The following is a 288358-nucleotide window of genomic DNA, read 5'->3' on the forward strand; positions in this document are numbered from 1 at the left end:
CAGCTGGGAAGGATGCAGGACAAGGTGCAGTAGTGTTGGAGGTTGTTCCGCCACCACGCCTCCAAAATGCTACTATTGGTTGTGACACACCTCTCTCCTCCACCCCCTCCTCTTCTTCTTCCTCCATGGCCTCTTCCAGTGCTCTGTCCTCAGAACCAGCGGTGCTCCGTAGGCGTTCCAGGGGCTACGCAAGTACGCAGGCAAAACGATGCCATGCCGTGCTTGCGCTGGTTTGTTTGGGGGACAGGAGCCACACTGGGGCGGATGTTTTGTCAGCTCTGCAGGGGCAGGCCGAGAGATGGTTGACGCCACGCCAGCTTAAGCCAGGAATGGTGGTTTGCGACAATGGCACCAACCTCCTCTCCGCCCTCCGACAGGGACAACTGGCCCATGTGCCCTGTGTAGCTCACGTCCTTAACCTGGTGGTGCGGCGGTTCTTGGGCAGGTACCCCGGCTTACAGGATGTCCTGAAGCAGGCCAGGAAAGTCTGTGTGCATTTCCGCCGATCATTTAATGCCTGTGCTTGGCTGGCTGAGCTCCAAAAGGAGTTGAACCTGCCCAAGAACCGCCTTATATGTGACATGCCCACCAGGTGGAACTCAACGTTGGCCATGCTGCAGCGGCTGCACACGCAGCAGAGGGCCATCTAAGAGTACCTGTGCGACTACGGCACCAGGACAGGGTCAGGGGAGCTCGGTTTTTTCTCACCACGCCAGTGGGGCATGATCAGGGATGCATGCACTGTCCTGTCACCATTTGAGGAGGTCACAAGGATGGTGAGCAGTGACAGTGCATGCATCAGTGACACTGTACCTCTTGTCCACCTCTTGGAGCATACGCTGCGTGGAATAATGGACAGGGCACTTGAGGCAGAACAGAGGCAGGAAGAGGAGGACTTCCTTGCCTCTCAAGGCCCCCTTTATCCAGACAGTGTTCCTGCTGTGCCACCCATCACGCAGGAAGAGGATGAGGAGGAGGAAGAGGAGGAGGAGGATGATTGTGTCAGCATGGAGGTGGAGGCTGGCACTCAGCATCAGCAGCAGCAGTCTAGTAGGGATGATTTACAGTCCCAAGAAACACGTGGACTTGTACGTGGCTGGGAGGAGGTAGCTGCAGATCATGTTGTCCTTAGTGACCCAGAGGACTCCGGACCGAATGCCTCAGCTAACCTACGCTGCATGGCCTCCCTGATCCTGCAAAGCCTGCGGAAGGATCCTTGTATTCTTCGGATCAAGGAGAGGGACCATTACTGGCTGGCCACTCTCCTTGATCCACGGTACAAGGGTAAGGTTGCCGACCTTATCTTGCCATCGCAGAGGGAGCAGAGGATGAGACATCTCCGGGAGGCCTTGCAGAAAGGTCTGTGCAATGCGTTCCAAGAGACTGGGAGGTTACAAACTCCTGGTCCTGGGCAACGTGTTGCTAAGGCATCGGTCAGAAGGAGCGGTGGAGAAGGTGGCCATCTGACTGATGCTTTCAGACAATTATTTAGTCCGCAGCCCCAAGGTATGATCGGTTCCAGCAACCATCGCCAGCGTCTGATTTACATGGTGCAGGAATACCTAGGGGCAAGGTCAGACTTGGACACCTTTCCCACCGAAAATCCTCTGGCTTACTGGGTCTTGAGGATGGATCACTGGCCAGAGCTTGCACAGTATGCAATTGAGCTACTGGCCTGTCCTGCATCCAGCGTTCTTTCGGAACGCACCTTCAGTGCTGCTGGTGGCTTTGTTACCGATCACAGGGTGCGCCTCTCCACCGAATCAGTTGATCGACTGACCTTCATCAAGATGAATCAGTCTTGGATCACCCACAGCTACCAAGCACCTGAAGCTGATGTAACCGAATAATTTTTTTTGAAATATCACATCCCTTCAAGACTGCCTATGCTGATGCTGAGTGACTGTCCTGTTATGTTGATTGTCTATCCTCTTCCTCCTCCGCTGATATGTTGGAAGAACATTTCTGGTTCTGGGTGATGCCATCAGCCCAATTTTTCTGCCCCTGTTTTACAGGGGCGTTTAATTACAATTTTTGATGCAATGCTTTGCAGCAGGGCTAATTCCTGCAATAAAACAAGAGTATATGGGAGAGGTTGCAATGTGGTGGCACCAGCACCAGTGCCTAAGGCCCAATTTTTCTGCCCCTGTTTAACAGGGGAGTTTAATTACAATTTTTGATGCAATGCTTTGCAGCAGGGCTAATTCCTGCAATAAAACAAGAGTATATGGGAGAGGTTGCAGTGTCGTGGCACCAGTGCCTAAGGCCCAATTTTTCTGCCCCTGTTTAACAGGGGCGTTTAAGTACAATTTTTGATGCAATGCTTTGCAGCAGGGCTAATTCCTGCAATAAAACTAGAGTATATGGGAGAGGTTGCAGTGTCGTGGCACCAGCACCAGTGCCTAAGGCCCAATTTTTCTGCCCCTGTTTAACAGGGGCGTTTAATTACAATTTTTGATGCAATGCTTTGCAGCAGGGCTAATTCCTGCAATAAAACAAGAGTATATGGGAGAGGTTGCAATGTGGTGGCACCAGCACCAGTGCCTAAGGCCCAATTTTTCTGCCCCTGTTTAACAGGGGAGTTTAATTACAATTTTTGATGCAATGCTTTGCAGCAGGGCTAATTCCTGCAATAAAACTAGAGTATATGGGAGAGGTTGCAGTGTCGTGGCACCAGCACCAGTGCCTAAGGCCCAATTTTTCTGCCCCTGTTTAACAGGGACATGTAATTACAATTCTTGATATAATATTTCACAGGAGGGCCCGTTCCTGTTCCCACCCAGAGTAACTGTGAGGACTTATAGTGTTGTGGCACCAGCACCACAACCACCAAAGGTCAATTTTTCTACCACTGTTCAACAATGGCATGTAATTACAATTCTTGATATAATCGTTCACAGCAGGGCGCTTCAGCGCCCACCAAGAGTCACTTTGAGGGCTTACAATGTTGTGGCAAAACCAACACCTTGTTCCGCCATTCCTGCAGAGCATATAGGGCAGGCCCCTACTTTCAAACATCCAACTTACAAACATCTCCTACTTGCAAACGGAAGGAGACAACAGCAAGTGAGATGAAAAAAGATGTACGACAAAACAAATTATACAGGGGTGATAACCCTTCCCTATGTTTTCCAAAAAGCTTAAAAATAGTTTTTTTGACTGGAGCTACACTTTAAAAATGTACCAGTTGAAAATTACAAACAGATTCAACTTAACACAACAAACCTACACAGTCCCTGTCTTGTTTGCACCGCCTGTATACTGCTGTTCTGAGTATATAGGGCCTGGGGGCCACACGCATTTCCTTTTTTTAATATGGGTACTGGGTTCCCCTTAATATGCGTACAAGACCCAAAGGGGCTGGTAATGGGCAGGGAGGGCTACCCATGCCATTTTTCTCAATGATTTTCAACCATATTGCAGGAACCAGATATAACATTAAAACCGCAAGCAGTTTTAAATGATGTTATTTCCGTTTAATGTCATTTTGTGCAGGGACTGTTCTAAACACGGGAAACACGTGGCACTTCACAGGCATACTACTGACACCCCCCAGGCACCATATTTAAAGGAATATTTCACTTTTTTTTTTTCACTTTAATCGTCATTAAAATCAGTGCTCCCGCCAAAACGGCCATTTTTAAAAACATTTTAGGCATTGACCCATGTCCCCTGGGGCAGGAGCCAGGTCCCCAAACCCTTTTTAGGACAGTATCTTGCATATTAGCCATTAAAATTAGCACTTTTAATTTCGAACGTTCGAGTCCCATAGACTTCAATGGGGTTCTAAAGTTCGTACGAATTTGGGGTCCGTTCGAAAGTTCTGGTGCGAACCGAACCGGGGGGTGTTCGGCTCATCCCTACATCCTAAGACCATTCATGTGTGGAGTTGCTTCTCAGCCAAGGTAGTGGGCTCACTTACAATTTTGAGAACACAACCATGAATAAAGAATGGTACAAACACATTCTCCAAAGGCAAAAGGGATAACTAGAAAACGGGAGGTTGGAACCATGCCTGGAACCTATTAAAATGATCTACAACACTGCTGAGATTAAGGCCCCTTTCACACCTGATTGACCATTTGCTCAGCAGGGATCACTCCGTTGATCCCTACTGAGCCGGCAGGTGACAGGTCCGTCTCTGCACAGTGTGCAGAGATGGACCTCTCAGATCGCCACTATGGGGGAAAACAGATGCGCCTGTCTCTTTTCATCCGATCCGATCCACCAGATGGATGGAAAATAGAGTTTCTATCTGTCTGAATTTAGCAGATTGGATGTCAGCGGACATGTGACTCCTGACATCCGACGCTCTATAGACCTGCAGGGAGTGTCCGTTCAGGTCCGCCTAAAAAACCGACAGGTGGACCTGAACGTATGTTGGAAAGGGGCCCAACAACTCAAAAATGTATATATGTGACAGCGCTGTGAGCAATACTGTTGTAATGCAATGGATATCTGAACATAAACAATGTATCAATTGTGTGTGTGAAACTACTGTGAATATACTGTATATAAGAAGGATACATGAAAATGTTATTATCAACAATAGTGCTGAAAGTGGAGTTCCAGGCTTTTTTCGTTTATTAAAAGTCAGCAGCTACAAAAAAGTGCAACTCCTGACTTTTACTAAACAGACACTCACCTGTCCCACGGTCCAGCAGTGTGGCCGCACGGAGCCTCGCTCCTCTCTGTGGCGCCTCCATTGAAACTGTGGGCACCCAGCCGTGACAGCTTACGGCATTCACGGCCGGGCGCACACTGCGCATGCACGAGTCACGTTGCACTCTCCAAGTGGAGAGGCAATCTTCTGGGACTTGTGACGTGTCCTAGAAGATTGCCGAGAGGGAGGGGCCACCTAGGGGAGAGGAGGAGTCGCCTAGGTGGCCCGTAGTCGGAAGTGGGACAGGAAGTCCCACTCAAAATTTATTACCCACTCCCCCCAAAAAAAATGACATGTAAGGGGGCGGGGAGTGCTTAAAGTGTAAGTTCCACTTTTGGGTGGAACTCCGCTTGAAGTGCTAAGCAAGCTAAATCATTATGATATTCAATGATATCAATCTAAATAGGTAAATATGGTGTAGACTCAAAACAAAAATGAAACAAGTATATCCAGTGAACAAAAATCTGAATATAGTCCCATAAAGTGATAAAGTCCTCTTATCCAAGTAGTAGATCGATACAATGGTGGCTGGTGGAATATTTTTTTGGGGGGGGGGGGGGGGCGGCAAACAGTTGATCGGTAGGTCGGTAGCACTTAGGCCGCGTACACACGCGGGGACTGTTCGCCCAACTTTGTCCGTCAAACAGTTTCGGCAAACAGTCCGCTCAAAATTAGCATGGACGGACATGGCCACACACGACGGACGAACAGTTTGCTGAAACCGTGCGCGATGACGTGAACGGCACGTACGACGGGACGAAAAATACGACGTCCTATACACTGCATTATAACTTTCGGCGTGAAAATCCTTTCTGAGCATGCGCGCAACTTTGTTTGACGAACAAGCCTACACACGCGGGGACTGTCCGCTGAAACAAGGTTTCAGCGGACAGTTTTTCGGAATTTCCGAAAAACCTTGTTCAGCGGACTGTTCGCTGAAACTGTCCGCTGAAAGCCCACACACGAGCGGACTGTCCGCTGAAACTTGGTTTCAGCGGACAGTTTCAGCGAACAGTCCCCGCGTGTGTACGCGGCCTTACCCCATCACCAGCGGCTTCCCCCTGCTCAGCGGCTTCCAGTTCTCCTGCTCTCCACAGCGGCAGTTTCCGTTTCCTCTCTCCTCCTCGGTGGCCAATCGTAAGTCTTCTCTTTTCAGCCAATCAGAAAATGGGTCTCACACATATTAATTCACTGTTGTAACACACCTGGGTCGGCTCCGGTCGCATGCTCTGTGACCCAAGCCCACCCTATTTTGAAGCCTATTAGAGCCTCTGGCTCTAATCAGGTGCTTAAAAAAAATCCTCCGAAAGGGGCCAGACCCATGAATAGGGGGGTGGCCGTGGCGACCACAGATAGATTTATGCTATGCATGAATCTATCCATTATGCACATAGGGGGTGGCCTGGAGAGAGGGGACGGCGCCCGGGTGCCCCTAATAGACGGGTCGCCACTGGATCGATATAATCCATGTGACCCACACAAGCTTCTTCAATCAAATGAAACTTCTTGTTTTATTGCTTCTAAAACACTTTCTATGCAAAAAAGTCATGTCTAAATGAACTCACCAGATGGCAATGTCGGCAGCGCATTTTCTTTGTAAAATCAACTCTGGAGGGACCCTAGATGGACAATCTCTCTCCAATGCTATGGATGTCTCAGATCCTCAGAAGCTCAACATATCGATATGAGAGAAAAGAACCTCACATAGTGTAAGATTTTTTAAACAGTTAAAAGTTTATTTAAAAATATAGTAGTGCACTCACATTTTAAGGTGTCTATCCTGACCAGTGGCGGGCGCCACTCCCCTAATCTATGTGCCCAGCCCCTAATCTACATGCCGGGTGCCGGATGCATGAATTCCAATGGGGTTTTTATTTATTTCATTTTTTGAAGCACTTGATTGGATCCTGAGGCTCTAATTGGCTTAAAAAAGGGTGGGTTTGGGATGCAGAGCACTGTGCCCTAAGCCCACCCAGTTTTGTGACAATAAACAAATTAATATTTGCTATTGTCTTCCTGATTCTCCTCCTGGCCAATCAGTAAGTGGGTCCTGAGACATGTCACCTGATTGGCTAAGAAAATAAGTGATCCTTTTGGCCGCCGAGGAGGAGGGAGGAGACCCACGGCGGAAGCCACTGTAATGCAGAGGAGGAATGCGCTGTCTGCACCCGAGATAGGGTAAGTGCAAGGCTGGTGACTGACCGGTATATAAACATAGAAAATCTAAAGCCGAGTTCCTCCTCAATGCTACTAGCGGATACGCATCCAGCTGAGCTTTGCGTTAAAGCTGTTAGTGGTCAATTTGATTGTTTTGCAGGCTGGCTGGTAAGTGTGCTGGGAAATCCTTTGTCTGTTTGTGATGTGTGTTTCCCTTCCATGTGCATCTTGCTGCAAAGGCCAGTTATAGATTGGGGTGGCTGCCACTTTTTTGTACAGTTGGGGCGATTTTGGGGGACGCACTGGATGCCTTTGCTGCTATTGTGCTTTTAAAGGGCGTCATGTATGCCCCTATGCCTTTAAGGAGGGGTGGGCTACCTCCATCCATACCTGCCTTTTATCTATCCATTCTTATACAGGTGCATCTAAAAAAAATAGAATATCATCAAAAAGTTAATTTATTTCAGTAATTCAATAAAAAAAGTGAAACTCATATATTATATAGATTCATTACTCACAGAGTAATATATTGCAAGCATTTCTTTCTTTTAATTTTGATGACTATGGCTTACAGCTAGTGCAAACACAAAATTCACTATCTCAGAAATGTAGAATATTGTGAAAAAGTTCTTAAAGGTCTAAATTGTATTGAGTATGTGTATGTATGCATGTGAGATAGGGACCTTAGATTGTAAGCTCCTTGGATGTTTATATAGTGTGAAAAAGCACTGCTGGTGCAATGTTGTACTCCAACAAATTGTCGGTGCTATACAAATAGTTGCAATCAAATCCCCTTTGTTCAACTTGACCCTCCCTTCTAGATTGTAAGCTCTAACGAGCAGAGCCCCCTGATCCTTCCTGTATTGAATTGTATTGTAATTGTACTGTCTTCCCCGATGTAAATCGTTGCGCAAACTGTTGGCGCTATATAAATCCTGTATAATAATATGTAAACCCAATCACTGATATATCATATAAGCTTTTAACATGTTAATTTAAAAAGTAATTTTCTGACTTGACTTGTAAAATCCCCATCTCGGAGTAGATCACAGGACACACAAAGGTCATTTGTAGACTATTGGGTTATTGCTCCACTGCCAGGTGTTTGACCCCTCCCACTCCCGACAATCCTGCAATTTTGTCAGCAGGAAATTATAGAAGTGAACCATTGTAAGCATTTCTTTCTTTTAATTTTGATGATTATGGCTTACAGCTATTGCAAACCCAAAATTCAGAAACTTAGAATATTGTAAAAAAGTTCTAAAAGGTCTAAATTAGTGAGCTGTGTCCTATGATGTACTCCAACAAAGGGATTTTACAAGCAAGTCAGAAACAATTGAGCCCTGTCCATGATACTTTTTTTTATTTGCACTAACATACAAATTTATTTTATTAATACACAAAGTTTTAGCAGTTAAATTCAAGAATCTCCAAGGGAAAAAAAGAAAAAAAAAAAAAAAAACACAAACAAATGTACACAGCAATGGTATTAACCACTAGCCGAAAGATGGCTAAAGCACAGACCTCAAGTGCTGGGAGGGAGTCCATGTACATCCTCCCATTCTCATGCGGCCCGCTCTGTGATCGCTGAATTCTTAGGACTCGGCTGATCACAGAGCAGGGGAAAGGGCCAATCACAGTGGGCTCCTTACCACGGGATCAACTGTCAGCCAATGTCAGCTGATCACAGAAGTAAATAGAAGTCGGTTACTGGCTTTTTTTTTTTTTTTCCTTTACGCTGTCAGTATGAAGAATAAAGCCAATAACCTTCATCTGTTAAAGGGACATCGGTCCCCTAAGTGCCCACCAGTGCTGATAATCAGTGCCCAATCATTAGTGCCTCCTGATCAGTGCCACCTATCAGTGCCCATAAGTGCCACCCTCCCCAGTACCCCCTATCAGAGAAGAAGAAAAATTAACTGTTTGCAAAATTTTATAACAGTATGAAAAACGTTTTGTTTTTTAAATTCTCTACTGGTGGGCACTGTTGGCAGCTGGGTCCGAAAGACGCAGCGATCACAGATCACTGCCAATGCACGCTGCAGGGGGAGGACGTCGTTTGGCTATAGCGCAGCCGTGAAGGGGTTACAATGACATTAACCGGTTCCTGACCGGCTTGCGTACATATGCAGGGGGCAGAATGGCTCCCCTGCAAGAAACCCCGTACAGGTACGGGGTTCCTTTAGGAGCCGCCAGAGGATGTGCGCACGCCGGAGGGGCGCATGCCCACTGCACGGTGGGGGACACGATGCGCGTGGACGGCGATCGCATGCACGAGCACCCGCACGGGGATTTGTGTGTGTAAACACACAAATCCCTGTGCTGTCATAGGAGAGGAGACTTGTCATTTGTTCCTGCTATGTAGGAACAGCCAAATGTCTCCTCTCCTACTTAGTCCTATCCCCATACAGTTAGAAACACTCACAAGGGAACACATTTAACCCCTTGATCACCCCCTCGTGTTAACCCCTTTCCTACCAGTGTCATTTACACAATAATCAGTGCATTTTTATAGCACTGATCGCTGTATAAATGTCAATGGTCCAAAAAATGTGTCAAAAGTGTCCGATCTGTCTGCTGCAATACCGCAAAAAAAGAAAATTGCTGATCACCGCCATTACTAGTTAAAAAAAAAAATTATAAAAATTCCATAAATCTTTCCCATAGTAAGTAGACGCTAGCACTTTTGCATAAACCAATCAATATACGCTTATTGCAATTTTTTCAATCAAAAATATGTAGAAGAATATATATTGGCCTAAACTGATGAAAAAATTAGTTTTTTAAAAACATTTTTGGGGATATTTATTATTAGCAAAAAGGGAAAAAATGTTTTTTTTTCAAAATTGTTGCTCTTTTTTTGTGTATAGCGCAAAAAATAAAAAAACGGTGATCAAATAGCATCAAAAGGAAACAAAGGGCGCAAATTTTGTTTGGGTACAGCAATGCATGACCGCGCAATTATCAGTTAAAGCGACCCAGTGCCAAATTGTAAAAAGTGCTCTGGTCAGGAAGGGACTAAAACCTTCTGGGGCGGAAGTGGTTAAAGGTTCGGTTTTTGAAAAAAAAAAAAAAATATGTCACACTTACCTGCTCTGGGCAGTGGTTTTACACAGAGCAGCCCAGATCCTCTTCTAGGGTCCCGGTGCTCCTGGCCCCTCCCGCCTGCCAACTGCCCGCACAACAAGCAGCTTGCTATGGGGCACCCAAGGTGGCTCACTCCCGAGCCACTGCTCTGTGTGTCCATTCACACATGGAGCGTGGCTCAGCCCTGCCCTGCTCTCGCCTCATTGGCTCACTGCCTGAGATTAACAGTAGCAGGAGCCAGTGGCTCCCGCTGCAGTCTTGGCCAATGAGGAGGTTGAGACCCAGATGAGCTCCCATGCACTTCGCTGGATCAAAAAAGGGCTCAGGTAAGTATTGGGAGAGCTGAGGGGGTCGCTGCACACAGAAGGTTTTTTACCTTTATGCATATAATACATAAAGACAAAAACCTTGGGTCTTTACAACTACTCTTTAACCACTTCAAAACCAGGCACTTACGCCCCTTCCTGACCAAGACAATTTTCAGCTTTCAGCGCTGTCACTTTGAATGACAATTACACGGTCATGCAACACTGTACTCAAACTACATTTTTTTCATTTTTCCTCCACAAATAGAGCTTTCTTTTGGTGGCATTTGATCACCTCTATGGTTTTTATTTTTACTAAATAAACTAAAAAAGCCCACATTTTTGGAATTTTTTTTTTTTTTAGTTTGTCATAAAATCTTGTTTTCCCCTTCACTGATGGGCACTGATATGTAGAATTGATGGGTACTGACAGGCGGCTGGGATGGGCACTGATAGGTGGTACTGATTGGCACTGACCGGTAGCACTGATGAGTTACTGATAAGTAATGACAGGTGTTACTGCTGGGCAGTGATTGGCACTGTGGTGGGCACTGGCAGAATTTGTTTTTACATTGCTGGGCACTGAATGGCAGGTGATTGGTACATTTGAGGGGGCTGTGCTGATAATCAATGTGCTGATTATCAGCACAGACCCCCCCCCCCCCCTTTTTTTTGACAGGAAAAGGTGCGATCGGCTCTCCTTGTCAGCACGAACCAAGGAATGCCATTTACCAGCACTTACTGGTTCACGCGATGATCAGCTGATCACGTGGTAAGATGCCTTTAACAGAGGCTTCTTATCATGATCTGAGATGCGGGTGTCAGACTGACATGCCGCACTGGCGAACGGCGCACGTCGGCATGTTATCCTGCTGGACGTCATATGACGCCCAGTCATGATAGCAGAACCCCTTCTGCCCGTCATTCTGCGTACGGCGGGTGGGAAGTGGTTAAACTAGGATAGTTAGTGAGATAAGACAGAGCTATAAACTGCAAAACCCCAGGTCTAAATTCAGCCCATTATCTTTTGTGTCAAATAGAATCATCATTCTTAGTTCAAACGTTTTCCTTTCCTGAATAGTTTTTAAATTCCCTTTCAGAACTAAGACATTGAGGTCTTCTATAGTGTGATCCATTTGTGAGGAATGATGTCCCACGGGTGTGCAGAAATCATCTTCCTCGAGTTCCCTTGATGGTGTATCTGTGCAAGTTCACCCTTGTTTGTAACTTCTGTCCTGCTTCACCAACATAAGATCCTTTGCTACATTTATTGCATTGGATGAGATACACAATACTGGAGGTGCAGTTGTACGAGCCTGTGATATCAAAAGTCCCTTTTGAGTGTGCGACACTTTTTGACTGATTTGGTTGCATAGTTTACATTGTTTTGTTGCAGGGTTTGATCCATTAACACATAAATTAATCAGCAGAAAACGTCATTCTGATTATGAAGACACAAAAAATAGAAGCACACTGAATTGAGGCTGTGGCTGGACGGTAGATTTACACAGCCCTACCCACATGCAAGCAGTGGAGCCCAATCTCCTTCTGAGTTTTAGAGCCAAATAAAAACACAATGTTCTGATTTAAATGAAATGCTGAACCCACAACCTTGTCTTGCTAGCACAAGAGACACTAGGGCAGTGATGGCAAAACTTTTTGAACCCGAGTGCCCAAACTACGACAAAACCAACTTTGTTTTTTTTCAAAGTGCCAACACTTAGTAAAAGCCACAGATAGTGACCGCAAGGGCCTCTCACCAATCCCAGCAACACAACATTTCTCTCCCTTGCAGCAATGGCTCCTCTCTCTGGGTGGTGATGCTGAGCATTAAAATGGACCCATAGTCTTACGGAACTACATGTCCCATGATGCACTTGTACTGGCTCCTCATTGGTCCCTGGCTGCAGCCAATGGGGAGGCAGGAGGAATCAGAGCAGGTGACAATCTCTGCAAGCGCTGTTCTGTCCCTGACCAGTGTTGCTCGACAGAAGAAGGGGGGAGAGTGGAGGGAAATACACTGACTGCCCGCGCTCGCTTCTCCCCTTGTCACAGCGCTACTGCACTTGTCACTCCTGCAGCTTCACCGTGCAGGGGGGAGTGGATGGAAGATTAGAGAGCGCAGACAGTGGCGGTGGCTTCCTATTACAGCTGGCGTGCCCACAAAGAGGGCTCTGCGTCCCAGCTGTGGCATGCGTGCCATAGGTTCGCCATCACTGTATTAGGGTAACGCCTCATTCTCCCAGCATTTATGTGCCAACTGCAACATGAATCCAGTTGTATTGCTGCAGCTGGATTCCCAGGTAAATGTGGTTAGTAGGTTACATACAACACTGACAGCCACTGCATGTATTAGTGAAGGAAAAATAGTTAATTTGGACCACCTTGGTTCAAACAAACAAAAGGATAAGTTCACCTTAAGGCCGGGTTCACACTGCTGCGGGGGGAGATTCAGATGTGATTCGCACCGCACTGCAGTGCTAATCACATCCGATCTCCGTAGCGATGCGAGTTCAGCCATACAGATAGTATGGCTGAATTCGCATCGCTCCCGCAGCAAACTCGCACGGGACCCTTTTTTTGGTCCGCAACAGAATCAGATCGCATGGGTGTTCACACCATGCGATCCGATTCCTGTGCGAGTCGGCAGATCGCACTGCGATATGCGGACGGATCTGGGGGTGTCATTAACATATCATTGACACTCCCAGCCGTTCGCATAGGCCAGTGTGAACTGCCGGCGGGAGTAATGCGATGCGGGAAAACGCCGCAGATTCGCAGCGTTCCTGCATCGCTGTGGTGTGAACCCAGCCTAAGACCCCTTTCACACTGGAGGCATTTTTCAGGTGCTACAGCACTAAAAATAGCACCTGAAAAAAGCCTCAGCTGCAAACCCAGTGTGAAAGTCTGAGTGCTTTCACATTGGGGTTCTACGCTGGCAGGGCGTCACAAAAAGTCCTGCCTGCGGCTTCTCTGCAGCGCTGTAGGAGCAGTGAATACATCGCTCCTCCGCTGCTCCTGCCCATTTAAAACAATGGGTCAGCACCGCCATACATTTTGCGGGCAGATTAACCCCTTTTTCAGCCGCTAGTGGGTGTTAAAATCGACCTGCTAGCGGCCGAATAGCGCTGCTAAAACTAGTGCTGCTTTACTGCCGATGCTCGGGGTGGCTCAGTGTGAAAATGAAAAGCGAGGCTCTGTAATGTGTTTATAGAACACTGTGTGAAAAGATTAAAGCCATGTTCACACCTATGCTAATCAAATCATTTTGCTCAACACCATTTGTAAAAAAATAAATGAATAAAATAAAACACACCTCTACTGTTCCTTTATTTTTTTATTTTTAAAAGCAGGTAAATGATTTTCATTGCACGGTGCTAGTCTTTGTTAAACTTGTCATATAAAGAAAGATGTGAAAAGAATGGAATGACATTGAGCAGTGCATTGAAGTGTGAATTGTGAAAAACAAAAAAAAAAGGAATGTACCATTTATAAAGAAACAATGCAAAAGAAAAGAAGAGTAAACATACCCAGATACAACACGCCTTATCTGACACTTGTCTTCTCCGAAGGTTCAGACAACATCTGGATGGTCAGCAGCAAATAAAAGGCTGTAGCTGAAAACTTTGGGTGACATTTAAGTCTAGTACACACGAGCTGAATTTTCAGGCGCCATCAAAAGGTTCAATAGAAACTGGCCGACATTCGGCCCAAATGTACAGCAGCTGGTCCAAAAGGAGAGTCATGACTGAAAAAAGGTCTGCCGACCGCCTCCTGGTCAGCTGATGGCTGACCTGACTGTTGTGGCAGGGGGCCATCCCCCTGTCAGAACACAATGGCTGAGCCGGGAAGATCTCTGTACCAACAACAGATCGTTAGTACAGCGGGTCCGACCAGAGCGGTCAGAAAAAAAAAAATAGTAGTGTGTACAAGGCTTAAGAAGCTGCCCATGTGTCCTTATTGAATTGCAGCAATTTGTCCCTCCATTAGCAGCCTGAATGCTGCTAAACCTGAACTTTAGCAATGGTAGCGACAAATTGCTTCCTCAGTGTGATTCCATAGGGACAAACGGGCAGGCTCTTAGCGATCCGGACGCTGCCCATTCGGACAAATCGCCAGCGGCAGGATCGCTGGTAGCAAAGTCACCCATGTGTCATCAGCCTAACAGCTGATAGCCTTATGTTATACATTGTCCCACCTCACCATAATATGACTGCTTATCCCATTTTACTGCAGCAAGGCACAAAAAACAGTACAGTATATTTTTATAAGGACTAAAAACAGAAAAACAACAGATTTATGAGCTCCTCGGTCATTACCCAACAACTGACCCATCATCCAGTGTCTGCGCTTATCTTACAAAACCATTAGTGACAGATATGCTGGAATAGCAAAATACCTTCACTGGCAGCAATGTCTTCATTCTCAGCTAAAATTACTGATCAGCAGATTGTCAGTTCACTTCCACTGCTTGACATTTACTTTAAGGCACATCAAATATGAAAAATTATATTGGATATGTTAAAAAAAAAGATTAAATAAATTATCATCGTTTTACTCTTAGGAGTATATAAAATGAAAGAAAGTACATTTTTACATTATATTGATGATCTCATAATACAATTAAGTATAAATTGATTCATACTCTCTGGAAATCTCATGCCCTTGATAAAAAATAATTATGCATTTCAAATGTGTATGATGTTTATACTGCTATAGATGTTATGAGCTTTTTATAACATTTTGTTACAACATTTTAATTCTCTACCCTTCAACGGGCACCAATTTTATTATCTCTTTCAGAGGTCTGTTGGCGTATGCAGCCATTTGTAGAGGATACCATAAACAGAACTTAGACTCTTAGTAAATAGAGATCCTGCAGTAAGGGCGGAATGTGGTGGGCCATTAATTCTGGCTATAATTCTGTGGCCCTTGTATATTCCAATCGTGTGTATGCCTCATATGACTTTTTTTTTTTTCTCTAAAATTCTGACGGACCTGTGTACGCAAGACAGTTTCAGCAGAATTCCGTCGCAAAAACCTTCAGAGTTTATTCCAACTGGAAAACCAGTCGTGTGTACAGGGCATTACACCAAAGTATGCCTTCCATGTTTGATGACAGATGTTGTGGGAAGATGCCTACCTTTTAGCATTGTAGGAATCACAGATGCCCACAAAACCTGGGCTTCAACAGCCATGCTGATTTAGCTAGCGGCCATGAAAGAACATGGCATATCTGTCCTTGACACAGAAGATTGTGACTATTTGGCACAGGACACGGAGTGTCCACCAGGCTGACACATGAAGACTCTTCAGGGTGGGTTCACACTGATCTAAATTGGATGCAAGTCGCATGATAGGAGAGTGTGACCAGCTCTCAATGGAGCCGGTTTACACACCTCTAGGATGGCCGCTGTCCAAATTGCAGAAGGATCCTGTGCATCTTCTGGTCCTTTCCTTAGGTTGCAGGAATTTTTTTTTATCACAATTCTCCCATCAACACAGATAGTGCTGACAGGGGAATCCCTCCTGCCGAGCTATTGTCTGCTCCCGGCGGGGGAAGCCATCCCTGCCGGGAGAAGACAGTGGCTATAGCAGCTAAGTATAATCGTAAGAGAATCAGGCAGGCTGGTTGTACCCAAGTTGGTTGATCAACTTGGTACATTCAGCCTGCCCATTGACAGTTCAAACCGGGTATGGCTGGCCTTAACTGGGAGGCGAGACACCTCTGATGACCAAGCCACCCACATTGATAAAGAGCATCTTAGAAAAGTTGGGAATGAAGGACATTCCTGATTCAAGAGACTGATTTCCACGACACCAAAACAAGGGACAAGCTGGTCCTTGGTGCCAAACAAAGGGGTCTGTCCATGGATTTGATTGACTTATCCCATGATGACAGAACGTTGTATTTTAGAGGCCTGGATTAAAACTGGGCAAATGGGACTGCCTGGAAGTTGGCTACTATCAGGCCCAAAAATAGGAGAACCAGAGGGTTCTTGGCCTGGAGAGTTTGAATCCGAGATCAGATCGTCTGAAGTTTCCCAGTAGACCTAGATCCTACAAACTATGATTTCTGAAGTGTCAGGATCCATCTGAATCGATGTAATGTCTAGACAGTCCAAGCCACTTTGTTCGATAAAGCTTCCATCAACTGTTTCCACAACAGAAGGTTGTCTAAGTATTCCACAGTGGAGATTCTATGAGAATACAGCAGAGCTAGTACTGGGGCCAACAACTTGGTAAACACCCAAGGTGCAGATGGTAGGCCAAGGGGCAGGCCCACAAATTGGTGGTGTAGGGGGCCCCAGCAATATGCAGGAAATGTTGATGCTCTAGGAAAAGATGTGATAAACTAAGAAGGGATAAAGAACAAAACTCTAGTTTGTAGCCTGGAAATACCACCCACCTCCTGCACTCAAACATCTGAAATGTAAGCCTTCCAAAAATATGCAGATTTAAAAAGTCTCCTCTACACTGGAAAGTGGCGACACTTTCATGAAGAAGGAATCTTGACTGGGTATTTGGCAGACTTTGAGCCCCACACCTTGTGGGTAGATTAGGAGCAAAGTTTGGGGATCTTGATAAAAGAGGGCGTGTGGATAGAGAAACGAAATTAAAATTTCTTAACAGATAAGGGAGAAGACTTTGCACGAGTGCTCTTGCCAGCGGTAGCATCCTCAATAATTGTATCAATAGTAGATCCAAAGAGATGTTGTCCCTGCAAGGCCAAATTTTCTTATGCATGTGTGCTGATATGAGACCCATGCAGGGGACAAGTCAGGGAAGCCTCCAGCAAGCTGTCACCAGCAAAGATTAAAACTACAGCCATTTGCTCCGTGTATTCTATATGTGAGGCATCAATTCCAGCATGAATGAGGTCCCTTTTAAAGGATTTTCATCAGTCATCAGTCATGGTCTGGCAAAGCAAAGTCATAGACTAGGTGGGGTGAAGAGCAGGAGCCACCAGTGATAATAATGTTCCAGAAATGATTTCCAACTGCATAACAGTTGGGTCCTTAAAAACAGATTCATCCTCCTAGCATGGTGGTCCCTTTGTTAAGGCATGGCACTGCCAAATCCACAGTGGAGAAAGTCTACCTTTGTACAAAGTCCTCCATAGACGGGTAAGGCCAATAAGCATTTGGGGGAACAAACAGCTTGTCTGGGGGATCCCAATTTCTGTAGAGAAAGAGTTTGAACAGCAGATGCAATGGGAAGGTCTCTGCAGTTAATAAAAAAATCTTGCATACACAGTCTTATATAGTGTAAACCTCAGACAAAGAAGGTAAAGAGTAGAAGGAGCAGAGAACAACATTATTCCAGGCTACGGCCATCGATACCCTCAGTAGGCATGCTGCAAGCAGGCCCTAGAACCGTTTAATAGAGTTTGAGAGGGTGGCACCCATTGCAGCAGTACACTACCCCTTCTGTCTGACCCAGACATGTTTCAACTGCATGGCAGTAAGGCAACTTAAGGTCTGAGTACAAGGCAAGGATTCAATTATTTGTGAAATTCAAACAACTGGTACCAGATTAGGGTCGAATGGCCTTAGGTGATCAAAGTCTCTGTAGGCAGGCAGCAGGAGTGGGCCAAAGATTGGAGTTCCATGTGACTCTTTGCAAGCAGCAGTAGGAGATGTTTCCTCCCTGTCATTTGGTGTGTGACACTCCCACCCAATGAATGACATCAGCACCCAGACCCACAGCATTAACCCTTTCTGAAGTGGAAAGCAGCAGAGAAATCAAAGGCCCCCAGCCACTTATGTAAATGAGGTCGATTCCAGAGCTTCGCTCGATGTGCCTACTCATGGAGTCATCAATTCTTCTAGTACAGTAGAAAAAAAAAAATATGGAGGCCTGCTGCCAATCCTCCCGTAGACAGCAGTGTAACCCAAAGATTAAGACTTCTTGTCTCCCTCAATGAATGCAAAAGAAAATCAATTCTTCTTTAAATGATCTCACTCCCCCCACCAAAGTATTATACTCACCAGTCCCCAATCCTGGTAAGTCCATGGTGTGAAGCCCACATGGAACACATAGTTGCTTAAAGAATAATTGTTCTAAACTACAATGTGTAGTTAAACTGAATCTCCCCCTCCTATTCCCTGCAAAGGCTTAATATCTAAAATGACATTTGCACAGTCTGGGCCCTTTCTTGCAAACCAAAAGCACATACAATATATTTATATATTCGATTCATAAAAAGCCTGTTATTACAGACTCTTTGAATCACTCTTTGCCTTCAGCAGCATTAACAGCCCTTATGTGCCAGAAATTGCTGCTTTTAGAATTATATGGATGTACATCTCGGCACCAGTTCAAAGGAGGAATCCAGGGGAATGTCAAACGATACAAATATTAAAATAAGACTTTAGAAGGTCAGGTTACGGTATTTCAGCCATCCATCCATCGGTATATTGTTAAAATGCTTTTAAAGAGTAATTAAATAGTGATAAAACTATCTTTTTACAACAAAACATCAGCAATTAATATTTGTACATTATCAATCTTACATATAAGCAGTGAATAGGACTTTGGAATGATTTACTGTTCTTACCGAAAACCTCAGACTGTAAATCAGAACGACTGGCTTGGAAGATACCAATGCACACATAAAAGCTTATGACTTGCTGCTATTAAATTATAATTAAAGGCAAAACTTTTTTTTCGTTTTGGATAGAGTGGAGATGGAATAGAACCCCTGACAGTGTTTATCCCCCGTTAAAGATATTCGCCCTCTATATGAGTCCTGTTTATCATTGAAAGAAAATCTCAACTTTTGGGTTGTCCCCAGAAAAGGAATAGAGGGGAAACCTTCCATTGGGGACACTAGTCCTGGTGACCTTGGGGGTCCCCAAGTGATTCCCTTCATTTGCACGGATTTTGACTATGTGAACAGGAAGTAAATGGAAATCTCCGCTGTGGGACACAGATGGCGAAAAAAAAAAAAAATCTGACAGGGGTTAGAACTCTCCCTTACTCTATCCAAAATGAAAAAAATGTTTTGCCTATAGTTCTACTTTAAAGCCTGGTAGACACTAGTCAGTCATTTTTTTTTTTGTTCAACCCAGTGGGCTGATAAAAAAAAAAAAAAAAAAAGTGAAGAGCTCAGAGGAGTCGCTGTACTAACTATCTGATGTTAGTAAAGTGATCTCCGCTATTGTGTTCTGACAGAGGCACAACAAACCACCCCCCCCCCCGCCAGAACACACCGGTCAGCGCTCTGGCTATTGGCTGAGAGTGCTGATCATGTCGATTGGCAGACTTTTTTCGGTTACGCCCCTTCAACAGTCCTGTTGGACTGACTGGCGTACACACAGGCTGAATGTCGGCCGGTTTCTTTTGAAACGGCTGATGCCACCCGATATTCGGCCCGTGTGTATGGTCTAATTAATTAGACAACCACAGGCTAATGGGTAGGTTACCTCTGGTTGCTAGATACTCAGCTTACACAGCTGTGGTTTCTACAGTGTAAACAATTGATAATTTAATATTTTGTCAGTCTTTATAATGTATCAAACAGCATTTAATTTAGATTCATGTCGGAAGCTGGGGGTTGTTTTGGTCCAAAAGGCTCTTTATAGGCAGTTTTGTTATAGTCTTGTAAATCTGCCAATTGGAGTATCATACACAGAATGTAACAAACAATCCTCAATCCTTATTCAGACTGTGCAGACACATTGGGCTTAATTAATTCATACTCTACAGCTTTGGTCAGACTCTTTTGTGCAATTTGTGCTACTGCTCTTTTCTTTTCATCTTCTTCATTCTTTGCAATGACAGTCAGGATCTCAAATGTTTCACTTTCCATCAGCTTTTGTGCCAGCTCCTTGTCTGCAGTCATCATGTTCAGGACAATGACGGCACCTCGGTGCTGCAGTTCTAAGTTCTCACTGAGAAGCAGAGACTGCAAAATTTCCAGCCAGTGAACAGTCTGCAAAGATTTAATAAAATATACAATAAAATAAACATAGGAAATACTGCAGTGTAGCATGTAAATATTATATCATCACGATGCAAAGAGAACAGCAGCAAACGTTACATTAAAAATGTAATAACTGATCATTTTCATAAATTTTTTTGGAGCTTATACATATGCGCTATGGTTCACAGTCATACAGAGCAAATAAGGGGGAGGGGGGGCAGGGAAGGGAGGGAGAGAAAAAGGGGGGGGGGGTAGAGAAGGCCCAGGGCCACCCACCACAAATGCACGCATTGTAGTTGGTATCCTTGTGGACTGACAGATCTCAGCCACAGACATCAATCCAGTTTGACCAGATTTTGTCAAATTTTGCCAGGCAATTTCTGCTCTTGTATGTGATTTTATACAATGGTAGCACACTGTTAATCATATTTTGCCAAGAGGTTCTTGTAGGAAGCTCCTTCCCCTTCCATCTCAGCAAAATTTCCCTCCTGGCATAGAATAGGGCGAAGGTTATGCACAGTTTGGTATTTATCTCCCTTTAGGTCTTCTAGATAACTCAATAGCAGGCTCAAGGGATGCATTGGTATAGCAACTCCACATATCCCCATTAAAGTGTCTCCCACTGTCTGCCAGTAGGGGCAAAGTATGGGACAGGACCAGACTATATGACAGAATATTCCTGTTTCAAGAGTACATCTTGTGCAGGGCTAAGAGTGGGGTAGATACCAGCTAGCCTCTGCGGGGTGTAATACGCCCTGTGTAAAAACTTCAACTGAATATAGCGGTCTCTGGCTGAAATCATAGTGGGAATGAAGCAAGAGACACGGTCCTCCCAGTCTTTCTCCCCCAAGTCAGGGATGTCCATTCTCCATTTACCCAAAGAGGCAATAGTATTAACGTCATGGGCTATGGTCAAATATAGGTATATGCATGAAAGAGGTTTCCCTATCAACCCCCAAGGTCATTAATTGCTCAATTGGGTCCGATTCAAGAGTCACTGGATTCGGGAATTGTGAGTTAAGGGCATGTCGGAGCTGCCAGTATCTGAACTGACAAGCTCTAGGGAGACGGTATGCCTGTCGCAGTTCCTGGAATGACATGACTACCGCTCGTCTTCACATGCTTCAGTGTAAGAATTCCCAGTTTAGCCCAAATCGCAGGGTCCGGTATTGTATATAAGTGAGGGAGCAGGGGGTTTCCCCAGAGCGGCATGTGAGGAGAGACACAAGATGGTTTTAGGCCTGCTAACCTAGAACACTGCCACACCCGTATCATAGTCCTCATAGGGCCCGTCACAGAGAGGTGAGCCTTACAACCCCTGAATACCAAGTTAGACAGTGCCGCATATGATCCCAGAAGGGCTGCTCTCCAAAGTTACTGCCGGGTTCTGCTTAGGCTTGGAGAACCACCATCACACAGTGACTAGAACTGCCACCCAGTAGTATAGTATAAATGCTAACCCGCCGCCAGATAATGTGAAATAGAGTTTGTTGCGTTACCCTTGGGGTAGCGCAACAAACTTGGGCTACCCTCGGAGTAGGTCTCGATGCTGTCCAATCTTCGAAAGAAGGATAGGGGTGGGGGTCTGCCTGAAGAAATACAGCAGTTTAGGTAGATAAATCATTTGAATTACATTCCCCCTACCAACCAGTGTGAGCGGAAGGTTGCACCACATCACACACCGCCTGGTAAGTTGATCCAGCACCAGGAACACATTCTTAGTCAGGTAATGTACCGCTGTACACCCTCACTCCTAAATATGTAAATTCATCCACCCAGAGTAGTGGTGTGTGGGTGTCCGTATGGGGCAACGACGGGTGTAATGGAAACAGTACCGATTTGTCCCAGTTGATTCGGATCCCCGAATATCGTCTGAATTGATCAAATTGGGCCAGTGCGGAGCATAAGAAGGTAGAAGTATCTGCTAGGTATAGCAGGGAGTCATCTGCATATAAAGATAGCTTTTTCTCCAATGGAATCACCCTGGCATCGCTCATTGTGTCCGGAAGCACCCCTGACTCTGACACCTGAGTCAGTAATGCTTGAAACTTGGGAGCCAGCTCCTCTGCATACATTTTATAAAATTCGACCGTACGGTCCTGGTGTCTTACCCACCTGCATCATCTTCAAAGCCATTTGAAATTCTTCTGCCTTAATGGGGGCATCTAGTTTGTTTGCATATGTAGAGGTGAGGACTGGGATGTCAATATTCTCTAAATAGCCAGTTAGATCTTTTTGGTCGTGAGTCACTCGGGAGCTATACAACTGTTGGTAATAGGTAGCGAAGCACCAGTTATTTTCCAAAGGAGCAGAGAGGAAGACCCCTTCAGGACCAAGGATCTGTGCAATGGTCATTACTCCCGTCTGTTCCCTGGACAGCCAGACCAGGAGGCACCCAGTTTTTTCTCCCTGCTCGAAAATGTGTTGTGATTGATGAAGTAGTTTCTTCTGCGTCAGAGTCGTCTGCAAGAGAAGGGCCTCCTTAGTCAGAGATTGTAGGCGGGCATAATGTTGGGGATAATGTGTCCTGATATACTGTATATGGTCTCCTGTCTGATCAGCTCAGCCTCCACTCTAGTAAGGTCCGCTCTATGCTCCCTCCGAACCTTAGCGATAATGGACTGATACTGCCCCCTAGAGTAGGTCTTAAAAGGCGTGCCACACAGAGGTCACAGTGGCTTAACCCAGGTTAACCCTCCAGTACATTTCCATTTTGCTCCGAACTTGGGATTCTACCTCCATGTTCGAGACCCAGAACCTGGAAAGCTTCCAGAGGCTGTTAGATGGGTCCGCCGACAGGTCCAGGGTCAAGAGCACTGGGGCATGGTCTGAAATACCTCTAGGAAGAATGGTAATGTCCCGGACTCTGGACAGGACAGGTGCCCCCCACATTGGCCATGTCTATGCGGGAAAATGATTTATGGGACGCAGAATGACAGGTGAAGGCTCGAGACCGGGGGTACTTCCACCTCCATGCATCAGTGAGACCACAGGTGTCCATTTCAGAGTCCTGGACGAGGTTAAAATCCCCCATTAACACCACATTATCTAAGGGAAACTGTGCTAACTTGGCAGTAATCAGATTTCGAAATTTAAGTGACACAGGGGGTGGCAGATAGAGGCCTACGATGACCCATGGTAGATTTTGGATTAGTACATAGATCATCACAAACCTACCCTCTGGGTCCAATGCCAGATCAAGGGGTTTAAAGGGGAGCATCTTGAGAACAAGAACACTCACCCCCCCCCCCTAGCAAAGGTGAAGTAGGTGGAATGATAGTGATGACCCACCCACGGTTTCTTAAGGCTAAGGGTTTTGCCCCCAACCAGATGCATCTCCTGGAGCACACAAACATGTGGATTATGCATTTTGATAAACTGGAATACTAAGGATCATTTAACTGAGGAGTTCAATCCACGAGAGGACATTAAGGGTAGAAAATGCAGATGAACTGGCAATATGGGGTGAGGGGTATTGGAATGGAGGAGCAATAGATCGTTCCATCGGAGAGGGCAGAGGAGGAAACCAGACATCCATAGCAGTACAGGCAAAGTGACAAAAAATATTACTGTCATGCAATAGAACATATAGATCTGAGAGCCAGCAAAGGTGGCCCAACTTAACCAACCACCCAATTCCCCCACTCCACCCCCCCCCCCCAACAATGGAGGAGGGTCTGCATCCCCAAACGAACACCAGCCCTATGGCTGGACATGAAGGCAATGTGCAAGAGGCGCCTAGCCCTTTTCAATAGAAACAGTCAGAAGCACCTAAAATATTCCTGAAAAGGAGTGTTGGTGTAAATCACCCGGACCCCCGGGGGCACAAAACTTAGATGGACAGTCAAAAAAACAAAAAAAGGGAGAAAAAAAAGGGGGGGGGGGGGGAAACAGGCACAAGGGGAGGAACAACAGGCAATTTGAAGGATGTAGGACCAACATCTTCAGGGCCACAGCCTGGGAGTTGGCCCCCACACTGTAACCACATACCTGGATAGGGGTAGCAGCTGTGTAGGAGAATGTGCACTTAGGAAGGCTCAGATCCCCGGAAGTGTAGCCCACAACAAGCTACATGGGAGCCTCAGATCGCAGTGGCCCATCTCCAAGTCACCAGGCAAGGAAGGAGAAAAGAGAAGACACAGGTGGGCTACAAGGAACCGTACCATCCAGATGGAAGAGGGGGTGACAGTTGTTACCAGATGTCCGATAGAAATAACAGGCGCTCAGCCTTGAGGTTTTTCCTGGTCTCTTAACATAAGGGTCCAAGCGGCGTTTCCGGCAGCCAAATTAATCACCAACAGATGGCAGGTTCAGGCTCCCAGGGATCCAGGGCAAAACGGAGCACTACAGCACACAAGTCTCAGTCATTGCGGTCCATGACTGCAGATAGGTTGTATAGTAATAGATATAAAGGCACAAGCAGGAAGAAAAATGGTGAGACCATCAATGTTGTATGGTGTCAGCCCACGCAGCAGCGTCTCTGGGGGAGGTGAAGAACTGTACTCGGTCGCCATCTTCAACATGCAGCTTGGCGGGGAAGAGCCTACTGTATTTAACCCCCTTCTCTCACAGCATGGCATGGACATGGTCAAAGGACTTACGTTGTCTCTGTGTTTCCACAGAAAAGTCTGGAAAAATTAATAGTCTGACATTGTCGAATTTCAGTTCTCCCTGCAGGCGGACTGCACGAAGCACCATTCTCTGTCCCTGTAGTGAAGGAGTTTAAAGATGAACATGCGAGGCAGAGCCCCCTGTGGCCCTATGGTTGCCGGCATGTGATGGGCATGTTCAATTGAGAAATGTGGGGAGAATTTCACCTTTGGGAGCAAGGAGGGAAGTAAGTGTTCCATGAAGGCCATGGGGTCCGAGCCCTGAGCACCCTCCGACAGCCCCAGAACCCGCAGATTGTTGCAGCGGTTCCGATTTTCAGCGTCTTTTGCCCTGGCGTTGAGGAGTTTAACCTTGGTTTTAAGGATCTGCAGGTCCACATGGTGGTCTCTCTGTACATCCTCTATCCTGGACACCCATCTCTCCACTTCGATCAACCGCTCTCTGAACTTGCCCATGTCTCGGCGGATGAGGGCTGTCTCCGTCTGGACATGGTCAATCTTCACCACAAGGGTAGATTGGCAGGTAAAAATGGCCAACATCAGGGCATCAAAGGCTATGGAGATGGCCTGGATAGTGCCATCAGACAGGTAATCAGTCTCCATGTGGCGGGCCATGGAGGGGGTAGGCCTAGGCTTAGGCGGTGTACTCACTGCATCGGATAGTCATTTCCCCTGGTTCCCCGTTTGCCTTTCTTCATTCCTCTGTACTCGAGGAGGTAGTCTGCAGCAGGATAGCAAGCCAAAATATGGCGATTCTACACAAGGATTAATTAAGGATTATAGTCCGGAATGGGAGCTCCAGTACAATACGTCTCCCAGCACCATCTTGTACACGCCCCTGACTTGTGTACATTTCCATCATGCCATCTCTGATCCATCACATTTAGGTCCAGAAAAATGGAAAAGGATGCAGTCCTTTTCTGTTCTTTTTCCCCAGACCTGGACAGATTGTGAGGTAAGCGAGAGTCAATGGACACAAGTCCATTTACATCAGCTTACCCATAGAGCCACATGGAGCTTTCTGATGTGATCTGCTTGAAAAACAGTTAGGCAGACCTGATCGGAATGCCCTTGTTAAAGGGTCCTTAAAACCTGTACAATTTGTTACAATGCAAACAAAGCTGTTAGTTTTTCCAAAATAGAAGTGGAAAAACAGGATCTCTTACCGCTTGAGGAATCTTTTGACATATCTTGGGATGCAGTGAGGTCAGCATAGCAACAGTCCCAGCAGCTGCACGACGTAGACGGGGGTCATCCTCTCCACTGTATAAAACAACTAGCTTTAGGCGATCTGTTCCCTCTGCTATGAACAGTTCTTGCACCTGCAGAAAGAAGAAATCTTACTCCAGCCCTGGTCTGGCCACAACCTCATCAGCACATGGTGGGGTTGATTTATTAAAACTGGCGCATGCAAAATCTGGTGCAGCTCTCCACAGAAACCGATCAGATTCCAGTTTTCTTTTTGGTCAAAGCTTAATTGAACAGGCAGGAGTTAGAAGCTGATTGGCTACCATGCAGCCTGCATCAGATGTTGCATTCTCCAGTTTTAGTAAATCAACCCCAGTATGTCCGCCTTCTCTAATTCAAAATTTGACAGCTAGCTGCCCCCTACACAGAGAGGCCCTATGGGTGTAAAATTAAAGTTCACAAACAATCCTTAGCAATCAAGTCAGACCCATTCCTTCCAAGTATTAGACAAAACATGGTATCCAGTTCACAGCCATGTGCAATGCCAGAGCTTCTTTTTTTTTGCCAATATTCTCAGGTAATCCTCAGCTATACCCCCCATACACAACTTTAGTAGACTTTGTATACAAACAGAATTTGTCCTGTAACACCCACCTGAATATTGACGGAATATAATTGACTATTAGTTGATGCCACTCACCGAAGCCCTTCCGCCTCCTGGCCACTGGCCCACGTCGGACTATGCCTTAACCACCCCCCCCACTTCCTTTCTTCTTCCTCTCTTTGCCCATCCCAGGAAAACATCCCCCCCTCTTTGCAATCAGTCCCCCCCCCACCCTTACCCCCTTTTCTTTTTTCTGTCCTTATTGCTACTCCTATGAATTATTTGGCACCCTCCCTTTTCCCAGTCTTTGTAGAGGCACCCACAACTGGTAAAAAGGAGCACCCCTTACTGGAACCATTATACCTCCACCTTTCACTCAAACCATGGAGCTCTCGTTTTACGGTTTGTGTTACCAAGCTCCTGTATAAGTTTTACCTTACCGTGCTCTGGTACATCTCTCTAACGTTCGCACCTCTATGTACTCTGTTTTCTGTGCCATAAGTGCGCTTCCTTACGCCAGGGTTACTTGCGCAGTTAAGCTTTGACATAAAAACCTGGAAGCTGACTGGTTTCTGTGCAGAACTGCAGCAGATTTTGCACTCTCCAGCTTTAGTAAATCAACCTCATTGGGTGTAAATGTACACACATCCCTGTAGCATCTCCTATGAGATACAGATAGCATACATACATACTGGCTGAATTTGAGCACAGACTTTTTTTAAAATTTGGAAATAAACCAACCCCATTGTTCATACTGAATGGATACTGGGCTAGGAAACTTGTGAATAAATGCAAAGTGTGTAACTGTAAAGTATGCCTTCCATAACAATTTGGTTAAAAATTTACAGTGGGCAGTGAGACAAAAAAATGAATACATTCATTTCCAGGATAATATTATATTTCATGGTTAACAGTATATTTCCAGGTTAAAAGTGCGGAGTACAATTTTGTTGTTTACACCTCACCTCTTCACTCATGGCCATGTTGCACATACATTCAGTGGCAGCGGCTCGTATCAGTTCATGCTCTTCAAACATATAGCCCTCAATCATGGGCACTGCCTTCTCCTTGATGATTTTACTCCTACAGGGCACAATATAGGGTCCTTTAAAGAAATTCTGCGGCATCTATAAATGTATTGCGTCATCTGACATTTTACAATCTAATGTTAAAGCCAAATTGAGGTTTGAAAAAGTGTCTCACCTCAACTGCTCACTGATTCCTGCTAGGTTTGTTAATGCCATTAGTGCCTCAAAGTTCTGCAGGCCAGTCCTGTCAAGATGAAGAAGGCTGACCAACGGCCGAACAACCTCATATATCTGTGAAAGCAGCGAAACAGAAGTTTTAAATTCATCAGAGGTTATATGCTTATTGTGTCACTGTAGAACCCTTTCTATTCAATATGAACCAAAAACTTTTAGTTTAAAGTAGAAGTTCAGGCTAAACCTGCTCTCTGCCACATTCTTAACCTAATCTATCTAACCCTGTTAAGCGAAAATCTCTATACTTACCTGTTCTGCAGCCGATCCAGTCCGGTCCCAGCATCAGCTGTCAGTGGCAGCTTCAGTGTGGAAGTGGGTGTAGGAGAGGCAGCCGACAACAGAAGCCCCATAGTAAGTCTATGGGTGACATCACTTTCCAGGCATTTCCCAGCCGTTGTTGGTCCTCTCCTGCATACAGCCTCCGCTGCTGGAAACCAGTTTGAATCAGCTGCTGAATAGGTAAGTACAGTGATTTTTGCTTTACAGGGTTAGATAGATTAGGTTTAGAATGTGGCAGAGAGCAGGTTTAAAGTTAGTTTTTGCGTTGGCTCACACTTTAACAGCAGGCAACATTTTAGACCTTGTCTGTTGCTTTTTAGATTCATTTTGTTTGTTATGGCTCATGGAAATTGTAACTATGCTTCTATACAGTGACGACCTTGGGGATGATTTACTAAAACTGGGGAGTGCAAAATCTGGTGCAGCGCTTCATAGAAACCCCCAAAAAAAAAAAAAAAAACAAAAAAAAAAAAAAACCTGGAAGCCGATTGGTTTCTATGCAGAGCTGCACCAGATTTTGCACTCTCGTTTTAGTAAAACGACCCTTTTGCATTGACTAAACACAACTCCCTTATGAATATATCATTCACGCAGGCACTCAACCTCATGCAACTGCAAAGCCATTTGTTTACTTTTTTTTTTTTTACTACTGCTATGGGCAGGCAGCCCATAGACAGTGAATGGGTATGCATTGGCTGTACAGACTTGCCCGCACAGCCAAGTTTGACAGGTATGCAGGGACAGGTGCACAGACCAAGACACAGTGGCACTGAGGAACTCAGCTGTGTAGGAGAGTCTGTGCAGCCAATGCATACCCATTCATTGTCTATGGGCTGCCTGCACACAGCTCAGCAGTAGTAAAAAAATAAGTAGTAAATAAATGGCTCTTCAGGCTGTACAGGGCGGAGCTCCTGTGTGAATGAGCCCTAATTCTGCCCCGTGATTAACTGGCAATATGACTGCACTGCTTCTGCCTGCTACATACAGCAAAAAGAAAATAAGCTGACACTGCATCAGTAAAAGAATTATAACATTGATTGCGGATACAAGGTGAGGAACTAATAAAATAGTGCACTAAATGGACATCCTTTAACAAGGGTGTAAGCGATATTTTAAATTATAGATGGAGTCTGGTGGTTTGGATCACATGGCAGCTTTCATTGGAGTCGGTCTCACCCCTCCAGGTGCATTTACCAGAACATCAATTAAGCACCTGCTGACCAACATACGTATCTAAAACATTAGGAGTTGATTTACTAAAGGCAAATCCACTCTGCACTACAAGTACACTTGGAAGTGCAGTCACTGTAGATCTGAGGGGAAGATCTGAAATGAGGGGAAGCTCTGCTGATTTTATCATCCAATCATGTGCATGCAAAAATGCTGTTTTCTATTTTCCTTGCATGCCCGCCCTCGGATCTACAGCAACTGCACTTCCAAGTGTACTTGTAGTGCAAAGTGGATTTGCCTTTAGTAAATAACCCCCATTTGGTAAGCAAGTGATTATTATAAGATCATAGCTGCAGCCATGATCTTGGTATTGTTCTCTTCAGCCGGGTATCAGCTGTTTTGTAGAAGTGATTAAGGTGGCTGTAACACTTACACAGCGCTGTGAAGAGCCTCCTTGTGATAGCCATAATGTTAAATAAAATAAAAAATGTGCAAAAAAAATAGAAATAAAAAAGAATAAAAATAATACTTTTTTTTTTTTTAAATGCACCCCTGTCCCCCCACCCATATGTACAGATGTGCACGTAGGTCTGCCACACATATTTTAACAGCGATGGTACCACACGTGAGGTATGAAATCCCAATAGTTGTGATAGGTGCACATGCTTAGGGCTGTAAATAAAACTTGTACTGACGAAGTACTGAGATTACATAGTAGGCGAGGTTGATCAAGTCCAACCTATGTGTGTGATTATATGTCAGTATTACATTGTATATTCCTGTATGTTGTAGTCGTTCAGCTGTTTATCTAATAGTTTCTTGAAACTATCGATGCCCCCTGCTGAGACCACCGCCTGTGGAAGGGAATTCCACATCCTTTCTGCTCTTGCAGTAAAGAACCATTTATGTAGTTTAAGGTTAAACCTCTTTTCTTCTCATTTTAATGAGTGGCCGCGAGTCTTGTTAAACTCCCTTCTGCGAAAAAGTTTTATCCCTATTGTGGGGTCATCAGTACGGTATTTGTATATTGAAATCATATCCCCTCTCAAGCGTCTCTTCTCCGGAGAGAATAAGGTCAGTGCTCGCAACCTTTCCTCATAACTAATATCCTCCAGACCCTTTATCAGCTTAGTTGCCCTTCTTTGTACTCGCTCCATTTCCAGTACATCCTTCCTGAGGACTGGTGCCCAGAACTGGACAGCATACTCAAGGTGCAGCCAGACCAGAGTCTTGTAGAGCGGGAAAATTATCCATTTTGGAGTTAATCCCCTATTTTAATGCATGCCAATATTCTGTTTGCTTTGTTAGCAGCAGATTGCATGCCATTGCTGAGCCTATCTACTAGGACGGTTGCTGATGCCAAATCCTTGCAGTTTAAATGTCTGACTTTGCAGATGTACAGTGGTGTGAAAAAGTGTTTGCCCCCTTCCTCATTTTCTGTTCCTTTGCATGTTTGTCACACTTAAGTGTTTCGGAACATCAAACCAATTTAAACAATAGTCAAGGACAACACAAGTAAACACAAAATGCAATTTGTAAATGAAGGTGTTTATTATTAAAAGGTGAAAAAAAATCCAAACCATCATGGCCCTGTGTGATAAAGTGATTGCCCCCCCTTGTTAAAACATACTATAACTGTGGTTGTCCACACCTGAGTTCAATTTCTATAGCCACACCCAGGCCTGATTATTGCCACACCTGTTCACAATCAAGGCATCACTTAACCACTTGACCACTGGGCACTTAAACACCCTTAATAACCAGACCAATTTTCAGCTTTCGGTGCTCTCGCATTTTGAATGACAATTACTCAGTCATGCAACACTGGACCTATATGAAATTTTTGTCCTTTTTTTCACACAAATAGAGCTTTCTTTTGGTGGTATTTAATCACCGCTGGGTTTTTAATTTTTTGTGCTATAAAGGAAAAAATACAGAAAATTCTGTAAAAAAATGAATTTTTCTTTGTTTCGGTTAGAAAATTTAGCAGATTAGTAATTTTTTCTTCATAAATTTTGGCCAAAATTTATACCACTACATATCTTTGGTAAAAATAAGTACAAATTGGTGGATATTATTTGGTCTTTGTGAAAGTTATAGAGTCCACAAGCTATGGTGCCAATATCTGAAAATTGATCACACCTGAAATACCGACGGCCTATTTCAATTCTTGAGACCCCAACATGCCAGAAAAGTACAAATACCCCCCAAATTACCCCTTTTTGGAAAGAAGACATTCCAAGGTATTTAGTAAGAGGCATGATGAGTTTTTTGAAGTTGTCATTTTTTCCCACAATTCTTTGCAAAATCAAGATTTTTTTTACTTTTTTTTTTTTTTCACAAAATTGTCATATTATCAGGTTATTTCTCACACACAGCATATGCATACCACAAATTACACCCCAAAACACATTCTGCTATTACTCCCGAGTATGGCGATACCACATGTGTGAGACTTTTACACAGTGTGGCCACATACAGAGGCCCAACATGCAGGGAGCGCCATCAGGTGTTCTGGAGCACCCAGGACAATTCTGACATTTCTCTCCTACATGTAAAAATCATCATTTATTTGCTAGAAAATTACATAGAACTCCAAAACATTATATATGTTTTTTTAGCAAACACCCTGGAGAATACAATGGTGGTCTTTGCAACTTTTTATCTCGCACGGTATTTGCGCAGTAATTTTTCGAATGCTTTTTTTTGGAAAAAAAAACTGTTTTGGGCTTTAAAAAAATAAAAAACAGTAAAGTTAGCCCAATTTTTCCATAATGTGAAAGATGAAGTTACGCTGAGTAAATAGATACCTAATATGTCACTCTTCAAAATTGCACACGCTCGTGGAATGGCGCCAAACGTCGCTACTTAAAAATCCCCATAGGCGACAATTAAATTTTTTTTTTTACTGGTTATATGTTTTGAGTTACAGAGGAGGTCTAGGGCTAGAATTATTGCTCTCGCTCTAACGTTCGCAGCGATACCTCACATGTGTGGTTTGAACACCGTTTTCATATGTGGGCGGGACTTGCGTATGCGTTCGCTTCTGCATGCGAGCACATGGGGACAGGGGCGCTTTAAAAAAAAAACATTTTTTTTATTGTTCATTTTACTTTATTTATTTTAGTTTGACATTTTTTCCCCAAAAATAATTTTTTTGATCACTTTTATTCCTATTACAAGGAATGTAAACATCCCTTGTAATAGGAATATGGCATGACAGGTCCTCTTTACAGTGAGATGTGGGGTCAATAAGACCCCACATCTCACCTCTAAGCTGGGAAGCCTGAAAAAAAAAAAAAAAAAAATAAAAAAAGATTTTGTCTTTGATCGTATTAGCGATTCGATAGAAGCACCGGAGGGCGGCGGGAGGGGGGGGGGGGGATGTCTATGGCTGGGTATTGCAGGGTATCACCGACTATGGCTGGGTATCTCAGAGTATGGCGTTGCAGAGTATTGCATTGCAGGGTATTGGCGGGTGTTGCAGAGCATTGCAGAGTGTTGCAGGGTATTGGCGGGTGTTGCAGAGCATTGCAGAGTGTTGCAGGGTATTGGCGGGTGTTGCAGAGCATTGCAGAGTGTTGCAGGGTATTGGCAGGTGTTGCAGGGTATTGCAGAGTGTTGCAGGGTATTGCAAAGCGTTGCAGAGTGTTGCAGAGTATTGCAGAGTGTTGCAGGGTATTGCGGAGTGTTGCAGGGTATTGGCGGGTGTTGCAGAGCATTGCAGAGTGTTGCAGGGTATTGGCAGGTGTTGCAGGGTATTGCAGAGTGTTGCAGGGTATTGCAGAGTGTTGCAGGGTATTGCAAAGCGTTGCAGAGTGTTGCAGAGTATTGCGGAGTGTTGCAGGGCGTTGCGGAGTGTTGCAGGGCGTTGCGGAGTGTTGCAGGGCGTTGCGGAGTGTTGCAGGGCGTTGCGGAGTGTTGCAGGGCGTTGCGGAGTGTTGCAGGGCGTTGCGGAGTGTTGCAGGGCGTTGCGGAGTGTTGCAGGGCGTTGCGGAGTGTTGCAGGGCGTTGCGGAGTGTTGCAGGGCGTTGCGGAGTGTTGCGGAGTGTTGCAGGGCGTTGCGGAGTGTTGCAGGGCGTTGCGGAGTGTTGCAGGGTATTGCAAGGTGTTGCAGGGTATTGCAAGGTGTTGCAGGGTATTGCAAGGTGTTGCAGGGTAGGGTGTTGCAAGGTGTTGCAGAGTGTTGCAGGGTATTGCAGAGTGTTGCAGGGCAATGCAGAGTGTTGCAGGGCAATGCAGAGTGTTGCAGGGCAATGCAGAGTGTTGCAGGGCAATGCAGAGTGTTGCAGGGTAATGCAGAGTGCTGCAGGGTAATGCAGAGTGTTGCAGGGTAATGCAGAGTGTTGCAGGGTAATGCAGAGTAATGGGGGTATTGCAGAGTAATGCAGAGTAATGGCAGGGTATTGCAGAGTGTTGGCAGGGAATTGAGGGGTTAATTTTCGGTGCGCAGCTATGTGGGCACTGCAGATGCAGCCCACATCGCTGCTGACACCGATCTCTTCCCCCTCCGCTGTACCGATCGGTACAGAGAGGGGGAGGGAGGAACCGGCGTCATAACATGACGCCGGTTTGTTTACAAGTGATCACTCCGTCATTTGACGGAGCGATCACGTGGTAAACGGCCGCGCTGACCCAGGGGGCGCGCGAGAGCAGAATTCTGGGAGGCCGTTAATTAACGGCCTCTCAGAGTTAAACAACCGCCCTGAAGCCGTTAATCGGCAATGGGCGGTCGTTAAGTGGTTAAATAGGAGCTGCTTGACACAGTAAGGTCCACCAGAAGATCCTTAAAAGCTACACATCATGCCGAGACCCAAAGAAATTCAGGAACAATTGAGAAAGAAAGTAATTGAGATCTATCAGTCTGGAAAGGGTTATAAAGCCATTTCCAAAGCTTTGGGAATCCAGTGAACCACAGTGAGAGCCATTATCCACAAATGGCGAAGACATGGAACAGTGGTGAACCTTCCCAGGAGTGGCCGGCCGCCCAAAATTACCCCAAGAGCGCAGCGACGACTCATCCAAGAGGTCACAAAAGACCCCACAACAACGTCCAAGGAACTGCAGGCCTCACTTGCCTCAGTTAAGGTCAGCGTTCATGCCTCCACCATCAGGAAAAGACTGGGCAAAAATGGCCTGCATGGCAGAGTTCCAAGGAGAAAACCACTGCTGAGCAAAAAGAACATCAAAGCTCGTCTCAATTTCTCCACAACACATCTTGATGATCCCCAAGACTTTTGGGACAACATTCTGTGGATCGATGAGACAAAAGTGGAACTCTTTGGAAGGTGTGTGTCCAAGTATATCTGGCGTAGAAGGAACACTGCATTTCATAAAAAGAACATTATACCAACAGTAAAATATGGTGGTGGTAGTGTGATGGTCTGGGGCTGTTTTGCTGCTTCAGGACCTGGAAGACTTGCCGTGATAAAAGGAACTATGAATTCTGCTGTCTACCAAGAGATCCTGAAGGAGAATGTCCGACCATCTGTTTGTGTACTCAAGCTGAAACGAACTTGGTTTCTGCAGCAGGACAATGATCCTAAACACACCAGCAAGTCCACCACCGAATGGCTGAAGAAAAACAAAATGAAGACTTTGGAGTGGCCTAGCCAAAGTCCTGACCTGAATCCTATTGAGATGTTGTGGTATGACCTTAAAAAGGCAGTTCATGCTCGAAAACCCTTTAATGTAACTGAATTAGGACAATTATGCAAAGATGTGCCATCAGAGTACCCGAGTACCTGTCACCAGGCCATCAGAGTACCCGAGTACCTGTCACCAGGCCATCAGAGTACCCGAGTATCTGTCACCAGGCCATCAGAGTACCCGAGTACCTGCCACCAGGCCATCAGAGTACCCGAGTACCTGCCACCAGGCCATCAGAGTACCCGAGTACCTGCCACCAGACCATCAGAGTACCGAGTACCTGTCACCAGACCATCAGAGTACCCGAGTACCTGTCACCAGACCATCAGAGTACCCGAGTACCTGTCACCAGACCATCAGAGTACCCGAGTACCTATTTGCAGCCCATGTCTCATAGAATATACGTTGGGGTGTTTGCTTTCCAAAATGGGGTCATTTTGTGGGTAATTTCACTGTCCTGGTGGTCCAGGACCTTCAAAAGTGTGATGGGTAGGAATGAAATGAGATGTGTCATTTATGCTCCTAGAACGCCTGAACGTACTACTTCAATGTTCGGCCTCTCTATGTGGCCAGGCTGTGTAAAAGTCCTACACATGTGGTATCGCCATACTCGGGAGGAGTAGCAGAATGTATTTTGGGGTGTAATTTTTGCTATATACATGCTATGTGTTAGAAATATCTTATAAATTGACAATTTTGTGTAAAAAAAAAAATGCGTTTAAATTTTTTTCCACATATTCCAAAAACTTCTGGAAAAAAATGAACCGTTCAAAAGACTCATTATGCCTCACAGATTATACGTTGGGGTGTTTGCTTTCCAAAATGGGGTAATTTTATGGGAAATTCCATTGTCCTGGTACTCCAGGGCCTTCAAAAGTGTAATAGGTGGTTGAGAAATGAGATGAGTCATTTTTGCTCGTAGAACGTCTGAAGGTACTACATCAATGTTGGTGCTCTGTATGTGGCCAGGCTGTGTAAAAGTCCTACACATGTGGTATCGCCGTACTCGGGAAGAGTAGCAAAATGTATTTTGGGGTGTAATTTGTTGTATGCATCTTCATTTTGCAAAGAATTGTGGGAAAAAATGACAACTTAAAAAAACTCACCATGCTACTTACTTAATACCTTGGGATGTCTACTTTGTAAAAAGGGGTCATTTGGGGGGTATTTGTACTTTCCTGACTTGTTAGTGTCTCAAGAAATGAGGTACACGTGATGTACTGAAGGCCTGATCAGAAGTGATCAATTTTCAGTGATTGGCACCATAGTTTGTAGACTCTATAACTTTCACAAAGACCAAATAATATACACTAATGTGGGTTATTTTTACCAAAGATATGTAGCAGTATAAATTTTGGCCAAAATTTATGAAGAAAAATTACTAATTAGCAAAAATTTATGACAGAAACGAAGAAAAAGGCATTTTTTTCACAAAATGTACGTTTTATTTTATTTATAGCACAAAAAATAAAAAACCCACTAGTGATTAAATACCACTAAAAGAAAGCTCTATTTGTGTGGAAAAAAGGACACAAGTTTCATATGGATACAGTGTAGGATGACTGAGTAATTGTCATTCAAACTGTGAGAGCGCTGAAAGCTGAAAATTGGTCTGGTCAGGAAGGGGGTGTAAGTGCACTGTATTGAGGTGGTTAAATTGGTTTGATGTTCCGAAACACTTAAGTGTGACAAACATGCAAAGGAACAGGAAAATGAGGAAGGGGGCAAACACTTTTTCACACCACTGTACATGCTTGTTCTTATTCAACATCTCAGGATGTAGAAATTCAAGACACAGCCATGCATAAAGCCAAACAGCATTTTCAGAAGGAAGCCAGAAATGGCATCTTCCATATTTCTCAGTAGAGGTTTCCTCTGAATGCAGAGATTTTACCACTGAAGGCTGCAAAATAGTACACAAAATGTAACTGGTTTAAAGTAGAACTACAGGCAAAACGCTTTTATTTTTTTTCAGTTTTGGAGAGGGATTGGAAGGTCTCTCTGTTTTTTATTGGTGTCTGCGCCCCCCTTTAAAAAGAGATTAACCTTCTGTATTTGTCCTGTTTACCATTATTATTGAAAGTAAAAGAAAATCACAAATTTTGTGTTGTCCCCAGAAAAGTAAGTAGTTCTGGGTCCCCAAATTTTTTTTCTTAATTTGCAGGGATTGCCTCTCACTTGCCGTTTGACTATGGGACAGGAAGTGAAGGGAAATCTCCCCAATGGGATACAGATGGCAGGAAAAAAAAAAATCTGACAGGGGTTATAATTCTCCCTTACTCTATCCAAAATGAAAAAAAAAAAAATGGTTTTGCCTAAAGTTCTACTTTAACTGAACAGTAGCAACCAAAACGAAAATAAAATTTTTCAGTGGACATACCTTTAAAAGAGGTACTTTCTCCTAAATATTTATATATTCCTATTGTTATGATGAAAGGGGATGCTCTACAGAAATGACAGTATTGTGTCACCTACCCCAGCACTGGAGGTTAGCTACGTTTTGTCCATCGATAAAAATGGGTCATTGTGAAACTGGGAGATCTTTTAAGAACACAGCATTGTTCTGTAGGACTAACTGCACTACTGAGGACTTTCACGCAGCAGAAGTAAAGTAGTCCGCTCACTAGATTCTGGCAGAATCAAAAGGCAATTTTCTGTACTTGCAGCATTTTAAAAGGGATAATAGATGTGGTAATGTTCAAATATTGCAGAAATGCACTGCATGTTTTTTTTTTTTCCTTTTTGTCCAGACCTACACTTTTAAAAAGGAACATTCTAAATCGGATAAATACATTTTAAGTGCAACTAAACAAAAGATGCGCAAAGAAAACAACCAAAGCCTAAGCAGAACAGCCTGTAGAGAAGGATCCTTGTTCTGTGTATGGAAGCGCGGGGTAGACGGATGGGAAGGTGGCAATCAGACATTGGGCCATGATCAGAGGTGGTGCAGGCTCCTGGAAGCTGCCCCTAGCCCCCTCACTAGCAATCGGGTTGCTTCCTGATTGGCTGGAAGGAGAAGCAGGAAGACATTAGCGAATATTAATTTGTTATTGTCACACAACTGGGTGTGCTCTGTGCCCCAAGCCCACACGTTTTTGAAGCCAATTAGAGCCTCAGGCTCTAATCATGTGCTTCAAAAAAGGAAAAAACCCCATTGAAACAAATGCGTTCGGCACCCTGCATGTAGATTAGGGGCCGGGAGCATGGATTAGGGGGGCTGTGCCTCTAATGGAGTGGCCGCCACTGGGAAGCAGTGGATTCTCTACAGAGATCTGACATGCCTTCCCTGCCAAGTCACAGCTAGAGATCTCCAATCAGCAAAGTGCATACTCCCCAATGACTGGATGGCTGAAACCTCTGTTTAGAGACCACTGTTCCTAGACAGAGGCTTTCTACTCGGGCTGTAGCTACTTTGTAAAGAAAAAATGTACACACCTTTTATTTTAATAACACTACATAGATAAATACTATATTCATCACAGTAAAAAAAAAAAAAAAACAGTCAAAGCAATAATACCATCATGCTCGAAAATGTAATGTTCACAAATCTGTGGTGTGAAAAGTTGCTCTGTGTATACATAGAACCAAATAAATAGTGCTAAAAAGCTATGCAAGAATGCCACACTCATTTTATTATAATGAATTCATACAGTAGTCAGTTAGCATCTTACCCTTTCACCTGGAAATGCAATTTCAGGGTTTGATGTGATGGTTATCTTGGCCAGTGCTTGTGCTGCTTTGGTTTTGCCCAACTCAGTTCCTTCTAATGCCAGTGGTATTAAAGCCTACAGCAAAACATACATGCACATCAACTTCTAATGTCATCTAGTTATTAAAGTGTCTGAAAAATAATAAACAAAATATATGAACAAGTAGGAGCTAAACTTACCTGCCTGTTCGCAATCCTCTGCAGAATTGTTCACTGAGCTGTGCATGTACAGCTCAATTTACATTTCTGACATGGTGTCAGTACACCAGGATGAATGACTTCCGTGCATGTATGGAAGTGATGTCACCCCACATTAGCCATTCAAGGCGGCAGAATAACGGCACCCGGAAGAAGCCAGAGATAACATGCAAAATACACCATATACAATACATCCTACTGGAACGTAGTCCTGAAATCTAAAACAGATTATCAGCTGCTCTTTCAGGAGTACTATCTTTTCACTACCTTATTGTTTAGCTCTATTTGGTCCTCCTTGCTGAAAATAGTGATTACTATAACTTCTCGTTAGCCTTCTAAAATACTGCTCAATATACACCCTAGGTGTCTGGATAAACATTTACAAGTTATGAAGTTCAGTAACAAAGAATGTCAAAACATAGATACTAGCACATTATGAAAGACTTATCTTAAAATTAAGCCCTCCAGAGGTGTGCCCTCAGGACTGCAGAGGCTTCACCCGGTCCTCCTTCCGGGTTGGCAGACCCTGGCTGTCTGACTGGCCGAGCCGTGGTGACGTCACTCCCACACATGGGCACGGGAGTCTTGGCCGCGGCACACAGCTCTGAAGGAACCGCACGGGTATGCTTTTCCTTCAGAACGCATGCGCCGGTGACGTCACTAGCTGCTGCTCCCTAGAATATCTCCTAAATAGTGCATGTTTAGGGGATATTCATTTTACCTACAGGTAAGCTTTATTATAGGATTACCTGTAGGTAAAAGTAAACAAGAGTTTAATACCACTTTAAAAAGACATTAAACCAGGCTGTGTGCTGCAGTGCAACCTTATAAATCCCTTGTACTAAATGCAGGAGTTGTATTACACCCAAGTGATGTCCCCACAGCACTCTTCCCAGCCTGCCTAGAACAGGTCATATACGAGGGACACAATGCCATTTATCAGTCAATATATGGCAGTGATCTGCACCTTTCCCAAGTGTATATAGCCAAGTCACCCTTCTACCCTCATCTTACATCCTGGTAGTACCAGTCTATGCTGCCATCTGCAACCATTAGTTTAATACTAAATTGTATTATGGTCCTTAAAGCAGTTGTAAACCACAGGTAATTAAAAAAAAAATTCCTGCAAGGCAATGTCCAAAATGAGACAGCTGACATCTTCCCCCGGTCTTCCTTCTCGGTTGGCAGCCACCGGCTAGGAGTGCCTGGGGGACGAAGATGCCGCCCCCCCCCATGCATGCACGCTGGAGCCGCAGTTTCCGGCATGGGCTCTGAAGATTAAGCACTGTAAGCTGTTGATGCCATCGGCTGCATGTACTCTGAATATCTCCTAAACTGTGCAAGTTTAGGAGATATACACAGTACCTACAGGTAAGCCTTATTATAGGCTTGCCTGTAGGTACAAGTGGTAGTACAGAGTTTACTACCACTTTAAAGATTGAAATAGAAGATGTAAATATTCTAGGCTTCTACTTCAGAAAAGTTACCGTTAGTTATCACACATAATAAACTGAAGGTTTATTACAATCTAAAAAGCAGAAAACCTCATTACCTTTCCTCCTCCTTGAGCTACAACATTTCCTCGTTCTTCAGGTTTTTCTACCAAGGCCAAAAAGACTCTAGAGAAAAGAACAAAATTGGCAAGTGTTGAGAAAGATCAGTGAAAAAAGGTGCAAAAAACAAAACAAAAAAACACCTAAACTACTTGACCCGTGGAAGGTTTACCCCCCTCATTACCAGGCCATACTGCACTGCGTTACTTTAACTGACAATTGTGTGGTCATTCAATGCTGTACCCAAATAAAATTGATGTCCTTATTTCCCACAAATAGAGCTTTCTTTGGATGCCATTTGATCACCTCTGTGGATTTTATTTTTTTACACTATGAACAAAAAAAAAGGCTGACAATTTCGAAAAAAAATAAAAAGTTTTTCACTTTCTGCTATAAAACATATCCAATAAAATAAAAAACAATACAATTTCTTCATAAATTTAGGCCAATATATATTCTGCTACATATTTTTGGTAAAAAATTCACAATAAAAGTGTATATTGATTGGTTTGCGCAAACGGTATAGCGTCTACAAACTATGGGATATATATATATTTTTTTTACTAGTAATGGCAGCGATCAGTGACTTATAGCAGGACTGCAATATTGCAGCAGACATTCTTACACTTAGGGGACCAGTGACACTAAGTGCTAAAAATATGCACAGTCACTGTACTAATGACGCTGGCTGGGAAGGGGTTAACATCAGGGGCAATCAAAGGGTTAACTGTGTGTCTAGCCAGAGTTTTACTATACTGTGGTAGGTGCTTTTACTATGGGAAGAGATGATTTTTTTTTTGCTTTGCAGGGACAAACTCCATCCCTTCCCTCCTGTCAGAATGGCAATCTGCCTTGTTTACGTAGGCAGATCACAGTTCTGTCTCTCTGCCTGACGATTGGCGGTTACAGCTTTTACATTTACATGGCGATCTAGGGTATACAGATTGTAAATGTAATCCTGATCAACATACCTCCACCGTTTACCACTGTTTATCATGTTGTGCTTTTTCAGCTACATCCTTAACACTTCTTCGGATAAACACTAAAGACTAGTGCTGAATTGATCCAATTGAGTGCTTTTTCCATGATTTAAGGTTTTCACCAGTCCAGGACATATTGTATACAACCCTTGCAGGAATTTAGCCAAGCACTGACCTTTGTATATGTATATACACACGTGCTGGCATAATTGAGGGTGTCAGCTTTGCCACTGTGTTTTACACACTAGAGTTCCCATTGTTATATATGAATGGTCATTGGATGTGGGCATGCATGGTGGACACAGAGTTGTATCTGCATGAATGTCACCATTGAATGTTTTGGGATTTTAATGTTGGCTAGTCTATGCTTTTGATACAATAAACTTTTTGCAAATCCAATATGTACAGTGGGCTGTGTTTATAGTACACGATTGGTGTCAGTAGAGCTCATACCTGTTTTAGGCTGACAACACAGATTTTTCGTGGACTGTGTGTTGTCAGCCCTGCCCAGTGTTTTTTCTAAAATATGCAACTATGCGCACTCTCTGCTCTCCACAATATAAAATATCAATCATCCTGTTTTTCAAGATAAGAACTGGCAAGGCTAAATAGCCTCTATAGGATAGCACAGGATGTTTGCACAGGTCAGCTCTGAATTACAGACAAGGTCAACTTTTTTTTTGTATTGTACTTGCTAAAAAAAAAATCTTTAATAAAATCTTTGTAAAAGAAAAGGACAGAATTACCTGGATGTCAGTTCTCTTGAGGAATCGGTTAGTGCCGGACTCTCATTTTTCATCATGCATGCCAAAGCAGACACCACTCCTGCCGCCAGTAGCTTCTGCACTCGCGCCTCAACAAATTCTTTCTTATCCTACAGTTAATGACACCACAGAACCATAAATATGGCTGAGTGTACAGTGAAAAACACAAAGGGATTGATTTATTAAAACTGGAAAATGCTAAATCTGGTACAGCTGTGCATGGTAGCCAATCAGCTTCTAACTTCAGCTTGTTCAGTTAAGCTTTTACAATAAAACCTGCAAGCTGATTGGTTTCTATGCAGATCTGCACCAGATTTTGCACTCTAGTTTTAGTAAATCCGCCCCATAGTCAAAATATACAATTCCAGCATCTTCAATGGAGACCAGATGACCTCTCACCTTTGGGTGCTCCTCAGGAACGTGCTGCTTGGCATACTTTGCTAGTTCTAACATCTGTGGGTCTATTTCTTCCCGGTCATAGCTGTTTGTACAATTTACCAAGGTGGATGCAACTGCAAAAAGGACAGTCTTGTCTTGTGACTAGAACAGATAAAAGCAACAACTTGATTAATAGCCAGGCACAATCATTACTATTCAAACAGCAACTAGCATTCTTAAACGTTGTAGGTCATATAAAAAAGTATACGACTGAATATTTTCATTTAAAAAACATAATTATAAATGCAATAAACATTAGCAGGAAACAGTCCAAACAACCTTCTTCTTTGTCTGTATTCTCTACATTGTTGTCTAGCTTCCTATTAATGTGTTCTACCTAGAGGTCGACCGATATGGGTTTTTCTCTGGCCGATGCCGATATTTAGAAATCATGGCGGCCGATAGCCGATATATGATGCCGATTTTTTTGGGCCGATATGTTAGGCCGATTTTATTTTATTTATTTATTTATTTTTAATCCCCCTTGATCTAACACACCTTTCCCACTGGGGCGTTTTAAGGCGCTTTTGGGCTAAAAATAGCGCCTGTAAAGTGCCTGTAAAATGGCTCCCCTGCAGTCTGTGTGAAAGACAGAGTGCTTTCACACGGAGGCGATGCGCTGGCAGGATCTTAAAAAAAAGTCCTGCAAGCAGCACGTTTGGAGTGGTGTATACCGCTCCTCCACCACTCCTGCCCATTGATATGAATGGGCACCACTGCCGAAGCGCATGCAATGCGATTTGGCAGTGGTGCTTCATGGGCGCATTTAACCTCTTCCTTGGCCGCTAGCTGGGTTATATGTGCCCCACGAGCAGCCAAATAGCACCGCTAAAATGATGGTAAAGAGCCGCTAAAACTTGCGTTTTACCATCAACGCCTGCCCGCTCCAGTGTGAAAGCGGCCTTCATACGTGATACAGAAAAGTTCTTACACTTAAACATTTATTAAACAAAACAAACCTCCAATCAGTTTACTTGTATGTATGATTTAGATAAAAAAAAAAAACGATATATTAAATAAAAACAGGTAGTCAAAACTTTTGGACAAAAAAAAAAAAAAAATGGGCTAACTTTACTGTTTTTATTTTATTTTTATTTTTTAAATGGTGTATTTTTTTCCCCAAAAAATGCATTTGAAAGACCTCTGTGCAAATGCCGTGTGACATAAAATATTGCAACAACCGCTATTTTATTCCCTAGGATCTCTGCTAAAAAAATATATATAATTTTTGGGGGGTCTAAGTGATTTTCTGGCAGAAAATACAGGATTTTTACTTGTAAGCAACAAGTGTCAGAAAAGATTTAGTCTTTAAATGGTTAAACTGAGAACTTCTACACACAGAGATGACTTCATTCATTCAAGTGTAAACATTGTATCTTTCTGTTCTTTTCTTGGCAGCCTGCCCAGAGAGGAGGAAAGTGTTGCTATGACAACTCAGTCAACTTAGACTGACTTCTATACAGAAGTCATTTCAAAGTCCCGCTGTAGTTCTAAATCGGCTTTTTATCAGCACAAATCGGCCGATGCCGATTATTTAAAAAACGGCAAATATCGGCCGATATATCGGTCGACCTCTAGTTCTACCTTTCATTTTAATATGTGTGCAGCAATCTAGATGTTAATGCTTGGCCTTGCTGGGAGGAGGCAATGGGTTTTCACTAATGAATACTAGGGTTACATTGATACCGATAGTGAGCATTTACACCAGTACTTGTACTCATGCAAATGCTTTGATGCCTTTGCGATGCGATTTGAGCCCATACAAAATGAATTGGCTCAATTCTCACTGCAGAGAACTGCATGCGATTTGAACAGGAAGGTGATGCAATTCCTGTCTGAATCTCATGCCATTTCCCCCACTGCTCCTGTCTTAATTCAGGCTCCTCATAGTGACTTCAGCCTGGGTTCACACAGCAGCAGTGTGGGAAAACTCATACGATTCAGACAGGAATCACACCACATTCCGGTTCAAATTGCATGCGATTCTTTTGCATGGGCTCAAATCGCATCACAAAGGTATTGGTACTCGGTATCAGTTAATACTTGAGCACACAAGCCCTCCTAAAGTCTGAGCAGCAGTAAACTGGCTCTTTGTTAAGAAAGTTTGGAGACCCCTGCTCTAAAACAACTGTGCGTGTTTACTCAAAGATCTTTCAGCAGTCAGCTACTGTATTTCAGCTGCCATTTCATGCCCATGGCTAGTTTAATGATGGCCATACAAGTAAATAACCTGACCTAACTTTCACTCTGGTAGCTTGAATTTTAAAATATTGTGCAAAAACACTTTTAGGGCATGAGAGGACCTTTTTGTTCAGATGGACCAAGTACAGTCATATGGCAAGACAGCTGAATGTCTATGGGCACTCTTTAAACATCCAGTCTTACGAGGTTTCAGTCTTTGTCTCAGTGCTTGCTGAACCAGCCACATTTTTATCCAAAAATGTTGAATGGGACTGTTGGAAAACTTTCTGACAGCAGAATACAATAGAAATACATCATCCATGGCCAGCCTTAAGCGGAGTACACACTATACATATTTTTTCCTTCAACCCAGCAGTGCGTCGATCTCCCCCACTGTGGTATTGTGTACTGACAGGGGGACTGCCCCCCCCTCCTCTCCTGGCCGGAACACACAGATCAGTGCTCGCAATAATTGGCTGCGAGTGCTGCTTGGATGCCGGCTTTCCAGCATACCTGTTCGGCAGAAGACTGGCTTCTGTCACACAGGGAGCTGTACACACGAGTTGAGAGTTGGCCAGTTCCTGCCAAACTGTCAGTTTCCGGCCCATGTGTACCCAGCCTCATACCATGTAATAAACGGATCATTTGGGTTTTGTTTTCCTAGACAATCCTATTGTTCTCTAGAGATAAGGCCAGAACTGCACAGTACATAGACAATCATACACACTGGCTGCCACTCACCAGCAATATGATCATCTGCCCCAGAAACATCACTTCCTCACTAGCCAAAATACTGCTGAATGTTGCTCTATTGATTCTCCTCGCTGACATGCAACACCCTGCTGGTTGAGCTAATGAGTTAGCAATGCCATAGGAGCAGGTAAGTGTTCTGTCTCTAGAGATTGTGCCACTGGTTAGTTGCCAGCAGCCACAGGATCACTAAAGTGACATGGCCCTACTTGGAACTTTGTTATTTGTACATGTCGCAAGTGTTGGCACTCCCACTGATTGTATGTACATTGGCCTTCAGTTCCCCTATATGCACATTATGTTCTTGTATTTGCTGTAGAAGTACAAATGGCAGAATTAAAAAGTAATTACTAAATGTTAAGTAAAAATTGTACCTTTGCTAATTTGAACATTGCCTGTAATGCTGCTTTATCTTCTACAAATTCCTCCTTAACATCAGCATCAAATGTTAGATAGGCCAAGCCTTCCACAGCCCAGCGGCGGGTGCTTGCCTGAATACTCTCATTGCACAACCACCTACAAAGCAAAAAGCAAAATTGTCTCAAGTAACATGACGTAACATTTACCTTTATGACACATACCTCAAGGTCAGAGTACTAATATTCCACTATAAACACATTAAGTAACTTACTTGCGACACTGTTTAGCTAGCTTGAGAGTAGATCCTTCTGCAAACTGTTTCATGCTGAAATCTGTGCCACCTGCGGATCCCAGCTTACACAAACCCTGTAAAATATTATAGATAGAGATTTGATGACTAGACATCTAAGATATAAAAAGAAAAGATTATTAAATGTATTTGTAACACAATCACACATAGGACAGTGGCATACCACCAAGGCTCTTATGCGGATGGCATCATTTTCATTTTTCTTGTATATGTCTTTGAGTAAGGTCACTCCATTGGCAGTGATGAAGGTGGCTCGCTTGGCTTTGCCAGCTGCATGGATCAACGCCTCCACTGCCACTTGCTGATCAATCTCCCGCTCTGAAGCGCACAGAGCTAGAATACTCTCCATTATGCCTGTAAGTTCAAGAGTGCGATTCCCAGCCTCTGAAGGGCCCTGCAATAAGCAGGAGACTGTTTGTATAGCACGCAGCTTCCCATCCATACCATGGCCTTCAAACCAACTCCTGCAAATGAGAAGTTAAGAGAATAAACAAGGAAAAAAAAATACTATATATCTGGGTTTGTCCCAAGCATGTTTAACTCCACTTACTGTTAGCTGGATTACCGCTCTCTACTCCAAGCATTAACTAGTCTTTTAGTAAGATATGACTTTCTAAGATTAGTTTTGGAGCTTTTTTCCTGTTAGTTTGAGGTCATGTCCCTATGTTTTTTATCTTAGCTTAATATTGATAATACTGCCATCCCGAATCTTATTCACCCCCTTAATGTATGTAAACATTTCAATCATTTCTCCCCTTTCCCTTCTTTCCTCCAGACTGTACATATTAAAGTGGTTGTAAACCCTTACAAACCACTTTTACTAGCTAGATTTGCCTAGATTAAGACTTACCTGTAGGTCCAAGAAGTTCTATCTTATTGTAAGCGAAGGTCTTCAGAACTGGACACCATATTCTAAGGTCTCACTAAAGAGCTATATAACGGAATCAGGACCTCCTTCCTCCTACTGGTGGTCCCTCTAGTGATAACTAAAGATCTATATTACGGAAATCGGGACCTCCTTCCTCTTGCTGGTGATTTCTCTAGTGATAACAAAAGATCTATATTAGGGGAATCGGGACCCCCTTCCTCCTGCTGGTGATCCCCTCTAGTGATGCATCCTAGAATTGTATTTGCTTTCCCTCTGCCTGTTTGCCTCCCACTGTTCATTTTACAATCATCTGAAATAAGTACGGTACCCCCAAATCTTTTTCCTCTGTACGTCTGGCCCACACTGCACCTCAAACACTGTACATCAAGGAATTATTTTTCCGTAAGTGCATTATTTTACATTTAACCACGTCAGCTCTGGAAGATTCGCTTATATATAGGCAAGCAATCATACACACAGCGGCCGCCCTGTAGGGGTAAAACTGCTACAGGGTGGTCAGCAAGCGGTTCACCAATCTTGAAGCAATGCATGTCATCAGCAAAAAGACATACCTTACCCACCAAACCTTTAGTTATATCACTTATAAAAAAAAATATAGTACAGGACCTAGCACAGAGCCTTGTGGTACACCAGCAGTGACTGCTCTCTGTCCCGGGTGAACCCCATTTACAACCACACTCTGGTATCTACCCTTCAACCAACTGCATATCCACTGAACCACCCAAGGGTTAAAGCGGAGGTCCACCCTAAAGTGGACCTTCCGCTCATCGGAACCCTCCCCCCCTCCGGTGCCACAATCGGCACCTTTCGGGGGGAGGGGGGTGCAGTTACCTGGATAATCCAGGTAACTGCACCCACTTCCGGGACAGCTCTCTGCGGAAAGGGGCGTAACTTACGCCCCTTTCCGCAAGTGCCCGCCGCTTCCCGCAAGTGCCCCGCTGCCTGCTGGGAAACACACAGCTCCCAGAGGCAGCGGGGACCGCCCGGATTGCGCCGCGCGGCTCGCGCATGCGCAGTAGGGAACCGGGAAATTAAGCCGAAAGGCTCCATTTCCTGATTCCCATACCCAAGATGGCGGCGGCAGCACCCGAGTGTCGATCTAGAGATCGGCTTCGGGTGCCGACATCGCGGGCGCGCTGGACAGGTAAGTGTCACCATTTTAAAAGTCAGCAGCTGCAGTATTTGTAGCTGCTGACTTTAAAAAAAAAAAAAAAAAACGCGGAGTCCCGGCGGACTCCCGCTTTAAGGCCTAGCTTGTACAACTTTTGTAATAGATGATTATGTGGAACTGTATCAAATGCCTTGCTGAAATCAAGATATGCTTTGCCCACATCAGCCCTCCCACCCCCACCAGAAAGGTTTTGTCTCTTTTCTTAGTAGATTTAGAAATTTCCTCCTCTTTCTGTGCTTTGGCAGCACTGATAATGTGTTTGGCCTCCTTTTGTCGTTTTATTTTTTTTTTACACTTTTCTATCAGCTACACTCCCTGTTTCCTTGAATCTTCTATATGCTGATTTTTTTCTACTTTACTATTATTGTACATCTTTGTGCCATCAGCAAAAAGGGTGTACTATGTTACCGTCGAGCGGGGGGTCCTCACCCTACACCCACTGTCACAATTTGAAAACGGCGCTGCTGTACGGGGCACTGCCCACACAGCCACTTCACTCATTCATAGTTTCCTGTCAGCTTGTAGTTCTCAGTGAACTAATGAGTGCTGTTTTCAATTCATTGATTCTTCCTGCAGTATAGTAACTGTCTACCTATACAGGAGGTACAGACAAAACAGCTGACTAGGTGTCTACTGGATCCTGGCATTGCACCCATGATCTGCTGATAAAGGTACAGTGCTTTAGGCCGCGTACACACGCGCGGACTGTTTGCCCAACCTTGTTCGTCAAACAGTTTCGGCAAACAGTCCGCTCAAAATTTGCATGAGCGGACTTGCCCACACACGAGCGGACTGTTTGACGAACAAGGTTGGGCAAACAGTTCGCTCAACTTTTGAAATGAACGGACTCGCCCACGTAAGGAGGAGGCAAATCCGCCCATTTCGAGCGCGTGTACAGGTAGGCGGGGCCCGCGAAGGAGACGTCGCGGGCTCCGCCGCCTGGAATGGGCTTAAAGGGGAACCCCAACGCCGAAAAAAATCGGCGTGGGGGTTCCCCCCAAGTCCACACCAGACCCTTGTCCGAGCACGCTACCCGGCCGGCCAGGAAAGGGGGGCGAGCGAGCGCGCCCCCCCTCCTGAGCCGTACCAGGCCGCGTGCCCTCAACATGGGGGGTGCCTTGGGGAAGGGGGGGCCGCGCGGCCCCCCCCACCCCAAAGCACCTTGTCCCCATGTTGATGAGGACAAGGGCCTCTTCCCGACAACCCTGGCCGTTGGTTGTCGGGGTCTGCGGGCGGGGGGCTTATCGGAATCCGGGAGCCCCCTTTAAGAAGGGGGCCCCCGGATACCGGCCCCCCACCCTATGTGAATGAGTATGGGGTACAATGTACCCCTACCCATTCACCTGTGAAATAAAGTACAAAAAAAAACACAACACATGGAAAAAGTATTTTATTGCACAGCTCCGGGGGTCTTCCGTCTTCGGGGGTCTTCTCGCCGGACTCCTCCGCTATGTGTGTGTAGCTCTTTTACTAGCGGAGGAGTCCGGCTTTCTTCCTCCCCGCCGCCGGCCTCTTCTCCCGACTTCGGGGGTCTTGTCCCCCTCTTCGGTTCTTCTGCCGGGCCACCGCGCCTGGTCCGGTGGCCCGGTCTTCTGTCGCCGTCTTCCGTTCTTCTGTCGCCGCCTTCGGTTCTTCTGCCGGGCCACCGCGCCTTCTTGTAGCTCTTTTACAGGCGGTGGCCCGGTCTTCTGTCGCCGCTGTCGTCGTCGCCGCCGCCGCCGCCGCCTTCCGTTCTTGTTCTTCTTCTTGTTCTTCTTCTTCTTCTCCTGGAGATGTTGACTCGACGAGCTCTCCGGCCGGAATGCCAGAGCCGCGCTGTGCGGTCACTTATATAGTGACAATGGGGCGGTGTCACATGGTATATGTCACATGGGTTGGTCACATGGTGACCCCGCCCCCTTACGATGTCATAGTCCCCATGTGACATCAACCCATGTGACCAACCCATGTGACATATACCATGTGACACCGCCCCATTGTCACTATATAAGTGGCAGCGGAGCGTGTCCCTGGCATTCCGGCCGGAGAGCTCGTCGAGTCAACATCTCCAGGAGAAGAAGAAGAAGAACAAGAAGAAGAACAAGAACGGAAGGCGGCGGCGGCGGCGACGACGACAGCGGCGACAGAAGACCGGGCCACCGCCTGTAAAAGAGCTACAAGAAGGCGCGGTGGCCCGGCAGAAGAACCGAAGGCGGCGACAGAAGAACGGAAGACGGCGACAGAAGACCGGGCCACCGGACCAGGCGCGGTGGCCCGGCAGAAGAACCGAAGAGGGGGACAAGACCCCCGAAGTCGGGAGAAGAGGCCGGCGGCGGGGAGGAAGAAAGCCGGACTCCTCCGCTAGTAAAAGAGCTACACACACATAGCGGAGGAGTCCGGCGAGAAGACCCCCGAAGACGGAAGACCCCCGGAGCTGTGCAATAAAATACTTTTTCCATGTGTTGTGTTTTTTTTTGTACTTTATTTCACAGGTGAATGGGTAGGGGTACATTGTACCCCATACTCATTCACATAGGGTGGGGGGCCGGTATCCGGGGGCCCCCTTCTTAAAGGGGGCTCCCGGATTCCGATAAGCCCCCCGCCCGCAGACCCCGACAACCAACGGCCAGGGTTGTCGGGAAGAGGCCCTTGTCCTCATCAACATGGGGACAAGGTGCTTTGGGGTGGGGGGGGCCGCGCGGCCCCCCCTTCCCCAAGGCACCCCCCATGTTGAGGGCACGCGGCCTGGTACGGCTCAGGAGGGGGGGGGCGCGCTCGCTCGCCCCCCTTTCCTGGCCGGCCGGGTAGCGTGCTCGGACAAGGGTCTGGTGTGGACTTGGGGGGAACCCCCACGCCGATTTTTTTTCGGCGTTGGGGTTCCCCTTTAAGCCCATTCCAGGCGGCGGAGCCCGCGACGTCTCCTTCGCGGGCCCCGCCTACCTGTACACGCGCTCGAAATGGGCGGACTTTCCGAGCGGGAACAGTCCGCTCATTTCGAAAGTACAGCGGACAGGCCCACACACGGGCGGACTGTTCGCTCAAACACAGTTTCAGCGGACAGTTTTTCGGAATTTCCGAAAGACTTTGTCCGTCCAACTGTCCGCTGAAACTGTCCGCTGAAAGCCCACACACGAGCGGACTGTCCGCCCAAACACTGTTCAGCGGACAAGGTTGGGCGAACAGTCCGCCCGTGTGTACGCGGCCTTACAGGCTGCAGTGGAAAAAAATTAAAAATGCACAATTTTTTACCTGCAAACACATGTACATTTTTAAAATAATCTTTTTGAACAGTGAATTTATTCTTAAAAAAGTCTTAGCTGGAGTTCAGCTTTCATTTCAAGTCCATTCAAAATTGCTAGTGCATCCAACACTGCCTTCTCCCCCAGATTGCCATTGCTGCTGTCCAAATTTCTCTCTGTTGCTCCTCCAGTGGAGTGGAGACACCCTAAAGCTCTGTTCACACTGCTGTGATGCGATTTTCAGTGCGGTTATGTGGTGCAACTTTGCATAATTCATGGGGCCAAATCATGCCGTAAATCTCACCAAAGTAGCACAGGAACCTTTTCCAAAATTGGCACTCTGATAAGTCACAATATAGTCAATAGTGCCCAGTTTCCTCAATGCGTTTTCCCTTGTCATGTGACTCAATTCGCATCAAAAGCCACTATGGAATAAAACAGCACTAAGACAGAAGTCTGTTATTTGCCCAATCACCCATGAAAATAAAGGAAGAAAAAGCCTAAAAAGAGAAATGATGCAGCCATCACACTTAAAGTGATACTAAAGTCTTGTTTTTTTTTGTTTCAAAATAACAAAACATGTTATACTTACCTCCTCTGTGCAGTTGGTTTTGCACAGAGCAGCCCCGATCCCCCTCTTCTCGGGTCCCATTTCGATGCTCCTGGCCCCTCTCACCTGTTGAGTGACCCCACAGCCAGTAGCTTGTTGGGTCGAGCCACAGCTCCATGTGTCCATTCACACAAGAGCCATGACCTTGCCCCGCCCCCTCTCTCTCCTCATTGGCTCACTGACCTAGATTGACAGTTGCGGGAGCCAATGGCACTATGCTATTGTCTTAGCCAATGAGGAGTGAGAGTCCAGGACAGCCGAGTCTCTCGTTCAACATCCCTGGAAAGAGATGGGGCTCAGGTATGTATTAGGTGGGCTGCTGCACACAGAAGGCTTTTTATCTGCATTAAGATAAAAAATCTTTTGCCTTTACAGCCACTTTAAATCGTACTGCACAGAGCAACCCTTTTCCTTTTTTTCTGGGGTCCCCTGCCAGCGCTTTGAAAGCACCGATGTGTGAATGGCAAATCGCATTACTCCCATTTGAGATGCCATTCATTTGCAATTGTGGCATCTCACATCGTAGGAAGCATGTTGCCCAAAAAAAATTCAGGAGCTACTTTTGGACGACATGCTTCCCGCGGTGCATGTTGCCACGATTGCAGCACGATTTATCCCACGACAAATCGCAACAGACCTGCTCCATGATTTGAGGTGTCATTCAAATGAATGGCATCTCAAATGCAGGTTTCACGGTTTGCTATTCACACATCAGCGCTCTCAAATCGTAGGCAGATTTGCTGTGAATCTGCCCGCGATTCAAAACGCTGAAGTGTGAATGCAGCCTTATACTTACCTGAGCCCCATCTCTCTCCAGCGATATCCACAAGTCCCTCGGCCGTCCACGACTCTCCCCCCGAATAGCCGAGACACAGCAGCAGCGCCATTGGCTCCTGCGGCTGTCAAAGTCAGATTGTCAATCGGGGGAGAGAGGGGGCAGGGCCAAATGGCAGCTCCATGTCTGAATGGACACAGGGAGCTGTGACTCAACTCGGGTACCCCAATAGCAAGCTTGCTGTGAGGGCACTCGTCAGGAGGGAGGGGCCAGGAGCAGCGAAGAGGGACCTGAGAAGAGGAGGATCCAGGCTGCCCTGTGTAAAACCAACTGTACAGAGCAGGTAAGTAATAATAGGTTTTTTTTTTGTTTTTTAAACAAGACTTTACAATCACTTTAATAATTGGTATTCTGCAACATATTAAATAGATTACTGCTGTAACGTACAGGAAAAGGAAGCATCATACACATCCACTGAGTTAGTAAAACACATGCAAACAGTGAACTAAAGATAGTATGTCACAAAACTGGGTTACTGCTTGCTTTAGGGATATTTCAACAGATAAATAATAGAGAAAAAAACATATACTCAGTTTTAGATTTGCCTCTAAACAGATCTTCATTGTTGAAAGATTCCCTTTAAAAAGTCTTCTTACCGAACATAATCTTCACAAAGCTTGTGGAAATTTTCTCGCTCTGCGTCACACTTGAGATCATCAAAGAGCTTATTTAGAAGCACAGAGGCGCTCATCCTGGTGGTCTCTGTAACCGACAGGCTGCCCGGGATCTCCACTAGGGAGCCTCCTATTTCAAGGATTTTCTTCAAACCTAACAAAAATAGAATATTTCAAACAGCGCTGCAACAGAGGGATAATAACTCAGTAAATCTTCCAAATCTAAATTAGGAATAGCAGCACTGGACCTCCCAGGTTCCAGCCAATCCATGGCAATCACATGCAACATAGATATTCTAATTCTCGTCACTTGTGCCAGCCATAATGTATGATGCCATGTTACTTCACTTACAGATCACGTTTTTTTCTTCTTTTTTTTTTTTACATACCCCTTAGGAAAAATTTCCAAATCATTAGTATGTTGTGTAGCATCACACAGACCTTTATGATGTCTGTGCATTGCCTGTAATCAAGTTGTTCATAATTCAGCAGGCTTTGTGGGCTAAATGAAAAATCACATACCTATACTGTGGCAGCTATAAGTTATAGCTACACCTGCTAAAGCTGCTTCTTGAATGCCAGCACCATCCCTCTTACACATCCCCATGCATGCTCGGAAACAAAAGAATACATTATATCACTTCCAAAGTTGTATTCTGTCTAACAAGAATTTCCATAAGGTTTTTGATATGAGAGTAGCATGCAAAAAAAAAAAAATATATAAGAATAAAATGTAAAGTGCCCCCATCCCAGTGCCCAAAAGCGAAGGAGCACGTTGTCTTTTTTTTTTTTTTGCCACGACTCTTATTTAAACTTTTTATTTGGGCTCCAGAGCCATTAGGGTGGCAGTGGAATGAAAAGTATGATATTGACAATTGCCTTGCAGTTGTTCCCTTTTGCATTAAATGTGAACGTATGATCTCTATCCTACAGATATTTTGTTTGCTCTTGCAACTAGGTACTTCGTAAAGTTTGCATTACTTCTGTTATACTATATTATATAGCTTTTGTCTTTCATGCCCTACCATCAGGTAGGAAAATATGTACACTGTGTATTGAAATCGTATTCCTATACATTGATGGCGTACTTCCTCTATTTTTTTTTTTTTGTCAAAACTTCAATACATTTTAGTAAAAGGAAAAAAAAAAATGTGTTTAAAATACCACTGTGCAAATACCATGTGAAAAATTGCAAAACCCACCAATTAATTCTCTACGACCTCTGCCTTAATTATAATATATAAATACTTTGGGGGCTCTGACTAGTTTTATTGCAAAAATACTGATATTTGCATGTAAATGAAAGTGTACAAAAAAAAAAGAAAAAAAAAAGAAGAGAAAATCCCTTTTTTCTTTTAATTTTGAATAAAGTGGATAGGGAAACTGTCAGGTTTTATTGCTATCTGTGCCCCCAATTCCCCCTCTCTATTTGTCCTGTTTCCGATTATCATCAAAAGTGAAAGTAAAAGAAAATCCCAAAATTTGGGTTGGCATCAGAACACCAACATAAGGGAAATCTTCCACTGGGGACATTAGATCTGGAGACACACCAGGATGTATTCACTTTAACTTTGGCTATGGGAAAGGAAGTGAAGGAAAATATTCCTGATGGGACACAAATGGCAAAAAATAAAATAAAAAAGTTGTCAGGTGTTGGAACCCTAACCTTACGCTATCCCAATTGGGGGAAAAAAAAAAAAAAAAAAAGCTTTGCCTTTAGTAGCACCTTAAAGTGGTTGTAAACCCTTACAACCAACTTTGACCTACAGGTAAGCCTAGATTAAGGCTTACCTGTAGGTCCAAGAAATATCTCCTAAACCTACACAGTTTAGGAGATATTTGCCGAAAGACAGGCACCGCTGTCTACGGCGCATGCAGTCAACGGCGATATGCCACGAGTGGTGGCTCCCGTGCGCATGCGCGGGAGTGACGTCTTTGCGGCTTCGCCGAATGACAGCGGCGGAGCAGCGAGACCCACCGAGAAGATGGATACGGCGGACTACAGGGGACAGCGGTGATTTCGCTGGCTCCTGTGTCAGGTAAGTGACACATAATGGACTACTATGCGATGCATAGTAGTCCATTATGCTTTACACCTTTGCAAGGAATGTAAGAGGAAGTAAACTCATCAGGGTTTACTTCCTCTTTAAAGTGTAGCTCCACCCAAATGTTGGATATAGGCCAGTCATTTGCTTACCTTGATCAATAACCCACAAGGTCATCCCATTGTTGGCATCACGCAATGACTTCCGTGGTACAACTTTGATGAGAAGATTGAGAGAATTCTCTCTGCCATGTGAGGACACACTAGACTGAGTTAGCATCTCAAGCAGGTGATGAATCATTGACTTCAGCTCCTTAGAAGGATCTTCAAAGACAGAAACCACAGATGTAAAATTTTCCTAAGATGACCTCTTTATTTATATTACTGCATTACGCAAAGTAGTTTACCTAGAACGATTGCTCCTTCCTTTGCTCTGATATCTTTCTTCATATCTTCTTTCAGGGTATCAAACATGGTATTCAGGACAGTGCAAGCGGCAAGAGAGATTGATTCATCATCCATTGCCATCACTGCAGAAAACTTCTCCATGCCCACTGCATTAAGGATAGCCAGTGTCTACAGAAAGACACAAACAGGTCTATAACAGATGGATTTTCAGTTTTATATATCTCTAGAGCAGGGTTTTTCAACTAGGGTTCATTTGCTAGAGATTCCTTGAGGGATGAGCAATTTCTGTCTCAGTTTCCACTGACACCATTGATCTTTAGCTATCTGTAAAGGGGCGGGTCTTCCCAATGTCCACAAGTGAAAGGAGTATTCTTCCCATTGACCATCGCACTAATGTACCATTAGTTGTATATATAGTAATTATTAGCAGGGGTTTACTGAGATTGAAAAGTTAATTCAAGGGTTCCTCTGTGTTGAGAAAGTTGAGAAAAGCTGCTCTAGAGAGCTCCATCTCCATCAATCTATGGCAATTTTTAAACTTACAATGCTGTTTAACGTACACTAGTAATAAAGACTCAAAAAAAAAAAAAAAAATAACCCTAATGGGAGTGTAAACTTACTCGAGGCTGATGACCAGTGCAGAGACCAACTAAGGTCCTCAGAGCAGCCAACATCATGTCTACTTTCTTAGTGTCCAATAGTCGTACCAGGAGACGGACCCCATCACTCTGGAATATCTTCTCTGCTCCAGCATCTTCTCGAGCCAAGACCACCAAATTCTGTGCCGCCTGCAAATAGAGGTAGATGAAGTATTCAAAACTTAACTTGGTGTTTCCACCTCTTTCTCCCAATCATAATTATTTGGTAACCTTTATTGCTCCTATAATATTCCAGTCCACATAAACTGTCAGATCATTTATGTTGCTATTGTTAGCCAATGAAGTGCAAACTGAAATTAATTTAACCACTTGCTTACTGGGCACTTAAACCCCCTTCCTGTCCAGACCAATTTTCAGCACTGATGCAGTTTGAATGACAATCGCGCAGTCAGACATTATACCCAAAAGGACATTTTTATAATTTTTTCCCACAAATAGAGCTTTCTTTTGGTGGTATTTGATCACCTCTGCGGTTTTTATTTTTTGTTAAAATAATTTAAAAAGACCAAATTAAAAAAAAAAAGTTTATATTTTTTTATATTTTGTTATAAAATTTTGCAAACAGGTAATTTATCTCCTTCATTGATGTACACTGATGAGGCGGCAGTGATGGGTGGCAGTGATGGGCACCGATTGGCAGCACTTGTGGGCATTGATAGGTAGCACTGGCAGGGGGTACTGGTGGGCACAGATGAGGCAGAATTGCCTCTTCCTCCTCGGGACCGATGTCCCTTGCACATAAGCCGGTGAGCCGTCACCATGAGGAGAAAGAAAAACGATTACCGAGCTTTTGTTTACATCATGTGATCAGCTGTCATTGGCTGACAGCTGATCACTTGGTATGGGGCCGAGATCGGCCCCTTACTCGGATCTGTGATCACCTGAGTCTCAGTGACTCGGTGACCACAGCGCGCACCGGGGGAGCGTGCAAAGGGGAGGCCGAAATTCAGGTCGACAATGTGGCCGTCATTCAGCTATAGCGCGGACGCCAAGTGCTTAACGACTTCTGTTCTGGAAGATTGCTCAGGATTTACACCCTTTCAGGCCATTTTTTTGTGATACAGCACTGCATTACTTTAACTGACAATTGCGTGGTTATGCGACACTGTATGCAATTAAAATTTGATTACCTTTTTTTTTGTGCTATAAATAAATAAAAATAAAAAAATAAAAAAATCGACAATTTTGAAATGAGAAAACATTTTTTACTTTCTGCTACAAAACATTTCCATAAAAAAAAAAAAAATACAAAAGTCTAGATTTCTTCATCAATTTAGGCCAATATGTATTCTGCTACATATAATTTTTGATAAAAAAGCCCAATAAGCATATATTGATTGGTTTGCGCAAAAAAGTTATAGCGTCTACAAACTATGGGATATATTTATGGCATTTTTATTCATGCATTTTTTTACTAGTAATGGTAGAAATCAGTGATTTATAGTGGGACATCAGGGACTTATTGCGAAGGACAAAATCGGACACTAAGGGGTTTATTTACTAAAGCTAAAATGCCCAAAATTTGGCACATTCCTGCAGAGATCATTTACAAAAAAACATCATTACCTTAACCCCTTGATGTCAGCGCCTCCTGGCTCTTTAAGAGGTTTCAGTTGCCGGCAGGGTTTATGGTCATGTGGCTGCCGTGATTGGCTGTCACATGATCTGAATTTTCCATTTGCTGTCAGTAACTGTGGTGGGAGCACGCTCTCGGCACAGCTGTATTTACATTCTGGTACGCAAATATGCGGCTGCTCAACGTTAAGGCCACATATTTATTTGCGTACTGTTGGCAGGAAGAGGTTAAGGTTTAGATAATACCAGTAAAATAACCCTTTGGGTCCAGGGCTCTTTTTCCACTTTCCTCACCCTATTTTTTGCAGCACAGGTTGGTTTAAACCTGCTTTACTGGCATTACTAGAAAAAAAAAAAAATTGAGAAAAGATAATATGTCACTGAGTTTGAAGCCATGCTGGATTTCCCTTGCTCTGTTCTTCCAAAAGGCATCCCTCTTCCATTTATACTGCTGTTACATTGGTTGTGTCATCACAGACATCCTGACTGGTACATACACTGTAGAATGTGTCCTATAAAAACAGTGATGAGCAATAGGGCAGACATAACAGAGAAAGGAAAGTGACCGCAAAAAAAAAACCAAAAAAAAAAAAACACACCAGGCCATTATTCTAAGGCAGTTATTTGTGTACTGAGCAACAGCAGTAGGCTTCTATATAAGGACACAAAGAGGTCTAAAGTTCCAAAGCTACTATAGGCTAAGGTCACATGAAAGCTATCCTTGCCGACGATCCTGTCCGATTCAAGGATTTTGTCTCAAAAATTGTTTTGTGTGTCTGACAGGATCAGAGCATGATACACTGATGATGTAAAAACCAGCAGCTCGGTGAAGAATCTGATATTTAGCAACTTTAACCCAGCAGCATGTCTGTGCCAATTAGCAAGTACCTTCTGCTGCTTTTCAACATCTTTCTCATCAGGGTCAAGCAAAATGCGGAACATTTGGTCCACTCGGGAATCTGTGGAGGACATGAGCTGCACCTGTCAGAAGAAAAATACGGTTATATGGGAGTGCAGGAGTAAAAATACCCAAGTCATGTATTGCTTCTTCCTATAAAGAAGAGTTAAATAACTTCTCAAAATAAAATCAAAATCAACTTATAATTATTTTTTATATTCTTTTTTTATTTTTAACATTTTGTATTGTGTATCTTCTACAATATTAAAACTTAAAAGTGGACCTGTACTGTAGAATGTGTGCCCAAAAAAGGCAAGCAGAGGGTGAAGCACTAGTCAAAAGTTTTGCTTGTAGGTAAGGATGAGCTCCGGCGTGTTCGGACAGCCCACACGCAGAGCCCGCCAGGAAGTCGGCACGGTGCTGCACTAATCACAGGCAGCGAGACATTTCCCAATATCTGTAGCTGCGCATCGGGACAATGTCTCACTGTCTGTGATTAGTGCAGCGCAGTGCCAACTTCCTGGCGGGCTCTGCACGTGGGGTGTGCGAACACGCCGGAGCTCATCCATACTTGTAGGTATACCTGCAGATCTCCCTACTACATAGCTTGTTCTACACCATCTCTCCCTGCCAGGAGAAGACAGTGATTATTGCTAACAGCTACAATAGCCGCTAGCGATAAATTGCAAGTATATCTGGCAGGCTGGTTGTACCCAAGTTGATCGATCAACTTGGTACATTCAGCTTGCACATACACGGTTCGAATCTCAGCCGGTTCCTGTTGGCCAGCCTTAGGCACAATTTACAATTCTAGAGGTTCCTTATAAGACAGCAAGACACAGTGTAAATATTTGCCAGCACACCATGGATCTTTAGGATAAGTTCTAACGTTTATTTATTGAAGAAGGGTCACAAACAAAAAAGTGCATGCCTGATGGAGGAGTCCAGCGCGACTTTGAACATTGCGCCTTTGTGTTTGTGATGTGATCTCTCTTCAATAAAAAAAAACATCAAACTTATCCAGAAGATCTATGGTATGCTGACAAATATTATGTCGTGCATGTTCCAGTATCCAGCTGGTGGTTGCTGCAGCACCCGTTATTTGAGAGCCCACAGGAATGTGTGCGATGGGATTATGGACTATTAAAAAACAGCAAATCATCACTATTTTGAGTTTAGGTTCCGCTTTAAGAGCATACCTTATAATGCTGTAACCCACAGCAACTAGTCAGCGGTTGTCTCGTAGTCTGAACTGCTGTGATCAGCTGGTTATTTTTTTAATCACTACGCTGTTTTCTGCAGTTGAGGCAGAACAATGAAACAAGTGCCTGTGTATGAAGTATCTGCCCACATTTTCTTTAGAAAATAATCCGGCTAGGATATAATTTATTTCATAAGGATGTATTATCATATTATGTATGTAAGGACATGTGCATGGAAAATATAAAACCACATTATACAATAAACCCTACCCACGTTTGGCTTTATTATTGATGTCAGAATCATCTACAAAAATGTGCATTAACCGGCCATAGATGGAGTGAATTTGTTTCCTGCAACCACAGGTTGCAAAAAAGAAATTTGCTCAATTCCCCCATTAACACAGTGTTGACAGGCGAATCCCTCCTGCTGAGCCATTGTGTTCTCCCAGCTGGGGGGGATGTTGAAGACAGTGATTAAAGGGGTTGTAAAGGTAATTTTTTTATTTTCTACATAGGTTCCTTTAAGCTAGTGCATTGTTGGTTCACTTATCTTTTCCTTCGATTTCCCTTCTAAATGTTTTTTTTCTTTGTTTTCTTTGTCTAAATTTCTCACTTCCTGTTTCACCCCAGTAAGCTGTTCAGTAAGCTGTTCTGGCTGACTAACCACCAGCTCGGATGATGGTGAAAAGTTTACTGAGGAGAAACAGGAAGTGAGATATTCAGACAAAGAAAAAAAACATTTAGAAGGGAAATCAAAGGAAAAGGTAAGTGAACCAACAATGCGCTAGCTTAAAGGAACGTATGTAGAAAATAAAAAAATTACCTTTACAACCCCTTTAATGTTATTGTGTTAGTGGCTATAACAGCCACTTGCAATAATCACATGTAAAATCCGGCAGGCTGGTTGTACCAAACATACATGGAAACTCCTGTTGAACCAGCTGAGATTGTAGTTGTCTATGGTTGGCTTTAATCCCGTAATAATCTAATCTTAATTAATGCTTTGCTGGGTACGTGTACTTTAAGTTCTTGTTTACATAGATTTCAGATACACTGAATTAATGTTTCCCAGACATACCTTTTCTTGTGCCTGGACTCCCAGATTTCTCACAGCCTCCAGAAATACTTTATTTTTAGGTTCCAGCGTCAAACATCTGCGAAGATCAAGTATCGCTTGGTCTATTCGTCCCAGTTTCTCCAAAGCCTGACTGCGCCTGAATAGGGCTTTCACATCACCGCCATCCACCTCTATAGCTATAGAAAGATGAGTTATTTCTCTGTGTGATCCGTTTCTACAGCACAAGAGCAGCCCTAACAACTAATACAAAATCTGGACACCATGGATAGCTATCCTATTAGTAATTATATTTATCACAATAGAAGTATATAGGAAAATAAAAATAGAGTCTACAGTATATTTAGCAGTCATGCCGAGTGCCAGATTTAGGACTGGCAACTGGCTTGTGCCCATAGACAAGTGGGGGGTCAACTTTCTTGATATGAGGGGGCTCAAGTGTGTCCCACTGACATCAGTAAAGGGCCGCACATAAAATTCAATATCAGAGACACAACAGGATATAGTGAAAGTCTATAGGCATGGTACAGGAGATGGTCAAAGACTGCGGACATAATACAAGAGATGATCAGAGACTGTGGACATGCTGCAAGAAACAAGAAGACTGTGAGCATGCTATAGGAATTTGAGACTGGTGACAGGCTTCAGGATAAAGTGGACTGGAGACACATTACATAAGGCTGCTACAAAACAATACAATAACAGGGTGATAGGGAAACACAGATTAGTGTCTGCAGGGACCCGGAGGTCTGCACAAAAAGTGCAGGGCCTTGGCCACAGGTTGGCACCAGGGCTGTAGACAATAGAAACAAGGAGGCACTGTTTTTTGCGTAAAATGTTCTGCGTAAAAGAGGTCTTCTCAGCTGGCCAAAAAGTTTGGTTGCCTACAGGATTCTGTAGTGGTAATCTGGCCCTGACCATCCCATACCAATGGTTTAAAGGTATGCCCCAACTCACACCTCAGATACATTGATCACAAGCTTTCACATCTATAGGAAGTATTGCCCTTGAGAACAAAGGTTCATCTTTCTCTAAAGTACTGATAGTTCAAATTAAGTGAGTAGAAACCCATTTACCTTTTGATGAATCTTCTTCTGCTTTAGTGTAGTTTTCCTGAAAAAGATAAAATTTTAATTAAATGATGACCTACAGTGCCTTGAAAAAGTATTACTACCCTTTGAAATTTTCCACATTTTGTCATGGAACAACCAAAAATGTAAATGTATTTTATTGATATTTTATGTGATAGACCAGGGATCTGCAATTATCGGACCTCCAGCTGTTGCAAAACTACAAGTGCCATCATGCCTCTACCTCTGGGTGTCATGCTTGTGGCTGTCAGTCTCGCTATGTCTCATGGGACTTGTAGTTTTGCAACAGCTGGAAGTCCGCTAATTGCATATCCCTGTGATAGACCAACACAAAGTGGCACATAATTCTGAAGTGGATGGAAAACAACAAATGGTTTTAAAATTGTTTTGCAAATAAATATCTGAAAAGTGTGGCGTGCATTTTTATTCAGCCCCCTTCAGACCACAGGATAGATAAGGTCTGGTAAGAACTGGTTTTGAAATTATGCCTTCAAACAAAGTCAAAACGTCAGCTATAATTCTGGTTTCAAAACTATGTCTGAGATGCTACATGTTTATATAGGAATTATGCCTCATGTGATGAATTCTGTCCTCCCTCCCTTTCTTTGTGCAATATTCTTTGTCCATATCCTGTATAAAACTCCGCTCACCTGCCATTAAATTTGAGTATTCATTGAAACAACTCTACTGTGCGTTTGTTGATTTGAGTGTCTCCCGGGGCTCCGAAATTCTCACCGATTGTCCAGGTCTAAGCAGAATTAACCCGAACTGTCACTGGAGGCCGCGTGTGGAATGCAATGATCATCTGAGGTATGTGGAATGTGTCTGCTTTGACGATACTGTTATTCTTGCCTTGGCTCTGACAATACCGCATCCTTGTATAGTGCAAAATTGCAAACTGCTGTGCTTTTGGGAAGTACATTAAAGCAATAGTCTTTGGGAGACTGATAGTGAAAAATTGTAGAGAGGTTAACTGTAAACTGCCATGCTTTTGGGAAGCACATTAAAGTAATAGTCTTTGGGAGACTGATTTGAAAATGGTAAAATAAAGGCTCTTAATTAAAGAGCCAGACGGACAATCAGTGGGATTCTACCAAACCTTTTTGCTTTTCCTTTCTTTTTTATATTCTATATTTTCCGTTCTATCGCTGTATAGAGTATAAGAGTTTGTACAAGTTGTTTGTAACCAAAGAATGGGTAAGGGAGGAAGTAAAGAATACCCCCACCTAATCCCAGAGAAACATGTAAAGACTATGTGGTCAGAGTATGTGGAACAGATTTTTTTTTTTGATAAAGCCTTTCATAGACGATCTAGCTGGATAGACTGAAACTATGTACAGTAGCTCACCCTTCCTGCTCACAGGCGCAAATGACCAACTCCATATGGATATGGTCGAGGGGACTCGAGGGATAAGAAAGCTTTCCCATGATTCACAGGAGACCCCGAGTGAAACAAAGTATATGAAGGAGGCAGGAGAAAACTGACCTTGTCACTGGAATTGTACTCTTACATCATTCAGTCAGGATAATACCTTCATGCCTGGTAAATCTTTTAGGAATTTTCTTGACTTGGAGAGGGGAGAGTAGCCATAGCATCACCACTGTTCTTTCAAACTGAAGCCCCCCCCCCCCCCCATTTCCACAGGACCACCCCCTCTGGGCTAAAGACAGTCTTGATGTAGGATACATTTTATGCACCCCTTAGAAGGCCAGACTAAAACAAGGAGTATCCCCAGTTTACCACAAGCAGTACCATCTCTCCAAAGAGAAGGAGGAAGGCATCAGACCCATTATTGAGCACTTCCTTGCCATGGCTATATAGACTCACCTGCAGTCTACTCAATAGCTCTCCTTACACCTTACAGTCTTGGCCGCCTAGCCATGGTTCCGTCCTCCTTCAGTAAAGAAATGACCTACTGTTGTGTAGTCCCTCCCAGGAAACACGTCAGAAAGACTCTGTTTTACTGTTAGAATATTTGGCATAGACAGGTCACAAAGTGTCTAAAAAAATAAAATGAAAAAAAGCTGCAATGTATCAGGAAACTGTTGAGTTTTTTGGTTTCACTCTGTCCCATGGTGAAAGGAGAATTATGCTGCAGCTAGCATGGATCTGTCCCACCCACATACCAAGAAGGAAGGGTTAACCTTCTTAGGTATGATTGGTTAATGCCGCCAATGAATACCTGATTTCTCATACTATGATAACTTGCTGAAACAAGCTGGTCTACCTGACAGTCCTGACCTTGCGAAATGGAACAATGAAATGGTTAATGCTTTTGTGCATCTTAAAACCCCTATGGTAACGGTTCCTGGTTTGGGATTACCTGAATATTGTTAAGTGTTTTATTTGTTTTATTTGTTTTATTTGTTTGCATGGGACAACTGTAAAACCAGGGGTCCTTGCACAAGAGCATAGTGGAAAGCTGAGACCTGTAGCCTTTTTTTCTAGAGTAGTCCCAGTTCCGGTACAAGCCATGCCGGCGTGTCTGAGGGCTTTGGCCTCTTGTGCCATGGCTGTAGAAATGGCTACATCATTTACACTAGGGCACCCTACGGAAGCGCACACACACACAGTACTGATGACATTTCAAAGGGAAATGCACTGGCCGATGCCACTGCTAAACAAGCTGCTTTGACGGTCCCAGCTTTTATCCAAATGCCCACCTTACACCCCCACATCCCACTTTGCCTTGGGAACAGGTTTTGCAGGACCTACAGGCTATGGTTTCACCATAGGATGTGGCCTATTGGCATACACAGAGTCTGACAATGAGTCCTGAGACTGGACTCATTGCCAAAGAGGGGAAACCAGGTATACCAAAAGCAAGTGCACCTTTATTCATCTCACAATACCATGGCATAGGACATAGAGGATGAAAAGCTACAGCTGAAATGTTAACATAAGACTTTGCAAATAGAGTGGAAATTCCACATTCCATATCACCCACAGAGTTCAGGTATAGTGGAAAGAATGAACTGAACAATTAAAGATAAAATAAGGAAGTCTACGGGTGGCACATTTGCCAAATGGAAAACTGTGCTGCCTGCGGTTTTAGCAGAAATAAGAATGACCCCTTCCAAGACCAATCACTTGTCTGCTTTTGAGACCCTGATGGGTCGACCTTTTCCCAGGCCCTGGATTAAGAAACCCTTGGTAATAGAGCAGGGAGATCTAAGTTTGAAACAGTAAGATTATTGTAGAAACATGATTATTAAACCGAATGGCATTTACGGTAAAGTATTCCCTTCTTTTCCATTACCCTCACAGGAACCAACACACGAGTTCCAACCTGGAGATGTGGTCATAATTCGCCAGCTGAACCAGACCAAGAAGCAAGATTACCCCTTACCCTTTTTGGCCTGCCCACTAGCGTAGTCGCAGTGACCAGAATTGCTGTCCTCGCGGAACAACCTGGAGTCTGGATCCACGCCGAGATGATAAAGAAAAGTACCACAAAAGACCCGGACACAGATAAAGGAGGTCAAGCAGGTGATGCAAATCCTCAAAAAATTCGTGAAACAGGTGATAAAGACTCTGAAAAAGATGACCTCACCTCTCTCACCATCACCACAGACTTCTGGGAAAAGTCTACTCTGTATGCAGGCACTGATGGTGTTTCTGCCCACATGGATCATCACTAATTGTATCTATCATCCTGAGGACTTTGACGCCCTAAAGGCCATATGCATCCCCCTTCTAATGGAACAGAAACTAGACAAAGGAGGGAATCCAACGTGGAGGGCCGAAGGACTCATACCCTCCTACTGATAAAATGTTGTTACTTCAGTATAAGTATTCTTATGCTCAGAAGGCAGGTAATGACAAATGTTGGGTATGTAGTAAATTGCACCCAAGCACACTTCGAATTCCTCTCTTAGCCCTTGTACACACGGTCGGAGAATCCGTCGGAATGTGTCCTATCGGACCGTGTTGTCGGATAATCCGACTGTGTGTGGTATGCATCAGACTGTTTCCGTCGGACCAAATTTTCCAACATGTTGGAAATATTTTCCGACCAACTGGTCCGATAGGACATACTCCGATCATGTGTAGAGAATTTCGCTCGGACAAAGTGCCACGCATGCTCAGATCAAATTCCTACATCAAAGCTATTGGCTACTAGCCTGAACGTAGTCCCATCGTAACGAAATTACGTCATCACGTTCTGAAAGATCGGATTTTTCGACAACTTTGTCCGACCGTGTGTATGCAACAGTTTCGGACAAGATCCGACGGACAGAATCCGATGGACAAAATCAGACGGATTTGGTTGTCGAAATGTCCGACCGTGTGTACAAGCCGTCCCTGTGAACATAACTCAGTTTCTGAGTGGTACTCCTCCTGTAACTATAACCAATATATTGGCCATATATCCAAATAACAAAGTTTCCTTCCAGACAATTGGTAGAAGCCACTCTCCAGATTGGCGTTTCAACTTAGGAAATCCCGTAAATAAAAAAGGTCAAAAAATATGCAGAAGCTCACAGTTTAATATCTTTTTAGACAGATTTGTCCTCCATGTTTCACACCAATAACCCAGAACTTAACACAAATTTAAATACTGTCTTGAATTGAAGAGCTGGTACCAACAACCCTGTGAGTTTCGTTTTGAACCATTTGACCATGGCCTCCATTTCTGAAAGTTTTCGGGATACTATAAGCCAATGGTCATTTTCCCTAGTGTATATGTATGTTGCAGCAAGGAATGCTATCCATGGATACAGTTGGTACCCGTGGGTGGTGTTATTTGGCCTCATTAATTCCAGTGATGGGAATCGTAGGGGATGAAAAGGGAAAGCTCCAACATCTTTTGAAAGCTAGCACATACCTCAGGTATCCCCTTAAACACACAGAGAAAACAGAGTTTCTGATAAAGAAAAAGCCTGGGCATGGTTTCCCTAGACTGTATTAGGGAATAGAAATAATGAAACGATTAAATAACTACTCCAAAATTATGGATGAAATTATGGAAAATAATTCTATAGACATCAAACTGTTAAGTATCGAACAAAGGGCTATTCGTAAACAACTAGATATGCACAAAGTAGCTATCGAATCCATAAGTGCTGCTCTGGCTGGTCTCTGAAGTAACAGAGGACTATGAGTGCTGCACATGGATTCATAATACAAGTATTGAAGTTACGGATTATTATGATATAATTGATAAACACCAAAAGGAGGTGTCAAACCTCCAAGATGAAGCCAGAGATATTGCCAAAGATGGGTAGAATCCCTTTAAGGGAATAGGAATATATATTTTGTTCAAGCTTATTCAATGTATCTGTATTTATACAACGCAATGAAATGATCCCATACAGAGAACATTAAGCGATTTTGGTGAAATCACTTTGTGATCTAAGAGGGGTATGAAGGGTGAGAAAGAGTTAACATGGTTAACATTTTAAAATAGCTAACAGAGCAATATCTTTATTTTAGAGTCCTGTTTGTCACAATGGCCACAAGATAGACAAGGTCTGGTAAGAACTGGTTTTGAAATGATGCCTTCAGACAAAGTCAAAACGTCAGCTATAATTCTGGTTTCAAAACTATGTCTGAGATGCTACATGTTTATATAGGAATTATGCTTCATGTGATGAACTCTGTCCTCCCTCCTTTTCTTTGTGCAATATTTTTTGTCCATAACCTGTATAAAACTCTGCTCTGCACCCTGCCATTAATTTTGAGCATTCATTTAACTCTACTGTGTGTGTGTGTGTATTGATTTGAGTGTCTCCCGGGGCTCCGAGATTCTCACTGTATTGTCCAGGTCTAAGCAGAATTAACCTTAACAGGGCAAATTATTTCATAGGCATAGCCTGGACTGTAGATACTAAGCCTTTACCACCAGTGAAGGAACAAATTCTAAAATCAAAGTCTAAACTGGTTGAACACCCATCTACTATAGTAGCTGTTGTCCTACCTTACCTCCGTTCCCTGAATCTGAGCAAATGTAGCCAGCTCATACACAGGTGGGGCTAATCAAACCCTTCCAGCATCTAAAGTCTTAATGAGCCCAGCCCCAGAGACCAATTAAGACAGCCTCTAAAAGAGGTGGTCACTAAATTAGCCTGGAGGTAAATGGCTAACTGCAGGCCTTAAACAAGCAATCATTAACTAACTGTTAATGAGGCTGGCAACCTACTGTTGCGATAACCACAGCGTCTCTGATGTAAGAGGGAGCTGTGGCTGGTGGTTTTAGCAGAAGCTTCTGGGCTATTTGTATCCAGACCCTAGGGGAGATTATCTCAAATGCCCAGAAACCATCTGGCTGGTATTAGGGATTTTGCAGATAAATTCCCAAGGCAAAGGGAAGTATTCACCGTTGTCGTCTTTCCTCTTTGCCACAGCCACCGGGCTCGCTTTTCCATCCTTATGGTCCACACAAAAGGAGGATAGCCGCCAAATTTCCCCCCCAACTGCTGTCCCTCATAGGGAGCTGCAAGGGTAGGCTGTGTCCTGCGCTGCACCAGTCAGTATATTCATGGGGGGGGGCAATGCTTTACCTTCCTCTTTCCTATCTGAGGTGGTTTAGACAGACACTCGCTCCTCTGCACCACTTGTCCACCGTAGTGAAACTGGTGCCTCTTTGGGCTCCCTCTTCAGCCGCTACCCTGGCTAGCATCTCCTCCAGCGCTTCCCCTTCCCGGGGTCGCACTGTCGTCCTCCGTTTAGGGAGGAAGACAGAAAGAACCTGAGAGGCAGAGATGTTGAGCGGTGTATAACACCGGCAGATTCACACCTCAGTGACCGGATCGCTGATACAGTTTCTGGGCCACCTGTGAGAAGGCTGGAGCCTGCAGGATATGTTTCAGCCCCAAGCCTGCCTATACTTGCCTCACAGGATTACCATCCGACACTCGGTCATCTGGTTAAAAGAAAAAAACAATTGTTTCGCTGTGTAGGGAGAAACACAATAAAAAAACTGAGGATCAAGGGGAAGGGTCGGGACTTAAAACAGCTGTCAATTTATTGTGTTTCCTGTAGGAAGGAGCCTCTCATCTCTCAGGTGTGAGGAGATCTCTCATCCTGGAAGATGACCAGAGAAACCAGAGAAATTGCTGTTCACAGACAAGCGAGTAAGCTCAAAATTATGACTTTGAGCTTACACAGGGTTCAGGGATCTCTTCCTGGGCACAACTGGGTGCCCGATCGATACATGCTAGAATGGTCAATTTGCTCCCCTAGGATCACAGGGCGTACTTGTTTTTCTTGTAGTCAATTTTGGGCCACAGGGCCCTTCTCTTGCTCAGCCTTGTCTTTGTGAATGGAGGTGAAGGGCTACACCTAGTACAGCAGTGTCACACCAGCCCTGTATCTCCTCTGCTGATTGACAGGCATTGCAATTGAGGATGGAGGTGGAGTGTCACACCTATTGCAGCACGCCAACCCTGCCCTCTTCTCTGTTGATTGACAGATAGGATTGATGGAGGTGAATACACTGGCCAAGTAAAACTAATAAAACACTTTGGAGTATGCTTCCAGCAAAAACTCTGATTGCATATATGCAGAGCCTCAGAAGAAGACCTTGTGTCACTGCCTTTACACAGACATGAACATTAATGGCATTCCAATCTTAGTCCGTAGGGTTAAATATTTAGTTGGCTCACCCTTTGAAGCTATAACAGATTCAACTTTTCTGGGAAGGCTGGCCACAAGGGCTTCTCGTCCAACCTCACAAATGCGCTTCTGGAAGAATGGTCAAACTTTCCTCCTCCTATACCTTGTGGACAGCCTTTCCAGAAGAGTTGAAGCTGGTATAGCTGCAAAGGGTGGGCCAACTCAATATTGAACCCTATGGACTAAGACTGGGATGCCATTAATGTTCATGCACGTGTAAAGGCTGGTGTCCCAATACTTTTGACAATATCATGTATGTGCGAACTTGGTGTAAACAAGTAAAAGAAAAAAAAAAATGTATTAGAGAAAAAGTATATGAACAAAAAGATGCATTCAAAAATCCCCAGTTTTCTGAACTCACCAATTTCAGGTAGCAGGCGGCTCGGTTTCGGTGTAGTACTGCTTTATCCTGCTTGTCGGTAGATATTTTGATTGCTTTTGTATAACACAAAATTGCTGCTTCATAGTCCCCAGATTTAAAGTACTTGTTGCCATCCTCTCTTAGATTTTCTGAATTCATCTGCAAAAGAAAAAAAAATTAATGATTAAACATATGTAGTTTAATAAATCGTATGGCATTAAAAGAAAGTTGTGATTTGCAGTAATATACATTTTCCTAGAAATAAAGTGCCATTTCAGACCGAGGTAGTGTACAGACAGAATACGGAAATGTGGAAGAGGATGCTCTAAATTAATTATCTTCATACCGGGGTTAATTGCATTAAAAACGATTAGTTTGAGCCGTCCAGGTTAGTAAAACATCTGGAACAGGTGCTTTACCCACTTTCAACCCATTCACTGCCTCCTGCATCTCCTCTAATGTAATTAGTACTTCCAATTCCCATTGTGCTGTAAACGTTAGACCGGGCATTCCAGATGAAGCTAAATAGTCGTCTATTCCTGACTGTACCAGGCGGTCTGACTGTAAATTATAAAAAGGGAAGAATAGTCATCTCCAAATCTTTGAGCAATTTGTCTAGGTAATGTGATCGTTTACCCTTCCAACCCTGTAATCACTGGTACATAAGTCAACGATTGCTATTCCTTCAAGGTTCTAGCAAGTATTTTGCCACATTTATTGCCAGACTCGTAAACATGTTTATGCCCAATCTGTATTGCCCTTTTAGCTTTATACACAATCAGTAACCTGTCTACAAGTGGTCAGGAGGTCCCATTCCACATCTGAGGAGGGGGCATGTTTATGAATTGATTCTAGTCGATTTATATCTCTTAGCAAAGATGTTAGCTTTGCCTCCCTCTCTCATTTAATCCTAGCCCCGTGTTTTATCAATACTGCCTGAATCACTGCTTTATGGGCTTCCCAGATCACTCCAGGGGCACATTCGGGAGCATCGGCCTGAAAATAGCATGTCACCTCCCTAAGAACATCTTCCGTCACAGCGGAGTCTTGTAACAGACTTTCATTAAGTCTCCATATCGCAGAGCCAGGGTCTCGGCTCCCTGACATATTATACTTCAAGAGAATTGGTGCAGGGTCCGATCAAAAAAAAAAAAAGTCAATACAAGAGTATGACTTATGCGATGGCAAATAAGAATAATCTCTTTCCCCAGAGTATTAAAGAGGAAGTAAACCCTGATGAGTTTACTTCCTCTTTCATTCCCTGCAAAGGCAAAGCATAATGGACTACTATGCATCGCATAGTAGTCCATTATGAGTCACTTACCTGACACCGCTGTCCCCTGTAGTCCGGCGCATCCATCTTCTCGGTGGGTCTCGCTGCTCCGCCGCTGTCATTCGGCGAAGCCGCGATGACGTCACTCCTGCGCATGCGCATGGGAGCCGCCACGCGTGGCATATTGCCGTTGACGGCAGTGCGCTCAGTGCACCTGCGCGCCGCTGTCTACGGAGCATGCGCCGTAGACAGCGGTGCCTGTCTTTCGGCAAATATCTCCTAAACCGTGTAGGTTTAGGAGATATTTCTTGGACCTACAGGTAAGCCTTAATCTAGGCTTACCTGTAGGTCAAAGTGTGTTGTAAGGGTTTACAACCACTTTAAAGGCGCCACACATCTAACAATCTTGCTCCTTGAAGTGCACGAGTGATCCGTTTCTGTGAATCTGGCAGAACTGACGAGGTACATATGGAAGTATCCTCCCTAGGTATAAAGGGCATATTAAGATCCCCTCCCAAGATCAACTGGCCCTCCCTGAACGCCTCAAGTTTATCTAGGATATTTCTAAAAAATAGGGAGAGGAAAAATAAATAAATAACCCCTACACATCCTTACCCTCGGAGTCTTCTACCTGCCTATTGTGTATTTAATATAACCCCCTGTTGTTCCCGTGATCTCAATTGTAATAAGCCACAGTGATAAAAAAAAAAAAAGAAGAAGAAAAAAAAAAAAGAAAACCCCACCCATAGTAATATACCCCCAATCCTTTCCAAACCAAATTATATCAATCTCCTAAACCCTCCCTCCTACCCGTTCATCCCCAATTTCCTCCCATATCATATAATCAATTGACCTTCTGCTACCCCAAATATTTAGTGCAAACAAAAATTAGTGACCGAAAATGCACCCAAAAAACAAAACAAATGGGGGGGGGGGGGCCCCCCTCCATCCCCCCTCCCCTCGTATCCCCCATTACTTCACTTCTCACTAATTCAGAATAATTCTTACTACCTATCCCATGGGAGTATTTACTGATCTTGTTTGATTAGCCTTTCCATTATATTTTGTATCCTATTTGATCTTTAACCACTTGCTTACTGGGCACTTAAACCCCCCTCAGTCCCAGACCAATTTTCAGCTTTCAGCGCTGATGCACTTTGAATGACAATTGCGCGGTCATACAACACTGTACCCAAATGAAATTTTTATCATTTTTTTCCCACAAATAGAGCTTTCTTTTGGTGGTATTTAGTTACAGCTGGGAGTTTTATTTTTTGCTAAACAAACAAAAAAAGATGCAAAAAAAAAAATCATGTTTTAATAGTTTGTTCTAAAATTTTGCAAACGGGTCATTTTTCTCCTTCATTGAAGTGCGCTGATTAGGCGGCACTGATGGGCTGTATTGGTGGGCACTGATAGGCTGCACTGGTGGGCACTGATAGGCTGCACTGGTGGGCACTGATAGGCTGCACTGGTGGGCACTGATAGGCATAGTTAAGGCGGCACTAATAGGCACAGATAAGGCGGCACCGATGGTCACAGATAAGACGGCACTGATGGGCAAAGATGGGCACAGATAAGATGGCACGGATGGGTGTCACGGATGGGCACTGATAGGTACCACTGATAGATGGGACTGATGGGCACTGATAGGTGGCTCTGATAGGTGGCACTGCTTGGCACTGATGGGCGGCAGTGCTGGGCACTGATGGGCGGCACTGGGGTGCAGCACCTTTGAGGCAGATTGTGGGCACTGTGGGTGGCACTGCTGGGTGGCACTGCTGAGTGGCACTATGGGCACTGCTCGGTGGCACTGACGGGGGGCACTTACTTTTTATTAGGGTGGCACTGCAGGGGGCAGGTGGGCACTGGCAGGGGGCAGGTGGGCGCTTGCATTGCTGGCCGTGATCGGCTTTTTTTTTTCTCCTCGCGCTGTCAGCGCGAGGAGGAATACTAGCCGATTACCGGCTTCGTTATATCACCTGATCAGCTGTCATTGGCTGACAGCTGATCACGTGATAAGGGGTCGGGAATCGACCCCTTGTACGGATCGGTGATCAGGCGAGTCTCATGGACTCGCCGATCACAGGGGGCGCGCAGGCCGCTCGTGCACGGGACGACGTCAATAGACGTAGTCCCGGAAAAGTAGGTCCGCGCTAATGCCGTCATTTGGCAATAGCGCGGATCCCAAGTGGTTAAAGTGGAAGTAAACACTGATGGGTTTTACTTCCTCTGTGTTTCCCTGCAAAGGTAAAGCATAAGGGGCTACTACTATACACCGCATAGTAGCCCATTATGTTTCACTTACCTGAAACCGAAGCCTGCAATGTCACCGCTGTCCCCTCTTCCACAAAGCGTCCATCTTCCTTCTGGGTATTGCAGCTCCAGCGCTGCGATTGGCCGGAGCCGCAATGATGTCACTCCTGCGCATGCGCACGGGAGCCGCCACTCACGGCACGATCTTCTTTAGAAACGGCACGCTCGCCGTTTCTAAAAGGAGTCTAAAGTGCGCCTGCGCCGTAGACATTAGTGATCGCCTTTTTTGTAAGTATCTCCTAAACCGTGGAGGTTTGGGAGATATTTCGAGCAGCTACAGGTAAGCCTTCATTTAGGCTTGCCTGTAGGTAAAAGTGGTTGTAACAGGTTTACAACCACTTTAAGAGTGATATCCAATAACTCAGCTCCCCATTTCTCACCTCTTCCCCCCAAACTTGCTCATTCAACACTCATCTAAATGATATCAGTCTCATCCTCTCTCACTTCATTTTCCTCTCATTTCAATTCCATTCACCCCACCCAATAGACCCTTTGAGGAGGGTCTGTCTTCCCATTTTTCCATGTGAAAATCAATATATATTCAAAATAGTGTGAAAAAACTAAAATATATATATATATATATATATATATATATATATATATATATATATATATATATATATATATATATATATATATATATATATATATATACACACACACACACACACACACACACACACAGTATATTTGAAGAAGAAAGAAGAGCTTTTTATGAGGGGGGACCAAGCTTCCCAAGAGGCCGACCTGTTCTCACAGGGCGGTATAATCCCCCCTCCCCTACCACCATCTGCAGCAAAACAATCTCCCACCACTCTCATACATTTTCTCCCATAAATATCTCGCACTTCTTCTTAGGAGACAATGGCCCCAACCCAAATTGTCTCTCCTTCTTTCAGGATACAAACCAACTTGAGCTTTGGCTAAATAAAGAAAAAAATTAAAATAAATAAATAACCCATCAATAATTCTAAATTCCTCAAAGTACGGGGAGTAAACAATTCATCTCCACCCAAATTAAGGAACCCCCCCCCCCCCCCATAGGACCCAAACAATATTTATACAGACCAGGGGAATACAAACCTACCTTTTCATTTTTCCAAGTTCCCAATCTGGTCAGTTGTTTATTTTATTTTTATATTTTATTTTATGAATTTTAATTCTCTTATCCATTTACATCTCTTCTATATAGAATCAAAAGACTTCATCCAATTAATACTCATAGACCTGCTATAACTCTTATAGTCCATCTTCTGTAAATGCTCCAGTCTTTTAGCGGGCCTCGGATTGCTGTGTAGTTAGGACTGTCTGTTGATGTGTTGCATGTATACGACTTGGTGGCTGTTAAAGTAGCTGAAGCCTATTCTGGACCTTAAGAGGCTCGATATCAAGAAAATAAAATAAGTCTGGTAGGTCAGCCTGCGCAAAAAAATATAAAAGAGCCCTTCTGTACTAGGATTGAGACCGATAACCTCCAGCAAAAGGTATAGCCCAGCCATCGCACCTGGTCCAAAACTGGACAGAGCATTGCTCTGCATTGCAATGCGGCTCTTGACAGATCGGGTAATATTTTTAGTTGTGCCCCTTCAAAATATATTTTGCCTGCTTCCCAAACCTTCCAGAGTATAGCTCCTCTATGCCACTAGTAATGCAGGTGACAAATCACATCACGGGGGCAGCTCCAGTCCAGGGGCCTAGCCTAATGCTCTATGTGTCCCATCAAGCTCCATATTAGTGGGTATATTTCCAATTAACATTTTCTGAAAAATCTATATTACGCCGGAGGCTCTCCTGTTTTGTAGCTTCTGGGAGACCCCAGAGCCGCAAGTTGTTCCGGCAGCTCAGATCTTCCAGGTCCTCCATCTGCACTTGTAATGCCGCTGCAGTGTCTGTCTGTGAGACCCCAGCTCTCTCCAATTCCGATACCCCTTGCTCCAGCCTATTCGTTGCAGTCTCATCAACTGTAAGACGCTCCGTCAATGTCTGCACAAGTTTCTTATGGTGAGCGTCTTCTACTCTATTGATCAGTGCTTCTATGTCAGCCCTTGTTGGAAGCACTTGTATTAATGATCTCAAATCTTCCTCGCTTGAGTGGGATGATGTCCCACCACCACACCAAAGCGCCCGTCTCTCCAACACTGGCATCCATGGGGTATCCTGGGAAACATCTACGTTCAACACAGCGGCCACTGGGGCCTGCACAGGTAAGATCCTGGCATCCTACTCCCTTGCCCTCGGCCCTGTGTAGCTGGGAAATACTGCTGTATCTCTGGTTGATTTCCACTGATGTTAGCTGCTTTGCAGGAAGTTCTAGACTCTAGCTGTTTGCAAGAGTGCATGCCTGTCAGGGTTGGCTTAGCCCTTCCTCCTCTGGGCTGGCCGCTCAGCTGTCGGCTAAGTGCCAGCTTTCTTCTCTTTCCACAGTTACCAGCTGTTCCCAATGATGCTCGTTTGACCTGCCTATTTAAAGCCTTCCTACTCACTTTTTCATTTGCATTCGCGTTGGTCACATCACAGGGAATCATCTCCTGCTGTTTGTTTCAAGACTGGCTTGCTGACATCCCACCTGGCTTCTTATTCTGCTTGTGGTTGCTCTCCTTGGATCCCTGACTTCCGGCCTGGCTGATTACCCAATCTGGTTAATGAACTTTGGACTGGCTGACTACCCGATCTGGCTATGCTTGACTACGCTTTTTTCTATTTACCTTTTTATTTTTATTAATAAACAAGTGTTATTTGATTTTACTTCTGTCTCAGTCTGTTTCATGGTTCCTGACAATTTTTATTATATATACACACACAGTATCTCACAAAAGTGAGTACACGCCTCACATTTTCTACATATTTTATTATATCTTTTCATGTGACAACACTGAAGACAGGAAAATTTGGAAATAGAAAACTTCTTAGTCAAAGGAATTTTCAGACAGTGTATGTGGTATGTGTGGCTTCACAGCCGGGCACCCACTGTGCCGTGCCGTGCCGTGACTGGATGCGCAATCATCTGGGATCTGTCACGTGTCCCAGATGATTGACAAGAGGAAGGGGGGAGAGGCGATCTCCCTTCCTGCGCCAAGGGAAGTGACGTCAGGAGCCCAGGCCCCGAAGGAGGCAGACGACAAGGGACCCCCTAGCAACAGGCATTTATAGGCGAGTAAAAAACAATTTTATTTTTTATTTTTTTTATGCACATTAATAAATTATTATTATTATTTTTTTGGATGGAACTGCACTTTAAAGTGGTTCCAAAGTTTTCTTTCTAAAAGATGTTATACTTACCTGATCTGTGCAATCCTCCTTTTCCGAAGTCCCCTGCCCGTGTTCTCTGCTTCTCCTCTTTTCTGACTGCCCTCTCAGCAAGCCACCTGCTGAGGGAGCATGTGTGCAGACACACTCTCAAGCCGGGCTGTGCAAATCCATAGACACACAGCACAGCTTTTCCATACTTCCTTGCCTCCTCTTCATAGGAGTTAACTGACAGCAGCAGGAGCCAATGGGTTCCGCTGCTCTCAGCACCTCCTGTGAGAGCAGGGAGTGAAGAGAGAAGAGATGCAGATGGGCACAGTGCTGAATTGATTGAGGACTCAGGTAAGTGTTGGGGGGGGGGGGACAAGTAGAGGGGCATTTTATTTTTTTACCCTATGCAAGGAATGTGATGAGATAAAAAAAATAAATTAGGTGACTTTAGAACCACTTTAAGGCCCGTTTCACACTTGTGCGACTTGTCCTGTGAATTGGTACTGCAAAGTTGCATGACAAGTCATACCCAATGATTTACAATGGGTACCGTTCATATCTGTGCAACTTCAAGTGGCAGCAAAATAGTACCTGCACTACTTTAGTCCAACTTTGATACGACTTGAGGTCCATAGAGCTCAAGATTACACAGTCATTGCCTCAAGTCACGCGACTTTTAGGTTGCACAAGTGTGAAAGGTGCCTAAAGGATAAGTTCACCTTTGGGAACATGTTCTTCCCGTTTTTAGACGCTGCCCAATCCCCCACCCTGTGACACCAGTACGGAGAAAAGTTTCCCGTACTAGCTGTCAGTTTTTTTACATCAGCGCAGCCAAACGAGGCTCCGCCCTCATGGCTGCATCATTCATTTAACATTCATTATGAATAAATGAACCGACATCCTTTGCAAATGTCAGCTTGTAGTTTTCAATGAACTACCACTGCACTGTGGAGCGCCGTGGTAGTTTATTGGTTCTTCCTGTCAGCGTATCAGCTGGCCCATACAAGCTGTACGGCACATCGATAAACTGACAGGTCTGCAGTAGACCTGCATGGCACCAGCGATGTGCATTTATTTTATTTTTATTTTTTAACTAGGCGGGTTCTGGGCCCACTGCACATACATATCGCGGTCCCATACATTCATACGGCTAGGACGGTACTACATTGGATTTCTAGGACTGCCATGAACATGGAGCAGCCACAAGAATGAATGTCATGAATGAGGTTGTGGCTCTTTAGCCCAGGAGATGTGGGACCCAGCTAAAGTTTTATTTTTGTGAAGGTTGGTACTTGGCTATGTTGGGTACACAGAGAGGGAAGAGAGGAGGATTGAAGCCAAATTTCGGTTGGAACCTGCGACGGTTTTTTATTGCCATCTGGAAGGTTTCCTCTTACTTCCTATTCCAGTGAGAAGGATTCAGCAACATACACAAATGTTTTAGTCAGGGTGGATTTGATTTAAATCAAGTTGATTTAAATCACTAGTAAAAAGGCTTGATTTAAATCAACTTGATTTAAATCATAGTGTAGCACGAACCCCCAAAGGAGCTGCTGGTTAGATTGGGCTTACCGTTACCTTCTTTTTTATCACTTCACATCTAGGGGTGTCCCGTGGTATATGGCCCGGCAACTTGAGAGACTGACGACAGATCCACTTAAATGGATTTTATTTGCAAAAAACATAGACAATGGACAGTCTCTTAAAATGGGATCAGAGGTTTGGAAAGGAAATTCAGGTACTCTAATGACCAGATTCCGGCGGACAATCCGTCCGTGTGTGGGCTCCGGCTGACTTTTTCTTTCCAAAAGACAATTCGGCCATCTGTGTGCTAGTCCGCCATACTTTTGAAATGAACGGACTTGCCTACACAAGGAGAAAAAAGTCAGTTCATTTTGAACGTGGCTCCAGGTAGACGGGACTAGAGAAGGAAGTCAATGTCGCTGCCTCCATCGGCGAGATTGACACGTCGCTCGCCACGTCACCTGGTATGGACTTAAAGGGGAAGCCCTACGCCAAAAAAACGGCATGGGGTCCCCCCAAAGTCCATATCAGACCCTTATCTGAGCACGCAGCCCGGCCGGTCAGGAAAGTCGGTGGGGACGAGCGAGCGCCGCCCTCCCCCCCCCCAAAACCGTACCAGGCCATGTGCCCTCAACATGGGGGGGTGCTTTGAGGAAGGGGGGATCCGCCGGATAGTCCGATCGTGTGTATGCGGCATTAGTGTCAAAGTCAATATTGAAGAACTTGCTTACTTTGACGGCATCCAGAGAATAGTCATTCACAACTGGATGTTCACTCAGGTTGGACAGTCCCTCTCTCACAAGGCCTAGCAGCCAACAAGGTTCTTACTCAGGAACAAGTCTCTGCCACAGACGTTGTTGTAGAACATATAAGGATATGTCTCTGCCACAGACATTGTTTTAGAACACGTAGGAAAACTAAACTTGTAGAATACTCGTGTGATACCTGGATCTTTCAGCCAGCTTGAAGAGAGTAACTTAAAGCGGAGGTCCACCCTAAAATGGACCTTCCGCTCATCGGAATCCTCCCCCCCTCCGGCGCCACAATTGGCACCTTTCAGGGGGGAGGGGGGTGCAGTTACCTGGATAATCCAGGTAACTGCACCCACTTCCGGGATAGCTCTCTGCGGAAAGGGGCGTAGATTACGCCCCTTTCCGCAAGTGCCCGCCCCCTTCCGCAAGCGCCCCGCTGCCTGCTGGGAAACACACAGATCCTAGAGGCAGCGGGGACCGTCCTTATTGCGCAGCGCAACTCGCGCATGCGCAGTAGGGAACCGGGAAATGAAGCCGAAAGGCTCCATTTCCTGATTCCTATACCCAAGATGGCGGCGGCAGCACCCGAGATACGATCTAGCGATCGGCTTCGGGTGCCGACATCGCGGGCGCGCTGGACAGGTATGTGTCACTATTTTAAAAGTCAGCAGCTGCAGTATTTGTAGCTGCTGGCTTTTAAAAAAAAAAAAAACGCAGAGTCTCGGCGGACTCCCACTTTAAGCACCCAACCAGACCATAGTTCCATGCCTGCCAGAAGAGACAGTGCGCCCTGTGGCCAGGCTGAACATCCCATAGTCCAGTCAGACTGATGCGGAGGTCTCTATTTAGACAATTGTACCCAAACCAAACTGCAGTTCAGGTGTAACCTTAAATTTGAAAAACAGGAGCCGGTGCTACAATAGTTTTTAACCACTTGCTTACTGGGCACTTAAACCCCTCTCCTATGCAGACCAATTTTCAGCTTTCAGCACTGATGCATTTTGAATGACAATTGCGCGGTCATACAACACTGTACCTAAACAAAGTTTTTATAATTTTTTCCCCCCAAATAGAGCTTTCTTTTGGTGGTATTTGATCACCTGCTCGATTTTTATTTTTTGCAAAAAAAAAAAAAATGTAAAAAGACCGAATTTTCTTTTCTTTTTTTTTACATTTTATTATAAAATTTTAAAACGGGTAATTTTTGTCTGACATAGGTGGCAGTGATGGGCACTGATCGGCAGCACTTCTAGGCACCACTGGTGGGCATTGATAGGTGGCATAAATGAGGCATAACTGCCTCTTTCTTTTTCGGGACCAATGTCCCTTTAAGATCATTTTTTTTTCTCCTCCGTTGTCAGCGTGAGGAGAAAAAAAAAAAAAAAAAGATCGCCGAGCTTTTGTTTTGATCATGTGATCAGCTGTTATTGGCTGACAGCTGATCACATGGTAAGGGGCTGGGACGGGCCCCTTACTCGGATTGGTGATCACCCGAGTCTCATTGACTCGGTGATCACAGCGTGCACAGGGGAGGCCGTCATATGACAGCCTCTCGGGAATTCAGATCCGCGCTGTGGCCGTCATTCGACTGTAGTGCGGATGTCAAGTGGTTAAAGAGCAACTATCATCTCTGTCCCGCAGCAGTTCCTCCTCTGATCCACTGTTGACTCGCCAACAGTCCCATTCACTTTACGGCTGGTGATGCAGCAGTGTCACAAGGTGGACATGGGGGCAGCAGGTGAGTGGATGCCCACAAACAGGCGCTGTCGTTATGGATCTGAAATGACAGGTGCTCTTTAACCACTTGCCGCCCGCCCTATTACAAATTGACGGCGGCAAAGTGGTTTCATAATCCTGACCGGACGTCATATGACGTCCTCAGGATTATGAGCCGCTGCGCGCCCCCGGGGGCGCGCATCGCGGCGATCGTTGTTGCGGGGTGTCAGTCTGACACCCGGCAACTACGATCTCGGTAAAGAGTCTCCGACGGAGACTCTTTGCCACGTGATCAGCCGTGTCCAATCACAGCTGATCACAGTGTAAATGGGAAGAGCCAGTGATCGGCTTTTCCTCACTCGCGTCTGTCAGACGCGAGTAGAGGAGAGCCGATCGGCTGCTCCTCTGACAGGGGGGGCTGTGCTGATAGATTATCAGCACACCCCCCCCCCCCCCCCCCCCCCCCCGAGGATGCCCACACTGGACCACCAGGGACGCCACAAGACCACCAGGGAAAAGGTAATCCTCCCTAGACCACCAGGGATGCCAATGGTCAGCACAATGGATGCCAATCAGTGCCCATAATGGATGCAAATCAGTGCCCACAATGGGCATCACTGGTTGGCATGCATTATTGTTTGGCACTGATTGGCATCCATTAGTACAGTATAACACCAATGCCGCCTATGAGTGCCCACCTGTGCCGCCTATGAGTGCCCACCTGTTATGAGTGCCCACCTGTGCCGCCTATGAGTGCCCACCTGTGCCGCCTATGAGTGCCCACCTGTGCCGCCTATGAGTGCCCACCCATGCCCATCTGTGCCGCCTATCCATGCCCATCTGTGCCGCCTATCCATGCCCATCTGTGCCAGCTATCAGTGCCAATTTGTGCCAGCTATCAGTGTCCATCCGTGTCGCCCATCCGTGCCGCCCATCCGTGCCACCTATCAGTGTCCATCAATGCCACCTCATCAGTGCCACTTCATTGGTGCCCATCAGTGCCGCCTTATCAGTGCCCATCAGTGTAGCCCCATCAGTGCCCATCAGTGAAGGAGAAAACGTACTTATTTACAAAGTTTTGAAACCGAAACAAAAAAAACATTATTTTTTTCAAAATTTTCGGTATTTTTTTTATTTGTAGCGCAAAAAATAAAAACCGTAGAGGTGATCAAATACCACCAAAAGAAAGCTCTATTTGTGGGGAAAAAATGATAAAATTTTCATTTGGGTACAGTGTAGCATGACCGCGCAATTGTCATTCAAAGTGCGACAGTGCTGAAAGCTCAAAATTGGTCTGGGCAGGAAGGTGTTCAAAGCGGAGGTCCACCCTAAAATGGACCTTCCGCTCATCGGAACCCTCCCCCCCTCCGGCGCCACAATTGGCACCTTTCAGGGGGGAGGGGGGTGCAGTTACCTGGATAATCCTGGTAACTGCACCCACTTCTGGGATAGCTCTCTGCGGAAAGGGGCGTAGATTACGCCCCTTTCCGCAAGTGCCCGCCCCCTTCCACAAGTGCCCCACTGCCTGCTGGGAAACACACAGATCCCAGAGGCAGCGGGGACCGTCCTTATTGCGCAGCGCAACTCGCGCATGCGCAGTAGGGAACCGGGAAATGAAGCCGAAAGGCTCTATTTCCTGATTCCCATACCCAAGATGGCGGCGGCAGCACCCGAGTGACGATCTACAGATCGGCTTCGGGTGCCGACATCGCGGGCGCGCTGGACAGGTAAGTGTCACTATTTTAAAAGTCAGCAGCTGCAGTATTTGTAGCTGCTGGCTTTTAAAAAAAAAAAAAAACGACGGACTCCCGCTTTAAAGAGGAAGTAAACCCTGATGGGTTTACTTCCTCTTTTTTTCCCTGCAAAGGTAAAGCATAATGGACTACTATGCATCGCATAGTAGCTCATTATGTGTCACTTACCTGACACAGGAGCCAGCGAAGTCGCCACTGATCCCTGTAGTCCGCCGCATCCATCTTGCTGGTGGCGTCTCGCAGCTCCGACCAATGACAGCGGCGAAGCCGCGATGACGTCACTCCCGCACATGCGCACGGGAGTCGCGTCTCGCAGCTCCGACGCTGCCATTCGGCGAAGCCGCGATGACGTCACTCCCGCGCATGCGCACGGAAGTCGACAAATTAGGCAAATCCATTCTTGGATTTGCCGCATTTAGTGCGCCTGCGCGCCGCTGTCTACGGCGCATGCGCCGTAGACAGCGGTGCCCATTTTCGGGCAAATATCTCCTAAACCATATAGGTTTAGGAGATATTGCTTGGACCTACAGGTAAGCCTTAATCTAGGCTTACCTGTAGGTCAAAGTGGTTTGAAGGGGTTTACTTCCTCTTTAAGTGCCCTGTATTGAAGTGGTTAAATGTAAGGACTTAAGCCCCATACACTCGATTAGATTTTCTACAGATTTTTGTCTTCAGATTTAGCAAAACCATATAATATGAGGTCAAACCTTAGGAGTTTCAATTTGTATGCAACGAGGCAGGCCCTTCTACTACATGGTTTTGGTAAATCTGAAGGAAAAAATCTGCAGAAAATCAAATAGTGTGTACGGGGCTTTATTCTTGCTGGTAGTTAGAATCTTTAAATTTGCAAACAAAATGAAGGTTTTCTATTTAGAATAATAAGTTGCCAGGTTAATAAAACAGCGATCTCAGAACCGATTCAATCATACAGTTTGCAGTGTACATAGATTTGCAAAACAATGGGATAAAGGAATATTCCTGAACTTTGTTTATCTCATAGTTACTGTGAAATTGTGTGAATGCATTAGGCAGCACAGTGGTGATGTGGGTAGCACTTTCACCTAGCAGCAATAGGGTCATTGGTTCAAATCCCGACCACGACACCATCTGCCTGGAGTTTGCATGTTCTCCCTGTGCCTGCATGGGTTTCCTCCCACACTCCAAAGACATGTTGGTAGGTTAATTAGGCCTTGTCTAAAAAAAAAAAAAAAAAAAAAAAAAAATGGCCTTAATATGTGTATGTCAATGTTATATGTGTTTGTAAGTGTGTCAGGACCTTACGGGGTAAAGGACCACGCAACGCTGCAGATGGACTCTGGTGGCAAGAAAGCGCCCTGAGGTGATTCAGTTTGCATAGGTAGCGCTATACAAGTCACTCACTCATGCAGTGCATGTTATCTCAGATTGCAGAGCTTGGATTCATTGAATGAGTTTACCAAAAATTTAACTATTGCAGAATATACAGCCTCATGTTACATAACTAAGCACCATTTCATGCTGAATAAAATACGTTTTCTATCAAGGATACATTGATAATTGTCTTTAGATAGATTTTTACTGCAAAAGCATTTTATTAAAATATATATATTTTTTTTTATTTAACCACTTGACAACTGGGCACTTAAACCCCCCTCGTGACCAGACCAATTTCCAGCTTTCAGTGCTCTCACAATTTGAATGACAATTACTCCGTTATGTAACACTGTACTCAAATTAATTTTTTTGTCCTTTATTTCCATACGAATAGAGAGCTTTCTTTTGGTGGTATTTGATCACCTCTGGTTTTTTTATTTTTTGTACTATAAATGAAAAAAATACTGAAAATTTAGAAAAAAAAAAAAAAAAAACATTTTTCTTAGATTAAATTTTGCAAATTAGTGATTTTTCTTCATACATTTTGGCCACAATTTATACTGCTACATATCTTTGGTAAAAAATAACCCAAATTAGTGGATATTATTTGGTCTTTGTGAAAGTTAGAGAGCCCATAAGCTGTGGTGCGAATCATAAAAAAATTGATCACACCTGATGTACTGGTGGCCTATCTCAATTCTTGCGACCCGAACAAGTCAGGAAAGTACAAATACCCCCCAAATGCCCCGTTTTTGGAAAGTAGACATTCCAAGTAAGAGGCATGGTGAGGTTTTTGATGTTGTCATTTTTTTCCCACAATTCTTTGTAAAATTAAGGTTTTCATTTTTTTTTTTTTCACAATATTGTCATTGTAATAGGTTATTTCTCTCACATGGCAAGTGTATACCACAAATGATGCCCCAAAATACATTCTGCTACTCCTCCTGAGTATTACAATACCACATTTGTGGGACTTTTTCACAGCCTGGCCACATAGAGAGGCCAAATATACAGGGAGCGCCATCATGTGTTCTAGGAGCATAAATTACACATCTAGACTACCTATTACACTTTTGAAGGTCCTGGAGCACCAGGACAATGACACGTGACACTGATGACAGATGGCACTAATACGTGGCACTGACACGTGACACTGATGACATTGATACGTGGCACTGATGACAGATGGCACTAATACGTGGCACTGATGACAGGTGGCACTGGGGGCACTTTATTTTCGTTTTTTTATGACACTCACGCTGCAGCCGTTCGCTCTCCCTCCTCACACGCTGTCTCTGTGTGAGGAGGGAGAGCTGGTGAGTCCAGGTTCTAGCCCCACCATCCAAGTGGACATAGAGTTGGAATAAAAAGAGCTGAGCACAGGGAGGCCATGCCTGAAGCGTGGTGAGCGAAGCGAGCCTGCGAGGGGCCCTCTAATATTTGCAGCCCTATGTCCACTTGGATGGTGGGGCTTGCACCTCCACTCACGGCGCAGGCGCCGTTCATCTTCAGAGATTTTCCAAATCTCCTTCTGCTCTGCTTTCGCAGTACGGGGCGAACACTATCCGATGGATGGACGCTATGTGCCAGAACACCGGCAATGAGAGGTGATCTCATATGTTTACATACAAGATCATCTTTCATAGGACACTCAGATCGAGTGCTAAATGGCCGCTGTGATTGGCCATTTAGCACGATCTGTGATTGGCTGTGTCCAAGGGACACGGCCAAAACAGAATTTCCCTGATGCACGTCCATGGCGGCACGCAGAGGGGAAGTAAACAGGACGACGTCCAGGGACGTCAATTCGCAAGCATTCAATTGAGCATTCAACTTCCTCCCCTACCCAACACAACAAGTCCAACACCACACTCAATACTCTCCTCTTTTTGCCCAGTTACCACAGATGAAGTTAATAAACTCCTCTCCATGGCCCACCTCACTACCTGTTCCCTGGACCCTGTCCCCTCACAATTACTACCGTACTACCACTTTCCCACTCTATCCTCAACTCCCTAACCCACATCTTCAACCTCTCCCTTTCCTTCCCCGCCAAAACATGCACTGGTTACCCCCATACTCAAAAAACCCTCACTAGACCCCACCTGTTTGAACAACTTAAGACCCATCTCCCTGCTCCCGTTTGCCCCCAAGCTCATCGAATGCCTTGTCCATGACCAAATGACTCGCTACCTCATGGACAACAACCTTCTCAATCCCCTACAGTCCGGCTTCCGCCCACAACATTCTACTGAAACTGCTCTACTAAAACTCACCCATGACCTACTAACTGCTAAAACCAATGGTGCTGGCGGAGGGGCGTAACTCCACTATAATGTCACTTTGGGTGGACGGTGCTGTCTGGAATGCAGCTTCAAGGGGCCCAGAACCGCACTGCATGCAATTGTAGTGTCATAGTTCCGCAATTATAGGGTTAAAACAGATGGAGAAAAGGCAACACATCACCTCCATCTCCCTCCTGTCAATGCAATTCCAGCATGGATCGTTTTTTGGAGTGCCTGTCACACTTGTGAAAGAGCCCTAATGCCGCGTACACACAATCAGAATTTTGGTCGGAAAAAGCTCTGATAGTTTTCTCGACGGAATTCCGACGGGATTTCACTCAAGCTGTCTTGCCTACATATGGTCACAACAAATTACGACCGTCAAGAACGCGGTGACGTACAACACGTACGACGGAACTAGAAAAAGGAAGTTCAATAGACAATATCTTCCGTCGCGTAGTTCAATCTGAGCATGCGTGAGTTTTTTTTTTTCAAAACTGCATACACACGATAGGTAAAAATTGAGAACCTGCTCTCAATCTTTTGCTGGCGGAAATTCGGGGCAGCAAAATTCTGATGGAGCATACACACGGCCACATTTTCTAAAGAAAAGCTCTCATCAGTCTTTTGCTGGCTGAAATCCCGACCGTGTTTACACGGCATTAGAGTTTACATTCACTTCCAAATCAAGTCCATTGGGGAGATCTGCCTTCACTTCCTGACCTCCCACCCCAGTAACTGGGACAGGAAGTGAGGAGAAATCCCCCCAATGGGGTCACAGACAGCAATAAAGCAGTTCTAATCCCCCCTACCCCCCCATCCAGGAGAAGTTTCCAGACTGTTCACACTTCATCCCGCAGCAGGAGCTCTGTGCTAACCCAGATATGGGGACACGTGACCCCTTTTCATTCATTCAGGCCTCCTGGCTTCAATATTTCCTGCACCACCACTGAGATACACAAGCATCGCTATTCCATGACAGCGCCGTATAAAACTTATAATACTCCGGCCCTCCTGACACCCACAACGCCCCCTCTCATAACCCACACCGGTTTTAATGCTGCTAACCTTCTCGGCGCCGGGGTCTCCCATTTTCACTACGAAGGCCTCAACCCAAGCCGCGGTGTTTCCCAGCTGCCGCCTCCGCCTAACAGTGCAGTGTTGCCGGCTGTGCTCGCAGCATTCCTTGGCTGGCTCCGCCCACTGATGATGCGGAAGAGCTCAGCCTATACCTAATATGGCAGTGTGTATGTAATACAGAGAGGGCTCAGCTCCGGTATACACACACAGCGTTATGTCACCTTTGCAGCACATTATTATAGGATTGATGTGAGCCGAATGACAATTCCAGTCACATTTCACACACAAGGCAGCCATTCGATATTTCTATTAGGAATCATCCACACAGGTGACTAAGGGGCGCTTCACGCCATAGAAACGCACATGTGTTCTGGATGCATTGTTGCATGCACGTTTTTGACACGCTTTACTGCATTCCAGTACAGTTCAGTGCAGAAAAATGCAGCATGTTCTACATTTTGTTCTGGAACTGACATCCCAACCTGCAAACTCATTTCAGGGAGGTGGCGTGCCGTACCCCTGCCCCTCCCACCCCTTGGGCATTATCAGTAGAGTAGTGGACGGTGTCTGTAAGGCAGTGGACTGCGTCAGTAAGGCAGTGTCAGTAAGGCAATGGGTAGCATCTGTAAGGCAGTGGACAGTGTCAGTAAGTAGAAGTGCAACGGATCGTCACTGATCCATGATCCGAACGGGTCACCCCATTCAGATCGACACATGCCGCGATCCGCGGCCTCGGCCTTAGGAAAGGCCGCGGCTTCAGCCTAGCTCTGGAGCGGCGGTCATCTTGGTGCACCCATCGGCCGTTTACAATGTGATCTCTCCGTCACTTGTAAAAAAACCGGCGTCATGATAGCGACGGTTCCTCTCTCCCCTCTGTGTACAGATCTGTACAGTGGAGGGGAGAGATCGGATGGCAGCAGCGCTGTGGGCTGGATCTGTAGTGCCCACAGCGCTGCTCTGTGACAATTGCAGTCACAGCCATCCCTCCATACTCTGCCAATACTCTTCTATACCCTGCCAATACTCTGCCATACCCTGCCAATACCCAGCCATACTCTGTAATACCCAGCCGTACCCAGCCATGCTCAGCCAATATTACAGTGGGGGAGATGACGTGGATATTACAGTGGGGACTATATGGTGGTGGAATTTTCACAGGTGTTTGCAAATTCAATTATTATTTGCTGATCCGAAAAATGATCCGATCCATGACTCTGATCCGAGGAACGATCCAATCGTTTTTTGATCAGTTGCACCTCTATCAGTAAGGGAGAGGACAGTGTCAGTAGGGCAGTGGACTGTGTCAGTAAGGCAGTGAACAGTGCCATTAAGGCAGTGGGCGGCGTCAGTAAGGCAGTGGATGGTGTCAGTAGTTTTTTATTTTTACGTATTGATTTTTTTTACAATTTCATTTGTTTTCTTATTTTTTTCACAATGCTTTTTGGGGGGAGGGGGTTGGGGCAGTAGACAGTTGACAGTATCAGTAAAGCAGTGAACAGTGTCAGTAGGGCAGTGGATGGTGTCACTAGGGCAGTGGTGACAGTAGGGCAGTGGGTGGTGTCAGTCGTTTTTTATTTTTACGTATTGATTTTTTTACAATTTAATTTGTTTTAAAAAAAAATTCACAATGCTTTTTGGGAGGAGGAGGTTGGGGCAGTAGACAGTGGACAGTATCAGTAAAGCAGTGGACAGTGTCAGTAGGGCAGTGGATGGTGTCAGTAGGGCAGTGATGTCAGTAGGGCAGTGGATGGTGTCAGTAGGGCAGTGGACAGTGTCAGTAAGGCAGTGGATGGTGTCAGTAGTTTCTTATTTTTACGTATTTATTTTTTTACAATTTAATTTGTTTTTAATTTTTTTTTCCAAAGCCTTTTTTTTTGGGGGGGGGGTGTTGGGCCAGTGGACAGTGTCAGTAAAGCAGTGGATGGCGTCAGCAAGGCAGTGGACAGCGTCAGTAGGGCAATAGACAGCATCAGTAAGGCAGTGGACGGCATCCGGAAAGGCAGTGGGCGGTGTCAGTAGAGCAGAGGACGGCTTCAGTAGGGCAGTGGACCATGTCAGTAGAGCAGAGGACGGCTTCACTAGGGCAGTGGACCATGTCAGTAGGGCAGTGGATGTGTCAGTAAGGCAGTGGACAGTGTCAGTAAGGCAGTGGATGGTGTCAGTAAGGCAGTGGATGTGTCAGTAGTTTTTTATTTTTAGGTATTGATTTTTTTACAATTTAATTTGTTTAAAAAAAATGTCACAATGCTTTTTGGGGGGAGGGGGTTGGGGCAGTAGACAGTGGACAGTATCAGTAAAGCAGTGGACATTGTCAGTAGGGCAGTGTACGGTGTCAGTTGGGCATTGGATGGTGTCAGTAGGGCAGCGGACAGTGTCAGTAAGGCAGTGGACGGTGTCAGTAGTTTTTTATTTTTACGTATTTATTTTTTTACAATTTAATTTGTTTTTCATTTTTTTCCCAAAGCTTTTTGGGGGGGAGGGGGTTGGGCCAGTAGATAGTGGACAGTGTCAGCAAGGCAGTGGATGGTGCCAGTAGGGCAGTGGTGTCAGTAGGACAGTGGACAGCGTCAGTAAGGCAGTGGACGGCATCAGTAAGGCAGTGGGTGGTGTCAGAGCAGAGGACAGCGTCAGTAGGGCAGTGGACCATGTCAGTAGGGCAGTGGACAGTGCCAGTGTTTTTTTATTTTTCCATATTGATTTTTTGACAATTTAATTTGTTTTTAATTTTTTCACAATGCTTTTTGGGGGGAGGGGGTTGGGGAAGTAGACAGTGTTGGTAGGGCAGTGGTGTTTGTAATTATTTATCTATTTATTTTTTTACAATTACATTTTTTAGAAACTTTTTTCCAATTAAATGTTTTCATATTTTTTTTTATTATTATTATTATGATCAGCCCTGTGGGGGTGGGGGGGGGGGGGCTTTGGTAAGAAATCAGGGGAGTAAACAGACCCCTCACATCTCCCCTTTGAGACAGAGAAAAGGACTGAGGGCACAGATTCCCTAGTCCCTTTCTCAGCACTGAAGATGAATGGAGAGGAAACACAGGGGTTATTTATTAAAGGTGAATCCATTTTAGCTTGAACATTATTGGATAATAAAATCAGCAGAGCTTCCCCTCATTTCAGATCTTCCCCTCAGATCCACAGTGACTGCACTTCTAAGTGCACTTGTAGTGCAAAGTGGATTTATTTGCCTTTCGTAAATAACCCCCACAGTCTCCTGTCCATTCATAAACTGAAGCAGAATAATCACAGTTTACTCTGCTCAGGTATTACAGGACTCAGGAGCGATAGCTCACGGTGTCCAATCAGAAAATGAAGGGGCTGGTAAATTACATATTCACCAGCCCCTTCCTCTGCTCTACTTCCTGACACATCCGCGCCTGCAGCCCGCAGGGGAGGAGAGGAGGCAAGCCAGCTGCAGGGGACGAGGAGGGGAGGGCAGAGGAGGAGGACAGTGGGCTGGAGGAGAACGGAGGGGGGCCGGAGAAGGAGGACAGCAGGCCAGAGGATGACACCACTGCGGCTCAGGATCAGCCCTGCAGCCGGGAGATCGCAGGGCACCCGCAGGTGTCCGGGAGCCCAGCTACCCAAACTTGGGATGTCTGTGGAACTAACATCACTGGTGTGAACTATACCACTGGAAACCATATAACCTACTATCCATGCGTTTTTGATGCAGAAAGAAAAAACGCACTGGACTGTATGTGGTGTGAAGCGGCCCTTAGGCCACATTAACATGGGTATACTACAGCATATACCTGTGCGAGGGCCGTGTTTACCCACATGGGATGCACAGGTGTTCCGTGCATCCCCCAGCAGGCAGTCATATTCATGTCAACTGGGTACACCGCCCCAAATGCACACTGTCTGCGCTCAGGACCATGTTTCTGCATAGCTGTCAAATAGGAAAAGTGACTGCGGTTATGCTTGCACTGTGTCACAATTTACATGAATAGGACTGCCGACACAGGGATGTACAGAACACCTGTGCATCCCATGCAGGTAAACACGGCCCACGCACAGCCTTTGGAAGAATTGTGCATGTCTCAATGCCAGTACTTTACGCTGGATCTTCTGCTAGCTCTGCCAGCAAGAATCTATGTTCCATGCAGAACATACACACATGTGAATGAGCCCCCAAACAGGAAGTTCACCAAAATCTAGTTGATAAAAATGCACCATAAAACCTCATACACACGGACAGGGAGACGTGAAAAGACAGTTACCAGTACTCAAGGAGCTGCAATGTACAGTGTACAGCCTGCCACAAAAGAGAATGGCTGTACTCTTTAAACTTGATGCTTCAGTGTCCATCTGCGCATGCGCGTACAACGTATTTGTGGCATACGGACGTTTTGCGTCATGCATGGATAGTTGCCAATGCCCAGGAGCATTGGTATTTACATTAGTTTGGCCATGTACAACCATTCACTTGTATGGCAAGTTGTTACACAGCATCTGTGGCTCCTAGGGTGGGGGAAACACCAAGCCTATTTGTGGTCACCCAAAGATTTCAACGTACAGCACAGTGTATAAAGGTGGCTGTCCATGCAACATATAGCACAGCATATAGAGTGTGGTTTCCCAGGGATTTCAATGAACATCGCAACATATATTGTGTGGCTTCCACGGATTGACACGCACAGCACAGCATATAGAGCAGCCTTTCTCAACCTTTTCAACACAGAGGAACCCTTGAACTAGTTCTCCAGTCTCGGGGAACCCGTGCTAAACATTAGAAATCTACAACTTATGATACATTAGTGTCAGTGGGAAGAATGCTCCTTACACTTGTGGTCATTGGGAAGAATTACCTCCTTACAAATAGCTAAAAAGATCAATGGTGTCGGTGGGAACTTATCCGAGAGGCAGAAATGGCCCAATGCTGAAGGAACCCATAGCAACCTCTGGAGGAACCCTGGTTGAGAATCACTGATATAGAGTGTGGCTGTCCAGGGATTGCAATGCACAATAAAGCATATAGAGCGTGGCTGTCCTGGGTATCCAACATATAGCACAGCATATAGGGTGTGGTCGTCCAGGTTATGAAATATGCAGCACAGCATACAGTCCCTTGAAAAAGTATTCACACCCCTTTGACATTTTCCACATATTGCCATGTTACAACCAAGAACAAATGTTTTTTATTGGGATTTTATGTGATAGACCAACACAAAGTGGCACATAATTGTGAAGTGGAAGGAAAACAATAAATGTTTTTCAATTTTTTTTACAAATACATATGTGAAAAGTGTGGCATGCATTTGTATTCAGCCCCCTTTACTCTCATACCCCCAACTAAAATCTAGTGGAACCAATTGCCTTCAGAAGTCACCTAATTAGTAAATAGAATCCACCTGTGTGTAATTTAATCTCAGTATAAAAACAGCTGTTTTGTGAAGCTCTGTTTGTTAGAGAACCTTAGTGAACAAACAGGATCATGAAGGCCAAGAAACACCAGGCAGGTCAGGGATAAAGTTGTGGAGAAGTTTAAAACAGCATTAGGTTTTAAAAGAATATGCCATGGTTTGAAAATCTCATGGAGGATTGTTCAATCCATCATCCGAAAATGGAAAGAGTATGGCACAACTGCAAACCTACCAAGACACGGTGGTCCACCTAACCTGATAGGCTGGGCAAGGAGAGCAATAATCAGAGAAGCAGCCAAGAGTAGTGATGGCCGAACGGTTCGCCCGGCGGTCGTTTCGCGGCGAATTTCCGACTTTCGCCGTCCGCGGGTTCGAACGCCTTTTTCCGTCGTTCGCCCCGGCGGACTTACGTGTTTAATGTATACAAGAACTTTAACCTTTCGTGACACGTTTATCATGTGTTACAGGACAACCAATTGAGACATGACAGCTCATGGACACTTGGACATTCCCCCTAACCTATAAATACACCCGATCCGGTGGCCATTTTACATTCTTTCTTCTGTCACTGTAGGGAAAGGATCCTGTGTGGAGTAGGGACAGAGAAAACGCTAGCTATTTGGTACACAAAAGTTCTTTTCAGGACTGGTATAGGTGTTAGGTCAGCAGCCTGAGTTTCTTTTGTCAGTTTAGATAAAGGGACAGAGCGCTGTATGCTGCTATTTTAGGGACAGCTCAGCCAGATTAGTCTTTCTTCATCATCATCATCATCATCATCATTAGCTGTTACTATCAGGTCCACAAAAGAGCTGTTCCAGCTAATCGTTCCAGCCTACTCTTTTTTGCCAATTTGTATAGGGACAGGCAGGAAGCAGTGTGTCAGGCAGTGAGGATAATTTTAAAGACTTGCTGTTACTATTAGTTCCACAAAGGTTCTTTTCAGGACTGGTATCAGTGGTACGGTAATAGGCTTGTACACGTATAATATTCTTTCTTCCAAATATAGAAAGAATATTATACTTGACTGCTGCCCTTCTGCTGCAGTCTGCTAATCATTCACAACTCACTTGTTCCACAAAGCTCTTTATCAGGACTGGTAACTTGGTCTGTCTAGGGTGCTACGGTACATAGGCTTGGGTGCGGTACAGTCTGCTGTTCTGTAAGGACCGCTATCGGTCCACAATACATAGGGTTGCCGTGCACTACTGCTGACCGCTGCCCTATACTGCAGCAGTCCTTCAGCGGTATAGGGACTGACGCACAGTCTGCTAAACACTAATACACAACCTGCTTGGTCCACAAAAGTTCTTATAAGGACTGGTAACTTGGTATAGGGTGCTACGGTACATAGGCCTGAGTGCAGTACAGTCTGCTGTTCTGTAAGGACCGCTATCGGTCCACAATACATAGGGTTGCCGTGCACTACTGCTGACCGCTGCCCTATACTGCAGCAGTCCTTCATTGGTATAGGGACTGACGTACAGTCTGCTAATCACTAACACACAACCTGCTTGGTCCACAAAAGTTCTTATAAGGACTGGTAACTTGGTATAGGGTGCTACGGTACATAGGCCTGAGTGCAGTACAGTCTGCTGTTCTGTAAGGACCGCTATCGGTCCACAATACATAGGGTTGCCGTGCACTACTGCTGACCGCTGCCCTATACTGCAGCAGTCCTTCATTGGTATAGGGACTGACGTACAGTCTGCTAATCACTAACACACAACCTGCTTGGTCCACAAAAGTTCTTATAAGGACTGGTAACTTGGTATAGGGTGCTACGGTACATAGGCCTGAGTGCGTTACAGTCTGCTGTTCTGTAAGGACCGCTATCGGTCCACAATACATAGGGTTGCCGTGCACTACTGCTGACCGCTGCCCTATACTGCAGCAGTCCTTCAGCGGTATAGGGACTGACGCACAGTCTGCTAAACACTAACACACAACCTGCTTGGTCCACAAAAGTTTTTATAAGGACTGGTAACTTGGTATAGGGTGCTACGGTACATAGGCCTGAGTGCAGTACAGTCTGCTGTTCTGTAAGGACCGCTATCGGTCCACAATACATAGGGTTGCCGTGCACTACTGCTGACCGCTGCCCTATACTGCAGCAGTCCTTCATTGGTATAGGGACTGACGTACAGTCTGCTAATCACTAACACACAACCTGCTTGGTCCACAAAAGTTCTTATAAGGACTGGTAACTTGGTATAGGGTGCTACGGTACATAGGCCTGAGTGCGTTACAGTCTGCTGTTCTGTAAGGACCGCTATCGGTCCACAATACATAGGGTTGCCGTGCACTACTGCTGACCGCTGCCCTATACTGCAGCAGTCCTTCATTGGTATAGGGACTGACGTACAGTCTGCTAATCACTAACACACAACCTGCTTGGTCCACAAAAGTTCTTATAAGGACTGGTAACTTGGTATAGGGTGCTACGGTACATAGGCCTGAGTGCGTTACAGTCTGCTGTTCTGTAAGGACCGCTATCGGTCCACAATACATAGGGTTGCCGTGCACTACTGCTGACCGCTGCCCTATACTGCAGCAGTCCTTCATTGGTATAGGGACTGACGTACAGTCTGCTAATCACTAACACACAACCTGCTTGGTCCACAAAAGTTCTTATAAGGACTGGTAACTTGGTATAGGGTGCTACGGTACATAGGCCTGAGTGCGTTACAGTCTGCTGTTCTGTAAGGACCGCTATCGGTCCACAATACATAGGGTTGCCGTGCACTACTGCTGACCGCTGCCCTATACTGCAGCAGTCCTTCAGCGGTATAGGGACTGACGCACAGTCTGCTAAACACTAACACACAACCTGCTTGGTCCACAAAAGTTTTTATAAGGACTGGTAACTTGGTATAGGGTGCTACGGTACATAGGCCTGAGTGCGTTACAGTCTGCTGTTCTGTAAGGACCGCTATCGGTCCACAATACATAGGGTTGCCGTGCACTACTGCTGACCGCTGCCCTATACTGCAGCAGTCCTTCATTGGTATAGGGACTGACGTACAGTCTGCTAATCACTAACACACAACCTGCTTGGTCCACAAAAGTTCTTATAAGGACTGGTAACTTGGTATAGGGTGCTACGGTACATAGGCCTGAGTGCGTTACAGTCTGCTGTTCTGTAAGGACCGCTATCGGTCCACAATACATAGGGTTGCCGTGCACTACTGCTGACCGCTGCCCTATACTGCAGCAGTCCTTCAGCGGTATAGGGACTGACGCACAGTCTGCTAAACACTAACACACAACCTGCTTGGTCCACAAAAGTTTTTATAAGGACTGGTAACTTGGTATAGGGTGCTACGGTACATAGGCCTGAGTGCAGTACAGTCTGCTGTTCTGTAAGGACCGCTATCGGTCCACAATACATAGGGTTGCCGTGCACTACTGCTGACCGCTGCCCTATACTGCAGCAGTCCTTCATTGGTATAGGGACTGACGTACAGTCTGCTAATCACTAACACACAACCTGCTTGGTCCACAAAAGTTCTTATAAGGACTGGTAACTTGGTATAGGGTGCTACGGTACATAGGCCTGAGTGCGTTACAGTCTGCTGTTCTGTAAGGACCGCTATCGGTCCACAATACATAGGGTTGCCGTGCACTACTGCTGACCGCTGCCCTATACTGCAGCAGTCCTTCATTGGTATAGGGACTGACGTACAGTCTGCTAATCACTAACACACAACCTGCTTGGTCCACAAAAGTTCTTATAAGGACTGGTAACTTGGTATAGGGTGCTACGGTACATAGGCCTGAGTGCGTTACAGTCTGCTGTTCTGTAAGGACCGCTATCGGTCCACAATACATAGGGTTGCCGTGCACTACTGCTGACCGCTGCCCTATACTGCAGCAGTCCTTCATTGGTATAGGGACTGACGTACAGTCTGCTAATCACTAACACACAACCTGCTTGTTCCACAAAAGTTCTTATAAGGACTGGTAACTTGGTATAGGGTGCTACGGTACATAGGCTTGAGTGCGGTACAGTCTGCTGTTCTGTAAGGACCGCTATCGGTCCACAATAGATAGGGTTGACGTGCACCACTGCTGACCGCTGCCCTATACTGCAGCAGTCCTTCAGCGGTATAGGGACTGACGTACAGTCTGCTAAACACTAATACACAACCTGCTTGGTCCACAAAAGTTCTTATAAGGACTGGTAACTTGGTATAGGGTGCTACGGTACATAGGCTTGAGTGCGGTACAGTCTGCTGTTCTGTAAGGACCGCTATCGGTCCACAATAGATAGGGTTGACGTGCACCACTGCTGACCGCTGCCCTATACTGCAGCAGTCCTTCAGCGGTATAGGGACTGACGTACAGTCTGCTAAACACTAATACACAACCTGCTTGGTCCACAAAAGTTCTTATAAGGACTGGTAACTTGGTATAGGGTGCTACGGTACATAGGCTTGAGTGCGGTACAGTCTGCTGTTCTGTAAGGACCGCTATCGGTCCACAATAGATAGGGTTGACGTGCACCACTGCTGACCGCTGCCCTATACTGCAGCAGTCCTTCAGCGGTATAGGGACTGACGTACAGTCTGCTAAACACTAATACACAACCTGCTTGGTCCACAAAAGTTCTTATAAGGACTGGTAACTTGGTATAGGGTGCTACGGTACATAGGCTTGAGTGCGGTACAGTCTGCTGTTCTGTAAGGACCGCTATAGGTCCACAATAGATAGGGTTGACGTGCACCACTGCTGACCGCTCACCTATACTGCAGCAGTCCTTCAGCGGTATAGGGACTAAGAGTTTTGTCACAGGGTCATTTAAAAAATGACATGCAGAGGAAGAGGCAGGCCCTTCCGCAGGGGTGGTAGGGGTAGGGCAGGAGCAACAGGCTTGAGCCAAAGTGGGAAGTTGCAGAAGGTGCGTTCAATTACTTTAAAGGATGCACCAGACTTGGTTGAGTGGCTCGCTCAGCCTTACTCTTCTGCACCCTCCTCATCCTCTCGATCTGCACCCTCTTCTTCACTCTCTGCTATGTGCACCCCCAAAGACACTACCACCAACAACACGACCACCACCACCACCACCACATACCTTCCGCTTGAGTCACTGGAATTATTTTCCGATCCATATCAAGAGGACATTTCTGATGCGCAGCCACTCTTGGTATTGGATCAGGAAGAGGAGGTAGCAACAAGCGCTACTCAGCAGTCTGACGCCAGTACCCAGATCAGCCCAAGGAGGAGGTTGGTCCCCGGTGTTGCTGCCTACTCTACTTATAGCGGTGGGGAAGGTGACGTTGATGATGACGTGTCTAGTGATGTCACGTGGGTGCCCACAAGAGAGGAAGAGGAGGGGAGTTCAGAGGGAGATATGGACCAGCAGATAGGGAGGAGAAGCAGCAATGACTTACATTGCACAGCAGGGACAAAGCAGACTGCAAATGTATCAGGAGCGAGTCATCGACCATGTACGGTCACATCTGGCGCTCCCAGGACACCGGCACATGGCTCCGCAGTGTGGGCTTTTTTTAACGTGTCCGCTGCTGACAATAGCGTTGCCATCTGCAATCTTTGCAGTCAACGCGTTAGTCGCGGTAAGCCCAATACTCACCTAGGGACGACCGCCTTAAGAAGGCACATGAGCAGCCATCACCGAGCCCAGTGGGAGCAACGGAACACACAAAGCCACACTGCAGGCTCTCACCGTCCAGCCTCGTCTTCTACTTCTCCTTCTCCTCTCTCCTCACAATTGTCCTCCACTCCACCTTCCATCACGCCAAGCTCACATTTTTCTGCAAAAAGGCAGGCTTCCGTGGGCCTAATGTTTGAGCGTAAAAAAATGATGACGCCGGATAACCCTCTTGCCCAACGGTTGGCGGCTGGCTTGTCAGAACTCATAGCCCGCCAACTACTGCCATATAAACTGGTGGACTCGGAGGCCTTTCGCAAATTTGTGGCCATTGGAACACCACAATGGAAGGTCCCAGGAAGGAAGTATTTCTCAGAGAAGGGCATCCCAGAGCTATATGGCCATGTTCAGCGGCAAGTGAATGTATCTCTGGCACACAGTGTCGGTGCCAAGATACATCTGACCACAGACACGTGGTCTAGCAAACACGGGCAGGGAAGGTATATCAGTTTTACTGCCCACTGGGTGAACCTTCTGACGGCCGTCAAGCATGTAACCCGTGGCACCCGTGTAGATTTGGTTTTACCGCCACGGATTGCATGCAGGCCTGACTCTTCTTCTCCTCCTCCTACTCCATCCTCCTCCCTCTCCTCCTCAGCTGCCTCCTCCTTTTCCGCTGCTAGCGTCTCTTCCACTGCACCGCCCAAGCTCCCCAGAACCTATTCCACATGCCAGGTGAGACGTTGCCATGCCGTGCTGCGTCTGTTGTGCCTGGAAGCAAAGAGCCACACTGGCCCGGCACTCCTTTCAGCTTTGCGTTCACAGGCAGATGAGTGGCTAACACCGCTCAATTTGACAGTTGGTAAAGTGGTGTGTGACAACGGTGCCAATCTGCTTAGCGCATTGAAACAGGGCAAAATCACGCACGTGCCGTGCATGGCACACGTCTTAAACTTGGTCGTGCAGCGATTCCTTGTCAAATACCCTGGGGTCCAGGACATCTTGCGGCAGGCAAGGAAAATCTCGGCCCATTTCAGAAGATCTTACACGGCCATGGCTCGCCTTGCTGACATTCAGCGGCGACACCATCTGCCGGTCAGACGTCTTATTTGCGATTGCCCGACGCGATGGAACTCAACCTTCTATATGCTTGATAGGCTGCTCCAGCAGAAACGTGCAGTTAACGTCTACCTGTATGAACTCTGCGAAAGAAACGGTTCTGGGGAGCTGGGTTTTTTTTCACCGCGCCAGTGGCTGCTCATGCGCGACACATGCAGACTTCTGCGGCCATTTGAGGAGATCACCAAACTGGTCAGTCGCAGCCATGGCGCCATCAGTGACATGGTACCTTATGCCTTCTTTCTGGAGCGTGCATTGCGTCGTGTCATTGATCAGGCTGTGGAGGAGCAGGAGCGGGAAGATGAGGAAGTCGCAATGCTGGATGAATTCCCAGGGGGGGCTACTCTATCTGAGACAAGTCAACAACAGGAGTCTGATGAGGAGTCAGAGGAGGATGGTGCCGGGGCGGATGAGCAGGAGCAAGAAGAGCATGCTTTAAACCTTTCTGGGATCCCTGTTGTGCGAGGATGGGGAGAGGAGAATGAAGAGGACGACATTATCCTGGATGATGAGCAGGAGCCAGGCCACCACACCGCTTCCACTTTAGTGCAAATGGGGGCCTTCATGCTCCAGTGTTTTAATAGGGACCCCCGTATAAAAAGCATGAGGGTCAAGGACCAGTACTGGGTGGCAACGTACTTAGACCCCCGGTACAAACACAAAATGGCGGAAATGTTACCGCCGTCGCAGAGGGCTGTCAGAATGCAGCACTTCCAGGCCTTGCTTCGAGAAATGCTGCATTCTGCTTTTGCGTGCGCTGGCAGAGGAGCAATTCCCACTCCCAGAGAAGGATTTGCGGGTACCAATCCAACAGCGCCTGCAAGAAGAGGCCGGTTTGAAGATGTGTTGGTGACTTCGGATATGAGGTCATTCTTTCAGCCGACCCATCGACAGGTGTCATCCGGATCCAGCATCAGGGAACGCCTAGACCGTCAGGTGTCCGACTACATTGGGTTAACGGCCGATGTGGACGCTCTGAGGAGTGATGAACCCCTAGACTACTGGGTGGGCAGGCTTGACCTCTGGCCAGAGCTTGCCCAATTTGCAATCGAACTGTTGGCTTGCCCCTCATCCAGTGTCCTGTCCGAAAGGACGTTCAGCGCAGCAGGGGGGATTGTGACCGATAAGCGTACTCGCCTAGCTCACCACAGTGTTAACTACCTCACATTTCTAAAAATGAATGAGGCATGGATCTCGGAGGAATTCAACACATGTGATCAGTAGACCATGTATATGTCTATAAACAATTTTTGGAATCAAGCACACAGACCTTCTTAATTCATTTGGCTCACTTCCCTGACCCAAAAAAGCACACCGTACTATATGCCCCTACCCTCCTCTTTGAAGAGGTTGAGCGGTGTCATATTTCTACTGGGGCTGCTTATTATGAGGGGTTCCCACCATCCCTGTGCTGTGCTGACTTCCTCCTGGGTGTTCTTATTATGAGGGGCTCCCACCATCCCTGTGCTGTGCTGACTTCCTCCTGGGGGTTCTTATTATGAGGGGATCACACCATCCCTGTGCTGTGCTGACTTCCTCCTGGGGCTGCTTACGGTGCTGCTGTCAGCGCTGTATGTCACGGAGCTGCTGTCAGCGCTGTATGTCACGGAGCTGCTGTCAGCGCTGTATGTCACGGAGCTGCTGTCAGCGCTGTATGTCACGGAGCTGCTGTCAGCGCTGTATGTCACGGAGCTGCTGTCAGCGCTGTATGTCACGGAGCTGCTGTCAGCGCTGTATGTCACGGAGCTGCTGTCAGCGCTGTATGTCACGGAGCTGCTGTCAGCGCTGTATGTCACGGAGCTGCTGTCAGCGCTGTATGTCACGGTGCTGCTGTCAGCGCTGTATGTCACGGAGCTGCTGTCAGCGCTGTATGTCACGGAGCTGCTGTCAGTGCTGTATGTCACGGAGCTGCTGTCAGCGCTGTATGTCACGGAGCTGCTGTCAGCGCTGTATGTCACGGAGCTGCTGTCAGCGCTGTATGTCACGGTGCTGCTGTCAGCGCTGTATGTCACGGAGCTGCTGTCAGCGCTGTATGTCACGGAGCTGCTGTCAGCGCTGTATGTCACGGAGCTGCTGTCAGCGCTGTATGTCACGGAGCTGCTGTCAGCGCTGTATGTCACGGAGCTGCTGTCAGCGCTGTATGTCACGGTGCTGATGTCAGTGCTCTGTATTACGGTGCTGCTGTCAGTGCTCTGTATCTCCTGCACCCTCTTGTTTGCCTACCCTGGTCCCTGACCTTCCCTCTCCTCCATTGCCTTCATTAGCTCCATAGTCCTGAATTGTCAGAACAATTTCCCAAATAAAAAAAAAATGCTTGTAGTTATCGATCCCAAATTCACCTCATACATGTATTATGCTATTGTCCAGGTGGTGGGACTACGTGCTACCCCCTAATAATTACCCCGTGGCCGCAAATTCGACCTAAAGGTTTGCGAAATTCGCCTCCCATTGAAGTCAATGGAGCCCGCGGCGAACGGTCGTTTTCGCGAACGTTTGTGTCCGTTCGCGTTTCGCGTTCGCGAAACGTCCCGTCGGAAGTTCGTCCATCACTAGCCAAGAGGCCCATGGTAACTCTGGGCAAGCTGCAGAAATACACAGCTCAGATGATATAATCTGTCAACACAGGGCCGAACTGGGAATGAAAACCAGCCCTGGAAATAATTTCATACCAGCCCCATAGCATTATTATACCAGCCCAGCAGCATAACGTAATTATTTTCTTGTTCATAAAAAGAGAAAACCATACATTTTAAAGCATATTTGAAAAGTGCATTATATATATAAATAGGGCACAGTGGTTGCGTTTGACGGGCATAGTGGCTGCGTTTGACGGGGCACAGTGGCTGCGTTTGATGGCGCAAGGGCTGCGTTTGGAACAGTGGCTGCGTTTGATGGCACAGTGGTGGCAATTTATGGGTACGGTGGCTGTGTTTGATGGCACAGTCGCTGCGTTTGATGGGCACAGTGGTGGCAATTTATGGGTACGGGGGGCTGTGTTTGATGGTACAGCGGCTACATTTGATGACACAGTGGCTGCATTTGATGGCAGTGGCACAGTGGCTAAGCTTGATGGCCCAGTGATGGCAATTTATGGATACGGTGGCTGCGCTTGATGGCACAGTGGTGGCAATTTATGGGTACAGTGGCTGTGTTTGATGATACAGCGGCTACGTTTGATGACACAGCACTGTGTTGGGGAATCAAATAAATTGCTTCCCTAACACTGACCCGCCTCTCAGCCAATCAGGTGCATCGGGTCTGGTTACCGGTCACCTGATTGGCTGAAGCGACAGGCGCTGTGATTGAATGCCTATCAGGCGTCCAATCATAGCAAGAGAGGACGGGAGAAGACACTGAGGACTTGGAGGGTGGGGAGCGTGGAGGACAGCGCTGACCTGAGGTAAGTGCCAGGTGGGGGGGGGGGGGGAACACTGGCAGCATCTGATGGTGCAAACTGGTGGCATTTGATGGTTACAGTGGCTGCGTTTGATGGCAGTGGCACAGTGGCTGCGCTTGATGGCACAGTGGTGGCAATTTATGGGTACAATGGCTGTGTTTGATGGTACAGCGGATATGTTTGATGACACAGTGGCTGCATTTGATGGCACAGTGATGGCAATTTATGGATACGGTGGCTGCGTCTGATGGCACAGTGGCTGCGTTTGATGCACACAGGGGTGGCAATTTATGGGTAGGGTGGCTGCGTTTGGCACAGTGGCTGCGTTTGACGGGCACGGTGGCTGCGTTTGATGGGCATGGTGGCTGCGTTTGACGGGCACAGTGGCTGAGTTTGATGGGTACAGTGGTGACAATTTATGGGCACAGTGAGGCTGCAATTGATGTTTTATTTTATTTTTTCAGTACTTTGCGCCCCCCCAAAAACCTGCAAAAACATATTTAAAAAAGCACTCTTTTTTTAGCTGCAAAAAATGAGAGGGAGAGACAGGGAGAGAGACGGGGAGAGAGAGAGTGGCTGCCTTTGGCGGGCACGGTGGCTGCGTTTGACGGGCACGGTGGCTGCGTTTGACGGGCACAGTGGCTGCGTTTGACGGGCACAGTGGTGGCAATTTATGGGCACAGTGAGGCTGCAATTGAGTTTTATTTTATTTTTTCAGTACTTTGCGCCCCCCCCCCAAAAAAAACGAGACGGGGAGAGAGACGGGGGGAGAGAGAGAGAGAGTGGCTGCGTTTGACGGGCACGGTGGCTGCGTTTGACGGGCACGGTGGCTGCGTTTGACGGGCACGGTGGCTGCGTTTGAGGGCACAGTGGCTGCGTTTGATGGGTACAGTGCTGGCAATTTATGGGCACAGTGAGGCTGCAATTGAGTTTTGTTTTATTTTTTCAGTACTTTGCGCCCCCCCCAAAAAACTGCAAAAACATATTTTAAAAAAGCACTTTTTTTTTAGCTGCAAAAAATGAGAGAGAGAGAGGGAGAGAGAGAGAGAGAGAGAGACGGGGAGAGAGAGTGGCTGCGTTTGATGGGCACAGTGGCTGCGTTTGATGGGCACGGTGGCTGCCTTTGATGAGCACGGTGGCTGCGTTTGATGGGCACGGTGGCTGCGTTTGATGGGCACAGTGGCTGCGTTTGACGGGCAGGATGGCTGCATTTGACGGGCACAGTGGCTGCGTTTGACGGGCACAGTGGCTGCGTTTGATGGGTACGGTGGTGGCAATTTATGGGCACAGTGAGGCTGCAATTGAGTTTTATTTTATTTTTTCAGTACTTTGCGCCCCCCCCCCCCAAAAAAAACTGCAAAAATATATTTAAAAAAGCACTTTTTTTAGCTGCAAAAAATTAGAGAGAGAGAGAGAGAGTGGCTGCGTTTGATGGGCACAGTGGTTGCGTTTGACGGGCACGGTGGTTGCGTTTGACGGGCACGGTGGCTGCGTTTGAGGGCACCGTGGCTGCGTTTGACGGGCACGGTGGTTGCGTTTGACGGGCACGGTGGCTGCGTTTGACGGGCACGGTGGCTGCGTTTGACGGGCACGGTGGCTGCGTTTGGAGGGCACGGTGGCTGCGTTTGATGGGCACGGTGGCTGCGTTTGAGGCACGGTGGCTGCGTTTGACGGGCAGGGTGGCTGCGTTTGACGGGCAGGGTGGCTGCGTTTGACGGGCAGGGTGGCTGCGTTTGACGGGCAGGGTGGCTGTGTTTGACGGGCACGGTGGCCGCGTTTGACGGGCAGGGTGGCTGCGTTTGACGGGCACGGTGGCTGCGTTTGAGGGCACGGTGGCTGCGTTTGAGGGCACGGTGGCTGCGTTTGACGGGCACGGTGGCTGCGTTTGACGGGCACGGTGGCTGCGTTTGGAGGGCACGGTGGCTGCGTTTGGAGGACACGGTGGCTGCGTTTGACGGGCACGGTGGCTGCGTTTGACGGGCACGGTGGCTGCGTTTGACGGGCACGGTGGCTGCGTTTGACGGGCACGGTGGCTGAGTTTGACTGGCATAGTGGCTACTTTTGGAGTACACGGTGGCTGCGTTTGACGGGCACGGTGGCTGCGTTTGACGGGCACGGTGGCTGCGTTTGACGGGCACGGTGGCTGCGTTTGACGGGCACGGTGGCTGCGTTTGAGGGCACGGTGGCTGCGTTTGGAGGGCACGGTGGCTGCGTTTGGAGGGCACGGTGGCTGCGTTTGAGGGCACGGTGGCTGCGTTTGACGGGGACGGTGGCTGCGTTTGACGGGGACGGTGGCTGCGTTTGACGGGGACGGTGGCTGCGTTTGATGGGCACAGTGGCTGCGTTTGAGGGCACAGTGGCTGCGTTTGGCACAGTGTCTGAGTTTGATGGGTACAGTGGTGGCAATTGATATTTGTTTGTTTTTTCAGTACTTTGCACCCCCCCCCCCCCAAAAAAAAAAAAACTGCAAAAACAAATAAAAAAAAGGCACTCTTTTTTTTACTTGCAAAAAATTAGAGAAAGAAGAGAGACAGGGGGAGGGAGGGAGAAAGGGAGAGACAGAGAGAGAGAGGGAGAGGGACAGAGAGACAGACAGGGAGAAGGAGAGAGAGAGACAGACAGGGAGAAGGAGAGAGAGACAGAGAGAGATAGATAGAGAGAGAGAGAGAGAGAGAGAGAGAGGGAGAGATAGAGAGAGTGACAGAGACAGACAGAGACAAAGTGAGAGCTCAGGGCAGGGGTACCTTCTTCTGTTCTGATCCAGGGGCGGCCGTCCTCCTATTCTCCTCGTGCAGACGTCTAGTGGGCGGGCCGAGTCAAAGCAGAAGAAATCAGCGGTGCTGGCGCCGCACGGGCTGAAATTCAATTAGGAGTCAGCGTCCTCATGCTCCTCCCCTCACTCTCAGGTATATCAATGGGCGGAGGCGGAGCCAGATCAGAAGAGGCGGAGCCAGATCAGAAGAGGCGGCACAGGCACACACAGGCAGTGCCAGTGCATAGCAAAGTGCGGCGGCCGCCGCTGCAGTTTATTGGGCTGACGCCAGCCAGCATAGGGACAAAAGCGGCCCCAGGGCACTGAGTACAGACGGCCTACCGGGAAATTTCCCGGTATCCCGGTAGGCCAGTCTGGCCCTGTGTCCACAGGACAACTATTAGTCGTGCACTCCACAAATCTGGTCTTTATGGAAGAGTGGCAAGAAGAAAGCCATTGTTGAAAGAAAGCCATAAGAAGTCCCATTTGCAGTTTGCGAGAAGCCATGCGGGGGACACAGAAAACACGTGGAAGAAAGTGATCTGGTCAGCCAAGACCAAAATTTAACCTTTTGGCCTAAAAGCAAAATGCTATGTGTGCCAAAAAACTAACGCAGCATATCAGCCTGAACACACCATCCCAACTGTGAAACATTGTGGTGACAGCATCATGTTGTGGGGATGCTTTTCTTCAGCAAGGACAGGGAGGCTGGTCAAAGTTGATGGGAAGATGGATGGAGCCAAATACAGGGCAATCCTAGAAAAGTAAAGGCCATTATACATGATATGAAAATCAGATGGAAAAATTTGTACGACAAGCTGTCTGCAGATTTTTGGATCATTAGTACAGTCTCACTTTTTCGTCAGACAAAAGCTGGATGTGCAGACTATACAATTTTTTGTTGGATGTGAACACGACTGATTTTTGCTTCATTAGTACGTTTTGTGTACAAAAAAAATCATAAGAGCAAGATTACGCATGCTCAGAAACGAAAGAATATATACAAAACTATTCAACACATTACGTCACTTCTGACGTTGTATTCTTCACTTTTTGGACATGAGACTAGCATGCCACAAAAATCGGACGCTCTGTCGTCTGAAAGTCAAAGCGTGTGTCCGAAGCTGAGTCTGCAAAAGACCTGAGACTGGGGCAGAGGTTCACCTTCCAGCAGGACAGCGACCCTAAACATACAGCCATAGATACAATGGAATGGTTTAAATCAAAGCATATTCATGTGTTAGAATGGCCCAGTCAAAGTCCAGACCTAAATCCAATCGAGAATCTGTGGTAAGACTTGAAAATTGCTGTACAGACGCTCTCCATCCAATCTGACAGAGCTTGAGCTATTTTGCAAAGAGGAGTGGGGAAAAAACTTCACTCTGTAGATGTGTAAAGCTGGTAGATTCATGCCCAAAATTACTTGCAGCTGTAATTGTAGCAAAAGGTGGTTCTACAAAGTATTGACTCGGGCGCTGAATACAAATGCGTGCCATACTTTTCACATATTTATTTATAAAAAGATGTGAAAATAATTTTTCTTTCCACTTTGTGTTGGTCTATCACAAAAAACCCAATAAAATACATTTATGTTTTTTGTTGTAACATGACAAATCGTGTAAAATTCCAAGGGGTATGAATACTTTTTCAAGGCACTGTACATAGTGTGGCCAAGAGTATGCAGAGTACAGAACAGCATATTGGGTGTGGCATGTTTGCTAAGTTTGCTGGATCCTGCCTGTGGGAGAGTCCTGCAATCTTAAGCACTGTTCTGTAATGATACAGTACCTGGGCAGGCTGGTGCTCGGTGCACCCTGGGAATCAGATTGGATTTGGCTACTGGTGCCCCCCCCCCCCCTCACCCCCCATCCCCAGAGAAGACAGATGGGAGACATGTGATATGTTGATGTCATGCCAAGCTGCCACTGAGTATTTCCAAGAGTACTTTTTAAGGTGCGGTCTTGACTGCTGATAAGCATAGGCTCATTTATAACCCACTAATAAACAAAACCTGGCCACCGCAAAAAGACACACAAGCTGATTAGCTGGGAGCTTTATTGAACTTTCCAAACAGCAATACCAGCCACAGTTATACAATGAGCATGCAAAAAACATAAACTCACATATTCTAAGAGACCTGTCCTTACCATCAGTGCCAGACAGACATTAGACTGGCCCCAGAATTTACCTTGGGGGCATTGCCCATGTAGCACCTTGGAGTTTAGGCAGGGAGCTCCTCACAAATTTACTTGCCAGAAGTAGTTATCCTGGCCAACTGTTAGAGATCTATTGATTTCCTCCTAAGCTTGGCCTTATTTCACTTTTCTCTTCTACCACTAGGTGGCTGGGTACTTGGGGGGTACTAGATATGAGAAGGAAAACTCAAGGTCAGGTTATGGGTATATGGGTTATCTCAGCCTATGGGCAGGGTTTTTCTTGGATCCCTTGGCCTGCTGGGAGCACCTATATATTTGAGTGGAGTCAGGTGATCAGTGTTCTGTGCCACCTGTATGGTTGTCTGGGAGGATGTGTGTCGTGTTGCCCTTGGGCTACTAGGCCATAGATTGGGCCTATCCCGGGGGCATCTGGCTGATAGGCTGTCTGAGGGCCTATCCAGAAGCAAGAGAGCAGCACAGGGTTGGGATTGCGGCTTGCAATCCAACCAGAAGTGACGGTTCTGTTGGCCAGAGAACCTGTCAGTGGTCGGAGGTAGAGGGGAATCTGTCACCACTAAGGGACCAACCACCTTTACCAGGGACCACAGTAAATAACTGAAGTAAGTACCTGAGCAGTAGTCTCACCAAAAGGGCATGGTGGAGAATTGGAGGTGACGCTTGCAGAGCAGCCTTTTGTGTCAAACCAGGGATTGAGCAGACCAGCAGGGGTGAAGTTTGAGAAGTATCGGGAATGGCAAGCTAGATACCCAGCAGAGAAGCGGGGGTGACGCTTGAGGAATATACCATCGTCAAGATTAGAGGAGCTCAAGGGATTCAGTGCAGTGAATCAGTGGGTCTAGTGAGAGACCGGGAGCTCAGTGTGCTCAAGAACTACAAGGAGTAATTGTAGCGAAGGTGAAAGAATTGTTGCACTTTGTGTTAGGAACTGTTAAAGCCTGTTGCCATAGGAGACAGCATTCCTGCACGTGCAGATGTGACTTCTTGCTGGAAGAATTTTCTTGCATGGCTGTTTCATTAAAGTCTTGGAGTCTGCTAATTGCACTTGCAACTACTGAAGGGTGTCTTCGCTCTAACCCTCTCCCCCCCAAAAAAGAGTTTGTAAGAGAAATAAACGTCTCTTTTGCATTCAAGAAGTGTGTGGCGCCCAATAAATTCCAACTTGCACTCACTATGCATCACAACCCGCCACATACAGAAGGATGTCAGCTATCACTGGCCCTGTTTTCATCAGACCAAAAGAGGCCAGGGGCCTTGCTACATGTATAAAGCAACATCAATTGCTGGCAAGGTCAAAACCAAAGGCCAATATGCCCCCCCAATCCAGTCATGTACTGTTCTTGACATCCTCATGTCCAGAGCAGGTCTATGGGTGGCCTGTCCACCAGATGTCTATGCTGATTATCTGTACCTGTGTTGTTAAATTTACATGTAAGATGTGTAATTTACATAAGGCAATCATGTGTGGTGTGCAGGCTCCGTCTAGCATTCCTTTTTGGTATTGCTGCAGTTATTCTGTTTATTTGACTCACTGTATCTGTAGTTAAGGACATTGTTAGTACGCAGGGAATTCTGGGTAGAATCTTCACAGGAAGTGAAGCAGCCACCATTCTTTTAGAAGATACTGCAGAAGCAAGACACGTATTTCTCAATCTATCACCATCACCCCTTAGAGAACTTAAAAAGTAAGTTTTTACTATCACATCTTGTATTGTATATCGGTGTTTCTGTAATGTATGCTGTATTGTATGTATTATTGTACTTATTGAGGTCTATTTCTGTTATTTTGTAGTTTCACCTGGCTTGTTCTAATAAAACTGATATAAAAGAAATATGGTATCTGAAGTTATTGGAACAAGAAGGTTTAGCTATATGTCCTTGAGACAGAACAATGGGTGTGATGACGTCTTCCAATGGGGACACCAGTTCTGGTGACCTGGGGGTCCCCAAGGAATTCCCTTCATTTTCAGGGATCTCCTCTCACTTCCTGTTTGGCTATGGCACAGGAAGGAAAGGGAGTCTCCACAATGATAATAAAATAAGAAAACAAGTTTTGTCTATAGTTCTACTTTAAGCTGGCCATACACTGTGCAAAATTCAACTGATTAATCAGGAATTCACTTTGTGGATGGTCTTGTCAGCCCCCTCCCACCCGACATCCTGCTAATCAAATATCAAAGATGCCAAGGTGGAAAATTGAGGGAAGAACAGTGGTTGCATCCAATCAAATGCAGCCTATGGATATTCTGGCAGTCACCAGCAGTGGCTTTTAGAATACAATCCCTCAAATGGAGAATAAACTTGTCTGCACTGTATAGCATGGATGTAGGAAACTCACTTTTTTTAGTGAACGGCCAGCTTTACATTGGTGCTCAGTGTAATTAATGACCCCTTTACAGATAGCTGAAAACATACCTTCCAACATTTTGAGATGGGAATGAGGGACACCTACTAACAAATGTATGTAGGCATAGGACATGCCCCCTGCCACACCCCCTTAAAGGAGAATTAACCAAAAAAAAAGGTTCATTAAATCCACAAGGACTTTTTTTACCACTGCTATTCCTTTATATTGGCTTTTAAAATGTACAAATGCAGCAATTTAGAAATTGGGTGAAAGGTTTAGCACTGGGAAACACTTTTTGAAAGATAAAAAGTGCATTTTATATACAACTATATGGATCAGACCAAAATGAGGTGGAATGAGGGACAGAGGGACATTGCTCCAAATCAAGGACAGTCCCTCCAAATAAGGGAAAGTTGGGAGCTATGCTAAAATGATAAATGCTGGCAGTGGTTACATATCCACAATTGCTTATTGGTAGGGATGAGCTCGGTTTTCGACTCGTGCACATATTCAACTCGAACACGGGCCATTCGCCTGTTCAGCGAATTCAGAACTTTGTGGACCGTTCGCACCATATTCGTGTGGCGTGAATGGCCCACAATGCACTATGCCATCGCAGTGCATTGCTGGCCCATGATTGGCCAAGCATGCACTGTGACCCCGCATGCTTGGCCAATCACAGCGCCGGCAGCGAGTAGAGCCATAATTGGCCACAGGCAGGATGCCTATGGCCAATTATAGCTCAGGGGAGTTTAGTACACGCCCCACACTATATAAGGCCGCTAGCGCGGCGGCCTTGTGTAGTGTGTTGGCGTGCAGGGAAAGAGCAGGGACAGTGTCTTTTTGCTTGGGAACCTAGCGCTGTTACAGTGGGTGCTGTGTGCCTCCTGCACAGTATACACCTGAAGCTACCCCTTATTGCTGGTGTTGTTCTGTTTCTGTAATACAGGCATCTGCGGCAGTTAGAGTGGGTGTTGTGTGCCTCCTGCACAGTATACACCTGAAGATACCCCTTATTGCTGGTGTTGTTCTGTTTCTGTAATACAGGCATTTACGGCAGTTACAGTGGGTGTTGTGTGCCTCCTGCACAGTATACACCTGAAGATACCCCTTATTGCTGGTGTTGTTCTGTTGCATATCTTGCATATTAGCCTTTAAAATTAGCACTTTTGATTTAGAACGTTCGAGTCCCATAGACTTTAATAGGGTTCTAAAGTTCGTTCAAATTTTTGGTCCGTTTGAAGGTTCTGGTGCGAACCGAACCGGGGGGTGTTAGGCTCATCCCTACTCATTGGTCAAGGAATGCCTAGCAAACCTCCGGAGGAGCCCTAGGGCAATGTTTCTCCACCAGGCCCGAGCCTGGGAAGATACACACAACTGCCTTGATGAAATTAACTTCATATCAAAATCCCCCTTCATATCTGAGGCCCCTCCTGTCACACTAGAGGTCTCCCCTATCACATCAGAGTCCCCTCTTCACATCAGATCACTCCCATCATGTCAGTGCCTCCCCATCAGGTCAGAGTCCCATGGATGGCCTGTCCATGACAACTCATGATGCAGACCAAGGACAAAATGGGTCCTGGGCTCATGGCACCCCAAGAGAACCCAAACAGCATGATCAATTAAAAAACACCTCCCTAGGGTTCCATTGAACATTGGTAGAGAAAGGCTGGCCTAGGGTTACAACCATGGCTTTCTATATACAGTGGAGTGTGTGAGCAGGAAAAAAGCCTGAAAAAAGGAAAATGAATGCACAGCGCATTCATCTACTGGTAAGCTGCAATATATTTGCAACAAGCCGACCTGGGAAAGGAGCCAGCACCCATACCACTCATGTGCCCGCGCAAATTAAACGTCCTGCAAAAGCAGAAGGGACACTATAAAAAAGAGAGGAGAAGCGTGTGCAAGCCCTAAGGAGCCTGGAGAGAGAGAAATAGGCATGCGATGATGAGCTGTCATGCGCTGCCCAGGAAAAGGGATAATACTTACCGGGAGCTCTCCTGCCCAAAGGACAATTCATACCCCAGACAATTGCAGTTAAAAGCCTGGCACCCATGGGCACATCCAATACACCGGATTTACCAGGTTATATGAACGTCTGCCACCTTGGAGAACCAAGGTGGGAAGGAGCCCGGCAGCCACAGACAAGGAACAAAAAAACGAAGGTGCAACTGGAGCAAAGATGAAAAAAAAGAACGCCGGGTAACCCTACGTTCACACCTATGCATTTTTTAGTGCAGTTTGCAGAGACACTACAGTCCATTTAGCATAGTTTGGTACACGTTCACATCTATGCGTTTTCAGCCGCTGCATTTTTGGAAAGAGTCAGGGACTTTTTTTCTTGCAGCAAATTGAGTTTTGTGAGTAATAGACCTGTAGAACAAGTGTTGTGTTTTTGATGCGTTTTTACATGCATTTTGCATGTTGCGTTTCTTTTCTCTTTAACAGTGTATAGCTGGTTGCTAAGGAAAGCCGGCCACCACGTTCTCAACAACTGATGTGTCATCAGCTGTCAGCGGGCTTCCCTACTGATAACTTTATGTAAAAACAAGAATTTCCGCCAATAAAAAAAAAAATCTGCCAAAAAAGCGGCGTAGGGGTCCCCTGCGATCCATACCAGGCCCTTCATAGTCTTCAGATCTGGTATGGATTTTGATGGGAACTCCACACCAAAATAAAAAAAAATGGGTTGGAGTAACCCGCAAAATCCATACCAGACCCTTATCCAAGCATGCAGCCTGGCAGGACAGGAAAGGGAGGGGACTAACAAGCGACCCCCCCCCAAACCATACTAGGGCACATGCCCTAAACCTGGGGTGGAGTGCTCTGGGGTGCCACTCCAAAGCACCTTGTCCCCATGTTGATGGGAACAATAAACGTTCCCGCGGTCTGCCTGCTCCGCTGCGTGACATTTTTAAAATAGCTAAGGGGTGAGGCCACCCAGTGACGTCACCTGGTGGCACACGCCACGTGATGTCATCAACTGGTGCATACTGAGCCGACAACGGCACAGGGGGGCCATGGCACCAGGAGATGTCGCTGGGTAGTCCCCCCTCTTAGCTACTTACGAAATGTCACACTGAGCAGGCAGACTGTGGGAGCGTTTGTCATGAGCTTCTTTTTCAGGTCCGGCGGGCGTTGTGATTGATGATAGATCCACATCGGGGGACATTGTTTTTTTATTTTTTAATAAAGGACTTGTCAAAAACTCTTGTACTGTCTTTATTCACTTTTATACTTTTTTAGTGAATAGGTAGGGGTACTATGTACCCCATACTCATTCACATGGGGTGGGCGGGATTCCAATGAGCCCCCACCCCCGCAGACAGCCCAGGGTTGTGGAGAAGAGACTCTTGTCCCCATCAATATGGGGACAAGGTGCTTTGGGGTGGCATTATTTACCCAATACCCATTCACACTGGGGGAGGGGGGTGGGATCTGGGGGCCCCCTTGTTAAAGGGAACTTCCAGATTCTGATAAGCCCCCCACCTGCAGACCCCCACAACTACAGCTCAGGGTTGTGGGGAAGAGGTTCTTTTCAGCATCAACATGGAGACAAGGTGCTTTGCCCCCCATGTTGAGGGCATGTGGCCTGGCATGGTTCAGGAAGGGGGGGGGGGCTCTCGCCCGCCCCCTCCCTTTCCCGACCTGCTGGGCTGCATGTTCAGATAAGGGTCTGGTATGGATTTTTTGGGGGGGAGAATCCCACATCGTTTTTTTCTGGATTTTTTATTTTCTTTTGCCGTTAATTATTTTATTTACATTCAGCTTTCCATTGACAGCTGATGACTAATCGATTGTAAAGGACGCGGCGGCCGGCTTCTTGGCCCGCTCCTTAGCAACTAGCTATACAGTGTGTTAAAAGAGAAAAAAAAGTGAAACGCAAAATGCATGAAAACTGCATGCAAAAATGCATCAAAAACACTGGTTTAAAAATGAAAAACACATCAGGCGCAGTTGCATAGATGTGAACCTAGACTTAGGGATGATGGCTCTTTTTTAGTTGCTACTAAGGTGGTCCTTTTGGGGTCAAAGTGGGCAGAGCTGACCCGAGTTATGCTGTCATGAGGAGACCCAGGAAATTTGGTTTGGGGGTTACACTTTAACAATGCAGCTATGCAGTAGATAAGTTAGCTTGGCAATGGTTATGGTTGTGAATGGGTTTACAAATCCTCTGATAGATTGCTATACAGAAACTACAGCAATGATGTGTTTCAGACCTTGTCTAATTAACTCTAACAAACTTTTACATTAATGATGTTTGATCTGTAATAATATATAGGACCCTGCTGCTGGGATCAATATTTTAATCATGCACACTGTGTTTTGTAATAACAAGTAAAGTTATATATATGTAAAGATGTCTTTCCAAGGCCTCACAGTTTTGCAGAATCCATCTGTGCGGATCAATGCACTACTTCCAGTATCTCTGATAAATTCCACTCTTCATTGCTTTTTCCCTTTAAATCAAAGTCAGCTATTTATCTTTCAGCAAATCAGTTAACAATAAGAATACTCCAATAAGATTGTAGAATGGATTTTGCTGCTCTGACAGTCCAAAAAAAGCTCAACAGTGCAAGAGGTGAATTACATTTTGTGCCAAGCAGATGCTGCCATGAAAAGGCTTAAAGCCCAACTCCAGGCACAACAAAGAAAATACCCCTGCATTAGCCCTCCCCCCATGCCCCAAGCATTGCAAGGGTTAAATGCTTGTTATGTCCAGGGGCAAATACTTGTCTTTTTGCAGCACTCCAGCAGGCTTCCTTCAGCAGTGTGACCAGTCCCTCGCAGCCTCCCTCTAAGGTGCTCCCGGCCGCGGTCGCAATCCTGACTCATCCACGTACAGTGCAGCGTTATTAGACCTTCATTGTATGTGATAACGCCAATGGACCGCCCAGAGGCCAGAGCTTCGGGGAGAGGAGGAGATTGCTGGAGCCGGCTGGTAGCGGGGGTGATAGGTAAGTAATACAACCTTTTCCTATACTTCCTAGACATAGCAGTTAACTTCTTGCTTACTGGGCACTTAAACCCCCCTCCTGCCCAGACCAATTTTCAGCTTTCAGCGCTGTCACGCTTTGAATGACAATTGCACGGTCATGCAACACTGTACCCAAATTACATTTTTATCATTCTTTTTTCACATAAATAGAGATTTGTTTGGTGGTATTTAATCACTACTGGGGTTTTTATTTTTTACTAAACAAACAAAAAAAGGACGAAAAAAAAAAATCATGTCTCATAGTTTGCAAACGGGTAATTCTTCTCCTTCATTGATATGCACTGATGGGCACTGATAGGCGCAGATAAGGCAGCACTGATGGGGACAGATGAGGTGGTACTGATGGGCACAGATAAGGTGGCACTGATGGCCACTGATAAGATGGCACTGATGGACACTGAAGAGCACTGATAGGTAGCAGTGATAGATGGCACTGATAGGTGGCAATGGTAGGGGACACTGATGGGCAGCACTGTTGATGAGGCACTGATTGGTAACATTGATAGGTGGCACTGTGGGCACTGATAGGTGGCACTGTGGGCACTGATGGGTGGCAGTGTGGGCACTGGTAGTCGGCACTGTTGTGTACTGGTAGATGGCACTGGCAGGTGGCTCAGGTGGGCACAGATGAGCTGGCGACTGCTCTCCTTGATTGGGACCGATGTCCCTCTGACAGCCACCGGTGATCGTCCTTTTTTTTCTCTTCACACTATCCGTGCGAAGATAAAAAATAGCCGATTACCGGCTCTGTTTACATCACATGATCAGCTGTCATTGGCTGACAGCTGATCATGTGGTAAGGGGTCGAGATCCATCCCTTACTACGATCTGTGATCCAGCGAGTCTCATAGACTCGCTGATAACAGGGGGCGCGTAGGCCGCTTGAGCAAGGGAGGACATCTATTAACGCCCTCCCGGCAAAGTAGGTCCGCGCTGTAGCCGTCATTTGGCTATAACGTTGATCTGAAGCGGTTACACTAAACTCTGGTTAAAAAAAAAAAAATTATATTTAAAGAGGAACTGCACTCACATAATTTGTAAAAAAAAAAACATCTCTGCCATTCTGAAGCTTTCCTCCAGCCACTCTGCATATTATTTTATATATACTGTCAGCGTGAGGAGAAAAACGATTACCGAGCTTTTGTTTACATCATGTGATCAGCTGTCACTGGCTGACAGCTGATCACATGGTGAGGGGCCGGGACTGGCCCTTTACTCGGATCGGTGATCACCCTAGTCTCAGTGACTCGGTGATCACATCGCTCTCCGCGCGCCCCCTGCAGGGCGTATGCACAGGGGAGGTCGTCATTTGACGGCCTCCCGGAAATTCAGGTCCGTGCTGTGGCCGTCATTTGGCTATAGCGCGGATGCCAAGAGGTTAATGACAAATTTAATAACTTTAAGATTGGATGAAACATAGAAAAAGAGTGAGTAGTCCATCGAGTCTGCCCATTTTTTTTTAATTAACGTTATTGTCTGACTATAGATTTATGTTTGACCCAAGCATGCTTGAAGCCATTTACTGCTGACTGCCCCACTACCTCTGCCGGCAGTTTGTTCCAAGTATCAACTACCCTTTCAGTAAAATAATACTTTCTAAGATTAGTTTTGAACTTTCCTCCAGTTAGTTTGAGGTCACATCCTCATGTTCTTATATATTGAAAAAACTGCCTTTCTGAAACTAATTCACCCCCTTGATGTATTTAACCACTTCACACACACTTCACACTTATACACCTTCCTGCCCAGACCAGTTTTCAGTGCTGTCGTACTTTGAATGACAATTGCGCGGTTATACAATACTGTACCCAGACTAAATTTTGATAATTTTGTTCCCACAAATAGAGCTTTCTTTTGGTGGTATTTGATAACCTCTGGGGTTTTTATTTTCTGCTAAACAAATAAAAAAAAGACCAAAAATTTTGAAAAAAATATGTTTTTTTGTTTCTGTTGCAAAACTGTAACTAAGTTTTCTCCTTCACTGATGGGGCTGCACTGACGGGCCCTGATGAGGTGGCACCAATGAGGTGGCACTGATGATGGGAACTAATATGCGGCACTGATGGGCACTGATAGGTGGCACTAATGGGTACACATAGGTCGCACAGATGGGCACTGATAGGTGGCACAGATGGGCATGGATGGGCACTGATAGGTGGCACTGATGCACACTAATAGACAATACTGATGCCAATCAATGCCAAACAATAATGCCTGCCAATCAGTGATGCCCATTGTGGGCACTGATTGGCATCCATTGTGGGCACTGATTGGCATCCCTCATGGTCTAGGGTGGCATACCTCGTGGTGACATCCCTGGTGGTCCTGGTGCGTTCCCTGGTGGTCCAGTGTGGGCATGCTTGGGGAGGGGCTGTGCTGATAATCAGCACAGACCCCCCCCCCCCGTCAGAGAAGAAGCCGATTGGCTCTCCTCTACTCGCGTCTGACAGGAAAAGCTGATCACCGACTCTTCCTGTTTACATCGTGATCAGCCATGATTGGACACAGCTGATCATGTGACAGTCTCTGACAGAGACTCTTTACCTAGATCAGAGTTGCGGTGTGTCAGATTGACACACTGCAACAACGATTGCCGCGATACGCGCCCCCGTCATATGACGTCCGGTCAGGATATCAAAACCACTTTGCCGCCAACATTTTGCGTGGCAAGTGGTTAAACGTTTCAACCATGTCTCTACTTCCCCTTCTTTCCTCCAGACTGTACATACTAAGTTCCTGAAGTCGCTCCAGATATGTTTTATCCCCCACACCTTTCACCATTTTTGTTACCCGTCTCTAGACTCGTTCTATCTTATCAACATGTTTGCAGTAAGTGAGGAATTTTACTGTCAGTATATATTTTATGAAACACTTATTTTACCCATTCCACATTTAATCTTGGCCCCATACTTGCGGTAAACATCTCTTTTATGCATTATATGTTACATTAAGGTAGTTCTGCTAACAGCATGAAGCTCTTTCCTTCATACCTGAATAAACACGCTGTAAGGCCTCCTGCAGAAACCAGATATAAACTCTATGAAGTTCATCACACCAAGAGGAATATTTATAACACAGTAAATTTGGCATTCAGCATGCATTCATCGTAGGTTCATCTTCAAAGTACTGTTTGGTGAAAGTCACATTCACTGCTTCATAAATGGACCCCTTTACTCCCAATGTACTGGCAAATTAAAGTGTTACTAAACCCAGGACCCTGCATTCACTATATCTGGTCTCCCACAGTACGCAGAACATGGAAATACAATTATTTTGGTAAATATAAACTGCTAAATATGTTTTCACAACAGCAGTATATAGCACTCTTGTGACTTCTATCACTGTCTGGTTAAAGCTTGTAGGAGGAGTTTTAATTCTCCTTTGACTGTCCTATGAGGATGCATGACCCCCGACCCTCTGTCTGGACAGTGCTGATTGGCCCTGTGCTAATCACATGCACCCCCCCCCCCCCCCAAAAAAAACAACCTCTCTAGCAGCAATACACACCAAACTGAGCATGTGCAGAGTGCCTCCTAGGGCTTTGTACTATCAGCATATGGATTGGGGTCTGTGGAAGAAGGGGAGGACCAGAGAAGACAGGATCAAACCTTTTTACACAATGTAGAGGATTAACCCCTTAGGTTCCACAGTGAGAATAACAAGAATGTTTTAATGCATACACAGACTCATTTTACTGTTGTGGGTTTAGCTATACTTTAAGGGGGGAAATGATATCTCACAAATAGTAGATTTGGTATTTGTAATTTAAGTAAAGTCCTACTCAGGGCACAACAAAAAAATACCCTTGCAATTCCTGCCCCCCTGCACTGCTAGTGTTAATTGTTCATTAGATCTAGGGGTGGCGGATTAACCACTTCCCGACTGGCACATGTACACAGGGGCGAACTGACAACTCATTGGGCTCCCGGGCATTAGGAGATTATGGGGCCCCCAGGCAATCAGAGATTATGGGGCCACACAGTATACACAAACACATACACACACAGTATAAAATCACACAGGTTACACATACATGTACACACAGTATACACAGATGTGTTTCTATTGGCTGAGAAGGTACTGGAGAGGTGGGGCAGCTATAATCTCTGGATTATTAGACTAAAAGGATGTCGGCAAGGGATATTTCAGATGGGAGATGTAAAAAAAACACAGATTTTTACATACTGTCCCTGGTTTTTCTGAGGCTGGCAACCCGAGTTGCTGAATGGTCAGTCCGCCCCTGCATGTACATATAGGTCGGCAGGTTGACAGCCCTGCGCAAAACCATGTACAGGTACGTCTGCTCCTTTGAGAGCCTTAGCAGGCCCCATGGCGGGGGACCCCATGCGCGTGGCCGGCGGTCGTGAGAGACAGAATGGGGATCTGTGTGTGTAAACATACAAATCCTGGTTCTGTCAGGAGAGGAGAGACAGATCATCTGCTCCTAAAGATTAGGAACAGCGATATGTCTCCTCCTCTAGTCACTCCCACCACCCCACACAGTTAGAACACACACTGAGGGAACACATTTAACGCCTTGGTCGCCCCCTAGTGTTAACCCCTTCCCTGCCAGTGACATTTATACAGTAATCAGTGGCTATTTTTTAGCTCTGATCGCTGTATAAATGTCAATGATCCCAAAAAAGTGTCAAAAGTGTCCAATCTGTCCGCCACAATGTCGCAGTCCCGATAAAAATCGCTGATTGCCACCATTACTAGTAAAAAAAAGAAAAGAAAAATTCCATAAATCTATTCCCTATTTTGTAGATCAATATACGCTTATTGCGATTTTTTTTTTTAACCAAAAATATGTAGAAGAATATATATCAGCCTAAACTGATGAACAAATTCGTTTTTAGTTTTAAAAAAGTTTAAGGGAAATATATTATAGCAAAAACGAAAAAATATTGTTTTAAAAAAAAAAATAATTGTCACATTTTTGTTTATAGCGCAAAAAATAAAAAACGCAGAGGTGAGCTCTATTTGTGGGGAAAAAATGTTGTTCATTTTGTTTGGGTACCACGTCCCATGACCGCGCAATTGTCAGTTAAAGCGATGCAGTGCAGTATCGCAAACAAAATGGTCTGGTCGGGAAGGGGACAAATCCTTCCAGGGCTGAAATGGTTAAGTAGAGATACCTTATTCAGCGTTTCAGCGGGGCCCCTCCAGCAGTGTTACCAGTTCCCTGATGACTGCTCTCTAAGCCACTCAAGGCTATGGTTGCACACATGCCCCCTGTAATAGCCCTGAATTGTACGTGATGAAATAGAGGGACCACCACAGGCCAGAGCTTCAGGGAGAGAGGGAGAGCGCTGAAGCCATCAGGAGCAGAGGATAGGGTAAGTAATAATACCTTTTCCTCTACCCCTAGACACGACGAGCATCTAACCCTACAGGGGGCCTTACTGCAAAGGTAGATTTTGTCTAATTCCTGGAGTTTGGTTTTAAAGTGATACTAATGACTGATGCACACTGGTCTTAAAAAATGTCGCTTTTACAAGCATTTGATTTTTATTTTTTTACGTGAATCTGGGATCGACAACGACAAGCATTTTGACAATTATAGTGCACTATAATATGCTTTCTATATTTGAAAGAAAGTATTTTATACGTATATTACAACCCTATATACTGTACACCTATACCAGTCCTTAAAAGGACCTTTGTGGACCTAGTAGCTAGTGAATTGCAGACTGTCCCTGCTCCAAACACCAAACTGTCCCTCCCTACACTGAAAAACGACAGCTGCAGAATCGATCAGCAGCACAGCAGTGCAGTATAATATGCTTCTATATTTGAAAGAAAGTATATTATACGTGTATTACAACCCTATATACTGTACACCTATACCAGTCCTTAAAAGGACCTTTGTGGACCTAGTAGCTAGTGAATTGCAGACTATCCCTGCTCCAAACACCAAACTGTCCCTCCCTACACTGAGAAACGACAGCTGCAGAATCAGTCAGCAGTAGTGATGGACGAACTTCTGACGGGACGTTTCGCGAACGCGGACCGCGAACGCGGCCAATAGTTCGCGAACCGGAACGTCCGCGGCGGGCCCCATTGACTTCAATGGGAGGCGAACTTCGCAAACCTACAGGTCAAATTTGCAGCCACAAAATAATTAATAGCTGTGCAAACATAGTCCCACCACATGGCCAATGACATAACACATGTATGAGGTGAATCTGGGATCGACAACTACAAGCATTCTTTTTTTATATGGGAAATTGTTGTGACAATTCAGGACTGTGGAGCGCATGAAGACAATGGAGGAGAGGGAAGGTCAGGGACCAGGGTAGGCAAAGAAGAGGGTGCAGGAGATGATCACCAGCAGCGTGACATACAGCAATGACACCTGCACCGTGATAGAGTCATCTGACAGCAGCACCGTGATAGAGAGCACTGACATCAGCAGCGTGACATACAGCAATGACACCTGCACCGTGATAGAGTGATCTGACAACAGCACCGTGATAGAGAGCACTGACATCAGCAGCGTGACATAAAGCACTCACACCAGCACCGTGATATACAGCACTGACAGCAGCACCGTGATAGAGAGCACTGACATCAGCAGCGTGACATAAAGCACTCACACCAGCACCGTGATATACAGCACTGACAGCAGCACCATGATAGAGAGCACTGACATCAGCAGCGTGACATAAAGCACTCACACCAGCACCGTGATATACAGCACTGACAGCAGCACCGTGACAGAGAGCACTGACATCAGCACCGTGATATACAGCACTGACACCTGCACCGTAAGCAGCCCCAGGAGGAAGTCAGCATAGCACAGGGATGGTGTGAGCCCCTCTTAATGAGCATAGCACAGGGATGGTGGGAGCCCCTCATAATAAGCAGCCCCAGGAGGATGTCAGCATAGCACAGGGATGGTGGGAGCCCCTCATAATAAGCAGCCCCAGGAGGATGTCAGCATAGCACAGGGATGGTGGGAACCCCTCATAATAAGCAGCCCCAGGAGGATGTCCGCATAGCACAGGGATGGTGGGAGCCCCTCATAATAAGCAGCCCCAGGAGTAAGTCAGCACAGCACAGGGATGGTGGGAGCCCCTCATAATGAGCATAGCACAGGGATGGTGGGAGCACCTCAAAATATGTACAGCAGGGGTACAGCCCCAGGAGGAAGTCAGCACAGCACAGGGATGGTGGGAGCCCCTCATAATATGCACAGCAGAGGTACAGCCCCAGGAGGATGTCAGCACAGCACAGGAATGGTGGGAGCCCCTCATAATAAGCAACCCCAGTAGAAATATGACACCGCTTAACCTCTTCAAAGAGGAGGGTACGGGCATATAGTACGGTGTGCTTTTTTTGGACAAGGAAGTGAGCCAAATGAAGAAAGAAGGTCTCTGTGCTCGATTAAAAAAATTGTTTATAGACATATACATGGTCTACTGGTCACATGTGTTGAATTCCTCCGAGATCCATGCCTCATTCATTTTTAGAAATGTGAGGTAGTTAACACTGTCGTGAGCTAGGCGAGTACGCTTATCGGTCACGATCCCCCCTGCTGCGCTGAACGTCCTTTCGGGCAGGACACTGGATGAGGGGCAAGCCAACAGTTCGATTGCAAATTGGGCAAGCTCTGGCCAGAGGTCAAGCCTGCCCACCCAGTAGTCCAGGGGTTCATCACTCCTCAGAGCGTCCACATCGGCCGTTAACCCGATGTAGTCGGACACCTGACGGTCTAGGCGTTCCCTGATGCTGGATCCGGATGACACCTGTCGATGGGTCGGCTGAAAGAATGACCTCATATCCGAAGTCACCAACACATCTTCAAACCTGCCTCATACAGGTAGACGTTAACTGCACGTTTCTGCTGGAGCAGCCTATCAAGCATATAGAAGGTTGAGTTCCATCGCGTCGGGCAATCGCAAATAAGATGTCTGACCGGCAGATTGTGTCGCCGCTGAATGTCAGCAAGGCGAGCCATGGCCATGTAAGATCTTCTGAAATGGGCCGAGATTTTCCTTGCCTGCCGCAGGATGTCCTGGACCCCAGGGTATTTGACAAGGAATCGCTGCACAACCAAGTTTAAGACGTGTGCCATGCATGGCACGTGCGTGATTTTGCCCTGTTTCAATGCGCTAAGCAGATTGGCACCGTTGTCACACACCACTTTACCAACTGTCAAATTGAGCGGTGTTAGCCACTGATCTGCCTGTGAACGCAAAGCTGAAAGGAGTGCCGGGCCAGTGTGGCTCTTGGCTTCCAGGCACAACACACGCAGCACGGCATGGCAACGTCTCACCTGGCATGTCGTATAGGTTCTGGGGAGCTTGGGCGGCGCAGCGGAAGAGACGCTAGCAGCGGAAAAGGAGGAGTCAGCTGAGGAGGAGAGGGAGGAGGATGGAGTAGGAGGAGGAGGAGGAGAAGAAGAGTCAGCCCTGCATGCAATCCGTGGTGGTAAAAACAAATTTACACGGGTGCCACAGGTTACATGCTTGACGGCCATCAGAAGGTTCACCCAGTGGGCAGTAAAAGTGTTATACCTTCCCTGCCCATGTTTGCTAGACCACGTGTCTGTGGTCAGATGTATCTTGGCACCGACACTGTGTGCCAGAGATACATTCACTTGCCGCTGAACATGGCCATATAGCTCTGGGATGCCCTTCTCTGAGAAATACTTCCTTCCTGGGACCTTCCATTGTGGTGTTCCAATGGCCACAAATTTGCGAAAGGCCTCCGAGTCCACCAATTTATATGGCAGTAGTTGGTGGGCTATGAGTTCTGACAAGCCAGCCGTCAACCGTTGGGCAAGGGGGTTATCCGGCGTTATAATTTTTTTACGCTCGAACATTAGGCTCACGGAAGCCTGCCTTTTTGCAGAAAAACGTGAGCTTGGCGTGATGGAAGGTGGAGTGGAGGACAATTGCGAGGAGAGAGGAGAAGGAGAAGTAGAAGACGAGGCTGGACGGTGAGAGCCTGCAGTGTGGCTTTGTGTGTTCTGTTGCTCCCACTCGGCTCGGTGATGGCTGCTCATGTGCCTTCTTAAGGCAGTTGTCCCTTGGTGAGTGTTGGGCTTACCGCGACTAATGCGTTGACTGCAAAGATTGCAGATGGCAACGCTATTATCAGCAGCGGACACGTTAAAAAAAGCCCACACTGCGGAGCCATGTGCCGGTGTCCTGGGAGCGCCAGATGTGACCGTACATGGTCGATGACTCGCTCCTGATACATTTGCAGTCTGCTTTGTCCCTCCTGTGCAATGTAAGTTATTCCTGCTTCTCCTCCCTATCTGCTGGTCCATATCTCCCTCTGAACTCCTCTCCTGTACCTCACCTCACTCAACCCTATGTACTGTAGCACCCTAGACAGACCAAGTTACCAGTCCTTATAAGGACTTTTGTGGACCAAGTAGGTTGTGTGTGAGTGATTAGCAGACTGTACGTCAGTCCCTATACCGATGAAGGACTGCTGCAGTATAGGTCAGCGGTCAGCAGTAGTGCACCTCAACCCTATGTATTGTGGACCGATACCAGTCCTTATAGAATGGCAGACTGTACCTCACTCGACCCTATGTACTGTAGTACCCTATACCTTACCAGTCCTTATAAGGACCTTTGTGGACCAAGTAGGTTTTGTGTGAGTGATTAGCAGACTGTACGTCAGTCCCTATACCGATGAAGGACTGCTGCAGTATAGGGCAGCGGTCAGCAGTAGTGCACCTCAACCCTATGTATTGTGGATCGATACCAGTCCTTATAGAATGGCAGACTGTACCTCACTCAACCCTATGTACTGTAGCACCCTAGACAGACCAAGTTACCAGTCCTTATAAGGACTTTTGTAGACCAAGTAGGTTGTGTGTGAGTGATTAGCAGACTGTACGTCAGTCCCTATACCGATGAAGGACTGCTGCAGTATAGGGCAGCGGTCAGCAGTAGTGCACCTCAACCCTATGTATTGTGGACCGATACCAGTCCTTATAGAATGGCAGACTGTACCTCACTCGACCCTATGTACTGTAGTACCCTATACCTTACCAGTCCTTATAAGGACCTTTGTGGACCAAGTAGGTTTTGTGTGAGTGATTAGCAGACTGTACGTCAGTCCCTATACCGATGAAGGACTGCTGCAGTATAGGGCAGCGGTCAGCAGTAGTGCACCTCAACCCTATGTATTGTGGACCGATACCAGTCCTTATAGAATGGCAGACTGTACCTCACTCAACCCTATGTACTGTAGCACCCTAGACAGACCAAGTTACCAGTCCTTATAAGGACTTTTGTGGACCAAGTAGGTTGTGTGTGAGTGATTAGAAGACTGTACGTCAGTCCCTATACCGATGAAGGACTGCTGCAGTATAGGGCAGCGGTCAGCAGTAGTGCACCTCAACCCTATGTATTGTGGACCGATACCAGTCCTTATAGAATGGCAGACTGTACCTCACTCAACCCTATGTACTGTAGCACCCTAGACAGACCAAGTTACCAGTCCTTATAAGGACTTTTGTGGACCAAGTAGGTTGTGTGTGAGTGATTAGCAGACTGTACGTCAGTCCCTATACCGATGAAGGACTGCTGCAGTATAGGGCAGCGGTCATCAGTAGTGCACCTCAACCCTATGTATTGTGGACCGATACCAGTCCTTATAGAATGGCAGACTGTACCTCACTCAACCCTATGTACTGTAGCACCCTAGACAGACCAAGTTACCAGTCCTTATAAGGAGCTTTGTGGAACAAGTGGGTTGTGAATGATTAGCAGACTGCAGCAGAAGGGCAGCAGTCAAGTATAATATTCTTTCTATATTTGGAAGAAAGAATATTATACGTGTACAAGCCTATTACCATACCACTGATACCAGTCCTGAAAAGAACCTTTGTGGAACTAATAGTAACAGCTACTGATTAAACTGACCCTCACTGCCTCACACACTGCTTCCTGCCTGTCCCTATATAAACTGACAAAACAGAGGCTACTGGAACAATAATTGAAATAGCACTTTTGTGGACCTGATAGTAACAGCTAATGACTAAACTGGCTGTCCCTGCAGCACACACCGTCCTGTCCCTTTCTCTAAACTGGCAAAAGACACTCAGGCTGCTGCAACAATCACTAGCACAGCACTGCCTATCCTGAACTACACCTAACACCTATACCAGTCCTGAAAATAACTTTTGTGTACCAAATAGCTAGCGATTTGGGTCACTGTAATCTCTCCCTGCTCCACACAGCAACCTCTTCCTATAGTGACAGAAGAAAGAATGTAAAATGGCTGCCGGATCGGGTGTATTTATAAGTTAGGGGGAATGTCCAAGTGTCCATGTGCTGTAATGTCTCAATTGGCTGTCCTGTACCCCATGATGGATGTGTCATCATAGGTCAAAGTTCTTTTACACAGTAAACATGGAAGTCCGCCGGGCGAACGGCGCCAATAGTCCGCCGAACGGGCGGACCGCGAACAGCCGAAAATTTGCCGCAAAACGACCGCCGGGCGAACCGTTCGGCCATCACTAGTCAGCAGCACAGCAGTGCAGTATAATATGCTTCTATATTTGAAAGAAAGTATATTATACGTGTGTAACCCTATATACTGTACACCTATACCAGTCCTTAAAAGGACCTTTTTGGACCTAGTAGCTAGTGAATTGCAGACTGTCCCTGCTCCAAACACCAAACTGTTCCTCCCTACACTGATAAAAGACAGCTGCAGAATCGGTCAGCACTCAGCAGCACAGCAGTCAGCAGTGCACTATAATATACTTTCTATATTTGAAAGAAAGTATATGATAAGTGTATTACAACCCTATATACTGTACACCTATACCAGTCCTTAAAAGGACTTTTGTGGACCGAATAGTAATAGCTAGTGATTAGACTGACTGTCCCTGCTCCACACAGCATCCTTTCCCTACACTGACAAAAGACAGAATGTAAAATGGCCACCAGATCAGGTCTATTTATAAGGTAGGGAGTATGTCCATGTGCTGAAATGTCTCAATTTGCTGTCCTGCACCCCATGATGGATGTGTCATGGGTCAAAGTTCTTCACAATGTAAACGCATATGTCCACTGCGAACAGCGCCAGAAGTCTGCCGGTTTGGCGAATCGCGAACGAGCAAAATTTGCCACGAACCGACCGCCGGATGAATCGCAAGGCCATCTCTCCTGATGGTGTTGCCCCTGGATGGAGGTTTGATCAAAGCTTCTCAGCTTCCTTCCTCTGCTGGTGGGGCCGACGGGGTCCCCTGGGGCCATACCATGGTGAGACACCATGGAGGGCTAGAGCTGACCTTCAGCATGGGTCTCGTGTTTCATAGTCAGTATGCCCGCCTTAGGACTCCTCTTGGGTTAAATGAGAGGCAGTCGCCTCAGTTACGATGTTGTATCTTTTTCCATTTCTCTAATTTTAACCCCTTCCCTCCCCTTTTATATGTTTTTTGTAGCTCTATATACCGATGCATTTATCTTTGTTACTTTATTTGCAAACCCTCATTACTAGGGCATTGTTGGCTATGATGTGTTCTCTGTGTAGCAACCTCTACCTGAAAGTAGGTGCTAGAATAGGATTTTTTCTGAGTTCAGGGTATAGGTTCAAGTAAATTTAGACAGGCATGTGCCCTATGCCAGGCCCGTTTGTTTTGATTTGGGCCTGGGAGTGTTCAGTGCAGTGGTGGGTGTGCTCTGACTCAGAGACGCCTCCCCTGCTTTCAGAAAGATGGTTCTGGAATGGGGGTTGGACCTATAGTTTGAGTGGCAGGCAGCTCATGTGAGGAGCTCTGACCAATTACCCTTCGGTATTAGCAGGGGGCAGGCCTCCCATATAAGTTGGGATCACATGCTGCCAGGGAGGAGTTCTGAGAGCAGGAAAAGGCACAATGGAGTGCTGAGTTGCTGTTCCGGGCATCCCCACGTGGGGGGATGCGCTGAGGAGGAGGAGGGCTGGAGGAGCCATTGAGATGCTTTGGAGGATAGAGATCTTCATCAAGGAGCTGGTGTCAAGCTACTGTGACCGGGGAACATAGGACTTGAAGGTTGGTGAAGGAGAAGTAGCGGTAAAGAGTCAGGAGAAAAGTTGCTGAGATAAAGTCGAGCGCTAGTGACCGGGGAATACAAGGACTTGTACTTTGGAGGAGGTCAGTGCTAAAGAAGAATAGAGAAGAATTTGAGAGAGCAGTGCAGACTGCTTTGGCCGGGGAACGCAGCGTTTGCAATTTTGGACTAGCTGGTATCAGTAGTCTGCCTATTACCACATGTCAGGCTAATGGGGAGAGGTATTGAGTATCTCTAGTATGGTAAGCATGTTGGTAATAACTTCCAAAAGTCTGTGGAGCTTCCAAATTCTTTGAGCCACCGGGGAGAGGTGTTGTGTGCACCAAAGTCCGACGGATTTGAACGTGATGACGTACGACCGGACTAGAATAAGGAAATTCATAGCCAGTAGCCAATAGCTGCCCTAGCGTCCGTTTTTGTCCGTCGGACTAGCACACACACGAACGGATTTCTCGGTCCGATGGAGTTCTGGTGGAAAAATTTAAAACATGTTCTGTTTCTAAGGTCCGCCAGATTTTTGGCAAGCAAAGGTCCGATGGAGCCCACACAAGATTGAATTGTCCGACGGACACGTGGCAGGGGAATTTGGTGAATGTTAGTAACCCGAAGTGAGCACAGGGCTACATCTGTTTTTATAAATAATAATTATATAAAAAAGAAGAAAGGCCACCGCAAGAAAAACAAAAACAAACAGAGGAGCGTTTACAGGCTAAAATATATATATATCAAAAGCAGGTTTAGAAGAAGAGCCGGAAAACAGAATGCGTCTAAACGCGCCTAATCGCTTAAGTGTTAATGCATTCCAATGGCCATTCAAAAATGAATATTCTGGTCAATGAAATCTATTCATGTGCAAACACTTGACACGCTTAAATGCCTGTGCAACTTTGGATAGGAAAACATTTTATTTTCTGCCAGTAAATACCTTATACAGCCCACTTCCTGTTTCTTGTCTGATGATCATGCACAGCTCTCTCTCTCATTCTTGTAAGAGTTTGCCAGGAAGGGGGGGGGGGGGGGTGAGTAATTAGAGGGCAAAAGAGAGCTGCAGAGCCAGAGGTGTTTAAATCCAGGAAGTGAACAGGCAGCAGCTTCAGCTGCTGAACGTTAAAATGGATGCAGCCAGACTCACAGAATCACAGTTTATATAAAATAATATGCAAAGTGGTTGGAGGGAAGCTTCAGAATGGCAAATATGTTTTTATTACAAATTATGTGAGCCGCCTGCAGTTCCTCTTTATATCGGAACAAAATGAACCGCACTTGTCTACTGCCATTGTGCTGACACTGGGGTTGATTTACTAAAGCTGGAGAGTGCAAAATCAGGCTCGCTTCTGCATAGAAATCAATTGGCTTCCAGGTGTTATTGGCAAAGCTTTCTTTGAACAAGGTGAGGTTAGAAGCTGATTGGCTAACATGCACAGCTGCACCAGATTCTGAGTGCACGAGTTTTAGTAAATCTACCTCATTGTCCCACCCAGCTCTGCATATGCTCAGTTGCTCTCTATTTTTAGGCACTGATGAGTTTGTAGAGGCCGATTTACTGACAGCCTAAACATTAGAATTAATTAACCCTCCTATCCTTTACAGCCAAGGAAGCTGCTTCTGTTTGATCTGCAACTGCCACGGTGCTGCACATGTGATCAGTTATGACACCAGCCATTTATTGATTTGACAGTTTTGTTGAGGACACAAGCAAATGTGAAAGTTGGCAATCCTGGCATTCCAGGAATGTAACAGTTTTTTGAAACCGCTCAAATTAATGGGTTTAGTTCCGCTTTATGATTTACTGCTGTTCAGGGGCTTCAGCAAAATGGCAGCCTCCAGCAAGAAGAAACGAGAGCAACGCTGGAGGCAGTTTACAGCACGCATTACATAGTTACATAGTAGGTGAGGTCAAAAAAAGACACAAGTCTATCAAGTCCAACCTATGTGTGTGATTATATGTAATGCCGCGTACACACGAGCGGACTTTTCAACATCCAAAGTCGGACGGAATGATTCCGTCAGACTATTCGATCGTGTGTGGGCTGCAACGGACTTTTGATTCGCAAAAGTCTGACGGACTTTAGAAAATGGAACATGCTTCAAATTTTTCCGACGGAACTCCGCCGGACCCAACTTCCTTATTCGAGTCCAGTCGTACGTCATCATGTTCGAATCTGTCTGAGTTTGGTGTGATTGTGTGCGGCCAAGTCCGCTCAGTCGAAAAGTCCTTCAGAACTCTGTCGGAACTCCGGCAGAACTCCTTCGGAAGTCTGTCGGACATAAGTCCTCTCGTGTGTACGGGGCTTTAGTATTACATTGTATATGCCTGTATGCTGCAGTCGTTCAGGTGCTTATCCAATTGTTTCTTGAAACTATCGGTGCTCCCCGCTGAGACCACCGCCTGTGGAAGGGAACTCCACATCCTTGTCGCTCTTACAGTAAAGAACCCTCTATGTAATTTAAGGTTAAACCACTAATTTGGAAGCATAATTATTAATATGGAATGCATGTTCCTTGCTAAAGAACATTCTTTTTTTATCAAGTTGTTATGGGTAAAGTTCTGCTTTAAGAATATGTACATACTTGAACGTCTATAGGGTGGCCACATGGTCCCTTTCATTTTTTTTTTTTAACAGACATTTGCATGCTGCATCGGGCAGACAATTGAATTGGAGTGTAGATAATGTGTAGTTACTGTATATGGCTCGGTGCTATTTTACACTCAGAGCTCATGCGTTCCTGGATTAAATAGTACATGAGGATTATTTTACAGGAACATTAGGCTCCTCCCATTGAACATTGAATGGATGACAGGTGAACCTTCTTCCATTTCAGGTGTCTTGGTCCCAGCTTCCCAGTGATCGCTTTCTTCAGGGTATTACAAAAAGAAACTTGAGTAGAAGCATCTTATTGCAGATGTCAGTTGTCAGAACTGTGTTATGGAGGAACAGCAAGTGTATGGAGAACATTTATGCAGAACAGCCATGCGTCTCTTTGTACAAGCAGAGCATCATTTATTTATTGAATATTTTTCGCTGATCAGGTGTATTAGCATGGCAGTGCTGAGCCCATCTGTGAACTGAATTTCAAGTCATTCTTCTAGGTACCTTTTCCAGAACAGCTTTTAATGCATAACAGTAAATTTGGTTTCTGTATTTTATTTTTTTATTATCTGTATTTTTATTTATTTATTATAGGTATTTATAAAGCAGCATCAATTTACGCAGCGCTGTACATATTTATCATACATGCAGATCAGTCCTTGCCTTCAAGGAGCTTACAATCTAAGGTCCCTATCTCACATACACACACATACTAGAGCTAATTTAGACAGGAGCCAGTTGACCTACCAGCAGGTCTTTGGAGTGTGGGAGGAAACCGAAGTACCTGGAGGAAACCCGCATGTAGTCACAGTTTCCTAATCTAAAAAAATGTAGAAGTGCACTGTGTTGGGTCACATTTACAAATTTTAGATGCATGGATGAGTAGCTGTGTAAGATTGCTATCATTTACATTGGTCTAGTGGACATAGATCCCAACTGTCCCTGATTTCGAGGGACTGTCCCTGATTTGGGGAAATGCCCCTCTGTCCCTCATTCCTCCTAATTTTATTTCTCATTTTGGTCTGATGTATATAAAATGCACTTTATATCTATCAAAAAGTGTTTCCCAGAGCTAAACCTTTCATCTGATTTCTAAATTGCTGCATTTGTAAATTCCAAAAGCCAATATAAAGGAACAGTAGTGGTAAAAAAAAGCACTTGTGGGTTTAACCAATCTTGTTTTTTTTTGTACAATTCTCCTTTAAAGGGGCTGTGGCAAGGGGTGTGTCCTATGCCTGCATACTTTTGCTGATAGGTGTCCCTCATTCCCATCTCAAAAAATGAGGAGGTATGCAACTATGCATATATATATATATATATATATATCATACCTGGCTGATGCCCCTGGAAGGTGGAAATCACTGACGTAGACATCGCTACTTCTGAGTGATTATCGGGGGGGGGGGGGGGACTGAAGAAAATGCAGAGAAGAGCAACCCAACTAATCAGAGTCATGGAGGAGCTCAAGGTCAAGAAACACAAGTGATGCTTGGTCAACAACATGGGTAAATGATATACCAAAGGGGTTGGAGTTGCAATATTTGAGGAAGTTGTTCAACTCTGTCTCTGATCCGTTCCAAATGATCAAGATGTCATCTATATATCTTGCTTAGAGGGCAAGCTGTGCCTTAAAGGGATTGTTTGCCCAGATCGAACAGTCCTCCCAAAATCGCATGAAATAATTGCATAGCTTGGAGCAAATCTGGCTCCCATGGCTGTCCCCCTGGTTTGTCTGTAGAACTCTCCCACATAGGAGAAATAATTACGAGTCAGACAGAACTCAATAGAATCAATGAGGAACCTAGTTTGTAGGGGGTGTAGATTGCTCTTGGATGGATACTGTTCAACTGCCTCGATGCCATATTTGTGTTGGATGGAAGTGTTACGTACCTGCCGGATGAGCCTGACGTGCAGTGGGAAGGCTGTCTCGTACAACCCTGGCTCAAGTGCCACCGGTGTGTTGCAACATTGGCTGCAAGAGCCTGGCGGTGTATGGGTACCTGGTTCATCTTTGGTCTTGTCAGTTCAGCTGGTGCAGCAGGAAACAGGAAGCAGGCTGGTAAGCTGGGGAGACACTGAATACGTAGTCAGACAAGCCGAGTTTGGTAACAGATGATCAGATGTAGATATAGACGACAGGCAGAGAATGGTCAGGATACAGGCAAAGTTCGGCAACAGGATATCAAGCAGTGTAGAGCTGAGGGTGGTTACAAGGCAGGCCAGGGTCAGGATAACACAGATCAATCGTAGTCAAACAAGCCGGGTCAAACACAGGAAATGGATCGGATCACAGGAACAGGAAGTCACTGGAACGGGTATGAGCTGCAGATCAGACAGCAAAGACACAGGGCTGCTGAGGTGTTTAAATAAGGCAGCTCATTGCCAATCACTGAAATTAGTCTGCACTGCATTGCATTTTAACCCCTAGGTGGCAGATCCATCACAGGAAGTGTAGAGTGATGACACATCGAGCGACAGCCACTTGTATTGGGGTTGCCAGAACAAGAGTTGAAAGAATCTCAAGCATATGTCCTGAATCTTTGACATAAGATGGAATTTATGTTACCTAATCTTGTAGGTAATAGTCAATGTAACACTCCATGTTACTTGTTAGGCTGTCTATCCCCACGATAATGGGTCTACCGGGTGGATTCATCAGATCTTTGTGAATCTTAGGAACATGGTAAAAATGAGGTGTTAGTGGATGTAGTTTGTTCAGAAATAGATGTTCACTTTTTCACTTGCAATGTGTGTGCTCAGATTAGCCACTAGGGTGGCATGTCTGGCATATATATTTTTTTATCTGATCCATCACTACTTAATAGAAGATTGGAATGAATTTTCCTTTTGCCCGTGGGGAAGGAAAGAATACTTCAGCTTGAAGTCCGTGTGTGTGATCTGTTTATCCATGAGATCCATGAGTTATGTTTCTATTATAAGGTCCTCACAGGCCCCCTCCAAATACAGGTTTTCCAAGTCTAGGAGAGCGATGTCTTCATCTTGCGGGTTACTGTCAGATGAGGTACCCACAGATAGTGATGATGTTTTGGGTGGTAATTTGGGAAGGGCAAAATACCACTTGAGGGTGAGATTCTTCACATATTTGTTAAGATCCATGAAAATCTTAAAAAGGTTTGGGGGAAAAATTAAGCCCCTTGTGTAGGACATTCAACTCTGTATCGTCAAACACTGAACTAGATAAGGTGTAGATTTTGATTGTAGTTTATGTGGAAAGTACCGTCTCCCTCTTTTTGGTGTTCTTCCCCCCGTCAGCCTCCTCTTCTCCATCTTCTCTTTTTCTTCCCATCTTCAGCGATGGGTCCAGATGGTTCATCTGTTGAGCCTGGGACTCCAATTTTTCACGGCTCCTTCCTCTAAAAAGTGAAGGGAGACACATTTTCCAATATGGGTTTGTCCTTTTTGGTATATCACCTGCCTGCTGGCTGATGACACTGTGGATGATAGTACTATCTGGTGGTGGGGCATGATTTGTGCTTTTTTTCATTTTCATTGATATCTTTGATTATGTTGGCATAATTCTTCGTGTGCTTTTTGGTTGTTGTTCCTTGGCTCCTGAGGGCACGCTCTGGCCCATTTCTCTACTGGATTTTTTTACCCATTTAGTTCTATTAGGAGGAAAATTGGAGGAAGTTGCCACTGGCCTATCTCCATGGAATGACCCTCCTCCTTTTCTCCCTTGTACATGATTGGTAATGTTCCTACTACTGTTCTGATGCTGGTTGTTCTGAGACCCTCCATTGTGCCTCTGCCTGTTGTTGTTACCCCGAATGATTTGAGTATGATGAGGGTGTTCTACGGTGTGTATTGTTGTGTGTATGTATCTCAGAGCTAAGTATATGTGTGCAAGTGTTATCAATTTTCCTTTTCCAAACTCCCACCCATGTAGACAGTCTAATTTGTCTCTTTTGAATTAGATTTTTTACTAATGATTTGATTTTTTACTAATGAGATTAGTTTCAAAGCTGACCATCTGGTCGCTAGTATTCTTGTCCCATTCACTAAAAATTGTAAGGTCTAGAAAGGAAGCTAGCTCATCTTGGACCTAATTCAGGTTGCTACGAATCTTACCGTATATACTCGAGTATAAGCCGAGATTTTCAGCCTCTTTTTTGAGGCTGAAAGTGCCCCCCTCGGCTTATACTCGAGTCATCACCGTCTGCCTGCCCGATCAGCGTGTCGTGCAGACAGACGGCGGCCATTCTACTATTCAAAAGCCGCGCCTACCTGTCTGTGATAGGCGGAACACTCAATTTCCCAGCAGTCAGTGTTCCGCCTATCACGGACATCCGCTCATTCTCATACTACGGACGAGGATGAGAGGATGTCCGTGATAGGCGGAACACTGACTGCTGGGAAATTGAGTGTTCCGCCTATCACAGACAGGGAGGCGCGGCTTTTGAACAGAGGAATGGCCGCCGTCTGTCAGACGAGGAGAGCATGGCACACAGAGGCTGCAGATTGGCACAGGTAGGCAGGGATGGACGGGACACAGCGACGGACGGGACACAGCGACGGACGGGACACAGCGACGGACGGGACACAGCGACGGACGGGACACAGGGACGGACGGGACACAGGGACGGACGGGACACAAGGACGGACGGGACACAGGGATGGACACAGGGACGGACGGGACACAGGGATGGACGGGACACAGGAATGGACACAGGGATGGACGGGACACAGGGATGGACACAGGGATGTCTCACCCTCGGCTTATACACGAGTCAATAAGTTTCCCAGTTTTTTTGTGGTAAATTGGGGGCCTCGGCTTATATTCGGGTCGACCTATACTCGAGTATATACGGTAATTAGTTTAATTTTTCTTTGAGTAATGATAGATTTGAGCAGTAGTTTGTTGAATTCTCTCATTTTGGCTACCCATGTATTTTTGAGGTCATCTTATAACCAAGTACAAGTCTTTTTTAGTCTCAGTCTTCTGGACACTCTGTCCACTTTAATATAATTTTCTAATAGTAGTGCGCAGAATCACGTACCTGTACGCAATCCTGCACTTGGGTGTCTACGCACTCCGCCGGCGACTCACTTCTGTTGTGATTGGACACAGCGGGAGCCAGTCAGTAGGTCTGGCAGACTCGATGTCCCACCGATCATTCAGGACAGAAGCAGAACGGTGGTCTACCTATGTAAACAAGGCAGATCGCCATTCTGTCAGTAGGGAAGGTAGTGATCCTGTGTTTCTGCAAAGCAGGAACAGGGATCTCTGCCTTCCCATAGTACAAGCACCTCCCCCAGAGTGAGTAAGCACATTTTAGGCGCACATTTAACCCTTTGATTACACCTGATGTCAACCCCGTCCCAGCCAGTGTCATTAGTACAGGGACAGTACATACATTTTGGCACTGATCACTGTAATAATGTCACTGGTCCCCAAAAAAGTGTCTAAAGTGTCACTTAGTGTCCAATTTGTCTGCTGTAATATCACAGTCCCGCTATAAGCTGCTGATCGCCACCATTACTAATAAATAAAAAAAAAAAAAAAAAATATCCCATAGTTTGTAGATGCTGGAACTTTTACGCAAACCAGTCAATATACACTTATTGAGATTTATTTTAACAAAAATATGTAGCAGAACACAGATTGGCCTAATTGATGAAGAAATTTGATTTTTTACATTTTTTTATTGGATATGTTTTAGAGAAGTAAAAAAATATATTTTTTTTTTCAAAAAATAAAACTCACAAAGGTGATCAAATACTACCAAAAGAAAGCTATATTTGTGGGAAAAAGTGCGCTTGTAAGTCCGCTGCACAAATACGGTGTGACAGACAGTATTGCAAAATCCACCATTTTATTCTCTAGGGTGTTAGAATAAAAAATATATATAATGTTTAGGGGGTTCTAAATAAAGGGAAGAAGAGGCAGGTAATATAAAACAGGCAGAGGAAGCTTCATTAACATTGCTGGTTTGTCATACCAACGGCGACCACAAGAGGGCGCCAGATTCCATAAGGAATCATAGGACCGCAGAAGGCCTCAAAGCCGCGGCCTAAATTTTCGGCCGTCGGCGGAACGTCCCGACGCGATCACGCTGGGGGGGTCCACAGAGACAGGATACCCCCAGCTGTGCTGCCCCAGGCGCGAGGTCGCTATTTCTAGTCGCCAATGCGACCTGGCGCCCGGGTTTTGTCGAGCCCTGTTATAGGTTATATTTATTATATTTGATATGCTTTGAACTGGATATTCCAATCAAGTGATGACAAAATGTAAGACTGATGGTCACCAGCAGCAAAATCACCCTGGAAAGGTTTCCACTTACCCATATGGAATCACTCCCAAAAGAGGAGATTGGCAGCATCTTCTTGCTGGTCTGGGTAGCAAGTGGGAGACTATTAGAAAAGGTAAGTGGTAAGTTAGTGATCCTGTCATGGTAAGTTGTAACCATAAACATAATCACTCTTGTGGCATGCCCATAAATATAGTCTGTAAAGTAAAGATAAAAGGTAAATCATCATGTCAGTATATATTTTTGTTAAGCTGGCCATAGTTTACTGATTTATTTTTTTCATCAGCCAACGGATTCCACCACTCATCCAAGCAAGATGGGATCTTTCCTGATTAGACAGTGTATTCTGGCAGCAGGTACTCCCCTATCAGAATACACTGATCAGCAGCTGCAGTCCATTGGCTGCAGATGCTGATCGAGAGAAACTTTCCTACATAGCCATTTGAGGGAAGTTGATTGTCGAGGGGGAGTGGCCACACGTGGATTGAAATTGGGCAAGTCTGTGGCCGGCTTTAATATTAATTCAAAGACACAATCGCATTCATTTATTACCAGGAGCCATTTGCCAATTTTTTTTGTTGTTGTTTTGGATGAAGTGGAAAGCCATTAAAAACTGGTATAAAGTTAGATTTTTTTGTCTTTGATATGTGTTGCTTTGATTTTTTTTTTTATCTTCTTTATCTACTACAGTAATACCTTGGATTACGAGCATCATTTATTCCAGAAGCATGCTTGTAGTCCAAACCTAGTTTCCCCTTAGGAAATAATGGAAACTCAGATAATCCGTTCCACAGTCTATGCAGTACTGCATGTAGCAAGAGGTGAGGGGCGCCGGTGTATTCAGTACCGCATGTGGCCAGAGGTGCGGAGGCGCCGGAGACGCTCGGAGACACTAGGGAACGGTGTGTCTCTGAGCGTCTCTGAGTGTCTGAGCATCACCGGCGCCCCCGCACCTCTGGCCAAATGTGGTACTGCCCACCCTAGCAGCTTAAATCTTGCTTGTCTTGCGAGACAACACTCGCAAAGGGAGTCAGGAGTTAAAAAAAAGCAAAAAATAGCTTGTATTGTGGAACACTCGTAAACCGCGTTACTCACAATCCGAGGTTCCACTGTATATGAAATTGAAAGGGTAAATTCTGTTCCAGTCAGCAGATGAGCTTCTTCTAGTTAAATGCTAATTAACTTGTTTAGCTAGTTGGAAAGGCTAGATAAACAGGAGGTTAGGTTGGCAAGAAATGGACGGAGGCAAGAAGTGAGATCACACATCTATATGCTTGAGAAGAACACAAAAAGGTTGATTTACTAAAGCTGGAGAGTACACAATCTGGTGCAGCAGTGCGTGGTAGCCAATCAGCTTCTAACTTCAGCTTGTTACGTTAAGCTTTAACAAAAAAAAAAAAAAAAGGAAGCCGATTGGTTTCTATGCAGAGCTGCACCAGATTTTGCACTCTCCAATTTTAGTAAATCAACCCCACGGAGCTGCTGGATGGAAGGAAGAGTGAGCAGCCATCACTCTTCCTTCCATCCTGAAGACTTACCATCACTTCCAGTCTCCAAAAGGGCCACAGGCAGCAATAAAAACCTTAGATTTACAGAAAAGGGTGCCAAACCAAAACCAGATACAAGAGTTGAAGATCCTTTTAAATGTTAGTAAAAAAAAGTCCTAATGAAAAGTTATACATTACTTTTTGTTACCACCAATTAAAATGGTCTTGGGTTCTTTTATCCGATTTTTGTCTGGTGCTCCTTTCTTCCATGGTTTGAGCTGCTGCCAGATGCCCATCAAGGGAAGCCTTGCTGTGTTGGAGCCACTTCACCAGAGCTATTGAGATGGTTTGAAGCTTTCCTTCATCTGACTACACATGCAAGTCAAAAAGTTCGTATTGCGAATTGCTGGTTAACTGCGTTACTCGCAATCTGAGGTTCTACTGTACATCATTTTACAATGACTTTAACCAAGGATTATTTTTGGGGTTATGGAATGTCATAATGCTGATTCCTGCACTGTGCTGTCTATTAGGGTTGGGCGAATGGTTTGACCCGAGCATAAGTTCAGGCCGAACTTTGGTTGTACGGATGTTCTGCGAACACCAAACAATATGCGGTGTTTGAGGCAAATTCGAAAGCCGCTGGAAAACCGTTAAAGTCTATGGGACATTAACATGAAAAATCTAAAATTCATTTTAAAGGCTTATATGCAAGTTATTGTCATAAAAAGTGTTTGGGGACACGACAATTCATTGTAGCCGCGAGTACTTTTAAATGGCTTTTTTTCCTTTAGAAATGTAATTTTGTGCAGGGACTGTTCTAAACACAGGAGAATGCGCCACTTTACAGGCATACTATACACACACATCCCCCCCCCCCCCCCCCGTTACGAAATTTAACCACTTGGGTACCGCGCTATTGCCGAATGACGGCATTAGCGCGGACCTAGATTTCCAGGACTACGTCTATTGACGTTGTCCTGGTTACGAGCGGCCTGCGCGCCCCCTGAGGGGCGCGCGCGGCGCGCTCTGTGATCGGCGAGTCCGTGAGACTCGCCTGATCACCGATCCGTGTAAGGGGTCGATCCCGACCCCTTATCACGTGATCAGCTGTCAGCCAATGACAGCTGATCATGTGATAGAACGGAGCCGGTAATCGGCTATTATTCCTCCTCGCGCTGACAGCGCGAGGAGAAAAAAAAAAAGCCGATCACCGGCGGCCGTGATCGGGACATCAGTCCCGATCACGGCCAGCAATGAAAGGCACCACATGCCACCTGCCAGTGCCCACCTGCCTCCCGCAGTGCCATCCTGAAATATAACAAAGTAAAAGTAAGTGCCCCCCGTCTGTGCCCATAATGCCCACAGTGCCACCCCACAGTGCCACCCCACAGTGCCACCCCACAGTGCCACCCCACAGTGCCACCCAGTGCCACCCACAGTGCCACCCACAGTGCCACCCAATCTGCCTCAAAGGTGCTGCACCCCAGTGCCGCCCAGCAGTGCCGCCCATCAGTGCCCAGCAGTGCCGCCCATCAGTGCCCAGCAGTGCCACCTATCAGAGCCACCTATCAGTGCCACCTATCAGTGCCCATCAGTCCCATCTATCTGTGGTACCTATCAGTGCCCATCCGTGCCACCCATCCGTGCCACTTATCCGTGCCACCCATCCGTGCCATCTTATCTGTGCCCATCTTTGCCCATCAGTGCCGCCTTATCTGTGCCCATCGGTGCCGCCTTATCTGTGCCTATTAGTGCCGCCTTAACTATGCCTATCAGTGCCCACAAGTGCAGCCTATCAGTGCCCACCAATGCAGCCTATCAGTGCCCACCAATGCAGCCCATCAGTGCCCACCAATGCAGCCTATCAGTGCCGCCTTATCAGCGCACTTCAATGAAGGAGAAAAATGACCCGTTTGCAAAATTTTATAACAAACTATTAAAACATGATTTTTTTTTTTTTTTTTTGCATCTTTTTTTGTTTGTTTAGCAAAAAATAAAACTCCGAGCTGTAACTAAATACCACCAAAAGAAAGCTCTATTTGTGGGAAAAAAATGATAAAAATTTCATTTGGGTACAGTGTTGTATGACCGCGCAATTGTCACTCAAAGTGCATCAGCGCTGAAAGCTGAAAATTGGTCTGGGACTGAGGGGGGTTTAAGTGCCCAGTAAGCAAGTGGTTAAAGGAATATTTAACTTTTATTGTTTCACTTTAAGCATTATTAAAATCACTGCTCCCGAAAAAAACTGCCATTTTTACAACTTTTTTTTGCATTGATCCATGTCCCCTGGGGCAAGACCCAGGTTCCCAAACACTTTTTTATGACAATAACTTGCATATTAACCCTTAAAATTATCACTTTTGATTTTTCACGTTCGTGTACCATAGACTTTAACGTTGTTTGCACAAATTTTTTGCCTGTTCGCATGTTCTGCTGCAAACCAAACTGGGGAGGGGGGGGGGGGGGGGGAGGGTGTTCGGGTTCATCCCTACTGTCTATCATGCTTTAAAGTGGTTGTAAACCCTTACAAACCACTTTGACCTACAGGTAAGCCTAGATTAAGGCTTACCTGTAGGTCCAAGAAATATCTCCTAAACCTGCACGGTTTAGGAGATATTTACAAAAAGACAGGCACCGCTGTCTAGGGCGCATGCGCGCAGGCACACTGAGCACACCGCAGATCACAGCGATATGCCGCTCGTGTCGGCTCCCGTGCGTGAGTGACGTCATCACGGCTCCGGCGAATCACAGCGCCGGAGCAGCGAGACCTGGAAGTCATGACATGACAGCGGTGAAGATAAAGGAGGAGGACCGCTTTGGGGGCTTTGTTCTCAGGTAAGTTATTCATAATGAGCTAGTATGCTATGCATACTAGCTCATTATGCCTTTGCCTTGCAGGTTGCATTTTTTTTTTAAAGTGCCTTTACTTCCTCTTTAAAGATCAGTATTTATTTTTTTTTTTTTTAAGGTAACAACCACTTTAAGATCGTCATGATGACATGACTGTATTTGAATAAATGTAGATTATTGTGCATACTGTAAATAAATAAGACATCTCCCGAAAATAAGCCCTAGTGTGTTTTTTGTAGCCAAAATTTATATAAAAGGTCCTATTTTTGGGGAAACACAGTAGCGGTGCTTATGATCCGCTTTTATGTATTTATTTATTGCATTCATTTTTTCATTTTTTTGGTTTTCTTTTCTATTTTCACCTGGTGATCTAGCCAGTAACTCTGTTACTTAAAAAAAAAAAAAGTTTTTCTGCAGAATGTATCAGTTATAGAGTTTAGATAAACCATTTAACACTATCAGGGGTATTTACATTGATCAGCTTTTATGTATTTATATAAAACTTTTATCCCAAAGGGAAAAAAAATGTTTGTTATAACTGCTTATAAAGTATTAGCTGGAGTTTGGCTTCAATTTGTTTAATGCATTAAAATCTGCTAGTACATCTAAAATTGTGCCCAAATGTGCTCCTCCATCCAGAGTGGAGGCCCTCCAATACAAGAAGTGTGTTACTGGACAGATCGCCAGGTGAAAACAGAGGGGGAAAAAAAATTAAACAAAAGAAAATGATTGCAGCCACCAGATTTAAGGATTGGTAAGCTGCCATACAGTGCCTTAAAAAGTATTCATACCCTTTGACATTTTCCACATTTTGTCACGTTACAACAAAAATGTAAATGTATTTTATTGGGATTTTATGTGATAGACCAACACAAAGTGGCACATAATTGTGAAGTGGAAGGAACAATTTTTTTTACAAATAAATATATGAAAAGTGTGGTGTGCATTTGTATTCAGCCCCCTTTACTCTGATACCCCCAACTAAAATCTAGTGAAACCAATTGCCTTCTGAAGTGACCTTATTAGTAAATAGAGCCCACCTGTGTGTAATTTAATTCTAGTATAGGTACAGCTGTTCTGTAAAGCCCTCAGAGGTTTGTTAGAGAACCTTAGTGAACAGCATCACGAAGGCCAGGAACACACCAGACAAGACATGGATAAAGTTGTTGAGTAGTTTAAAGAGGAAGTAAACCCTGATGGGTTTACTTCCTCTTTCATTCCCTGCAAAGGCAAAGCATAATGGACTACTATGCATCGCATAGTAGTCCATTATGTGTCACTTGCCTGACACAGGAGCCAGTGAAGTCACCGCTGTCTCCTGTAGTCCGGCGCATCCATCTTCTCAGTGGGGTCTCGCAGCTCCGCCGATGTCATTCGGCGAAGCCGCGATGACGTCACTCCTGCGCATGCGCACGACATTTTCGTCATCGACGATGCCACGCTCAGTGCGCCTGCGCACCGCTGTCTACGGCGCATGCGCCGTAGACAGTGGTGCCCGTCTTCGGGCAAATATCTCCTAAACCGTATAGGTTTGGGAGATATTTCTTGGACCTACAGGTAAGCCTTAATCTAGGCTTACCTGTAGGTCAAAGTGGTTTGTAAGGATTTACAACCACTTTAAAGCAGGGTTAGGTCATAAAAAAATCCCAAGCTTTGAACATCTCAGGGAGCTCTGTTCAATCCATCATCTGAAAATGGAAAGAGTATGGCACAACTGCACACCTACCAAGACATGGTCGTCCACCTAAACTGACGTGTACTCCACAAATCTGGCCTTTATTGAAGAGTGGCAAGAAGAAAGCCATTGTTGAAAGAAAGCCATAAGAAGTCCTGTTTGCAGTTTGCGAGAAGCCATGTGGGGGACACAGCAAACATGTGGAAGAAGGTGTTCTGGTCAGATGAGACCAAAATTGAACTTTTTGGCCTCAAAGCACAAAACTATGTGTGGTGGAAAACTTACACTGTACATAACCCTGAACACACCATGCCCACTGTGAAACATGGAGGTGGCAGCATCATGTTGTGGGGATGCATTTCTTCAGCAGGGACAGGAAAGCTGGTCAGAGTTGATGGGAAGATGGATGGAGCCAAATAAAGGGCAATCTTAGAAGAAAGCCTGTTAGTCTGTAAAAGACTTGAGACTGGGGCAGAGGTTCACCTTCCAGCACGACAACGACCCTAAACATACAGCCAGAGCTACAATGCAATGGTTTAGATCAAACCATATTCATGTGTTAGAATGGGTCAGTCAAATTCCAGACCAAAATCCAATTGAGAATCTGTGGCAAGACTTGAAAATTGCTGTTCACAGACTCTCCATCCAATCTGACAGAGCTTGAGATATTTTTCAAAGAAGAATGGGCAAAAATATCACTCTCTAGATGTGCAAAGCTGGTGGAGACATCCCCAAAAAGACTTGCAGCTGTAATTGCAGTGAAAGGAGGTTCTACAAAGTATTGACTCGGGGGGGCTGAATACAAATGTACTCCACACTTTTCACATATTTATTTGTAAAAAATGTATAAAACCATTTTATCATTTTCCTTCCACTTCACAATTATGTGCCACTTTGTGTTGGTCTATCACATAAAATCGCAATAAAATACATTTATGTTTTTGGTTGTAACATGACAAATTGTGGAAAATTTCAAGGGGTATGAATACTTTTTCAAGGCACTGTATATTACATTTTTACATGTGTAATACTGCTTGAAGTGCCGGTTTGCATATGTAATGAGATCCCACACTCTATTTATTGTTCCTTAGTGGCATATTCTATGGTGGTACAGGACACAAAGGTAGCAGATGACTGCAATCTGTCCACAAAATATTATATCAAATAGTGATACATGCCTAAAAGCAACAGGGATTCCTACAAAACAAAAAATATAGAAACTGGGTCAATATTTTATATAATGTATTTTTTTATTTAGTAAAGTAAAACACTGTATAATTTCATCAATTAATTATTCATAGCTCAAATATTCTGTCTGGCAGCAATATGCATGTATCATAAGGTATGGGAACTGCCACTGTAAGCACAGTAAAGGGGGAACTAGTGATCTAACCCAAACCCAAAAAGATAAGAAAATCAGCACTAATGCCGCGTACACACGACCGGACTTTTCGTCAGCAAAGGTCTGACGGAACGAATTCAGCGGACAATTCGATCGTGTGTGGGCTCAATTTTGCTGTCCAAAAATCTGATGGACTTTAGAAATAGAACATGTTTCAAATTTTTTCGCCGGACCCAGTTCCTATCGAGAATTCCGCTTGTGTGTGTGCTAATCCAACAGACAAAAACTGACGCTAGGGCAGCTATTGGCTACTGGCTATGAACTTCCTTATTCTAGTCCGGTCGTACGTCATCACATTCGAATCCATCAGACTTTGGTGTGATTGTGTGTGGCCAAGTCCGTTCATTCAGAAAGTCCGTCGGAACTCCTCCGAAAGTCTGTCGGAAACACCGTCGGATCTAGTCCGTCGAAAAGTCCGGTCATGTCTACGCGGCATAAGACTTGGCTGCCTTAATGAAAACTCATTTATCAAGTCCAGATCTCTTCTGCCAGCAGTCAAGATTGCCAGATGGTAAGTTGAGGACTTTTTAGGTAATGCTTTTCAAAACCTTCTCAAAAATACTAAATAAATACATACTTTATTTAATTAATACACGACAGATCATTATCAGCAGGAAATTCATTTTTATGGTACATATTTGAAATTCACACTTCCAATTTATTATACAAGAATTATTAAGAGTTATTAACCAACAAATATTATCAAAAAACAAAAATCACAAAGCTATTGTTTACAGTTTAGGTCTTTAGGTCAGTATCACTGTAATCAAGGCACCAGGCTTTAAGGAATGTCTTTTTCGCTATTTCGGCAAACATTGGGGTCGGTTTAAAGCAAACAGGCTGTTCACTTTGCAAGGGAATTTTGCCTTAGCTATTTTTTTTTTTTTTTTTGCTCTTGCACGTGATTGGGTATTCGTTGCAAAGTGATTTTGCACCACATTCACCAAGGAAAGGGAAAAATCCTTTGCAAAGTACAAAAATCCCTTGCAATGTGTACGGCCTATTTGCATTTAGTAAATCAACCTCTTTGTGACATCTAAATGTAATAATTAGTAAAAACGTGCAGGAAGTATTCATTCATTCCTTTAAAAATCACCTTGTAAGACACAGTTAGTCAAAATTAAACAATGCTTAAAAAATAAAACGAAAGCAGCAGGGTCGTTGTGTGATTTTAATTTTCTTGCCCTTTAGCTGGTATTATTACAACTAAGAACACCGTGTTTAATAAAGTCCAACTCCGGGCTGAAAAAAAGTGATCTCTTGCAGCGGGGTTGTGTCCAGGGGAGAGGAAAAACTGTTTTTCCTACCTGATCCTCTGCTTCGCCAGCAGATAGCGCTCCCCCATGGTCCAGCGAGGCATTGTCCCTTGGCATCCTCGTGTCTAGAGCAGGGTTATGGACGCTGTCAGGATCCTGGAGCGCAAACCCCTAGACATGAATGGGCAATTAACGGACGGGGCGGACACAGCCCCACTGCCAGGGATCATTTTTTATTTGCCCGGAGTTGGGCAAATTGTCCGTATTTCTGTCCAGTTGTTCTAGGTGCATCATTTTTCTCTCACACATGTATTTCAGTAATTGTCTTCCAATTCCACCCCTTTTATCCCTGTATTTATGACTTTGGTAGGGACATTCATTTGTAAATTTCTGCTGAGACAGGGACTGATGGTGCAGGGTTCCAAAATCGCTCCGTGCTGAGATGCATTGATGTGAATGGACAGCATTGAAAACAATGTGGTTTCCCTCGTTGTCATGTGATTCTGTGCGACTCAAATCGCATGTGAAGTCACATTAGTGTAAACCAGACCTCAGTGAAATACAAGTGAGCAAAACAAATAAATAAAAAATTTGTACCGCAGTGCCCGTTCGCTCCCTAGGAGCTATTAAAGTTTTTCTTGTATCAGGTTGGGGTAATGGAATGGGATTGGGGTGCCTCCCAGACTTTTCCTTGCCTCCAGATCTTTCTGAAAGCAGCAGAAGGCCATTCTAGGAGGTTTGAATGTCCAGTATATGCTCCCTGTATATACAAAGGAGCTTGCATGTAGTCCCCTTTCTTATTTCATATAGCGTGGTCATGCAATATCCATGCATATCCATAAAGGCTTCTTGAGTACATAAATGATTACTTGGATACATTCCTCTTTGCCATTAAAGAGGAAGTAAACCCTGATGGGTTTACTTCCTCTTTTTTTCCCTGCAAAGGTAAAGCATAATGGACTACTATGCATCGCATAGTAGCTCATTATGTGTCACTTACCTGACACAGGAGCCAGCGAAGTCGCCGCTGTCACCTGTAGTCCGCCGCATCCATCTTGGTTGTGGCGTCTCTCGCAGCTCCGACGAATGACAGCGGAGAAGCCGCGATGACGTCACTCCCGCGCATGCGCACGGGAGTCGCGTCTCGGAGCTCCGACGCTGCCATTCGGCGGAGCCGCGATGACGTCACTCCCGCGCATGCGCACGGGAGTCGACAAATTAGGCAAATCCATTCTTGGACTTGCCGCATTTAGTGCGCCTGCGCGCCGCTGTCTACGGCGCATGCGCCGTAGACAGCGGTGCACATTTTCGGGCAAATATCTCCTAAACCATATAGGTTTAGGAGATATTACTTGGACCTACAGGTAAGCCTTAATCTAGGCTTACCTGTAGGTCAAAGTTGTTTGGAAGGGTTTACTTCCATTTTAATGTATAACCCAAAGATTATTGGAAGGATGAAAAGCATCTATACTAATGTAGTATAGGGGTATAGCAACCATAACGATCTGGTCTTAAAGGCATCAACAGTTATCCGATGATTGTTGTATGATACAAGCAATTTCAAAATATTGATCTGAGTGCTGTGTCTGTATTTGAGAATCTAGAACTGCTTCAGTTGAGACTTGACAGTAGTTCACCATTGCTACTACACAACATGAATAGGGAAAAGCAAAGTGATTTCTGCTTAACAGATGTAGCCATCTCCATAATTTTGATGAAATTGGCCTCTAATGACACCATGGGGGTTGCTTACGACAGGTAAATCCACTTTGCACTGCAAGTGCACTTGAAATTGCAGTCGCTCTAAATCTAAGGGGTAGATCTAAAATGATGGGAAGCTCTGCTGATTTTATCATCCAATCATGTGCAAGCTAAAATTCTGTTTTTTATTTTCCTTGCATGTCCCCCTTGTATCTACAGCGACTTTACTTCCAAGTGCACTTTCAGTGCAAAGTGGATTTGCCTTTAGTAAAAAAACCCCCATGAAGCTTGCTTAGAAAAATTTGCTTGAAGAAAGTTCTAACTTAAAAAAAAAATCCTACCCATGTTGCTTAATAAGCCCAATGACTCTAATGCCCCGTACACACGATCGGATTTTCCGACAACAAATGTTGGATGTGACCTTGTTGGCGGAAAGTCTGTGTGTATGCTCCAACAGACATTTGTTGTCGGAATTTCCGCCAAAAAATGTTGGCTAGCATGTTCTCAAATTTTCTGCCAACAAATATGTGTTGTCGGACTTTGCGATCATGTACACAAGTCCGTCGGACAAAAGTCCAAAGGACAAACATGCATGCTCAGAATCAATTCTCACCAAACACTTCATTAGAAGAAGGAGCCCAAAGGGTGGTGCATGACTATTGAACTTCCTTTTTATCGGCTCGCCGTTTGTCTTGTACGTCACTACGTTCGTAATTGTTGGCCAACATTTATTTGTGTGACCATGTGTATGTAAGACAAGTTGGAGCCAACAACCTTCAAACAAAATTCCACAGTTATGTTGTTGGAAAGTCCAATCGTGTGTACAGGGCATAACTCTAGCCACCAATTCGTAAATGTCACGCAACAATGGGTTAAAGGGTCTAATAGCGAAGCACGTGGTAGCAACAAACCAAAAAAAAAAGTAGTGAGTGAGGATACAAAGGCAACAAATAGGCAGCTGTAACAATATACGGGCAACAGACAAAAATGGGCAGCTGTGACAATATACGGGCAACAAACAAAAACTTGCAGTAGAATACACAGGCAATAAATGGGCAACTATGACAACAGACAGGCAACAAATAAGAAATTGCTACAATACATTAGGAACAAATAGGCAATTGTTATAATATGCGGGCAACAAATAGGCAATGATTATAGCACTCGTGAAACAAGCCGACATCTGGAACAATACATGGGCAAAGCAAAGAGCAATTCTAAAAATACAAGGGCAACATATGAGCAGTTGCTACAATAAGATGGAAACCAATAGGCAGTTGTTAGAGACGGCAGTTAACAAAATGGCAATTATGACAATATATGGACAAGAAATGTTCAATGGTGAAAATATGCGGGGAGCAAATTGGCAATTGTTACAATGAGTGGGTGGGCAACAAATGGGCAATTGAGATAAACAGGAATTCATGAAAATTTATAGGCAACGAAAATGCGATCATGAAATTATGAAACAGAAAGGTGAGGATAGACCCCACCTAAAAGTAATTACCATGGACTAAGTAGCTTATAAAGGGATCTTTAATGCAAAATTCATAATAGGACCAAAAATTGGATTAAAATATTCCACCACCAACACCCAAGCAAGAGAGTTAAAAAACAGACAACGTTGTCTACAATTGATGCAGCTTCTTGATTCATACCGCTTATACATCATTCACATATAAGCCCATTAACTGGTGTAGTGGGCTGGAAAATGCTATTATGAACCACTTGATAAAGATCTTCAGGGTTCAAAAAGAACTTCCCCAAAAATTTATAGATGGGTGGCCAGATCACCAATACACTGTATGTCAAACAACAGATCAAAAAGCCAAAGTTACTGTGTTGTTATATCCACGGTCTGAAATTCCACTATATGGAATCAGTTTGGTAAGGCAAACACTGGATTAAAACGTTTGATGACAGCCCTTCAAGTGTGTATAATGCAGTTCTTAGTGCTGCTGTGTTTAAACATGAAAACTGCTGGTGCTAACTGTGGCACTTTACCACCATTGATGGTCTAAAGGCACATGTCATTAAGCCATAGAAAGGATCAAAGACCCGCAGGTCCGCTCACCCAACCCCGATATGGTAGGTTCCCACTTGCGTTCCAGCCCTGGATGACCGGTTTACTCACACTGGCAGAGTGCAGGTGATCAGTGTGAGGCTGGGGTCGGTGTAGGAGGCTTTACTGGAGATTGGAGCGTTCACCTCTTGTCATGTCTGATCTTGTGGGGCAATGGCTTAGCATGCCTAATCCAAGATGGGTGCCATGGTGATCAAGGAGTCCATTGAGCATGTGCAGGTAAGCAGACTGCATTGGATATGATGACGAATCGTGGTATTGTCCTACATGTTTCGCCCAATCAACTTGAGCTTCATCTGGGATGGTCAGGGCTGAACATTTATTTATACCCTAATAAACAAGGGTGCAAATATACTTTTCACCACTGGGTGTCACCCTCACATCAACACCACAATCTTATAGGGAAAATTGGTTTCTGTTAAGTTAGCCATAGTTCCATTTTTGTGGAGCTGAAATAGGGGGAAATAGGCCACAGGAGACCAGCAGATGTACCTTACAATCTCGGTGATAGTCCCTGGGATTGTAGGCAAACTTTGGCTTTTTGATCTGTCATTGACATACGGTGTATTTTGGACTTCTCCCCCTCTATGTGATTCTTGGAGCCATACACACACACACAAGAACACGTATTTATATGTGATCTGGCCACCCATCTATAAACTTTTTTGGCAAGTTCTTTATCAAGTGGTTAATAATAGCACCTTTCAGGCCACTATGCCAGTTAACGGGCTTATAGGTGAATAATGTATGAGTGAGCTGTATGAATCAAGCAGCTGCATCAATTATAAACAATGTTGTCTGTTTTTTAACTCTCTTGCTTGGGTGTTGGTGGTGGAATTTTTTTAATCCAGTTTTTTGTACTGTTATGAATTTTGCATTAAAGATCCCTTTATAAGCTGCTTAGTATGTGGTAATTACTTTTGGGTGGGGTCTATCCTCACCTTTCTGTTTCCTAATTTCATGATCGCCTTTTCTTTGCCTATAAATTTTCATGATTTACGGTTTATCTCAATTGCCCATTTGTTGCCTACACATTGTAAAGATCCCTTTATGAGCTGCTTAGTCCATGGTATTTACTTTTAGGTGGGGTCTATCTTCACTTTTCTGTTTCATCTTGCCTATGATTACCTGGATTACACCTTGAGCAGGGGTAGGTAACCTCAGCCCTCCAGTTGTTTTGAAACTACAAGTCCCATGAGACATTTCAAGACCCTGACAATCACAGGCATGACTCCTAGAGGCAGAGGCATGATGGGATTTGTAGTTTCACCACAGCTGGAGGGCCAAGGTTGCCTACCCCTGCGGCTTAACTCGTGAGTCAGCAAATAGAGGATTGCTGTGTTTATCTCTGTAACAAGAATCACAGCTCTTATATGATAGTGAGATATCGGCAATCTTATTTTTGTTTGATCATTAAATTATACAGGGAAGGAAAGGACAATTGTGACAATATGTTGGCAACAAATGAGCAGTCATTACAATAGTCAGACAACAAATAAGTAGTCTTGACAATATTTCAAAAACATACAGGCAATGGTTACAATGGGCACAAAACAGGCAATTGTGACAATGCATGAGCAAGAAATGGGCAGTTGTGATGATACGTGGGCAACAAATGGCCATCATGACAATAGTCAGCCAACAAATGGGCAACCATTACAATATGTGGTAAACAAAGAAGCATTCATGACAACTCTTTGCCAAGAAATGAGCCATCATGACAACACACTGGCAAGGAACTGACAGTTGTGATGATAAGTGGGCAGCAAATGGGCAGTCATGGCAATACTCAATCATTACAATATGCAGGCAATAAAATGGCAATCATTCATCATATTAATTTCAGCAAAGTATCCATTGTCTGGTTCCCAGGTAATCAGGGTGGCACAAGAGCAGGTTTGGGAATGATGAAGGAGCTTTTGTAACCTTTAGGAGTCAAACTCATTGCACTATTAGGAAACACTAAAGAATACTTTAAAGCTGTAATAAAGAGGTTGTAAACCCTGCTTAGTAATTTTTACCTCCAGGTAAACCTATAATAAGGCTTACCTGTAGGTATAATAAATATCTCCTAAACCTACATCATAAATATGCGGAAGAATACATGTTGGCCTAAACTGAATTTTTGGTGATATTTATTATAGGGAAACGTTAAAATTATTGCTTTTTTTTTTTTCAAAATCTTCGCTCTTTTTTTGTTTATAGCGGAAAAAAAACGCAGAGGTGATCAAATACCACCAAAAGAAAGCTTTATTTGTGGGAAAAAAAGAAAATAAATTGTATTTGGGTACAACGTGGCACGACCAATTGTCAGTTGGGCGACGCAGTGCAGTATCGCAAAATATGGCCTGATCGTTAAGGGGGTAAATCCTTCCGAGCCTTAAAGTGGTTGCAAACCCTACCACTTTTACCTACAAGTAAGCCTATAATAAGGCTTACCTGTAGGTACAGTGATTATCTAGTTTAGGAGCTATTCACTATATCCGCCTGTGCCGACGTTATCGGCACATGCTCACTGAAGAAATGGCTCACTCGTGCCGTTTCTTCACTAGCCATGCCGTGACCGGCGCCACCCGCGCACATGTGCGGCAGTGACGTCATTGCAGCTCTGGTCAAACACAGCGCCGGAGCTACGAACCCGGAAGTAACTCCGGTGGAAGATGCCCTCGCTGTATTTGGAGGGCCGACACCGATCCAAAGCATCGTTCTAAGGTAAGTATGCGATGCATACTAGCTCATTATGCCTTTGTCTTGCAGGGTTTTTTTTTTTTCCAGAGGTTTACAAACTTTTTTGCCCCGTACACACAATCGGACATTCCGACAACAAAATCCATGGATTTTTTCAGACGGATGTTTGCTCAAACTTGTCTTGCATACACACGGTCACATAAAGTTGGTCGGAAATTGCGAACGTCAAGAACGCGGTGACACACAACACGTATGCTCCCATCGAACATTTTCAGACGGAAAATCGGACCGTGTGTACGGGGCAGTAAAATGGTTAATACTGCTTTAATTTTGCCTTCCTCATTGATTCCGTTGCAAATTGAAGAACGTTACTGAATTGTCTAGATATTTCCCAAATTTTGGCAAAGTGAAAACCTTTTTGCTCAGCCCTAAATAGGAAACATAATTGCTCTACTAATAGATCACCTCCAAGCCTGCCATTTACCTTTAGACGCCAGGAGAAGGAACGTTCTAGGTCACAATACATGGTATGTATGGGTAATGCAGGGGTTAACACAGCCTCTATTAGTATTCATATCTTGAAAGCTGGTCTTCTACATATCTCCTGGAACAGCGAGAATGAATGATTACTTCCCTCTTACCAAGTCATGATTTTTGTGTTGTCAAAGCGTATAAATATTACTATTATCTTGGTGGTTCAGTCTTAATATTTATCAGCTCTCTATTGTTCTTCCACCTCCGCGGCATCTTCACACTCTGCCATCTAAAGGCTTGTGCCCGCCCTGTCTGCCATCAGCCGCCATTCTATCCGTTACACCTTTGTTCCACTGCTCAATGCCTTTATTTGGGTTTCTATGGAAAATTGGAAGGACGAGGTGCTTCACAATCCAAGTATGACTTAGCATGTTGCAGAAAGCTTTCTTATTGAGTCTGTAGTAATAGATGAAATCTACGATCATCAGTGAAAGAATCAGAAGTCCGTAGAAGCCGATGCCAAGCAGAGGAAGCGGGCTCCTTACAAAAATACACCAAAGAAAAAAAAAAATTACTCTCAGATTTACAATGACAATTGACAATTTAAACAAATACACAACGTGTAAACGGATGTCGGCATTGGGGCTAATACTGCCTCTAATGAAGAGATCTGCTTTTCTTTCCTGCTGACATCTGTCCTGGGGTCATCTGAGGATGAAATTGTGACTGTGATGAAAATTATAATAATTACTCTTTTTTTTTGTTGCAAGATTTCTTTTATAATAATAAGGCCCCGTTTACACCTGTTTGTAATGGTACAAGGGGTGGGCAGAAGGGACGGCTGCCCTGGGCACAAGGGACGGCTGCCCTGGGCACAGCGTGTATTTTAGGCATGGGATGCATCACTATATCTGTCAGCTCAGTATGGAAGCAGCAAAGAGAGGAGGGGAGAGCCAGAAGGAGGTGCAGGCTGTACTCTCTCTCTCTCCCCCTCCTCCTCACAAGCTCGCACATAATAGACATGAGCAGTTAGTTTTGTTCCGAACTGAAATTCGGACAAATTTTTGTTTTTTGAAAATTTCAGAATTATAATAGGACCGAATTTAAACGAATCCAAAATAACGAAAAAATTTTTGGATGAAATTTGAATCGTTTTCTAATCAATTTCAAATTGTTTTCAAATTATAAAAAGTAATCAATTGAACAAAACGAATTGTTTTTTTCTGCACGTCTAGCACATAATAAAAGGGGGGCGCAGTTTGGCATCTTTGCCCTGGGCACTAGATGATCTTATCCTGGCACTTATGGTAACCTGTGGTTGAATGCACAGATTTCTGCAAAGCACCTCTTTATGTGTGGTGCAATGCCATTCATTGTGAATGGCAGTCCAACATACTGTACTGTAAAGGGCAAATGTAGTACCGCATGTTGTGGGGCACTGCATTGCAAAAAAAAAAAGAAAAAAGAAAAAGATGATCAAATGTTTTCTTGGTCCATTGCGGTATGTTGGCAGCCCATTTAAAATCGAAGGCTGTCTTAAACCTACTAAACCATATTGCGCAACATAACATGTATTAACTCACCCCAACAAATCAATAAAGTCTACTTTTAAACATTCCCAATTTTTATAATTTACTTTGAATATTCACAATTTGTAAGTAAGATCAGATCTCTTCAAAGTTGCACCTGAAGACACACAGATGCGACTTGAAATTGTGCGATTTCAGATGAAGTCCCACAATTTTAAAGCCGTAGTCAATGGGGGGGGGGATGGCTCAGGCTCAGTTCACACTACTGTGATGTCATTTTGATTCAGTTTGCAGTGGGATTATGTAGTGCAACTTTGATGTGACTGGTTGCATTTTGGATAGGGTTTGCATATTTTCTGGGGCCCAGTCACGCTGTAAATCACACCAAAGTAGCACAGGCCTTTTCCAAAGTTGCACCTGCATTGATTTGAATGGGCACCATTGTTATTTCCATTAGCATGCAATACAGTGCGACCCCAGTCACATCTGAAATCGCATCAGTGCGAACCAGGCCTTACTCTGAACATGCAGAATTTTTGGGATGTGTTTTATATTCTTTGTTGTTGATATTTTAGATTTAATTGTAGGTATTTACTTGTCCCCAATTGTGTCAGTACGGTACAGGTTGTGTATACAGACATGTTTCTGGTGTGTCATTATGGTAGATTTTTGGTCTGCAGATGTGTTTTTGGAAGTGTCGTTAACCACTTCAATACATTTTTCAGCTTTCAGCGCTGTCACACTTTCAATGACAATTGCGCGGTCATGCTACACTGCATCCAAATTATTTTTTTATCATTTTCTTCACACATATAGAGCTTTCTTTTTGTGGTATTTAATCACCAATGGGTTTTTTATTTCTTACAAAAAAAAGACCAAAAAAAAAAGTTTTTCTTTGTTTCTGCCAGTAAATTTTGTAAATAAGTAATTTTTCTCCTTCATTGATGTGCATCGAGGAGGCAGTACTGATAAGGTGGCACTTATAGGCACTGATAAGGTGGTACAGATGAGGAGGCACTATTAAGTGGCACTGATGGGCACTGATAGGTGGTACGGATAGGTGGCACTCTGACTGTAATGGGCACTGATTTGTGTTACTGATGGGCCCTAGTTGGTGGGAATTGATTGGTGGCACTTCTGGGGCTTTACTATAATCAGGGCACTGATGATGAGTGCCCTGATTACATGCCCTGTTCTCCCCTACGAGGAGATTCTGCTGATCGGCTCTCCTCGCCATACACTCTGTCAGTGTGAGGCATTGAGAGCTGATTACCGGCACTTCCTGTATTTACAGAGATCAGGGCCACGCGTGTCCTAGCAACACGGCGCAGCCGCAATCGTTGTGCTTGCACGCCCTCCGGCGCACGGGAGTGGCAATTCGGGTGCGCCATCATATGACGTCCACCCAGAATGAGAGCCGCACCGTTCCGTCATCATTTGACCGTGGACAGGGGGCACGTGTTTAAGCACTTGACCAGCGGCAAGAATATTCTGATTCCTGCTGCTGCTATGAGCGGCTAGGTGCTGCTGCGTCCAGCAACAATTACTGCAGGTAATTGCTGGCTGTGCATAGAACTGTGAATAGTCACAGCCACCGGAAACCGTTCATTAAATTGAACAAGTCCAGAAGCTGCACTTAGCCACTCACAGCAGCAGAAATCAGAAGATTCACACCACTGCAATTGGCACCAGCCAGGGTGAATGTAGCCTAAATGTTAGGGTTGGGGTTAAAAGGAGGCCTAATGCTAGGGGTATAAACATAGGGAGAGTTTGTGTTAGGACTGGGGTTATCAGTGTAAGGGTTAGGTTTATAAAGAGGGCTAGTGTGAAGGATGGAGGTATAGATAAGATTAGTGTTAGAGTTATAGGCAAGGGCGGCCCATCCATTAAGGGCGCATGGGCGCTGCCCCCCTATCCATGCATCCGCCCCCTTTCAGGACGCTGGATGCATGGATTCCAATGGGGGGTATTTTGATTAGAGCTAAAGGCTCTAATAGGCTTCAAACTAAGGTGGGCTTGGGGCACACCTCCTCCCGGCCAATCAGGAAGCAGATCGTGAGACCCATCATATGATTGGCTGAAAGGACAGACGACCCTATTTGTCACCTAGGAGGAGGGGAGGAGATGCACGGCCGCCATGATGGTTGAGCGGACATGCCTGCCCCGATGCCCGTCACCTGCCACCTAGATGGGGTAAGACAGCGAGTGGGTGGGAAGGGGGGGCTGGGGGGTGGCGGTTCTGGATTGTGTGTTTGCTGCCCCCCCCTCCATAAAAAAAAAAACACCAGCCGCCACTGGTTATAGGGCCTTATAGTTTTCAATTGGAGCTAAAGGGAAGGTTAACATTAGGTTGGTATTAGAGGGAAGATTGCGCAAAGCCTCACACACAGGAGCTGACAGGTGGGGGGGGGGGGGGGGAGAGACTAAGGGGACACATGAACAGGGAGGATCAACCAGGTATTTTACCGCATAGAAAGGGACATATTAGACAACACACGTAACTGACCTGCTTTAAATGAACAGGGTCGCTCTTTTTTTTTTTTTTTTTTTTAGGGTTACAACCCTACAAGATATTGCAGCAAAAACTATCAGTGCAAAGCTCCCAATACTAAAAGCCAATATGCAAATATTATAGACTTACCTATAAATGTAGGTAGCAATTTTTTCAGACAGATTTACTTTCATTACAGTTTCAAACTCGTCCTGTTTGCAGCAATATTTCAGAGAGTTGTTTCCGGTATAGCAGCAATACATATGCTCATGAGAGTCACTTAAACGTGGGCAGTGAAATCCCGAATGGTACACGTCTCCTTGCCCCGGGTATCCTTCACACGTGCGCACATTGAGGGAGGAAGCTGCAAAACAGATAAACAACTGACATAACTAACTGACAAGACTAACATTGTAGAGAAAAACAAACAATGATACACTCCAACCATGCACATCTGTATTTGTAGCGCAACCATTGTTTGGGTCATTTTTTAATTTTTTTTGTATAATCACTTTTTTTTTTTTATGTTTTAAATAATGCAGTAATAAAGGATATTACAGGGAAAAAATAAAAGAAAAGCATTTGTGCCAATTATTCCAACACACAATAATAAAGGTAAATACAAATATAGTGATGAGTTCAACACCGAAGGGTTATCAATAACCCTGGATAGAATGATACATAATAAGATGGAGAATAATGGAGAAAATAAGGTATTTATCTCGCAGGATTGTACAATATCTGCAGAGCTAGGATTTAGAGAGGAAAAAACCCCCCAGTAAAAATAGTAACATTATACAAGTAACAATGTTCAACAGGAGTCAAGTTGCTAAAGTGTAGAGCACATACTGTATATTTTTGAGTGCCAATAGTAGCGGCACTACACTTGATCCGGGCCATAGATAGATCGAATCTTGGCCAGTTCAGCAGGGACTGGCCAAGATTCAATACTGGGCAGGCTGGTTGTACTGCAGTCACTCCATCGATCAACTTCAGTACAACCAGCCTGCCAGATTTTTTTCATGTGAACACTGCCAGCAGCTATAGCAGCAAGCAATGATAATCACCCCTAAATCTTGCACTCTGTACATAGGCACCCCTAAACCCTGCACTCTATATACAGCACATCCCAAAACTCTGCACTCTGTATGCACTCTGTATGTAGCGCACTGCTCGACCTTGCACTCTGTACATAGTGAACCCTGAAACTCTGGACTCTGCATGTAGCGCACCCCTAAACCTTGCACTCTGTACATAGGCACCGCTAAACCCTACACTCTATACACAGTACATGCCGAAACTCTACACTCTGTATGTAGCACACCCCTAAACTCTGCACTCTGTACACAGTGCACCATAAAACACTGCATTCTGTATGTAGCGGACCACTACACCCTGCACTCTGTATATAGGCACCCCCAAACCCTGCATTCTGTACATAGGCACCCCTAAACCCTGCATTCTGTACACAGCACACCCCGAAACTCTGCACTCTGTATGTAGCACACTGCTCAACCCTGCACTCCGTACACAGTGCACCCTTAAACTCTGCACTCTGTATGTAGTGCACTCCTCAACCCTGCACTCTGTACACAGCACACCCTGAAATTCTACACACTGTATGTAGCGCACCCCTAAACCCTGCACTCTGTACACAGTGCACCATAAAACTCTGCATTCTGTATGTAGCAAAACACTAAACCCTGCACTCTGTATATAGGCACCCCCAAACCCTGCATTCTTTACATAGGTACCCCTAAACCCTGCATTCTGTACACAGCACACCCCAAAACTCTGCACTCTTTATGTAGCGCACTCCTCAATCCTGCACTCTGTACACAGTGCACCCTTAAACTCTGCACTCTGTATGTAGGGCAACCCTGGGATGGTGGACTGCCCCAGGTGAAAGAATGTCTAACTTCCTAACCCAGTGGCAGGGCATACCATTGTTTCTGAGCAATAGCTCATATAAGATTACAGTTGTATTTGACACATATTTGATCTTTCAAAACAATACTATTGGCAAGATATGCTTGCTTTGTTCAGTCACCAGCTTGGCTCATTTTCTAAAAGGGTTTTAATGCTAAGAAAAAAAATAAAATGATATTTATACTGTATATATGTATTACACCGTATAATATATGTCATACAGATCACATAATATATTGGTGTAAAGAAGTGACCTGTTGCTACGTCTATATTGGCCTTTTGTGATGTAAAGTTATAGATCTCTGATCCCTAAGCAGTAGTGTGGCCATTGTCAGTCATCCATTAACAAGAAGAAAAATTAATAACTAGAGAAAGGAAAATACCATAAAGGCTGTTTATTAACTGAAGGAGTAATAGACATGCGGGTCGCATTAGTAATCTAAAAAATGCTGAAAGCATCCGGCTTGTGAACACTAAAATGCTCTGACATTTGAACAAATATCACACTGAAAGCTGCAAAAGTTCCAGTTATTTCTGGCTCATGCTGATCCGATTTTATTGTCCATTATGACAAGGCTAGGACAAAGTGGATGGAATTAGTCATTTTAAAGTAAGCTCACATTATCTAGGGGCTGCTCAATCAGGCCCTTTCTTTAAAACACCATGGGCATAAATGAGTATAGCCAAATATCAAGCAGAAATTTAGAACATGTGCTTACTTTACAAATCATGCAGAGAAGCAAAAGTACATGATGACTACAGGTATATACTTGGGCTGCTGTACTCAAAGGCCTCTTGTACAAAGCAGCTTGAGAAAGCTCAGTACAGCATTTTTCTTCTTTACTGATCTAAAATGCAGCCCCCTGTACACACAGGTGCGAAAACAAGATCTGCTAAATTTTGAGTTAAAAATAAAATAAAAAGCGTTTCCAGTCAGCATTTTACCCTGGTACGTGCACATCCACACAAAATGCACTCAAATACACATATATTATTATTACTATTATTGTTATTATACAAGATTTATATAGTGCCAACAGTTTGCGCGGCGCTTTACAACATGAGGGCAGACAGTGCAGTTACAATACAATTCAATACAGGGGAAATCAGAGGGCCCTGCTCGTTGGAGCTTACAATCTGAGCATAAATATTCATTCATTTCGCCTAGGAAGGTATTGTAAGTGCGAACGTGCATATATGCGCAAAACAAGCGCCTGCAATTTACGTCCAAAATTGCTGAAACTTCAGTACCATATGCAAGAGAATTTCTCTCCATATTTGGATCATCAGAAATCTGGCCATGGAGTCATTTACTCCCTACAAGTGAGTGAATGATTATCAAATGTGGATCAATAAAAGCAAATTTGGCTCATATTCAACTACAGTTGCAATAAAAAGAATGTGAACCCTTTTGGAATGATATGGATTTCTGCACAAATTGGTCATAAAATATGATCTGATCTTCCTGTAAACATTCACAATGCAGGTGGAAAAGGTATGTGAACCCTTGGATTTAATAACTGGTTGAACCTCCTTTGGCAGCAATAACTTCAACCAAACGTTTCCTGTAGTTGGAGATCAGACATGCATAACGGTCAGGAGTAATTCTTGACCATTCCTCTTTACAGAACTGTTTCAGTTCAGCAATATTCTTGGGATGTCTGGTGTGAATCGCTTTTTTGAGGTCTTGCCACAGCATCTCAATTGGGTTGAGGTCAGGACTCTGACTGGGCCACTCCAGAAAGCGTATTTTCTTCTGTTTAAGCCATTCTGTTGTTGATTTACTTCTATGTTTTGGGTTGTTGTCCTGTTGTAACACCCATCTTCTATTGAGCTTCAACTGGTGGACAGATGGTCTTAAGTTCTCCTGCAAAATGTCTTGATAAACCTGGGAATTAATTTTTCTTTCGATGATAGCAATCCGTCCAGGCCCTGATGCAGCAAAGCAGCCCCAAACCAAGATGCCCCCCCACCATACTTCACAGTTGGGATGAGGTTTTGATGTTGGTGTGCTGTGACTCTTTTTCTCCACACATAGTGTTGTGTGTCTCTTTCAAACAACTCAACTTTGGTTTCATCTGTCCACAGAATATTTTGCCAGTACTGCTGTGGAACATTCAGGTGCTCTGGTACAAACTGTAAACGTGCAGCAATATTTTTTTGGACAGCAGTGGCTTCCTCTGTGGTATCCTCCCATGAAATCCATTCTTGTTTAGTGTTTTATGTATCGTAGATTCACTAACAGGGATGTTAGCATATGCCAGAGACTTTTTTAAGTCTTTAGCTGACACTCTAGGATTCTTCTTCACCTCATTGAGCAGTCTGCGCTGTGCTTCTGCAGTCATCTTTACAGGACGCCCACTCCTAGGGAGAGTAGCAGCAGTGCTGAACTTTCTCCATCTATAGACAATTTGTCTTACCATGGACTGATGAACAGCAAGGCTTTTGGTGATACTTTTATAACCCTTTCCATCTTTATGCAAGTCAACAATTCTTAATCGTAGGTCTTCTGAGAGCTCTTTTGTGCGAGGCATCATTCACATCAGGCAATGCTTCTTGTGAAAAGCAAACCAAGAACTGGTGGGTGTTTTTTATAGGGCAGCTGTAACCAACACCTCCAATCTCATCTCATTGATTGGACTCCAGTTGGCTGACACCTCACTCCAATTAGCTCTTGGAGATCTCATTAGTCTAGGGGTTCACATACTGTTTCCACCTGCTCTGTAAATGTTTACAGGGTGTGTTCAATAAAAACATGGAAACATTTAATTATTTGTGTGTTATTAGTTTAAGCAGACTGTGATTGTCTATTGTGACTTCGATGAAGATTAGATCACATTTTATGACCAATTTGTGCAGAAATCCATATCATTCCAAAAGGGTTTACATACTTTTTTATTGCAACAGTATATATGGGTTTTTGAAATCAGACTTGTACTAAAGCAGCGGATGCCAACCAGTGGTCTGTGGACCATTGATGGTCCACGAGAAAATTTTGGTGGTCCCCAAAGTTTCTTCCGCAAATTGTGGTGGATGTATACCGCACCATGTTGGTTCCAGTGTTGTTCTCAATGCACACTGACTGTCAATACTGTCCGTGCGCATTGATATTCAGGCCTCCTTTACCGTTCCAGCTTCGGACAATTGTAAGTTACAGGACTGCCAGTATTAATCACTTGCCGATCGCCCTATAGCAAGATGGGTCCTGTGCACATGATCACATATATACGTGACTCTGCACTTCCGGGTAGCAGGTGTGAATAATCACAGTGAGAGCCAATGTGCGGGTACCACTGACTCGAAGTCCGCTGGCACCCACCGATTGTTCGGTACAGAGGCGGAGCGGCAGTCTGTAAACAAGGCAGATTGCCATTCTGTCAGGAGGGAAGGCATGGATCGTGTTTTCCTGCAAAGCAGGGACAAGGATTAATGTCTTCCCCTAGAAAAGCTCCTCTCACACTGTAAAAAAACACTGGCTAGGCACACAGTTAACCCTTTGATCGCCCCTGATGTTAACCCCTTTGCAGCCAGTATCATTAGTATAGTGACAGTGCATATTTTTAGCACTGATCACTGTATTAGTGTCACTGGTTTCCAAAAAAAGTGTCAGAGTGTGATTGTCCGCCGCAATATCGCAATCCCGCAATAAGTCGCTGATTACTGTCATTACTAGTAAAATAAATAAATAAATAAAAATTCCATTAAAATATCCCATAGTTTGTAGACGCACACCAATAACTTTTGTGTAAACCAATCAATGTACACTTATTAGTATTTTTTTTTTATAAAAATATGTAGCAGAATACATATTGGCCTAAATTTATGAAGAAATTTGATTTTTTTAAAATTATTGGATAGGTTTTATAGTTGAAAGTAAAAAATGTTGTTTCTTTTTTCAAAATCGTCCAGGGCTTTAGTGATAAAAAGGGAAATAATACACGTTGAATAACACAATTGCCTAGGGCTATATTAGTATATCACATTGTTGAATACACGACAACTGAATAAAGTCTTTGGAAAATATCACATATAGCACAGCAATTGTATTTGACTATATTGGTATCCCAATTAGATGAATCCAGTGGAATAGCGCATTATAGCAATGAAAACAGGAGAAAATAATGTCCTTGAACGTATCCCGAGTAGCCAGAAAATAAATGAGGGGTATGATGTCCTAGTGGCCCAAACTCATTAAATCCAGAACTCACAGGAAAGTCTATCTGGCGTTATTTGGATCCTATTGTGTCAGATTCCTGACATAACAGCTGATTTTAGGTTGGGCCATTGATTGATATTACACCCAAAAGACTGGCATCAAAAGAGCATCAGTATAGATGATTCAAAGGGGACAATCAAGTTCAAGGGAAGACCGCTGTACATACCGCTTCCTGTAGTCAGTTAAGGATGTCAGAGGCAGTTTGATGAAAGCCTCGTACACACGATCGGATTTTCTGATGGGAATTGCGTGATGACAGGCTGTTGGCGGAAAATCCGACCGTGTGTATGCTCCATTCTCCATCCTTTTCAGTGGACAAATATTGGATCGCAGGCATATAAATTTTCCGCGCACAAATGTCTGTTGTCGGATATTCCGAGCGCGTGTACATAAGTCCATCGGACAAAAGTCCAAAGTACAAACACGCATGCTCGGAAGCAAGGACGAGCCACAAGCAGTCCGTCTTCTAAACTAGTGTTAGAAATGGAGAATTAACATTTATGTCAAGGCAAATTATGAAATCTCGAAATGCAGTGCACAATTCTCTTCTTCTTAATGGGATAATAATGAAGCTGCTTTCCTGGTGATACTGATGGAGTTATTGCAAACTAATTTTCCAAGGCTTTTTTTTTCTAGTGATAAAGAATAATATTATTATGCTTTTTTTGGGCAAGTTACCACAACACCATTATCCTGTAGTTTTTAAGATCAAAGATACAACTATGGTGTCCCTTGTCAATTTTACATTTTTTTTATTTATTTTTTATCTAACTGCCTACTCCCAAACTGTCATTTGAAGTAAAACACATAGCCAAGTATTATTCTCTACAATTTGTTTTACTGTGCATTAAAAAAGAAAACAAAATTAGACATGCTATCTGCCAATAGAACTTCACCAAAAAGTACATTCTATGCATCCAAAAATATAGAAAATATAATAAATCAAAACATTATTATTCAACCAAAAAATAAAATAAAAGCCTCATGCATGTGTCCCGCTTTTTAATATAGGGGATCAACAATTCCAAGAGTTGGTGAAAGCAGGGGTCCGTCATCTGGAGATAATTCCGAAAATCATCTGGATTATTATCCTGGAGCTCCCGCAGCAAAGGCATATGACATAATTGGTCACGATTAATAAAGCAACCAATTTTTGGTCCAAGAACTTCTCCTGTTCCTGGACTTGGGTCAAAGCAATAACTCCAAGGCCAATAATAAATAACACATTATCTCCTCGAATTCCGCAACATAGCTGGTTAACGAACGGCCATTCAGAAACAAACTGAAAGCCGTGAAATGAAAAGCCCAAAATAAAAAGCACAAATCAACACTCACCAAACTTCTACTAGCACAAAATTAGCCGCAGAAGCCCAAAGTGTGGCACTAAAGAGCTGAAAACAACATAGTTGGCAGACAATTATGTTCGTATTTGTTGGCCGACAATGCCTTGCCGTTTGTATGCAAGACAAGTTTGGACCAACACCCTTCGGACAAAAGTCCACGATTTTGTTGGCCAACAATCCAATCGTGTGTATGAGGCTTTAGATTCATGTCACTTCTGAGTTGAACTCAGCTGCACTACCCTCCTACAGCTGCTTAGATTCTCTGTCGTCCAGTGGAAAGAGTACAGGTCACAGTCCTCACGAACGTGAACAAGATTCCTTAAGAAAGACACCGGCGTTGTCACATCTCCAGTGTATTAGAGCTACGATCTGTATTGCCTAGGCTAAGCAGTATACAGCATGCAGCTTGGTGTGGTCTCTGCTAAAAAAAACACTTACCTGCCTGCTCACATCGATCAGAAGAATGTACACTGAGCTGCGCATGCGCAGCTCAGCTTACAGTGGCCAGCCTGATCCCTGTGTGCCAGAATGACTAGCTACCGAGCATGTGCAGGAGTGATGTCATCCCGCACTGGCCAATGAAGATGGCTGAAAACCAGTACACAGAAAAAAATACCAATGCTGATGAGGGACGGGACCATTGGAGGAACTGTGATTATCATTCCTTTTAGTCCTGCTTTAAAGTGGTAGTAAAGCTCGCTTTGTTATTTTTACCTATGGGTAAAGCTATAATAAGGCCTATAATAAGGCTTACCTGTAGGTAAAATTAATATTTCCTAAACGTGCACCATTTAGGAGACATTCACCCTGCATGTCCTCGGGGCATGCGCTCTGAAAGTCTGGCATACCACCGGACCTTCAGAGCTTCTTGCCGGAACTGAGGGCTCTGGCACACATACACAGGAGCGATTTCATCATGACTCCAGCCACGCACAACGCCGGAGCCCACGAACCCGGAAAAAAGGCTGGGGGAAGATGTCAGCCCTCTCAGCGGTGACCGGGCGCCTCTGGAAGGGCTTTGTTTCATGGTATTTAATTATGTGCTAGTATGCGATGCATACTAGCACATTATGCTATTGTCTTACAGTTTCTTTTTATTAATCTGCAGCAGTTTACTACCAATTTAACTTGGAAGACAATGGGCTTTAAGCCACAAAAATTCCAATAAAATGTGTTCATCCCAAAACTCACTGAAGTAATCACCTGCAATCACAGGTTTTCCATAGACGGTCAGAACGTTTTGTAGTACTATTTACTGTATTTGCTGGCGTATAAGACTACCTTTTACACTTAAAAAAAATGTCCAAAAATCGGGGGTCGTCTTATACGCCGGGTATACAGGTATACAATGCTGCCCGATGGATGTCAGCCCCCAAATGTCTGCTAATACTGTATGTGGCTTCAACTTGTAAGGATTAAGGTATGTGGAAAACAAAATGGTTGACCGTATGTCTTACTAAATACATGTATTTTTCTGTCCTTCTCTGTAAAATAAGGATTCGTCATCTATTGTCACGTACTCATCAAGAAGAGGCCGCATCAGCCCTAAAAAGCAGTCTACGCCCAGAAGATTGTCTTATCAGCTGATAACACCCGGAGAATTGTCTTTTCTTTGAAAATGTTGTTTTTTTACATTTGCTGATGTTTGCCCTTTTCTGTCTATAAAAGATGTAATAAAGAAGCCTCAGAGCCAGAGTCAGTCAGAGAAAGTCAGAGTTAACGACGGACTTCTGAGCAGAAATACTGAATACCTCTGTGTCTCTTTGCTTGGATAAGAACTCTAACTAACAATTGGGAAACGGTAACATAACCTGACAAATAGGTGACTTGTTGAGGTCACACCTAACATTTCTGGCGCCGCGAATAGGGACTCGCTGAAGAAACTACAAGAGGCGAACGAACATAAGGACGGAACGAAATGGTCGGGCACATCAAGAACCACAGACAAATCCTGCGCAGGTAAGAAAAGCTTTATTTTCTTATAAACTCTGTGCTTCTTAGATTTGTGCCCACCTGATCTGTCTGAATTGTTCTTCAGGTAAACACCAACCTCTGTAGTAAGCGGGTCTTGAACTTAATATTTTGGCTTATGTTACCGTTGTTTCTTGTCTGTCTACTTGTCATCTGTCTGTTGTGAATGAGATAAGCCCTGTTTGTATGGTGTGAATTGAAACATATATCATCCCAATGGGTAACGGAATGCGCCCTTAACTCGTAAGAGTACTTTGGGGGTCCGACACTTAAGTTTGATATACGCTTTTTGATTCATGAGCCTAAAAACGGGTTGAAAGTATAAGTCCTGACTGCCTCGATAAAGCAGGAATAAGAAACGAATGCTGAGAGATTCCATGGTAATGGGAAGGAAATAAGGTCTCCACAAAGCCCGGAGACCTAGTCATATGTGTTTGGCCACCAAAAGGGAATGCTTGTATATGTTGTAGCCGTCAGTCTGGTCATAATATTTGTCAGTTGGCTAGCATATAAGGTAATTCGATTTCAGAAATCTCATATAGGAGAGGGTTTTTAATATTTTGGCACCCTAGGAGGAGAAGGCAACGAGACACTTAGTAAGTGATCCAAACGCCACCTAGGCAGGACTGTCAAAATGGGCCAGACACATGGTAAACCCCAGGAGGAATCTCAGAAATGTTATGCTGTTAAAGACATAATTACAATATTGTATGGGAAGGATAAGGCACAGGGCACAAATAGGATTCTCAAGAAATTGGGGATGGATGGAGAAAATGGATTAAGTGTAGAAGGTTGGGAAGAAATAAAGAAAGACAGACAGGGAGAGATATTGCAGAACAGATGGGTATCACAAATACAATGTTTAATTAAGGTTTCCAACAGGGCTGAAGAGGAGGGATGGGAGTATTGTCAGGAAAAGGGTGGATGGGATATGAAGGTCCGACACAAAAGTCTTCCTTCTGCTCCCGGCGATAGGGTAAATACGGGAGGTACTCCACCTCCTTATAACACTACCACACCAGGTAATGAAAGACCAAAACTTTATCCTTCCTTAAGAGGAAGAGGGTGGGTATGCCGAGTATGCGGTATCCAGAACCCAGACTGGGCACAGGAATGTGTGCATTGCGGCGCTCAAAGACCAGAGCCCGTAGCTCCAGTCCATAGTCGGACTAGGGTAATACAAGTAAATAATCCAAATGCGGGTCAAGCAGGACAGCCACCTACAGTGACCCGACAAGTCGTTCTGAGGACATGGACACCTTGGTCGGCTGACACTCTTATGGCATTAATACAGAATGCTCCTGATCCCGTAGCAAAACCTGCCGCATTCTGTAGATTCGTGACACAATTACTAGACACACATGAAGCAACTTGGCAAGATGGGGAAGATATATGTAGACATAAAATGACACTGACAATGTTTAATCAATTTATGAATGAAATTGCTCCACATAGACCACAAGGGGATCCAGCGGCAGATCCACCAGGAATACACCCTCGTCATATAGACTCTAGACCCCTGTTTATTGCTCAGTTACGAGAATTTTGCCAAGGGAAACAGCAGGAAAGGGGTTCGACAGCGCCCATAAAACAGGCCCCAGGTCAGACTGTTACAGAATTTTACCTCAACATGGAAAGCATGATGGCTGACGAAGGTCTAGATTTAGCCTTACCCGTCACCATTAGGGCTTTCAATCGACAGTTTATGGAAGGACTAGTACCCCAAATAGGTGACAAACTGAAGGCATGTACTCCCGAATGGAGAGCCATACGGGACAGAGGAACATTGTTGCAGAAAGCACAAGGCATAGAGGCTGATTTAGCAGAAACTAAACCCAGAAGGACACCGGGAGTTAACACTGTTGCCCGGGTCAATGAAGGAGGGAATTCCTCCCGTAAACCTCTTACCTGTTATTACTGCAACAAGGTGGGACATATAAAAAGAGACTGTAGGAAAAGGATAAAAGACGAACAGGAAGGAAACACGGACAGAGACACGAGGGACTACAGACAGGGGCGTACCAATGATAGGGACGATCCGACCGCATGACTTGCCCCAGTCCTAGCTGAATCAGAGAACAAAATGCTCCACATGTTGATGAAGGTGGAAGGTAAACATATTCCTTGTTTGGTTGACACAGGAGCGTCACGCAGTCTGTTGTCTGATTCAGTAGTCCCTCCACACATGACGTCCCGTGACACCATACCCATAAGTGGTTATGACGGACTCCTGACTGATGCCCCACTGACTAAACCTTAAAAAGTAAAAATAGGGAGAATGGCTACCGCCTGACACTTGTGTATTGTTGCAATATGTAGATGACCTATTGTTATGTTGTCCGGATAACGATACTTGTTTAAAAGCCACTCTATCACTGTTACAATTCCTGGCTGAAAAAGGGTGCAAGGTGAATAGAACTAAGTTACAGGTATGTCAGAAAAAGGTTGTCTTTTTGGGCCACTGTATATCCCAGGGTACTCGACACCTCACTGAAGACCGAGTCCAGGCCATAAGACAAATGAATGTCCCACGCAACTTTAAGCAACTTCGTATGTTTCTGGGAATGGTATCATATTGTAGACAATGGATACCACATGCCAGTTCTCTGATGCAGCCATTATATGATTGCTTGAAAATAGTACCCTATGTACTCACAGAAGCAGGTCATGAATCTTTTAGCACCTTAAAAAGGTTACTAATTTCGGCACCTGCGATCGGGATCCCTGATTATACCAAAACATTTCATTTGTACATTGCTGAAATCACGGGACACGCAACAGGGGTGTTGACACAACAACACATCAAACAAAGGCCGGTAGCATACTTCTCGGCGGCTCTCGATCCTGTCTCTAGAGGATCACCGTCCTGTGTACGAGCAGTCGCAGCAGTGTCAATTATCATTGACAAATCCTCAGAAATTGTCTTAGACAATCCTGTAGTGGTACATACCACACATGACATACACGCCATCTTATCACAGGTCCAACCAAAACACATATCAATGGCAAGGCAGCTGCGTCTACAATGCACTTTGCTCCTACCCCCCAATGTTACCTTTCAGCGATGCACTTCTTTTAACTTAGCACAGCTTTTACCATTACAGACAGATTTGACAGGGGGGAGTAATGATGATAATGGTGTAGACACAGCACAAGATACTCAGGATTCTGACACACTTTCATTTCATGACATAACATCTGATGAACACGATTGTTTTCAACTTATGGAACAAGAAACCACGGGGTTCCCACATGTCACAGACATACCCATTGCAAATGCAGAACACACACTGTACATAGATGGTAGTAGATTTGCCGATGACAAAGGTAAATATCACACAGGTTATGCTGTGGTAACGGACACACAGGTAATTGAGGCAAAGTCACTACCAGCACACATGTCGGCACAAGAAGCGGAACTAACCGCTCTAGAGAAAGCCCTAGAACACTTGGAGGGACAAGAAGGGAACATTTACACTGATTCCGCATACGCCTACGGTGTGGCACATGATTATGGCCACATATGGAAAGCTAGAGGTTACCTTACAGCAGCAGGCACACCTGTTAAACATGGTGAAGGAATCAAAAGAGTCCTGAACAATCTTCAAAAGGTTATAAGAGTAGCCATCATGAAGATAGCGGCACACACGAGCGCAAAAACAACTGAGGCAAAAGGAAACGCATTTGCAGATTTAACTGCAAAGAAGGCAGCTCTAGGGGAAGTAAGCCCTGAGACCTTAGCCACGGTACAGGTGAGTATGCCCGAAACCACATGGCAGCAGCTAATGGAACTACAGGAACAAGCAGGGGCTATTGAGAAGGACCGTTGGGTTAAGGAGGGAGCTGCACCAGGCCTTGACAATGTATGGAGAGAAGGAGACAAAATATGTCTACCCGCTTCTCTATACCCCGCAATGGCAGCGGCTGTCCACTTACCCACTCATGTCAGCTCCAATTCTATGTATAGGATTGTAAGCCAAGGATGGCTAGCCCCTGGATTCAGTAGTACTGCAAGGAACTACTGTGCTGCATGCCAAATCTGTCTGATTAATAACCCAGGACAGAGAGTGAAAACCCCACGTAAACATCAGGTCCGGGCCCAATATCCCTTTCAGAGACTGCAGATTGACTACATACAAATGCCTAAGAGCGGCCCCTTTGAATTTGTTCTCGTGTGCATCTGCCTATTTTCAGGCTGGCCGAAAGTTATCCTGTGAAATCAGCTACGGCAAAAGCCACCGCCAAGAAACTGATTACTGAGCTGATACCTAGGTTTGGTCTCCCAGAAACAATAGAATCAGATAGGGGGACACATTTCACGGGAGAAATAATGCAAAATGTGATGGCAATGTTAGGGGTTCAACAAAGTTTTCATACTCCTTACCACCCACAGAGTTCAGGATCAGTAGAAAGAGTAAATGGTACAATCAAGCTGAAAATACAAAAAGCTATGCAGGAGTTGAACAAACCATGGCCTGAGTGCCTAGCTTTAGCTTTGTTCTCTATTAGGTACACCCCAACAGGAAAAACAGGGTTATCCCCATATGAAATACTGTTTGGAAGTGCACCTAGATTAGGTTTATATTTTCCTCAAAGTATGCAATTACAATGTGATAGTTTAACTACGTATGTAATACAGTTGCAACAACGTCTGACTAAAATCCACAAGAGTGTGTATTCTTCTCTTCCAGACCCTAATTCTGTCACAGGTACACATGATCTACAACCAGGAGACTATGTGTATGTAAAGAAACATACCAGAAAGACACTGGAACCAAGGTTTGAAGGTCCTTTCCAGGTGCTATTGATTACAGCAACCTCAGTGAAATTGGAAGGGAAACCTACCTGGATCCACGCTTCTCATTGTAAAAAGGAGCCAGTTGGCAAATGACAACATGTATCTTTTTATTGTTTCAGTAATTCTGGCTAATAGTTTGGTTACCTCACAGAATAAAATACACAAGGATGAAGGATTTTCTAAAAAAATGTTATTACTGAAGTTTAAATATGCTTATGCCCAGAAGTCAGGATATGAGAAATGTTGGATTTGTAGCAAATTACACCCCAGCACAGCAAGTATACCACTGATGGCAGTTCCTATAAACTATACTGATCTTGCTAACAGTAGCATTAACATAATTAGAACAAATACCAATGAGACAGTAATGTTTAAGTCAAATGGTCTCGCCTTTTCCCCTGATTGGTGTTTCAACCTAGGGAACACAACAAGAGGAAATGGAGAATGCCAAGACAGCAAATTTAACTTGTCCATTTTCATACCAAAAGCTACTCCTGGGAAAAACACGGTCTTCTACCCTAGTATAACCCACACACACCAATCGTTAGCTGAGTTCCTCGGTAATATTTCAGACAACAACACCAGGTGGTTAGTATCCAACTTATCCCTCTATGGATACACCTCTCGTTATAGAAATGATATCAGTTCAAGATCAGTAGCACTGGGAAATAATATATATATCTGTTGTGAGGATAAATGTTATACTTGGATACCTAGAAGAGCTCAGGGATGGTGCTACCTCGCAAGTTTAGTACCAGTAATGGGAGTAGTAGGTGATGAACGAGGTGATCACCTATTAGAAGCTAGCATGCATCCTAGATATCCCCTCAGGTATCGTAGTAAAAGAGAAATATTCCTGAAGAAGGACATGGCATGGGTTTGGTTCCCGTCCTGGACAGGATGGGGTATAGACTTAATGAAACGACTAAATAACTATACAGGAATTATTAATGATGTTTTGGAGAAAAACTCTGATGATATTACTAAGTTAAATCTGGAGACCAGAGCCATCAGACAACAATTAGAATTACATGAATTAGCAATTGAAAGTATGAGTGCAGCACTGACAGGACTCTGTGAAACTACTGAGGACTATGAGTGCTGTACTTGGATACATAACACCAGCATTGAGGTACCTGACTATTATGACATCATTGCACAACACCGTACGGAAGTAAAGAATTTACAAGAGAAGGCCCGAAATATTGGTCGCGACTGGGATCCGTTTGGTGGAACTTTTAGTTTCTCAGGGTTATTCTCTTGGGTTAAGAAGGCAGCAATGACGATTATAGTGGTGCTCTTATTCGTATTTTTCTTTTATGCATGCTTTAAACTGTTTATGTGCTTTTGCAAGAAAGCCAAGGTAAATGATGCGGAAAAGATGGAACTTTTGTGAAGATAGGTAGATTTAGTTTCTTGACATCACCCATCTGTCAGAAAAGCCACTCTTCCTGAATTTTAGATGTTGGTACTGTCCAGGGGGATGGGTGTATACCCCTCTGACAACTCGCGGTCAGGGAGAGTACTCTGGATATAGGCTGACTAGAACTTGTTCAGGTGGACCCAGGGCAAGAGGGAGGGGTGATGTCAAAGGGGGAAATGTAAGGATTAAGGTATGTGGAAAACAAAATGGTTGACCGTATGTCTTACTAAATACATGTATTTTTCTGTCCTTCTCTGTAAAATAAGGATTCGTCATCTATTGTCACGTACTCATCAAGAAGAGGCCGCATCAGCCCTAAAAAGCAGTCTACGCCCAGAAGATTGTCTTATCAGCTGATAACACCCGGAGAATTGTCTTTTCTTTGAAAATGTTGTTTTTTTACATTTGCTGATGTTTGCCCTTTTCTGTCTATAAAAGATGTAATAAAGAAGCCTCAGAGCCAGAGTCAGTCAGAGAAAGTCAGAGTTAACGACGGACTTCTGAGCAGAAATACTGAATACCTCTGTGTCTCTTTGCTTGGATAAGAACTCTAACTAACAATTGGGAAACGGTAACATAACCTGACAAATAGGTGACTTGTTGAGGTCACACCTAACAAACTACAAACAGTATACGCCGTTGAGCCAATCCCGGCGAGCAATGTATTCTATTAATGAATACAGAGCCTGCTTGGATTGGAGTAGCAACCTCTGCCAATCCAAGCAGGCTACATAGAGTAGCCTGCTCAGATTGGCTTTGAGAGAGAGAGAGAGAGAGAGAGGCAAGGGCTGGTGATGCTACAGTCTCTGCCAATCCAAGCAGGCGTTGTATTCATTAAAATAATACACCGCTCACCATACTTCCCTGGGTAAATCCATTCACTGATCTCCTACTACTATACAGCCTGCTGTTTTCCTTTGAAGTCCCAGGCACCCAATAGGGACAGGTAAATCTGGGACATATGACAGGGGGTTATTAAATGCATTTTGGTGGACAATTTCCATAGAAAGTAACCCAAAAGTGGTATAGGTTTGGTTAGTGAAAAATTCTACTTTCCAGAGTTGTGGCATTCAATAGATCTCTGTTTGTGTTATTATTGTTTGATTTACTTTATGACATAACACAGCATGGCGGATGAGTAGTTGGCATTCTTGCTTTGTATTTTTTAATCGTTCTAATGTTTTTTTAAAATGGTGTTGCCTCAGAATGGGGGTAGTCTTATACCGCGAGTATTGCCCAAAACCTATGTTTTCACTTGAAAAATAGGGGGTCATCTTATACGCCCAGTCGTCTTATACACCGGCAAATACGGTAGGTAACTGGTATTAGAAGACGATTATCTAATACATCCTTGTAATAACCCTCAACCAGCTTTAGAAATCACCTGGAGGTTCTGGACTAAGGGGAAGGCGGTGAGACACCTCCTGTGCCAGGTTGGTACATGGGTAGAATTAGCAGAGCAAAATGACCCATATCTACACACCTCTCTCCGAAAAAAAAACTCAGAGCCAACTCTAAATTGTCATTTATTTTACCTACCGTCATGTTTATCAGAATGAGCAGTTCTATTCATCACAGACCTTCAGCAAAGTCCTTCTATACAGGAATCTGCTTTATTATGCAAAAAATGAAATCCTGCACAATTCAGGATCAAGCCATACTTTGCTAGATTATAGGGTCATAAGAATATTACATGTGCCATTTCAAGAATTAGAGTTACACTAATGAGATCAAGAAGAGGGCATGGCTCTCATCAATATTAAAAGAATTTGATGTGCAGAAGAAAAAGTGATGAAGCCGCTCATCAAATGATAAGCTTATCTTTGATTTAAATTTAAAATATATGCAGACACTTCCAAATAATGTTACCGGTGAACGTGTGTGTGCAAATGAATTAGACTATAGCAGCAGAGCTATGTACCCCAAAGGGGTGCACTGCCCATAAACTTTCTATGAAACTTAATATTTAATAAAAACTTCTAATGACGCGTACACACGACCGGACTTTGACGGACTAGGTCCAACGGAATGAATCCGTCAGATATTATGATTGTGTAAGGGCTCCTGTGGACTTTTTCTCCCAAAAGTCTGACAGACCTAGAAATGACATGTTTCAAATCTTTCTGACGGGCTCAAGTCCGGTCGAAAAATCCATTCGTCTGTATGCTAGTCGGATGGACAAAAACCTACGCTAGGGCAGCCATTGGCTACTGGCTATGAACTTCCTTATTCTAGTCCGGTCATACATCATCATGTTCGAATCCGTCGGACTTTGGTGTGATTGTGTTTGGCCAAGTCTGTCCGTTCATTCGGAAAGTCCGTCGGGAAGACCGTCAGACCTAGTCCGTCGAAAAGTCTGGTCTTGTGTACACGGCATAAAAGAGAACAGAACTGCTTCTAGCACAGTGATTATATAAAAAAAATGTCAGTTCTTGGTGCCAGAATCATGTACCTTATTCACTCACCTACAGTATATTACACAGTGGGCTCTATTCACAAAAGCATCTTGCATTTGGTATGTAGATGTCCAGACATATTTCCCTAAACTCGCTATACTGCTCTGTGCAAAACGCTGAAAGCACTTGGCAAATACCACATGAACGGACGAAAATAAATCATTAAATGCATGCGGTACTTAAGTAGTGATTGAGGCATGTGATATTTAAAGAATGTGTATTGGTTGCCAAGGAGCGGACGGCTGCTGCCATCCTCAACGACCAGTAAACAACATGGTTGTTAAGGAGCAGGCGGCTGCAGTGTCCTTAACAACCAATGAGTCATCAGCTGTCAGTGGTGTTCCCCGCTGACAGCGGAATGTAAAAAAACAAAAAATGAAATAAAGAAAAATGGCATAGGGTCCCCTCAATTCATACCAGACCCTCATTTGAGCATGTAGCCCATCGGGTTAGGCAAGGGGGAGGGGGCAAGCAAGCGCCCCCCCCCCTTCCTGAACCATACCAGGCCACATGTCCTCAACATGGGGGAGACAGAGAGGCTCCCCACCTGCAGACCCCCCACAATCACCAGCCAGGGTTGTAGGGAAGAGGCCCTTGTCCCCATCAATATGGGGTCATTGGCTCCCGCTGTTGTCAATCACAACCAGTGAGGCAGGAGTGGGGAGTGGGGCTGAGCTGTGCTTTCTGTGCCTTATGGATGCAGAAGCACGATTACCCCACAGCAAGCGTCTTGCTATGGGGGCACTTGGCAAGGGGGAGGGGCCCAGAGCACCAGCGGGGGACCAAGAAGAGTGCTGTTTTGTTGAAAACCACTGCAAGAGCAGGTAAGTGTAGCAAGGTCCCTAGCCTCCTCTAGTCCAATGAGAACCTACAGAGCCAAAACCTGCTGACATCCTTCCATACAGAGTGGATTGTGAGGCATAGTGGGTGTAATGCGAGTTAGATTCATGGGCGCCAGACACTTCTTGACTGCAAAGAGATTTTATTTCTCTTAAACAGAACTTTAGGAGAAAGGGTTAGGGCCAGGACACCCTTAAGCAGTTGCAACTTTAATTGGCAGACTCCGAGACTTCTACAGGAGGACAGCCATGCAGGCAAAGGCATCCAGAAAGACGTCACATCTGCATGTGTAGTTGTGCTGTATCCTATGGCAACAGTCTTTAACAGTTTCTAACATAAAGTTTAACAGTTCCTTCACTTCCACTACAATCACTTCTTGTAGTTCTTCAGCCCACTGAATTCCCAGTCTCTCTCACTAGACTAGATGATTCACTGCCACTGAATCCCTTGAGCTCCTCCAATCTTCACTGTAGTATCTCCCTCAATCGTCACCCACGCTTCTCTGCTGAGTCCCTAGCTTGGCACTCCAGATACTTCTCAAACTTCACCCCACTGGCCCACTCGGTCCCTGGCTTGACACACAAGACTGCTCTGCAAGCGTCACCTCCGTTGGTTGGGCCCCTGACTTGATCACCGCCTGAAGTTTTCAGATTCTTCACCGTCCCCGGTTGGTTAGAATACTGCTCCGGTACTTGCTTCAACTACTCACTGTGGTCCCTGATAATAAGGTGATTGGTCCCTTAGTGGCGACAACTTCCCCTCTACCTCCGACTATGACAGGTTCTCCGGCCGGCAGAACTGTCACTTCTGGTTGGACTGCAAGCTGCAATACCAACCCTGCGCTGCTCTCTTGCTTCTGGATAGGCCTTCAGATAGCCTAGCAGCCAGATGTGCCTGGGATAGGCCCAATCTCTGGCCTAGCATCCCGGGCAGCACAACACACGTCCACCCAGACAGATCACCTGACTCCACCCAAATATATAGGTTCTATGATAGGCCCTTTACGCTGATCTGTGATCAACTGAGTCCCAAGGACTTGGCGATCACAGGGGGTGCCATCCATGTACTCCATCCCAGCAATGTAAGACTGTGCTGTAGGAACGGGCTAATCAGCACTGTCCAGACTGTGGGGTTTATATACTAAAGGCAAATACTTTGCAAAGTGCAGTTGCTCCAGGACTTAGTAAATGAGGTAAAGCTTCACTTTGCAAAGAATACCCAATCGCGTACAAGGAGAATAAAAATAAAAAGCATATTTGCTTGCATATGATTGGATAGTGGAAGTCAGCAGAGCTTCTGTTCATTTACTAAGATCTGGAGCAACTGCCCTTGCAAAGTGCCCAGTCTATTTATCTTTATTAAATCAACCCCAGAGGGTCAGGGGTCCTGTAGCCTCATAGGACAGTCGGAGTAGAATAAAAACTGCTATATACTGCAATACAGTAACAAGACTCCTATATACTGCTGATGAGAAAAGGTAATTATCAGTTTATATTTACTAAAATAATTGTATTTCCATGTTCTGTGTATGGTGGGAGACCAGATATAGTGAATCCAGGGTCCTGGGTTTAGTAACACTAACTGTTATCAGAACACCACAAACTGAAAACGCTATTTAATTAATTTTAACAATCATAGCAAACCCATCCATGTCTCCATGCTTTATTTTGCTGAGAAATCACTTTCAAAAGCACCTCCTAGCATTTGTAGGAGGGGCCATCTTTAGTAAGGGCAGATGATCCACGTTGTAGCATTTAGTTCCTGGAATCCATCTGTCTTTAGCTCAAGCATGCAGATATGGGGTTGTGCTTGGCTGAGAAAGTTCCTCTTCCAGATGAACAAAGAAAAAAAAATGCCCAAAAAGACTCTGAGATGTATGACATTATTTTGGCCTAGGCTAGAAACCAGGAAGCAATTGAAGAAATTTAAAAAAGTTTAAAACAAGTAAATATACTATGGTTTCCTATCTATTTACTAAGGCTAGCAGCATATAGATTAACAATAGTTAATATTGACTGAGTTTAGTACTCCTTTAATATTAACCCCTCCCGGCCAACGTAAACACATATATGCGGTCCCACTGTTTTTTTTTCCATGGGGCCGCATATATGCATATCCCCTTTTATGCTGGAAGTGCGCCACACAGAGACCAGGGTCTCACCCGGTCTGACCTGATTGCTATGGAAGCCTTTGATTGGCTACCACAAGGATCAGTCACTGTAAAGCCCGCCCTGTGTTTTTCTCTCTGTGAATGGAGAGGAAAGATACAATGAATCTTTCTCTTTCCTTGGAGAGAGAAAAAAAATAAGTGTGTGTAAAAAAAAAAAAAAAAAAATGAAAGCAATACCTAGATGAAGGTTTGATGAGGTGACGGGGGTTAGCGTCTGGGTCAAGTAAGGGTCAAAGTTCAGGGTCAAAAGGTAAGGGTCAGTATATTTTGGGCAGGATTTTTTTTTTAATTATCATCAGTGGAGGTTAGGGATTAATTTACTAGAGGCCAAAAGACTTTGTCCTTTGCAAGTGCAGTTGCTACAAGAACTTAGTAAATGAGCAGAAGCTCTGCTGACTTCCATCATCCAACCATGTGCAATTAAAAAGCATTTTTTTTTCCATTTTCCTTGCACGTGATTGGATACTCTTTGCAAAGTGAAGCCTTACCTCATTTACTAAGCTCTGGAGCAACTGCACTTTGCAAAGTGCACAGACTATTTGCCTTTAGTAAATCAAACCCTAAGGGGGTTACTTATGAAAGGCAAATCCACTTTGCACTACGAGTGCACTTGGAAGTGCAGTCACTGTAAATCCGAGGGGGACATGCAAGGAAAATAAAAAACAGCCATTTTAGCTTGCACATGATTGGATGATAAAATCAGCAGAGCTTCCCCTCATTTCATATCTACCCCTTATGCCCCGTACACACGAGAGGACTTATGTCCGACAGACTTCCAAAGGAGTTCCGCCGGAGTTCCGCCGGAGTTCTGACAGACTTTTCGGCCGAACGGACTTGGCCACACACGATCACACTAAACTCCGACGGATTCGAACGTGATGACGTACGACCTGACTCGAATAAGGAAGTTCATAGCCAGTAGCCAATAGCTGCCCTAGCGTCGGTTTTAGTCTGTCGGAGTAGCATACACACGAGCGGAGTTTTCGAAGGGGACCGGGTCCGGCGGAGTTCCTTCGGGAAAATTTGAAGCATGCTTCATTTCTAAAGTCCGTCAGACTTTGGTGAATCAAAAGTCTGTTGCAGCCCACACACGATCGGATAGTCTGACGGACTCGGTCCTTCGGACTTTGGATGTTGAAAAGTCCGCTCGTGTGTACGGGGCATTAGATTTACAGCGACTGGACTTCCAAGTGCACTTGCAGTGCAATTGTAGTGCAAAGTGGATTTTCGTAAATAACCCCCTATGTGTCAGTGCGTTTTAGGTAGCACAAAAAAAAAGAAAAATGCGCACTAATGCTTCTGGGCTGTACTACGGGAACAAACAACAACTGACATACATATATGTGGTATCGCTGCGATCGTCAGGGGAGGGAGAATTTTTTTTGGTTGTTCTTTGGTGGTATATTATGGTAGTAACAATAAATAATTTTTTCTTTTTTACTATTTTGGGCCAGTTTTTCTTTGATAATACCCTGTTTCCCCTAAAATAAGACCTAGTGTGATTATCGGTGATAGCTTATTTTTGAGGAAACAGAGTAGGGCTTATTTGGGTGGCAGGGCTTATATTGCAGCCAACACCGACAATCACGCTAGGTCTTATTTTAGGGGAAACAGGGTAATAATAATAATAAAAAAAAATATCCATAACCATTTACTACCAGTTGTGATATGTATGGTTTTACTAACACATGTCAAAGTTGCAAAATTGTGCTTAGGCATTAAGATTTGTTTTACCCTTAGGGGGTAAATGAGGCGGGCTCTTCTACTATGTAGTTGATGGTAAGACCTAAAAAGAAAATTGTACAATCAGATTGTATAATGTATGGTTAGCCTAAAAAGCATCCTAGTCATGTAAAAAGGTTGGCCAGTACCCAGCTCCTGTAGCTAACAACAAAAAATATGTTCTGGTAAATATACACAGAGCTACCCCGGGTGAAGAAATCACGGGTGAAGAAATCAAATAACACTTAGAAATAAAGTCAGAAGAGCAGAACGTGCATTTGTCGGGTACAGCACACGAGGAGGATACCTTTCCAGAGATAATTGAGGAGCAGCACAGTCCAGCGAAGAAGGTTTGGTGAATTCAGCTGCTTCATCTTCTCAGGGGTTGCCGTGTTCTGTGGACATGGTTTGTCGGAGCGGTGGGTTGGGAAGAAAGATACAAAGAAACCGCAAGCGCCATTATCTTTTGCATCCATTACCTGTGACAATAAACAGAGAATAAATGCCATTAAGGCTTGCCACATGAGCAAATACATTTTATTGTTCCATTCCAATTAGTTCCTCTTATAAAAGCAATAGCCTGCTCCGAACTCTTCTGGGTGCCTATTATTCCAGCCGCGTCGGTTACCTGGCAGTTCTGCCTTCGGAGATTACAGTACATTCCATTCTGACACATGAGTGATCGACCACTGGGCAGGACACAATGAGCCGTACTCTGCAAATCACACACTACAAGTGCCATTTATATATATATATATATATATATATATATATATATATACCCACACATATACATATACATGTAATTATATTGAGCTCTATGGATTTAATGTACATAGTGCTTAATACAGTTAATTAAATGTCTGTCTACTACCATTTTTTGTTCTTTTAGGTTTAATAAATGGCAGTTGCTGCACATGGGTCCTCAGGTCTGACTCCCCCCAACCAAACACACAGACACACAAACATTCACGGTTTGAGCGCTGATCGCACAGAAAGGCACTCCGCTTTCCCATGCGATTCACGTTTGATTCAGTGAAATGCGATTTTCAGCCCTTTCATTTGCATAGGCTGATATTGCACTGGATCGCACAAAAAGTAGTGCATGCACTACTTTTAAAAAATCTGTGCTGCGGTACCATGCGATTGGGTGCAGGCAAATGCATTGCATTTGCAATCTGCGTTTGGGGTGTCATTAGGATTACATTGACACCTGTAGCAGATCGCACACCCAGTAAGTTTTGTATGTGGTGTGGGAAATGCGCAGGGAACACGGGTTTCCCCCACCATGTTCTGGTGCAGCCTTTTTCAACCGGGGTGCCCTGACGTTTCTTCAGGGGTGCCTTGGCAAAAGGCCTAACAATTGCCTAAAAATTGCCCAAAAATTGTATACAGGCCAGCGTGTGAGTGAAGGCTGCCTTTTTTAGTTACATTAAGTCCATAGGCATGCACAGGGGATGTGCCAGGTGTGCCTGGGCACACTCTAATCACTGCGTGCAGTGCCCATTCCCCCTATTGCCTGGGCTTACCCCCCATGTTGCGCTCCCAGAATGAAGATTGGGGGAAGGGGCTAGTAAATATGTCCTTTACTGACCTCTTCTTTTACTAAATGAACATTGTGAACACACTCACTCACTGTGTTCATTCATATCTGAAGCCTAGAAAAACGGACCTTGGAATACTAGTCAGTACCAGTGTGCAAAATTATATTTGCTTTGAAAGAATAAATTACCTCTAACATTGGGTGTCCTACTTGGACTTGTGGATGTTGCTGCTGTAGCGTCCACCACCTTTAGGTGGGTGCTAATCAGGTTTAGTTAGGTAAGTGCAGGGCTTTTCTTCAGGGGGAACGTGGGGGAATGCAGTTCCGGCACCTCCAGCACTAAATGTATGTAATGGCAAGGGGTACTGGGGATGTGCTGGAGGGTCTATTGATGATTGCCCCTGGGGGATCTATAGTCTATAGCGAATACGCTAGTGGGGTTCTATTTTTTGGGTCTATTGTTGCTGGTGGAGGATCTATTGTTGCTGGGAGTGGGTTTTATATTGCTGGGGGGTCCGTTGTTGCTGAGAGGAATCTACTGTTGAGAGAGATGTCTATTGTTGCTGGCTGCTGGAGGGTCTATTAATGCTGGCTGCTGGGAAATCTGTTGTTGCTGCTGGGGGTCTATTGTTGCTGGGGTTGATTTTTGTTGCCGGGGGGCATTGTTGTGCGAGAGAAATATTGTTGCTGGAGTATCTATTGTTGCTGGCTGCAGGGGATCTATTTTGCTGCTAACAAATTCTATACAAATTACTTAGTGCCACAGAATGATACTTGGTTCTGTATTCTCTAAAAGGGGCGGTACTGGGAGGTGGGTAGGGGGCGGAAACAAGGGGTGATTTAGAAGGGGGAGTTCCTGCACCTATTCTCTGAGAAAAAAAGCCCTAGGTAAGTGCTAGGTAAATTTGCTAGGGCCTTACATTTCTTTAGGCCTGGTTGTTTGGTATGGACGGGAGGAGTGACAGAGTAGAGAGAGGAGGGTGTGGCCACCTGTATTCTGCCCTGAAAGACCTCCCTTACCTTCCATTGAAATGTTCTGGAAGGAAGGTGGGCTGGGGACTGGGGTGCAGGCAGTTTGAATGGAGAGCCCTGGACCAATCATTACATTGTATTGGCAGGGACAGGACTCGCATATAAGCTGGGGGTCACATGCTTCTGGGGGGAGATGGGAGGAGTTGGATCCAGAGGAGCAGCAGAAATGTAACCAGCAAGGAGCAGGCTTGAAGGCCTGAGGGTTCAGAGACCTCAGCACTGGATAGCAGGAACAGGACTGGTAGGCCTGAGGGTTCAGAGACCTCAGCACTGGATAGCAGGAACAGGACTGGTAGGCCTGAGCGTTCAGAGACCTCAGCGCTGGATAGCAGGAACAGGACTGGAAGGCCTGAGCGTTCAGAGACCTCAGCACTGGATAGCAGGAACTAGACCTGAAGGCCTGGGGGTTCAGAGACCCCAGCACTGGATAGCAGGAACAGGACTGGTAGGCCTGAGGGTTCAGAGACCTTAGCGCTGGATAGCAGGAACAGGACTGGGAGGCCTGAGGGTTCAGAGACCCCAGCGCTGGATAGCAGGAACAGGACTGGAAGGCCTGAGGGTTCAGAGACCTCAGTGCTGGATAGGTCAACAGAAATTAAGCCACCATGTACCTCCGGGAGAAGTGGACCGGGCATCTCAAGCTGGGATGTTTCCGACCATGCGGAGCAGGAAGTAGCTGCAAAAAGGACGCAGTAGGCTGGGATCGGCTTTCCGTGGCACTCATGGACTGTCGGTGGGAGAGTGCAATGGGAGTGCAACCCAGCAGTGCTTATTCCTCCAGGACTTTCCTGAACTGACGCGGGAGGATCGCAGGAGTCAAGATAGGCAGGTGAGGCATCCTCATAACCACAATGCTTTTCAGGGGGGCATTGGTCAGTTCACTATAGGAAAGGACTTGAAATACACTCAGGAACCAGAAAGAGAGAGGTAGCTCATATTTCCCTAAGCAATCTTGTTACTGCAACCAGGGCAGCCATCAGAAATGTTTGGACCCCTTACACAGCTTTAGGCCTGCCCCCCCCCCCCCCCCCCCCAGCCTGACCACCAACATTCCCATGGCTTGCCTATGGGCCATCCTACCGAATCCGCACAGCGGCCACCTCACCTGTACGCACTCAGCCCCCCCCCCCCCAATCCTGTATATATGTAAGCCCCCCCCACACACCTGTATATTTATTTGTCCACCCCCCCACACACCTGTATATATGCCCTCACACACACCTGTATGTATGATGTATGTCAGCCCCCCCCCCCCCCCCCCCACACACACACATGCACACACACACACACACACACACAGGCCTGTATATGTGGCAGCCCCACATTCACAGCCCCCCTCCCTTACCTTCACAGCCCCTACTTGTAACTTCCTACCTGGTCCCAGCTCCTTTTCACAAAGCTGGCATGTTGCTGAGAAGCATAGTACAGGGAAATCACTGTCAAACGAGGGGTGCACATGCACATAGTAGCCAGAGGTGGCAGTAAAGAGCTCAATGTCTAAAATCAATGACAGGAGAACTGCAGGAACTGTGAGATCATTTCTGTACTGCACAGCACGAATCCCCTTCACCGTCCTGCCTTTTTATGGCTCGGGCAGGCCCCTCGTGCCCCGGGGCCCCTTACAGTTGTAACGGCTGTAACCCCCTGATGGCAGCCCTGCAACTAAGAAAATAAAGTTCTTTTAAGAGTTCATGGACTGTCTGCTGATTGTAATTCATGCAGGGGTGGAAGAACGGAAGTGGTTAACAGAAAGGTATGAACACACCCAGCAGCTCCCAAGGGAGTAGTGTGCTACACTGCATTATGTAGAACTATTATGCCCCGTACACACAAGCGGATTTTCCATCATAAAGTTGCTTACCACCGGCATCCCCCGTCCCCAGGCCTGCAAAAAGGTTGGTGACCGCTGCTATGGGCTCTAGCCCCAGATCTTTGGCAGACCTAGCAATGCTCCTGCTGTCTGATATACAAGGGGTCTGACATAAAGGCCCTCGGCCACATTCCACCTTGCTGTTTTTTTACAAAGCCGACGCTATGAGACACTTCATCTTCTACCTCTCAGCATGTCAGATGACCATAGAGAGACATTTTATGGCTGGTTTCATGAGCGCACAAGTTACCGTCCAGCTCTATATATAGACAGGTATTCAATTCTTGGCAGACACATAGACACAAACCAGCAGTAATATAAACAGCTCTAAACAGAGAAAAATACCACAAAACACTGCGAATGAAAACACCTAACAGACCAGGAAGATACATTCTACTTCTAAATGATACTGTTACCTGTCAATGAAAATCGATGCCAAGAGCGATCAATTCAAGCAAGTGGGGCCGCATTAGAACCACTCTGCAACTGTGTGTAAAGCATGCAGTGGTCAATATACATATTTACCAGCACACCATGGATCTTCAGAGAGCGTCCAAAGGGTTTAGTTAGTATTCTTATGGAACATGTTCCCAGAATGGGATCAAAGTTTTACTTATCCCACAACAGTAAAATCAGTCTGTATATGCAGCATAGCATGCTTGTTATACTCACTGTGGAACCTAAGGGGTTAATCCTCTGCATTGTGTAAAAATGCTGTTTTATCCGGTATGCACAGATCCTCTCCTTCTTGCATCGTCTCCAAAACATCTCCGCATAAGACAGAGTTAGTGGAGTCAGTCTGCACATGCTCAGTTTGGTGTGTATTGCTAGTTTTTTATTTACTTGAGAGGGCGCATGTGATTAGCACAGGGCCAATCAGCACTGCCCAGAAGGTCAGGGGTCCTGCATCCTCATAGGACAATCAGGGGAGAATGAAAACTCCTCCTACAAGCTTTACACAGACACTGATAGAAGTCACAAGACTGCTATATACTGCTGATGAGAAAAGGTATTTAGCCATTTATATTTACAAAAATAATTGCATTCCCATGTTCTGTGTACTGTGGGAGACCAGATATAGTGAATGCAGGGTCCTGGGTTTAGTAATACTTTAAGGATAGCCGGTGCTGCTGCAACAGCCAGCTGGAGACTTGAAACATCACAGATCAATGTACATGTACGCCAGCACACCATGGATCGTCAGATAGTGTCCAGAGGTTTTAGTTAAAAATGATCACATCACAGTGGAAAAGTGCAACAGTGCAGGGCTGCGTAGGACCCCTTCGTCAGGCATGTGATGCAAAGGACACCTGCATGGCCCTGAAATGCTGCACTATTCTACTGTGATGTGATCAAGTTTGAATAAAACCTTTGGATGATATTTGAAGATCCATGGTATTCTGCCATACATGTACATTGATCTGTAATATTTCCATTGCTCCCAACTGTCCCTGATTTGGAGCAATGTCCCTCTGTCCCTCATTCCTCCTCATCTGTCCCTCATTCTGGTCGGATCTATATAGATGTATATAAAAATGCACTTTTTATCTATCAAAAGGTGTTTCCCAGTGCTAAACCTTCCATCTGATTTCTAAATTGCTGCATTTTTAAATTGTAAAAGCCATTATAAAGTAATAGCAGTGGTAAAAAAAAGCATTTATGGGTTTAACCACACTTGTTTTTTTTGTGCAATTCTCCTTTAAGGGGTTGTGGCAAGGGGTGTGTCCTATGCCTGCATACTTTTGCTGATAGGTGTCCCTCATTCCCATCTCAAAAATTTGGGAGGTATGAATTTCCAGTCTCTAGCTTGCTGTTACTGCAGCAGCGGCTATCCTTAATCCCAATTCGGGAGTTTGTGCTATTGGAATATTGATACAAATGCCGCATACACACGATCGGACATTCCGACAACATAATCCTGGATTTTTTTCTGACGGATGTTGGCTCAAACTTGTCTTGCGTATACACGGTCACACAAAGTTGGTCGGAAATTCCGAACGTCAAGAACGCGGTGATGTACAACATGTACGACGAGCTGAGAAAAATGAAGTTCAATAGCTAGTGCGGCTCTTCTGCTTGATTCTGAGCATGCGTGGAATTTTGTGCATCGGAATTGTGTACACACGGATTTTGTTGTCGGAAAATTTGAGAACCAGCTCTCAAATTTTGTTGTTGGAAATTCAGACAAAAAATGTCCGATGGAGCATACACAAGGTCGGAATTTCCGACAACAAGCTCACATCGCACATTTATTGTCGGAAATTCCGATCGAGTGTACGCGGCATGATAGTAACGCAGTTGTAATGCAGTGCTGTGGTCTTTAAAGGATTCAAACAGATAGTGAGGAGGCAAGAGTTGCTCATCAACTGCACACTGCAAGGTGATCCACTACAGATTGCTTTCAGTGGGGTGGTGGACACCACTAAAGATGCTGGTTAGATCTTATTTTCAAATACTCAATAAGGTCACTTCTTGGTAGGACTGTAATGTTGCTCCTGTACAGGATGTGTACCGAATGGTGTATGTCTGAATTAACCTCTTCAGTACCGCCCATCACACTTATAGCATGGCAGGGCGGCCCCGCTGCGCCAAATCACGTACACATGTACGTGATTTGGTATTTCTGGGTAGGGAGTGTGTGTGCTGCCCTGGCTCTGCTGTCATTCGCTAGAGCACAAGCCAGTCAGCAGGTCCTAGCCAATGATTTATGGCTGGAACCTGCCAATCGGCTGAGAGAATGACAGAAGAGAGCCCTGTGTAGGTAAACAGCAAAACAGGGATTAAAAACCGGCACATTGCTTAGTAAAAACAGCACTCTACCTAAAACTGGAGAGTGCAAAATCTAGTACAGCTCTGGTATCCACCCACCTCCCTTCCAGGTTTTTTTTTTTTTGAACAAGCTGACGCTAGAAGCGGATTGGCTAGTGTGCACAGCTGAACCAGACTTTGCACTCTTCAGTTTCAGTAAATCAACCCTAGTATACACATTACACATTGTTAGGCACACATTTAACCCCTTTGATCACCCTAGCTGTTAAAGAGGAAGTAAACCCTGATGGGTTTACTTCCTCTTTCATTCCCTGCAAAGGCAAAGCATAATGGACTACTATGCATCGCATAGTAGTCCATTAGGTGTCACTTACCTGACGAAGTTACCGCTGTCCCCTGTAGTCTGGCGCATCCATCTTCTCGGTGGGGTCTCTCAGCTCCGCCGTTGTCATTTGGCGAAGCCGCGATGACGTCACTCCTGCGCATGCGCACGGAAGGCGACACACGCGGCATCTCCGTCGTTGAAGATGCCGCGCTAAGTGCGCCTGCGCGCCGCTGTCTACGGCGCATGTGCCATAGACAGCGGTGCCTGTCTTCGGGTAAATAGCTCCTAAACCGTATAGGTTTAGGAAATATTTCTTAGACCTACAGGTAAGCCTTACCTGTAGGTCAAAGTGTGTTGTAAGGGTTTACAACCACTTTAACCCCTTTCCAACCAGTCTCAGTACAGTGACAGTGTATATTATTAGCACTGATCACTGTATTAGTGTTGCTGGTGATGTCAGTGGCAGTTAGTCAGTTCCCACTCAGTGTCAGTTAGTGTCAAATTGTCCGCCGTACTATCGCAGTCCGATTACCAGTCACTGATCACAAGGGATGGGCGAACAATTCGGCCCAAGCATTAGTTCGGCCGAATTTTCGTTGTTCGAACGTTCGGCAAACATTTGAACAAACTGGTCGTTCAACCACTTGTTTGGCCCTCTGAACCGACCACAATGCATTGCAGTGCTGAACAGTGCATTGCAAGCCCTGATTGGCTGAAGCAGTGAAAGCTTCTGCCAATCAGGGCACAGAGCCCTGTCAGAGTCATGTTTGGACACTGCCATCATGACTTTATCCAATCATGGCTCATTCCCGCCCCACAGTATAAAAGTATTCTTTCAATGGCAACCATTTTCAGTGTGATTTCAGCATGGAGAGTAGGGATGAGCTTCGAGTTCGAGTCGAACTCATGTTTCGACTCGAACATTGCCTGTTCGCCTGTTCAGCGAACAGTGAACAATTTGGGCTGTTCGTGGCAAATTTGAAAAGCCGAAACACCCTGTACAAGTCTATGGGAGAAATCTAAAATGCTAATTTTAAAGGCTAATATGCAAGTTACTGTCCTAAAAGTGTTTGGGGACCCGGGTCCTGCCCCAGGGGACATGGATCAATGCAAAAAAAAGTTTTAAAAATTGCAGTTTTTTCAGGTGCAGTGATTTTAATAATGATTAAAGTGAAACAATAAAAGTGTAATATTCCTTTAAATTTCGTACCTGGGGGGTGTATATAGTATGCCTGTGAAGGGGCGCATGTTTCCCGTGCTTAGAACTGTCCCTGCACAAACTGTGTTTTCGTAAGGAAAAAATGTCTTTTAAAATCACTCAATTCACTCAATGAGTGTTCTCTGTATTAGCCGACAATTCATTCATTGATAAAAAAAAGCGTGGGGGTTCCCCTAAATTCAATTACCAGGCCCTTCAGGTCTGGTATGGATATTAAGGGGAACCCTGTGTCAAATTTTAAAAAAATTGACGTGGGGATCCCCCTAAATATCCATACCAGACCCTTCAGGTCTGGTATAGATATTAAGGGGAACCCCGCATCAAATTTAAAAAAAATTGACGTGGGGGTCCCCCTAAAAATCCATACCAGACCCTTTATCTGAGCACGCAACCTGGCAGGCTGCAGGAAAAGAGGGGGGGACGAGAGAGCCCCCCCCTCCTGAACCGTACCAGGCCACATGCCTTCAACATTGGGAGGATGCTTTGGGGGTCTGTGACCCCTCAAAGCACCATGTCCCCATGTTGATGAGGACAAGGGCCTCATCCCCACAACCCTGGCCGGTGGTTGTGGGGAACTGCGGGCGGGGGGCTTATCAGAATCTGGAAGCCCCCTTTAACAAGTGGTCCCCCAAATCCCGCCCCCCCTGTTTAAAATGGTAAGGGGGTACAAAAGTAGCCCTACCATTTCACAAAGAAAGTGTAAAAATGGTTAAATAAGACAAACACACTTTTGAAAAATTCCTTTATTAAAAATAAAAAAAGGATTCCAGCGGTGCTAATCCACTCTTGCTATCCGGCGACGGATGATCATCTCCCTGGGGTCCAGCGATGGCTGATCTAATCCAGCGACGGGTGATTTTCAGTCCAGTGCTGTCCATACACCCGTCTTCTGTCTCCACTGCGGAGACACTGCGGGGATCCCAGCGCTGACGTTTCTTATATTAGGAGGGCGGGGCCACCCATCACCTGACCCCGCCCTCTCTGACACTGGTGAGGGAAACCATGGGGTCAGTGATGTATGGGTGACCCCGCCCCCCTCTGATGTAATGCAGATTTCTTTTTTTTCAGGTTTCTTTTTTTTTAATTTGATGCGGGGGTTCCCCTTAATATCCATACCAGACCTGAAGGGTCTGGTATGGATATTTAGGGTTACCCCCACGTCAATTTTTTTTTTTAATTTGACACAGGGTTCCCCATAATATCCATACCAGACCTGAAGGGCCTGGTAATTGAATTTAGGGGAACCCCCACACTTTATTTTTTTATTTTTTTATCAATGAATAAATTGTCGGCTAATACAGAGAACACTCATTGAGTGTTCTCTGTATTACGGGAGCCGACAATGGAAAGTGATTTTAAAAGACTTTTTTTCCTTGCGAAATTACACTTGCAGGGACAGTTCTAAGCACGGGAAACATGCGCCCCATTCACAGGCATACTATAGACACCCCCCAGGTAGGAAATTTAAAGGAATATTACACTTTTATTGTTTCACTTTAATCATTATTAAAATCACTGCTCCTGAAAAAACGGCCGTTTTTAAAACTTTTTTTTGCATTGATCCATGTCCCCTGGGGCAGGACCCGGGTCCCCAAACACTTTTTAGGACAGTAACTTGCATATTAGCCTTTAAAATTAGCACTTTAGATTGTGAACGTTCGAGTCCCATAGACTTTAATAGGGTTCTAAAGTTTACACAAAGTTTAGGTCTGTTCGCAGGTTCTGGTGCGAACCAAACAGGGGGGTGTTTGTCTCATCCTTAGTGGAGAGAGATAGAACAGGGCTCTGTTCAGTGCTATTAGTTAGTTAGTGTGCTATACTGTGCTATTTCAATTGGCAGTGTAGAATATTAGTTTTGTGTCAGTCTAGGGATAGTGCGAGTGTAGTGAGGAGGACAATCATTCAGATTTGCATAGTGTGCAGCTAGAGTAGGGACAGCTTGAATAGTTTCAGTGTAGTGGAGTGAGACCATGTCAGTAAGCTTTACATTAGTGTATTGCTAGAGTAGGGACAGTTCAGATAGCGTCAGTGTAGTGACGGTTGAACACTATTTGATTGTGTTACTACAAGTTTAACGCCATTTACTTCTGTGTGCGCTACTGCCAGTTTAACGCCATATAGTTCTGTGTGCGTTACTGCCAGTTTAACGCCATATAGTTTTGTGCGTTGCTGCCAGTTTAACACCAAATAGTTTTGTGCGTTACTGCAAGTTTAACACTAGGATGAGGATGACAGGAACACTGGTAGACAAATTGGCATTCATGTTCCCCCGGCCTCAGTGTATTGCCAACTTGTCTCCAGTGGTAATGAAGATGGTGGAGATGGAGATGATGATGGTGATGATGAGGTCACTGATGCGACTTGGGTGCCAGATAGCAGAGGAGGAAACTGAAGGTGAGGCGGCACAACCCCAAAGAGGCCGACATCAAGAATGAGAAGAAAGCTGCCCTATTCCATCACATTCTGAACCTGTTATCTCCCGGTCCACTCCCCAAAGCCCAGCTGTCTGGACCTCTTTCAGCACATCTGCAGCAGATCGCACTGTTGCTATCTGCAAACTGTGTCTCAGGCACATCAAACGTGGCAAAAATACCAGCCATTTGGATACCACATGCCTAACAAGGCATTTAATGTCCAACCACTCAGCCCATTAGCAAGAGCACCTAAAAGCCACACAAAGGGGGCACAAATCTGTCCCTCTTCCTCCTCCTCCTTACCAACTTCAGTCTGTCCCTGCTATACTGAGTCATTACCTCTCAGCAGCCTCTACTGACAAGGATGATGGTATAGCACAGGGTGCCCTAGGTTCCAGCAGCACACCACCAGCTGTAGATTGTAGCCAGCAAATTTCTCTGCCCCATCTGCTGCAGCGGGAAAAAATAAAATACAGTCCCTGCCACCCACATGCCCAGCGTCTAAATGCAAGCTTGTCAAAGCTGTTGGCTCTCCAACTTCTGCCTTTAAGCCTGGTGGATTCTGCCCTCTTTCGTGAATTTGCACAATGTGCTGTACTACAATGGCAGTTTCCCAGTCGCTACTACTTTTCCCATAAGGCTGTTCCATCTCTCTACCATCATGTGAATGGAGAATGTTCTGGCATTGTTGGGCAAGGCAGTCAGCCATAAAAAAATCCACCTTAATGCTGACACGTGGTCCAGCAGGCATGGACAGGGATGATATATTTCGTTCACAGCACAATGGGTAACACTGCTTTTAACTCGAAAGGATGCAGAAAAGAGCTTGGTGCTGAAGCTTGTTGTGCCCCCACGTCTCCATACAGCTGGTGGTGATAATGCCAGACCTGTGAGCTCTACCCCCTCCTCCTCCTCTGCCACCTCCATGCCCTCCTCTGCAGAATCTATGTCCTATGAAAATCAGGTACCCCCTAAGCGTTCAAAGAGCTGTTCCATGAATCAGGCAAAAGGTTCCATACAATGCTTCAGCTGGTGTGTTTAGGGGACAGGAACCACACCAGAACAGATTCTTGCAGCTCTGCAGGGACAGGCCTAGAAGTGGTTCACACCACGCCAGCTGGAGCTAGGAATGGTGGTGTGTGATAATGGTTTAACCCTTTCCCGCCGAGCGTACGCACATCTGCGTACTCGGCTTCCGGGGGTTATACCGGGATGATGCCCGCACCTGCAGGCATCATCCCGGTACCGATTTTTACAGCAGGCGATTGGCTATCCAGGCATAACAACCGATGCGGCTAAAAGCCGCTCGGCTGTTATGCCGGAGGAGCGGGAGGGGACGCCCCCCCCTCCCGCCGCCTCTCGCCGCTGTTACCGGTGCTCCCGCTCGATCGGGAGCACCGATTAAAGATCCGTCGGCTCTGGCTGCTGGGGAGGAACTGGAACGAAGCCGTAATCGGCTTCGTTCCAGTCTCCTCATCGTAAACACGGAAGCGACGTCATGACGTCACTTCCCGTTTACTCGGCTGCCAATGGCGCCGGTTTTAAAAAAATATCCGGTATTCAGAATCGCCGTTTTCGGCGATCTGAATACACTGAAGTGTAAAGGAGGGGTGGGGGGTCTTTTAGACCCCCGATCCCTCCATAAAGAGTACCTGTCACCACCTATTACTGTCACAAGGGATGTTTACATTCCTTGTGACAGCAATAAAAGTGATCAAATTTTTTTTTTTTTTTTTTAAACAATTTAGTCATTTAAAAATAAATAAAATAAATAAAAAAATAAAAAAAAAATTTTCAAAGCGCCCGCCGTCCCCGCGAGCTCGCGAAGCAAAGAAAACGCATGCGGAAGTCGCGCCCGCGTACGTAAACGGTGTTCAAGTCACACATGTGAGGTATCGCCGCGATCGTCAGAGCGAGAGCAATAATTCTAGCAGTAGACCTCCTCTGTAACGCTAACCTGGTAACCGTAAAAAATGTTTAAAGCGTCGCCTATTGAGATTTTTAGGTACCGTACTTTGTCGTCAATCTACAAGTGCGCGCAATTATAAAGTGTGACATGTTTGGTATCTATTTACTCGGCGTAACATTATCTTTCACATTTCGCAAAAAAATTGGGCTAATTTTACTGTTTTGTTTTTTTTTTATTCATGAAAGTGTCCCTTTTCCCAAAAAGTTGCGTTTAAAACACCACTGCGCAAATACCGTGTGACATAAAATATTGCAACAATCGCCGTTTTATTCTCTAGAGCCTCTGCTAAAAAAATATATATAATGTTTGGGGGTTCCAAGTAATTTTCTAGCAAAAAATATGGATTTTAACTTGTAAACACCAAATTCCAAAAATAGGCTTAGTCATGAAAGGGTTAAACCTTCTGTCTGCCCTTAAACGGGGAAAGTTGACATGTGCCATGCCTGGCACATGTCCTCAATTTGGTTGGTGCAGCGTTTCCTAAATACGTACCCAGGGTTGCAAGATATGCTAAAGCTGGCCAGAAAAGTCTGTAACTATTTCAGGTGGTCATATGCAGCCAGTGCTCGGTTGGCTGAAATTCAGCGGGAATTCCACCTGCCCGTAAACCGCCTGATTTGTGACATGCCCACCAGGTGGAACTCGACTTGGCAATGCTGCAGCAGCTATACATGCAGCAGAGGGCGGTCAACAAGTACCTGTGCGAGTACGGCACACCGACAGGCTCAGACCGCCTTGGCTTTTTTTCCCCGCGCCAATGGCTGATCATTAAGGAGGCATGCACTGTATTGTCATCATTTGAGGAGGCCACAAAGATGGTGAGCCATGACAATGCATGCATCAGTGACACAATCCCTGTTGTGTTCCTGCTGAAGCAGACTCTGTGTGGCATTATGGACAGGGCACAGGAGGCAGAGCAGCAGGAAGAAGAGGAGGACTTCCTTTCCTGTCAAGGCCCACTTTATCCAGACACCATCATTCCTATGTCACAGAACACACAAGAGGAGAGAGGGGAGGAGAATGAGGAGGAGGATTCTGGCACTTTGATAGGCTTCGAAGAAAAGAAAGACATGCGTCAATCTGTAAGTGATGACTTTCCAACCCCAGGACCCTTGGGAGTAATAAGTGGCTGGGAGGAGGAAGTTCCAGATGCTGTCATCCTGAGTGACCGCGAGGAGTCTGCTTCTCAAGCCCCGGCAAATTTGAGGTGCATGGGCAACCTCATGCTTTAAAGCCTGCGATAGGACCCAAGAATACGTGGCATAAAGAAGAAGGAAGATTACTGGTTGGCAACCCTCCTTGACTACCGTTATAAGGGGACGGTCCCAAAACTCATCTCGCCCCCACAGACAGTGTAGAACATAAAATCTCTTGAGGACACACTAAAGAGGATTTTATTTAACGTTTTTCCTGACTCCAGTAGGTTACAGTAGGTTACAGTGTCGTGGAAAACTTTGTTTTGAGTCTTCCGTTGGTCAAGAGAGGAGCGTTGAAGAAGACATCCACCTGAGGCATTTCAGAAATATTTTTAGTCCTCGCTGCCCAGGGCTGTCAGCTTCCATATCCCATTGGCAGCGTCTGCATCATATGGTGGACGATTCCCCTTGGGGCCAAAACAGAGATGGAGAGCTTTCTAGCTAATGATCCACTGACTTACTGGGTCAGGAGAATAGACCACTGGCCAGAACTTGCCCAGTATGCTATTGAGTTGTTGGGCTGCCCTCCATCCAGCGTGATTTCAGAACGGGCATTTGGTGCTGCAGAAGGTTTCGTTACTGATCATAGAATGCGTCTGTCCACATACCCCGTGGACCGTTTGACTTTTATAAAAATGAATCAGTCCTGGATTACAAGCTATGAAGCCCCTGATGCCGATGTCACTGATTAAGTCTTTTTGGTATGTGGAATCTCTGCAGGACTTTGAAGCTGCCTAGCTTTGAGGGTGTTCAATAATTTCATCTGGAAGAATGTTTTTGATATAGGTTTCATGGGCACAATTAACACCTAAGACTAATTTTTCACCACCTGTTTGACAGGTGCATATCATTACGATTTTTTACAGCAAGGCCAATTTCATAAAGATTACCTCTATAGTGCTACAGTGGGAAGGCACCACCGACACCCAAAGACCAATTTTTATGCACCCGTTACTTCTATCCAAAGTCAAAGTGACACCAGAATGTATCCAAAAAATCTCTAATCTTATTCCCAGTGCACTTCATTGTGGCCTCATCATACACCCCCAGCTGTTACTGAGCAAAATAAAGGCAGTTTGCAGGAAAAATGTATTTTTTTGGCCTTTATAAATGCAATTATTGCTGCAGCAGATTATAGACATGGTACAGATCTGCCACTTTACAGGTAGACTAAGGGGACCCCCCAGGAACTATATTGGAAGGAATTTTTCATTTTTATGCTTTCACTTTAAAAATCAAAAATTCATTGCTTATTTAAAAAATACGTTTTTCACAAACCTTTTTTTTATTGATGTCCCACAGGGCAGGACCCAGACCCCTATAACCATTTTTTGTCCAATTACTTACATATAAGCCTTCAAAATGGGCACTTTGGATTTTTGATGTTTGGGTCCCATTAACTTTAATGGGGTTTGTTATTCGGGGTATGACCTTTTTGCTGTGTTTGAAAGCTCTGGTGCGAACCGAACAGGTGTCCGTTCGGCCCATCCCTACTGAACACCATCATTAGTAGTATAACAGTTTTTTTTTATTTCAATATATAGTTTGTAGATGCTATAACTTTCACACAAACCATTTGATACACTTAATGGGACCTTTTTTTTTTTTTTGTTTTTTGTTTTTTACCAAAGACATGTAGAAGAATACATTTTGGCCAAAATTTATGGAGAAATTCGATTTTTTATTGTATATGTAAAAAAATAGTTTTTTTTTTTTCAAAATGTTTAGTCTTTTTTCCTTTATATAGCAAGAAATAAAAACTCCATGATAGTCAAATACCACCAAAAGAAAGCTCTATTTATGTGAAACAAACTATATAAATTAAATTTGTACAGTGCTGCACGACTGAGCAATTACCAGTAAGAGTAGCGCAGTGCCAAATGGCAAAAAAATGGCATGGTCAAGGAGGAGGTAAAACCTCCTAAAAAAAGTAGATGTAAACCCAATCACTAATCTGTATATATTCTTTAACCTGTTAATATAATTTCAAAAAGCCAAATTTCTTTAAATCTGTAACACCTGGTAATTTTGCCAGCCCTTGTTGAGTTGCTTCTGTTATGGGGAGACAACACTCTGTCCCTATCTCCCAGCTGCTCTTCTGTGTTGTCCCCTTGTCACATGTGCTTCTATATAAGAAGTCATGCCTAGGCTTAATATGCTGGCATGGTCCACTACAATGATATGCCACCACTAGATTGGGAAGTGCCTGCATGAGATTAGTAGCACTGGGGTGCAAAAAAAGGTGAAACATTATAAACAGAAAAGAAAGGCATTTGTATATGATGTGTGGGCAGCACCGTAGCTTAGTGGTTAGCACTTCTGTCTTGTAGCACTAGAGTTCTCAGTTCCAATCCTGTTCAGGTCTTTATCTGCATGGAGTTTGCATGTTCTCCTTGTGCTCACATGGGTGCCCCAGTTTCCTCCCACACTTCAAAGACATGCTGGTAGGCTGGTGTCTAATTTGGCCCTAATATGTGTATGTATGAATTTGAGATAGGGCCCTAACCATATAGTGCAGTTTTATCAAATTATATCATGGCAAAAGCCTATAATTAGGTTTTAAAGTGATTGTAAAGGATCTTTTTTTTTTTTTGTTTTTTTTTTTTTAAATAACAAACATGTCATACTTACTTCCACTGTGCAATTCGTTTTGCACAGAGTGGCCCCCGAACATCCTCTTCTGTCTTCTGCCCCCGGCGGCTCTTGTGGTTCCTCCCCACATCAGATAACCTCCTAGGAGAAGCGCTCTGCCAAGGGGGTTAACTTGCGGGTGCGCTCCCGAGTCCAGCATTTGTGTCCACAGACATGAATGTCGGACTCAGCCCAGTGGCAGTGGCAGCCAATTGCTGCGCTGCTATAAATCTATCCAATCAAGAGCCGGGATCCCGTGGAGAAAGGGAGAGCGCGTCCCTGCCGAAGAGATGAACGGGCTCAGGTAAGTAAAAGGGGGGGCTGGAGGGCTGGTGACTGCCAGGTGTTTTTTCACCTTAATGCATAGGATGCATTAAGGTGAAAAAACACAAGGGTTTACAACACCTTTAAGCTCATCATACACTATACAATCTGATTATACAATTTCCTTTAGATCTACCAACAAGTATGTAGTGTAAGGGTCTGCCTGAGCAGATACAGATTGAATAAATTGCTCAGGTAAGTCCTCATATTAAATCTATGGGTGCTTTCACACAGATGGAAAAAGCAGATGGCAGAGCTGCAGATTTACAGCCCCTTGGTCACCCACCTAAGGCTGGTTCAGAGGTTTGATTGTGCGCAAAATCCTGCGCTTTATCTACACGCAGAGAAACGCATTGACCTTTAGCAATGCCATTACCTGTTATTGGCACCCCAACGCATCTGAAAACGCCAAAGCACATGGTGCTGCAGCACCATTCATATCGGTGCATTTTTGGAAAAGAGTCCGAGACTTTTTTTGCATGTTTTTTGCGTGAGGACAGTCCTACACTGAACGCGCAGGAACGTGTGAAAAACACGCTGCTTGGTCACACCTGTAGGTGGGAGCCAAGTCTAAATTCTAACATTAAAGCTGGATGCTTTGCTTTGCGGCAGATGCCATTTGAACTTGGCTTGCAGAGTCTGTCAACCCTACCCACTGGGGTCAATGCCAGCGCGCACAACCGCGAGCCAAAAGATTGGCTCATGGATGCATTGTAGTATTTTAATACAAATTCCACTTGGGATTATATGAAGCAGACATTTATGGGGTGTCAGGATCGCCTCCTGGCAGCTGCGGCTATATCACTTTTTAGAGGTCAGTAGACAATACCACCCATGTGAAACAGCCCAAGCCCGAAAGGAGATTGTACAATCAGATTGTATAGCGTATGGCCGTCTTTAGATTGCACGCTCCATGAGGGCAGGCACTGGATGTACAGTATGTAAAGCGCTGTGTAAATGATTGGCGCTGTGTAAACGCCTTTCATAAGCAACAAGTGTCATCCAATTAGAGCATAGACCTACTTTAACCAGTTCACTGCTAAACTCAATGGCTCTGTATTTCCCAATCAACACCCAAATAAAGAATTGCCCAGAAATATAACGTTTCCTACAAACAGCAGACAGAAATCACAGCCAGCAGTGGAAGCACAGCGTGCACGAGGAGTGAGACTTACGCGCAGCGGTGATGGATGGGTGTAGCTCCATTCTGCTGGACAGCTCCTTTGTTTCAGCAGTGCAATGCCAGGAGTCCTCCTTCCACTACAACCCACAGGGGTGTACTGCTGGCTCCACTCTCGACCTTTGCCCCGTCTTCTCCCACACAAAAAAAAAGTCTGGAGCGCCCCGAGGTAATTTATTAAAATGTATTCAGCGGCTAAACGCTTTAATTAAACTGGGGAGGGGGGGGACTGGAGCAGCCGATCACACCGAATGACACCGCCGGCCGCCCTGATGGATGGGAGGATGGAGACTTTTCATTAGTTCTGCTTTTCAGCAATCTAGTAGCTTCTATTTGCAGAAAAGTGCTGGAAAAGTTGCCTGGTTGGGGACAGCGGAGGCAGTTGACGTCACTTCGGTCCCGACGGTGCAGTTGCCGAGGCTCATCTGTCAAGAGGTTGGGTGGAGGTGGCACAGGTGTGTGGGTGGAGGCTTCATGTTAGACATTCTCACTAGCTCCGGCTTTGTTTCAGTGACCTTTGGCTAATCACCGTATTCTCCTGCTTCGTACCAGTCTGCGGCTTAAGAAAAAAGAAAAAGTTAGATTGTAAGCTCTTAAGAGCCCCTCCAATTCCTTTTGTATTAAATTGTATTGTATTTGTACTGGCTCCCTTTATATTGTAAAGTGCAGCACAGATTGCTGGCGCTATTTAAATCCTGTATAATAATAATTCAACCCCCGCTTCCTAATTTTCACAGTTACTACATTTTGTATCACTTACCCCTCCTTTTTAGAGTGTAAGCTCTCAGGAGCAAAGCTGTCGGAACCCTCTTGTATTTAATTGTATCGTATCTGAAACTGTGTCCCTTTAAATATTGTAAAGTGCTGCACAAACTGTTGGTTCTATATAAATCCTGTATAAAAAATAATTAAACAAATAAGGAAAACGAGTAGAAAGATTTTGGACTGTACAGTCCGCACAAGTAACATTTCTTCCCCACTTGCCCTGTCCTCCCCCTTTTTTCCTTGTTTTCTTCCCCTTCTTGCTATTTTTGTGCCCAAAATAGATACAGTATATAGATAGGATGTTCCCTATGGATTTACATGAATAGAATGGGTGTTATATATATATTTTTTTCTATAGTTAGGGATCTGTCGCGGGTTACTCCACACTTAAAGAGGGGTTCCCCCTCTATGCTCCAATGCCCGCCCAGGGAACCACTGTGCCAGTGCTATTCTGTGCTAAGGTGGGTCCCATACAGTGAATGCATGTCTATCGGAGGTACTATTATGAATAATGAAAGATATAAATAGTAGGCTATGGCGCTAAACCCAATGTGTATCTAGCCTATGATGGTTTATCTATAAGCATATATACAAAGTTAATAATATGATACAAATCTACAGTATATCTCAGTGCTGAAATATTAAACGTTACAACGTTAAAGTGAGAAAAATGCAATAATCACTGTATGCAAATACTTGCTGACACTACTGTGTACTACTGACACCAATAAAAATAAATTGCCTATAACAATAATATCAAAATTCATAAAAAAAAATTCAAAGAAATTATAATAATTAATCCCAAACGTCCTTGTGCATAGAAAAAACTTTCAAAGTCGCATTCTAGGATCACTAAAAATTCCCATGTAGTAATGTCCCAGGTAGTAGTAACACAAGGTAAAGTGACTAGTGCAAAAGTGCCAATCTTCAATGCAGAGAAAACACTCTTCACTTTATATACACTCCATTGATATGTACATTGAGGGAAGAAAACATCTCCATGGTGTAGTACGTTTTAACAATCTTTTATTTAATTGTATAAAAGAAAACTACTCACATTTGCTAGTAAAACAGTTTGCGTTATTTGTAAACAGATAAACAAACTCCGCCGGCCGCTTCTGGCTATAGGAAGGGTGCACGTACGTAGCCACGCCCTACGCGTTTCGTCAGAGGGACGTCTTCTGTTTTACTAGCAAATGTGAGTAGTTTTCTTTTATACAATTAAATAAAAGATTGTTCAAACGTACTACACCATGGATATGTTTTCTTCCCTCAATGTACATATCAACGGAGTGTATATAAAGTGAAGAGTGAACATTCCCCCAGCGCACCAGCAGCGGTATCCAGATAGCAGCACAGTGGCTCACACTGTGAAAGCCCATCCAAACCCACAGGGGTACATGATCTGGTGAGAGCATTCACATTACCACAACACTGAGTGGCGCACCGGGGACGAGTGTTTTCTCTGCATTGAAGATTGGCACTTTTGCACTAGTCACTTTACCTTGTGTTACTACTACCTGGGACATTAATACATGGGAATTTTTAGTTATCCTAGAATGCAACTTTGAAATTTTTTTCTATGCACAAGGACGTTTGGGATTAATTATTTTGCATAATTTCTTTGAATTTTTTTGAATGAATTTTGATATTATTGTTATAGGCAATTTATATTTATTGGTCACAGTAGTGTCAGCACGTATTTGCATACACTGATTATTGCATTTTTCTCACTTTAACGTTGTAACGTTTAATATTTCAGCACTGAGATATAGATTTGTATCATATTATTAACTTTGTATATATCCTTATAGATAAACCATCATAGGCTAGATACACATTGGGTTTAGCGCCATAGCCTACTATTTATATCTTTCATATTTAAAATCCCCCCCCCCATTTTTAGGGAGTGGAGGATCTAGGCAAAGGCAGCTCTAACCCCTGTAGATTTCACGTTTAATAATCCACAGTTATTTACATTTTCAATTCTTTATTTCTTTTCAACTTTCACTTATTTCAGTCACTCACAGGGTGGGTAGTCTGTAGCGTGACTTTATCTATTTATTATGGATAATGCCCCGTACACACGGTCGGACTTTCCGAAGACAAAATCTGTCTGTTTTTTTCAGACGGATTTTGGCCGAAACTTGTCCAGCATACACACGGTCACACAAAGTTGTCGGAAAATCCAATCGCTCCGAACGCGGTGACGTAGAACACGTACAACGGGACTATAAACGAGCCAGTAGCCAATAGCTTTTGTCTCGTATTTTATTCTGAGCATGCGTAGCACTTTGTCCGTCGGAATTGTCTACACATGATCGGAATTTAAAGGATCGGATTTTGTTGTCGGAAAAATTTAGATCCTGCTCTCAAACTTTGTGTGTCGGAAATTCCGACAGAAAAAGTCAGATGGAGCCCACACACGATCGGATTTTCCGACAACAAGATCCGATCGCACATTTTCCGTCGGAAAGTCCGACCGTGTGTACAGGGAATAAGATGTAAACTTATGTACAGTATGTAAATGTTATTGTTTCTTCTTAGATGAGTGCTGTATGGTTTTCATGAACCCTGATAAAGCAAAAGTTGTCGAAACTCGTTGGTACATGAAGACCCTTTGTATCAGCATTCATCCCTGATGCATGTCTAACACACAGTGAATTTTATCAGCATCATTATTGTTTTTACATATTAAGACATACATGTTTGTATGAACTCTTTATCTTTATTAACAAATTGTATGATTTTATAGTATAAATGGTTTCGCTCGTGTGGCCTGTACAGTCCGAAATCTTTCTGCTCATTTTCAATATCTATACAATACGGACGATGGTCTGAGTGTCACAATAGTATATAATAATTCGACCCTGCTTTTCATTTTCACAGCTTTTACATTTTGTACCACTTGCTCCTCCCATTTAGATTGTAAGCTCCTATGAGTAGGGCCTCCCTAACCCTATTGTATTGAACTATATTGTAAAGCGCTGCACAAACTCTTGTCACTATATAAATCCTGTATAACAACAATAATTAAAAAAAAAAAGTATTCAAACCTCCCCATCGGAGAGGAGGGCTTTGTGCGGACAGAACACATTCATAAAAAATGTATCAGCTCACTTGAAAGGTGATGAAATCACTGAAACAAGGAGCCCAGATGGACTTCTGTAATAGCAATGTAAAGTGCTGTTTTGTGCATTAAGGAACCAGCCAATCAGAGATCAGATCTGAGGCCCCCAAGGGCTGCTGCATACCTTGATTTTATTTATTTTTTTGCAAGCGAATAGCTCTAAAAGGCAGCAAATGCATATTATCATCACAAGTGCTCATTAGCAGTCTGAGATTTCCTGCCATGTTGAAAATTGCTTTTACTATATTTAAAGCTGAATTCCAGGCAGACCCAATTACTGCACTTATATATTCTTTTAACAATAAAAGAGCGGAACTCAACTCCCAAGCAAGTAGAATTGCTGGAATTCTTTTTGGATTTTTGTTAGCCCCGCCCCCACCGCTATTCTGGACTAAGCCAGAATGATGTATACCTGGTCCTTCAGCCTCCTGGGATAGGAATATCATAGGAGGGCCGCAGGATGAGCTCACGAGGGGGGCGGGGGGCGGGCTTCGGCAGATCTGGTGTGTCATCGGAGCTGGCTACCTACACTCAGAAGACGTAGCCAACTGAAGAGCACCGAGATGGTATGTAGGGTTACCACCTCTCTGGGATTCACCTGGACAGTCCGGGTTTTGAATCATGTTTCCAGGTTTCAGACCACCTGATACCCGGACACATTATTCAGTCGGGACTATGGCTTCCCAGCAGGGTTGCTGGCTGCAGTTGTCTAAGCCGAGAGTTTCTGTTATACTCTCTTTCACACTGTGCAAAGCAAGCACTAACCGTCCCCCCCCCCCCCCCCTACACACACACACTCCCACATGGGAGAGGAGAGATCTGCTCCTCTCCCTCCTGCCCCTACCCCTCGGTGTCTGCCCACACTCCAATCCCTGGCACTGTTGCAGTACGCTATATTGTCAGAAGTATTGGGACACCTGCCTGTACTTGAACTTTAATGGCATCGCAGTCTTAGTCTGTAGGGTTCAGTATTGAGTTGGCCCATCCTTTGCAGCTATAACAGCTTCAACTCTCCTGGGAAGGCTGTCCACAAGGTTTAGGAGTGTGTCTATGGGAATGTTTGATCACTCTTCCAGAACTGCATTTGTGAGGTCAGGCACTGATGTTGGACAAGAAGGCCTGGCTCGCAGTCTCCGCTCTAATTCATCCCAAGGCTGTTTTATCGAGTTGAGGTCAGGATTCTGTGCAGACCAGTCAAGTTTCTCCACCCCAGACTCGCTCATTCATGTATTTTATAGAGCTTGCTTTGTGCACTGGTCCAAATCATTTGGTGGAGGGGGGATTATGGTGTGGGGGGAGGGGGGATTATGTTGTGGGGTTGTTTTTCAGGGGTTGGGCTTGGCCCCTTAGTTCCAGTGAAGGGAACTTTTAAGGTCGTCAGCATACCAAAACATTTTGGACAATTTCATGCTCCCAACTTTGTGGGAACAGTTTGGGGATGTCCCCTTCCTGTTCCAACATGATTGCACAGCAGTGCACAAAGCAAGGTCTATAATGACATGGATGAGTGAGTTTTGGGTGAAGGAACTTGACTGGCCTACACCTCAACCCGACAGAACACCTTTGGGGTGAATTAGAGTGGAGATTGCGAGCCAGGCCTTCTCGTCCATCCAACATCAGTGCCTGACCTCACAAATGGGCTCCTGGAAGAATGATCAAACATTCCCATAGACACACTCCTAAACCTTGTGGACGGCCTTCCCAGAAGAGTTGAAGCTGTTATAGCTGCAAAGGGTGGGCCAACTCAATATTGAACCTTACGGACTAAAACTGGGATGCCATTAAAGTTCATGTGCGTGTAAAGGCAGGCGTCCCAATACGGTTTGTAATATAGTGTAGCTTTAAATATTGAATATACCCGGATGACAAGTTGCACAAAAATGAGTGGTGTGCTGTGCTGAAGACAGGGAGCATTTGCCATGTATGCCTATTAGAATGGTTGAACTAATGCAAATCTTTTCTGATTGGTTGTCATTAATTACAGCACATAACTGTTCTTTAAAGTTATTAACAATACATTGTGCGTTCTTTAATCACTTAAAGTAAATTCTAATGATGCATTTGTTTTATTTGCTCCTTTTTGATCTGCTAGATATACAGTTTGAAAGTGTTTTATTAAATCTATTCAAGTGTAAAAGAATAGCTGTTAAGCAAGAAATCTTACTACTGATAACTTCTTGTACTCTGCCTCTGGACTCCTATCAATTGTCATTGTTCCCTGCTATCTCCATGGACTACAAAACACCTCCCCCTGTTATAGAGAAGGAGGAGTTATGTAGTCTTAACACAGTCCCGGCCTTAGGGTGACGACCCTGCTCAGTACAGTTGTAACTCTAGGATGGGAAGTATGTAAATGACAGGATACAATAAAGGAAAAAGTGTGAAAAGAAAAGAAAACAAATGCAGCCATGATATCTAATTACCACTAAGCTGCAGTACTATCAGTTTTCGCTCCTGGGTTTAGATACATTTTAACTATCAGTCAGCCTCCCAGAAATTTAGCATTTTCAAAAACTGCAGAATAAGAATAAGCCAATAAATAAATGACGAGAGTAAATGATAAATTGTAATTTGCGGGTGTCAATAGGGATATAGTGTTACATTGCACATAGAACCTTAATCCTCAAGGGGATTCCTTTATTGTGTTGAGTGAACATTTTCCCAGGAGGCAAAGTGAAAATATGAGCGTTTCCTCGCTTATGAGATCCGTTCTGCGGAGTGACATCTGGTCACATAGCCAAGCATAGCTTGAGGGTTTCAGTCATTCATTACTACACTCATTACTACGCCACTAATTGAAGGGTTAATCTTAGCTTTATGGAAAAAATGATCCGCACTCTGGTTGTTGCTCTTAAAATTGCTTCATTTTATTGAATAGCCACAGTGAACAAACGCAGATTAAGTTAGTTGACCTGTTTCAGCCTATAAGGCCTTAGTCATAACCACATTACAGACATAAAACTTTAAAATAAATAGTAGCTCTAAAGATCACAGGCTCCACCCATTGCTTGTCTTAACCACTTGCTTACTGGGCACTTAAACCCCCCTCTTGCCCAGACCAATTTTCAGCTTTCAGCACTGTGACTCTTTGAATGACAATTGCGCAGTCATGCTACAGTTTACCCAAATAAAATTTTTATTATTTTAGAGATTTCTTTTGGTGGTATTTAATTGCATCTGGGATTTTTTTTTTTTTTTTTGCTAAAACAAAAAGGGACCAAAATTTAGAAAAAAAACAAAAACAAAACTGTTTTATAGTTTGTTATAAAATTTTGAAAACTTCACTGATGTGCGCTGATGAGGTTGCACTGATGGGCACTGATAGGCGGCACTGATAAGGCGGCCCTAATGGGCACTGATAGGTGGCACTGATAAGCACTGAGGAGGCGGCACTGATGGGTGGCAATGATGGTTGGCACTGAAGGGCACTGATAGGTGGCATTGATAGGCACTGATGGACACTGGTAGGCACTGGTAGGTGACACTGATAGGCAGCACTGATTATTAGACACTGATGGGCATTGATTGGCAGCACTGGTGGGCATTGATAGGTGCCACTGTGGGCACTGGTAGGTGGCACAGTGGACACTGACAGGTGACACTAGTGGGCACAGCCACAGCTTTCTGAGTGACGGACAGATGTCCCTCTCACAGAAGCCAGTGATCGGCTTTTTTTTCCCCCCACGCTGATAGCGCGAGGAGAAAAAAAATACAGATTACCGTTTACATCGCATGATAAGCCGTCATCGACTGACAGCTGATCACGTGGTAAAGGGGTCGGGATCGTCCCCTTACTCAGATTTGTGATTAGCTGAGTATCAGACAGAGTGCGCCGTCCACAATTGCAGCTGTCTTTCGGCTATAGCGCGGACAGCAAGTAGTTAATTGACCGCAGGCAATTATCCAAAAAACGAGAATCAGCTACAATACATATAGGGTGATCCATGTGTATGCCACTAATTTTCACACACCTTTTAGTGTTATATGTACACACACGCATGTAGACACGTGCATACATTCATACACGTATGGACATATGCATAAGAGAGCACACCATAAATTTCAAAAAAAAAGATGGAAATAATAATCCAGGTATGTGAAAAAATAAAAACCCAGAAGAGAGGAAAAGAGAGAGAGAGGAGGCTCTAGGGAGAAGAGTTCTTAATGTAAGTGCAAGTCCAGATCCCACCTCAGGTTTAACCCGAGGCGATCTAGTTTTTCATCTAAAGATCCACCATGTTTCTCTCCCCAGTAGCCTTCTATCCCTGTCACCTCCTCTGGGCGGGTGAGACAATCGTTCTATTCCTCTAAAGCGAATCGAGGAAACATCACCCTGATTACATTCGCTAAAGTGACGTGTTGCATTCAAAATATTTCTAGCATTTGGATTATTTGTGTCACAGTAATGTTCCCCTATACGGGGCTGTGTTCCCCTATACGGGGCTGTGTTCCCCTATACGGGGCTGTGTTCCCCTATATGGGCTCTCAAAGGACGTGTGGTACAACCTACATATTGGAGGCTGCATGAAATATAGATAATCAGGTAAATGGCATAGTTTGTGCCACAGTTGGTGTATTGCTGTATAATGAACTCTTCATCTGTGGCAACAAACGTTTTACCCAAAAGACACAAATTACAGTACCTACAGGTTTTTGTATTACAAGGGTAACTTCCAGGATAGGAGAGCCAGGTGGGTTGGTATTGTTTAGATGAGAAAAGACTAGGTGATAGTGCGGTCCCCAATGTGGGCGCACGTCGGCTAGAAAAATGGCAACCTGCTTTCAATATCCCGTTTAAATCGTTATCTGTATACAAGATTGGCAGATTATTTATTATTATTCTGACTATTTGATGATATTCGTGGGAAAATGTAGTTACAAACCTAATAGGCTTGCCTGTTCTTCTATTTCTAGAGTTGGAAGGTTTATAGTATTTATTCTTAATTTTTAAACTCTCTCTTGGTTTTAGGCTGATCTGACAGTAATTCCTCTCTATCCATTATCAAAACCCTTTCCAGTCCTTGATATATAACAGATTACTTATAACCTTGGTCCAATAAGCACTGATGAATGACCTTGCATTCCAGCTCAAAGGCTGAGTCTGTTGAACAGTTTTGTTTGGCTCGAATAAACCCCCCATAAGGGACGGCATTGATGGAGTGGGATGGATGACAACTGGCTGCAAAAAGTGTAGTGTTACCAGAGCATGGTTTCCTATAGGTGAATGTTGAAACATCACCCATAGTTGGCTCACCCTTTAGGGTGACGTCTAAAAAGTTGATATGGAAAGCATCATGCTCAATTGAAAAATTCACATTTTTAATTTTTGTCATTAAGGCATTTCCAAAATTCATGTAATCCTGTAGTGTCCCCATCCCACACCATCAGAAGGTCATCGATATAGTGACTGTACCATACAATCTGCCTGGCAAAGAAGTTGCTGGGAGAGAAGAAAAATTGTTCCTCCCACCAACCCATCTAGAGATTCACCATGGACGGTGAGAATCTAGCACCCATCGATGCCCCACAGTGCTGGACATAATACATGCCATTGAATAAAAAATATTTGTGCTTTAATAAGAGCTCAGCGCTTAACAAAATAAACTCCTGTAACTCCTGAGAATAGGAGCTATAGCGTTGAAGATGATATTGGATGGCTTGCAATCTAATGCTGTGGGGGATCGATGAATAAAGTGCCCTCATATCCCCACATCCAGTGTAGCCCACACATAGGTAGATGTCCATTTGACAGATGTAATATGGGATAGGACTGTGCTTGTATCTCTAATGTAGCCAGAAAATCTGTGTACTATAGGCTGTAGGTGCCGGTTTACCCATTCTCCCAAACACTCCAATAAGTTACCAGCCACGATTGGTCATCCCTGTAAAGGACAATCAATTTTGTAATCTTAGCTTTGCTGGGAGTAATAAGTAACCAGTAGATCTCTAGTTGTTGTGGAATGACGAATCTGAGCACACCCTGTTGGGCATGGTAGGTTGGGACACGTAGGACTATACTGTACTGTTATAACACTGATAGAGGATCTTCAATTATCATATGTTGTGGCTGATTAAAGATGTTTTCAGCCAATGTCTGATTTGTGTTTGTGGAAAGACTACATCATAATGATCTGTTAAACAGCTAGCTACAACCTAACCAAAGTTTTAGCCTAACCCAGTGCTATCTAAACTGTGGCCCGTGGGGTGGATGTGGCCCATTGCTTGCCTTTTTCCAGCCCTTGGGACACTATTCCTCCCACTGACACCAATGATGAGGCACTATTCCTCCCACTGACACCAATGATGGAGCACTATTCTTCCCACTGACATCAGTGATGGAGCACTACTCCTCCCACCGATACCAAAGATGAATCACTATTCTTCCCACTGACACCAACAATGGGGCACTATTCCTCCCACTGACACCATCGAAGGAGCACTATTCCTCCCACTGACACCAATGATGGAGCACCATTCCTTCCACTGACACCAATGATGGAGCACCATTCCTCCCACTGACACCAATGAAGAGGCACTATTCCTCCCACTGACACCAATGATGGAGCACTATTCTTCCCACTGACATCAGTGATGGAGCACTATTCCTCCCACCGATACCAAAGATGAATCACTATTCTTCCCACTGACACCAACAATGGGGCACTATTCCTCCCACTGACACCATCGAAGGAGCACTATTCCTCCCACTGACACCAATGATGGAGCACCATTCCTCCCACTGACACCAATGATGGAGCACCATTCCTTCCACTGACACCAATGATGGAGCACCATTCCTCCCACTGACACCAATGATGGCGCACCATTCCTCCCTCTGACACCAATGATGGCGCACCATTCCTCCCACTGACCCAGTCGATGGAGCACTATTCTTCTCACGGACACCAATGATGGAGCACCATTCCTCCCACTGACACCATCGATGGAGCAACATTTCTTCAACTGACACCAATGATGGAGCATAATTCCTCCCACTGACACCAATGAAGGAGCACCATTCCTCCCACTGACACCAATGATGGAGCACCATCCTTCCACTGACACCAATGATGGAGCATGATTCCTTCCACTGACACCAATGATGGAGCACCATTCCTTCCACTGACACCAATGATGGGGCACTATTCTTCCCACTGACGCCAATGATGGAGCACCATTCCTTCCACTGACACCAATGATGGGGCACTATTCTTCCCACTGACGCCAATGATGGAGCACCATTCCTTCCACTGACACCATCGATGGAGCAACATTTCTTCCACTGACGCCAATGATGGAGCACCATTCCTTCCACTGACACCAATGATGGGGTATTATTCTTACCGCTAAAATCAGTGATGGAGCCCTATTCCTCCCACCGATACCAAAGATGAATTACTATTCCTCCCACTGACACCATCGATGGAGCACTATTCCTCCCACTGATACCAATGATGGGGCACTATTTCTATCCATTACCATAACCTACCACTAGGAAAAAGAAAATCCCACTCCCGACGTTCATGGGTAATGCCATATGTGTGTGCATTATTTGTTGTGTGTACTCGAAGTAGGGCCAGCAAACAATAGTGTACATTTTGCTTTTTTATATCAGACCTAAAAATGACACTTAACACTATACAGCATTCTTCTCTTCTAGGAAGAAGAAAAAGATACAATGTATCTTTTCATCCTTTCAGAGGAGAAAGAAAGTACAAAGGTGGGTTTTTTAGCTAGTGATTACTATGATAGCCAATCGCAGGCTGTCAAAGTGATTATGTGCCTAGTTTCCAACTGTCCCCCTATCCCTCTTGCAGCCCCAGTTGCCCTCTTTTTGATCTGATGTGCACATCTCTATATAAAATGTACTATTTTACTACCAAAACTGTAATGCTGCTTAAGACTTTTTATCCAACCTCAATATTACAGCAATTGGTATTTTGAAAAGCCAATATAAAGGAAAAATAGAGGTCAAAAATGCATGTGAATGGTTTAGCCCATTGGTCTCCAGATGTGGCCCTTTGCTTGCCTTTGGCCTGGCCTTTGGGGGAACTATAACTCCTACTAATACAAAGCACTAATCCTTCCAACAAGGGGCCCCTATTCCTCTTACTAATATCAATGATGAGGAACTATTCTTCTCACTTATACTAATAATGAGCACTATTACTCCCACTGATATCAATGACGGCCCCTATTCCTCCATGAATACTAATGATGGGCCCCTATTCCTCCAATAAATACTAATGATGAGGCACTATTCCTCCCACTAATTAAATAATGGGCATCTGTTCCTCCCACTAATACCAGTGATGGGCCCTATTCCACCCATTAATAACAATAACGAGGCACTATCCCTCCCATTAATATCAATTATGGCCCCTATGCCTCCCATTAATACTAAAAATGTGCACTATCCCTCTCACTAATTTCAATTATAGGGCACTATTCCTCACATTAATACTAATGATGGGGCACCATACCTTCCACTGATAGAAATGGTGAGGCATGATTCCTTTCACTAACAGCAATGATGGGCCCCTATTCCTCCCACTAATACCAATAATGGGCCCTATTCCTCCCATTAATACCAAAAACGGGGCACTATTTCTCCCACTAATATAAACAATGGGGCACTATTCCTCCCAATTATACCAATGATGGGGCACCATTCTTCCCACTGATAACAATGGCGAGGTATGATTCCTCCCACTAACACCAATGATGGGACCCTATTCCTCCTACTAATACCAATGATAGGGCACTATTCCTCCTCCTACTGACCACAGGCAGTGTGCGAGTCCTCATCAGAGAGACGATTGGTTCCACAGAGACAGAGAGAGGATCCCTCTCTGCAGCCTGCTGGCAGGGAACAGGCCTTCCTACTCAGGCTGTGGCTGTGCTATAAAGAAAATGAGATGTAAGACTTTGCATGTTGTTTTGATGAACTTGGAAAGTATTTTGTTGATTTAAACTGAAAGTACATTTGGGCTTTAATAGTTGGCAGTATTTATTTGTTAATTGCTTGACTTGGCAGTTTGTGACGATGCCTACCAACAAAGTTATTTTGTTTAGATGGTGCATGTGCTGCAGAACTGATGCAAGATATCAGAGTAGATTTTCATCATCATCTTTCAGTCTATGTGTGTAGTTGGTCCCCAGTGTAAAAGTAAATTTCACGTAAGAAAGTTGTATATCCATATGTCTGGCACCTATCAAAGCTTAAAGCGTTTCTAAATCCAAGAACGGAAATGAAATATATTGCAGCTGGCTGCTTACCACTCCTAAGATGTGATGGTTACATTCGTTTTCTTTTTCAGGCAAACACATAAAATACCTGTTGATCTGCCAGAAATGCAATGTCCTGGTAAATTCCAACAAGCCGGCCTAAAGCAAAATCTTATCTCTGTTATAAGTCATCGTCTGTAAACTTCAAATTTCTCCTCCCTATGCCATGGGAATGAATGCAGGAAGACCTCTTTGTAGTCCTAATTAGGAGAACTGCCTGGGTGACAACCATGGATCCCTCCACAGATACAGTGGAGGAATGAGCATAACCATCATAGGATAGAAACTGTTACTGACTGGATTGCCAGGTGAAAGTAAAGGGGAAAGGTAATAAAAATTTGCTGCGCCGTAAAGAAACAAGCGATCAAAAAAATTGTGTATGCACATCAAGTAAAGACAGGAACAACACCCAAATGGTACCAGTCCAATGGGGAGTCCTTAAGTGAAGATTCAAAGAAGTTCTGAAAACTCCCCCCCCCCGAGGAAGCCTCAGAAGGCGAAACATGTCGGGATATGTCACTCCAATTATGCATGACAACCGTGGATATGATTAATGTAGCAATGGGTGAATTACTGCAGTGCTGCTCCACCTTGTATTTAAAATGGCTGCTTACCAGAGGGAGTGGACTCTAAATTATAAGAGTCACAAGCGTAAGTATAGCAGGATATCCCTCAGTATGAAGACCCCTGGATACTGGCTTCCTTCTGATATTTATACTCTCTCATAGGGAATAATAGTCACTCAATCCAACATAACATGGGCAAAGAGTAAAAGACATTCCCATAGTGTGATAATATATGTAAGATTTATTGTAGATGAAAACATCAAACTACTCACATTATGATAGGTGAAAACAAGTATATTAGCATGGAAACAGTTCAGAGAATCAATCTGACAGCCTCGTGGGGTCAGCAGGCATGGTGACGTCATGAGTGTAGACTTCATCTTACGCATTTTGTCAGAATTGATGTAATCAGGGCGTGTCAATTCTGATGAAACGCGTAGGAGTCTATGCTCATGATGTCACCATACCTGTCAACACCAAGAGGCTTGTTGGATTGATTCCCAGGACTCTTTCCATGCATATATGCGTGTTTTCAACGATCCTAATGTGAGTAGTTTGATGTTTTTATCCACAATAAAATAAAGGTAAAAAGCCTTAAAAAGGGACAACTAATGAAGTCGTCACCTCTAAGGGCTGCTAAGTTACAACATGTTAAAATGGATCTTTAGCCCCTTTTTTTAGTTTTGCATAGAGTGGGGGAAGAATCAGAACTCCTGACAGGTTTTACTGTCCTTGGAAGCACTGATGGAAAGATTCCTTTACTTCCTGGCTGGTAAATAGGTTATCAGGACAGGAAGTGAGGGACAATCTCTCTAACAGAAACACAGACAGAAGTTAAAGGGTAACTCCACTTTTGCGGGAAAAAATTATCAAAAAAAGAAAATCTAGTGTATACAATAGCGACACAAGTCATATTGTAATTTATTGTTATTAAAAAACTACCTTTCCTTTTCAATCTGCAGCGCTGCAATTTTCTCTAAAATGCAATGCAATATGGCTACCTGGAGGCATTCTGTACACAGATGGTATACAGAACGCCCCCCAGAAATGTAATTTCCTGCTTGTGTGATTGGCTCACTGATTTTCCCGGAAGTCTGCACTAAAATACAAATCGAATTTTCAGCATCCCCTGCAACAAAAAAACGGCCATACTTAAAAACATTTTTTTGCACCCTTTTTATGACAATAGCATGCATATAAGCCTTTAAAATTAGCACTTTTGATTTCTCCCATAGACTTTTAAAGGGTGTTCCGCGGCTTTCGAATTTGCCGCGAACACTCCAAATTGTTCACTATTCGGCGAACACCCGATGTTTCGAGTCTAACTTACGTTCGACTCGAACAGGGGACAGGCTTTTCTACTCTGGCTGTGGCTGTTTTAGAAAAATAAACAATCTGTGGGGCATTGCAAATGTTTTACTTTGACACACCTGGAATGTATTTAGCAGATTTAATCGGAAAGTCCAATTAGGCTTTACGATTGGGTGTAGGCAAATAATGGGTGGATTTTGACTGTACCCTTAATGAGGATGAGGTAAGCCTACTGTCAATGTATTGAATGATATATATATATATATATATATATCAGGTTGAATGTTCTAATAGAAAAACGGATTCAAATGATTGAGTGATATCCTTGTAGGGCAAAAAATAGGACTCAATATCACATACGGTAACATGTATAAAAGAGGAACTACAGTCTGCTCACATAATTACACAATTTTTTAATAAAAATCATCTTTGCCATTCTGTAGCTTCCTTCCAACCACTTTGTATATTATATTTATATATATTATTTTATATAAACTTATTCTGATTATTTGCCAAATATGCTGCAGAAACCTCCCTCCACTGAGTCTGGCTGTAGCCATTTTGAAGTTGAAGCTGCTGCCCAGGCATGTACTGGCCATCGGGACTACCGGGAGTTTCCCGGTGGGCCGATGGCTCAGTGGGCCACTCTGATGTAAGAGGGTTGGTGATGGGACACTCTGATGTAAGAGGGCTGGTGATGGGACACTCTGATGTAAGGTGGTGCTGATGGGACACTCTGATGTAAGGGGGTGCTGATGGGACACTCTGATGTAAGGGGGTGCTGATGGGACACTCTGATGTAAGGGGGTGCTGATGGGACACTCTGATGTAAGGGGGGTGCTGATGGGACACTCTGATGTAAGGGGGGTGCTGATGGGACACTCTGATGTAAGGGGGGTGCTGATGGGACACTCTGATGTAAGGGGGCTGGTGATGGGACACTCTGATGTAAGGGGGCTGGTGATGGGACACTCTGATGTAAGGGGGGAGCTGATGGGACACTCTGATCTAAGGGGGTGCTGATGGGACACTCTGATGTAAGGGGGTGCTGATGGGACACTCTGATGTAAGGGGGGTGCTGATGGGACACTCTGATGTAAGGGGGCTGGTGATGGGACACTCTGATGTAAGGGGGCTGGTGATGGGACACTCTGATGTAAGGGGGGTGCTGATGGGACACTCTGATGTAAGGGGGGTGCTGATGGGACACTCTGATGTAAGGGGGCTGGTGATGGGACACTCTGATGTAAGGGGGCTGGTGATGGGACACTCTGATGTAAGGGAGCTGGTGATGGGACACTCTGATGTAAGGGGGGTGCTGATGGGACACTCTGATGTAAGGGGGTGCGGATGGGACACTCTGATGTAAGGGGGGTGCTGATGGGACATTCTTATGTAAGGGGGGTGCTGATGGGACACTCTGATGTAAGGGAGCTGGTGATGGGACACTCTGATGTAAGGGGTTGCTGATGGGACACTCTGATGTAAGGGGTTGCTGATGGGACACTCTGATGTAAGGGGGCTGGTGATGGGACACTCTGATGTAAGGGGGCTGGTGATGGGACACTCTGATGTAAGGGGGCTGGTGATGGGACACTCTGATGTAAGGGGGCTGGTGATGGGACACTCTGATGTAAGGGGGTGCTGATGGGACACTCTGATGTAAGGGGGGTGCTGATGGGACACTCTGATGTAAGGGGGGTGCTGATGGGACACTCTGATGTAAGGGGGCTGGTGATGGGTAGGGATGAGCCAAACACCCCCCGGTTCGGTTCGCACCAGAACTTTCGAACGGACCCCACGTTCGTTACGAACGTTAGAACCCCATTGAAGTCTATGGGACTCGAACGTTCGAAATGGAAAGTGCTAATTTTAACGGCTAATATGCAAGATACTGTCCTAAAAAGGGTTTGGAGACCTGGCTCCTGCCCCAGGGGACATGGGTCAATGCAAAAAAAAGTTTTAAAAACTGCCGTTTTTGCGGGAGCACTGATTATAATGACGATTAAAGTGAAAAAAAAAAGTGAAATATTCCTTTAAATATGGTGCCTGTGGGGTGTCTGTAGTATGCCTGTGAAGTGCCACGTGTTTCCCGTGTTTAGAACAGTCCCTGCACAAAATGACATTAAACGGAAATAACACCATTTAAAACTGCTTGCGGTTTTAATGTTATATCTGGTTCCTGCAATATGGTTGAAAATCATTGAGAAAAATGGCATGGGTAGCCCTCCCTGCCCATTACCAGCCTATTTGGGTCTTGTACGCATATTAAGGGGAACCCCGTACCCATATTAAAAAAAGGAAATGCGTGTGGCCCCCAGGCCCTATATACTCAGAACAGCAGTATACAGGCGGTGCAAACAAGACAGGGACTGTGTAGGTTTGTTGTGTTAAATTGAATCTGTTTGTAATTTTCAACTGGTACATTTTTAAAGTGTAGCTCCATTCAAAAAAACTATTTTTAAGCTTTTTGGAAAACATAGGGAAGGGTTATCACCCCTGTATAATTTGTTTTGTCGTCCATCTTTTTTCATCTCACTTGCTGCTGTCTCCTTGCGTTTGCAAGTAGGAGATGTTTGTAAGTTGGATGTTTGAAAGTAGGGGCCTGCCCTATATGCTCTGCAGAAATGGCGGAACAAGGTGTTGGTTTTGCCACAACATTGTAAGCCCTCAAAGTGACTCTTGGTGGGCGCTGGAGCGCCCTGCTGTGAAAGATTATATCAAGAATTGTAATTACATGCCATTGTTGAACAGTGGTAGAAAAATTGACCTTTGGTGGTTGTGGTGCCGGTGCCACAACACTATAAGTCCTCACAGTTACTCTGGGTGGGCACAGGAAGGGGCCCTCCTGTGAAATATTATATCAAGAATTGTAATTACATGTCCCTGTTAAACAGGGGCAGAAAAATTTGGCCTTAGGCACTGCTGCTGGTGCCACCACACTGCAACCTCTTCCATATACTCTAGTTTTTTTGCTGGAATTAGCCCTGCTGCAAAGCATTGCTTTAAAAAATTGTACTTAAACGCCCCTGTTAAACAGGGGCAGAAAAATTGGGCCTTAGGCACTGGTGCTGGTGCCACCACACTGCAACCTCTGCCATATACTCTAGTTTTATTGCAGGAATTAGCCCTACTGCAAAGCATTGCATCAAAAATTGTAATTAAACGCCCCTGTTAAACAGGGGCAGAAAAATTGGGCCTTAGGCACTGGTGCTGGTGCCACCACACTGCAACCTCTGCCATATACTCGAGTTTTATTGCAGGAATTAGCCCTGCTGCAAAGCATTGCATCAAAAATTGTACTTAAACGCCCCTGTTAAACAGGGGCAGAAAAATTGGGCCTTAGGCACTGGTGCTGGTGCCACCACACTGCAACCTCTGCCATATACTCTAGTTTTATTGCAGGAATTAGCCCTGCTGCAAAGCATTGCATCAAAAATTGTAATTAAACGCCCCTGTTAAACAGGGGCAGAAAAATTGGGCCTTAGGCACTGGTGCTGGTGCCACCACACTGCAACCTCTGCCATATACTCTAGTTTTATTGCAGGAATTAGCCCTGCTGCAAAGCATTGCATCAAAAATTGTAATTAAACGCCCCTGTTAAACAGGGGCAGAAAAATTGGGCTGCTGGCATCACCCAGAACCAAAAATGTTCTTCCAACATATCAGCGGAGGAGGAAGAGGATAGACAATCAACATAACAGGACAGTCACTCAGCATCAGCATAGGCAGTCTTGAAGGGATGTGGTATTTAAAAAAAAATTATTCGGTTACATCAGCTTCAGGTGCTACGTAGCTGTGGGTGATCCAAGACTGATTCATCTTGATGAAGGTCAGTCGATCAACTGATTCGGTGGACAGGCGCACCCTGTGATCGGTAACAAAGCCACCAGCAGCACTGAAGGTGCGTTCCGAAAGAACGCTGGATGCAGGACAGGCCAGTAGCTCAATTGCATACTGTGCAAGCTCTGGCCAGTGATCCATCCTCAAGACCCAGTAAGCCAGAGGATTTTCGGTGGGAAAGGTGTCCAAGTCTGACCTTGCCCCTAGGTATTCCTGCACCATGTAAATCAGACGCTGGCGATGGGTGCTGGAACCAATCATACCTTGGGGCTGCGGACTAAAAAATTGTCTGAAAGCATCAGTCAGACGGCCACCTTCTCCACCGCTCCTTCTGACCGATGCCTCAGCAACACGTTGTCCAGGACCAGGAGTTTGTAACCTCCCAGTCTCTGGGAACGCGTTGCACAGACCTTTCTGCAAGGCCTCCCGGAGATGTCTCATCCTCTGCTCCCTCTGCGATGGCAAGATAAGGTCGGCAACCTTACCCTTGTACCGTGGATCAAGGAGAGTGGCCAGCCAGTAATGGTCCCTCTCCTTGATCCGAAGAATATGAGGATCCTTCCGCAGGCTTTGCAGGATCAGGGAGGCCATGCAGCGTAGGTTAGCTGAGGCATTCGGTCCAGAGTCCTCTGGGTCACTAAGGACAACATGATCCGCAGCTACCTCCTCCCAGCCACGTACAAGTCCACGTGTTTCTTGGGACTGTAAATCATCCCTATAAGACTGCTGCTGCTGATGCTGATGCTGATGCTGAGTGCCAGCCTCCACCTCCATGCTGACACAATCATCCTCCTCCTCCTCTTCCTCCTCCTCATCCTCTTCCTGTGTGATGGGTGGCACAGCAGGAACACTGTCTGGATAAAGGGGGCCTTGAGAGGCAAGGAAGTCCTCCTCTTCCTGCCTCTGTTCTGCCTCAAGTGCCCTGTCCATTATTCCACGCAGCGTATGCTCCAAGAGGTGGACAAGAGGTACAGTGTCACTGATGCATGCACTGTCACTGCTCACCATCCTTGTGGCCTCCTCAAATGGTGACAGGACAGTGCATGCATCCCTGATCATGCCCCACTGGCGTGGTGAGAAAAAACCAAGCTCCCCTGACCCTGTCCTGGTGCCGTAGTCGCACAGGTACTCATTGATGGCCCTCTGCTGCGTGTGCAGCCGCTGCAGCATGGCCAATGTTGAGTTCCATCTGGTGGGCATGTCACATATAAGGCGGTTCTTGGGCAGGTTCAACTCCTTTTGGAGCTCAGCCAGCCGAGCACAGGCATTAAATGATCGGCGGAAATGCACACAGACTTTCCTGGCCTGCTTCAGGACATCCTGTAAGCCGGGGTACCTGCCCAAGAACCGCTGCACCACCAGGTTAAGGACGTGAGCTACACAGGGCACATGGGTCAGTTGTCCCTGTCGGAGGGCGGAGAGGAGGTTGGTGCCATTGTCGCAAACCACCATTCCTGGCTTAAGCTGGCGTGGCGTCAACCACCTCTCGGCCTGCCCCTGCAGAGCTGAGAAAACATCCGCCCCAGTGTGGCTCCTGTCCCCCAAACAAACCAGCACAAGCACGGCATGGCATCGTTTTGCCTGCGTACTTGCGTAGCCCCTGGAACGCCTACGGAGCACCGCTGGTTCTGAGGACAGAGCACTGGAAGAGGCCATGGAGGAAGAAGAAGAGGAGGGGGTGGAGGAGAGAGGTGTGTCACAACCAATAGTAGCATTTTGGAGGCGTGGTGGCGGAACAACCTCCAACACTACTGCACCTTGTCCTGCATCCTTCCCAGCAGCCAGAAGAGTGACCCAATGGGCCGTGAAAGACAGGTAACGTCCCTGTCCATGCCTGCTGGACCATGAGTCAGCGGTAATATGCACCTTACCGCTGACCGCCCTGTCCAGCGAGGCAAGGACATTGCCTTCCACATGCCGGTAGAAAGCCGGAATCGCCTTCCGTGAGAAAAAGTGGCGTTTGGGGACCTGCCACTGAGGAACCGCACATTGTACAAACTCACGGAAGGGGGCCGAGTCTAATAACTGAAAAGGCAGCAGTTGAAGTGCTAGCAATTTAGCCAAGCTAGCATTCAACCGCTGGGCATGTGGATGGCTGGGAGTAAACTTCTTCCGCCGGTCCAGCAGCTGGGGCAGGGACATTTGCCTGCTATAATCGGACGTGGGTGTACCACTAGCAGAGTTCCCGGAAGCACTTGGCTGTGACACACCTAATTCTACACCTTCATTCCTCTCAGAGCAGGTTTCAGAGAGGACTGAAGGTCTAGTGGGGTTGGAGATGCCAGCTGATGAGGAGCAAGGAGAGGTCCGCTTTGTTCTTTGGTGTGGGTCTTTGAGGTACGCTTGCCAACGAGCTGCATGGCAGGTCAACATATGTCTGGTCAAGCATGTGGTGCCCAAGCGGCTGATGTTTTGGCCACGTGAGATACGCTTGAGACATATGTTGCAAATAGCAGCGGTGCGATCTGATGCACTCGTCTCAAAAAAGGCCCACACCAAAGAACTTTTAGAATAACGCGCAGAGGCAGCGCCCTGCACAGGCGGAGCTCTGCGGTGTGATTCAGTCGGTGTGCTGCCCCTAAGCTGGCCCCCGGAGGGCATCCTGCCTCGTTGGACATGTGCCTCCTCCTCCTCCTCCTCCTCCCTCTTTCCAGGCACCCACGTGGAGTCAGTGACCTCATCATCCCCTCCCTCTTCATCGCTGTAGCAAACCTGGAAGTATGCTGCAGCTTGTGGAACATGACTGCCAGATTGCTGTCCTTCTTGAGCATCCCCTCTCTCTGCGCTCACGCTACTGCCTTCCTCTAGCTGAGTGTCATCATCAGAGCCCACAAAACACTGGGCATCCTCCTGGAGCATGTACCCAACACTGTGCTCAAAGAGTTCAGGAGACTCCTCAGGAGGACGTGGTGGGTCTAGGGAAGGAGTCACTGATGATGACATTGAGAGGAGGGAAGACGATGCGTTGGCAGCTGCTTTGCTACTACCCTGAGACTGGGTGAGAGAGGATGAGGAGGATGAAGAGGGCTTGGTCATCCACTCTACCAAGTCGTTGGCATGTTGCGGTTCAACATGTCCAGCTGCCGAAAAGAAGGACAAGCATGTCCCATGGCCACGTGCTGATGACAATGCACCGCGTCCACGACCAGCACTGTTGTCTCTAGACACAGAGCCTGCTTGCCCTCTTTTATCGGCTCACGCCTGTCTGCCTCTCCTTGCTGGCCTTCCAGACATGGTAATGGCCTGAAGGGAGTTGGGTAAAACAGCAGTTGGGTAGTTTATATTGTGCTGGAGGCACACAACACCCACTAACTCCTGCAGATGCCTTTTTTATAGAACACCAGAGATAAAGGGGTATATACAGATGTATACTGTGCTGTGCTGGAGGCACACACAACTTCCAATAACTCCTGCAGATGGCAATTGGGCTCAAATAGAGAACAGCTATGTAGGTGGATTATAGCGGTATGTACTGGGTACAGAGCACGCAGACAGCATCTCCTAACACTACTGACTGCAAGCTCTATTATTAAAGATAGATCACTAGCTATATAGGTGAGGTGAATATAGTGGTGTATACTGCGGTCAGGGCACAGACAATAACCACTACACAACAGCAAGATAGGAAATCAGCCAAAAACGATCGGTGTGTACTGTGTTGAAGGTACACAGAACACCCACTGCTTCAGATGCCAACATACTACACGAGGCCGCCTCAATGGCGGCCTTATATAGTGTGGGGCGTGCACTACACAGCCTGAGCTATGATTGGCCACAGGCATCCTGCCTGTGGCCAATCATGGCTCTCCTCGCTGCTGGCGCTGCGATTGGCCAAGCATGCAGGGTCACAGTGCATGCTTGGCCAATCATGAGCCAGCAATGCACTGCGCCATCGCAGTGCATTGTGGGCCGTGAGCGCCACGCGAATTTTGACGCGAACGGACCAAGTGTTCGGATTTCGCCGAACGGACGAACAGCCAATGTTCGAGTCGAACGTACGTTCGACTCGAACACGAAGCTCATCCCTAGTGATGGGACACTCTGATGTAAGGGGGCTGGTGATGGGACACTCTGATGTAAGTGGGTGCTGATGGGACACTCAAAATGTAAGTGGGCCAGTCTGGATGAAGTTCAGGGCCAAATTTCTGTCCCAGTCCAGCCCTGCCTGTTCACTTCCTGGATTTACACAGACACACATAGGCACACCTCAAGCTCTGCAGCTCTTATTGGCCCTCTTATGACTCATAGCCCTTCCTTTCTAGAAAACTCTCATGAGAGTGAGAGAGAAAGCTATGCATGATGTCATAAGCCTAGGCGAATGACCAGACAAGAAACAGAAAGTGGGCTGTATAAGGTATTTACTGGCAGAAAAAAAAAGTTTTACTATCCAAAGTTAAAACAACAATGGCAGAAGATTTAATAGATGGAAAGATGAAAAAATGACTGAAGGTCCGTTTTAATTGCTATTTCAATGTCCCAGTTTGAGTGCTCAGATAGATAAGAGTGGGGACCGCACTTCACAGTAGTATTTTTCAATGGCTTCACATACATTTACAATTCCATGTAACGCAGACTTCTCCTTTCTCCTATACTCCTCCGGCATATAGTTAAAGCAGTATTAATCTCAAAGCCAAATATATTTTATTGCAACTTACCAATTCTTGGATGTGGTGTCTGCATTATTTTTCTTATTTTAGGCTTTTTTTCACCTTTATATTTACCTGGTGATCTGGCTGGTAAGTCTGTTATTTTTCAATTTCCAGATCAAGTTGTGCAGACAAAGTGGCAGTTATAGGGTTTCCCAAAAGGAAAAAATACTCTTGCTGTAACTGCTGAAAAAATGTAAGCTGGAGTTCAGCTTAAATTTGTAAGTCAAATCCATTTAAATCTGCTAGTACATCTAACACTACACTCTCCCCAGATTGATAATACTGTTGTCCAATTGTGTCTCTGTTGCTCTTCCATCCAGAATGGAGACATGCTAAGGCCGGCCATGAAATATCGGATAATTCAGCAGGAACCAGCCAACGTTTGAACCGTGTATGGACAGGCTAAATGTACTAAGTTATTCAATCAATCAAATTGGGTATGACCAGCCTGCCAGATTTACCTGCGATTATCTATGCTCTAGCTGCTATCACTGTCTTCTCTTGATGGGGACGGCTCCCCACGCCCGCTCCCACCCTCCTGCTGGGAGAACACAATGTCTGGGCAAGAGGGATTTCCCATTCCCCTGTCAGCACTGCCTGTGTTGATGGGGGGAATCGTGGTTGCCAGAAAAGAATATGCACTGTCTATGGCCGATCTTATGCCTGGTACACACTGAGTTTTTTTTCCATTCAACCCAGTGTGTTTAACAAAAACTGTCAGCTCCGGTTGGAGCCGCAGTACTAACAATCCGATGTTAGTACAACGTTCTCCCTTACTGAGCTGTTGTGTTCTAACAGGGGGGCCATTGGCTGAGAGCGCTGATCGGAAGCCGGTCGGCTGCTGGTTTTCTAGCATGCACGTCTGACAGAAACCGGCCAAACGTCCAGCCTCTGTCAGACCCGCTCCCATACACTCATACACCCATACACCCATACACACATGCCAACTGTGTCTGCTGGTTTAATTGAACTGGCCGATGTCGCTCAACATTTGGCCCATGTGTATGGGGCTTAAGACGGGGGGGGGGGGGAATTTTATACACCACTGTCAGCAGTAAATGGTTTCTCTCAACCCAAAAAATATACTACATCTGCAGAACAGCTTGTTCTGTTGAAAAACAACAGACTTACTGGCCGGATCACAAGGTGAAAATAAAAGGGGGGGGGGGGGGAGTCTAAAAAAAATAATAATAATAATTCAGCTACCACATTTAAAGATTAGTAAGCTGCAATATTTGGGTACTGCTTTTTTGGGTATTACAATTTTTTTTAATACTTCTTTACATTTAGGTTTAATACGACTTTACATTTTAATATTGCATTACATTTTAATACTGCTTTACATTTCGGTTTAATACTGCTTTACATTTTAATATTGCTTTACATTTTAATACTGCTTTACATTTAGGTTTAATCCTGTTTTTCATTTTCTCCTAAAAAAATAAATTAAAAAAAATGCTAAATATAAATGCATAAAAGTCCCTGCAAGGCGGTTTATAAAGAATGATATCCTTGCAGTTAAAAAAAAAATAAAAATGACTCAATCACAGAACATGTATTAAATGCTATTTCTATGTCCCAGTTTGAGTGCTCAGATAGAGGAGAGTGGGGGCTGCACTTCACAGTAGTGTTTGGCGTGGCTTCACATACATTTTCAAATACAACTTCAACTGCATTTCAGATTCATTTTCCACTTACATTTTCTCTTAATTAGCTGAAGTGGTTTCTGGGAATTTTATAAGTATATAAAGAAAGAAAGAAAAAAAAAAAAAAGAATAATGAAATACTAATTAATATAATGTAATATAATAAATAATATTAATATAATGTAATACATTAGTATTACATTATATTTAATAGTAATATAATAAATAATATAACTATAAGGCAATACTATTAAATATAATGTAATGCTAACAAATATAATGTAAAATAATAAATATAATGTAATACTAATATAATGTAATATAATAAATAATATAACTATAAGGTAATACTATTAAATATAATGTAATACTAACAAATATAATGTAATATAATAAATATAATGTAATACATTTTATTACAATATATTAGTAATATAATAAATATAATGTAATACTATTAAATATAATGTAATATTAATAAATATGATGTAATATAATAATAAATATAATGTAATACTAATATAATAATATATTAGGGCGGCACAGTGGTGTAGTGCATAGCACTCTCGCCTAGCAGTAAAAAAGGTCACTGGTTCAAATCCCAACCATGACACTACCTGCCTGGAGTTTGCATGTTCTCCCTGTGCCTGCGTGGGTTTCCTCCGGGTACTCCGGTTTCCTCCCACACTCCAAAGACATGCAGGTAGGTTAATTGGCTTCTGTCTAAAATTGGCCCTAGTATACAACTGGGGATCTTGGATTGTGGCTCCTTGAGGGTAGGGACCAATGTGAGTGTGCAATGTAAAGTGATAGGGACAATTGTAGACACTCACTCAGGTTGAACTGCATGGACTGATGTCTTTATTCAACCTTACTAACTATGTATAATGTAATATAATAAATAAATAACATAAATATAATGTGATACTATTAAATATAATGTAATATTAATAAATATAATGTAATATAATAATAAATATAATGTAATACGAATATAATAAATAATATAAATATAATGTAATACTGTTAAATATAATGTAATACTAATAAATATAATTTAGTATAATAAATAATATAATGTAATACTAATAAATATAGTGTAATATAATAAATAATATAAATCTAAATCTATAAAAAAGTGCATACTATAAATGCCCCGGTAAGATGGTTTACAAAGAATGGCATCCTTGAAAGATGACTCAATCATAGGCGACTTCATTATGGGCCGTACCTTATAAATATCGTCCATCGCCTCTCGTCTCGGGATGAGGATCGCCTCTCGTTATCTTCCTCGCTGCCTGAAACTTCCTCTATGTAACTTATGTTTTCATTAGCCGTCTTGCTGCCAACTTTCTCCGAAAATGTTTTTAAGGAAAAAGACAAAGCACTGACCTCGATTACACGACACAGTTTTGAAGCATATTAAAAAAAAAAAAAAAAAAGCTTAAAAAAAAAAAAAAAAGCCTTTTATAAGGAGAAAATTCTTCCCAGCATCTGCATATGAGCTGAGTACAGCTGCTTTTCCGGCTCCTCTGGGGTACTGAGCTGAACAGCAAAGTGTTTTGCACAAATTGAGTCACTGTGGGGACCTCAATTCCGCCCCGGGCCCTCCATTTAAATTTTAAACTAATCCAGTTTCTATGGCTATATGTACTTTCTGTGGAACTGATACAGCAGGCACCAGCAAAGAAGTTTTGTGTGTTTGTATGTGTACGCCTTTTAATTCAATAACTGCATTTTAAAATGGATCTGGCTTGGTGATGTAATTGATGGTTTGTTTCCACTCGCAGGCTGCCAGCCCTTGATAATTATTCCTCTGGGAGAGACGGAGGTACTGTAAGTGCAATACAGCCTTCCATCAGTAAAAGGAGACTTGCTCTCCATAGCAACAGAAGGGATTCCAAAGTCTTGCTGGTCCTGATGCTGCAAATTTTGGGAGATTTGCTCCAGGTAACAAAAAAAAAAAAAAGAGTGTCTGTTAAAAGTCTTCAGGGGTTCGGCAAAAGAAAAAAAAACTAAATAACATGCAAATGAATATCAGTTACACCCACAGGGACCCGCGAGCAGCTGTGCAGAGTCTTCTATGTATCCTAATAAGCAAAATAAACTGCTAGAACGGAAAATATGAACTGGCACTTTAAAGAGGAACCCCAGACAAGACAAATATGATTAACCATTAAAAACATACAACAAAAACTTTGAATCCAGAGTCCAGATATTTTCAATATGAATCCAAGATCAAGAACACAGTCACCTCAAACTAACAGGAGGAGAGTTAAAAACTAATCTCAGGAAGTATTATTTTACTAAAAGGGTAGTTAATACTTGGAATAAACTACCAATAGAGGTAGTGAGACAGTCAGCAGTAAATAGCTTCAAACATGCTTGGGACAAACATAGATCTATATTCAAGTTAAAAAAAAAGTTAAAAAAACAAACGTATAAGTTAAAAAAAAAAAACGAGCAGACTCGTTGGACCATTTCGTCTTTTTTCTGCCATGACTTTTTTGTTTCTATTTCCCCTGCAGTACTTCTTTATCACCACAAGATGCCCTCAGTCTGATGGCCAACATGTCCGTCCTGGACCCACCCCCAGCCTGTGACTCAACAGTGAAAGGAGAAGCAGTGCAGTGATGAGCTCATCTGTCACTCTGTCTATCCCTCCTATCAGCATGCTCCTTGTCAGTACATGAATTGTTGGGCTTTTTTTCCTTCTGCCTTTTATGCCTCTCCCAGTCTAAGTTCTACTGCACAGGGATGGTAAGAGGCTGATACCAGGTCAAATTCAGGTACTTACTGTTTACTGTTGCATTATACTATACTGTTTGCATTAAAAAAAGAAAAAAAACATGTAATCTCTTGACCTTTGGAAGATTTACACTCCTTCATAACCAGGCCATTTTTTGCAATATGGCCCTGTGTTACTTTAACTTCTTCAGATCCGCGATATAGTCGAACCACAAGTATTGTAAGTACTACCTATAAACCTTCTGTCTTTGTAATCAACCGCCTTATGTATACCTGTGCACCGGTGGAGTTATCATTTGGCTCTAACATTGTGCTCCCTGTTATCCGTTAGATTCCATGTAAATGTTGTATCTACACCCCTGAAGAAGGATATGCTTTACTAAGCTCCGAAACGCGTAGGGTGATTATACCTACATGGACTATACTATATAATTAAGTGGTGTATATTGTTATCAACACTGTCTTTATAACTGTACTCAGAGTTAGTTTTTACTTGTATATTGTATACTATTTTTCTATTTGTTCTATGAAATAAAATGTTTTTGTATTATTTTCTAAGTAAGTTGTACGTGCCTTCAAAATCCACCCCTAAGGGATCCTTTTTTTATTTTTAAATTTTTTTTTTAGTAACTATTTTCTTTGGATGTGGCACAACTGATGCACGCAGCCCTGCCGTACCATCTGTTTGTTCATATAGTCGAATGACGGCCACAGCGCGGACCTACTTTGCCGGGAGTATGTCAATAGATGTCCTCCTGTGCCCAAATGGCCTGGGTGCCTCCTGTGCCCCTGCAGGGCGCGCACGACAAGGCTGATCACATATTGGAGTAAAGGGTCGATCCCGACACCTTACCACATGATCAGCTGTTAGCCAATGACAGCTGATCAGGTGATGTAAACAGAGCCAATAATGGGCTATTTTCCCGCCAGCTCATCTGTGCCCACCTGTGTCACCTGCCAGTGCACAACAGTGCTGCCTACCAGTGCCACCTGTGTCACCCATCAGTGTCTAATCAACAGTGATGCCCATCAGTGTCACCTACCAGTACCCATCAGTGCCATCTATCAGTGGTACCTATCAGTGCCGCCTTATCTGTGCCTATCAGTGCAGCCTCATCAGCGGATATCAATGAAGGAGAAAAATGACCTGTTTGCAAAATTTTATAACAAACAATTTTTTCTAAATTTTACATCTTTTTTTGTTTGTTTAGCAAAAAATAAAAACCCCAGCTGTGATTAAATTCCACCAAAAGAAAGCTTTATTTGTGTGAAAAAATGATAAAAATTTCATTTGAGTAGAGTGTTGTTCGACTACGCAATTGTCAGCCAAAGTGCATCAACGCTGAAAGCTGAAAATTAGTCTGGGCAGGGGGGGGGGGGGTATAAGTGCCTGGTAAGCAAGTGGTTAACTGACAACTGCGCAGTCATGCAACACTGTACCCAAATAACATAAGACTGACAATTTTTTAAAGAAAATAATATTTTTTACATTCTGCTATAAAACACATCCAATAAAAAAAATCCAAATAAGCATATATTGATTGGTTTGTGCAAAAGTTATAGCATAACTAACTATGGGATATTTTGTCACTGATGCTAACTGAAACTTTGTGGGGATCAATGACACTAATACAGTGATCAGTGCTAACAATATGCACCGTCACTGTACTGACACTGGCTGGGAAGGAATTAACATCAGGGGCGATCAAAGGGTTAACTGTGTGCCTAGCCAGTGTTTTACTATACTGTGGGAGGTGCTTTTACTAGGGGAAGAGATGGAATTTATTCCCTGCTTTGCAGGAACACAAACTGCATCCCTTTCCCTCTGTGAGAGCGGAGATCTGCCTTGTTTACATAGGCAGATTGCTGTTCTGTCTCTCTGCCAAACGATCAGCGGTTGCTGAAGGACATTGTGGCCGTGCACCCGCAGATTGGCTTTCGCTCTGTGTAATTACAGCAAAAGCGAGCCATCGGTGGTATGCATGCATGCCCCCTACCCACAAGTGTGGGATCACATATTCATGATCCGCCACACAGGTGCCACCTTGTAGCAGTAAAACTGCTAGAGTGCAGATAGGAAGTGGTTAATGATGGAATAATGATTACAGAGCTGTAATTATTTGTGTCTTCTGGAGTTCAGTTTTAAACCTGAAATAGCTCTGTATGTTCTTCCTTAGGAAAAATGATTCCGTAAGATCACAAAAAAGGGAGAGGTCACAGTCACAGCTGTATATAAACTTTACTGGTATATTTTGTATAGAAAAGATTGTAGCGGCGTGACCGGAAGTCGAGGCGAATGGACGCTTAAGCCATTCGCTCTCCCACCAGCTCAGCTCCACCGGCACCTAGAGAGACGATCCACCGCCATCCGATGGGCAGATCGAGAGCCACCCGCTCTGCCTCCTCCAGGGGATCCTCCGCGGCCCCTCCGGTACCTGTGACGGGCCTCCGGGCCTTTTTCTCCACGACGGATCCCCCGGCCGGCGGGCCTCCCAAGATGGCGCCGGCCGCGGCCGCGGGGACGTCCCGGGCCTCATCCCCGACATCCAGCCGGCAGAATGGCCGCTCCGTGGACCCCGGGGAGGCCGGGATGCAGCCCGGTTCCGGCGCTGATGATTGGACTTCTGGAGGGGTGAGTGCATGCCCGTTCCCGGCCCAGCCTCGAGCCGCCGGACTAGGCCTGAAGCCTGCCGTGCCGTCACCCGGGCCTAGCATCCACATGTCCGACCCCCTGCAGGCAAAGGAGCTGTGTGCAGACACCAGGGACCAGGGACTACACCACTGGGGTCAGGAGCCCCCCCCAAGCTCCGCAGCGGACTGGGATCTTGGCAGAGGGGGTGGATGGGGGGAGGCAGGGGGCTGCATGGAGTCCGGACGGCGCCAGGAGCACCGGGAGTGCGGCTCCCCTCCCCCCCAGATGGACACACAGTGCACGATGACCCTTCCCAGGCTGCTTAGAGCGGCGTCAGACCCCCTCCTCTCCGCCAGTTCTGTGGGGTCCCCCCCATCCCTGGATGACTCTGACTTCCCTGCCCTCCCCCCTCCGGGTGAACCGCTGTCCCAGTCGTGCCGGGGGTCCGGGGGAATGGGGGGGCCCCGATTAAGCCCGGGGACCAGGTCGCCTCCATCCAAGGCCCAGAGGCTGGCCTCGCCATGGGCTCTCAGCCCACACCGTCACCGCAGTGGCTCCCCGGTCCCCATTGATTATGCCGCAAGGCAAAGGGAGGGGGAACGGAGCCGTCCAGCCCCCCCTGCCCCTGTACCTGCCTGTGAGGGGATGCGGGATCTTCAGGCCGACCCTGCCCCGTCTATGCGGGCGAGTGGGTCCAAGAATCTCGGGCCAGTTCCGCCACCTCATCTGCAACCAGCCGGGGGCGACCCGGGAGGCCCATCCCTGCCGCCCATGCATCCGCAATGGCAATACTATCTGCAAGCATTTCCTACTAAAGAGGACTTTAAGCAACTGATAGAAGATGTCAAATCTACATGTAGAGCGGAAATACAAATGCTACACTCTGGCCTTAAGCACTTGGCGGACCGGGTGGAGATGGCTGAAGAGGAGATCCAAGAGACCAAAATAGCGATCCACAAGACCCAAACGCAGGGGGCCGACCATTGTATGCTCCTGAGGGACATGCAACGCCATGTGGAGGACTTGGATAACCGGGGGCGCAGGCATAACATAAGGGTGAGGGGGATACCAGAAGCGGACGGCCCAGAGGATCTACAATTTATCCTGCAGGAAATATTTAATGATCTCCTTGGGGAAACCCCCACCAAGTTCATTGAGATGGACAGAGCGCACCGGGCCTTGCGCCCCAAAAACGCTACCTCGAGCCCCCGGGATGTCATCTGCAGGCTTACTTCGTTCCACATTAAAGAGGACATAATGAGACAGGCCCGCCTAGCTCGGGTGGTGACCTTTCGGAATACACCAGCCCAACTCTTTCCGGATCTCTCCTGGCTCACGCTACAGAAACGTAGACTTCTCCAGCCGCTTCTTCGTACCTTGCAGGATGCTGCCATCTCTTATCGTTGGGGATTTCCATTCGCCCTCACAGCTAAACACCAAGGCAAGACGGCGTCCTTGCGGTTTCCTGAGGACCTCCACGCCTTCTGTGAAGAATTGGGTGTTCGTCCTCCCCAGCTGCCGGATTGGGATCTAGTGGCTACCCAGCCCACTCCTCCGTCACTGTGGCAGAAGGTCCCCTCCCGACAACGCCCTCGAAACCGGGAAGCGCCAAAAAAATCCGTCCGTCAAGGACATGGCTGAAGCACAGCGCAGTAACTTTTTTCTCTTTTTTGATTCCGTTTGCCCAAGTGGCGAAAGGGAATAAGGCCCGTTTTGTTTGTTGGTTGGCCTACAGACCGCTGTCTGGACAGTACGAACCTGCCCGCAGGTTCAGCCCCCCGAGTCCCCTTCCTGTCCCTCTAGGTGCCCTCTTAGTGCCATGTTACATATAGGCTGGTTCACGTGGGAGACCCAGGACAGTGGGTTTCCTTATGTTTCTGTGTCACCCCCTCCCCTCCCGGACACATTGGCTATGCGTCCGGGACCCTAGGAGATGTCTGGCGATTGGTATCGCGTTTGCATCTCCTCCGCTCCCTCCCGTTTCTAGCCGCCCACTCCATTTGCAGAGTTCGACGGGGGGAGCTGGACTCCCATGTGGCCGCCAGGCCCGGCCCTCGGGTTCGGGTTCTGGTGGCCCCCTGGGAATCCGATTAGACCTGAGCGAGTTGCCTGTTCATGGTCTCATGTGGTTGTATGTTTTGTTGCATAATGACTGCCTATTTTATATGTGTTCTTTTGTTTGCTGTTCTAACCTTCTCTTCTTTTCTCTTTCTCTATTTCTCTCCCCCCCCTTCCCTTCCCTACTTCCCCACCGTGCTGGGATCCGCAGACGTCGAGACGCACCATGTCGGGTCTCTCCACCGGAACAAGCAAGCTCCTGGCTCCTGGCGGTCGTCCGGAGCGGCGGTGACCGGGTGAGAATTCGTCCACTCCCCCCCCCCCCCCTTGACATGACCGATGGCTACAATTTTATCCTTAAATGTTCACGGCTTAAATTCCAACAAGAAACGGCATCTGGCACTGCGGGAATTCAGGCAATCAGGTGCAGACATTGTCCTGGTTCAGGAGACACATTTCGATAAAGGGGGTTCTTTTGCTTTTGCCTCCAGATATTTCCCTCTCGCTTATCTATCCTCAGGGTCCCATAAGAGAGCGGGCGTGGCCATCCTGATTCGTCATGGTACCCCATTTACCTACCTTGATCATTACAGTGATCCCGGGGGTGGATTCCTGATACTTAAAGGCACGTGGAGATCCCACCCGATTACCCTGTGTACCCTATACGCCCCGAACACTCGTCAGCACAGTTTTCTCTCTAAACTCCTGCTGCGACTGTTTAAATCGGCCCACGGCTACCTGGTGGTGGGGGGTGACTTCAACCTGGCCCATTCAGCTACTGCGGATCGCCTGGCGGCGCTGCCCCGGCCGCCTTCGGCCAAAGCACTTAGAGACTCCAAAATTTTCCGCCAACTAACCCGGCGACATGCTCTCTTCGACGCCTGGCGGGCTCTTCATCCGGTAGATAGGCAGTATACTTATTACTCGGCCCCCCATCAGTTGCACTCCCGTATAGATTACTTTTTCACCAACAATGTTACTTTGCGGTCGGTCCGGAGTGCCCATGTCCTACCGATTTCATGGTCGGATCACGCCCCGATACTTCTAACACTGGATCTCGGTGCCCCGGTGGTTAGGCCCTATAATTGGAAGCTGAACACCTTTCTCTTGCAACATCTCCCCTCCCAGGCAGAATTGGTCTCGGCCTTGAAATACTACTTTGCCGAAAATGCAACCCCGGATGTCACCCTCCCCACGTTGTGGGAGGCCCATAAAGCGGTCATCCGCGGTAAGTGCATGGCCCTTTCTTCAGCGTTGAAGAAAGACGTCGAGGCCACTAAACTGCGAACGGAAGGGGAGCTCGGGCAATTGGAAAGGGACATGCAAGCCTCCCCCTCCTTGCGCACCCTCCGAAAGATAACGAAGCTCCGCATGGCACTTAGGGATTTGGCGCTACGTCGGGTGGAAAAGACCCTTTTGAGGATTAGGCAGACGTTTTACGATAGGGGCAACAAAGCGCACTCTCTTTTAGCGAGGAAGCTTAGAGATAAAAACCTCCTATCCACTCCGCACCAGATTAAAACTAAGACCAATACGGTGGTCTCCCACCCTAAGGAGGTCGTGGACACGTTTGCGAGCTTCTATGAGGAGCTGTACAACAGTCGCGACATCCCTAGTGCCCCCTTGCCGGCGGAGCTCTCCCAACGTATGCAACAATACCTGACGGATAGCGGGATCCCCTCCATTCGAGCCCAGGACCTAGCCTCCTTGAATAAGCCCATTACGGAGGAGGAGATAGAATTGACCATCAAGTCATTACCGGCTCATAAATCTCCGGGCCCGGATGGCCTGCCCTATGAATATTATAAATCGTTCCTACCCCTATTGCTCCCACACATGTGCAGACTGTTTAATGCATTCTTGCTGACTACCCCGGTCCCCCCTGATATGCAACGCTCCTTTCTCACTCTGATACCCAAACCAGATAAGGATCCCATCCTCTGTGCCAACTACAGGCCTATTGCACTCCTAAACGCAGACCTGAAAATTTTTACCAAACTCCTATCCCTGCGGCTTAACATGGTCCTCCCTTCCCTCGTACATAAAGATCAGGTGGGATTTGTCCCCCTCCGCCAGGCTGGTGATAACACCAGGAAGGTTATAGATTTGGTCGACGTGGCGAATAGGGGGGGCATACCATCTCTGCTCCTGAGTCTGGATGCGGAGAAGGCTTTTGATAGGCTGGGGTGGCCCTTCCTGTTCGCCACGTTGACTCATATGGGGATGAGGGGACCTTTTCTGCAGGCTATACGGCACCTCTACTCCAATCCATCCTCACAGGTTAAGACCCCCTTTGCTACTTCTTCGGCCTTCTCTGTTTCTAATGGCACACGTCAGGGATGCCCCCTATCGCCCTTGTTGTTTGCCCTTTGCGTAGAACCCCTGGCGGCGTCCATTAGGCGGAACCGGGATATTAGGGGCATCCCGGTCAGGGATAAGGAGTTCAAGATCTCGCTGTTCGCGGACGATGTGATCCTTACCCTGACCCAGCCTAGGATCTCCCTGCCCAATTTACACAAGGAGCTTGATCGATACAGCGCCCTCTCAGGTTATAAAATCAACGCCTCAAAATCAGAAGCCCTCCCAGTGAACATTCCCTCCCTGGAGGTGGATCATCTTCGATCCACTTTCCCATATCACTGGAAAACCTCCTCCTTGAAATATCTGGGGATACATATTACCCCGACATTTGCTTCCCTGTATCAGGCAAACTTCCCGCCCTTGTATGGCACCATCAGGCAGCTACTTTCCCGATGGCGGAAGCACCAAATTTCCCTCTTTGGTAGGATAGCGTCGGTAAAAATGACGATCCTTCCGAAACTCCTTTACCTGTTCCAGACCCTTCCTATCCCCGTACCTTACCATCATCTGAAAAAAATGCAAGCCGATTTGCTCAACTTCGTGTGGAATTACAAACGCCATAGAATTCCTCGCTCTGTTATGACAGCCTCCCGCTCAGACGGGGGTCTGGCGTTTCCGGACCTTATTAAGTATTATCAGGCAGCCCAGCTCCGAGCAGTGACCTCCTGGTTCACCCAGAAGTCATACAATAGATGGACGGAAATCGAGAAACTTTGGCTGGCCCCGGCTCACCCTAATAGTATGCTCTGGAGCGCGGCAGCTTTGATCCCTCGGGCCCAACTTCTGGGAACTATGGCACACCTGCAGGGCCTATGGCGTAAGCTCTCCAAGGTCCATGAGTTATCCTCGGATAAGTCGCTCCTGACGTCCTTTCTATTTCATCCTAAGGTGCCAGATAGCTTGACATTCCCGATGTCGCATCCGTGGTCATCCCGGAATCTTTTCCATCTGGGAACCCTGGTGGACCCTAGGTCACGGAGACTGCACTCCTACGCTGACCTTCAATCTAAATTTGACCTCCCATGACAGAGTTTTTACAGTTACTTACAGATACGACACTATGCCCAGACCATATCCTCTGACCTGCGTTTTTCCCCGCCCTCCGCTTTTGAGACTGTAATCCTAGCGGGCATTGCCCAGAGAGGATTGATATCTACTATTTATAAAATAATCAACGCTCCCCCTAAAGCTTTGAAAGGCAAGCATACCTACATGCTCAAGTGGGAGGAAGCGTTGGGCGGGGAGCTTACGGAGGAGCAGTGGCAGCTGATATGGTCCCAGGCCTCCAAAAGCTCTATGTGCACGCTCTACCGGGAGAATGCGTATAAAATTTTATTTTTTTGGTACATGACCCCAGACGTTCTACACGCCATCTACCCCACCTCCTCCGACAGATGCTGGAGATGCTTAACCCACAGGGGTACATTGTTCCACATCTTTTGGCAATGCCCCCTCGTAACCCCCTTTTGGGAAGGAGTCCGGCGCCTCTTGACTACTGTCCTAGACCAGCAGGTGGCACTGGACCCCAAAAATTTCCTGTTGGGCATCCCCTTCCCTAAATTAACGAAGTCCCGAAAGAAACTGTCCAGACATATCTTGACAGCGGCGAGGTGTTTAATTGCCCTAAATTGGAAAAAAGTACAGCCCCCCACCCTTGGTGCGCTCCATACCAGAATCAACGACGTGGAACTAATGGAGAAGATGACCGCCAGGATACAGGATCGGATGGAGGCCCACGATTTGGTTTGGACCCCATGGAATCTTCGAGAGGACCGGCTGTGATTTGCTGCGGAGACCACACACGGTGCTTACCCCCCTCTCCCTTCCCCCGTCCCCCTTCTTATCCCTCGTCCCTCTTCTATTTCTTAACAGCTCTCTCTTCTTTCATTCCCTCTATCTCCTATACTCTCCTTTCTGCTCTCCCCTCTTTTCTTTTTCGCTTACTTTCTCTTTCCTTTTTTATTTTTTTCTCTTCTTGATTCTCCATTCTCTTTTGATCTCGTTTTCATGTGCTCTATGGTTCCTATAGAAAGATGCTTTGATACCAGCGACAGGTGTGAGTAGTTAGCAGAACTAGTTGAAATCAGTAACTAGCTATTGGGCTTCTTTGCTGGACAACGTGACGGTTGGCGCTGTATATTTACTTCCAGTACTGGCCCGGTTGATTGTGGAGGAGTCTTTCTGACCTGGTCTATACCTGATCCAGAGGGCTCTACCTGATTCAACGGGCAGAAGATCCCCAATGTTAGATCATTTTCTTTCTTGTGGAACTGATGTGATGTACTTCAGCATGATGTGTAATGCATTGTTGGAAATAATAAAAAGTTAATTGACAAAAAGAAAAGATTGTAGCAATCAGCACTCCATCTTCAGTATAGCTGAGCTCCATCCCGCCACTGCAGAGGTCACCACATACAGTGAGGGGAAAAAGTATTTGATCCCCTGCTGATTTTTTTACATTTGCCCACCAACAAAGAAATGTTCAGTCTATAATTTTAATGGTAGGTTTATTTTAACAGTGAGAGACAGAATAACAACAAAAATATCCAGAAAAACGCATTACAAAAAAATTAGAAAATGATTTGCATTTTAATGAGTGAAATAAGTATTTAATCCCTTATCAATCAGCAAGATTTCTGGCTCCCAGATGTCTTCTATACAGGTAACAAGCTGAGATTAGGAGCACTCTCTTAAAGGGAGTGCTCCTTATCTCAGCTTGTTACCTGTATAAGCTTAGGTTCACTGACAGCGAGAATTAAATTGTGCAAGTTCAGCTGAATTTGCACGATGTCAGTCCAAAATTCGGAGGTGATTTCAGAGACAACTGTGCGGGTTGCTGCACAGGTGTCAATGGAAATCGCATCCCGAAGTCACCAAAAGTAGTACAGAAACTACTTTTGGGAATTGGTGCGGCGCCGCACTGATTCGGACAATGCCATTGCCGCTGATATGGCATGCGATTTGACATGTCAAATGTGGAGTGAGGGAAAATCCACCCTGAGATGTGTGCAAACCTGGTGGCCAACTACAAGAAATGTCTGATCTCTGTGATTGCCAACAAGGGTTTTGCTACCAAGTACTAAGTCATGTTTTGGGGAGATGCCAACTTGGAGCCCAGCGTCCTGAAGGACCAGGCCCCTCAGGACGCTTGGGCCCCTTACACTTGTATGGGCTGTACCCCCCTGATGGCGGCCCTGAGAACCGACACAGTGGTACCTTCAAGGAGATGTCTCCATTCTTTCAGGGCTAAAATGATCGCTAACAGTTCTCTGTCACCAATCTCATAATTGCATTCTGCAGGTGACAATTTCTTGGAAAAGTAGCCACAAGGATGCATAGCGCTCTCAAAGGTAGGACGTTGAGACAGAAGGGCACCAACTCCAGTCCCAGAAGCATCAACCTCAAAGATAAAAGGTAACGTAGGATCAGGATGTACCAACACAGGAGCAGAACCAAAGGCAGCCTTAAGACTCTCAAAGGCCTTAATGAACACCAGAGACCAACTCTGTGGGTTACCTTGCTTTCTGGTCATATCAGTCAGGGGCTTGACCAGAGACGAGAAGTTAGGAATAAACTTCCCATAATAGTTGGTAAAGCCAAGAAAACGCTGCAGAGAACATAAACCCACGGGTCAGGGCCACTGTAGGACAGCAGAAAGTTTCTCTGGGTCCATTGAAAAAAACAGCAGTGGAAATGACATAACCCAGGAATTGAATCTGTTCACGATGGAATTCACACTTCTTCAATCTACAATATACTGTAGATTGCTCTCTCTTAGTTTCTGAAGCACATGACAGACATCTGTGTGGTGGCTCTCCAGGGACCTGGAAAATATGAGGATATTGTCGAGAAAAACCACCACACATAACTGCAACAAATCTCGGAGGACATCATTAATATATTCCTGGAAAACTGCCGGGGCGTTACAAAGGCCAAAAGGCATTACAAGGTACTCATAATGGCCTGTTCTGGTATTAAATGCAGTTTTACATTTGTCGCCCTCCGTAATCCTCACGAGATTGTATGCCCCTCTCAAATCAAGCTTTGAGAAAACCGTTGCTCCCTTGAGGCAGACAAATAACTCCATAATCAACGGAATTGGATAGGCATTCTTAATCGATTGAGACCCCTATAATCAATACAGGGTCTCAGTTCACAAAGAAGAAATTAGCAGAAGATGAGGATTTGCGGATGAAATCTCAAGAAAGTGCGTCTGCAACATACTCCTCCATGGCCTTATCCTCCAAGACCGACAAAGGGTAAACCCACCCATGAGGTGGTATGGCACCAGGTTGAAGATAAATTGTGCAATCATTCAACAGGTGTCGTATGAGAGCGTTTCTCCTAGGGGGTTATCTGAGCCGCAAGAGCCACCGAGGGACCCCAGAAGTCGGTGTTCGGGGCCACTCTGTGCAAAACGAACTGCACAGTGGAGATAAGTATGACATGTTTGCTATTTAAATAAAAAATGGGAACCTTTACAATCATTTTAAGTGAACCCTCCCTGGGAACATCTGCTTTACGTCTGCTATGTTTAATGTTCAGGAAAACAGAAAAGTGATATCACACATCATTTTCTTCTCCCAGACATAGTGAAAAGCACAGACACTGCGACTTCCTTTACTTTCTCTGGCATTAGTTGCTAGATCTGCACTTGTAATAATCCTATTTATCTGTGTTTGTTCAGAGACTGGGGAACAGTACAGACCAGATAAAAACCACCACCCTACACTAATTCATTCTGAACCTAACCCCAAATGTACTCTTTTATATATATGGTATATTTTGGTTTTGTGCTGCCCTAGGCAAGACTAAAATCAGGCACCCCCATCTAAATTTGTCACACCCCAGCCACATTAAAATTGCACGTACACGTGCAAAGGTGACAAACACTTACATTTACTATCCATAGTTGATGCTTTAAAAGCCTTACAGGTTACCATTTTAGACTTACAGAGGAGTTTTTTAAATTTTATTATTAATTTATTTTATGTTTACAACTGTTGGTTATTTTCTTTTATCACTTTTATTGTTGTCACATGGAATGTAAACATCCTTGTTACAGCAACAGGCATGTGCTCATTATGGAGAGAATTGGGGTCTATAAAACCCCAAATCCCTCTTCTGCCCTTAAGCCCTGGTTCACATTGCAGCGATTTGGCATGTCAAATTGCATGTCAAATCAGCGACTTTTGCTGGCAATGGCACTGTCCGAATTGGTACGACGCTGCATTTGCGGCACTGCACCGATTCCCAAAAGTAGTTTCTGTACTACTTTTGGCGACTTCAGGGTGCGATCTCAATAGACATCTGTGCAGAAACCCTCACAGATGTCTCTGAAATTGCCCCCAGAGTCGGGACTGACATGCGGGAATGAAATTGTGCAAGCTCAGTTGAAGTTCGCACGATTTTATTCCCGCTGTCAGTGTGAACCTATGCTAAAAACTTTCAAAAAGCCAAGGTCGTGTTTTTGAATGCTTTCGATGTTTTAAAAAAAATAGGATTTTTTTCATCATACTTACCTGTAAAATCCTTTTCTTTGAGTACATCATGGGACACAGAGTTAGGCTAATATTCATTACCTACTGGGTTATACTTCATCTCCAGGTGAATGGACATTGGTAGACCAAAGGTCTTTAGACAGGAAGTGATCCCCTATATAACCCCTCCCATACAGGAAGTACTTGAGTTTTGTAGCAAGCACTGAATCCTCAAAAAAGAGGGGAGGGACTTCGGCAGGATTTAGGGTGGTGGGGGCCCCTGGGCTTGAGTCACTTTCGGGCCCTACCTTTTATACATTACCATATTTATAGGCGTATAACACGCGCCGGCATATAACATGCACCACAAGTTTAGGAGGGAAGTTTAAGGAAAAAAACTTACATTTAAATGCCCATCAATGCAGCCTTATCAGTGTCCATCTGCAGCCTTGCCCATCCATCTGCAGCCTTGTCATTGTAGCCTTGTCATTTGCAGCCTTGCCCCAGTGTCATTTGCAGCCTTTTTATTGCAGTCTTGAAGTTTAAAAATGGCGCCGCCGAGATACAGAGTCCTCTGTATCTCGGCGGCTCTTGGGTCCCCTCGGCAGCTCTTGGGTCCTCTCGCAGTCCTGAGCGGAGCCAAGAGTAGCCAAGTGTACTCGGCTTGGCTCACAGTCACGCCCAGTTCCTGTGTTATGTCCATCATAGGGCAGGACTGGCCTTGACTGTGAGTGGAGCCGAGCTGAGTACACTCGGCTATGTATCTCGGCGGGGCCCCCTATTGGGAGGGGCCCCCTATTGGGAGGGGCCCATGGGCTTGAGCCCAGTCAAGCCCAATGGTAAGTCCTGCCCTGGACTTCGGTGTCCTATGATATACTCAAAGAAAAGGATTTTACAGGTAAGAATGATGAAAAAATCCTGTTTACTTTTTCATACATCACGAGACACAGAGTTAGGCTGATATTCATTACATCCTGGGATGTTCCAGAGCAATAGCTTTGAGGGGAGGGAGACAACCTGTCAAACAATAACCATCAGACCTTATATGGCAGCCTGTAGTACACTGCGGCTGAAAGCCGAATCCTCAGCTGCTCGAACATCCACTTGATAACAGTTTGTGAACGTATGCATAGGGTTGCCACCTGTACGGGATTCACCCGGACAGTCCGGTTTTTGAGTCATGTGTCCAGTTTTCAGCAGGTTCGAAACCCGGACACATTCAGACCCAATGGTGGCTTCCAGTATGCAGGCTTCCCGGGAGAGTGTTCATACCAGATGGCCAGAACCTACACCTGTCACCTCCCCGCTCTCACTATCTCTTTCTGCCGCTGTATGAATTTCTGGGATTATGGGGATGCTGCTAAGCATGGAATACCAGCGGATGTGTGCGGGGTATGTGTTCGCCGCTGGTGAAGTGTCCTTTCCATCTCTGAGCATCATGCTATGTGACTGTCAGAGGATGAGTTCCTGCAGAGTGAAAACGTGTGAGGGGTGCAGGATTAGACCAGGTGACATGGTACAAGCGTTCCATCATATACCACAGCTCAGAAAGAGGCAGCGGAGGTGCAGTGATCAGGAAGTGGGGGAGTTTATGATCTCTAGCAGCAGAGAGCCGGTAGAGGAAGCCGTCATTGTGCAGCAGTGGCACTGAGCAGGTCTGTACTGTGCAAGAATTTACAACACACACAGTAACAGGTGGATACCGGGGTTGGGGGCATTGGCTCCATTGGTCATGCGTGAGATCTGCAGGACTTCCACACACCAACCCCCACCCGCCACATCCCATCTGCTGTCAAAGGGGATCCATATCTATGCCATCCTGGTCATTCCACTACAAGGCAGCTCTCCTCTTCTACAGCCAGGATCCATGCAGAAGAGTACACACACTGTATACAGACACACACAATACACATGTCACACACACAAAATACACATGACACACACAAACATACTCTATACATGTTACACACACACAATACCATAGCTCCCAACTGTCCTGGAATTCGAGGGACTCGAATTTGGAGCAATGTCCCCCTGTCCCTCTTTCCTCATCATTCGTCCCTCATTTCGGTCTGATTCCTATAGTTGTATATAAAATACACTTTTTATCTTTCAAAAGGTATTTAACCGCTTGAGATCCGCGCTATAGCCGAATGACGGCTACAGTGCCGACCAGCTTTGCCGGGACAACGTCTATTGACGTTGTCCCATGCACGAGCAGCCTGCGCGCCCCCTGAGGGGCCCGCGCGTCACGCTCTGTGATAAGCACGTCTATGAGACTCGCCTGATCACAGATCGGAGCAAGGGGTCGATCCCGACCCCTTACCACGTGATCAGCTGTTAGCCAATGACAGCTGATCATGTGATCACAACAGAGCCGGTAATCGGCTATTAAAAAAGCTGATCACCGGTGGCCGTGAGAGGGACTTCAGTCCCGATCATGGCGAGCTGGGGCCAAGTCATCAGTGCCCACCTGCCCCCTGCCAGTGCCCCCTAATTATAGTAAAAGTGCCACCCATCAGTACCAACCCTTAGTGCCCATAGTGCCACCCATTAGTGCCCATAGTGCCACCCATCAGTGCCCATACACCTATCAGTGCCCACAATCTGCCTCAACAACAGTGCTGCACCTCATATGCCACATATCTGTGCCCATCAGTGTCATCTACCAGTGCCCAGCAGTGCCACCTATCAGAGCCACCTATCAGTGCCACATATCAGTGCCCATCAGTCCCATCTATCAGTGGTACCTATCCGTGCCACCCATCCGTGCCATCTTATCTGTGCCCATCTTTGCCCATCAGTGCCACCTTATCTGTGCCCATCAGTGCTGCCTTATCTGTGCCTCTCAGTACCGCCTTATCTGTGCCTATCGGTGCCACCTTAACCATGCCTATCAGTGCCCACCAGTGCAGCCTATCAGTGCCCACCAGTGCAGCCTATCAGTGCCCACCAGTGCCACCTCATCAGCGCATTTCATTGAAGGAGAAAAATTACCTGTTTGCAAACTTTTATAACAAACTATTAAACATTTTTTTTTTTTTTGCATCTTTTTTTGTTTGTTTAGCAAAAAATAAAACTCCCAGCTGTAATTAAATACCACCAAAAGAAAGCTCTATTTGTGGGAAAAAAATTATAAAAATTTCATTTGGGTACCGTGTTGTATGGCCGCGCAATTGTCATTCAAAGTGCATCAGCGCTGAAAGCTGAAAATTGGTCTGGGCAGGAGGGGGGTTTAAGTGCCCAGTAAGCAAGTGGTTAAACCTTTCATCTGATTTCTAAATTGCAGCATTTGTAAGTTTAAAAGTGAATATAAAGGAATAGTAGTGGTAAAAAAAATCCCTTGTGGATTTAATTAACCATTTTTTTGTTAATTCTCCTTTAAGGGGGTATGGCAGGTGTGTCTTATGCCTGCATACGTTTGCTGGTAGGTGTCCCCCATTCCCATCTCAAAATGTTGGGAGGTATGCAATATACATGTTACATACATACACATGTCACACACACATAATACACGTCACACACACACACACACACACACACACACACACACACACAATACACATGTCACACACATACAGAATATACATGATACACACACACTGTTCACACATTCCAAATTGCAATCCCCCCTCCCCAGAGACAATCATTCATTGGGCACAATATACCTATAGGTGTAAATACATACAGTGCATATATATAAGTTTGTGTATGGTTAGCATTTTATTTAATAATGCAAAAATTGACTTCCCGGGGGGGGGGGTCGGGGGGTAGTGATAGAAAAAGAAAGGGGGAGGAATAAAGAAAAAGGGAAAGAATGAATAAAAGATGGAGAGAAGAAAGAAAACAGTGTGTGTATTCTAGGGATGAGCTCAGGCGCGTTCGCATGCCAGGAAATCGGCGCATCGCTGCCCTAATCACAGGCAGTGAGGCATTGCCCCATCTCTGCAGCCGCACATCGGGAAAAAGTCTCACTGCCTGTGATTAGTGTAGTGCTGCGCCGACTTCCTGGCGGGCTCTGCGCGTGGAGCATGCGAACACGCCTGAGCTCATCCTTAGTGTATACTAAAAAAACAAACTGCCATGTACCGCTAAAGTGTTCGGGTTTGACTTGAAGAAAAGGTGGCAACCCTACGTATGCACTGAAGACCAGGTAGCAGCCTTACAAATCTGAGCCACTGATACCTGATGGCAAAAAGCCCAGGAGGTTCCTACACCCCTGATAGAATGATCTCTCACCTTAAAGGGAGGAGCTTTACATTTCAGACCATAGATCTGAATGAACAATTGACGGACCCTATTGGCAATGGAAACTTTGGAAGCTGCCTACCCTTCTTAGGTCCTTTTGGTAAAAGAAAAACAAAAAAGAGTCTGATCCACGGATCTCTGCAGATCTAGACAAATAAAACGAGACTGCACGGACAACGTCCAGTCGTCTCTCTTCCGCCAAATGAGGCTGAGAGGAAAAAAGAAGGCAAAATAATGTCCTGATTTAAATAAAAGCCTGACACCAGTTTTTGGCAAAAAGGATGGAACAGGTCGTAACACAAACCTGTCATGGTGAAGGATCAATTATGGCTCCCTGCACGAAAGGGCCACCAACTCCGACACCCTTCTAGCCGAGATAATGGCCTTCAAGAAGGCTAGCTTGCGTGACAGCAAGTCTAATAGAATTTCCTTGATAGGCTCAAATGGTTGTTTCTGTAAAACAGACAGCACCAAATTCAAGTCCCAAGAACACATATGTGATTTAATGGGGGGAAGCAAATGAGTTGCCCCCTGCATAAAGGTTCGGACCAGAGAATGGGAGGCTAAAGGCCTTTGGAAGAATACTGACAGGGCCGAAATCTGACCTTTGATTATACTCAAAGCCAATCTGATTTCCACAGCTGACTGAAGAAAAGAGAATTCTCCCAATCACGTATTTCCGAGGATGCCATTTTCTGGCTTCAGACCAAGCGATATAAGTCTTCCAGACCTTATGATATATCATCCTAGTGACAGCTTTTCTAGCATTCACTAGAGTAGACACCACTGGTCCTGAAAGGCCATTGTCATTTAACACCCTGGCTTCAATAGCCATGCCATCAAATTTAGAGACTGTAAATTTGGGTGGAATATAGGACCTTGAGACAGTAGATCGGGGGGGTGGGGGGGGGTTTGGAAGCGTCCATAGCCCGTCTATTGTCAGTCTCATAATTTCCAGGAACCAGGGCCTTCTGGGCCAGGCTGGTGCCACCAGAATGACTGGAACCCCCTCTCTCCAAATCCTGCTCAACAAATGTGGAAGGAGAGGGATCAGAAAGAAAGCATATACCAGGGATTACTGGCTCCATGGAACTACTAGAGCACCTGCTCCGATTGTCAGAGGATCTCTTGTTTGGGACATAAATTGCTGTAGCTTGTTGTTGAACCTGGATGTCAGTAGATCGACCTCTGGCCATCCTCAATGCTGGAAAATTTCTTGGAACACCCCTGGGTGTAGGGACCATTCCCCCGGGCAGATCTGCTGGCGGCTGAGATAATCTGCCTTCTATTTCTCTACCCCCGGGATATGGACTGCCAATAAAATTGGCACATGTTCCTCTTCCCAGGCTAGTATGTGGTTCACCTCCTCCAGAGCTGAACGACTCCTGGTACCGCCTTGGTGGTTTATATAGGCCACTGCAGTGGCATTGTTGGAATGAACCCTGATTGGGCAGTCCTGAATCTCCACTGTCCAGGACCATAGGGCCAGACATACTGCCCGTAACTCCAGGCCATTGATCGGCAGTCCTTGACCAATTTCCCTGAGCTGTAAACCCCTCTAGGGTAGCTCCCTAGCCTGAGAGACTGGCATCTTTAGTCAGTACTCTCCAAGTTAACGGGAGGAAGGATTTTCCCTTTCACAGGTTCTGATCCTGCAACCACCAGTTTAGGCTTAAGTATATGTTGTATAGGCCTGGAATGGAACTGGGCATAGGGCACTGCCTCAAAGGAGGATACCTCTTCTTCATCCCACACACAGTAGGACACCAGCAGGGACTTTTTACTCCTCATCAGAAAGCCTTTAGGCATGTCTGCAGCAGAAGCGGTGCAGCCTTTTTACAGGGCATCAGAGCAACCCGGGGGGCAATTGCCCCCCTTCCCAGTCCACCAATAATGTGCCCATTGTAGGTGCTTTTGGCTGTGAACACAGGTCAACATAGGCACCCTGACTGTTCTGTAGTCTCACACAGATGTCCATTTTTTCTGCTTCAAACACATCAACTTCAGGGACAACATGTTTACCTGCTGCCTAATATATTCCACCACCACCAGTGTTCAGATGCCATTGTAATGAGATAAACAATGTTATTCACTTTACCTGCCATAAAGTTATAGCTGATTGGTGTAAAGCCCTTTCAATGTGCTATTTATAAGCATTCTGTAAGACAATTTAATGTAAATGATCCTATTAATATACATTGTATTTCTAAGTATTATATGCAGGCAGCCATATTAGCCGCCATTACTAGTAAAAAAAAAAAAAAAGGCATAAATCTATCCCCTATTATGTAGACACTATAACTTAAATACTTATATTCAATATACGCCTATTGCAATTTTTTTTTTTTTTACCAAAAATATGTAGAAGAATACATATCAGCCTAAACTGATAAATACATCATTTTTTTTTATATCTTTTTTGTTATATGTATTAAAGCAAAAAGTACAAAAAAAATAGTTTTTTGAAAATTGACGCTATTTGTTTGTTTATAGCGCAAAAAATAAAAAACGCAGAGGTGATAAAATACGACCAAAAGAAAGCTCTATTTGTGGGAAAAAAAGGACATCAATTTTGTTTGGGTACAACGTCGCACGACCGCGCAATTTTCAGTTAAAACAATGCAGTGCCGAATCTCAAAAAAATGATCTGGTCAAAAAAATGGGAGTAAATCCTTCTGGGGCTTGTGATTAAAGCCCACCTTTTTTCCGCTGCACATATGCGTTATGCGGCACAACAGGTTAAGGGTGAGTTTACATTAGCGCTGCCCTCTGAAAAACAATCCACAGTGGAGGGCCTTATAACGCCACCTCACCGCCTGTTTTAACCCCCAAAAGCCTGCACTGCACACGATTGTGGGGTGGTTGTAGCATAGCTCCCTTTTTGCTGCACCTTGATGCAAAGTTTCACCACCACAGCATGTGTATATGCCTGTTTGGCGGCCTGTTTTTACCTCTCCTGCAACCAGAAGTGTAAAACTAGGCCAAAAGATGAAAGTGAAGATTAAATACACTAGAATTTCACTTTCAATTTGTCTTTAATAGGCCAGAGAGAACATCACAAAGTGCAGTAACTTTTGCAACTATTCAGTAATTATCTGTAGTTGGTTTGGCCATTCTGAGCAGACGAAAAGTAAAATTTAGCTCTCTGCTTTAGTTTCCTTTTTTAGGATTTTTTCCTTTATTTTCACCTACCTGATGATCCATCCAGTAAGTCAATCTAGCCAAGCTGTCCAGCAAAAGTGACAGAGGATAGAGACAAACCATTTAAGACTAACAGCGGTGCTTACAATGGTCAGCCTTTTTACATTTATGTAAAACCTTATCCCCCAAAAAAAAAAAAAAAAGTTTCTGTAACTGCCTAAAAGACCAAGTTAGACTTACCGGTAACTTGTTTTCCAGAAGTCTTTCAGGACAGCACCTGAGAGATAGCGACTCCTCCCTCCTCGTTAGGAAACACCTTCTTCCTCCAGACTTTAAAGGGAGGCGCCTCCCTACCACACATCAGTTGTAGAAGAGAACCTCCGGCCCCGGCTGGAACACATAAACACATACGTTAGTCACAGCGTAGCATAATACAATACCATAGGGCGGGATGTTTGCTGTCCTGAAAGACTTCTGGAAAACAAGTTACCAGTAAGTCTAACTTGGTCTTTCCCAAGGCGTCTTTCAGGACAGCACCTGAGAGGATAACAGAGATTTACCCCTTAGGGCGGGACAACAGCTTGCAGGACCTTTCTGCCAAATGCCTGATCGCTGCCCGAAGTGAGGTCCAGTCTATAATGTTTCACAAATGTGTGAAAACTCGACCATGTTGCCGCCTTGCAGATCTGCTCAGGGGTGGCACCAGCTCTCTCTGCCCACGTAGACGCCAGAGCCCTGGTTGAGTGTGCACAAATTCCTGCTGGAGGGGATAATTCTGCCTGGGAATATGCCTCCGAGATAGATCATTTCAGTCATCTAGCTAAAGTAACTTTAGAAGCTTGAAAACCCTTTTTTCTTCCTGAGAAAAGTACAAACAGTGAATCTGAACGTCTGAAGGACTCCGTCCTCTTTAGATAACTCAGCAGAGTCCTCCTGACGTCCAAAGTATGGAAAAGAGTCTCCTTATTTCCTTTGGGGTTAACACAAAAGGTTGGCAGTACTATGTCCTGTATACGGTTCTGAACTGAAGCTACCTTCGGTAAGAATTTTGCATCTGTTCTAAGAATAACTCTGTCAGAAAAAATGGAAAGATATGGTTCTTTAACTGACAGAGCATTTAGCTCACTGATCCTGCGTGCAGAGACAATGGCAATCAGAAAAACGTTTTTTAATGTGAGAAACCTAAGGGAAGCCTCCACAAGAGGCTCAAAAGGCCCCTTTGTTAGAGACTGTAGGACTACCGACAAATCCCATCTAGGAAAAACCTTAATCGGAACTGGCCTAGATCTTTTAAGGGCTCTAAAGAATCTGATCACCAGCGGATCTGAGGCCACAGATTTTTCTAAGAACACTGTCAGAGCTGCTACCTGCACCCTCAGGGTACTAACTGCCAGTCCCTTGTCTGCTCCATCTTATAAAAAACTCCAAGATGGAGACAAGGCTCCCTGGCACCTGGGCGGCTGAAAAACACCAAGTTTTATAACGCTTCCAAACCTTAGAATAGATGGCCCCCGTAACCCTTTTCCTACTTGCCAAAAGGGTAGAGATCAAACGGTTGGAAAACCCCTTGCTCCTAAGGAGCTGCCTTTCAGAAACCAGGCCGTGAGGGCCAGGCTGGCCACTCCTGGATGGTTTACTGGGCCCTGCAAAAACAGATCGTGCCTGAGGGGCAGATGCCAACAAGGCTTGATTGCCAGACCTAGAACTGTCGAAAACCAGGCCCTTTTTGGCCAAAAGGGCGTGATTAGAATAACTGGCACCTTCTCCCTCTGAATTTTCCTTAAAATTAACGGGATTAACTGAAATGGGGGGAAAGTGTAGCAAAGACAAAATTCCCATGGATAAGCTAGCGCATCTGTGCCCAGCGAGCCATCGCGACTGTCCAGTGAAAAGAACTGGGGAACCTGGGCGTTCACCCTTGAGGTGAACAGGTCCACCTCTGGTAAACCCCATTTTCCGGCAATCATTGCGAATACCTCCGGGTTTAGAGACCATTCCGCTTCCTGAATAGCGTTTCTGCTTAGGAAGTCCGCTAACCTGTTTAGATCCCCTTTTAGGTGGACTGCTGATAGGGATAACAAACGTCTTTCCGCCCACCGAAGAATCTCCATGGCCAGTACCTGAAGCGACCTGCTTCTTGTACCCCCCTGTCTGTTTAAATAAGCCACCGCCGTGGCATTGTCTGTTAGGACCTGGACGTGATGGGACTGAAGCTCCTGAACAAACAACTCCAGAGCCAAGGCAATCGCCTTGAGCTCCCTCCAGTTTGAGGACCTTATTGCCTCCTCTTTGGCCCAGGACCCCTGAGTGAAACGTGTTCCTAGATGGGCTCCCCACCCCCAGGAACTGGCGTCGGTTGTTAGTCTTTTCCCGACTGGAAAAGCCCAGACTAACCCTTCCGATAAGACCTCCTGTCTTTTCCACCACCATAGGGACCTTTTTACCTGGGTTGACACTCTTACCTCTGCCTCTAGGGATGCCACTGTGTGATCCCAAGATTTGAGAAGGAAAGCCTGCAGACACCTGAAATGCATTCTTGCCCACTGGACTGCTGGCATTGTTGAAGTTAGAACCCCCAAAGCTGACATAACCTGTCTTACTGTCAGATTTTGGCTGGTCTGTAATAAAGACACTGCACCGGAAATCCTGTCCTTTTTGTCTAAGGGAAGGAAGATTTTTTGATCCACCGAATTTATTAGATACCCTAAAAACCAAATCTCCTGAGATGGGTTTAGGGACGACTTTTGGAGGTTCAAAATCCACCCCAACGTCTCCAGATGGCTGCGAGCCTTGCCTAGATTGATCTGCAATTCCTCGCTGGATGGGGCGAAAAACAGCAGATCGTCTAAATAAGGGATAACTGCGATTCCCTGAAGTTGCAGCGGCGCTAAAGCTTCTGCCATTACTCTGGTAAAAATTCGGGGAGATGATGACAGGCCGAAGGGTAGGGCCCTGAACTGGAGGTGATGAACCACACCCCCCAACCTCACCGCCAGCCTGAGGAACTTCTGAGACTGGGGAGAGATCGGAACATGTAGGTATGCATCTTTTAAATCTACCGACGCCATAAAACATCCTGGCATCAACAGATTTCTGACTGAAAAAATTGAGTCCATTTTGAACTTCCTGTACCTTATGGACTCGTTTAACGGTTTCAGGTCGAGAATCAACCGAAATTTTCCTGTCGGTTTCTTTACTAGGAAAACATGGGAATAAAACCCCTCCTGCTGTTCTTGCAGGGGTACCTGTACTACTACACCCTGTTGCATCAGTTCCTCTAGAGAGGACTTCATGGCCAGGACCCTTACCGGGTCCCGCGGGGTGTTGGTAATCAGGAACCTCTTTGGGGGGTTGTTGACAAACTCGAGTGAGTAACCCTGCGCGAGAGTGGTCAGGATAAACTGATTTGAAGTTATCCCTGACCACTGCGGAAGAAATTCTTGTAGTCTTCCGCCCACCCGCAGAGACAAGTCATTGCGATTTTTCGGCCTGTGTAGGAGGACGGAAGAGAATTCCGCCTCTACCCTTCGGCTTCGGGGCGGACCAACTTTTCCTTCTCCCCTGCAACTTGCTGTCCTGATCCTGAGTTTTTTGAGGTCGAAAAAGACGTTTTGGTACCTGCTTTTTCTTTTTGACCGGAAAGGATCTTTTCTTATCGGCTGTCCTGTCAAGAATATTATCGAGGTCAGGGCCGAAGAGCAAGTCCCCTGAAAAGGGTAACCCACACAGCTTATTCTTTGAAGCCGAGTCACCCGGCCAGGTTTTAAGCCATAAGGCTCTTCTTGCAGCATTAGTTAGAGCTGCTGACCTGGCTGATATCTTAATTGCCTCAGCTGAGGCATCTGCAACATAAGCCACTGCCGTAATCAGGGTAGGAAAAGAATTCCTGTTTGGGGGAATCTGCAGCTATATGTGACTTTAACTGGTTAATCCAGTATTCTAAATTTCTGGCTACACACGTTGTGGCCATTGCTGGTTTTAAATTGCTCATAACTGATTGCCATAATCTCTTGAGCAAAAGATCCATGCGTTTGTCCATCGGATCTTTCAAAACTCCCATGTCCTCAAAGGACAGATCCGTGGACCTTGAAACCTGGGAAAAGGCGGCATCCAGTCTGGGCACCTTGTTCCACACTGCTGCAGGGTCCTCCTCAAAAGGAAAACGCCTTTTGTGGGCTTTGGAGAAAAAGGGCTTTTTCTCTGGATCCTGCCATTCTTTCCTAATGGCCTCAGAGATGACCGGATGAACTGGGAACGTTCGGCCCTTAGGCTCATCCAAACCAGCATACATGCGGTCATGGAGTGATAATTCCTTTTTCTCCTCACTTAAACCAAGCGTAGCATGAATGGCTTTAAGGAGCCCATCGACCTCTTCAAGGGACAGTTTGAATTTAGAGGGGGCTACCTCAGAATCCTCCAACTCCTCTTCCGAATCTTTAACGGAAAGAGCAGTGGACTGCTTTTCCCTATCTGAAGGGTCTTCAGGCAGAGATTCCAACACCGGGATTGAGAGAGACCCCTGGGAAGACTCTGAAGTGGAAGGCTGACTAGCAGCCGGGTTTGCTAGTGAGTCACGAAAATTCTGAATCGTGGCGTATAGCTCCTTCTTTACAGAGGCCACCAGATCCTCACATACAGAGGCAGATTCCTCCTTAACTAAAGAAGTAATGCAGGCACTGCATAGGGTTTTCTTCCAATTTTCTCCCAGCTTGGCCCTGCAAGAAGGACATCTTTTCTTTGGGTCAGAGCTCTTAGCCTATGAAGAAAAAGACAAAAAAGGGGAAAAAACCAGGGAACCCTTAGTGAGACCCAGTCTCAGCCTTGATAGGGATCACCCCACAGGTGCACTGAGAAGAAACCAGTCAGCTTCTAGTGCCCAGACAGGCCCCTTGCCACCAGGGGGGAAAGAAAAAAAGAGAGTGAGACCAAACGCCAAGAAATAAAAGAAGGCAGACTTTAACCGCTGCCTCTTACCTGGGCTTTGCTGGTGCCTGTGCCTGTCCCCACCGCTGCAGACGCTGAATCTTCCATTTCAGGTGTGCAGAAATCCACTTGTGGCTACACGCCGCCTCCGGACTCCAATAATGCAGCTGCACCGGACCAGAAGCGGAAAAAAGGCACCAGCACCTGTCCTCCCTCCTCCCCCCTGCGTCCACGCCGGAAACGACGTTTCAGCCGACCCGATGACCCGCTCTGTCACTTCCGGCGCGACCGCCGGAAAAAATATGGCGGCGGCACACGCGCGCCGCCGCGCCTACTAACGTGCGGGCCACCGAGTCTTCGGCTCTCTCCGAGCACAAGAGGGGAAGAGGAGCCCGCTTGCTACCGCTGCCGAGGCCTGGGTAGGTCGGGAGGACAGCGGGTCTCTAAAGGAGGAAAAAAAAAAGGGAAAGAAGCCTAGTCCCTCAGGAACACCCGAGAGAAACTGACTCCCTCCCAGAAGATGTTCCCTCCAGGCCGAAGGAAACACAATAACTGAGGTGTGGTAGGGAGGCGCCTCCCTTTAAAGTCTGGAGGAAGAAGGTGTTTCCTAACGAGGAGGGAGGAGTCGCTATCTCTCAGGTGCTGTCCTGAAAGACGCCTTGGGAAAAATGTTTTAAATTCAGCTTTAATTTTTTGTTCAGGTCCATCTGAATCTGCTAGTGCACCTGACCCTCTCCCAAGATGCACAATGCTGCTGTCCAAAGGTGTTTCTGTTGCTCCTCCGATGGAGTGGAGACACCCAGCCAGAGACAACTGGCCAGATCACCAGGTGCGAGAAAAGCCTAAAAAAAGAAAACGAATGCAGTCACCACATCTAAGGATTGGTAAGCTGCAATATAGTCCATTTTTGAGTTCAATGCTGCTAAAAAGTGAAATCAGATCTTTGGGTTACCGCACCTTCAACAATCATTCAACGGCCATATTATTCCTGGAAGTGTGTTGGTATCACTCAGGACACGTTGCATAGGAAGTGGAACTATATTTCTGTAGAGATCTATGATGGATTCCTGATAAGCTAAACAGGGCTGGTAAAACATAGCAGGGTGCAAAGAGTGAATGACTCAACAATCCATCCTCTAATGCTGTATTGATTATTCATAGATCCTTCCCGAAATGCAGGCGCTGAGTGATCATCATCATCGGTGAACAGATGTGTGCACGGGAAACTCTCCTGTGTACAAAGTCTAATTTACTGTAATGGCATCGACTTCTTACAACCATGTGCCAATGAAGTTTGATTCTAAAGCTTTGTTTAGATGTTCAACCAATATAATGTCTCCTTACTGCCTGTTTTAACCCCGTAAATGCTGCACCAATGCACTGCAACGAGGTGCTTTGCACACAGTTGCAGGGCGATAGTGGCGCATCCACATTCACTTGAATGGGTCATGTTTGGCAGACAATGCAGATGTGAATGTGACCCATAGGAAGCCTATGTTAAATGGACTGTAGTGTGTTTCTGCAAAACTGAAAATGCACTAAAAAATACATAGGTGTGATCCAGGCCTTCATCTCCTCCATTCACACTTGTGCGACTTGTCACACAACTTTGGATATCAAAGTCACATGACAAGTCATTCCCCAAGTTTTCCAACGATAACCATTCATATACACTATGGGGTTGATTTAATACTAAATGCAAATCCACGCTGCACTGCAAGTACACTTGGAAGTGCAGTCGCTGTAGATCTAAAGGGAAGATCTGAAATGAGGGGAAGTTCTGCTGATTTTATCAACCAATTATGTGCAAGTTAAAATGTTCAAGTGCTGTTTATTTTCTTTGCACGTCTCCCTCAGATCTACAGCAACTGCACTACCAAGTGCACTTGTAGTACAACATGGATTTTCCTTTAGTAAATAACCCCCTATATTACCAAAAGTATTGGGACACCTGCCTTTACACATATATGAACTTTAATGGCATCCCAGTCTTAGTCCGTAGGGTTCAATATTGAGTTGGCCCACCCTTTGCAGCTATACCAGCTTCATCTCTTCTGCAAAGGCTGTCCACAAGGTTTAGGAGTGCGTCTAGGGAATGTTTGACCGTTCTTCCAGAAGTGCATTTGTGAGGTCAGGCATTGATGTTAGACAAGAAGGCCTGGATCACAGTCTCCGCTCTAATTCATCCCAAAGGTATTCTATTGAGTTGAGGTCCGGACCAGTTAAGTTTCTCCTCCCCAAACTCACTCATCCATGTCTTTATGGCCAAGACCAAAGAGCTGTCCAAGGATGTCGGGGACAAGATTGTAGACCTACAGAAGACTGGATCGGGCTACAAGACCATCGCCAAGCAGCTTGGTGAGAGAGTAACAATTGGTGCGATTATTCGCAAATGGAAGAAATGCAAAATACCTTTCAATCTCCCTCAGTCTGGAGCTCCATTCAAGATCTCACCTAGTGGGGTTTCAATGATGAGAACGATGAGGAATCTGCCCAGAACTACATAGAAGAATCTTTATCATAGATCTCAAGGCAGCTGGGACCATAGAAAACAATTGGTAACACACTACGCTGTGAAGGACTGAAATTCTGCAGCACCCACAAGGCCCCCCTGCTCAAGAAAGCACATGTACAGGCCTGTCTGAAGTTTTCTAATGAACATCTGAACGATTAAGAGAACTGGGTGAAAGTGTTGTGTGGTCAGATGAGACAAAAATCAAGCTCTTTGGCATCAACTCAATAACCCCAAGAACACCACCCCCAACATGGAGGTGAAAATATTATGCTTTGGGGGTGTTTTTCTGCTGAGAGGACAGGAAAACTTCACTTTGTCAAAGGGACGATGGAGAGGGCCATATACAGTCAAATCTTGTGTGAGAACCTCCTTCCCTCAGCCAGGGCATTGAAAATGACAATTTTGACAATGACCCAAAACACACGGCCAAGTCAACAACGGAGTGGCTGAAGTAGAAGCACATTAAGGTCCTGGAGTGGCCTAACTATTTCCGGACCTTAATCCCATAGAAAATATGTGAAGGGAGCTGAAGATTCAAGTTACCTAACATCAAAACCTTAATGACTTGGAGTGAATCTGCAAAGAGGAGTAGGAAAAAAAATCCCTCCTGAGATGTGTGCAAACCTGGTGGTCAACTACAAAAAACGTCTGACCTCTAAATGCCAATAAGGGTTTTGCCACCAAGTACTAAGTCATGTTTTGCAAAGGGGTCAAATACTTATTTCGCTCATTAAAATGCAAATCAATTTACCGTATATACTCGAGTATAAGCCGAGATTTTCAGCCTCTTTTTTGAGGCTGAAAGTGCCCCCCTCGGCTTATACTCGAGTCATCGCTGTCTGCCCGCTCGATCAGCGTGTCGAGCAGACAGACAGCGGCCATTCTATAGTTCAAAAGCCGCGCCTCCGGCTCCGCCTTCGCCTGTGATAGGCGGAACACTGAATTTCCCAGCAGCCTGTGTTCCGCCTATCACGGACATCGTATCATCCTCGTACTACGGACGAGGATGATACGATGTACGTGATAGGCGGAACACAGGCTGCTGGGAAATTCAGTGTTCCGCCTATCACAGGCGAAGGCGGCGGCGCAGCTTTTGAATTTTACAATGGCCGCCGAGGCGCCGACGAACGAAGAGGGCACGGGACGGAGGCAAGGCAAGGCACGGCACGGGACGGGACGGGACGGGACGGAACGGAGGCAAGGCACGGCGGCGAGGCACGGAGGCAAGGAGGCTCGGCACGGGACGGAGGCTCGGGACAAAGGCTCGGGACACAGGTAGGCTGGACACACACACACACACACACACACACACACACACACACACACGGATGGATACACACACACACAGGGATGGATGGATGGATGGAGACACACACACACAGGGATGGATGGATGGATGGATGGAGACACACACACACAGGGATGGATGGATGGATGGACACACACACACACAGGGATGGATGGATGGATGGAGACACACACACACAGGGATGGATGGATGGATGGATGGAGACACACACACACAGGGATGGATGGATGGATGGACACACACACACACAGGGATGGATGGACGGACACACAGGGATGGACGGACACACAGGGATGGACGGACACACAGGGATGGACGGACACACACACAGGGATGGACAGGCATGTCTTACCCTCGGCTTATACACGAGTCAATAAGTTTGCCAGTTTTTTTGGGGGTAAATTGGGGGCCTCGGCTTATATTCGGGTCGGCCTATACTCGAGTATATACGGTATAACTTTTTTGAAATGCATTTTTTCTGCCTCTCACTGTTAAAATAAACCTACCATTAAAATTATAGACGGCTCATTTCTTTGTCAGTGGGCAAACGTACAAAATCAGCAGGGGATCAAACACTTTTTTTTACCCTCACTGCATCTTCTCTTTCTCCGGTTTCTAGTCTATTGTAAGACTACAGATGGGATACCATGCCATGACTATTATCTTGCCATGTGTCTCCTCTGACAGGAAGCCTGGATGTTCCTGTTACTTAATATGGCATATTAGATTACACTGCTCTTCACAACACAGCAACACAGTCTTACCCTTTATCATTGACTTTAGACAGAATTGATTAGTTCAACCACTGTATAAAAAAAAAAAAATATATGTTTTAGTAGTAGAGAACTGATGAAGTTACACCCATTCATTCTAGGTGTTTGAGTACAGCAATGGTATAATAACCAACACCATCACAACAGTAGTCACCTGCTAGGCTCATTTGGCCCATCTACTTAAGCCCCATACACACTATCAGATTTTCTGCTGATTTTTTTCTTTCAGATTTACCAAAACCATATAATATGAGGTCAAACCTTAGCAGTTTCAATTTGTATGCAATCAGGCAGGCTCTTCTACTACATGGTTTTGGTAAACCTGAAGGAAAAACTCAGCAGAAAAACTGATAGTGCGTATGGGGCTTTAAAGTAAAAAAAGCCCTGATGGGTTTACTTCTTCTTTGTCGCCCTGCAAAGGTAAAGCATAATGGACTACTATGCATCACATAGTAGCTCATTATGTGTCACTTACCTGACACAGGAACCAGCGCTGTCACCGCTGTCCCCTGTAGTCCAGAGCGTCCATCTTCTTCCAGCTATCGCTGCTCCGGCCACTCACAGCGCCGGAGCAGCGATAACGTCACTCCCACGCATGCGCCATAGACAGCTGTGACTGTCTTTTAGTAAATATCTCCTAAACCTTGTAGGTTTAGGAGATATTTCTTGGACCTACAGGTAAGCCTTAATCTAGGCTTACCTGTAGGTCAAAGTGGTTTGTAAGGGTTTACAACCACTTTAACCGGTTCCCGACCAGCGCACGACGATGTACGTCGACAGAATGGCACGGGCAGGCATATTGGCGTACATGTACGTCCAATCTTCAATGCCGCCCTGCCATCGGGAGCACGTCGCCGGCGGCGCGCTCCCGCGCTGGTCGTGACCCCCGTGAGTCCGGTCGCGGGACCCGTGGATTCGTTCGCCGCGGGCATCCCCGCGATCGTCTCAAGGGACGGCTGAATGGAGGAAATGCCGTGTAAACAGCATTTCTCCATTCTGCCTAGCAACTAGTGACACTGATCTCTGCTTCATGTGATTGGAGCAGAGATCAGTGTTCACTAAATGAAAGCCCAACCCCCCACAGTTAGTAACACACCCCTAGGAACACTTAACTCCTACACTACCACCCACTGGTTAACCCTTTCACTGCCAGTGTCATTTACACAGGAATCACTGCATTTATATAGCAGTGATTACTGTATAAATGACAATGGTCCCAAAAATGTGTCAAAAATGTCCGATGGGTCCCCCACAATGTCGCAGTCACAATAAAAATCGCTGATCGCCGCCATTACTAGTAAAAAAAAAAAATAATAAAAAATTATTAATAAAAATGCTATAAAACTATCCCTATTTTGTAAACGCTATAACTTTTGCACAAACCAATCAATAAATCGCTTATTGCGATTTTTTTTACCAAAAATATGTAGAAGAATATGTATCGGCCTAAACTGAGGGAAAAAAATGTTTTTTTATATATTTTTGGGGGATATTTATTATAACAAAAAGTAAAAAATAATGCGTTTTTTTCAAAATTGTCGCTCTATTTTTGTTTATAGCGCAAAAAATAAACACCGCAGGGGTGATCAAATACCACCAAAAGAAAGCTCTATTTGTGGGAAAAAAGGACGTCAATTTTGTTTGGGAGCCACGTCGCATGACCGCGCAATTGTCAGTTAAAGCGACACAGTGCCGATTCGCAAAAAGTGGTCTGGTCTTTGACCAGCAAAATGGTCCGGTCTGTAAGTGGTTAAGTCAGCCACACGTTGACTGAAATGCAACCTGTTCAGCAGAGACTGGCCAAATTTCGATCTATGTATAAGGAGGCTGAATGTACCCAAATTGATCCATCAATCGACTTGGGTACAACCAGCTGGCCTGATTTTTTTTACATACGATTACTGCCAGTGGCTATACTGTAGCTTCTAGCAATAATCATTGTGTTCTGCCACCTGGGAAGGGCCCCCGCCAGCAGAACAAAATAGCACTGCAGGAGGCATTTCCCCACTGAATGTGTTGAGAATTGAATCATCTGTGCACTGCTTTAGTCCGAAAATTAAGTCCTGATAGATCACTTTAGGCTGGTCTCTTTTTTGCAGGTTCCACCTGCTGGTGGAACAGAAAAAAAAAAAAAAGAGTCATAAACCTAGGCTTAATGTACACTTGGCCATCACTTACCACAGCAAAACGCAAACGCGATTTTGCTGTTGTTTGCATTTTCCGGCGGCCGGCGGGCAAAATGTTCCCATCCTAAACGTGATTCTTCCATGTTCAGGAGAGATAGGTTGAACCTCACCTATCCGAAGCAATTCCTAAACTCTGCTAAAAGCCTATATGTACATTGACACACAGGCTTTTATGGTGTTGAGTTTAGGAGCTTTGGCAAATAACGGCAAAAGCTCCTAAACTCAAGTTTAGGAACTGCTAGTGTACATGGAGCCTAAAACCTACAAAAGATATTGTCTTATCTTATCCCTCCAATTCTCTTTCTCCCTACTGAACTACTGTAAAGCCCAGTACACACTGCAAGTTTTTTTTTTTTTTTTTTTTTATGTTTGACCCCTTGAAAAAAAAAAAATAACCTGACGAATCATTGGCCCATCGACCCCCCCAGAATACACTGATCAGCACTTGCAGCCACCGGCTGCAAGTATTGATCGGTTGCTCCTTTTCCAGCATGTACCCTTGACGAAAGTCAGTTGTTAGACTGGCTTCTGTTGGACAGACAACTGTACAGACTCACCAAAAGATGGCCAGTTCCTGCTGAACCTGAAAATTTTTACATAATGTGTACCCAGCTTAAAGCTTCTGTCAGCCTTCCTCTCTAGCTAAACCAAAACATATGATCAAGGCTGGAAACGTGCATGTTTTAATAGAAGATTGAGTTTGAGACCAAGGAGAGGAGGAGAGTTTTCAATAAGGAAGTGACTGCTCTGGGCTTCAACAAAATGGCGGCCTTAAGCAAGAAGAAACAGGAGCAATGCTGAAGGCAATTTACAGCACACACAAATTCTGGTGGCATAAATACAGTGGGGCAAAAAAGTATTTAGTCAGCCACCAATTGTGCAAGTTGTCCCACTTAAAAAGATGAGAGAGGCCTGTAATTGTCATCATAGGTATGCCTCAACTATGAGAGACAAAATGTGGAAACAAATCCAGACAATCACATTGTTTGAGTTTTGAAAGAATTTATTTGCAAATTATGGTGGAAAATACGTATTTTGTCAATATCAAAAGTTCATCTCAATACTTTGTTATATATTCTTTGTTGGCAATGACAGAGGTCAAACGTTTTCTGTAAGTCTTCACAAGGTTGTCACACACTATTGCTAGTATGTTGGCCCATTCCTCCATGCAGATCTCCTCTAGAGCAGTGATGTTTTGGGGATGTCGCTGGGCAACACGGACTTTCTACTCCCTCCAAAGGTTTTCTATGGGGTTGAGATCTGGAGACTGGCTAGGCCACTCCAGGACCTTGAAATGCTTCTTAGGAAGCCACTCCTTCGTTGCCCGGGTGGTGTGTTTGGGATCATTGTCATGCTGAAAGACCCAGCCATGTTTCATCTTCAATGCCCTTGCTGATGGGAGGAGGTTTGCACTCAAAATCTCACGATTCATGGCCCCATTCATTCTTTCATGTACAAAGATGTCCTGTTCCCTTTGCAGAGAAACAGCCCCAAAGCATGTTGTTGCCACCCCCATGCTTCACAGTAGGTATGGTGTTCATTGGTTGCAACTCAGCATTCTCTCTCCTCCAAACACGACAAGTTGTGTTTCTACCAAACAGTTCTACTTTGGTTTCATCCGACCATATGACATTCTCCCAATCCTCTTCTGGCTAATCCAAATGCTCTCTAGCAAACCCCAGATGGGCCCGGACAGGTACTGGCTTAAGCAGGGGGACACGTCTGGCACTGCAGGATCTGAGTCCCTGGCGGCATAGTGTGTTACTGATCATAGCCTTTGTTACGTTGGTCCCAGCCCTCTGCAGGTGATTCATTAGGTCCCATTGTGTGGTTTTGGGATTTTTTCTCACCATTCTTTTGATCATTTTGACCCCACGGGGTGGAGCCCCAGATCGAGGGAAATTATCAGTGGTCTTGTATGTCTTTCATTTTCTAATTATTGCTCCCACAGTTGATTTCTTCACACCAAGCTGCATGCCTATTGCAGATTCAGTCTTCCCAGCCTGGTGCAGGTCTACCATTTTGTTTCTGGTATCCTTTGACAGCTCTTTGGTCTTCACCATAGTGGAGTTTGGAGTGTGACTGTTTGAGGTTGTGGACAGGTGTCTGTTATACTGATAACAAGTTCAAACAGGTGCCATTAATACAGGTAATGAGTGGAGGACAGAGGAGCCACTTAAAGAAGAAGATACAGGTCTGTGAGAGACAGAAAACTTGCTTGTTTGTAGGTGACCAAATACTTATTTTCCACCATAATTTGCAAATAAATTCTTTCAAAAGTCAGACAATGTGATTGTCTGGATTTGTTTCCAAATTTGTCTCTCATAGTTGAGGTATATTTATGATGACAATTACAGACCTCTCATCTTTTTAAGTGGGAGAACTTGCACAATTGGTGGCTGACTAAATACTTTTTTGCCCCACTGTATTAGTGTGAAATGTATGTTCTTTTGCTAAAGAGCAATAATTGTTATCAAACCGGTTTTGAGTACCCCCCCCCCCCCATGAAAACAAAGTTAGCAGCTTCAAATACGTTTAAGGACTTATAATAGGACAGGGATCCCATGATGCCAGGACCCCAGGCGAATATTGAACCGGCTCTTGGGTGCTGCCGCAGCCATTTGTGTTAAGGGAAACCACCTGTTTCCTACTGCGCATGCGCGTAGTGTGCTGTGCTTTCTAACTAGCTCAGAGAGAGGAGGAGGGGGGCCGAACTTTCGAGGGACGTCCCCGAGTCACAATCTTCCTAAAGCGGGGATGGGCACCTGCCAAAAAACAGATACCAGTTTCCCCCTCACCCCTGAAAGGTGCCAAATGTGGCACAAAAGGGGGGGGGGGGGGAGCAGATTAGCGGAGCTTCTACTTTTGGATGGAACTCAGTTTTAAAAAATCACAATAAGCATATATTGATTGCTTTGCGCAAACGTTATATTGTCTACAAAATAGGGGATAGTTTTATGGTATTTTTATTATTATTTTTTTTTTTTTAGTAATGGTGGCGATTTGCAATTTTTATCATGACTGTGACATTGCAGCGAACATATCGGACACTTGACACCATTCACATTTATACAGTGATCAGTGCAATAAAAATGCACCGATTACTGTATAAATGTCACTGGGAAGGGAAGGAGTTAACACTTGGGGGGTGATCAAGGGGTTAAATGTGTTACCTAGGGAGTGATCCTAACTGTAGAGGGAGGTTACTCACAAGGGGAGGAGACCAAATGGTGTTTCTCTGTACTGGGAACACACCATCGGTCTCTTCTCACCTGACAGGACATGGATCTATGTGTTTACACACATAGAGCCACGGTCCTGCACTGTTATTGGGCAATCGCGGCCGCCAGGCACGTGCACCGGCCCCCGAGTGACACGGCGGGTGAGCGACGCCATATGAATATGGGTGGGATGTGAAGTGGTAATCTCATTTTGTAAGCCATGGTCCTTTTTTAAGCTTGGTTGCAGAGTGCTATCACACCAGTTGGCCAGGAGCCAAGCTTTTGTTCAGCCTTGCTTTTCTTTCAGATGAAGATTCTGATATGCTACAAAAAGCTTTGATGTGCAACTTGTTACATTGCAGACATGCTCCCATGAATGAGGCTTGGTATATCCAGATTTCATATTTCAAACACATCTTGTATTAGAAACCAATGATACACACTCGCCTCCACACCCGTGTATCACCACTGCGCTAAAAATAAAAACACTAAGTGAATAAATATCTCCAGCTTCCACTATAAATAAACAAAATGTGCAAACAATATTCCTTACAAGTGAAGAAAAAAAAAAAAGGGAAAAAGTGGCGCTACAACAAATCAATGTGAACCTGCACAGTCCAAAGTACTAAACAAATATATAAATAAATATATGCAATATATAAACAACAAACACTGTGGTGTGGTGGAAGAGTCCCGTTTGGAAGAATTTATTTGAGATTCACTGGCTTTCATTTATTCACTGATATGAACTGTTTGTTTATTTAATTATTAAGTGACTGACACATTGTTAATTTATTGGACTTATATGATTCACTCTTAAGTTATTGATAATTTGTCACTTGAATCACTGGGTGTATATATAGATTTACATTATTGTTTATATATTGCATATATTTATTTATATATTTGTTTAGTACTTTGCATGTGAAGGTTCACATTGATTTGTTCTAGCGCTACTTTTTCCTTTTTTTCACTTGTAAGGAATATTGTTTGCACATCTTGTATTATGAAATAAAACATGTTGCCTTTGTAGTGTCATATCTTGCTGCCCATCACAGAATGCTACGGAAGTGACGTTGCCACCAGAAATTTAGCACTGCGCATGCGCGATGCGTTCCAAACACTTGCGCCATGCCTTCCAAATGATTTGCAACAATGCAGACCAGTGAAACCGTCAGATAATGTCAGAGAAGTGAGGGGAGGTAATCCCCTCCCTGAGCCACAGTTACCTGCTCTCTCTCCGCCGCTCTCTGCTCTGTCTAAAGTTAATGTCACGATTACCTCCCCTCACTCCCGGGACATTATCTGACGGTTTCACTGAACTACATTGTCGGAAATACTCTGGAACGCATGGTGCAAGCATTTGGAACGCATCGCGCATGCGCAGTGCAAAATTTCTGGCGGCAACGTCACTTCCGTAGCATTCTGTGATAGGCAGCAAAATATGACACTACACCTTCCAACATAGGTGTTTACACAAAGCTGCTGCTATGTTGGTTGAACCTAATATACAAGGCCAAAGTGTTTGGGTTTAGCATAATGGGCATGGTTTTAAATTTGGTTTTCAGTGTATGAGTATTTGGCATGGATATCTAAATTTTTAGGACTAGATGATAGGTATGGGTTTATGTGATATTGAATATTTCCTTTTTTTAAAGTAGAATATTAAAGATTAAAGTAGAACTCTAGCCAAAATATTTTTCTAGTACTGGATAGAGCAGGAGAGAGTTAGAACGCGTCAGCTCTCTATTGGTGTTTTGTTGGGGAAACCCACCTTCACAACTTGTTAACACTGACACCAAGACAGGCCATGAGGCTGAAATTCTTGATTTGACAGTTGCAGTTTACTTAGAAGTAAAGAGATTAGAACTTTTGCGAAATGTAAGGCTTGGTTCACACCAATGTGTTTTTTGCAGAAACACACTACAGTCCATTTAACATTGTTTCCCATGGAACATGTTCACATCTATGTTTTTTTTTTTAAAGAGCTGCATTTTTGGAATGGTTCAGAGACATTTTTTAGATGCAGAACGGTGCTTTTTTTGGTTAAATAGACTTCAAGAGAAGTTGCAGAAAAGTATTTAGCTTGTTTTAGTTGTGATTTTACCACAATTTGCGTTTTGCACTTTTTTAATCTGCTCAACAACAAATTGGCAAAAAAAAAAAAAGAGAAAAAAAATGTAAAAACTCATCAACAAAATGTGTGCAAAAATGCAAAACTCACTTTAAAAATCACTGAAAAAATGGAAAAACAAACTGCATAGGTGTGAACCCAACCTGAAGGCAAAATTTCACCTTTCTTCGAAGAGATTGCCCCTTACCTTCTGGTAACATCACTGGGACAGAAAGTTTAGGGAAATCCCACAAATAGGAACACAGACAGCATTTAAAACCTATTTGTGAGATAAAATACGATGATGAATCCAAGCTTAAAAAAGAAAAGGTTTTCACTGGAACTCTAAGCCCCTGTACACACGGTCGGAGATTCTGCCAACCAAATCCGTCGGATTTTGTCCGTCAGATTTAGTCCGACGGATTGTGTCCGAAACTGTTGCATACACACGGTTGGACTAAGTTGTCGAAAAATCCGATCTTTCAGAACGTGATGACGTAATTTCGTTACGATGGGACTAGATTCAGGCTAGTAGCCAATAGCTTTGATGTAGGAATTTGATCTGAGCATGCGTGGCACTTGGTCCGATCAAAATTCTCTACACATGATCGGATTACGTCCGACCGGCCCAATTGGTCGGGAAATATTTCCAACATGTTGGAAAATTGGGTCCGACGGAGATTCGGACGGAATCATTCCGATGCATTCCACACACAGTCGGATTATCTGACGACACGGTCCGATAAGACGCATTCCGACAGATTCTCCGACCGTGTGTATGCGGCATAAGGCATTTTCATGTACTACGTGTCCTTGTGGCAACAGATGTTTTAGGGCCTACCAACTCAATCAATGAAGGTCACGGGGAGTTTGTACATAAGCTTCCAGCATAGCCACGTTTTCTCAGTTGAGCCCACCACTGTCTCTGTAGTAGACAAACAAAATCAGCCAAGGGAATTTTTCTCAGCTGTTAAGCTTGAGGAAACACAAAATGGCTCTTCACAAAAGTGAAAATACTGGTCAAGACGATAACCTTTTTATAGATACGGGTTCGGTTTGTGCACACTTTGTTTATTTCTCCATAGGAGAGGATGAGGGCAAAAAAGGTAATTATTTTTCTGAAAGCAGACAAAACTTAGTAAATGTTTTGGCCTAAACACTATTGAAAATTATTTTTCTCTTTAAAATAGAGGTTTCTTAAAAAACTGCAATCACAGAAATGAGAAATCTACAGATAGCTCCTTTATATTGAACCCATCAGGAATTCCCCAAAAAAAAGAAAGGTTCAGCTTTCATTAAAAAGGTGATCCCCCTTAGGACAGAGTAGAATATGAGCTCTGTAGGAAGGATAATAGTTATCTTTAAAAATGTAATTTAATATCAGCTCATGATCATGAACAGTTGGCACTGCATCAGGTTTCCTGTGCCCAGGAGAAATTTTTTCTTTACCATGAACAGAGGTAAGAATAATAATAATTCCGGTTGATTTAAATTAGAACTCAAAGTGGGACTTGACCCTAAAAGGGGAAGTTCTGCTTTATGCCCCCCCTTTTTCTTCTTCACAGTTCCTTGCAAGCTACAAACAGTGCAGATCATGAATGCCACAAGGAATCACGGCCAGCTTCCCACACTAAAGCTGGCTCTGGGGACCCGTAGACCACTGAGAAACCTGCCCATGTGAGGATGGTGCTGGATCCTTGGACACGTATTTAAAAAAAAAAATTGACAGCTACAGTATTTGTAGCTACTGATTTTTAATTTTTTTGAAGAACCACGTTAAAGTGGTTGTAAAGTCACATGTATTGATTACTTCAATCGTCTCTGTTTTAGGTCCCTGTTCAGTACAGTGTGTGTATGTTTTCCAACAATTATAATGCTAAATACCTTCTTTGCAGAGCCCTGCTGTACTGTCATGTGATCTCCCGCTGCTCCCCTTCCCGAGTAAGCGAGTACAGTGGGAGGGGCTGAGATTTCCCCCTGATAAATGCAAGCTAGCAAAGGGAGGTCAGGTGTCTGCACAGCAGGGCTCTGTATTGAAGGTATTTAGCATTATAATTTTAGGAAAACACACACACACTGTACTGATCAGGGACCTTAAACAGGAAGGATCAAAGTAATTAATACTTACAAGCACTGGAGCAGCTGCAGGGGAGAGAGCTGGATGACGGAGGCATGTAAACTGACTACGTTATCGGAGATCAGCAGTCATGATAAACGTGGTCAGTTTACAGAAAGGGAGACAGGAACAGGCAGGATCAGCCAGGTATTGTACAACATAGAAAGCATTAACTGCTTGCCGACCAGCCGCCGCAGTTTTACTGGGACAGAATGGCACGGCTGGGCGAAACAACGTTATGTTACGTCGCTTCGCCTTTTGGCCACTAGGGGCACGCACACCCGCAGCAAGACAGAGCGAGGACCGGGATCTGTGCGTGTAAACACACAGATCCCGGATCTTTCAGGGGAGAGGAGACAGATTGTGTGTTCATACTATGTATGAACAACGATCTCTCCTCCTAGACAGTCCCATCCCCCTACAGTTAGAAACACACATAAGGAACACAGTTAACCCCTTGATCGCCCCCTAGTGTAAATCCCTTCCCTGCCAGTGACAATTACACAGTAATCTGTTTGTTTTTATAACACTGATTGCTGTATAATTGTAAATGATTTCAATAATGTGTCAAAAGTGTCTGATGTGTCCACCATAATGTCACAGTTCCAATAAAAAAAATAAAAATAAAAAAATCGCAAATAAAAAAAAAAAATAATAAAAATGCCATAAATCTATTCCCTATTTTGTAGAAGCTATAACTTTCGCGCAAATCAATCAATATACGTATATTGTGATTTTTTTTTACCAAAAATATGTAGAAGAATACATATCGTCCTAAACTGAGGAAAAAATGTGTCTTTTGATAAAAAATGTGGGATATTTATTATAGGAAAAAGTAAAAGTGTTTTTTCCAAAATTGTCGCTCTTATGTTTAGAGCGCAAAAAATCATAGCGTGATCAAATACCACCAAAAGAAAGCTCTATTTGTGGTAAAAAGAGACGTCAATTATGTTTGGGTACAGCGGCACGTGACCCCGCAAATGTCAGTTAAAGCGAAGCAGCGCCGAATCGCAAAAAATGGTCTGGTCATTAAGCAGCCATATCTTCCAGAGCTGAAGAGGTTAAAAAGAGACAGGTGCAGATTGAATTTTTTTTTTTTTTTTTTTTTTTAGGGTAACAACCAGTTTTTTTCCCCCCCAACTTGCTCCTCCACAGACTACCAGGGCATTGCCATAAAACTTACCACTTCCGCTCTCCAGGTTTATTACATTATTCCTTTGGAGTTTCAATAAAGGAGTAATTTCTAAGAACATGTGTGATTTAGTGCTGGTTCACACAGGGGCAACACGACTTGCAGCGTGCCTCAGAGACGCAACCTGCACACGTCTTCAGCATGGACTTGCAAAACGACTTCTGTATAGAAGTCAATGCAAGTCGCCTGAAGTCGCCCCAAAAATAGTACAGGAACCTTTTTCTAAGTCTGAGCGACTTGAGTACTGTACTTCCATAGTACAGAACGGAGCGCGACTTGTGAGGCGGCTAAGTCGTCTGACAAGTCGCTCCTGTGTGAACCGGCACTAACAGCCGGCAGTGGCCCTTCCTACTGAGCCACCTGAAGTGCTGGATAGCTCTTTGCTTCACCTCTTGGTCAATTTTCTAGTTTACTAGGTATCTAGTTTCTTGAATAAGGCTGAACTTCTGCCAGTATCTTGCTCTATTGCTACACTACAGACTTCCATTTGCGGACTGACCTTTGTCTGCGGTACACTGACCATTCTTCATCACTCTTCATTCAAACCGGATAGCTTTCTCTAGTGACTGTGGTTTGATTTCCGACTATGCTTCTGCTTGCTCCTGCACCACTACTGCCTGCTTGTGTACCAAACCTGGCCTGCTAAGGACCACAAACTTGCCATTTCAGCAATTGTACTCAGAGCTTGACCCCAGAATGTGACAAAGTGAAGCAATTAATTGGTTGGGATTGGCCAGTAAGTGGTACTTTATTACTGATATACAAAACTCCAGTCCTTGAGGACATACACTGGCCAGAAGTTTAGGACAGATTAGTGGGACTTCAGAACAGTCCTACACTTTCTGAGAAATCCAGGAGCTCACTACCTCCCTTTGCCATAAAAATCATCATTAAAGTTGTAAACCCTTACAAACCACTTTGACCTACAGGTAAGCCTAGATTAAGGCTTACCTGTAGGTCCAAGAAATATCTCCTAAACCTACACGGTTTAGGAGATATTTGCCAAAACACAGGCACCGCTGTCTACGGCGCATGCGCCATAGACAGCGGCGCGCTGGAGCACTGAGGGCGCCGCTGTCAACGGTGATATGCCTCGAGTGGCGGCTCCCATGCGCATGCACGGGAGTGATGTCATCGCGGCTTCGTCCAATGACAGCGGCAGAGCAGCGAGACCCACCGAGAAGATGGAGGCTCCGGACTACAGGGGACAGCGGTGACATCGCTGGCTCCTGTGTCAGGTAAGTGACACATAATGGACTACTATGCGATGCATAGTAGTCCATTATGCTTTACCTTTGCAGGGAATCAAAGAGGAAGTAAACTCATCAGGATTTACTTCCTCTTTAAACTAATATACTTTGGGATTCTGTCCCTTGCCATAACCAGGAAACTACGATGCATACATACTTTTTCTTGGCATATGAATACTGAACAATTTTCATGTAAAAAACAGCTGGAAATGCAGTCACATTTTCTTTTCAGATCAACAATATTCACCAACATCTGTGTAGCGGGAGGGTCAATCTGATTATATATGATTTAAACGGATTGGTTTGGTAGGCCCTCAAACTAAATTGTTGCAGTTGTTGATCTCACAAATCAAGCTTACGAGTAGCTCTACTGTTGTATGACGTCTTTAACACAACCGTGGACATGTTTAAATGATCAGGACCCTATGTCTGGCCAATTCCACTTCTGAAAGTAGCTCTAATAATGTCAAAAGGTGTGTAATGCACACTATGCTTCCCAAGAGTGCCCGGTGGCCCTCAGGACCTGCATACACAGGCATCTCTGTATTTTACTGCAGATTTGTGATCCTTTTTTTTTAGAATAGGGAATACAGTGTTTGCGTTGTATGATTGCACTGTTAATACAGCATGTTTATCACATTTAAACCGCTTCCATAACTTTTTAAAAGTTAACAAAAATGCACATATACTTTACACAGATGAGGGACATTTGGACGTTTTACCACCCCTTTTAACCGAACACAGTGGCAAGCCTTGCCACTGCTTTGGTGATCTATTCAAGTGTAAGGGCCTGCGCTGCAACCACCCTGCAAATGTGTTTTATTAATGTAGTTGCACATGTGGTGGTGTGGGATTTATAGGGTTAAAACCAATAGCGAGGAGGTGACATGTCTTCAGATGCCAATTCAAATGTATATGGGCCCAAAAAAATAAAAATTAAATTAAATTTCCGCTCAGCGAACACCTAAAAGCATGCTTTCTGGTGAATTGGACTTGTTCTCGAGTGCGAAGCCTGTGCACATCTTATCCAGGGTGGTTATAGATGAGTGTTTCCACATCATTCCTTCATTTGTGGACACATCTAGGTTATGCAGCTTCCACCGTTAACATTTGCCTTTGCCCTATATGCATTTAATCAGTTACAGAATCCATGTAATTCCTAAATGTCAGTAAATTACAGCTGAATACTGAGCAGATATTAAAAAGTGTTTGTTAACTCCCCAACATTTTTTGAGATCCTGGTCCCTTAAAGCAGATTAAACAGCGCAGTGCTTGTGCTTTGTAATCGGACCCTCTCTAAACTGTAAAAAAAAAGCCTGCCCGATCCTGCCACTTCCAGTATTCCCCTCTCTGCGCTGACCACAAAAATAAGGCTGCCAAGCCCTGACCACTGTGGTCCACGTACGTCCCTTCCTCATCCGTACCTCTGCTCTCTTCCCTCCCCCTCACCCCTGCCTGTCAGCTCAAGGTTCTGTGTCTCCGGCTCTGCATCTCCCATCCCCACCGCTATTAGCATTTATAAAATGTTATATACAGTTGTCCTCATAAGTTTACACTGCCAGAATTTATGATTTCTTGGCCATTTTTTTTTAGAGAATATGAATAACACAAAAACATTTCTTTCACTCGTGGTTAGTATTTGGCTGAAGCCATTTATTATAAATCAACTGTGTTTACTCTTTTTAAATCAGGACAACAGAAACCACTCAAATGACCCTGGTCAAAAGTTTACATACCCTGGTAATTTTGGCCTGATAACATGCACACAAGTTGACACAAAGGGGTTTGAATGGCTATTAAAAGGTAACCATCCTCACTTGTGATCTGTTTGCTTGTAATTAGTGTGTGTGTGTATAAACGTTCAATGAGTATCTGGACTCCTGACAGACCCTTGCATCTTTCATCCAGTGCTGCACTGATGTTTCTGGATTCTGAGTCATGGGGAAAGCCAAAGAATTGTCAAAGGATCTGTAGGAAAAGGTCGTTGAACTGTATAAAAACAGGAAAGGGATATAAAGAGATATTCAAGGAATTGAGAATGCCAATCAGCAGTGTTCAAACTAATCAAGAAGTGGGAAATGAGGGGTTCTGTTGAAACCAAACCACGGTCAGGTAGACAAACTAAAATTTCAGCCACAACTGCCTGGAAAATTGTTTGGGATGCAAAGAAAAACCCACAAATAACTTCAGGTGAAATACAGGACTCTCTGAAAACATGTGGTGTGGCTGTTTCAAGATGCACAATAAGGAGGCACTTCAAGAAAGATGGGCTGCATGGTTGAGTCGCCAGAAGAAAGCCATTACTATGCAAGTGCCACAAAGTATCCCACTTACAAAACACCAAACAGCACAGAGACAAATGCTTTAAACCTTCTGGCACAAAGTAATTTGGAGTGATGAGACCAAAATTGAGGTTTTTGGCCACAACCATAAACACTACATTTGAAGAGGAGTCAACAAGGCCTATGATGAAAGGTACACCAATCCAGAGGTGGATCACTTATGTTTTGGGATGTGTGAGCTACAAAGGCACAGGAAATTTGGTCAAACGGATGGCAAGATGAATGCAGTATGTTATCAAAAAATACTAGAGGAACATTTGCATTTATCAGCCCGGAAGCTGTGCATGGGACGTACTTGGACATTCCAACATGACAATGATCCAAAACACAAGGCCAAGTCGACCTGTCATTGGTAACAGCAGAATAAAGTGAAGGTTCTGGAGAGGCCATCTCAGTCTCCTGACCTCAATATCATTGAGCCACTCTGGGGAGGTCTCAAATGTGCAAGTCCTTGCAAGACACCCCAAGAATTTACAGGAACTGGAGCCTTTTTGCCAAGAGGAATGGGCAGCTTACCATCTGAGAAGATAAAGAGCCCCATCCACAAAAGACTTCAAGCTGTCATTGATGTTAAAGGGGTATTAAATATTTATATAACACAGTTTTAAGAACTGGGGTATGTAAACTTTTGATCAGGGTCATTTTGCTAGTTTTGGTTGTCATTATGATTTAAAAAGAGTAAACACAGTTGATTGATAATAAATGGCTTCAGCATAACACTAACCATGAGCGAAAGAAAGGTTTTTGTGTTATTCATATTACAGAAAATTGGCCAAGAAATCATAAATTCTGCCAAGGTATGTAAACTTATGAGAACAACTGTATGATTACTGCCAGACCCTCTATTATAGTAAGGTACACTGTATTAGTCTTTTATAAAAACAAGGCTTGTAAATACTGATTTTGCGTGATCTTCAGGCTGGCCACGTGACTCTCGGGCGGTTTCCAGGGCTATTGCAGGCGGGTCTGAGAGGCCATTTGACCCCCCCGGCTGACGTCAGAGGGAGATCTCGGCCCCTCCTGCAGTAGCTATGTATCTGAGCTGTACAGCGGTCACGAGTCACATGACTGTCCTGAAGATCGCTCTAAATCTGTATTTACAAGCCTTGTTTTTATAAAAGACTTATACAGTGTGCTATGCCTAACTATAATAGAGGGGTTCCCAGTGATTTGTATATATGGATTCACAAAACACTTTAAAGAATTAGTTCTCTTTTTAATAAATGCACATTTTCTGCAGGTGAAAAAAAAAAAAGTGCATTTATTATTTTATTAGGAGACTATAAAGCAGGGGTAGGGAACCTCGGCTCTCCAGCTGTTTTGAAACTACAAATCCCATCATGCCTCTGCCTCTAGGAGTCATGCCTGTGACGCCTCTGCCTCTAGGAGTCATGCCTGTGACGCCTCTGCCTCTAGGAGTCATGCCTGTGACCCCTCTGCCTCTAGGAGTCATGCCTGTGACCCCTCTGCCTCTAGGAGTCATGCCTGTGACGCCTCTGCCTCTAGGAGTCATGCCTGTGACGCCTCTGCCTCTAGGAGTCATGCCTGTGACGCCTCTGCCTCTAGGAGTCATGCCTGTGACGCCTCTGCCTCTAGGAGTCATGCCTGTGATTGTTAGGGTCTTGCAATGTCTCATGGGACTTGTAGTTTCAAAACAGCTGGAGAGCCAAGGTTTCCTACCCCTGCTATAAAGCATTGCACCTGCAATCAGCAGATCATGGATGCAGTGTCAGTACAGCTGTCTGGCCGTACCTCAAGTAAGGACAGTTATTGAAGTCCACGAAGATCAATGAACTACAAGCAGAATCACCTATTCCGGTACCTATACGGGATTCTGCACAGAGCGGCCGCCCTGCCAATTTGCGCGGGGCGGTTGGCATCAGGTTAAACTTTCAGTCTGGAGCTCAGTATTAAAGTGGCAAGTCAACAAACCTGGAACAGACAACAAATATTCTGGTCTCTAGTTTAGGACATCAACTATTGGTAAATTAGCAGCCCTCCAGGATATTTGAACAAAGTCTTTAATAGATTATTATTAGAAATATTAACAGCCTTGAAATTAGAAAGAGTTCTGTAAATTAAATAATTCAAACAGAGTCCTTTTTTTCAGAGATGGTATCTGTATTTATGGCCACAGTTGCAGAAACAAGATGTACGGTTTATGGGTCACATCTTTTACTCAACAGCTTCTTCCCATAGTTCTTTGCAGCTGTGCTACGGTATAAAAAAAAGGCAGATAAGTTAAGGGAAATAATGACAATGATTCAGAGATTTTTCTTTTCCCAAGAAGAACATATCACTAATCTAAATTTAATCTATCATCTAGTTGGATATCACCCTCAGGATTCCTAGAAACATTTCTTGTTGAGATTTCTGCAGCATTTAATGGCACAGGGACAATGCTGTGAGTATGAAGCTCCCACTGGAGATCACCAACTGTGGCAGGAATTGGGTGTAGAAATGTGTTTAAAAAAAAAATCAACAAATAAATAATTTTAAAAAGCGATCTTGTCATAAATAGCTTCTGCTTATCCTGCAATGTCCCACCAAAGCGTTGAACTCCTTGAGCATTAAAACAGCCTGAAAGAAATTGCCTTTTAGCAATGGCTGGCTTAACACGGAGGGCTTTTGTAGTGCGTCCGAAATGCCTTAACAGGCGGTTTCCAGTGCTAGATCCATTTCAGGCTAAAGACCAAACAAGTTGCTCTTCATTAAGAGCATAAACTGGCTGAAGATACTTCCAGTCCTTGGCTCTTGTGCAATGGGATATTTGTCCCACTTGGCTGCCGTTAGCTGAAGCGCACGCGGTAAGTGGAAATTTCCATTGGGTCTAAGCTGAGCGCTGAGGTGCTGCTGTTTGAAGGCGAGCCGAGAGAATACATCAGCGTCAAGGAGGTGGGCTGCACGAGAGCCAATTCTAATCCATGGAACAGATTTCCGAGGGAAAGCTAGAGAGAAACAAATCATACATTGGCCATAAGATTATTTCATAAACCATCATGAGGCATATCCACATTTAGGCTGCAAATTTACTGAACAAAACACACTGTTGTGCAATGTACAAAGACACTATGGGGAGAACTAAAACCGGAGTGCGCGAAATCTGGTGCACCTATGCATGGAAGCCAATCAACTTCTAACTTCAGCTTGTTCAATTAAGCCTTGGCAAAAAAACATGGAAGCTGACTGGTATCTATGCATAGCTGTACCAGTATGCACTCTCCAGTTTTAGTAAATCAGCCCCTATATTGTATAAAACTGCTGTACATCAGACTCTTTCAGTCTATTCCCCATTCTCATGACAATTCCATAAGCTGACTTAACTGACCGCTTTTACTTCCACCATTCCTAATACTCTCACCCAAAAGGTAAGTTCACCTTTCAGGAAGATTTTCAGAGAATCCCCCTATGCAATTATATCCCATTATAGATGCAACTGTTGGGGTCCTCTGAAAAAAAAGCACTGGCCTATCATTCCTCTCCATTCTGATGTTTGCAGATTGTGTAGAATTTCTCTATAATGTGCCCCCTAGCAGCTGCTCAAACTGCCTGTGCATCCCCCTGTAAGCTTAGCCTAGTAGCGGATGCTTAGGGCTGTTCAAAGTAAGCTAGTGAAGCAGAGCCCACACTACAAACCTGCAGTTTAAATGGCCTAGTGCCCAATATTAAGCCAGGATGGAGCAGATGCACTGCCCACCTGCGCAGTTTGAATGGTCTGGAGAGTTTACTAGGGGGTGCATTATTGTGGAATTCAGCCTGTCCTGCAAATGACAGGATGGACAGGAATTAAGGGGACAATGTATTTTCTGGAAAGGGCCCCCAACAGCTGCATCTAAAATTTTATTTTTTCAAAATGAAGAGCTATGGAATGTATCATTCAGTGGATAGAGAATTGCATGGGAGGCGTCTCTAAAAATCTTCCTGAAAGGCGAACCTACACATTAAGCCTTTCAAGTACTAATCCATTTTTTTACTGTATACTTTTTAACAGCAGCTCCAGGTAAATCCAAGGAAAATACATAAACAACCAATACAGTTGTCAAATATAGACAACAAACTCAAACTACAAGGAGTCTGCAATTCTTCTAATGCCGCGTACACACGACTGGACTTTGACGGACTAGGTCCGATGGTCTTCCCGACGGAATTTCGGTGGTGTTCCGACAGACTTTCCGAATGAACGGACTTGGCCACACACAAGCACACCAAAGTCCAAAGGCATTTGAATGTGATGAAGTACGATTGGACTAGAATAAGGAAGTTCATAGCCAGTAACCAATAGCTGCCCTTGCGTTGGTTTTCGTCCGTCAGACTAGCATACAGACGAATGGATTTTTCAACCGGACTCGAGTCCATCTGAAAGATTTGAAATATGTTTTATTTCTAGGTCCGTCTGACTTTTGGGGGAAAAAAAAGTCCGCTGGAGCCCATACAAGATCATAATATCCGACGTATTCATTCTGTCCGTCGAAAAGTCTGGTCGCGTGTATGCGGCATAAGGCACGAGCAGTCATATCTCCTTGCTGGACAGATGTCCTGATGTGCAAGAAAAATTGGCTGCAAGTTAGAACATTGCCCAAGTTCACATGATTAATGGCTGGTGCGTATAAATACTTACAAAAGTATTTGATCCCCTGCTGATTTTGAACGTTTGCCCACTTACAAAGAAATGATCAGTCTATAATTTTAATGGTAGGTTTATTTTAACAGTTTTTGACCCCTTCACAAAACATGACTTAAAGGGGTTGTAAACCCTTGTGTTTTTTCACCTTAATGTATCCTATGCATTAAGGTGAAAAAAATCCTTGCAGTCACCAACCCCCTAGCCACCCCCTCCCCCCTTTTACTTACCTCCGTCCCGAATTTCCGTTGGCGCGTTCCCTGCGTCCCTCTCTCCACGGGTTCCCTTCTCTTGATTGGATAGATTGATAGCTGCGCAGCCATTGGCTCCTGCTGCTGTCAATCAAATCCACTTACGCGGGCGCTGGAGGGCAGGGCAGAGTCCTGCATTCAGCTTCTATGGATACCGAATGCTGGACTTGTGAGCGCGCCTGCAAGTTAACCTCTTCAGGAAAGCACTTCTCCAAGGGGGTTATCTAATGAGGGGAGGAGCCGCAAGAGCTGCCAAGGGACCCCAGAAATGGATGTTCGGGGCCACTCTGTGCAAAAGTAGCTGCACAGTGGAGGCAAGTATGGCATGTTTGTTATTTAAAAACGATCCTTTAGTATCACTTTAATACTTGGTGCCAAAACCCTTATTGGCAGTCAGAGGTCAGACGTTTCTTGTAGTTTTTATTGTGTAAATAGTGCAGCCCTACCGACTCTCATGCGATTTAAATAAATAAATCAAATATTCCACCGCTGTGCTTCTACCACACTTCTTAGGTATAATAATCTGTGCACACCTCCACCAGCTGTTATGCCTGCTCACCTCAACAATGAGCCAAAAAAACTCTGAATGAAAGCTCCCTCCTTTCTCTCTACTTCAATATCAGTTCTCCTGCTCCACCTGTTGTATTATCAACTCACAGATGAGATATTTCCCCTCGGGATATGGTTCGTGTTCATGCAAATACAAATGCAAGAAACATAGTGCTCTCCATTTCAATCATTTATTTAAAAAAATAAATAAAAAAAATATTGCATTTACAAGAATAAAAAAAGGTAAAATCGCTTATCACAATGTTACAAAATGTCTGCTGATGGTGTGACGTCACAAGTTCGGCTCCTCTCCTCTACACGTGTATCGCCTTACGATTTGGCTTTCTCAAAGAAAGCCAAATCGTAAGCCGATATGCGTGTAGAGTGGAGGAGCCGAGCCCGTGATGTCACGCCATCAGAGTGGTGACTGAGCGGACGTCTTGTAATAAGTGATTTTACCTTTTTTATTCTTGTAAGTGCAATATTTTAAGGGGGATTTTGAAATAAATGATTGAAATGGAGAGCACTATGTTTCTGGCATTTGTATTAACACAAACCATATCCCGAGGGGGAAAATTTCATCTGAGTTGTTTATACACAGGCTGGAGCAGGAGAACTGATATCGAAGTGGAGAGAAAGGAGGGAGCTTTCATTCAGAGTTTTTTTGGCCCATTGTTGTTGAGGTGAGCAGGCATAACAGCTGGTGGAGGTGTGCACAGATTATTATACCTAAGAAATGTGGTAGCAGCACAGCGGTGGAATATTTGTACACAGCAATCAAAAAAAATTACAGAAGTTGATTATATAGCGCTATATATATATATATATATATATATATATATATATATATATATATATATATATATATACACACATATATATATATACACATACACACACACACACATACATACACTTTTATTTTATTTTGATTTATGGAAATTTAAAGTTTATACTTTTCACTGTGTTGAGATTTATTTATTTAAATAATCTTGAGAGTCGGTAGCGCTGCACTATTTACACAATAAATATTTTTGATGGTGAAGTTATACACAGAGCGTTCAGCAGCTGCATATAATTTATAATTGTACACTTGCACAATCATTTTAATTGATTAAAATTTTATTTAGCATGTAGAATTTATTTGTGGCGCCGATCCATCTTTACACAATATAAGTTTCTTGTAGTTGGCCACCAGGTTTGCACACATCTCGGGAGGGATTTTGTCCCCCTCCTCTTTGCAGATCCTCTCCAAGTCATTAGGGTTTTGAGGCCGACGTTTGGAAACTTGAACCTTCAGCTCCCTCCACATATTTTCTGGAGAGACTGGCTTAGCCATTCCAGAACCTTAATGTGTTTCTTCTTGAGCCCCTCTTTTGTTGCCTTGGCCATGTGTTTTGGGTCATCGTAATGCTGGAATACCGATCCACGCACCCATTTTCAATACCCTGGCTGAGGGAAGGAGGTTCTCACCCAAGATTTGATGGTACGTGGTCCCGTCCATCGTCCCTTTGATGCAGTGAAGTTCTCCTGTCTCCTTAGCAGAAAAACACCCCCAAAGCATAATGTTTCCACCTCCATGTTTAAGGGTAGGGGTGGTGTTCTTGGGGTCATAGGCAGCAATCCCTCCTCTTACAAACACAGTGAGTTGAGTAGATGCCAAAGAGCTTGATTTTGGTTTTATCTGACAACAAACACTTTCACCCAGTTCTCCTCTGAATCATTCAGATATTCATTAGCAAACTCCAGATGGGCCCTGTACATGTGCTTTCTTGAGCAGGGGGACCTTGCGTGCGCTACAGGATTTCTGTCCTTCGCGGCTTACTGTGTTACCAATTGTTTTCTTGGTTTTCTGTTGTCACCCTCTCACCAAGCTGCTTGGTGATGGTCCTGTAGCCCATCCCAGCCATTTGTGTGGGTCTACAATCTTGTCCCTGACATCCGTGGACAGCACTTTGGTCTTGGCCGTGGTGGAGAGATTGGAATCTGATTGATTGCTTCTGTGGACAGATGTCTTTTATACAGGTAACATGCTGAGATTAGGAGCACTCCCTTTAAGTGCTCCCAATCTTACCTCGTTACCCGTATAGAAGACACCTGGAAGCAAAAAATCTTGCTGATTGATAGGGGACCAAATACTTATTTCACTCATTAAAATGCAAATCAATTTATAACTTTTTTGAAGTGCATTTTTCTGGATATTTTTGTTGTTATTCTGTCTCACTGTTAAAATAAACCTGCCATTAAATTGATAGAATGATCATTTGTCGGTAGGCAAACTTACAAAATCAGCAGGGGATCAAGTACTTTTTTCCCCTCACTATATAACCAGTGGGCAATATTTAACTTAAAGTGGAACTTTACCCATAACAACTTGATAACAAAGAATGTTCTATAGCAAGGAACATACATGCCACATTAATAATTCTGCGACCAAATGCAATGTGTGCTATAAATTGCCTCCGGCATTGTTCCCGTTTCTTCCTGCTGGAGGCTGCCATTTTGCTGAAGCCCAGAGTCTCTGAAGGGCAGCACATTTTTAGGCTTTCAGCAGATTTAGAATTTTGGCACAGTATCTAATAATGGAGAGGAACTGAGCATGTGCAGAGCAGGGTGAGACAATGCATTACTGGATTTTAAACAGTATAGGCACTTCTATTCAAAAGAGAAGTATGGGGTTTTTAAAACAAACCTTATACACTCAGATAGGTTGATGCACCATTGATCCAATGTTGCATATGTCCCCCCTCATCTGTAGTGAGAACTGATCGATCAAACACTGCTGAAGGCTCAGTTCTCTCCTCCGTTCTGAGCAGAGAGTGGTGATGGTCAGTGAACAGCTCTCTGCTCTCCCCTTCAGTGCACACTGGAGTGCTGGTCTGGGGATGGGAGGCCGCGGCCGGCTCAGTCTCCCAGCAGCACAGCAGAGAGGCTGAGCCAGCTGCAGATTCAGACATGTGGGTGGATCCTGACTCCAGCTTGGAGCAGCTGAGCGGTTTCACAGAAATAAAAATAACGGTCAGGGAGTGCAGAACGAACTGCCCTCCTGTGATTCTTAGGAGAAATATAGCCAGAACAGCTTTAACCATACTTTTCCTTTAATGTTTTTCATAGCTATACCTGCAAAAGGGGCCAAACTGAAGTGATCTAGCAGGACATCATTTTCTGACTCACGTTCCACCTTAAGAAATAATCTAACGAGGTGAAAGAAGCAATTTACTTTTGTAAAAGTATAATGATTTTTTTGAGGAAAGCACAGATTTTTTGCACAGCGACCAATTGGTGCACACGATGCAGTGAATCAATTTGTTCCTATGGGGTCCTCAGATTATACATTTAAATTGTGTCCAAAATAGGCAACTACTCTTCCGTCCAACCAAGGGGTAGATACAGCTTATGTGAAAATGTTTTTTGGGTTTTATATTGCAAAAAAATACAGTTGGAAATCTGCCGTAATGTGACTAGTTCATATAGTGGTGATAAGTTATACTAAGGATAATTAACCCGCCATTGGCTATAGCCGTCCCCACTGTGTTTAAAGTGGTTGACCTCAGATATGAAATATGAGCAAAGCATATCCCTTTATAGTGTGTACTTGTCTCAATTAAGAGCACCAAGTGTCATTTCTCTCTGCTGCTTCATTCCTCTGCTATCAGCATGAATCACTTCTGAGTGACACCAAGAGAAAAAAGGTGACGGGGAGGAAGCTTCAGCTGATTTACAGCCTCAGCTCTGTTCCTGTGGGAAGGGGGGTGTGTCCCTTCCCTCCAATCAGCAGACTGTAACTTCAGCTCCGCATCCACTTTTGTACCTGACAGGTCAGACACGTTTTATAAATTCTGCACTTTGAACAGATGTAGATAAAAGAAGACTGCAGATAATTAGGTACAACCACCTGAGGCCAGTCACTTCACTGGGTATATGTAAGGGTTTTCAATCACATAAAACTCGAGAACCTACATATGATGCATTCTCCACTAACGGTGAGCAGTTGTTGACCTCAAAACAGAATACCTTTCCTTGACTTGTGGTGCAGTTGAAGCCAAGATTTTTTGCCTCCAGGCCACAGTCAAAACCTTTTCGGTGTAAGATCAAAGCGGTGTCTAGAGAGGGTACGCCATCATCCTACAGAGAAATACGAGCACAAATAATACATTTGACTCCTAAAGCCATGATTTAATTTAACAATAAAATCTGCAAACACGCAACTCAGAAAATTAATTTTTACATCTGCGCTCATTAGCGAAGCAGACAGGAAACTACAATATTAACTGTTCCAGTAGCATTGCATCCATGCTCACCTCCGCCTGGAGAGTCCTCAGATTGAGGATGTGGATGTCACACGGTAGAGTAGCAGAAAGTGGCAAAAATGATTTAAGAGTTGGACCTCCACCCTTTTCATTGGTCACAGGCATCACTAGGAGCTCATAGTTCAAGTGCATAGATGTTATATGACTGAGCAGGGAAGGGAAGCTGACTGGCTGAGATGGACTCTGGAAAAAAAAAAAAAGACAGACACTGTCAAATCTGTGCTGAATAACCTCATAATGTATTTCCAGACTTCTCTGATTTCTGAGTAATGGGCTATCTCATGATCAGTCTCACCAAATCATATTACATCTCAGTTTTGGGTAGATGTCAACAGGCTCAGTTCATGGATGCTTTTGCAAAGATCCTTGCACCCAAGTTTCAAGGTCACCCTGTTTGTTGCAGTAATCATGAGGAGTTCCCACATTCCCTTCAGTATGTTTTTTTTTAATAAATTGCTGGTTGAACACCAGGCCTCGAAAAGCCAGGGTATTCATTAGCCAGCATTTTTTATTTTTTTTTCTGGAAGGAGCAATTCAAACGATGGTCATCTTATCATACAAGTATAAAAAAAAATGTTATCTGACATGAGGTTAAAACCGCTCTCAACCGAGGTAAGAGAAGATGTGTAGAAGATGATACATTAAATAGGCCATCTTCCTGAAAGATAAGAGCTTTTTTTTGTGAATAATTAAAAGCTTAATGCACATAGATTAGTGGGGAAAGGGGGTTCAGTCTACAAAAAAGTAGAGCAATAAGTAAGGAACCTAAATGACTAAACTAGGTCACAAAATCTGATTTAGTGTAACTAGGAAGACAAAATAGCCGACAACTATCCCTACTGTGGCAATACCTTATGCTTTGCACGGTTTAGCATTTTCCTGCTTTTTCATATACATAGGCATGGTCAAATGGATAATTGTGGATAATTGGAGAGTTGTCCATATTGCTTCCTTCCTCTAAGGCAGGGGTCTCCAAACTTTCTAAACAAAGGACCAGTTTACTGTCCTTCAAACTTTCAGAGGCCTGGATTGTGGCCAGTGGGAGTAGAAAAATGTCCCAGCATCAGTGGTGGGTAAACAATTCCTCAAGCTTGGTGGTCAGTGGTAGTAAGAAGAAAATTATATAGCACGTGTAGGCAGTAGAAGCAGGAATAGTGCCCCATTATTGGTGTCAGTGGGAGCAACCGTGCCCCCTCACTGGTGTCAGTGGGAGCAACCGTGCCCCCTCACTGGTGTCAGTGGGAGCAACCGTGCCCCCTCACTGGTGTCAGTGGGAGCAACCGTGCCCCCTCACTGGTGTCAGTGGGAGCAACCGTGCCCCCTCATTGGTGTCAGTGGGAGGAACAGTGCCCCATCATTGGTGTCAGTGGGGAGGAATGGTGCTCCATCATTGGTATTAGTTGAATAAATAGTACCCAATCATTGGTGTCAGTGGGAGGAAGTGTCCCATCGTTGGCATTAGTTGCAAAGAGCCACATCCGGCCCCTGGGCCAGTTTAGGGACCACTGCTTTGAGGTATGGCCTTATGCTCCAGTTGGCCCAAAGTAGGTTACTGTGCAACTGTGGTAACGTTTTTTTCTTTGGCCAACTTAAAGCAATGAAAATCTACTTCAAATGCCAGTAGAGTCCATATACTTTACTGGAAACCTATGATACTATATGCTACATTGGTGTGCTAGGGATGGGAAATGTGAGGGGTGAGTCAGGATGCCTAATTTTAAGAAAGCGGCTGGCTTTGACCACAATTACAAAAAGCAACAATTTCTTAAGAGGTGAAAAGTCCAGCAGAGACCTAGGATCTGCTTTAAATAGGAAACCAGGCTGGCTGACAGGAATCATCTTGGAACGTCATCATCTGATCTGCATCCACATGATCTGCTATGTGGTGCAAGATGATTTTTACCCTGCCTTGGGGAGGTAGTATACACACAGAAACCAACCAATAGTAACAGAGACAGTGGGTAGGGTGAGACAAGCTATTCAATTTGATCTGCATTTTATTTTTGGTACATATTTCACACCATGTGGAACAATGTATACAAATAAAAATGAAGAAGCTTGCACTCCACAATGAAAATCAGAAACATTCTTTACTTGATCATAGCAAGGCACATTTTCATTGTCTAGTATCATTCTTCATTGTTATTTTATTTCTTCTTGCAGAACACAATACAGAGAACAAGCAATCATCTGGCAAGTAATTTCACATTGTATTCATATCACTTCATGTCTTCTGCTCCTTGTGGAGGATTTAGGGCTCGTACACACCAGCAGCGCCGGTGCCTTACTGTACCTGTGGAATGCCTCTATAATCGGAAAGACTCTGCAACTCCAGTGATCTTCAGTAGCTTCAGGGTCCTGTGCCAAGCAGCTGCCCTGCTTCATTCTGAAAAATGGAGAATAGCCTCTTGGCACGGGCACCATTCAGAGATTGCTTTGCATTTTTTTTAATGGATACAAAGCATTCTCTTAATGGGCAGGGAAAAGAGGAAGATTGGTGACATCACTGTGTTCTCAACGCAGTGGAGTGACCTCTCTGCACAGGACCTGAAAGCTAATGAAGATCATTGGTGTAACGGCATCTACTATAGAGATTTCCAGTTTTCTCTTTAAAGTGGTTGTAAACCTGAAATGAAAAATTAATGGAGAATGTCCCTCTAGTCTATAGTGTGTACTAGCCTCAATCCAAAGCACCAAAGTGTGATTTTTGTCTGTCCCCTCTGTCTGAATTACTTACTTCTGACAGGTTATTTGTATGCCACAGAATCTTGGGAGACATCCCTGACCTACTCCCTCTCCTACACACAGAAGGTGAATGACAGCCTCGGTTGTGCAGGTTTCCCTATAAGGCTGTGTAGAGTGGGTGCATCTGTGTGTGGGCTTAGTCGGACTCAGAAATAGAACAAGTTTCAAATCTGTCCTACGGAATCAATTTCTATCGGTAAAACCATTCGTCTGTATGCTGGTCCACCAAATATGATGCAAGGGCAGCTATTGGCTACTGGCTATTGAACTTCCTTTTCTAGTCCTGTCGTACGTCATCACGTTCAAAACGAACGGACTTTGGTGTGTGTGCAAGTCTGTTTGTTCGGAAGTCCATCGTAACTCCGCCGAAAGTCTGTCGGACCTTTTCTGCCGGAAAGTCCGGTCATGTGCACGCGGCATAAGTGCTTACAACCACTTTAAGGAAAAAAGCAAATACTGCAATGCGTTCACATTGTACTTCGTTGCACACACAATAATAAGGCTGCATGGTGGGAACGAGCCCTCAATGGTTTCAGATGTTTAAGTCATGTTGCTTGGCTTTTATTTGTTATGGCTGGAACCAGAGATTGTCTCCAAATGAATAATCTGTAGGTAAAGTATTACTGACAAGCACACCACAAAGGGAAGAATTCACAGGATAGGTGACAAGAAGACATTTAGTTTTATATAATCGGTCACAGACTCTATGCTACAAAGCATCTACAAGCGGCTAACTACAACGCACATAGCTACAAAGCCAGTCTAGGTTTTGCCCTGTAAAGAATTACCTCATCGCTGCTGATCCTCATGATGGATAATGCCAAATTTCTAAACTTGGAAAGCAGTTTAGAAAGGAAGCTGGAGAGCTGGCAGAAGGATTATGGTGAACAGGGGAATAATGAAATGGAAGAGGCGATAAATGGTTGGATGTGGATGGGAAAAGGTCATACACAAAGTCAGACCATGATTCACAGATCAATAAGTCGATGATATACTGGCACAGACTAGGAGGGACTGTAGTAAACACGTTATGACTATAGACACGGAACTAGACAGGTGTGTAACACAATGGTTTAGTACAGCTTACAGTATATACAGCATCATGCGGCGTACAGAAGAAACTCACACTCATAGACTAACAGTTTAACAGGAAAAAGCGGATTATACATAAAATTAAAAGAAGACACATGTGAAATATTTTCTTTTTTTTTTTTGCTGGGTGTCCATAGGTAGGCCAAAGCCGGGTACACGCTACCGATTTTTTTTTGGGTTGCACAGAAAGAAAAGTTGACAGCTCTGGTCGGAGCCGCTGGACTAACCTCGCTGAGCGGTTGTGTTCTGCCAGGGGGGCGGCCACTCCGCCAGAACACTCAGATCAGCGCTCTCTGCCATTGGCTGAGAGCATTGGTTGGGAGTCGGTCGGCTGCTGGTTTTCCAGCATGCACGTCCGACAGAAGGCCGGCTTTTGTCAGACAGACCGACATACACACAGGCAGAATGTCAGCCGGTATCTTTTGTACCGGCAAATGTCTCCCAACATCCTGCTTGTGTGTGCAGGGCTTTAGGCAGAAAACTGCCAATTGTGATCAGGAATCAAAAAAGCCAATCAGTGCTAATTCTGCCATCAGTGGACCCATTAATCACACACAATGGAAACAGTAAATTTGTGTAAGAAGGTAATTTATAAATGGCTATTTATAACACACAAAGGAGTTTAATAAAAAAAATAATGATGTGCACTAACCAATAGCAATCAGATTACAGCAGTCATATTAGAACTTTAACTATACATCTTTGTGGAACAAAAATTGTAACTTCTCCAGAGTGTGTTGACATTAGACCAAATTTAAAAGGTAGGTATGTCATTTTCAATACTGTATTATATCCTGTTTGGACTATGACAATCAGGACAATCCAAGTTTTATATAAAATGATTACTTATCTTCAACATAAATGCACTATACATATGCCTTAGGCCCCTTTCACACTGGGGTGGGAGCGGCGTGGCGTTAAAGCGGCGCTATTCGGCAGCTAGCGGGGGGTTTTACACCCTTGCTAGTGTCCCAGAAAGGGTTAAATCCACTGCAATGCACTGCTGCAGCAGCGCTTTGCTGGCGGTTTAGCCACGCTGCTCTATTGATTTTAATGGGAAGGAGTGGTGTATACACTGCTCCTTCACCGCTCCAAAGGTGCTGCTAGCAGGACTTTCTTTTACCATCCTGCCAGTGCACTGCTCCAGTGTGAAGGTCCTCGGGGCTTTCAAACTGGAGACACAGCAGCAGGGTGCTTTGCAGGTGCTATTTTTAGCGCTGTAGCGCCTGCAAAGTGCCCCGTTGTGAAAGGGGTCTTAGTAACCTTTATATTGATTGATTTAACAATGCGTGTTCTTTACATGCCAAGCCCATGTTTTTGGAAGAGAGGACCCTTTTGAAATTCCTTGTACATGGGGAGTGAAGATGTCAGAACAGCCCCATAGGCACTGCTCTGGGGTAATGGGTGTCCTAGTACAGGTCTGGTGCAATATAGTGATGGTGTTGAATTATTCACTTTAAAGCGGTGTTCCAGCCAATTTTATTTTTTATTTTTTAAGTCAGCAGCTACAAACACTGTAGCTGCTGACTTTTAATAAGCACACTTACCTGTCCAGGGAGACCGTGATGTCGGGCCCTCGAGGCCGATCCGTCCATCGCATCATGTGCCGGCGCCGGCCATCCGAAGGGAAACAGGCAGTGGAGACTTGCGGCTTCACTGCCCATTTCCTACTGCGCATTCGCGAGTCCTGTGGCACTTTGTGAATGGCCGGCTGTCTTCTGGGACCCACACACAAGTCCCAGAAGACAGTGCGCCCCATTACTTAGAACAACACGCGAGGGAGGAAGAAAAAGAGCCCCGCGGTATAGGAAGTGCCCGGTTAGGAAGACTGCCTAGCAACAGGTGTTTCTGGTAAGTAAAAAAATGTTTAGTTTTCCAAATTTTTTTAATAGATTTTTTGGAGAATGTTAATGTAATTTTTTATTTTAGGGTGGACCTCCACTTCAAGATCAACACAGAGGACAAGGTGGCAGTCTCTACGTGTCATCCTCTACGAAGAGAGACTTAATCTCCAAAATTACGGAAAGGTTTCTTCACAGTAAGAGCTGTGAAAATGTAGAATAGATTCCCTCAAGAGCTGGTTCTGGTCAGCTCAGTAGATTTCTTTAAAATAAGGCCTGAATTACCTTATTGTAGATAATATAACTTTTTTTCCCCTTTTATTGGTTGAACCAGATGGACTGTCTTTTCAACCCAACTATGTAGGTTCTCCACCCTTACTAGTTATAAAACGCTACAGTGGCAAATTATGCTCATTTTCACTGCAATGTACTAAGCGCGCTGGTGTGGAATGCCTTACATAATATAAATGTCCTTAAGAATACGGATCACAAACATCAAAGTCTTTTATAACACCAGAGACATTCACAGAGATGCTGAGCAGTGAGACTATCAGATGCATCTAGATCAGGAATGTCCAACCTGCGGCCCAAGGCATCTATGAATGCGGCTCAACACAAAATCGTAAACTTAAATTTTTGTAAAAATGCATTTACAATCAGCGAACTTGTGGCCGAATAAGAATATAACAGTCTCTGTACTGGACTTAGAAGTGTTCTATGACCCAAAGAAAAATCTCCCACTCTTCACAATGACGCCTTGATTTTTGTCATCAGTTTTCGGCAGCACTTATATTTAACACAAAGGGCAAAATTAGAACCAAAATACATGATGAGCACCTTGAGAATTCACTAAGAATTGCTACTCCTTCCATCCAACCAGATGTGATTGAAGTGTTAGTTTATCAAAAACAGTGTCAAATATCCTACTAGTTTTATGTTGCCCTCTTTTACTTTTATAATAAAAAATATTACAAAAAGATGACATTTTATTGCTGATATAGTTACATTATCTATCATTGATCATTAACTTGTGATCTGCCTGACTTTTTCTCATCGCTCATCAGCGATCCTTATTGTATTTTATGTAAAACCCAAGACTATTCCTCTTCTTCCAATGTGGAACAGGAAGATCAAAAGCTTGAACACATCTGGTCTAGGTGGTTGCAAGCAACGGGAAGATAAATTATCAGGTGCATTACAAGGTTAGTGATACTGTGACCACAACACCCCAATGCTGCTATGCCATTATCAACTGGGGTAAACTGCTCCATAGATGTAGCGCAAATAAAGCCACTTGTAATAGCCTGCAATGACTTGCTTTTAAATAAGTTGGAAAACTCAATTGTACTTAGGCCTTGTTTACATTTGTACAACTATGAACAGATTATATAGTCATGGACTGTGTGTGGACATACAGAAGAGAAACGGACTACCATAAAAACAACTTTATTATGTGCCATTGAAAACCCATAAAAATCTTAAATCTTAAAATAAAAAAGTTTGTGAACAAGCATTAGTTATCCGTGTGAAACTGGTCTACCAATGTTCCTGTAACGTGTCTATGTCCTTTGGCACCTTGACAATAAAGTAACTATTCTACAGAAGTTCTTCTTTCCATGGTGTGCAACCAATCATCTTTTTCTTCAATTACTATTGACGACGGTGAGCCGGGGCCAGCACACACCAGGAAATCTTTATCCACAGTCTGATTGGTGTTGCACTCTTTCTGGACTTAAAATTAAAAGGGACAACTTTCCACTGGGGAACCAACCAGACCCAATGCCTGGATTCATGTGAACGGAGTTTGTTTCCAAGATACTTATCAAGAGCCCCCTCTTTAAAATACATGTACTTTGACTACCATACTGTCTTCATGGTGACTTACGCACACTGGTTCTTTCCAACCGAGAGGCAGTGGCTTCACCTTGGCTTACTCATTGGTACCTCTATGAGCAACATACACATGCTATGAATTCCAGTCCACCCTACTGGCTGATAGTACTCTATTAAAGATTAGGGGTGGGTTCCAGTGTACTGATGATTCTAAAGAATTCACAAAACTCATCAAGTCCACATGTGAACTGTAATCGGAATCTTTGCATGTTGTAAGCCCCTATGTGGAGTGTAATTTTTAATGTTGTGTAATAGATTTTAAATGGTACATAATAAATTTGTTTTTATGGTAGTCAGTTTCTCTTCTATATATCCGCACAAAGTCCATGCCTATATTTTCTGTTTATAGCTATACACAATTTGCTAGGATATGGACATATAGCACAGTCTGGGCTTCTCTCCCATTATAGACTTGCTTGTTTACACATGATGTGCCCTCTGAAGCGTTTTCTGCAATTGGATTGCTCTTCAGATGGCAATTGACAAGCAGTGAGGAGGCGTTCTATAGGTTGAATAGGTTGAGTTTAATGGGTGGCACGGCATGCCAAATGCAACAGCAGGGATATTTCTTGTCTTGCAGCACTGTGGCTGTGGCATATATGTGGCATATATACACCCCTCTCCACTGCCTTTGCAGCTTAAGAGGGGGAGGGGGGCAAAAATGGGGCTCAACCATGTGTCTTTACCCCTCCCCCCAACAAGTGTAAACGAGGCCCAAAGAAAAATCTGGCAAAGATCAGATTATGTAATACTTGGGTCAAGTGACTGGACATGATTGTGTAGGCTCAATTACAATAGACTATATGAAGTATCATGGTCTCAGAATTTAACGTAGAACTAAAAAGGCAAAACTTTTTTGTTTCCTTTTTTGGACAGAGTAAGGGAGGGTTACAACCCCTGTCATTCTGA

General features: G+C 44.8%; 3 protein-coding genes across 6 annotated transcripts in view; all 3 read right to left on the bottom strand.

The window, feature by feature from the left end:
* Nucleotides 1–13531: 13531 nt before the first annotated feature.
* On the bottom strand, nucleotides 13532–153135 carry UNC45A (unc-45 myosin chaperone A). 2 transcript variants are annotated; one of them, XM_077470890.1, is made up of 20 exons: nucleotides 152992–153135; nucleotides 70414–70572; nucleotides 62420–62456; nucleotides 61347–61522; nucleotides 59057–59149; nucleotides 56555–56722; nucleotides 55934–56102; nucleotides 55680–55850; nucleotides 53465–53636; nucleotides 46309–46609; nucleotides 46107–46201; nucleotides 45850–45991; nucleotides 42506–42646; nucleotides 42089–42216; nucleotides 40362–40428; nucleotides 38574–38687; nucleotides 27746–27861; nucleotides 27508–27625; nucleotides 25917–26072; nucleotides 13532–20149 (listed from the first exon to the last, which is right to left on the bottom strand). In XM_077470890.1, exons 1-20 carry the CDS (start codon nucleotides 153031–153033, stop codon nucleotides 19874–19876), a joined length of 2841 nt encoding a protein of 946 aa, XP_077327016.1. In that variant the 5' UTR covers nucleotides 153034–153135; the 3' UTR covers nucleotides 13532–19873. The 2 variants fall into 2 exon arrangements, with proteins under 2 accessions (XP_077327016.1, XP_077327017.1); XM_077470891.1 differs by lacking the exon at nucleotides 152992–153135 and adding an exon at nucleotides 87692–87841.
* Nucleotides 153136–153245: 110 nt separating this feature from the next.
* On the bottom strand, nucleotides 153246–224981 carry LOC143961582 (protein shisa-like-1a). The gene is made up of 5 exons (XM_077470892.1): nucleotides 224771–224981; nucleotides 198337–198900; nucleotides 180177–180348; nucleotides 157152–157365; nucleotides 153246–153521 (listed from the first exon to the last, which is right to left on the bottom strand). The coding sequence occupies exons 3-5, from the start codon at nucleotides 180343–180345 to the stop codon at nucleotides 153257–153259; spliced, it is 648 nt and encodes a 215-aa protein (XP_077327018.1). The 5' UTR covers nucleotides 180346–180348; nucleotides 198337–198900; nucleotides 224771–224981; the 3' UTR covers nucleotides 153246–153256.
* Nucleotides 224982–272152: 47171 nt separating this feature from the next.
* Nucleotides 272153–288358, bottom strand: part of MAN2A2 (mannosidase alpha class 2A member 2) — a 215596-nt gene continuing 199390 nt past the window's right edge. For 2 of the 3 annotated variants that reach the window (XM_077469208.1, XM_077469209.1), the window contains exons 21-24: nucleotides 283412–283489; nucleotides 279870–280061; nucleotides 279583–279693; nucleotides 272153–273095 (exon numbers count right to left, since the gene is read on the bottom strand). In XM_077469208.1, the coding sequence (XP_077325334.1) occupies nucleotides 272937–273095; nucleotides 279583–279693; nucleotides 279870–280061; nucleotides 283412–283489 (540 nt within the window). In that variant the 3' untranslated portion in view covers nucleotides 272153–272936. The remainder of the gene's footprint in view (nucleotides 273096–279582; nucleotides 279694–279869; nucleotides 280062–283411; nucleotides 283490–288358) is intronic. The other variant, XM_077469210.1, reaches the window with a different exon arrangement.

Source organism: Lithobates pipiens, unplaced genomic scaffold, assembly GCF_037356315.1.
Source record: "Lithobates pipiens isolate NorthernLeopardFrog02 unplaced genomic scaffold, aLitPip1_a1.2 Scaffold_8, whole genome shotgun sequence".
NCBI classification, from domain to species: domain Eukaryota; kingdom Metazoa; phylum Chordata; class Amphibia; order Anura; family Ranidae; genus Lithobates; species Lithobates pipiens.

Coding starts and splice junctions, on each gene's coding strand:
- LOC143961582 (XM_077470892.1), bottom strand. CDS start 180,345: ATGGATGCAAAAGATAATGGCGCTTGCGGTTTCTTTGTATCTTTCTTC. Junction 157,366..180,176: donor CCTCAATTATCTCTGGAAAG/GTATCCTCCTCG, acceptor TCTGTTTTGCAG/CTTCCTCCCTCAATGTGCGC. Junction 153,522..157,151: donor ATTGCTACCTACATTTATAG/GTAAGTCTATAA, acceptor TATTTTTGTAAG/GAGCCCGCTTCCTCTGCTTG.
- UNC45A (XM_077470890.1), bottom strand. CDS start 153,033: ATGTATTGTGACCTAGAACGTTCCTTCTCCTGGCGTCTAAAG. Junction 40,429..42,088: donor TCAAGAGAACTGACATCCAG/GTAATTCTGTCC, acceptor TCTTTTCTCTAG/AGTCTTTTTGGCCTTGGTAG. Junction 27,862..38,573: donor TTGCATTTCCAGGTGAAAGG/GTAAGATGCTAA, acceptor CTGCTTTCACAG/ATATATGAGGTTGTTCGGCC.